Source organism: Fringilla coelebs, assembly GCF_963513975.1.
Source record: "Fringilla coelebs genome assembly, chromosome: 12".
NCBI lineage: Eukaryota > Metazoa > Chordata > Aves > Passeriformes > Fringillidae > Fringilla > Fringilla coelebs.
Window position 1 is genome coordinate 8,439,531 of NC_140038.1, and position 288,358 is coordinate 8,727,888.

At 39.4% G+C, this 288,358-nt stretch overlaps 6 protein-coding genes across 16 annotated transcripts in view; 3 read left to right on the forward strand and 3 right to left on the reverse strand.

The window, feature by feature from the left end:
* SLTM (SAFB like transcription modulator) overlaps window positions 1-14,917 on the forward strand; it is a 23,423-nt gene extending 8,506 nt beyond the window's left edge. For 2 of the 8 annotated variants that reach the window (XM_084214042.1, XM_084214043.1), the window contains exons 5-21: window positions 1-46; window positions 1,074-1,101; window positions 2,435-2,903; window positions 3,464-3,513; window positions 5,689-5,807; window positions 7,408-7,557; window positions 7,647-7,756; window positions 7,844-8,004; window positions 8,323-8,414; window positions 8,638-8,801; window positions 9,890-10,064; window positions 10,653-10,777; window positions 11,292-11,462; window positions 12,217-12,531; window positions 12,939-13,089; window positions 13,812-13,969; window positions 14,315-14,916. The exon at window positions 1-46 is cut by the window's left edge and continues 2 nt beyond it. In XM_084214042.1, the coding sequence (XP_084070168.1) occupies window positions 1-46; window positions 1,074-1,101; window positions 2,435-2,903; window positions 3,464-3,513; window positions 5,689-5,807; window positions 7,408-7,557; window positions 7,647-7,756; window positions 7,844-8,004; window positions 8,323-8,414; window positions 8,638-8,801; window positions 9,890-10,064; window positions 10,653-10,777; window positions 11,292-11,462; window positions 12,217-12,531; window positions 12,939-13,089; window positions 13,812-13,969; window positions 14,315-14,423 (2,593 nt within the window). In that variant the 3' untranslated portion in view covers window positions 14,424-14,916. Of the gene's footprint in view, window positions 47-1,073; window positions 1,102-2,434; window positions 2,904-3,463; window positions 3,514-5,688; window positions 5,808-7,407; window positions 7,558-7,646; window positions 7,757-7,843; window positions 8,005-8,322; window positions 8,415-8,637; window positions 8,802-9,889; window positions 10,065-10,652; window positions 10,778-11,291; window positions 11,463-12,216; window positions 12,532-12,938; window positions 13,090-13,811; window positions 13,970-14,314 lie in introns of all 8 variants that reach the window. The other 6 variants (XM_084214048.1, XM_084214046.1, XM_084214047.1 and 3 more) reach the window with 6 other exon arrangements.
* A 7,888-nt stretch (window positions 14,918-22,805) lies between these two features.
* MINDY2 (MINDY lysine 48 deubiquitinase 2) lies at window positions 22,806-49,028 on the reverse strand. The gene is made up of 9 exons (XM_084214060.1): window positions 48,286-49,028; window positions 40,703-40,760; window positions 38,433-38,497; window positions 35,752-35,910; window positions 34,812-34,914; window positions 34,130-34,272; window positions 26,620-26,793; window positions 25,519-25,692; window positions 22,806-24,144 (listed from the first exon to the last, which is right to left on the reverse strand). Exons 1-9 carry the CDS (start codon window positions 48,943-48,945, stop codon window positions 24,025-24,027), a joined length of 1,656 nt encoding a protein of 551 aa, XP_084070186.1. The 5' UTR covers window positions 48,946-49,028; the 3' UTR covers window positions 22,806-24,024.
* A 1,478-nt stretch (window positions 49,029-50,506) lies between these two features.
* On the forward strand, window positions 50,507-92,958 carry ADAM10 (ADAM metallopeptidase domain 10). The gene is made up of 16 exons (XM_084213498.1): window positions 50,507-50,762; window positions 58,910-59,060; window positions 70,691-70,809; window positions 71,994-72,152; window positions 79,037-79,140; window positions 80,962-81,111; window positions 82,232-82,324; window positions 82,936-83,119; window positions 84,757-84,920; window positions 85,977-86,160; window positions 87,032-87,182; window positions 87,487-87,670; window positions 88,793-88,901; window positions 89,180-89,400; window positions 90,102-90,228; window positions 90,703-92,958. The coding sequence occupies exons 1-16, from the start codon at window positions 50,708-50,710 to the stop codon at window positions 90,795-90,797; spliced, it is 2,250 nt and encodes a 749-aa protein (XP_084069624.1). The 5' UTR covers window positions 50,507-50,707; the 3' UTR covers window positions 90,798-92,958.
* A 3,296-nt stretch (window positions 92,959-96,254) lies between these two features.
* LIPC (lipase C, hepatic type) lies at window positions 96,255-159,782 on the reverse strand. Its single transcript, XM_084213469.1, has 11 exons — window positions 159,679-159,782; window positions 142,638-142,750; window positions 128,161-128,205; window positions 111,996-112,183; window positions 110,204-110,383; window positions 107,694-107,811; window positions 105,487-105,720; window positions 103,884-104,126; window positions 100,417-100,537; window positions 99,492-99,710; window positions 96,255-97,353 (listed from the first exon to the last, which is right to left on the reverse strand). Exons 2-11 carry the CDS (start codon window positions 142,714-142,716, stop codon window positions 97,248-97,250), a joined length of 1,533 nt encoding a protein of 510 aa, XP_084069595.1. The 5' UTR covers window positions 142,717-142,750; window positions 159,679-159,782; the 3' UTR covers window positions 96,255-97,247.
* A 29,554-nt stretch (window positions 159,783-189,336) lies between these two features.
* On the reverse strand, window positions 189,337-214,270 carry AQP9 (aquaporin 9). 2 transcript variants are annotated; one of them, XM_084213572.1, is made up of 6 exons: window positions 214,013-214,270; window positions 203,087-203,213; window positions 199,422-199,559; window positions 197,205-197,323; window positions 195,351-195,568; window positions 189,337-190,642 (listed from the first exon to the last, which is right to left on the reverse strand). In XM_084213572.1, the coding sequence occupies exons 1-6, from the start codon at window positions 214,112-214,114 to the stop codon at window positions 190,483-190,485; spliced, it is 864 nt and encodes a 287-aa protein (XP_084069698.1). In that variant the 5' UTR covers window positions 214,115-214,270; the 3' UTR covers window positions 189,337-190,482. The 2 variants fall into 2 exon arrangements, with proteins under 2 accessions (XP_084069698.1, XP_084069699.1); XM_084213573.1 differs by lacking the exon at window positions 214,013-214,270 and adding an exon at window positions 213,869-213,951.
* On the forward strand, window positions 212,266-279,542 carry ALDH1A2 (aldehyde dehydrogenase 1 family member A2). Of its 3 annotated transcripts, XM_084213568.1 has the most exons (16): window positions 212,266-212,493; window positions 216,590-216,785; window positions 217,958-218,038; window positions 223,046-223,162; window positions 248,474-248,578; window positions 248,815-248,955; window positions 250,548-250,677; window positions 255,742-255,803; window positions 258,512-258,640; window positions 258,771-258,884; window positions 267,788-267,890; window positions 270,379-270,563; window positions 271,300-271,464; window positions 271,899-272,056; window positions 272,838-272,912; window positions 277,341-279,542. In XM_084213568.1, the coding sequence occupies exons 3-16, from the start codon at window positions 217,964-217,966 to the stop codon at window positions 277,411-277,413; spliced, it is 1,632 nt and encodes a 543-aa protein (XP_084069694.1). In that variant the 5' UTR covers window positions 212,266-212,493; window positions 216,590-216,785; window positions 217,958-217,963; the 3' UTR covers window positions 277,414-279,542. The 3 variants fall into 3 exon arrangements, with proteins under 3 accessions (XP_084069694.1, XP_084069695.1, XP_084069696.1); XM_084213569.1 differs by lacking the exons at window positions 212,266-212,493; window positions 216,590-216,785; window positions 217,958-218,038 and adding an exon at window positions 219,473-219,591; XM_084213570.1 differs by lacking the exons at window positions 212,266-212,493; window positions 216,590-216,785; window positions 217,958-218,038; window positions 223,046-223,162 and adding an exon at window positions 225,588-225,719.
* The last annotated feature ends 8,816 nt before the right edge of the window (window positions 279,543-288,358 follow it).

Sequence of the window (288,358 nt, forward strand, 5' to 3'; positions counted from 1 at the left end):
AAATGAAGGTCCAGACATAGAAGATTACACTTTTCCAGCTGTCCATGTGAGTTCTAAATCCATTCTCTTAAGCTGATTTTCGTGTCTGTTTAGTTGGAAAAGATCACTTTAGACTTTAGGTTTTTCTGTTCCAGCGTGCATGTTAGAGTCAGATGATGTAAGACTATAAAGGTAAACTGTATGGGAAGCTTTCATTCAAATATTTAGTAATGCAGATAATTGTGATACCAAGTAAGTTGACCTATTTAAAGACATAATTCATGCCTACAATTTAGCAGTATTCAGTGCACAGACTTCACAAAGAATATGTTTCACACTCCCTTAAAAACGTATCAGAGGGCAATGCCAGATTCTGTTGTAATATGTACAGCCTGTACAGGAGTTTAGAACTTCTGTTTAATGTAGAAGTTTGCCCTTGGAGAGTGTGGGGAGTGTGGAATGGGGCATGGTTGTTTAGGGATGCTTTTTGGTGTTAATACTAATATCTGATATTTCTAAGTTCAGAAATTAAATTCATTCTGAGTTCCATGGAACTGATGTTCTGGAAAGTGACATCTCATACGGCATCACTTGCTCTGTAAAGCTAATGAGAAATAAGTAAATACCCATCAAAATCAGTCTCATTTTTAAGTAGTTACTGGAGGGACACTGCCTGGTTTCTGACTTCTCTCTTGAGCTTTTAAAGCTAATGATGGACTGCTTGCATTTCTCTGAAAGCAGTAATCAGCAGCTTGGCATCCATTCTGAAGGCTTTGGTAAGACATGGAATAGTTTAGAAATGTCCCATTGAGTTGAGGGGGTAAGACAGTATCTGCCTGTCCCAATCAACTGCAAATTGCAACAAACTGCAAGCGTTGCAGATAAATGCCAAGTTGTTTCATAAAGAAGTTTCATGACATTTTTTTAGTGATTTGACAAGGGAGGTGCACCAGTTTGGTTGCTGCCTTATCTTTGGAAACAGTTTTCATGTCAGTATTTGCCTTCATGCAATAGAAATTAAGTGAAAAATACAAACTGTTCTGCTTAAAGTTTCAAAATAGGAGACATTTAGTGTTGACTTCCTTTTCTTGCAGGATGGGGAAGATGAAGAAAATGAGAAAGGTATGTCTAAAGTTTAATAGAGTTCAGAGGTCTTACTCTGATAGAGCAGGCAACTTTCTCTTGTAACATTCAATCTCTACTAATACTAGGCTTATCTCCAGCACTAAGTATCAGTTGTCTCCTCATTGAGCTCAGCACCTGGAATCACTGCAGTCAGTTTATTTCACTCCTAAGAGTTACTTTACTCTTAAGAGTTGATTACAGTACTTATCAGTTACTGTGGTGGATGTATTATCTAGTTGCAATACTATGATTCTTAATAAAACCCATAGTATTCAAGGACTGATTTTAATACACGGTAAGTGTTGATGCCAAAGCCTCCAACTTGCACTGCAGTAACTGATGTTGAGTGAAATGCTGCACTCTCACACTGAAGCTGAGCACCCCACAAATGTATGGACCATCATATGCTTGGCTTACTGTAACTTAGAAATACCAGTTGTACATAGGATGGTAAAACAAGTGTTTGAAAACCTGTGGAGTGGCTACCATTTTTTATGCTGTGCTCATTAGTGAAACTATAGAAGGAATGTAATGCATTTGGGCAAACAGACTTCCTGGACAGAAGTCATAAGGATTCTACATTTTGTGGACTCGAAAGGACATGGGACACCATCACTTTCCACAAGATGGAATGAACACATTACTGAAGCTACAGGATAAAACTACAGACTCCGTGTTTACGAGGGACCCCATGGCCGAAGTGTCTCATCTGTGCAAATCCAAGAAGATGGAGATGTCTCTGTGGGACTGAGATGGAAAATCTTTCCGGTGGATGAAGATTGAGACCATTTGTCTACGAACTCTGGATTAAGGCTCACCCATCCATGTTCTGCAGCAGCCTTGTACCGCTCGCTTGACTGTCAAGCAACTGCTTGGGAAGGAAAAGAACAGCGAACACCGACGTGGAAGACTGGCTGGAATTCTCCAAGACTGTGATTCTTTCGGATTTGGGAAGGTTAGAAGTTCTGGAACCAGGAAGATTCAAAGACAGATTAAATCAAACTGTGAACATCCAAAGCAACTATGTTCTTCTGGAATGCTAAATCCTAAACTGGAAAATGGATTGTGAAGAACGGGTATCTCCAGGACGGAACCATATTCTCCCTCCTAATGTTTTGGTATTTGTCTCTAGAAAATGTGTTTTGCCATGAAGAATAAGTGATCCTGGGTAAAGGATTTATATTTGTGTTAATACACCTTGTGTTTTTTTCTAACCTTCCATCAGTGCTAATAACTGGCTTTGTATTTTCTAGGTCCTATTCTAGCTTATGCATATGAAATTGTTTAAACTTCTTGTTTTGCCATATTTATTCCTGTTAAATCCTCTTAGATAAAGCAGGTTCTGGTGATGGTACACAAGAAGTATCTAAACCTCTTCCTTCAGAAGAAAGCCTAGCTGAGGCTGATCACACGGCTCATGAAGAGATGGAAGCTAACACCTCTGTGAAAGAAGCTGAGGATGATAACATATCGGTTACAATCCAGGCCGAAGATGCCATCACTCTGGATTTTGATGGTGATGACCTCCTAGAAACAGGTAAAAATGTGAAAATTACAGATTCTGAAGCAAGTAAGCCAAAGGATGTGCAGGATACCATTTCACAGAGCCTGGAGAAGGAAAGCAAGGACTATGAGGTGACTGAGAACCATAAAGATGGTAAGAAGGAAGACTGCGTGAAGGGTGATCCCGTCAAGAAGGAAGCCAGAGAAAGTTCAAAGAAAGCAGAATCTGGAGACAAAGAAAAGGATACTTTGAAGAAAGGTCCCTCGTCTACTGGGGCCTCTGGTCAAGCAAAGAGGTTTGTTTTTCTATGTCAGTTCTTTACGATACTGAGTACCAGCATTCAATAAGATCACTCTACATTAAGGGGGTAGCAGCAAGAATCTTGTAATTAGTATCCTATGCTCCTGCCTGTAGGTTTTTTGACCGCCATAAGTTACTTTTTAAAATTCAAGATCTTCGTATAGACACTATGTCCTACTGATTGCATTGTCGAATTGTCAGCATTTATTTATTTTTTTCAAATTGACGATTTTTTTAAATGTCCTTGTGATGATGGTAATGAACAGCTATCAGTTCTAAGAACACAAAATGAAGTCAAGTCCCCGTCCTGAAATCTGGAGAAGATTGCCATATATCCACTGAATAGAGTTGTCAGAAAATCTAGATCTTCAGGCATCTTGGGGAAAATCAGTGCAAGAATCCATAAGGGAATCATTTGTTCAAATATACAGTCTGGCCCTTTTTCATTTTTATTTTTTGAAATGTTAACTTGTCTGTTAGTGTTAGTAGTATAAAATGCAACACCAAATTCTGTAGTTTCAACTTTCTTCTGATTTTTTTAATTTGCTTCTCTAGCTCTACTAAGGAATCTAAAGAAAGCAAGACAACATCAAAGGATGATAAAGGTAACTATTCTGAATTAGAATAGTATTTCTTGAACTAAATTCTTTCCTGATAGAAAAATTGCTTGCCCTGTAATAAAATGGCTTAAATTATTGAACTCAGCCATCTCTGCTAAATTATGCTAGAGGTATGGTAGTCATTTGCTATATGTATATGTCCATATATTTTGTTTCTCCTTATGCCAGATTTTTCATAAGATCAAAAATACTTATTCTAAAGACTTGATGAAAATATATTCTTCTATTGCAAAATACTTTTGGGAGCAAATTCATTTAACATTTCCCAAGTCTTTGTTTTTATGAGAAGCTATAATTTTCAGATAAGCCTGCTGAAATTTACAGCAAAAGAAGCAAAAAATAATTGCAAGTACTTAAATGTAATGCCAATTAAGATTTTTTGTCTTGTTTGTAATTCTAGCTCATTTTTAAATAAACTGAACTCTCAGACAAGTGCTATAGCTGAGATGCCAGCTTGCAAAATTGCACTGGTGGCTGTTTAATATATTAAATTTGAACCTATTTTTTGCCTTGGAGTTTCCACCTGTTTCCATAAAACCCTGTATTAAGATTACAAATTTGAAGAGTGGAGCTCAAGAGCACATGAATGTCACCAGTTATACTGATGCTTCATGGTTGAACAGATGCATTTGTGTGAGCTCATGTGTCTCCTTTTTTTACCTGCTTCCTTTCTGCCAAAAACCTTTGTCACAGAATTGCTGGCATAACACTAAGGAACGAATGAAACTTTACCTGATAAATGCATTTGAGAGGAAGTTTTTGTGGCAGACATAATTGGGTCTTCTGTAGATGTGTCTTTTCATGACAGTTACATGCTTACAATGAAACTGAAAGCAGATTTGCTGTGTCTTCATTTATGTAGTGTATGTGATAACTGTGATAGTAACTGCTGTAAGGCTTTCTTAATATACACAGCCAAAGCCAGGATAGTGGCTGATTAATGGTGTTTATTGCTGGTCTAAGTGTATCACAGAGCCATAGAGTATTATGGGTTGGAAGGGACCTTAAAGATCATCTTGTTCCAATGCCCTGCTGTGGGCAGGGACATCTTCCATTGTCCCAGGTTGCTCCAAGCCTTGTCCAACCTGGCCTTGGACACTTCCAGGGATGGAGCAGCCACAGCTTCTCTGGGCAACCCATGCCAGGGCTCACAGGAAAGAATTTCTTCCTTATATATCTAAACTAATGTCAAGATAACCTCAGTATGACCATAACTTGGATGTTGCCTTTTGCTCTTAGTTAATCTTGATCCACTGAAGAAACAAAACTATCCTTTTTTATGCAAGATGGTTAAATTACCTTTTAAAACTCTGCATATCACCAGATTTTCCAGCTGTCAAGATGGAGACTAGTTCTGGTCTTGCCTGTAGGACTGGCTACATCTTAACATATCCCAAAGCAGTTCATTTATTTAGCAGCAAACAACAAGCTGAACTACATAACTGAAGACTGAAAAATACTGGGAATGAGATTACATGAATCTCTTGAGTTCTTATTGCTATGTTGTTGTAAAAATACCTAATATATGGGGTGAGGGGAGTATTTATGTCATTACATAGTGTTTTTCCAGCTTTTATGTAGTATTTTCTTTAGTATGTGTGAAATGATTTTGGTGGGCTGTATCTAGTTTTACATCCAGTAGTATTTTTAAAAAACTGCTCTGGATGAAGCCAATACTCTGAAGTTGTGGAAATTGACCACATGATTCTGGAGGCTGGAATTATTCAATTATCCTGTATTTGCCTTTCTGCTGTCTCTGGTAGCTTGAGCACTGTACCGACATCATGATGGAGAACAAATACTGTGTGCAAAAAAACCCCATTTTATGGATGGTAGCTAATGATAAGAGCCAGATATGGGAGCTAAATGTACATAGCCAAATGAGGAGTAAAGCATGCCTTTAACAAAGATTTGTATTATTTTTTGTCTCTGTCCTTTGGGTACAAGCTAACCAAGCTGTTGGGCTCAATACCTGGTTAAATGAATGAAATCTTATGGCATCTATTTTTTTTTCTGTAGAAGTCTTTTCAAGAAAGGTAACCAGATATACAATTAATTAGAGGTAACAGGCTAAGTTTCTCTTTTCAGCAACACTTTAGTAAAATATTCATGGTACCTTTGTCTCCTTAATTTTTTGGCTGTTTGTAAAACTTGTTGCAGGAAGCGCGAGCAGTGTTAGTGGTAGCAGTGGAAGTTCAACTAGAAACCTCTGGGTTAGCGGACTGTCTTCCAACACAAAAGCTGCTGACTTGAAAAATCTCTTTGGCAAATATGGAAAGGTATTTTATGGGGTGTGATACCATGTGTGTGGTGTGTGTCTATTCCCCCTCCTCTGTTCAGTTACAGAAATTAATACTTGATTTAAGTAAAGGTTTGAGAGAAAACGTCTGACCAGTGCAATCTAAAACCCCATATTACAGCAGTATGAGTGTATGCTTACAGGAAGAGCCATCTATTCATTTTATAAGAAGTTTTTCTTCCTGTGGAGGTAAGATAAGTACAAAAGAAATTTCACAAATACTTGAATATTCTGGTCAGAACTGGCTTTTAAAATAATGATGGCTATGTTCCTTTTTAGCAACTGTATTTAACCATGAGTGCAAGATAGTGTACTGACTGATAAAACTGTAATACAAATAGTGTTTCTAGAACATCCTGCTTCGGGAGATTGTTTTTAAAATGTGTTCTGAAGGCTTATGAATGGGAAGAATTGGTAAAAAGATGTCACGTTTAATGTATGATGCTTTAGGCACTCTTTCAATGACTTGATGAGGTTTTTTTTTACAGTCTGCCTAAATTAAGTCTCTTTTCCCAATTTTGGTTAATTGAAACATATAAATTCCATAGAACAATGCAGAAATCTTGAAAGCTAAGCAGTCTTTAAACCCAGGGTTCTCATTTTCTTAAAGGAGTTGCTGATAACTCTGTGAAGTTGTAGTGTTAATGTAAGCCTGTGCAGGTATGGCATTATTGTATCTTGGGAACTAGTTAGAACCTGAGCACTGTGACTATCAAATATGTGTATTGATTATGGCATATCTGATGATTCCAATGAATTTATTAGGTGATTTTATTTAATGCATTCACAAGTGTGGACACCTGAGAGTATATTTTGTTGAAACTTCCAGTTACTTGGCTGTTTTCACTGTAAAGCTGGTTGGTACTTATATTTATGTAGCTTCCCAGTTTTAAAATTGATTGGGAAATATTTCATGACTGTACCATGACAGTCTAGACAGCTAAAAAGATAATATTGATGACAACTGGAAAGATAAAATTGTTGCCTTTAAAGCATGGCTATGGCAAAAAGACTGGCTCCAGTGGCTATAGAAATTCTAGCAAGGAAGAGCACAAAGGTTAATACCTTCTCAAGAAGCAGATATCAGAGCTGACTGCTAAAATGGCTTAACTGACACACTTGCTGGATGACTTTGAAGAATTTGCTCACTTATTAAGTTACTGCATAATACTGCTTATACCTTCCTGCTATTAATTGACAGCTGCTGACTTTTTTTGTGGCGGTTCATCTGTCAGAGATGAACCATCAAATTCAGGTCAGTGGTGTTTCTGTAAATTAATTTTGCCAGTAACTGAAGAGTACCATTTAGATAATGGGCATGAGAAGGTGACTGGTCAAAACAGGATGCAAGCATTAATATTCCTTGATGTGCAAGCTGGGATAAAGTTCTCAAAGCTTTTGAGAATTTGGGAGTGTCAGTCAGTCTTTCTAGTGGGGTGGGAGTTATGTTGCTGTGAATTGGGGGGGGTTGGGGTGAATTTGTTTTGTTTTCGTATATACTAGGGTAAAAATGTAATTGGAATACAATACCTTCCTTAGAAATGTCTCTCTCAGAACCTGAATTCTTCCTGTTTGCATAGGTACTTGGTGCAAAGGTGGTCACAAATGCACGAAGCCCGGGGGCAAAATGCTACGGCATAGTAACAATGTCCTCTAGTACAGAAGTGGCCAGGTGTATCGCACACCTGCACCGCACAGAGCTGCACGGACAGCAGATCTCTGTGGAGAAAGTAGGTTTCATTACATGAAGACTTTACCCAGAATAAACCATCTTTTACAAGAACCTGTATTAACCTGTTTGCTTTTGAAAAAAAAATAGGTGAAAGGTGATCCCTCAAAAAAAGAATTGAAGAAGGAAAGTGATGAGAAATCTAGTTCGGGTAGGAGCATAGGAGATAAGAAGACTGCATCAAGTGACAAAGCCAGCAAGTAAGGAATTTCACATCTTCTGAAATTGTGAAAATCCTCTAAGCCAAATTTCCCTCATTGGATTTTTGTGTTCTTTTTCCTAATAAGAACTCCATCAACCAAAAAAGAAGAAAAGAAATCAGAGAAATCTGAAAAAAAAGAAAGCAAAGAAACCAAGAAAACAGAAGGTAAAGATGAGAAGAGTGATAATGGAACAAGTGGCCCTAATCAAGAATCCACTAAAAAAACTGAAGAAAAGAAAAGAATAAGTATGCCATATAGCCATATTTCCTCCTGTTGAATCTGTGTGTCTGACTTGTCTTGGGGGCATGTTCTTGCTCTTACTGGAAACCAGACAATTAAACAACTGTTCTTTTTTAGACTCCAGTAACACATTTATTACTTCCATACTTTATACTAATATTTAATTACAGGTATGTGCTGGTCTGCTTCTCCTACCAGTACCAGTTCGCTTCAGAGATTTAGAAATTTCACTAAGGAGAATTTTTAATAGGCAAATAGAGATAGCTGTGTGTGTGTTTTTAAACCTTCTTTTATTTTTTTTTTTTGTTTCCCCCCTTCACTAGGTGGTAAAAGCCCAGGTCAAGTTGTAGTTTTAGACCAAACAAAAGGAGACCAAGGCCACACTAGGACAGTTAGAAGGGGAAGGTTTGATAAAGTAAGTATCTATAGATTTGATGCAATCCTTACCTGATTTGATCCTGCCTTGCAGTTGATATTTGCACTGAAGAGTCAATAAACTATCACTAATTGTTAAGCGTAGCTAGAAGCTTTGTATGCTTTGGGATTGCTAAGTCATTAATCATAGTTGAACGTAGTATCCAGAAATCTCCCTAAAAGAATGAGACTTCTGAAATAACCATTGTAATCTCTATCTATAGCCACAGATATTGAGGAACAAAGAGCGTATTATTCAAGAGAAAGTGAAATTCAGGGAATACAGGGGTAGAAAGGATATCTTGCCTTTTGAAAAGATGAAGGAACAGAGATTGCGAGAACACATGGTTCGGTTGGAAAGGATACGACGAGCTGTTGAACTGCGAAGGTAGTAATTCAACTTTTTGCTAAAGGCTATTGTATACATTAATTGATCAGATACTATATTTAGAAGTCTAATCAGAATGCATTCTGTCACGCCTTCTAACCAGATGTTAAAGTCTGGGACTCTACCTAACAGTATCTTTATGGGAATTAACAAACTCCAAAATTTTTGTGTAATCTTTTAAGAGCTATATATGTACACACACAGCTTAGAGTTTGTTACAGTGGGGGGGTCTCTGTCATAGGTGTTACTGCATGCCAGTTTTCCTTTTGGAAAGGTGAGAAGTAGGCTAGGAGACAGGGCCAAAAGTAGTGTTTGGGATTTGCTTGTTTGATTTTAAACTGAGGATGTTATATCTCTAAATGACAAATGAGGCATAACACAGTCTTGACCCTTTAAACAGAAAGACCAAATGGCTACATGGCTCTGTTCTGCTGTTTTCATATGGCCAAAAGCTTGCAAACAGCAGTTAAATGAGCTGTGTTGTTAGCTGGGTTTCCCAGAACAAAGGGAAACAATTCCTAAACAAAGGAATTCCCAGCAAGCATAAAGCTTAAAGGAGAAAATGCCTTTTGTGCTTCCTCTAGGCTGTATTATGGAGGTAAAAAGAAGAAAGTAAAATGAAGCTGTTCATGAGTCTACTAGCCAGTGCAACTCAGAGTGGTCATGATTGGCTGTCTGTCTTAATTTTTTGGACAGAAAACGCTAAGTAAATGTTAGCTTGAAGAAGATAAGAGCTAAATTAGCATTTATTTTTTAGGTCAAATCATATTCTTGGCTACTGAATACTGTTGTTACTGTGTGCCACATAACAAATGAGAATTCCACATTAAGAATAAAATATGTCAAGAAATGATTCTTGAAATAACTTCACCTCATCAATTGCTTCAATCATATCTGCTAATGGTTCTCTAAATAAGCTCAAGCCACTTTGGCTACTTGGGGCTAAAAGGAGTAGACTTGTGGTGCAAGGACTTCTGTAAAGAGGCTTACTCTGAATTAATTTTCAAATATCTATGCCTAAGGTGATGTTAGTTTTGGATGACAGAATTTTTCAGATGAATTTCTGCTACCTCTTTTTATTCCTTCAGGCGAAGAGAAATTGCAGAGCGAGAGCGGCGTGAGCGAGAGCGGATCCGGATAATGCACGAGCGAGAAGAGTGCCTGCAGAGAGAAAGGGAGCGCCTGGAAATTGAGAGGCAGAAGCTGGAGAGGGAGAGGATGGAACGGGAGCGTTTAGAGAGAGAACGTGTTCGGATTGAACAGGTGGGCAGAGCTGTGCCCTGGACTGTGCAGGAGCTGTTTGGAGAATGGCCCAGTTTGCCCTTGCAGGGAATTTTGCTCTTCACTCTTCTACCCAGTCCTTTTTCTTTCCTAAAACCCAGCCAAACATTACATAATTCACATTGTACAACAATGGGAATCTTCATCTTGTTTGCTTGGAAGTAATTTGATGTAAAATGCTTGGTACTGTAGCAGCTTTCCAAGTTGGTCTCTAAACTTGAAGTACAATAGATCACTTTGTCCATACCACTCTTTCATAATTTGACTGGATTTTTCCTATAGAATACCACTGCAAACTTCAAGAAGTGTTTCTGGGCAATAAATACAATAGTAATACAAGAAATTACCTGGAGACATTTCTGTGTAACAGCCAATAGCATCTTCAGATCCGTTGTCTACTTTTTTAGAGAAATATTCCCTGTGCACTTTAATCTTGGGTGCTACCCAAGGATGAATTTTATCAGATAATCTTTAGCAGAAAACTGACAAGGGATAGGTCTGTATCCTTGCTGACTGTTCTCTGGGTATCTCTAATAAAGACCCGCTCTGTTTTTGTTCCTTTCATGGCAGGAACGTCGGAAAGAAGCGGAGCGAATCGCGCGGGAGAGGGAGGAGCTCCGGCGGCAGCAGCAGCAGCTCCGCTATGAACAGGAGAAGAGGAATTCTTTGAAACGGCCACGGGATGTAGATCACAGGTAATTCTCAAACTGGTCTTTTGCAGTGCATAATAAAAAGAAAGAGCTACAAGCCTTGTATCAGATTTGAAAATGCATTTGGACCTGAAGTAAGTCTTCACAGAAGAACTGGATTTCTGGTGTTGGTTTGGTTTGACATTAGTTTAAGACAAACATGAAACATTCCATATCTGTAGGAGGGAGCTTTGAAATTAGAGAAGCATCCCATGAATTAATTCTTACTGTGTGGGAAAAAGCCACAATCTAGAGCATTTGCTGAGAAAAGCTATTTTGCCTTAATGGTTGAAGCTTCTCCTTTAAGAATTCATATTTCTGCTAAATGGATGGTTAGTTTTGGGTGTTTTCTTTAATGATTTTGTCTACTACTCTTAAAAGAGTCTACCTTTGTCAGTGGCTTTCCAAAGGTCAAATGAGCATCTCCTAAAATAGACAACTGACTCTTAACAATTTTCTGCATATTAGGCCTTGATTTGGCTACACGTGACTGATGAGGGTTCCTTTGTTTTGGCTAAAGGAGAGATGATCCTTACTGGAATGAGAGTAAGAAGATGGCTCTTGATACAGATGCGCGTTTTGGCCATGGCTCAGATTACAGCCGCCAGCAGAACAGGTTCAATGACTTTGATCACAGAGAACGAGGCCGATATCCAGAAGGCTCTTCTGTTCCATCATCTTCTTTTGATAGGTAAGTTTAGATAATGGAGCAGATATTTGTGTGCCAGCATCTCTGTGGATTTCACTCCTGACTGTTCAAAACTGAATGTGGTGCTAAAGGCTTTACACAGTTCTGATATAATAGAATTGCAGTACTGTCCTGACATTCCTTTGTGTCTTCAGGACTGGCCACTTTTATCATGAAATCTAATCTGCTTTTCTCTGAGGACTTTAACTACCTGGTGGCCTTTTTTGTGAGACATTTCAAAAGAATTTTTGCAATTATTCCTTCCTCTTTCACATCTAGTCAAAAGTTCCTGTGGATTACCTGTGTAATTTACTGTGCAGTAAATGCTGGTTCCAGATGGAATGTCATGGTTCCAGTAACCACTAGTAAAGCTAAGACCACATAATTGTACCTTCTGGAATTCTGCTTTTAGGTTGCAGTGAACTAGATTTGTAAATACAATTCTGACTTGAGAAATAGAGCATTCCCCAGTGGGCAAAAAGGCAGTCCCATAGTTGCTTAAATTACACTGACCAAAATAGAAACAAATAAATGCATAAAGAAATGTTTAACTGGCTGTTAGAACTCAAGCTCAAAATTACAATAGTAGAAATAAATACAGTTTGGGGTGGGAAGGATTTCTGTTCTGCATATATAGTAACAAACAACTAATACAAAGATGGGCGATATTTTATATCCTCATCCATGTGCTTACACATGCAGAGAAAGGTGGAAATGGCAAACAAGCAAATGACTCTTTCCTACTTTAACAACTTAGGCGAGATCGTTTTGTAAATCAAGGTGAGGCAAAAAAGACTCGCCCAACAGCACGAAGAGAAGAGCCAGGCTTTGAGAGATACCCCAAGACCTTCAGTGAGTCCAGAAGAAATGAACCACCACCGGCAAGAAGCGAACTGCGGGACACGGACAGGCGCGAAGTGCGAGGAGACAGAGATGAAAGGAGAACGGTGATCATTCACGACAGACCAGAAATCCCACACGGCCGACACCCCAGAGAAACCGGTTCCAACCCGCCTCGGCAAACTAATTGGAAGAGCGAGGGAAGCATAAGCACAGACAAACGGGATGGCAGGTAAATGTGCTGACTGACCAGGGAAAGTAGTGATTCTTGTAGAATTTATCCATAGTAGCAATTCCTCAAGAAGTACTGTGTAAAGAGATAATAGAACCTCTCCAAAAGCATTGGAAGAAATATGTAGGGTATGAAATGCTAAATCTCATCTAGGAACTGGTTGCTGATTCCCAGCAGTCTGTTCTTAATCATGAGTAAGCAACACAGAGTTAAGGAGGCTTTTGTGTAGACTGCAGATGTAAACAAGTAGCACGTGAGCTTGAATTATTTAAAAAGCCACACAGATCTAAAGGAATGTTTTTAAGAAGTCACTGCAGGTTGCTAGGAACCACAGGAATCTTTGCTGTCTACATGTGCTGTGATTTGGTACCAATTCAACTATACTGAAACCAAAATTTTGATGAAAGCAATTTTTACAGAGGCGAGCGGCCGGAGCGCTCGGGAAGGGAAGTGTCCGGCCACGTGAGGGGAGCGCCTCCCGGGAGCCGCAGCAGCGCCTCCGGCTATGGAGGCAGGGAAGGAGAACGGGGCGTGATGGGAGAGAGAGGTGGAGGACAAGTGAGTCACCTTCTTGTGTTTGTGTGTGTGAAGGAGAGGCTGGAAAATGCAGACTCATGCTGGAAAAATGACCATATAACATCATCAAAATGATTCACAAGCATTCTGCCTATTTTCAACTTAGTTTTCTTTATGTTAAAGGTTATTTTTTAATAACCCAAAAATTACAGAAAAATTACCCTATTCTTCTTGTCTGGCATCTTTATGATAAGAACAATACCTGAGAGAGTAGATGATTAAGCTTTTGAGAATTTGCTGTCACCTTTCCAGGGTTTTAACCATACACTCGCTGCCTGCTATTTTCAGTGAAGTTTGTAATTGTAATCTGTAATGTGATACTGAGTGAAAATCCTTCTGCAAGACTTGTCTTTAAAGACTACAGATTAACTCACTCCTGGTGGTAACTCCTGAAGTATTTAGAAAGTATTAATGTTCTTCTTCCTTTTATGCCAGTGTAATGAGTTCAGGGCAGAATTGGGAGTAAAGTATGAGTTTGTGGAACCTCACTCACTGCATACCCACACACTCATCAGTGCCACTATGTATGTTACCTAGAATTCACAGGAATATTGTAAATGTGTGTGAGCAGCCTATGGACTGAAATCTTGAAAGACTTGTGTTTGTTCTATCAGCTGTAAGCTTATCTTTCTTGACAGGCCTGTTCCTTGTAGGTAAAACAGTCACCTCTTTGTGAGAATGACTATGTGTCACTTTCTCCCCAGCACTACAATGAGGACAGACACGTCGTAGAACGCCACAGTCGTGAAGCTGGACCAAGGAAAGAATGGCATGGACCTAGTTCTCAAGGAAGTGGCTATCATGACACAAGGAGAATGGGAGATGGCCGCGGAGGAGGGGGCATGATGGCTCCACATACAAGGTACAGAAACCACTCCTCCCTCTCCATTCCCTACTAAGCCCCCGCAAGCTGTGGTGTCCTTAGGAAGTGCAGCAGTATGGGTAGCAGCAGGGTGACTCCCTGTGGCTGCTGCACAGCCCCAGCCCCACCTGCCTGGCCAGCACACGGCTCCCCAGGGGTGCTGCTGCTGGCAGCAGGGCCCAGCAGCACAGCACTGAGGGACTCCTTGCAAAGTCTCTTCTCCTGCATGTTTTCAAATCTCTTTTGAGACTTACAGTTTAGCAGTTGAGTGATAGGACATGTAAGAATGTGCACCAGGAGTTTAGGTATGTATCATAACACTTTTTTTAAAACTTCTGTTTCCAGTAACTCTTCACCCATTAATAGAGTTGTACAGATCACAGGCAATTCCATGCAGAGGGGAAGTGGCTCAGGATTTAAGCCATTTAAAGGCGGACCTCCACGAAGATTCTAAGATCTACAGCTGTTTGGTTTCAAGATAACTTATTGAAATTTCTTGTAAACTTTCTCTGATTAAGAACAGGAAATCTTGTCTGGAAATCCTGGTTAAATTTTTTTAATTTAACATGATTATTTTCCTCTCAATTTTGGAGGCATTTTCATAGTTACGTTGTAATTTTGGATAGTTTTTGTGTATCTTTGATAAGCATTTTTCCCTGAGGCACTAGAGCTGTGTAAAAAGAAATTGGAACCAAAATATTTGTTAATTCTGTACAAAAGGATAGTTTGCAGCTGTGTGCTAGTAGTTTGATTTGCCAACATTAGCTCTGTGGTGTCATGCTTTAAGGTTAGCTACTTCTCACAACATCCACAATAACCTCCATTTTGAAGGTTGTCCAGACTATTATCTCTGCTTTCTAATTTGTAGAGAAATAAGATTTGTTCTTTCATTACTGGGTATTATGTAACCTATTTTTGCAGAAGGTACTGTTACATTGAGTGCATTTATGTGTATTCTTGCAAATGTATTCTTTTGAAATAAACCTTCATATTCTGTATAGCTTCTAGTAAGTCTTTAAAGCAGTCTTTGGGGAAGGCAGGCAGAATTAAACTTGTTGGTATAGCAAATCAAAGCATGGGAGCCATTAGGTTCTAAGACTTGTCTCCGTCACTGTTACTGAATTGAAAAACTTAGAAGCACGTTCGTTCGCAGAGAAAAGATGAGAACCAAAATATAGCAAAATACTAAAGCAAGGCCCAAAGAAATAATTTCTGTTTGCTCTTTGTGTTTAGCAAAGCTCTGTGGAAGTTTCAAACAGCTGAGGTTTTACACCAGACTACCACAAACTCTGCTTACAGAGCTTGGGCACTCTGCAGCTGCTCCTGATTGTGGCCCTGAGCAGAAGGCTGCATCTTGTTAAGCCTTTTGGATTGGGTCAGCACAGAAGGGTCTGCGTTAAACCAGGCCCAAATAGAAATGCCAGGCAGCCAGGCCAGGACTCATTTATCACCCAGCCAGGGTAAGGGTATGGTTACAACTTGCTGTCCAGCAAGGGAGAAAAGCAAATGAATGCCACTTGGAAAAGCTGGGTGCTGGATGGTTACCCAAAGAACAAGGGACTCCTAGCAGAACAGAAGAGCTGAGGAAATAGTCCTTGAATAAGAGCTGGAAGGTTCTGATCCAGATTGCCTGAGAAAGAAGGATTTAAGTTACATTTTTTAAGGCATGAGGCATATAAGAAGATGCTGATTTCTGCTTGCTGTGTGGAAAAACTGCTAAGCACCTGCAGTGTTCCAGGGGAATCAAGAGCACAGCAGAGAATGAGTTCAACTAAACTGGTTTTGAGTAAGCAGCCTTTCAGGAAAGATGGAGGAGAGAGAAACTGAGAAACCTGCTGTGCAACAGCATTGTCTCTAATTAATCCTATATGGATATTCACATCTGATAAATACTTAGGTTTAAACAAAAGAAATGCACTGTCTCAGCAAGTGTGTCACTTACCTTATAATAATACATCTTGTTCAATTCTTAAAAGAAAAATCCAGGAAGTTCAATTTACTGAGTTTTGGTGCAGGAGTTTCCAGGAGAAAGTACAAGTTCCCAGTGCATTTTCCAAAGTACCTGTGCATTTAGCTGCAGTCTGTGCTTTATCAGGTGTGACAACACACACAAAACAAATACCCGCTCCAAGATGAATTGATAGTGGCTAATGGATCAAAAGGGCACTTTCAAAGTTTATAATCTTAAAGAACAAAGCTATAGAGAGGTACAAAAATAAAACCTGAGATGTGCTTGGTTCCCTGTAAAAGTCTAGATATGCATTCCAACAATTACTTAAGTAAATTAAGATGTGATTGTGCAGGTATAATAATTTCACTTAAAATACTAAAACAAACTCAGACAATGGGGAAAAAAACTGATTGAAAACAAATTGCTGAAACCTTTGAATTTATCAAAAGCTGAAGAGCACCAGAACTCTTACCCTTTTTTTCCAGAGTGAGTTTTTGTGGGGTTATTGTTTGTTGGGTTTTTAAGTATATTTTTAAAAGTATATCATCCAACCTTTATTATTAGGAAAGAACTTAAATATCTAAATGAAATATTTATTTAAGTTTGCTCACTTAAATTTATTTACATACAATGAGTTTCAGAAGACTGTTAACCAAAATAAATCTCAGTTGGGTCAAGACCTTGAACTAGAGAGAGGCTGATAGCAGGACACACTATTTAAAAGGTAACAGATTTTAACAGCTTTGTGGTACACAAACAAAAAGGGGTATTAGGATACAGAACTGGATTTCTCTGAAAACTATTTGTGTTCAAAATTATTTTAACAATTTACAAGGAAATGTTATTTCCTTATAGTCTTTAAAAACACATTAATACAATATAAACAATTAAGGCTTTTAAAATGCAAAACATTCAGTAGTTGAACTTGTAGATGCCATTACAGTGCTGGATAATGGTGTCACATGATGAAAAGTATTTCATTCACATACATTGGTACAAATGATACTGCATGACTAGATTTAATTGTGTCATGCACCTCTAAAACACAAGTTAAAAAAATTTAACTTCTCCCCTCTCTTGGTCAATCCAGAGTCACTTGCATCAGCTTTACTTTGCATTTCCTTTTAAGAGAGATCAAGTAAACGTGGGGTGACTACAGACTCACAGCTGAACTGCTGATTTAACACAGGAATTGCACAATTCTGATGGCATCTTGAAGACATTACTAATCTGGAAGTATTTTGGAACTTTTCTAAAATATTTCAGGTTTGGGGGGGGCTTTTAAAAAAAACGTTTCATTGTAAAAACACCCAGCCAAGGCAGTTAAGACAACAAATATTTGACTTAGCATTGGAGAACTTGGGGCATTTTCTGTAGGATTCATTTTTGTATGTCCCATCAGTCATTTCTTCACTAAGCTTACATGTATGTGTAAAAGGTGATTATCACAAGTTGTACAAATAAGGGCTGTGCAGCTGGTGACCAGATAAAAGGATAACTGCAAATTATTTAAAAAAAAAATCTTTGATAAGAACTTGTTTTGCTGAAAGCTGTAGTATAAACCAAAACTGTCATTTAACATTAAAGCTCTGTCAGGGTATTGTGGGGAAACTGCTGACAGTATTTCTCACTCCCTTATAAAGAAATTGCTGTAAGGAATTAACATAATACTGAGCAAGATGTAACAGATTTAGAATAGATTTCTGTGGCACAAGCACTTGATACTTCTGTAGTTTTGAGAACTGCTATTAAAATTGTAAACAGTGACTACACACTGCAGAAACACAGGGAAAAGCCATTCACAGTGCTGTGATCTGTCCAGTACAATGTCACAGCAACCTGCATTAATTGGGGATGTTTTTGCAAGGACAAAGCCTATCTAAACCAGAACCCTGCTTATTTCATCAATGTCTGCACTGCACCTCACCAGTCACACTTTCAGCACAATGTTAGAGCACTGGTCATTTCAAGAGTTATCAAAATACAAGTGAAGAACCCCTTGCTCCAATAGGTTTGTCTCTTGCAATCACTGTACTTCTGGTAACTTTTTTAAGGGGTTTTCTAAAATTATTTTTGCTTGCCAATCTCTAAGAGAAAGCATGTAAGAAATCCAGAAATGCAAGCATACCTGCTGTAACCCGAGTATATGGAATGCAAACATGTAATTATTGCAGCTATTCATGATAAAAAATGCAAAAGCTGGATTACAAATAAAGTCCACAAGCAGGTTCCTTGGTTCACTGCATCCATCTGCAGTGTTTTGAAGATACCACCTACTACTATGCTTTTCCAAGCAATGGAAGGATTTTATTTCCACAGCAATACCTTTTTTCTGTATTTAACAGAAACACTGGTATCATATACCCATGCAATTGGCCAAAATCCCCATACTGGTTTCAACTCTCAATGTAAAGGGCTTCACTAAAACTCAATTGTGAACACAACTAAGATAAACAGTTTCTGGCTCTGGTTAATCTGCAATAACAAAAGCCCTCAAATTAACAGACTTATTGCTGGCCTGATACCAAAATACTGGACAGAAAATTGTCTGTTTTCATAGATATTTTGGAGTTCCCCAAAACAAGAGAGGAGCAAACCCAAGGGTGTTCACATTACTCAGCTGATTTAAGTTTTTAAAGTGATTTAAGACACACTGGTGTTTCTTTTAATTGCAGCTTGACCTTTTCCTTGGCATGTGCCAGTATGCAGGAACAAAAGCCATCACAGGGCTTCTGACAAAAATACAAGTTATCTCAGCTTTTTTGGAAACACATTCAGAAAGAATCTAAAAATGTTAAACTAAGGTGAAATTTTCAAAACTGCTTAGCATAAACTTAACTTTTCGAAGTTACTGAAGTTTTAACTCAAAAAGCCCATCCAAATTTTCCTAAAAGCTTCAACAAGAGAACATGAACTTGAAGACAGACAAGTCTGTTATTTTGTCCAACTCTGTGATGGAGAACCTCAGTTTGTCTCAGTTAAAGGCTTTGGCTCATGAGATACCATTAGATCCATCCCCATGTGATTCACAACGGGTGTCACTTATGGTGGATGGGACCTCAACTGAAATTGGGTCAGCACTAAAGGAAGTTCAAGAGAGTAATATAAAAAAATAATAAAACTTAGCTGAGTTTGTGTCCCTGTGCACCCCCAAGGTCTCTGTACATTTGGCTGAGAGTCTGACTCTATCAAACAACCCCCATTTCATTCACTGCCTACTGAGGAGGGCAGCACGGGCAGTGCCTCAGCTCTGATCACAGCAGCAGCTGCCTTGGATTTCAGCAGTTACACTATTTGTAAGCACTGTGGAGACTGAGCTAGCAAAATTTTAAGTTCCTCTGAGTGCTGAAACTTCATCTGAATCACTCCCTAGGATTTCCCAAAAGTAACACTATTGTGTTGCATGTTTTTCTATGCTGTTGAGGCAAACATGGGATCTTGACTTTCTAATGATAATTATCTGAGTATTTAAAGATTTTAACCTCGAAAAACAAGGAATTGCCCATTTCAGCACATAAAGCTTCTCCATGAACACAAGTAATCCTACAAACCAGAAAAGGAACGAGGAAGGCAGATTTCAGCAAGTTCTCTAGTGAGCTCTCCAGCAAAGAGAGCTCAGAGTGATAGAAGCTGACATTGACCAAAACTGAACAGTAGGCAACTGACATTTAATAAGAATATTTGGAGCTATCAGAGAATCAGCACAGCTAGTCCTGACTTTAAAGCACAGTGAGAGTGAAGAGCAGTGTGTCCAGGGACAGACACAGCCAACCTGTCAGGAAATGAACCTGCTGGGCATTACCTAGGTGAGAAAATGTGGCCACTGCATGCTGTGCCACAGCTATTTGTGTCCAAAATAACAGCAAAATTAAGGACAAAGCCTTAAACAATCTCTAGATGTAGCATAGGGACTATTTGTGTTCCAGCCTCTCTTTCCTCCTTAGCATTCCCCTGTGGCACTTCTTCCCAATCAAAGCAGATCACAGCTGAGCTTGCATTCACTGCTTTCCTACTGGGCAAGCTGTGAAAAGAGGGAGCTGTCCAGGAGCACTGAACATCAGACAGACTCTGTCCATGGCTCGGTGTGAGAAGGTGTCACTCACCTCTTCCTCCTTTCCCACTCAGCACCAACAGCCTCTGGCTAGTTATGCTTAATAAAAAAGGATGTGCATTTGTCAAGATGAAATGCCATTTTCAGGCCTTGCACATGACATTTGCTATCCCTGGACTGAATGAACATGTTTGAGAGTTGGATTTTTCTTGCTCCCAAGGTGTTCATCATAGCACAGATAGAAAAAATGGGAGCATTCTACTGCAACCAAACTACAGCTTGTTATTTTTGCTTTTCTGTAATATGCTTTCTAATGAGGATTCTCCATCAATTAATGTGCATTTCCTGAGTCACCTGTTCAATGCTGCAACCTTTAAAAATATACTTTTATATAAAATAAGCTCTTAATTCAGTATGTTGTATTGAAGGATGTACTTTGTATAGATTCTCTAATAAGCATCCTAATGCAAAGAGCTGATCCAAGCAATGAGCTGACTTTGTTACAGAACCAGTGGAGCAGGAATGAAGAATGGTTCAGTTAAAAATACATCAGCTTTACCTTTCACTTTAGTATTTCCTGCTGAATGCACAAGAAAATTCATTTCAAGAACTCAAAACTGCCTTTTATTACATACTGGAAACTTTTTTCAAGAGCTTGTGTGTACAAGTTTGAAAAACATGACAACAGTGTGACATACCAAGTGAGAGCCTGCCTGGCAATCCCAGCAGAGCCTGTGCTTCCCTTGGAGCTCGTGGGAACTCCTGGGAGCCACAACAGCAGCTCTGCAGAGAAACTCTGAACACTTTATTTCTTATCTGAACCACATGGACAGCAACAAAATGTAGTTTTTGCATTGTGTTTAGGTGAATTTTCAGGAATGCTAATTTCATTCTCTGGTATTAGAACCCTCTGGATCTGCTTTGCTGGGTTGCAGATTCCATGAGTGTCACAAGAAAATTGGTGGATTTGAGCATTTACAAAGTGCCTTATAGAAAAACATTTATCTCTATGGCAGTGCTCCGTTTTTGCTAATCTTAAGAATACTTGTGTGTAGCTTTTTTTATGCCACAACTATAATGCAACAACAAAAATTCTATGATTCTGTTTTCTGTGCTAGTATTTATCTAGTGGAAAACAAGTTCTACTCTACTTTTCTGGACACTTTCATATATATTATATAGGTATTTGGAGCATGTACATGCTAAATTGTATAAATAGATTCAAAGTATAAATCTATACCCTTTTGCCAGAACATGAGCTGGAGAGAAAAAAAAAAAGGCAAATGAAGTAAACAGAAGTAGATATTGTCTTCCTGGTACTCCAAGACTAAATTGTGCAATATTGTTTTCCAAGCTCACTTCATATAGATAAAAGCAATTCTGTTCAGGTTTTTTGATCCTCAGACACAGAGATACCAACTGTGACAGGTGCTTTTGGAATGGTTACTCCCAGTGGGGCATATATTAAGCTTCCAGGTGAATTTTATTTTGGGTATTAGGAAGCTCAAGTGCTTATAACGTTTGCCACTAACAAGTTCAACTCATGCAGCCCTAAATTTCAGGAATTCTTTACCTTTTTTTCAAAACTTCAAGACCTGTAAAGAAAAAAGGATATTAACAGAGGACTGTTTTCATAGCATGCCTTCCATCTCAAATACCCTGAAACCTTTACTCCTCTATTGAAAGAAACTGAATTATCTGGGAGCTGCAACTTCATGATGAGCATTGCATTTAACTCTTCTTCCTCTATGACCAAATGACCATAATTCCTCTAACTACAGTATATTAAGTTTCAGGCACATCTGTCTGAATCTGGAAATGTTACATGAATTCTTCTAATATGAACAAGTATTTTAGGCAAAGAGATAAACTCCATAGCCACAACAGCTAGATTCCTTCCAAAAGGAGTTAAAGTGGCAATACTGTCACTGAAAATAATAACAAACACTTAGCTTGACATATTTATTTTTCAAGGTCAATAAATAAATGTAAATACACAAAATTTGGAAAAATCTTAGTAACAGAATGTTTTTAAACAACATTCTGGCTTAAAGTCTCTGTTATTGACACTATTGGAATATTTTCTCATCTACTTAAAGTAGCTAAGTCATTATGTTGTTGATCCTCCATCACATTAATTTTTGAAGTTAGGCTGCTGCAAAGGAAAAAAAGACATCAACCTTTGCTTTGACATAGAAAATTATCTGAACTGCATACATTAAGTATTAAAATTACTTCTCTGGGCATGACTTTTCTAGAGAAGATATTTTTAAATTTACAGTTTACATATTAGAGAACTCCTACTGTTCATTACTTCATCATTATAAAAGGGAAATCGTAACAAAAGTGGAAGAAAAACAAAAGATGAAAAGGCATGGAAGAAAAGTGATACAGATTGGCCCTTTAGTTGGTAAGACATTCTTCCTTTATCTCATTTTCATTCTAGGTTGAACAGATGTGTGTGATGACTGGTTGCCATCAGTGCAGCCAGTCTGCCTGAAATAATTGTGAAGTGGCTTTTTACCAGTGGACTTGTGGTAGACACCCACTTTTGCAGACATTCTCCAAACACCTGGAAGCAGGAATGTCATATTCCACCTCAGCTTGCCCAGGTTATTCTGTGTGAACACTAAGGCTTAGAGCACAGATACAGAACTTGCCAGGAGAAGCAGCCTTATTCAAAAGTATCTACAAATCGCAAAATAGAAATTTTTATCAAAAGGTTCAGCAAGAACTAATTGTTATTGATTTAATGGAAGTGGAGGAAGATTTATGGTTCCCTCAAAATTCATCAAGTGTTCTGTTTCTGCATTCTATAAATACTACAAGATGCAACATGTTTATTTGTTTATTTGGTTCCCATAAATTAGAAAAATCTGGTTTCCAAAAATTCTAAATTAGTGATTTAAAAAACAAAATATTACACCTGACCACCTTTCAAACCATCTCAGAGAGGCAGCTTCACTCCTCTCTCACCCCTTCAGAAGTGTGCTTTTTTAAGAATACATGATTTATAAAACAAACAAAAAAGTGTGTTTTTAACTACAATACACTTGCTTAAATATACAAGTGGACATGTTAACGTCATGTTGAAGTTCAAGGTACTTCTGGATAAAAGGCAGATAGTTAGTTATTTTAACTCTGCATTCTCATATAGAATAACGATTATTATAGACTTTAGTGTCCTCTCATCATTCATCTATCATATGGAGAGGTCAATAAATAAAAGCTTATCTGGTCCAGTTTACCTACAAGAGAAAAAAAATAATAAAGAAAAAGAAGTTACCTATAAAATTACATGTTTAACCCTGATAACATCTGAGTTGCCATACCCAGTTTGTAGTTGCAAGAAAAGCAAACAATATTCATCTTGCTTTTTAATAAATGCCCCATTTTCTTCATGACAATTTTTGTATGCTGCCTATCAAGTCTTATATTCTTGGGGCAAGAAAGCTGGCCAGGAGATGCAGTGATAGCAGTAACAAGTATAAATCTGGGTTCAAAAAAAGAACATACCAGATCCAGAAGCAAAGAAATCTGGACACACTGAGGAGGCAGTGCCCAGCTGTTATTTGGGCTCTTGTGTCATGGAGACTATACCCAGCCTAAGATACAGTTTCATACTAAGGAAGTAACACAGAACTCCATTGTGCTCGTGTACAGACTTCAGGAAAAAGCCTTACACAAAATGAATTACCTTTGTTTAGAGTAGAAGATAAAATAGCTTACTAACTGATGTAATGAGTAATGGATGTCACTATGACACAGGACTTGCCATGAGTTGTGTGTTCAGCTACAAGGTGCAATATTTCTTATGACTAACTCAAAGCACAGCCGCATCCAACTGTGATTTGGAATTCCCTCTTGAGCAGCACGCGCCATGACTTTGAAGGAAGTCTGATTGGTACAAAGTCATCCATCCTCTCTTGGAACATGAACAAAATCCATGGGGTAATCAGGCACAGGCGGCATGTAACAGGTTTGTCTTCCTTTTTACTCCTTGTTTTTGCTTCTGAGGACATGCACTTGGCTCCAGATGGAATCCATGCTCTGTTACAAGAGAACGCAGCTGTTCTTCTCTTTCTCCTTCTCCTTCTCTCGAGGTTCTTTGCGTTTGCGTTCGTTACTCCCGGATTGTCTTGTGCTGGCTGGAGAGGCAGCACCTTGTACCTGCTGTGTAGGGAAAATAACATGGGGAATAAACCCAGCACCATTGCACATAAACAGCCTGAACTCTTCCTGTGTGGTCAAGTTCACAAACAAAAAGTTTAAGTATTATGCAAACCAGTAGAGTTCAGGTAGGGTTTTTGGTATACCTACTCCAGGACCTCCACAAAAGTTGTGTATTTCTTGAAAATTAAGTCAGCTGAAAATATATTTGAAGTTTCATGTGTCCTTTCTGTTGTGTCCACATATACAGATCAGTAGTTTCAATAAAATACGATTTCAAGCATTTTCTGGCACTTCTGTATTATTGCACTGGAATTTTTTCTTGGTTTCTCTTATAATCCACATTTCACTATTTGCAGAGTCAAAGTGCTGGTGTGGATAGTGAGATAATAGTAAGGCAGCAGCTTTTTGACTACAAACTCTTTAATAACTTGGCAAGGGGGTTGGTATACAAAGGCAACAAAAGTTTTGTTAATTCATCATCTATTCCCTCTGTTACCCATTCATGGCTGCAAACGAGCAGGCTCTTAATCCTGCTCAGCAGGTTCTTCAGTTCCTTCTACCTTTGGCAGGTATGAATCTGTGTCTTAACTAGGTACTGCTGGTTCTATTAAAGCAACAAAGAGTTCAAATAACACAACTTTTACCTGTCAAAATTCTTGTTTCATGCTTAACAAACTTATCAGTTAATGGTTCTGAATTACTTCAGGCCAAAGATGAAGGCTTTATATACACTATTTCTTACATATTTGTAAATAAAAGCAGTTCTGAAAGCCTTCAGTGGTTAAAAACTCTAAATCCAAAACACCAGCTTAAATAAATACTGTCTCTGGCACAGAAGATTCAGTTAAATTGCTTTTTTTGATAGACTTGTTTATGAATCACATTTTCAGACCATTTTAAAATAAACTGCTTATGGTTATGGGATGGAAAGGTGTACTGGGAGAAACTGTGAATTGCCTGATTTGGAACAACAGAATAGATTCACATGAGATCACAGTCTGAATCACCTAAAAATGTACAGCAACAAACTTCTGCAAGACAAAATAAAGACAAAGCTTCAAGTATTATCAAAAACTTTAGCTCAATGCTCTTCTGCAAGTAATGTAAAAAACTAGCTAATACCTGACATACTAACTCATACCATCATTCCAAAATAAGTATAAATGAAACCCTAATTTAGAAGACTAAGCCTGCTTTAAAGTATTTAAATGTCTGCAGTTGCCATATATACATGCATACTCCAACAACAGCAGTGAATTCCTAAAGATTCCTATATTCACCTCAGGCTGAAATACGTACAAGCACAGATGTATCTATGCAATTATTCATACTTTCTAAAATTGATGATCATATTCTGTAGTACTGTTTTCTTACCTGGACCTGAGCAGCTGCTTGTTCTTGCTCCTGATAGTACTGAGAAGCTCTCCTGTCCTCCTCTTCCTGGAGCTTCTTTGCTAGCTCCAGATCACTGATTCCTTCTGGGATCTGTTCCCAGTTAATCTCTTGATTCTGCTGCTCTTGTTGTAGAGACAATGCCATCAGGTAATCCTAAAGAGTAAACTTGTGAATTAATGCTCTTTCACAGAGAACAGAGTCATGTCATACCAAGTGAATTTTTCAGCATGTGCAGCTACACAGTACCATCACTTTCCTCCCAGTCTTATCTTCAAATGGAGATCAGAAATTTGTTTCAGAACCTGTCCATAACCTCAACTGCAGGAAGGCTGACAACAGCTACTTTACATGTCTGCTTTCACAATGACTAAGCTGCAGCAGAGAAGACACAAAAACTAATTTTAAAATGTTGCTTTCAGGTTTAAATTCTATTACCTAGACAGCAGCAAATTATTTGTCAGATTTTTATTCTGAGAGAATGATTAACTTTCCCCCAGTATTTAAAAAAAATTAATGATGATGACTATAAACTTTACAGATCTTTAAGGATCTTAGTCTTGCTTTGCGCTTGTGCATTAACTGGTACAACTCAGCCCCACCTCAGACTTGACTTCTGCAAACTCTGTGTCTCAGCAAGAATAACAAACACCCACCATGACACACAATCTGCTGTGGGGTCTGTCCTACATTCAGCCAAGTGGGCAGCAGAAGGCAAAGTTCAGCTATGACAATCTTAATGAGCTGAAGGGAGTTTGTTGTGTAGGAAGAAATTCCACAGTCTGCTTCTGTTTCCATATACCAAACAGAGGTGACATTTCACCTGAGTGAGGACTTGCCAGAAGTGGATTCTGAGAGATTAAAACCCCATTTGCCAAACTACTCAGTTAGTCTTACTTTTCCTCCCTCAAAACCATATTAATACATTCAAGTGGCACTTTTGGGAACCCCAATCTAATTACCTAAAGGAGTTTTGTAGTCCCAGATATGCATGAGTATACACACATACACATCTGTGGAATTACACATAAATACGACTAAAAATCAGTACTAACTTACAATGGAAAGGCAGAAATCCAGTACCTGATCTATTTGATCCTGCTGCCCTCTGTAGACAGTTTCAGGGTCTGATGGAGGTCTCAGGTGGAATTCAGAGTCACAGAAATTCCCATCACCATCCACATTGTGTAAACTTTCCCACACAACCTTCTCTTCTGTAAGAAAGCCCTGGTCTGTCACCAGCAGGTAAAGCTGACCCTATACAGAAGAACAAGGAAAACTTGTAAAACTCAAAAAAAAATTAGTTTTTACAATCTAAGTAGCAGAAATTATACAAATGTTGCATTCCAATAAAGCGTTCATTTTAGAGTTTTTAGCACACTTAGTAATTAAATAAATCAGCATCCAGCATTAAACCACCAGATACTAGTATTCACTGCTAAACTAACAACCACACCATTTCTGTATTCCATCTTGCAACTCTTCATTCTTAATGGCAGTTCATATTGACTTGAAATTAATATAAAACATTAATATATCTACATGAATGAATATATTAATATAAATCAAGCTATATACCTTGACAGCTCTTTAGAAACATACCTAAGAAGTAGACTTAAAACCTGGCAACAAAAACTTCAAATCCTAGGAATAATCACAATTAATTCCAAAGGCAAGGTATGGAGACAAAGGTGACCTTTCCAAACAATCCAAGAGGCATTACCTCAAAATGGCCACATCTCAGACTTCATGTTTCATAATAAGTTTTGATAGAATTTGAGGTCTGTGTCAATTGAAAGCTCTAAATTTAAGATTCTTGCTATCACTTGTTACCAGTAATTACTTTTGTTGGCATTTTAGTAATTTTACAGTTCCATAAGGCCAAATTTCTTGATTTCAAAGTCTGAAATTATAAAATGGGCTGGTCTGGAGTGAAGGAGACAATGCTAACAAGTGCAGATACCAAGGCACTGGAAAGATGAAATGCAAGCTCAGGATGAGGGAGTGGGAGAGGAGCTGAAATCAAAGGGAAATAACTGAAGTAGGCACCAAGTAAAAGGAGATGGTGCTGCATGTCTGAGGGACAGCAAAGCAACACAAAATACCTGTTTGAATTTCCATTTAAATCAATTCATTTATTTCATCCTACGTTTTTTTATCATGTTTTTAGGATTATACTCCAAATCAAGAATGTTGTTACTGACCATAGAGCATTTTAAGACTGAAGCCCCCATCAGTATGATTGAATGTACCAGATCAAGTGACTCAGTACAAAACTTGTAGCAGTGGTTTAGCTGTAAAAATCAAGGCAGTTTATTGTGACATCCACAAAAATTTGGTGCTTGTATTCCAGCAGCACACAAAGGGTTCTCAAAGATTGCTGTGCTGAAGTTGTACCAAAGCAAGTGGCAGATCCTGTTCTAATGATTGCTAAGGCTAAACAGGCAAGAAATGGAAACTCTGTCCATACTCAACACATACAGAATGAGCTCCCTGACTTCTCTGAAGTCATTAAATAACACTTTAAAGGGAAATGCTTAAGTTCCACTCACGTCTTGTCAATCCCACTCTGTTTACAGCTGCCCCTGCTGGGGCTGGGAGGCCACTTGATGTAACAAAAATATTATTTGAAGACTCACATACAGTAATTATTCCAATATTACCTAACACCATAACATGCAGTTATACAGAAGGCCAAACAGAGCGGATGAAAAACCCAAACCAAAACTAAACAGGTAACACTATGTTCAAGCTTTGGAATGGGAGTTAACCAGCACAGCAGGGCTTCACAGACATAAATACAAGTGTCAGCAACAAGTGTGATCCCATAACCTGATCTAAGAAATCATCTGTCCCTTGGAAACCTGCCTAAGAACTAACTGAAACTCCTGACACTTAAAATTACCTGAAGAAAATAAAAGGAAGTAATTTCGCAATGTTTCCAGTTTGCACAAAATACCTATTTCACAACGTTTTGTATACAAGAAGTTTTCAAAAAGATATTAAAAAAATCCCAGAATTTTAAAGATAAAATGTATTCGAACTTTTAAGTTTTATTTTGAACAGTACATTGACTCAAACAAAACCTAAAAAAGGGGGTGGTTTGTGTGTCTCCCAGGTTTTCCTCTATTATGCTATACATTTTAATTACAGCCCATAAACTCTGCAGCTTAGTAATACTGAAATTGTGAAAAAACTAGTTTAATTTTTCCACACACAAATATTAAGGTATATCATTGCCTTCATGCAATTAGAATCTAGCATCCAAGGATGGATTAAAGCTAACTCTTTTTTGAAATAGAGAGCTGTTTCAAATCTTAAATTCATATTCTTTGTAAGAATTTCTCAGTTGAACACTGATTGTAAAAATGGCACATTAGAGTAAATAATACAAAATAAATGTATTATTTTGTATTCATTAGCTCCCTAATGAAAGGCAATAAACTGCATTATATATCACCACAGTATCTGAACGCCACCACTGCAATTCCAATACCAACTGCATACCTTCAAACATTCTGTTTCACTTGAACAAAGCTTAGCAAACCAACAAACACAGGCTCCCTAGGACCTGATAAGGTACCTGATAAGGGACAGAGTTCCTGGCCACATTATTGGAATGAAAGGAAAATGGGAAATCAAAGATCAGAAATCCAAAGTCATCCTTCCCTTGTTTTTAACCAACTTCTCTGATCTTTATATCATATTAGTATAATTAAATTGGATTCCACAAAAAACCCCAACCAGGACCCTCACAATATTGCTAATGTTGATGGAACCTTTGGCAATAATTTCGTATAAAGTCAGAGGAGGTGGCTCTTTTGCTGCGAGCTGTAACGTAGCCTCTCGTCATGGGTTTGCTCCTTCCACTTGCAACAATGAAGGCCCTATCTCCAGACTGGCTCTGTAGGCGCAGTTTTAATGCCAGGCACGTTCTCTTCCCAACGCTAGAGGCACAGCCGCGTTCGGTGGCACAGCCGGGCCCCAGCAAGGACTGCCTGCGAGCCGAGAGAAGCTTTCACCTTCCGACCCGACCCCCGCGCTGCCCCGAGCCGGGCCCGCACCCAGCCAGGCCCGGCCTGCGGCCCGGAAACGGCCGCCCTTCCCAGGCACTTCCACATCCCGGGCTGGGGCTGCCTGCGAGGGACAGCGGCACGGCCCGGGGGGACGGGGACACGGGCCCGGGGGGGGACACGGGGACACGGGCCCAGGGGGGGACACGGGGACACGGGCCGGGGGGGGACACGGGCCCGTCTGTGCACAGCTGAGCAGGCCGAGCTCAGGACACCCCGGTAACCAATGCACGCCAAAATGGCTTTCAAATGCCCCTCACTCTCTGAGAAGAGTTGTCACGCTTTACAAAATGTTTCTACCCTCAGAAAAATGGGAACTGGCCATTTCTAGAGCACTACGAGATTATCTTTTAGATTTGTTTTTAAGTGTGGGGGTTTTTTTTAACAAATACCCAGCCTCATGGGTTAACACTGCCCCAAAATACCAGCATGTAATAGAGAGCAAAAATATCTCCTACAAACTGTAGCCAACAGGGACTAAAACAGTGAAAGTCCCAAGTGCATAACTACTGTAGACACAGTTTACTTTAACAAAGTTATGACCAATTATTCATCCTAAGAATCAATACTTAGATATTGTAGACCAATGCCCAGATTTTATAGTTTCACATAGAAAAACCTTGAAATAAAGCTGAGGATAAAGCAAGATTATTCTCCTGAACAGGGATCTGTGTCGTCTGGTTTGCACAAAAAAAACCCTCTCTGAAATGCACAAATATAGGCTACAGGGGATGTTACTAGATCTCCTTTCCTTGGATAATTTCATAATCAGATTAAATAATTAATGTTTTTAAACTACTCGTTCTAATGCCAATTACCAAGTTTCCAGCAATTCAGAAAACAGAAAAAGAAAACCAAACACCTGTCCAATAGCTTCGTACAGTAAAGATGAACATTTTAAGCCTTAAGTTTTGAATAGTATGTAAATATTCTCTTGGACTTCTGGATCAGATCCCTTTGTTTTTGTTTTAAGTGGATGAATGAATGTTGTTTTAATTTTCTCTAACAGTTGAAACATTCAGATATACTAACATTAAAAAGATTTTTTTAAAGAAAGTATGTACTACTGAATTCAGAGTAACCCTCAGCATAACTGTACACTTACTAAGGAATTGAAAAATCAACATGTTTTTAAGCAGTTATATTCATTGCCTCTACTGTGCCAATCTTAAATGCCCAAGGAAAATGTGCAACTACTGTTACAAAGTACACTTTGTATAGGAATAAAAGTATCTGTTGAGTTCTGAAGCAGAAACACAACATTTATAAAGTAGAAAACACACGTACTTAAAAATCCAAACAGGTAAGTGTCTTGATACCTTTCAGTAAAGAACACAGGTTCTATTACAAACAAGTCTGTGGGAAAAACGTTCCAACTGAACTAAGATCTTCTTACCAAACTGATCCCCTCTTTACAGTCCTGTTTTTCCTTGATCTAGGGAATTATCATTTGATGTATTTATTATCTGCATAATGAAAAGCAAAGGCAAAAAAATAAAATCACATTTTTAACTGCTGAAAATTATTACTGTATAATCACATGAGCCAAGATTAGTATGCAATGAAAGTGACAGGAAGTAGAAAAAATTATTACTTGGGCAACTGGACAAGGTATGGAAATCCAAGTCCTTTCACTAAAATATCAGCCTTAAAAAACCCACACTGCACTTAAAAATATCCCCAGTGTACAGGTCCTTGTATCAGCTATACATTAAAGCTGCCAAATAAAAGTTTAAGCATTAGCTTAATTAGAATAATAATTGCTAATTACTTTAGCTGTGTTTCTAAAAATACACTGATTTTATTACATGGACACAACTTAATAAACGCGCAATTCTCTTTTGATTAACTTTATAGCTGCTTTATTTATACATTTCCATGTATTGGTTTGGAGGGGAAAGAGAGAAAGACAGTATTAGAGAAAAAGAAAAAAAATAATTGCATCATTCTTGCCCCAGAAGTTCTGTAACTCCATTTTCCCTGGCATATGTTGTGTCTCCAGTTTTCCCAATGGATGGACTTTTCTCCGTAGTGCAGCTACTGCTGACTACTGCTCAAAGTGTGAGGAAACTCCATCAGCAGAGTGAGCATTAAACCCAGGAGATGGAAAGAGAGGAGCAGTTGAAAAACATCTCAACTCTTCAGCAACAATGCATCTGGCACTCACATGAGTATCCTGGAGGGCCAAAAATTTCTGGAGAGCTGATCTTGGCTAAAAGCCCAAGTTAAGTCTATTTCTGACTTGATACAAAAGACCCCCTAGACTTACAGCTACTCAAACAGCTGGGTAGGTAGGAGCCAAAAGGGTTACTGCTGGCCTTTAAACAGCAATTTAAAAATTATTTTATGTCTTTATTAAAAAGTTGCTTGATAGCTCAAATTCTGCCATGTACCACTCAGCAGAAATCCAAATGAAAATGAACACAGTTTACAAGCAATACCTCAGGAACTAAAACATGTAAATAACATGGAAATTAAACACTAACTACAAGGCCATTCCCCATAATGACTGTGAAAAACAAGAATAATGGCCTATTTCAAAATTTAACATTTAAGAATTCTCAAAAAGCACAAGATTAAAGCCACTGTGACTTAGCAGCAACAAACCTTAAATATACAAACAACAAAAATTTTCAAATATTTAAACTTTATATTTCTTAGGACTTGTATTTAGTTCTTACAGGTAAAGCTCAAGATACAGATTTTTACTCATTGCCTTAACCCGTTCTCTATTATTAATATTGGCTGAGGATATTTAACTCATTGAAGTGCTGTATTTTATTTCTATAAGGAAAAAGGATCTCAACTGAGAAGTAAATGTTTACAAGTATGAAGCTGATAAAGCACAGACACACACCAGGTTCTACCCTTTAATGTAATACTGGGCTGCAAAAGACTAAAAAGAGCCTATGTTTTACAAAACTAACCTGTATTTATAATCCACAGGTCAAAGTGATACTTACTGACTGTATTTAATATAAATAATATTTTAAAGGATTTAATAATAGCACAAAAATGTGTTACTTCCAGGAGGATTTATGTGTTTTTATCTAGAATGGCCTTTAAACAAAATAAAAGAGCACCTGCACCTCTAGATACCATTTGTACCCACAAAGTACAACTGTACTTTTACTATTTTCTTTTTTAAAACCAAACTATGTTGAGGTTGGTGTTTATTCTTCCCTCCCCACTCCATATAACAAGTGTAAAACAGTGTACAGGCTTGCTTCATGAGCTGCCACTAGCTAATCCAAGAACTAAATTTAGAAAAGCAGAGAGGGGAAAAAACTATACTCAAAATTGTGATTTAAATGAGCTGCATCAGGTAATATTTGACCACACAGAGATTTATTTCATAGTTCTGGGTTATATAAATGGAAGAAGGGAGGAGAAAGAGACCTTTATTTGCCCTTCTGCTTTGAGTGGCATTGTATACACAGATTTAAACCAGATCTCAGATGTACTCTAATCAGAAAACCAATTGTGTTACCTGCTTTTAGAGTTAATCATTATTTATTTGGACTGTTCAGACCTTTAGCTCAGCTCATGGGTAGTTACTCAAAATGCCAAAGATTAGCAATGACAGCCAAGATTAACAGAGGGAGGAAAAAAGGCCTAGTAGTAACAAATGAAAGTGTCATTTACATGAGGTATGTGACATTATCATATAATGGCAAAACCAGGGGTTTCGTAACTTTTTTGCATGTTACACACCTCTTCTTTTTTTGCCTTTATTAGCATTATTCATAAGGACAAGTGTACATGAAATTAAAGTCTTATTTAATAAAAGATAACCAAAACATAATTTTAAGCTTCTTATACAAGAGTAAAAACTCATACACTACCATCCTAGCAAAAGTAAAGTTGTTTTAGCATGAAGATGCTCCATAAATGAATGTAAACGTGCCAAACTAGATTCTCCATTCCATGGAGGAAGGAGTCCCAGAAGCACTAACCATGCTGACCCTTGCTTTTTGCACCCTGGAATACTCCTTTTACAACTGCTGCCATTTTGCTTCCCCAGATACAGATAAAAAATAATTAAAAGCAATTCTCTTCCCTAACAAAGGGAACCAATACTGTAGCCCATTTTGACTTCTTGAAACATTTGGGATTTAGCATATGGACCTATTCATCTACTGGCCAAATGTAATGCAAACTTTTAGATCCTCAGAAACAAGAAATTAAAGTAATCTTATCATGCCAACCACAAACTGCAAGTAAATTTAAGCCATGTAAGAAGTGTACATAACTATACTGAACCACAAAGAGTTAACACAGGGAGTAAACTGAACATAAAGGGAAAGGCTACAAGAAGATTTAAAGTAGCAATGAATCCCAGTGACTAAACCACTGTAATCTATAATTCCTAAGTAACATTTACTACAGACCTTACATTCACTGTAAGCCATATTTATATATAACAACCTGGAATTTAATTCTATTTTCAAGACAGTAAAAAAGCATGACTTCCTTTGAAACACAAAACACAATAATAAAGACAAAAATGCTGGATGTACCTTGTATTTGGTCATGGTGCTAAAATGGTTGTTCCTGAAGAACACACAAAGCTCTCCCTCCTGGACAGCTGAAGTCAACTCACACAGTCCATGGTATGTCAATTGTGTAGCTGTGTTATTTAGGAACTGCTCTGCTACAAACCCTGCAAAAGCAAAACATACTGCTATGTGTGTCTATTACACACTTGCCAATATAAGATCTGGAAACAATAGCAGTACTTTTCCTATCTTCCCCATATTGCCACAAGCCTTAGAGAACACATAAAAAGAGGGGACAACAAGTTTCAAAGTTCTAAAACCACAGCATTGAAAACAAACCTACCCATGTTCAGAAATGCTATATCCACTTCTAATATTACTCATATTCCCCCTTGTTGTAATGGAGTATAAAATTGATATTCTAATTACAGGAGATAATACATAGCTAAGTTGAAATCTGAATGCTGCCACAATAGGGGAAGCTCTTGCCAGCTTTTGAAGAAGTATATTGAACAGATCAAGAGCCTGCATCAGAGAAGCTGAGAAGACAAGCACAGCGCTGTGTGCCTGCCCAGGGAAAGCAGCTCAGCACACGGAATGCAGCTCTTCCCACTTGTATCTCTACTCAGCATCACCCACAGGGAAAATATCTTAGATTTGGCAGGGGACATACTTTGATAAAATACAGTAAAAGATTACTTACCTTCACTAACCAGTTCACTATTTTCTGACTGTTTACAAGAAATTATCTTCTCCACCAGCTGATTGTAACTGCAGTTACCAACTGCTTTTACTATGTCAGCAACCTGCAGCAGGAAGGAACGACATGGAGAATTTACCTTTGAGAAGAACAGAACACAGCTGCAAGCCAGTGGCAATTATTAATAAGACAGTAAGAATTCAATAAAGAGAGGATGTTATCCCCTTAAAAAATCTAGGCCAAAACATTTTAGCCCAGAGTGTTACACATTTTGCTATTTCAGATCCTATTTTAAGTCCTTCAGTTAACCCTTAGCATCAAAAGCTAAGGCAGATGGAGAACACGGCATGAGTTGGATCGGCTGGGCTGGGGTAAGAGAACAGCAACTCTCACCAACAAGGCATGAAAAGAAAAACTCTTAGGCATTATTATTCCAGCCAAACTCACCAGCTTCCCCCTCAGCAAACAATATCACTTTATTGTTTATTAAATAATAGAATTAAAAATAAATTATATGTTTGCTAAAGATGCAGTTCTCTCCAGCCAGTTCCACCATCCTCATTTCTCAATAGCAGTGACTAAGAAATCAGAATTAAAAAGAGGAGGAAAGTAACTTTGTATTCCTTCCAAGTGTTCTCTAATAAGCTTTCAAAAATGATGACTGGGACACCGTATCTGGGGCAACTTGCTACTTCCCTCAGAAAACCCATTCTCCTTTACAGTCATAGAAGGCTTTTAAAGCAGTTTGACTATAGACCCAGGCTCTGCAAAGCTTCTGCACTAAAAAAACACAGTCTGTATTCACTCCTCAATTTTTCTGACTAGATTTAAAAAATTCATTACCATATTCATTACTGACTTGTTAAAATTCAGAAATACCTCCCCTCCCACCAATACTATTCAGGATGACATTTTTTTAAATAACTGAAACACAGTAAATTACCTGAGGGTCCACTAACCATCCATGGTACAAGGGGATATCAAGCAGATCAAACACTATGCATTCAGGTGTGTATTCAAATACTCGGACACCTGTGAACTTCACATTGACATCCAGACCTGTCTGCAACTTATGCAGAATTGCCATTGCATCACTCATATTCTGACAACAGAAAGAAAAGAACAGATCACCCAACATAGCTTTGGACACTTGGTGGTTACTTTTGTAACCCATCATCATTTAGTACTCAGCAACTTAACACTTAAAAAAAAAATTAAAGGGTAAATTACCTAAAGAAGTGTTTCAATGCACATTCATTTCACACATCACGCCAGGAGATACATGAAATAAATAATCTCCCTCCAATCACCTCTTTTACACCCATAAACTACTTTTAGGCAGTTCTGATTGCTTTTAGGTCTATTTCCCAAAGCCACAAGCCAGATGCCTGCAAGAAAACTAAATTATAAGTGAATCTTCAAGGGACTGTTTTTGGAGTTTCTTCTCCCCTTTTAAGCCTTCCCTTACAAGTCAGGATGAAGTACTTGTAACTACATAATGAATGAACAGTAAGATCTACACAGACCCACTTCCCAGCTCTAATTTCAGGATTCAGTACTGAGAATCAGAGTCTGTAATTGTTCACCAATTTTTTTCTTTAATAAAAAAAAAATTCTATCTTATTTTGGGGATACCATCAAATGGCCTGTAGATTCTACTGTTGAAACAAGTCATGAAAGTAGCACTTATTATAGTAGTGATCCCAACAGAATCCTAAGGAGAATTATGAAGTTATGAAGTTCCAATCACAGAAAGGAAAGATGAGCCAAAGAAAATGTGTTTTGTCAAACAGTTATCTTGAACCAACAGATAAAAAAAAAATCCCGACATGCAGGAAAAAGAATTTTCCACTAAGTGAGAAAAGTCCCCAAGAATATGGTCAGAAAGTCTTGTGCAAAAGATTTGGGGAAACTGAGGCACTTTGTTGTTTCTTTGGGGGGTTTTTGGGTTTTGCAACATTCTGTTAAGAGGAATTCAGGCTTAAAACAATGAGAAAATAGCACGACAAAGACCAGAAATGCAGATTGGACAGGACATGGAGACAGCAAAGATTCACAGACTGAAACTACTGATGGTTAAAGACAGCTGCTTCTGTTGTTTTCTGATCAGAATCTGCACTTGAGCATGGCTGCTACAAATGAGAACTGTCATGCTTGTAGCCCTTTAACTGCCCTGTTCTGTCAAGTTTCCATGATCAGGAATGGAACAGCTCCCACTGCCTTACTACTAGCTGCTTCATCTTATTGACAACTTTGCTGTCACAAGGTTTAGAATTTAAGATTTTGAAGTAATTCTCAAGACCAGCTTCACCTTTTAAGTCTTTATCATTTTAAAAGCAAACCAAACCGCCTTAACAAGAGCATGACATTAGGATGGGCCAGATATCAAATATAAAAACCTGTCTGTTTTGAAAGAAATTTTGCCATAATCTTACTCTGCTGAATGAATAAGAAGTCCATAGTAAGTCAGCACTAGCCATCCACAAATTCAGACCATACATCTACAGACAATAGCTGCATTTATTTTGTTAATGTTTACTTTGCAAACAAAGCAGGATTACATCAAACAGACCAGAAAACCACAGAAGTTTCTCACTACAATTTCAACATTATCACTTCTACTTTAACTATTTCCGTACCTTCAAAGCAACTTAGAAGATTTCTAGAACAGAAGGCTTCTTTGAAATTACATGGCCAAAGACTTCAGGTATGTGACATTTATGTCGTAAACCCATATATCTGAGCTTAAGAAAGCTATAGAGGCTGTACTTTCACCAGGCATAATAGTTTTCATCACCCTCCTACAAGTTGATTATAGCTATAACCTTCTACAACACAGAATTGTGTGGAAAAAAATAGCCAATTTCATTATTACAAAAGTAATTCCTATAATCTGATACAAATAAATCTCAAGTTACTCGATTTGGCTTTCAACACTGAATGAAGACAAGAAAAAATGACCTAAGAATAAACAGAACTACCCTGAAACCTTAAACCTATTAAAAAATTCAAATTCACTTTTCCATGAGTAACCAAAAAAACAGCTATGTCTACAGACAGAGCTCGGAAAATATATACTAAATCAACAATTTTTAAATCTAATAGCATTATCTTCAGTACAGAAAGAATTTTGTGATGACATATAAATAGTGGTCAGTGCAAATAATAGTCCCTTTCATAACATGGGATCAACCTCTTTTTGTCCATCATGATTAAGAACACAGATCTCTCTTACTCAGTTTACATCCTCAGAGAAACTCTGGCAGGCACCACTGAACAGAGCTACTGAAGGACACGCAACACCAGACTTCAAAGAGCAACCATCCTGTTACATACTTTTATTAGTACCTCTGTGTTACACTTCCTCAATAAAACCTGTTTTACTTCATTACTGTTATTTCATAACAGGGGGGAAAAAAGTGTCTTCTGTTAATAAATACTGAGTTTTTCTTCACTAATAGCACATATATAAAATTATTACTCTACATCAAGCCCAGACAAAAACAAACTACAAACAATGGTCTGTATGCTTCTGGTTTTTAACAAGGTGACAAACTCTAGGTGAGAAGCGTAGTTTTAGTTTCCTCAGACATAAGCAACTGTGTTTTAGGAGCAGCTCCTTACCTGCTCATAATTAAGTCGCTGAATTTCAGATATCTCTTTAGGTTTTGCGTCAAGAATGTAGTCTCCTAAAAAAAAGCAAAAATGAAAATACGTTTATTCCACAATCAAAGCTTCAACATTTCTATGAATGTTTCTGACTGAAGCTGACTGATAATGAATACCAGAACTGAAGTTTTCTACCAAATTAATGAGATCACATTGTTTTATAACCTGAATTATAATTATGTAGTAAAATATGAATATAAAAACTTAGTAAGATTATATTAAGAAATAAAATTCAAATGGCCAACTGTTACTAAAGCAACATTTCATAATCTCTTGGGGTATCATACCAATCTCTTCAGTATTCAAAAACTAACCTCTCTCTGTGCCTCAGCTTAAAAATATAAAAAGGTCAAACTGTTCACAAGAACGTATGTAATTCTGTACACAATTTAAAAAGACAACCACTTATCCTGACTGATACCGTGAAAGTTTTGCCATGTTTTATACACCAGTAAATCTATAAAACTTGTTGTGCTGGTTTTGACTGGAATATAGCTCACTCCCTTCACAGTGGCCGGTGTGGGGCTGTGCTTTGGATTTGTGCTGAACACAGGGCTGATAACACACAAGTTTTTGTTATTGCTCAGCAGGGCTCAGTCAGAGCCAAGGCCCTTCCTGCTTTTCACAGGGCCAGGCTGGTGAGGGCTGAGGGGGCACAGGAGGCTGTGAGGAGACACAGCCAGGACAGGTGACCCCAACTGAGGACAGGGATGTCCCACACCAGGTGACATCATCCCCCAGTATGGGGGGAAGGAGGAGGAACACTTGGAGTGATGGATGGTGTTTTTCTTCCCAAGTCACCTGGGGATGGCCGAACATTTGCCTGCCCTTGGGAAGCAGTGAATTAACTCCCTGTTTTGCTCTGTTTTTCCTACATTGAGTCTTTAACTCATCCCACAGGTTTTCTGGTTTTTACCCTCCCCATTCTCTACCTGATCTCATTGGTAGGGGAGTGAACAAGGGGCTCCCTGAGCTTAAGCCACACCAATTTATATTCCACCTTTGTCTACAATGCAAAGGTAATAAATTAGTTAATAGTTAATCAACACACTGAGGTTCAAGATTTATAACATCTTTAGAGACTAATATCCACTTTCCAGATTTTATTTCAATATTTTTGTACTTATTCCCTTGCTTCATTAGTAAACTCAGAAAAATATCATTATAAGTTTCCTAATTTATACTCTTTTAACTTGCAAGTGGTTGAAGGCTGTTTTGTTGGTTTTGGCTTTTTTTTTTGGCTCTAGAAGAACTGTAGAAGAACTGCTAATCCTGTTGAGTGAATAGGAACCTAAATAATTTGAACACAGCTTTATTATTCAATTTAGTAAGATAATTCCAGAAGCTAAAATATGCCTTCAAGAAAGAACACACATTTAGACAACTGGAATTATGTAGTGACTTCAGACAGTATTGTGTCATCAATGCAATTATAAGAAATGCTTAGACACAGAGAGCAAGATTTCTTAGTTTTTGAAGAAAATTAAGTAGATAACTTTTTTCTTCACCCAGAAGACAGAAATTTGCTTCTGAAAAGAACAAGCTACGTTCTTTACAAGCAAAAATAAAGAAAATATCATAAGGGTTTTTTTCTCCTGCTTAAGAAAAATCAAACCTAGTCTACTAAGTTCAAACATTTTATACTTGTCAGGCTACAAGGGAAGGAAAAGTGGTACATACAGCTTAAGTACTATCACAACTGCACTTTTAACACCTGGATCATCAGGGTTATTAAAGTTCCAGCCCTGTCAGTTACAAAGAGCTGCAGTTTTGCTGAACACTGAATGTGATACCAGAGTAGTGCCTGCAATCACTGAGTAGACTCCAATCACTGTGAGGACTACATTAATTTTTCTTGTTATTTTAATTGGGTCATACTTCCAAGGATTGGAGTTACTATAGACAATTGAAGACAGAGTTGACTTACTACAGTCTGTCAACTATAATAAAACAACATTGTAAGAGACATGAATAATTTTAAATCTGTCAATGTGTTGGTGCACTGAGCCATACCACTGGCATGAACTAGACCAATCACTTTGGAAAGTATTACAGAAAGCTCCTAAAAACAGTTAAGGAAAAGCATGAGTAACTGAATACTGTAAGTAGTTTTCTGGAATCAAATAAAAAGCTGAATAAAATAGTAAATACATAAAACAGCTCTATGTTGCTATTCACTACAAAGTACAACATAAAAGTGAAAGGGATTTATTGCAGTTACTAACCTAAGTATTCCATCAGCTGTTCAGCCGTTATGATTTCCATCATCGGTGGCAGTTTAATCTGTCAAAGTGAAAGTATATTCTCTTTAAAACACCAAAACACCACAATTTAAAAGGCATGGTATTTCTAGACAGAAGACTTCTGATTACATTTCCCTCACCAGTTTATAAGGCCATTAGCATACTGGACCTCTACTAAACAGCAGCCACAAGAAGAGATTAAAAAGGCACTTTGGTTTTTAAAGAAACCACATGCACGCAGCACTTTCTCCCAGGTGCACATCTGCATAGTGCTCCCTTCTCCCACCAAAACATTTCTCCAGCACCCCCTCCACTTCACAGGAGCTCACACCACTCACTGCAGTGGCTCAACTACAAGCACTCAGAATTAACAGACTGGGAACTGTAAAGAAAACTTCCCCTCAAATCTTTGACTCCCTACCTTCATTAAAATTCTTAACTGAGTATTGAGTATTAAGAGTATTAGTTTTGAGTATTAGCTCAAAAAGTTCCTGTGTACAAACTCTCTAAAGGATCTAGTGTCAGTAGCTGCTGGGACAGGGAAGCCAAAGACTTGCACAGGTACAAGGAAATGACCTCCCAGCCTCTCATCCCATGTTCACATTCCAAGGTTTAACCCCAGACAGAGCCAACCAGACACACAGAACTCTGTGGTGAATATTCTATTCCACTCTTCCCTGATCTATTCCCACCATCATCACGTGCTAAACCCAACCACCTAGGCAGAGCTAAAAGCTTCCTGCATTCTCATCTCTTCCAGCATCATGGGTAAACATTTTGGTTGAACACTTCGATTTACTGCAGGAAGAAAAGCAACAGGGAAAGCACAAACACAAACAAGGACATGCTTCTGGCAATCTGAAGAAATACCACAGGAGGATATAGACCTTAAACACAGTGCAATTTTTCTCTGCATAAATGTGAATTTTATTTTTCTAGGGTTTGGGGTTGGTTTGTCTCAGAGGTTGATTTTTAAGCTCTCTTCAGTTTTTAATTTTCTCATCCTATGTCCCTCCAACATCCTGCCATTCAAAGTCTACAACAGGAATTTATTATATCAGGATTTATTTTATCAAATTCCTCAACACTGATCACTGCTGTCCTTGACACATACAGAAAGACACGATGTGAGACTGTTAAATCGCATGGTTGAGATTTAATGGGTTCCACCTACTTTTCTGGTTGTGGAGAAGGAAGAAGTAGTAAACCAGGAGATGGAAGAGCAATCTACATAAAGCCTTTGATGCAGCACCCCAAACTCAAATATACAGCATGGCAACAAACCCCTTTGTTCACACTGTGATGGGGAGGGTTTTCAGTACTAAAACTGAGCTATTTTAATAACTTTGCAGGGAAAATGAGGTGTGATTCGGCTACATCTGTCTTATCAATTTTAATTCTATTTGACAAAAGGTAAATGTGTTAAATATATGTAGTCACAAGAAATTCAAGAAATTTCACTAAATGTCGAAGAAGAAAGAGACCCAAGTTTATATGGCTTTCTTATTTATACTCCAAGAAATATGTCCCTACTTGGGTTAGAGTTGACATATGCCACACATTGATCAGCCCAGAGATGGTGAGCTTATAAAGAAGCTGGTAGTACTGGGATCTGGGAAAGGAATTAAAGAAAAATCAGGCATGCATGGGTACATGTTTTTTTGAAAATATTAAATGAATGACAACTGATTGTAACTTACAGAACTCTTCCTGAAACTAATACTCAATAGGCTAAATGCTTTCATACTCTTTAATCTTTTCACAATATTTACACTGACTATTCAGAGAAATATAGTGTATTGAGCGATGCAAACAATAGGACTACAAGTTCAAAAAGCTGCTTCTTAAAACTCCCAGTTGGGACTGGCAGCATTCAAGTCTTAGCAAACACTAACTGTGCACACCCCTGAGGCAGGGCTCATCACAGCTCCTCAGGCACAGAACAGCATCACCTCCAGCAGCCCTGCCTCAAGTGCTACAGCACTGCACCACATCTGCTACAGCACAGATGTGCCAGTACAGTATGAGGGAAAATCAGCACCACTCCCTCAGCTGTTAACTGGGCTCCTGTGATGATTCTTTCAGGACTGAAGTTAGCTCTTTTTATTATTTATTTACACCATTCGTATCAGTTCAGCCAGCACTGCTTGGGGGGTTCAGCTCTGCACATTTGGAACCTCTAGAAGCATGCTTGCATGACAAACACCAACTCTAAAGCTCAATTACTAGCTTACCTCTATTTAAGCTCTATGTATAGAGCTTAAAATAGCACACCATATTATTCATATCACTGGTTAACAAATGGAACTTTCCCTCACAACTGTAAAGCTAACCATTTATTTTTTTACTGCTGAAAAAGCAAAGTGGTTTTGCTCATATTTACAGGATCTCTCAAAGCTGGATATTTTAGCAACATCTCAAAATTAACTTCTTGATTAAATGCTAAGCAAAGTTAATTGGTTACTTCATAGTGTAATTTTAGGGCTGGCATGTGTAGTGGGACTTTGATCACACCTTTGAAGTGGGCTAATGGGGTTCCAACACATTCTAAGTACTTCTGAACAGGGCTGACTTAGGGATATACAGAGAACATGACATTTCTCAGCTGTTCAGAGCTTCATTGCAAGCACTTAAGCAACAGGAAATGCACAGTGAGGAGGAAATGGGAGAGAAAAATACCTTGGAATTAAGGGAGAGCAAAACATCATGCAGAACCACAGTCATTATCCAGATAAATCAACAGAAGAAAACAACGTAAGCAACAGTAGGAGAGGCAGCTGTTGTCCGTAACAATCTATTATTTTGAGGGACACATTTTCGCAATAGGTTTCAATGTTTAGTTGCTAGATTTTACATCAATTCCACATTTTAGGAAAAATGCATTTCCTCAACTCCCACCCACTTCCTGTACCCCTCTACTGCAGTTTCCTGGTCCTTTGCCCTGATGGCTCTTTCTAACTCTAGCTACACTTAACTTCCTACACTCAGGAGTGGGAAACAGTCCTTCTCACACAACTACAGCATGACATACAGTGGAGGCATATTTTAATTAAAAGACAAGAGTGGTAAACAAATTTTCAGATGGATCAGATTGTCTAATAAAACTTACACAGTTTCTATGAATTAGACTATAAACCCCAAAACTAAATAATACTAATTTTCCACCGTATTCTTCCACACTACAGAAGGGCTTTAAAAAATTAAGTTATATAGTCATGCACAGAGGATAACACTTCTGAAAATACTATGAATATCAAAAGGGTCCAAGAAAATTTCTAATGGCTTATATAATAAGTCTTATATAAGACTTATACTCTCAAAACATGTTTATCTAAAACATGCAACTCCTCTGAACAGTGTTCCAGAGAGGTATGGGTAGCTTCAAGCAGCTTTGACAAAAAACAATTAATATTCTCTGCAAATAAGTGCCCCTGGCCTGGCAGGAACAGCTTCATGAACCTGTGACAGGACAGGGTGTGCTGCCACTCCACATCCTCAGCCAGGTAACCTCCAGCCCCTGGGAGTGGGCTTGTTGCTGTGCTGGGCACGGCTCCAGGCTGGGACCTGCGGGCTCAGCTCATCCCACAGGTGCCGGAGGAAGGGAGGCTGCCAAGCCCCGCTGAGCAATCTGTGCCAGCTCCGGCCATCCGGAGGGGCAGGAGCGACAGGGACAGCACATCACGTGTGAAGGGCCAGTGCCAGCCCCCAGAGCAGGCAGCACCACTGCAGCCTCTGACCAACGGAGCGGGGATCAGCAGGAGCTCACTGTGCTCAGCTCCTCCCAAAAGGGCCATTTTAATGAAAACCTAAAATTATGAATTTCCAAGTAGAATGATTTACTCTACCTCTTCTCTGCATGTCAGTTTGGATACATCTAAGCAAGAAAATGGTTATATAACATTTACTTACATAATTGTTATGATACCTAAATAGGTAATTCATACAGTTCTAAAAGTTTCCAAAATTTTAGTAGAACTAGGTATGTAGGGAACACAGCTCCTTCCATTTGTTGAGAGGCTTATGGCACAAAAAACTTTCAAAGACATTTTCAAATATGCAATATCACTACTGTTCTCCTACATAAAGACAAGATATTCCATATGCACGCACTTCTCAAGACAATATTAATATTATTTATATTCTAATTGTATAATGTTTTCCCTTTGCTTATTTTATGTTTCACAATCTTCCCTGGACATTTCTGTGCAACATGTTAAGGTTCACAGAGTTCTTCAGGTACAAGACATCACATCCTACCTAAGAAGCACAGAGCAGAATCACATGGCATCCTCACTAAGTTTTCAGCATCTGATGATTGCCACATTCCTCCCGCCCCAAATTACATTTAATGAAATGCCAGAAGTTATCAGAAAGTGTTGCATGAACTACATCCAACAAAGATCAAAAAAGGCACTTAGAAAAGCCAACTTTGCATTGCTAAGCTTAGCCACATAGTGAGCCACAGGCCTGAGCTAAAACTGAGCAATCTGCAGATTTAAATAAGCTGAAAAACAGTGTGCTACACTATTCTACATCACAGGACATAACTCATACTTGTACATACATTTAAAAATGCTTGTTTCAGTCTCTACTTCTGCTTCATTTCCATCACACAAGTCTAAGTGGTTACGACATTGTTTTGCACAACAGCTGTTCTGCACAACAGCTACTTTTCCAAGTTGATATCATAATGCTTTTGTTTTTCTTCTTACAACATTTCTCTAACACTCTTGTAGCAGAACTCCTTGGCTCTCCATCCTATAGGCTAAACTGCAAGTTACACTTAGGCAGACTGCAAAAACACTTCAAAAGAAAAGTAATTTCATCATTTTAATATTTAAAATACAGCTTCTGCAATCTGCCACCTCAAAGTTTTATGTATCCTTTGAAAGTAGTGGATAAAAGAGAGGCAGTAGTTTTATCACAAGCTTAATTCCAAAACCTGGTATTTTCAAAAAGGGAATTTGAACAGTCACAGTGGGTGCTACTATTTCAGAATTTCCAAAACCTCAACTGCCAAACCGGTACTGCACTTACGCTGGCTGAGACCAGATCTATCCACAGGATAACCAGAACTCTCAACCCTGTCAGGAAAGAGTTCTAAAAAGGAAAAAGGATGGCTGATACAGGGAATAGAAACCAAGGCATAACTGTTTGTTATTCCCTGTTGTGATTCTGTTTTTCCTCCTCATCTCTTTCTTATGCTCTTTTTTCCCCATTACATGTAGCTTCTTTTCACCTAACATATACTATGGTATTCTCAGTCTACTTTTGCCTATTTTCATCTTTCAGTCTGCCTTCTTGTTCCCAAATTATAATTACTTGACCCAGCCTAGTGTTCATGCTGGTTCAGGAGGAGTGAGAAGTTGGATGTCCATCCTCAGCACTCACATGTAGCAAGCTGCTGTCAGTGATGTACAGATGAGCTGCCACCCCAACCACTGAGAACGTGGTTCTTGACTATGAACTGGGGAAAAGAAAGGCCAATTTGTAGAGGCAGTAATTATGAAAATCAATTACAAGCAACTACAATATATAACCAAATAACAGGAAAACCCTCAAGCCTATAAATAACAACTTGTGATGACAGTTTCACCAGTTTAGCTGCCTGTCTGCAACTCATGTAAATTCTGCTGAGGTTTTACATAGACAGAACTATAGAAAACTTCCTGTAATCTGAGCAATAAGAAACAGAAGGGCATTCCCAAAGGGTATTTTGGTTTTTGCCTATTTATAAAACTGGGTATTACCTTAATTCTCATTAACGTAATATTTGATCCCAGCAGAATGTCAGTTAAAATTCTGGTTGGAGAACAGCAGCAGAGGGAGAAGGACAAATGTTAAGGAACAAAGCCTCCAAAAACTTGAATTCAAACAACAGGACGAGTGCTGTCCCATTTACATCTTTCATTAAATCAAAGATTAAAAAGGAAGATCCTGTAACTTACAATTTCTTTTAAAATGCCCCCCCCCAAAATGATAAGGAATGGCAAGTTTTTCAAGTCACCCCCAGACGCCAAAGAGGGAGCACAGAAAGCAAGTGTTCAATACTGAAGCCTGTGACAACATTCACACCCTCCTGAGGATAGCAGAACCTACATAAGGCAATACCTTAAAGTCACACCCAACTTCCCTCTACTGCTTTTACTGATGCTTAAACACCAACACCACTGTACCCAGAGTTTTCTTCCTGATGTCTGAGCTATTCCGCTCAGAAAAATGTGTAGAAATTGTAGCTCAACCAAGAGCATTACTCTCCTGCAGTTACCTGCATCTAAACAAATTTCTTCTCATAACACAGTTTCATTTTGACCTTTTCCTAGGTCACCTGTCACACTGCAAACAACCTCTTACTCTTCCAATACTAAATTTCTTACCTTTGCTACTACAACATAAAAGCTATTCCTGTAAAGCTTTCCTATTTCAGGACTCTGTTCTATCAGCTCTTCAGTCTTCCGGGGCTGAATTGCCAGCATTTCCTGAGATGTGCCCCTCATCCTTGTTTTGCAATGCACACAACCTTACAGCTTTCCTCCAACAGATACTCCTTTCACAGAGACATGCTAGTAACTACATTAAGGCTTAGATTTTAATTACTTAAAAGATTGGGGAAAAAATTATTTTAAAACTATGAGAAGTCCACATCCACAATGGCTATAGAGAACAAGAACTTCCAGGTCTCAAAGCTGCACTTGATCACTACTGATTTATTAATTAATTTAAATACAATCTACACTGCATAACTGTATGAATGTGTCCTTATTACTCAGGCAGCTACTCCTACAAATCCGTATTTTGTACAATTCTGCATTTCGTACAACTCTATATACGCTATTTTCCAAAAATATCACTTACGTGCTCAGTGCTATAAACAGTAATCTTTACTTACCAGAAACCTGCACACATCAGTAAACTATTATATGCTATATATTGTTCAAGTTGGTAAACATCATCGAGGTATTTTATTTCTGTTTTAGGACAACGAAGTAAGTCTATATACGACAGCAGCATCTAAGTAGTATACTGGCAACATACTGCACGGCAGTATTTGTTTTCCAAGTTCTATATGTGAGACATGTGCTTAACAGCAGAAATAAGCCTGAAATATTTACTGAAAGAATTGGAGAATGCTTTGGGTTGAAAGAGTCCTGAAAGATCATCAGGTTCCAGACCCTCTGCCATGGGTAGGGACTCCTTTCACTAAACCACGTCGCCCAGGGACCCAACAAACCTGGCCTTGGACACTGGTAGGGATCGGGCATCCACAGATTCCCTGGGCAACCTATGCCAGCGCCTCATCACCCTCACGGGGAACAATTTTTTCCTTGTATCTAAACTTGCCCTCTGCTAGTTTAAAGCCATTCCCCCTTGTCCTATCGCCACATGTCCTTGTCAGAAGTTCCTCTCCAGCGTTCTCGACAACGTCCTTGTCGGACACAGCACAAACTTCCCGCGGTGCCCTCACGCCGCGGTGGCTCGGGAGCCCCGAGCGCTGCCGGCGCCACAAGAGCCGCCCGAGCGGCACCGCCCGCCCGGCCCCGCCATGGCGCCCGCCCGCCCGGTACCTTCCAGGCCAGGAGCAGCACGTTCATGATGGCCAGCAACGGGCAGGGGCCGTTCTCGTTCTGGGTGATGACGGGCGTGTTCTCCTCCTTCCAGCGGACCCACTTGATGTGATAGACCGACTGGCCCGGGAAGCGTTCCTTGGAAGCGGAGAGGAGCTGGGAGCCCGCCGCCGGCCTGTCCCCTTCGGGCTCCGGGGCCGGGCCCCCCGAGGAGGCCCCCGCCACCACCGCCTCGTCGGCGTCGCTGTTGAGCTCGGAGCTGCTCGGGCAGCAGGAGTGCAGGTTGGAGAAGGACTCCAGCGAGTCCAGGCTGCGGGACTCCTCCCCCGGCGGGCTGGGAGCGCCGCTGCTCCCGGAGCCGGCTCCCGCGGGACCGCTCTCCGAGGCGGGCGCCGCTCCGGGACTCTCCGGGACCGCCAGCCCCGCGCCTTCCCCCGCCGCAGCACCCTCCGCGGCCCGGGAGGGGGACGCGGTCTGAAGGGCCGCGGCGGGAGCGGGGGCCGGCGGCGGGGAAGGGCTGCGCCGCCCGCCGCCCTCTTCGGCCTCCCTGCAGCCGCCCTCGCCCGCCGCCGCCTCTCCCAGGCGGAGCCGGCTGGCAGCGCCCCCGCCGCCCGTCTGCAGCGAGCCCGGGGGCGGCGGGGGCTGCGCCAGGCTCTCCATGCCCGGCCCGGCCGCTCCGCTCTCTATTGGCACCGCAGCAGCTGCGCCTCCGCCCGCAACGCCCGCGACGCCATCACAGCAGCGGCGCCAGCTCCGCCCCGCCGGGGACGTGCGGGCGGGGGGGGAGCGGCCGCGGGTCACGGCGGGGCCCGGGGCGGAGGGGCCCCGGGGCGGGGCGGGCCGCGGGAAGGGGAGGGAAACAGGTGAGTCCGGCTCTCCCGAGCGTGCTCGGTGCTTTTCCTTGCGGTTTCTTAGACAGTCGTACTATAAGAAAGACGGCTGTGGTGAGTAAAATAGATAACTGGAACAATTTGATTGTTTAGACTAATTGAAAGAGAGGAAATTTATGTTAGGTATTAGGAAAATATTCTTTACTGTGAGGGTGGTGAGGCACTGGCACAGGTTGCATAGAGAGGCTGCAGATGCCCCATCCCTGGAAGCGTTCAAGTCCAGGTTGGATAAGGTCTTGAGCAACCTGGTCTAGTGGGAGGCGTCCCTGTCCATGGCAGGGGGCTGGAACTAAGTGTTCTGTAAGATCCATTCCAACCCCTTAACATTCTATGATTCTGTAAGAATTAATGTGGGTGTATTACTCAGACTTTACCCCAATGAACCTCTCCTCTTCCTACAGAAATCTTCAGCTTTTAATCACAAATTTTAAAGTCCTGGGATAATAAGGGTTTATCCTCTCATTTTATTCCCAACAGCTCTCTAATTTGAAGTCTGTAAACACTTGCATCAGCTTCTGCAGCCTTACCTGAGGTACATTACCTGTAATTTTACATTCTATGTGCATTTCCATAACACCTTCTCTCATCTGTATCAGTGACAGATGGAAGTTGTTTTTTATTCTGACACGACAATAGGAATGGAAAAGCACAAATATAAAGGGCTGACAGTAAACTGAGAAGCTTGGCACAAACTCTAATATAAAAAAATAAATCTTTGAGATGGCACAGTTGATAGAAGAATCAGCATAAGGACAAGCAAGAGGAAACATTTTGCTCAGATGTCTCACATTTGTATTTCTAAGGGAGGATATTCCTGTAGCCTTGAATTGTGAAGAGACAGTCTCAGAATGACAAGTCCCTGTTCAGTGGGGACACTGCAACACTTCAAAACCTAGAGCATCGGGAGAAGTCGGTGACCTAAAATAAAACTCTGAAAGTATGTAAATTAGTTTGTGCAAGGAAAACATGTGTATCTGGTAAGGGGATGAAGGAAACCAGAGCAAAACTCTAAAAGTAAGTTAATTCTCTGCAAGGCAAAGCCCTGTATCCGATGAGGGGACAAAGGACAGCAGCCCGTGCGCTCCGTCCGTACTTCGGTGCGGAAAAGGCTCCGTAGCGCCGGCCCCGGAAGCGGCGGGAGAGGCCCCGCCCCCCGTGCGGGCCCGCCCCGGGGCGTATTCACTGAGCCCCGCCCCTTCCGTCGGGCCCCGCCCCCTTGCGCGCGGGGCGGGCGGGGCGTTCCGCGCGCTCTGGGCGTGTCCCGCGGCCCCGCCCCGCCGGCGGCGTCTGGCGCGCGCGCGGGCGGAGGGAGCGGCGGCGCGCGGAGCGGAGGGAGGGGGGGCAGCGCTGTCGGGAGAGCCGTCGATCCCGGGCGATCCGCGGCCGTTCCGTGGGCGGGAACAGTCCTCCGGAGCGGCGGGGGACAAAGCGGAGGGAGGCGCCCAGCTCGCCCCTCCCCATCCCGCCCGGCGCCGGTCTGGGGCGGATGTGCCGTGGGTAGGCGGCGGCGGCGGGGCCTGCGCCCGGTGGAGATGGATCTGGCGGGGACGATAATCCTGCTGTGCTCCTGCGCTGCGGGCGCTGGAGGTGAGGAGCCGCCCGGCCTCGCGGGGCCCTGGTTTGGGGCCGTCTCCCTTCCTCTCCCCCTGCTTCTTCCCCCTCTCTCTCTCTCTTTCTCTCTCCCGTCTCCGGCGCTCGGGGCCGGGGGCGGCGGGCCCCGCTCTCCGGGGCGCCCCGGCGCCAGGGCCGCGGCTGGGCCGCCAGCCGGGCTCCCCGTTCCGCCCGCCGCTGCAGCCCACCCGGGCCTCTCCCCCGCCGCCCGGGGCCGGCCTGGCGCCCCCACGCCTTCCCCGGGACTTTCCCCGCCGAAGACCGGGTCAGTTGTCCTCCGCTCTTCTTCCCCCTCGGGTCCTTCTCTCCGCGCTCGCCTGTGTTTGTTTTCCCCTCCCGGCTCCTCTTCCGTCCCTCAGGACTTCCCGCCCGGTCCCGGTGGCCGCTTCCCGGCTCCCTGCCCTCGCGGCCGCTTCTCTCTCCCCCAAACCGGGAAGGACGGGCAGGCGGAAAGTTCAGCTTAAGGAAATAAACGAGGAGCCCGGGTTCTTCCCGAAGTGTGACCGTGACTTCCAGGAGGGTCTCCGCTCTCCCAGGCCGGGGCAAAACTCCCTTGTGTTTATGGGACGTGTAACTGTATCGGCTCCCGTTAGGAATTGTTTCTCGGCATTAGGAACTGGGCAGTTTCTCCACTGCGTCTGGTCATGTTTGATTGGGCAAATTATAGTAGGGAAAATAGTTTCGACTTTGTACAGAGAAAGAGTTTCGGAAAGGGTGGACTTGGGAGGGTGTTTCTAGAGAACTGTGGGTGGAACAACTGATAAAGACTTGTTTCCTCTGTTTCATTTGGCACCTCTCTGATTTATCTGGGCTCTGCCTCTGTGTGCATCAATATGTAGGTTTATTAACAAAGAAGCTAGAGCTAAATGCTGGTCTTCCACACATTCTCGAAAAGTAGCATCAAAGTATGGGAAACTTCAGTAGCTTGTGCTTGTGGCTAAGCCGCGAGAAAAAAAGCAGGGTTATTTGCATGGTCAGAAGCCATCCTGTTATTTATATGATTAGGAGTGGGATGCACCAAAGAATTTAGGTTTTTCTTCGTAAATTTTTGTAAGCTATCGAGATATTTCAGACTTAATTGTTTGCATGCTTTCAAGGCATCCTTGTTTTCTGAACTAAAAGGTGCTGGCACAGAACTAACTCAAAATAATTAATTAACCGGTTGTGAGGGTTGTTTTCACTGTTTCATTCCAGGAAGGCAGTTGTGCCTTAAAAATCGTAGTAAAAATGTGAGGTGCAGTCCTCTAGATACATAGACAAAAGTTCATTAAATGTATTTCAGAAATTCCTGTTAATTTTTTTCTTTGAGGGAAGAATGGGCACCTTCAACATTTCTAGGCACTAGGAAGCCCACCTCACTATGAGTTGGTAGAAGTGCATGTCATGGATAGAAATCTAGTGATAGTGCCAATACACATCTCTAAAATATCCACTAGAACATTTTTTTGTAAAAGTCAGAATGTAATTACAAAAGATTTGCCATAGTTCTGTGTTAAATTAAAAATAGACTTTTAAGTTTAGGAAGATCTATTTTATCTGTGTTCACATTTCTAGAGTTTCTTATATACTGCAAATATTTTTATTTATTGAAAAAGAGAGTTCTTCATTTGTGTATTTTTCCTTCTAGGCAGACATTAATATCTGTGGGGGAAGGGCAAGTTCATGATTCTTAAAGAAGTTACTGTGAGAGCAGTGCAAACTGGAAAGGACTGATAAGACCCCAACGACTTACGTTTCATTTATGTGCAGTGCATCTGGTCTCATTAATCTTACACAGATCTTGAAGGTTTTAAGCTACATAGGTATTAAATAGTAATCGTGTTGGAAATTTCATTAATCTCCACTTTAAAAATAATTAGGGGTTTGTATGTTTGGTCTGAGATTAGAGTATATTTACAGGATACCCGAGTTTGAACTCTTTCAGAACTGCACAAGGCCTTGTGCCTGTGCACGCACTCTACGTATTCTAGATAGAAAGGTATAGATTAACAGAACCAGCTGTAACATTAGCTCACAGCTAAGTATGAACCATAAAATCAACTTCTAAAAAATGCTGCAGCATAATTTGGATGGTTTATTCAAAAAGGTTTAGTAAAACCTCTTAATTTTCTTAAAAAAAATATTTTCAGTTGACGTTTATGTTGTTCTTAAAATTATGTGAGGGGAATGCAATCAAAAGCAATCAGTAGTGCTACTGCACTGTGAAATGTACTGCAGAGTCTGTCTTGGACTGCTTCATAGCTTTTGGTAGGTTATGTCTGTGTGGTTGAAGCAGACACGTTATCAGAAGTTTGGCCTAATATGCCCAGAAACATTCTTGATCAGGTTCTGGTGTTAGATCACTTCTACTGTTTTCTTCTGCTTTCTTTGCTTCCTCTGCATAAATACCACCTTCATAAAACCAGTGGATCAGCAGGTCAGTTTGAATACTGTTTAAATAGTATAAGAAGGAAGAGCCACACCATTTATTTTGTTTTCTTTCTGTTAGTAATTAGGGAAAGCTAGAATTTAGTTTCTGGTATATGGTGTCTAGTTGAGATAGGGTATATGTACCTTGACTTTTAAGAATTCTTTTTTTAAAAGTGCATCTCAGCCTTTTCCCAACACCCCTGGAATTGCTTGGCTTAAGGCATTTCTTCACTCACTGATGCTGTCGTGAATTTTGATGTGTGTGAAGTGGTGCTTAAGTTGGGTAATATTATTGGCAGCTTTTTGCAGCATGCTTTGTTGCATGTGATGAAGATGCATGCAGGTATATTAATCAGTACTTAATTATCCATACATAATGATGTTCCTAGAGGAGTGGAAATAACTAATTTAACCTCTCTTTCTACCTAAGGGTCATTAAAAAAAAAAAGGGAAAGAGCAATAGCAAACACAAAGGAGAGCTGTTGAGGTCTCTGACAAGCTTGGATTTAACAAGAAGTGACCATGCTTTGGCTAGGCTGATGAAATGTTGAATATCGCTGCAAATATATGATAAATAGTTGTCACTGGTACAACATGCTCTTTTTATGTTGCTAGGTTTTCCAAGTTGTATCTTAGTGTCTTGTGCTGCTGGATATTGAACTGCCTATTTCCCAGTGAGCATGGGAGAAATTCTGCTTTTTTTCTGGACACATGGGGGAGTTGTGGGAAGGCATTTATGAGCTATCAGCATCTGAGTGATTTAGTTGTGTTCTTATTATAAATTGAGAAGAACAGTAGCCTTCATAAATATGGCAGCATTTAGCCTGCAGCATTTATTTGGAGTTTAAAATAAAAACATTATGGCTGAGACAGTGCGTAGTCAAGACAGCTCTCAGATGGTTGTTTCAGAAATGCCTATGGTAATTAAAAATAAATAAAATCAGGTGTTTAGGTGATTGCTCTCACCTACTGTTGCCCAAAAGCCTCAGACTGCAGTTTATTTATACTTTTAAAAGATCCAAAGGTTCATTTTGCAGCATGGCAGAGCTGCTGTACTGAGTTGTTGCTGTCTGGTGGTCCTGCCCTGGCCATGCACTCCCACCTCTCCTCCTGGCATGAGAAGTCAATCCAAAGAAAAAAAAATTAATCAGTTCCTGCCAGATGTGTAACTAGAGTTGCTTTATTGAGCAAACCCAGCCCTGATGGGGAAGAAGAACTGGGACTTTCACAGGGTGGAGGGGAAGAGAGTCAATAAAAGCAGACATCTGCTTGCACTGGTGTTGCCATACTGTCTGACCATGCCCTAAATGGAGGCTCCAGTGAAGGGAAATGATCCTGACTTGACTTCTTGATTACATGTTTTTCTTTCACCAAAAACTCACTTGACCAGAAGAGAGAGCATATTTTTTTCAGCTGAACCTAGTGCCAGTGCAAGGGAAGAATGGAAGCAGAGTAGATGTAAGAGGGCAGCAGGGCCTGCCCTTCTGCTTGCAGTTCGGAAACAACAGCCTGAATAAATTCTTCGGAGAAGTCCAAGTCAGGAGGAATATGGTAGAATTTCTGCCTTGCTAAATCTGAATGCAGCGTACATTCTTTAATATCCCATGTAAATGGAGCTTTTTGTAAGATAGATAAACTCCATGTTGAAAATAACTTGAAGCAAAAGTTGCTTTGATTATCTTAATTGAAATTATAATAATAATTCTCTACAAGATGTTTATCACATGCTGGCATTTTAAATCTGCAAATTAGTGATGATGCTTGCAGTAATAAGACTTGTCTGGTGAGTTAGCTTGGCTTCTGAACAATTTCTGATACTCTGTCAAAGTTGTATTCTGTGCTTTTTTCCACCCCACTAACAAACTCGAGTTGTGCTTGAGCTATTTGCATTTGTGTCATGCAAGTCTTTATCTGAGTGGTTTAATGCAAACTTCATCTTTTAGAACAGTGCATGCTTGATTTATTCTCTTATGGGAAGTTAAATATTATTCTGTTTTATAATGATGTGTATAAAATTGATAGATATTTATATTTACATGGGTAAACTTTCAGTACTGTTTATTACTAGTCCGTTTTTTTGTGCATGGAGCTAGCTTCCATAAAAATGTCCTCCAGAATCTCCACAGACACTGATATTAGTCTGACCAGCCTGTAATTCTCCAGGCCCTCCTTGAAGATGGGGCCAACATTTGTCAGGAGGTCCCCTCTATAACAGTAACCTTTTAGGAAGGTGATGGAAGCCTTGAAGGGGTGTCAGCCAGCCCCCTCAGCACTCCTGGTTGCATCCCATCTGATCCTGTGGACTTGTGTATATTCAGGTGGCTGAAGTGTTCCCTTGCTCGTGTCATCTGCTGCAGGTGCTGCTTCTCTCCTGCAGACTGGGAAGGGTTTGTCTGGGGGGAGGAGCTCTTCATGGTTTTCACTGAGGAAATGACTGACCAGGGAATCATTGAGCACATACCATCAGACAACTGTTATATGTGTTTGCTCACCTTGTGCCAGGAAGCTTACAGCTCAAATCACATGGATGATCCAATTTAGCCTTTGCATAAGGCTGGTTAGAAGGTGAGAGTACATGTCTCAGACTCCATACCTGTCCAGTGGGATTTGTTTGTTCACAACAACAACAACAACTGTAGATGCTTCACAGCTCTCTAGGGATCCTGAAGAGTTGTATATCCTCACACACAAAACATCTTTCACAGGGACTGGCACATTGAGACATTTGCCTAAATGCTCTGCTGGATTCTGTTTTAAATCCTTTCCGGTGTTTGGTTCTAAGCTGGTGAGAGTAAGGCTTCGTTCCTGCAGGGAATTTGTCACAGGAAATGCCACATCTAGTTTAGCAAGTCTTTGGAAGACTATACTGTCAAGTTCAAAAGCCATCCCCTTGTCAGTCTCTGATGTCTGTATCCTAAAGGGTTTCTGTCTCCTAGCTTAGTGTCTAGGTGGAGTGTAATGTTGTTTTATTCCACCAGATTGCCTGGAAGGCATCACGCTGTTTTGTTTTGTTGATGGTAGCATGACACATGGAATTTGCAGAGCAGCTCCCATAAACTACATTTAGGTGTTCGTGGTTCAGTGTTTCTTACTGCGAGCTTCCTGACTGTATCCTTAATTGAAAAGATCTTTGTCAGGCAATCTCTGTTAAAAAACCCAAACCCCTGGTTTTTCATGTACAGAAAATAACAGCAGAAGTTTGTAACAGAGGTTGGGATCTGGTGTGTGCTATCATAATGATTTCTTGGGGTGTGCCACTTCCAGATTCTGTGAAAGACTTCTTCATTTTTGATAGTCTTCTAATTACAGAAACTGGAGCCAGCAGTTCTATGTGCCTCATGTACCTCAGTTTAATGAACTTTTGCCTCAGAATCCTCTATAGATTCTTGTGTTACTATGGTTGAGCTACTTATTAAGCTACCTTTGTAAAGAAGATAATCCCTTTTGGTAGGTAGCTGGTTTGATTACAAGGAGAGTGTGATCAGTTGCAGATTTTGAATGCTTTAGCAATGTTGATGTTATAGAGGTTTCTGGAAGGGGAACTGTTAATTTTGAAGCATAAAGTCCCTTTTTGGAGAAGCCATAATGCTCTAGGTGGTGTGCAGCTGCTCTGCTTAAGCAAGAAGAGAGCAGCAGGAGTGTTTGTGTTAAGTGTTTGCTATGAGAGTACTTAAAACATAAGGAGTTCTTTAAGTTTTGGAGAAAGGGGAAAGTGTTGTTTCCCTGTGTGATCATACCAAGTGTATTAATTTTTTGTTGTTGTTAAGAAGAAATAGCTTTGCTTGAAACCCTCTGCTTTTCCTTAGCAGAGAGAACAGTTATAAAACTTCTAATGTCAATAGTCTTTTGCTGTCTTGTCACAGTAGTTAGCACTTAAAAACTATTCTTTGTGACTCAGTTAAATGCTGTCTCTCATCTTTTCATGTGGTCATGAGACCTGGATCCAGTGCCAAGTGTTATTGGGTCTTCAGTAAGTTGTCACACTTCAAAAAAATTTTTTTCTGGGTGTCTGAAGCTGTTCAAAGTGTATCTTGCAATACTAAGAAGAAAAATGGTCTGTAACATTTTAAGGAGTGCATTATTACAAGCTTCCTATCACAGAAAATTTAAAGATGATTCTGAAGCACAGGAGTTTACACATTCTCCAGTGTACTTACTCTCTAGTTTTGATCAAGTTCTTAAAGCAAGTTTTTAATATAGTAGTCTAGATTCAGGTTCATTTAACAATTAAAACTTTTAAGTTTTAGCCTATATCAATTAATTTTTAAACTTGTCTTCTTAAATTTTGACACTTCTGGGTCATACACCTGGAATTGGAAAACATGTATCTGTAGTCAGGCACATGTATATTGTGCATGATCTCAGGCCAGTTTGATTGGTACATAGGAGTTCTTGGGTTGTAGGAGGTGTTATGGTTAATTTTGGAGGGATTCTGTTGGAAATGATGAGAGAAACAACAGACACAGACAACATTCTGCATCCTCAAAACTGCTAGTTACTGAAACTTTGTAATGATTCTGTGTCCTACTGGGATTAGAAATAATGTAGACTTCCTTGAACCACACATTTTAAACATTTTAAGGTGCCTAAGATGCTTTCCTTTTTGGAAAGCTGAGTGAGAATGGATGACATGTATTTTAAGACGTAAGAGTGAGAGGGAATTAGAATGAAGTTTTGTTGTTGGAATGTATTTGCAGTTAACAATGAAGAGTCAACATTTGCAAAAGCCTACAGTACTGTGAGTAAATTTGAATGGGATTTCTCTGCAGTATAGCATTAATTGAATTTTAAACAGATACAGCAATATCATCTTGTGCACATGGCTGTTAAATGTAAGCAATGCATTTAAAGCATTCATTTACTTGGCCATCTTTTTAGATATCTGAAGAAAAATACCACATGTAGTGCCTGAGAACTAACATTTAGGTTGGTTTGAACTTAAATTGATTATGAGCTAGTATTGTTTCTTCTTGCATAATTCAGAGTTCTTGTGGTTTTCTCCACAAGTTGTATTTTGGGGTTCCTTTAGTGATTAGTGTCTCTTCCTCCATCAGGATAGGAGGGTGAAAATCTTTGCCATTTTCTGCCATGAACTCATTTTAACATAAGGCATAGATATTACCCTAGAAGGAATTGTACAAAATAGACTGAACTGAATCTACATCTCCGGAGATACATTTTAATAAAACTTTTCCATGTGGTAGAACATTCCATGTGACACAAAATGTGTTGCTAGGTGTCATGATTTGCTCTTAATTTCCCTGGATATTTCACATGTAGAATGCAAACATTCTGAGCAGATCGTGTGGTGTGGTGTCATGACTGCAGAGTGAAGTTGGAAGCACAATTTCAGGGAACCTGAAAAGAGATATTTGGCTGTTGCACTTCTTATTTTGAATCAGGAGTGCTTTTCTAAAACATCTCTCAAGCATTCCTCTTGACAGTGATGTAGTTTGCATTGTGGGGTAGTTTTGGAGTAAATGAACTATACTTGTATTGAAATTCAAGTAGAAGATGCTTTCAAAGGCCCATCTGATGCACTTGTAGCTGCAGATTTTGTGTCCTGGGATTAGAGTAGAATGAATCTGATGTGTACAAAGGAGAAAAATAAGTTACAATGGATATAATGTGGAATTTGGGTCCTTGTTACCAACTGCTTTGCACCACAGGTCTGCCATGCCATGGTTAAAACCTTGCTTGTCTCCTTTTTTCAGGCCAGTATGGAAATCCTCTAAATAAGTACATTAGACATTATGAAGGACTGTCCTATGACGTGGATTTGTTACACCAAAAACACCAGCGTGCCAAAAGAGCAGTGTCACATGAAGAGCAGTTCTTGCGCCTGGATTTCCATGCTCATGGAAGGTTAGTGATATCTTAAAAGGTGATTGCTTTAAATATTTTATTTGTGTGTTTTAATTGTAGTGAAATGGAAAGGATGAAATACAACCACCAAAATAACATTAGCTGGAATACACCACATTGCACTGTCTGCAGTTTCTATGAAGTATTTTCTCTCATGTCCACTTTAGGTATGAAGTTGTTTCTTGCAAGCATTTCTTCAAACATCTGATGGTAACTATTAATACACTTTGAAGCTTAAATAATGGAATCATACTTGAAACAGAATGGTAATTGATTCTGAGTTTATAATGCAGGTTTTTGTTGCATATATAATTGGTTTTTTCTTCGTATTTTTTTTTCCCAAGAATTGTGCCAAACTGCCTGAGAAAATGTAATTGAGAAAAAGTAACATTTCAAATTGCATTTGAAGCTACAGAATAGGCTAAAAATGATCTGTTTTGTGTGTACTGGTGTTACCTGATTTTTTGTGCTATTGTGAAATTTAGAAATTATCTGACATGAGGAAAGATGGTTACTGTTACAGGACATGCTTTGCCTTGCATTTAACGTGTAAGATCCAGTACTAAAGTTAGATATTCAGTGTGACCAACTGAAGTATAATTTGTAGGTTTTCACTTAGGAAGATCTCATTGCAATTTGGAATTGCCTGCTTTTTTATAACCCAGGATAACAGGAAGAAAGTTATAATATTTGTGTCGGTATCTTAGTTTCTGTGACTCCCTCCTTTGCAGCACCACTCCCTTAATATATTTCAAGAATGTGTAATGCCCTTGTTTTTCTTGTTATTTCAGTTACAATTTAAGTATTTAGAACTTGATAAATAATTGTTAGCCATACGTCAAAACGAAAGCAATTTAACAGAGAAAATGTAAACCTGGGTCTCCTGAATCTGTTTGGGAGATTGTTTTTTGAGCAAGTGTTTTGGTTTTGTGCCAGCTTGTCATTTCTTCAGGGAATGAAGTGTTGTTCCTGGAGGTTTCTGATGTAATGACTGAATTTCAATGCATGCTCCTGGAAGGCCAGCATTAGGGTTGCATTTCTAAATGCTGTGGAACTACAACCCAAATCCTGATATTGAAGCCCTGTCCTTAAAACCTTGTTTTCAAGTGTGATTTTTAGTCCAAGGAATTCTATTGTTTAAAGAAGAGTCATAGTGCTGGTGTCTTTGCTGTAGCTTTGCTGGCAGTCTCTAGTTTTCCCTTTTAAATTGTTCTAATAAACAGGCCTGCAGAGTAGAATGCTCCAGAGGCTCCCCACAGTGTAAACCTTGCTACTTTTAAATCTCCAGCAAGGTTTTCAAGGCAGTGAAGTTCAGTTTGAGCCTAATGCTGCCACTTTTAAGCTGCAGGCTGGTGGATAATTTAAGCTCACTGAAGTGTGCACTGCTGCAGAGAGAAACTGGCCTAACCACATTCCCAGCATCATCCTTGTGCTAACACTGCTAGAGTTAAAGCCATGCAAGGAATAGCATCTGTACACTATCTGTCTAAAAATTATTTGGGGGGAAAAAATCAGTGTGACTTGAAGGAGTGATAGAGAAAGGATGAAACCACTCTTGCTGGGACCAGGCCACATTTCAGGTAACTTGAGCAGGTTCACCTTGTCATTGGTAAAGATCCCATAATAATCTTCTGTAAGATAAAGCTGCTAGCTTAGTCTCTGAGTTCTCTTTGTGGTGAGAGGGTGGGTTGAAAATCCTTATCCTGTAAAAATGGTAGTTGCACATAGGATAATGTCTAAAAAAAATTTCCTCTCTTAATTCACAGAGGAAGACCAGACTTTAGTCAATCAGGTTTATAAGTATTTTGGTAACAGCTGCCTTTACTCATGAAGAAGAATGTTGGTGTTTATCTGAGGAATTGATCATAAATCCCTATGGTTTGAGGCACAAATCCATCATTAACTGAGGAGGCTAATTGGAAACTGACTGTAAGGTCAAACCGGTCCATAATCTAGGATTTGGGTAGTTTCCTGTGGCACATCTAACACTTCCTGCCAAAGAGAGGGTAGTTCACAGGTTGTAAATATAGTCCGAAGTTCCTGTTTATCAATTTGGATGTGTTCTTAAAAAATATTTTCATTTTGCTTTAAATATGAATTAGGAAGGATCGAGTGAATTGGTATTACTTCACAGAGTCTGTTCATTTGCTTTGAAGGTATGTAGCAGTTTGAGAAGCTGTATAAATAGGATTGGCTTTTTGCAGTTGCAGCTGGTTTATTGTGAATAACTAAGTGATTTATGTCATCACTGCCAAGGACAAAAGTAAAACCTTTCTATCAAGTATTCGAGTTACTTTGTGAGAAGGTAGGAAATAAAGCTTTTGCAGAACACTTGAATGATGTACATATAGGCTGTGGACTTTTAAAGTGCTGTGGCATTTAAAAACAGATGGTGAAACTTAAAGGCATTCAGTCAACGTGAGAGTTGAGATTCTGAAAACTTATACCTGATCTTTTTTAATGGCGTTTTACCAAATGGTCCATTTGGGTTTGTCCAGGTGTAGTGGTTTATTGGCACACAGCTGTCCAACTTGCACCCCCTTAACTTAATAAATATAGTAAATAGCTTCTACTTATGAGGACTGAAATGACAGTCTTGTATTTTGGTTTGGATTCTGATTAAATGGCTGTGTTTTGTAGCCAGGAAACAATGGAAAAGCTGTCCTAATATTTACTGCTGTTCTCTGCTGGCAGCAGCAAGTGAAGTTGGGCCACAGTGGTTCTCAGGCTGTATCTCTGTGACCACTTCTAAACTTCATCTTTTGGGTGTGCCAAAGGAAGCACCTGCTGCTCACGTGGCTGGTCAAGATGGGAGAGTGGTTTGGCTGCTTATTTTTCACTGAGGTTAATTGGTTCTTCTGTTCAGTGTAGAGGCAAATTTGCTTTAAGGAGAAGGAGTGCAGAACTAAGCAGCAGTGGTGAGAGGGAGGATGCAGTACCAGCCTTTTTAGTGGCAGTGCTGACATATGCAGATAAGCATTCATCAGACTTAGTGTTTCATTGTCCAGAAAATAGCTGGCACCTACCAGTATATTAGGATTGTGTGAGTAGCATCAATGGGCTGTTTAGATATAAGAACTGTATCTCATACCCTTCTGTTAAAAAAGAAAAAAATAAAACCACAATTTAAATATTACATATTTATACCAAATGAAAGGGACCATTTAACAATGGGCTAATAGTTAAACAATGAAATAGATACTGAAATGATGGAATTAAACCCAAAGCTACCTTTTTTCATACCAGATTTAGCAATTCTACAAATGAATGTAAAATGTGCTATCACTGAGAAACCTCCTCTGTAACTTTCATCTGAAAGTTAGATGCCACACAATATACTGCTCAGAATAGAAAATTTTCAAAATCTTTGTTGTTGGGTAATATAAAATGCAACTTCCTATGGTAAATATAGTGAACTAGACTGAACGAGCCACACTCTTCAATGCTGAAATACTAACTTAATAGGACAATTAAAATTGCTGAAACTGAGCTACAAATCCTTATTAATTCTTTTTAATAATAAACCATGTATTAGATTAATCAGCATTATTGCTTCCCCAGTGGTGTAAAATGTGCTTATTTCTGTAATGCTTCAGCTTGGAAGGAATATGAAGGTTTGAAACGATCCTGGTTGTGTATCAGAGCTCTTGCACTTGCCAGTTCATATTGAGTGTTCTAGGGTGATTTAATTTAAGGTGCCCTTTGAGTCCAGGAAAGGCTCACACAAAGTTAATGAGTGCGCAGTATTAATCCCAGGAACTTGGTTAATATAAAGCAGTTTTTGAACCCACCCCACAGCCCTTTCCCCCAGAAAGCAAAATATACCACAGATTCCCCAAAATACATGGATTGATTCAAAGAAGAACAATGCTTTTGACACTGCCTTGAGATACAGTGAAGCATTTTAAATAGAGTAACTTCCTTTTGCATGTCAAGGTATGTCAGTAGTTTCAGAAAGGAAGTTGGGACATCACTCATTGGATTTTATACAGCTTTCACCTGATCACAAAACGTGCACCTGCACTTGTTCACGTCTGGACACAGCTCTTCCCCTGCAGAGAAACTGGAAAGTTTTCTTCCCTTTTTCAGTAGAAATATTTGCAATATATTAATCATAGAATATCTTGACCTGAATTCCTATCCACTGTAGAATGTCAGAAATATGCTGAATGCTTCATAGTGATTTTGAGAACAGAGCTTGAAAAACTTGGATGATGTCTTATATTCTAACTGTACTTTTTACCTAGTGACAGAACTGGGAATTCCTGAGATGCTGGTGCATTCAGAAGGGAAAAATTATGTCTGTGTATTGTCTAACTCTATTTTCAGTCAGCTTTTTATTTAATACATTGCTAATAACTTACGCTTTCTAATTCTTTGCTTGATCCTGTTAATTGTCCATCCACACCCTCTTTCAACACTCCTAGATTAGTTGATGACTCTTGCTTGGGAAAGGTGCCCACACAACTTGAGTGAACAGTTGAATTTTCAAGTGGTACTTGAACACATGATAACACCTGCTTATTATTAAATTAAGGATATGTCAATAATTTCTTTATGATGTTTTACAGTTTAGCTACATTTTTTTCTGTACATTTTGCCTAAAATTCTGTTTTTTGAGAATTACTGTAAGTTGTTCAGACATGTTTGTAGGAGCATATGGTCTGTACGTGGTCCTTATAGGGAAGCTGTGGACCACAAAATTTCAGTTCTTAATTAGGTCTGAGGGTTTTTTTTAAATTCTTGATTCTGTAGTCATCTGTAATCCTTCATATTGCCCTCATTACTGAGAACTGGTAAATGTGTTTAAACAACATAATTGTTGGCCGTATTTGATTAGTTTATGAAAACAAAGGAGGATTCCTGCAGAGAAATAATACTTGATAAGCTGAATTTTAGAAGTGGTGTTCTGAGCACGCTGCCATGCTGAGATGGACTGAAGTTACTGAGCTAGTTACTGTTGCATTAAAGAGGACTTTTTATTGTCAACTAAAGGTTTTTATTACACTAGATGTTCTTTTTATGGCTTTTAATTTAAGTACTTTTTAAATTGTCCATACAGCACAGGGCTCAATTCATAAAATGGATCTGCCTTCTGTGTTCTGTAAGCCTGTCAGAACAAAAAGGAGATTCAGTATTACTGGACTAATCTGAAAATGTATGTTGTGTCTCTTTCAATTCCATGTGCACTTAAACACACCCCTGAACAGCTCAACTTCTTCAGTAGGTTGATTCAGCAGTAATCAAATAGAACCTACTGGTTGGCTTTGTGAGACTTAGGAGAATTATTTTCGTGAATTTTACTAAGCGATTTTTTTACAAGACTCACTTGCTGCAACTCATTTTAGGCTGTCCTGAATTTGAAAAGGAAAAAAAAAATTGATATCTTTAGTTCTTACTGTAGTTGTCTTAGTATTATTCACTGCTCTGTGGCAATTCTTCAGTCATTACCCATCTATTGGACCTTTTCAGTTATATACCTTGACAGATAACGTGTCAGACAAGACACCTGTGAATCAGGTGTCACTTCCTACACCTGTTTTGTCAAAAAAAAAAACCAAAACCAAACCCACCCTATGCTGGTGCTTGTAGGTAAAGCAGTTTGATCTTTTGATCTTCCAGAGAATTGGGAAGCAGGGTTCTTATGCATTTTTTAGTTGAAATGAAGTTAAAAAATCTGGAGGCTGAATCTATGGGTTAAATGTATTGCATTTTATGAGTTTAAATACAATAAGCTGGGTTATGTGTAGCCCTTAGCAAGAAAGGTATTTGATGTTTGACTTGGGTCTGTCTGGGAGATGCATGGTACAGTAGTGTTGGACTGGTTGGACAGCCCAGATGAGGTGCAGCATTTCCACTGTACTTCTTAAATTGGTATTAATGGTTTACAGCTCTACTCCCTGACCAGCCAACTTCAATAGACACAGCCATGCTCTGAGAAAGTCATGCTCTTAAAATCTGTATTTAAATGAATGTACCTAAGCTATGTGCTCATATTATCAGCTAGTGGGTTTATCTTCTGTGTCTTTACTTGTTTAACTAAGAAACCTTCTTTCCTAGCTACTTCCATGGTTTGAATTCATGTAGTAACTTTGCTTGTGTTTGTATTCTAGTACATCTTTACCTGTTTTCTGATTTTCGATATCTTGTTTTTGTTAGAACATGGCATTGCATATAAATAGCCAACTTCATGTAAATACAGATGGGAAGGTTATTTTCACTAAACAGGAAACCAGGAAGTCAACTCTGTGCTGAACTTCCTAAAGAAGTTTTACTGAAAGGAGGGGGGGAAAAAAAAGTCAGCCTTGGGTAAAGGCTGTTCTGCCTTTAAAATCTGTACACTGTCCTCTTCAGGACAGACAGATACTTTCTCAGAGTGTAGATTAGCCAGCATGCAGCTTCTTGTAATCCTGCTTGGATGGTTTCTGTTATCTGAGCTAGCTTGTGTTTGCAATTATGCATATCAAGAGTAATCAGTGGGAAATGCTTTGGAATGAAGGCTGCATCCTCATTGTAGTGTTCTAGAATACCAAGTTCAGCAAGTCTGACTTCTGAAGGTCGGGAAAGACATCTGAATAACCACGAGTGTCATCCTAGAGGTGCTAATGGAAAACAAGTTGCAGGCATTCTAGCTGGGATGGCTGAGTGTTGAAATACTGTAGAGATTGGGATTTACATAAACACTTCCTAGGGGATGATTCTGTGTGCATCTAGGTGGATCAAAGACAGAGTGGTAAACCTGGAGACCCTATCATGTGCTGCTTCAAAGATAAGTTTTCTTTAGTGTAAGTAGCAGGACTGTGGGAATTATCAATTAAGTGATGAAGTATGTTGTGTGGGTTTAATTGTAAGTTAAAACAATAAAAAAAAACTTCAAGTGTGATGGTTCTGTAGAATTGTGGGTAGTACAAATCCAGCAGAAGGTTATTAAGCTGCCTTCCATTTGCTACAGTTCAGAGCTGGAATGAGTCTGACAGACTTGTGGGAACTGAGTGGATTGTAGGATGCCTCATGGAAGCAGTTAGAAAGAAGAGCTCAAGTTATTATCCTTGTCCATTTATAGGCCCCCCTTCCATTTTTCCAAGAAGAGAGTCTTTGAGTTCTTAGGTAGGAAAAGTGAGGATAAAAGACTTGCACCTCAAGCAGAACGGTATTTTCTAGGTGCTGACTTGTGAGGAGGGTGATGGAGCCACGGCTGCGAGGATTTTTCTGGTTCCTACTGGGAAGAAAAGACTGTGAACCTCAAAATGAACTCTGCTTGTACTGAAGTCATGTTACTACTGCTGCCAACCCCTTCCATTTCCTTTCCCCAGCCGCTTCTTTTAGCTGTGGAGTAACTCCTCCATCTCCTTTTTTCCCCTTTCTCTTTTCTCAACAACCTCCTCTGGTCACTTAATGATTCTGTGGGCCTGTCACCAGTTACAGCAATTTGACTGAGGAAAGGCAGAAAAGGGATAGCATCAAGTGCCCTTTTTGTATGCCAGATAACAGCTTTTTCTGCCAGTTTTGTGCAGGTCTGCAGACTTGGTACTTGGACATTGCTTTGTGGTGAAATCACTGATCTTAAAAGGTAACTCATATTAAAAAGAAATGGAGTAATAGATTATGCATAAAGTCTTGTGTGTAAGCCTTTATATACCCTTTACCAAATGTTGGCAGTATATAAACATGGCTTGTTTGTTTTTTGTTTTTTTTTTCTTTCAAGTACTTGCTCTGATTAGAGCTTAGGATAACATAACTTGAGCCCATGGCAAAGTACTGGGTCTTAGCTAAGTGTGATGCTCTCAACTATAATTTTTTCTTTAATTATGACTGAATTGCTGTGTTACTTGCAAACTGCACATAGTCTTCTTGAGGTAAGCTAAAGAGAAATAAAAATCTACCTCTTGGTAGTCTTTTGGATACTGCCATTAATATATAAGATGTAGTTTATTGTCAAAGCAGATTATATAATTTTATACGTGTAAAGTTTTTGCCGAAATTTGGTCTACGACCAAGTGGGCAGCCATACAGTAACTAATATCAGTTTTCAGATCTGTGGAAAATAGGAGCAGTAACAAATAAGCGAGGTCAAAACTTGGTCTTAATTGATTTAATTCTGTTCCAGAGATTGCTGCTGCTGGGAGGTGTTTTCTGTGAGGTAGAAAGTGTGTAAATAAAGGAAGCATTATTTTTCTGAAATTAGTTGTCTTCTGCCTGGTGTGTTTCTAGGCTAAGGAGTAGCTTAGCTTGCACTAAGAATTTGGTGCAAGCTGTAGAAATTGTAATTGTCAAAAGGCTTATTTGAAGCTTCTTGTTTCTTCCATTGTGGCTGATTTAGAAACCATATTCAGCAATTGTATAGACAGATTCATTTAACTTCCCCGGTGTCTCCTGTCCTCAGGAGAATCATGAAATTACTGGGTTTAAGCCAGGGTAAAATTTAGGTTTGAAGTTTGGTGATGTGCTAAGTTGTTAATTATTGGAAGTAGGGATGAATAGATGCTTGTTTACGCCTCCACCCTGCCCAGCCCTTTTCCTCCCCACAGTCCCAAGTTGTCTCTTCCTTCCTTTGCTGGGGGAGAAGTAAAGGAGTATTTGTCAATTTTTCATTATTAGGAAGGTGAACAGTTTATACAGATTATCCTGTTCTCATCAAGCATGTTTGAATGACTAAGAAAAGACCTGTTTAAAAATAGCTGAGAGATGATCAGGTTATCTAATAGTTTAACTAAGTTAAGAAATCAAATTGCTAGTGTGAAGCACAGTTGAGTTTTTTGTATTTGTAATAGTTCTCTAATCCTGCGTATAGAGCTCATTTTATTAAAAGATAACCAGCAACATGGATTAGAATCTTTAGTGTTTATTATGTAGCAATGTGGAAAGCAAGGAGAGGGCAAAAATAAAAGGAGCATAAATAGAGGCTTCCTAAATTTCAAACTGGTGACACTTTTAATTTGCTACATATAACTTCTGACAGTCCATTTTGAAGTGACATCCAGGTAATATTGATGGAAGGGTATCCCACAGAAGGAACAATTCCCAGCTTCATTACATTCCACTGAGTCCTACTTTTCCCCTAAAAGCGAGCCCTGGAGTGTTGGATGTGTAGGCAAAGCTCAAGGCTGGCCCTAAATCGTGGGCAAGTGGCCACCAAGGGTAGCCCATGCCTGCACCATGATTGTCCTGCTGGTCTGTAAGGGTGAGAGCAGCAACTGAGGATACCCTGGGTGGCTGCACAAATCAGGCCTAGGGCTCATCCATCCTTGGTCCTGGGGTTGCACTAAGCTAAGCTTGGTAAATTACCAGCTGAGACCAGGTCCTGGGTTTTTTTCCCCCACTTCCCAGCATAGATGGGAGTTAATACATCAGAAGTCCTGCATTCTCTTGCACTGTGTACCTCAAAGCCATATGAAATAGCTGATGCAGTTGAGTGTTAGAGACAACTCCTCAGTTGTATTTGCAGCATACATGAATACAACAAGAAAAATGTCATTTTAAAGAAATGGTGTATACACTTCTGAAAGGAAACTGCTATATAGGGTGAGGGTTTTTTCCCAAAAAACTTTCTTTCATGAGGAAAGGTAAGAAGTCTTTTATCAAATGCTGGAGAAGGGAGGAGAGATTCTAATGGGTCCCATATCTCCTGCCATTTAACTTCAGTTCAAATGGACTGAGAGTCTGATCCATCCTTGAGTGTGGCAACTCAGTCGCAGGGAAAGCTCAAACTAAAATGGAGCTCCAATCTGTGTAACACCCTGAGCAGTGTATTGCATCCAAAGTGAGTGTAACTTTTTCAAGTACTTAAATGAAGTTTGTCATGTTCTCATCACTGTTGGTTTTAATTTCTTTCTACGTGTTCTGCCCAGGAGAGCCACATAAAGTGGCTGCAAGTCTCCACAGTGCCCACCACCCCATCCTCAAAAAACTTCTTGGGTAATCTTGTGCCATTCAGTCCTGCCAGGCGTCCCTGGGTTGCTTGTTCATGTTATTTCCTCTTCCTCATGAGCCTCTGGGTTGCAAAAGGACAGTTGTGGCAGAGGTAGTAAACAAAACTTGAAGAACAATAATTATTTCTTGTCTTAGTGATGTCGGTATCCGGGTGCACATTCCTTCCTTTGTAACAGGAGGCTCTTCCTCATAAAATACATCTCTGCTGAGCTGTGGTAGGAGCACTGCTGGGCTTGGCACAAAGCCTGAGTCTCAGGGAATTGCAGAAGTTTAACCTTCCCCATCTACCAGCCACATTTCAGAGTTTCATAACCTTGTAGTAGATACCTGTGACTCATTGCCAGAGGAGAGTACTTGCTTTGAAGCTTTATTAACACTGTGGCAGTAATAATAAATATAGTTTGATTGTGAAATGCTGTTTGCATTACAGAATAGTCAACATGAGTCACTACAGCCCTTCCCAGGTTTTAAGTGTAGGCAAGACTTTTTTTGATCTTGAAGTTTGCATCTTAATGTTTCAAAATACTTATAACTATGGTGTCATATGTAATGTGCAGGTGGAAACTGAAGATAGACTTTGTGTATGCTTCAGCTCACTAGTAAGAAATAACTAGATTTAATCAACTTTACACTATGGTCTTAATTGTCTGGGTTATTTTGTTGGTTGCATACTTGGATGCTAACTTTTGCTGTGAAGGTCAGCTCTGCTGGCCGTGGTTTTTAGATGAAGACTCAAATCCAAAAGTACTTGACTTAGTTACTTTTTGTGTAATGAATTGATGACATAACTTTAATATTTCTTCAATTTTATCATTGTGCGGAGAAGGAAAATATAGGAAGAAAATCAAGACTAAAATTGGAATGGCTGAAGTTTCAATAACTTGTGATCTGTATTTGCACAAATGTTTGTACAAATTTTAATAGAATCCCAAATGAAATTCTAAACAAGCTAATGGTTGTTCCAGGTATGAATTCATATAATGTTAGGTATTTTAAAACACTTCAGTTATGCTGCCTGCTTGAATGCAACTCCTATTGTCATACACCCAAGCTGTTTCATATGATTGGCAGTAGGATTTGCACTAAAGTATGTAGGTTGCAACTGAACCCAATCATTGAATGAATAGAGCTGTTTCCATAGTTGTTCATGTAACTCTGCCAGTTTGAGTATATTTATTAGATGTTGTTGACCGTCTTATTTTTTGAGTTTCAGCTGAAACATTGATTGATTCACCTACATTTCATTTAAGTTATTTTAATCTTAGGTTTCATCAATAAAAGCAAAATAAGTAAAAGCTGGTTTTATCTGTTCTGCTTCACAGTGCTATAAGTAAGATAATTGCATTTTTCCTAAATGCATTTTCCTAAATTCATTTTTCCTAAACTACTTGAGTATCTTCTGAAGGACTGGGAACATGTGTATCATCCAAGTTAGCACTTCAGAATTATGTGTTTAGGTCTAATGTGTTTTCTGGCTTAAATCTTGCAAATTTAGCTACTTATATAAAAAGCATCTAAGGAATCTTGCTTTAAGAATCCTTCTAGGCTCTGGTCTAATTCTTGTACAGTAAAAATATTTTCTACAGATAAATTTTACAAGGTCTGCAGATTGTTTGCACAAAAATGTCATTCTGAAGTACTTTATTTAGTGGTCTTGTCGCTGAAGCTCAAAGCCAATTTACTATCTTGTTTTATTTTAGACAATTCAACCTTCGAATGAAGAGGGATACCTCTCTTTTTAGTGATGACTTTAAAGTAGAAATATCAAACCAAGTCATTGATTATGATACCTCCCACATCTACACTGGACATATTTATGGTAAGTATAACACTTTAAAATGGATGAAAGTGCAGCAATTTTAAGCAGGACCTTTCTAATTGTATGTGGAGAAAATTAGTATCAGTATTATTAAATTATTGTTAAACTTTAATAGTGCATCTATCATATTTGAGCTCCCATCTGCTTTTATATGAGTCACACTTAAATGAGTATTTCATCTAATAATTTTCATAGCCATAAAACTTGAATTTCATATCTGTTTATAAACATACTCTTCACAGAAGTCTGATGTATTTGAAAAAAAGATAGAAAAGTTGTATACATTGAAGAAAAAGGAAATCAGGTGTCATTTTTAGTTTAAAGGAGTAAGAGGAATATAGAGTTACTATCACTAAGGGTAATATATCTGATTTTAGTAAATGCAAAGGATAAAATTGATTAAAAATGAAGAAGCATTACAGAATTAAAAGCAGATGGAAAGAAGAAATGGACTAAGATTTACTCTGCCCCTCTTTGTACTGTTTGTTTGGTTTTCCTGAAGGTGAGCCATGTGCTGCAGTCTTGAAGTGAGCATTTTCAACTTTGAAAAGTAATAAACACAGGGCTTCATATGCATCTAGGCAGACCAATTTACCACTTATTTTAAGTAGGTGAGAAGGGTTTTTGATAGTCTGATTCTGAATTTTCCTCAATGGAGGAGTACATAAATGTTTTAGCAGAGTAGTCTTTCATCCTTTATGTGGGAAGGGCTGTTGGGATGCTGCATGTTGTAGCAGTCAGTGATTAAACTTTGACAGTTGTACTTTCCCTGATTGTAACTGTTTCAAATACAAATTCATTCTATGCAGATTTAAACCTAGCTACAGTTTTAAGAAGATGATGCTTGAAGAGAACAATGGATGTCTTGAATATAGGGAAGTCCTCCTTTGAAAGCTTTCAAAGTTTAGTATATGCTCTGATTTTATTGTTTATTATTTCTAATTGTATGAAGGGATGTGTAAGGACATAGAATTACATGCTGTGTATGTACCAGCTTTAAAATAAAGAGTTGAATTCTGCATTATATGGTTTTTAAACATTTCATTTATGCACCTGATGGGAAAGCTGCTGAACTTAGTGACTGTCATTTTGCTGTAGCTGTTTGTCTTAGTGATGGAGAATCTTAATCTTAAAAAGGATTTTTGAAGGATATAAAAAAGCTAATACACTTTGTCCCTTAACAGGTGAGCAGGGAAGTTTTACTCATGGGTCTGTTATTGATGGAAAATTTGAAGGATTCATCCAAACTCACAGTGGGACCTTTTATATTGAGCCAGCAGAGAGATACATAAAGGACAGAAACCTACCATTCCACTCTGTCATTTATCATGAAGATGATATCAGTGAGTACTTCCATTTTGTGCTACAGATGAAATACTTTTTTTATTAAATGTCAAAACCTGTATGCCATTTGTAAGCATCAAATGAGACTTTGGCTTGTGTATGACACAGTAAATCATGCTGTCCTCAAGTGATTCATATACAGTTAAGGTGTGAGAGAGATTTATGGCAAACCAAAGTCAGTCTTTATTCTGCCACTTTAAGAAATCCTTAGCAGTCAGGCTTTAGTGGGCAAACAGTACATTTCCTACCCAATGGATACATGTTTCTTTGAAAAATACATTCTTTAAATGATCTATACTGATTGCTCTTCCATGTGATCTGGAAAATAAAAGATAATTAAAGTTCAAGTCACTCAATGACTGTATATCTCATGAGGGTGACATTTGTGTGAAATAAAAGCTTCCCCTGCATGTGTCTCTCACATGTGCATTCAGAGAGCTCTTAAGAAGAGGTGGTGGCACCCAGTATGTCCCATTTTACACAATAGCTGATGAAAGGGTACAGAGAATTATACTTAAATTTGGCAAGTATAGCCCCAGAAATCTGGCTTCAGTTGCAAATGCTCAGAAGGATGAAAAACTACCATGAAATACTTCTGTGTCTTCAGAACTGATGCACCAGAGTTCTCCTGCGCTTTACCTGCCTATTTATGTATGATCAGTCTTCAGATGTAATACAGATCAGTTTTGTTTGATGCTTAAGTTTTATTGAACCTCAAAAGTACTGCAATAAAGTTGTGATTCCAAGTGTGAATCCTTCAAGGATCAAGGAGGTATCAAAGGTAAATGTCAGCAGAGTCAGTTTAAGACTTAACTTTTGGTTATTGAAGCTAACAAAGTGTCTTTCCAGCTAACTTCAGGATGTCAGTCTTGCTTAAAAATAAATTTAAACCACAACTTCATGTAAAAACCTGTCCCATCAGGCCACTGTGCAAACCCTAGAAGACTTGAGTTTGAAATCTCATTTGGAATTGGATGAGGAGGCTTGGATTAGATCGCTAGAAATTGCTTGAACCGCTCTGTTAATGACATATGTATAAACCATTTTCAAAGTATGTCATAATGAGACTACATTGTGAAGTGTCAAAGAATGGAAAGTTAGATGAGGAAAATTTGATTGTGATTTGACTTCGTATATTATAATTTTCTCAGTGCCATAAGCCAGTGGAAAAAACAGGGTTATTGCATATTGCTCTCCTTGATTACTTCTCTTGTGTGAATGCAGTGATGTGATCTTTCTCCACTAAAATCTCAGCAAATTTGGGTGGGTTTTTTGTATTTTACCTTCAGTGGCAGTATGTGTGCTGTCTCTGAGTATATTAAAATTGCTGTGAGCTAGCAAATATGTTTGTCATTCCTGTTATCTCATTCTGTAAATATGATTACTAACCCAAAAGCAAATAGAATTTCCATAATTTTAAAGAGCTTGTGAACAAAAGCATTTACTGGATTTGTGAACAGTATTTGTTTTCTGACTAAGTGTATATTTTCCTGGTGCTTACAAGACTCATACTTAAGAATAATTTTACAGGATAACATTCCATATTTTTGATTCTCAGAGAGAAGCTGCAGCATGAGCTACATTTTCATCTCTACAGAGCATTGCTGGTCAGTTCAGCTGGGGGAAAGTCAGTTCAAAGGGAGAAGGCAGTTTTCCTTGTTGGCTGCAGTTAGAGTATTACTGGCTTTGCTGCTGTAGCAGGAAGGTAGTGAGGGAAAAGTAATAAAAAAGTTACAAAAGTCTGGTGTGGAACTGTAAGATACATCTTTCATAACATTTCGGTGAATAATTCACACATACTTCTAAGTTTCATGTTGCATCTTAGAGGTCTTATGAACAGTTCTCTGCTTGATAGTGGGAATGTTGGACTTCCACTTAGGATTTTGTGTAAATAAGTCACTGTCAGCTTCATAAAGGGTTTTGTTAACTAACCCTGTTGTTGAAAAGAGGGGGAGGAGGAAAGTAAGAGTCATATGGCAGTGATGTGCCCAGTTTTCAAAGGTTGAGACAAGTAAGAAGATTGTCTCATGTCCCAGTTCTTTATGCTGTAAATAGTGAGTGACTAAAAATACTCTTCACTGTTAGTGAATACTGACAGAAATAGAACTGTGCCTTAAAGAAGCAGATAAATCGATTTTTTGAAAGGTACTATTGCTGTTTTGTAGGAGTGATCTTTGTTGGAAGAGTAAATGGGTCATTTTGGGAACTGGAGAAAGTAGTGTTGAAATTGGTTCTTACTAATGTCTTATAAAGTGAATGGGAGCAGGGTATGTTGGGGTGTTTTTAATTATTCAGGTATTGGTATGGTTTACAACATTTTTCCTCTTGAATCTAGTGCATCAGAACCATTTTGTTAGAAACAAAATCTTAGTGTCAGAGGGAGGGTCTAAATCTATTCTGGTGAGGCACATTACAGCAGCAGTACAGTATGGCTTCCAAGTCACCAAGAGAGTGAACATTGCTGCTTGCTCAGCAGGGTTGAAAATAGCCCATCCTGGAGCAAAGTCTAAGCAGCTCTATTTAAAAACACATCACTCCTCTTGGTTGCTGCCAGTGCAGTCTGATGTGCCTGTGTTCTGATTGCATAGTATCACTTCAGTCATTAGGATCATAGATGCCTCTAGGATTTCTGTTGTCTGAAATATCTGGAGTATACAACTGCTTCTGTCTCTTTCTGAAGAGTGCTTTTGAAGCTAAATGATTTTTGTCTTTCATGAGACCTGTTTTTGCATTGAACTGCAACTCAAAAAAAACTCCGACAACTCAGAAAATCTAAGCTTTGTAGTAATTTGTTGTTAATTTGTTGTTACTGCTCTAATCTAAAGCTAGCTGTCATGAAACAGAGTCAAGCTGTCCCACTATCTTATGTAGGACAAAAGCAACAAAAATGGTCACATTTCTGACTCGGGAGAGACTGAGGGAAAAAGTCATCTTTGCTTTAATTTGGGTATTTTTTTGGTCACCCATGTTTCAGCCTTTTGAAACAATATGCTTTTTAGTCCTTTTCAGAAACCACAATGCAACATATGATTAGCATCTCAATGAGTTCTTTTTCAGTAGTTAAACAAAAGTTGTTTTGTAAATGGGGATTATATTGTCAACTTTATAAGGCAGCTTTTGTCTGTTACAGTGGATCTGGTGACCAGTGGAAGGCAGCCTTCTATTCATGACTTGAAACACAAGTTGAATGATTTTACTTTCTAAACCAGTCTTGATCAAACTGTTTTATAATTTACAGTTAGAAAGATGCAAAATGCTGTTTACATTGAGATATTTAGGAAACATTTCTTTAAGGATAAGGATATATTTACTTTATTTAAATTATATTTGCTTCAAGTGTATCCCTGAGTTCATATTGTAAAATACAAAATCAGTATTTCTTTCCATGAACAGTATTCAGGAGAATCGTCTTCAGACCTTCCAGAAAATTAATACTGTCACTTAATTGTCTTTATGATCTTGGAAGGGGCATACAACTAAGAACAGAAAGTGAAGTGGTTTGTAATTTTGCAAAGCCCTATCTGCTGAATAAGGCTGACCATTGCAAACTGTGTTATTAATGAGAACCTGGTTTCTTTTTCATTACATTGTGATGACAGTTGTCATGGGAGCACAGCATCACAGAGAGCTGCAAATGAAATCTCTAATGAGGACTTTTAAAACTTTTTGTATCTGCTTATATTTGAGTTTTATTGTGCCATTATTGCTTTTGCTAGTATTGGCAAATTTCTATGGCTGTTAAAAAATGGAGTTTTCATAATTGGTAATGGAGGTTTGATGTCATCCTTGCCCAAGATGCCGAAATTCAGTGATTATTAAGTGGTTAACCTAAATGCTTAACAGATCATACTATTAACTGATAATTAGAAGAAGAAAAACCAAATGTTCAGGAATGTCTTTGTGGAAGGTGCATCTTCTTGAAAGGAAAAAAATCTTATTTTGAGCATCTGGAGTGTATATCATGAAAAATCATCTGCCATCTGGTTAGAATAAGACATTGTAGTCAGAAGCTATGAAATGACAAGATTTTGCAGGTGGTTTTTAGATTTTTTTTTTCTACTCTTATTGTTTCTTAACATTCTGCCAGGATGTACAAAACCTGAAAGTGGACACTACTGGAAAAGAAAAAGTTGGGGATTTTTTTTGCCTAATGATTTTTTCTAGTTAAAAGTTTGAATCTGTTACTAGCTTTTTCTACAGTAGCTCTGTTGGAAAATAGTCTTCTGTTTTCTCAACTCTGCATTCACTGTAAGCAATCATTTCATGGTGAAAGCAGGTTTTTTCCTTTTCACTTCTCAGGGTTGTGGTAGGGATAGGCTAAGAAGCTCTTGAGCCCAAAGAGCTGGCAGAGGGCTGCACAGAAAGCTGGCACATCTCAGAACATTGAAAAGCTTCTCAACAGCATGGACCAGACTTGTGTCTTGTGGGTCAAAACTGGCCAAGTCATCTGGCACCATGTAGTTCTTGCTTAGTTTCAGGTATTTAAAAATGGAACTGCTGCCGGGGATGATGGAAATAGGAAGTCTCAAAAGATGACAAGGGAATGGTGCCTTCACAGTCTGGGGGCAGTTCAGCATTAAGCACATAAAAACTTCATACGCAACTTTCCCTGGAAGTTAGAAATGGTTCCAAAGTGAACTATCTTGTTTTACCTGTCTCTGTGATTAACAGGGTGGTTTCAAATCTGCCTCTGGGGAATTTGTCTTTTCCAGCACATGCAAAATCTTGGCAATTGCTGTTACAGATTGTTTTGCGTTCATTTTTTTGTAATTTTAACTGTCATGGCTTTAAAGTGTTTACTAGATTATTACTTTTGAAGTGAGAAATATTTGAATTGCAGGCAGTCAGTATAAAAAATGTGTTAAGGGATTTCCTAACATAGGGAAACAAGATAGAAAGAAAAGACAGATCATTTTGAGTAATAAACTGAGAGCATTTATTTCCAGTACTGTTCTGTCAGTTGTCATAATGCTTCAGAGTGTGGCTCCTGCAGGAGTTTCTTTCAGGGTACAGTGGTTTTGTGTGGGGGAAAGACAGGATTGGGCCATTGCTCTGCCCCTGGGTAACCTGCTCTTGGTTGCAGAGAAACACTTGGTGCAGTGAAGTCAGGTTGTAAGTAATGAAAATTTGGATTAGAATAAATGCAGTGGGATTTTTTTATAGTATAAAGGGAGGGAAAAATGGTGGTGGATATGGAGAAGGGAAGGATCATGTCTACGGTCCTTTGCTCATAACTCCAATCTAGTGGTACTAAACAGGATCCCCAAAAAGTAGAAGGTGACTTCAACAGTGATGCTTTTTTGTTTAATATTGGTTGTAGCCAAATCAGCATTCCACTACCATGCTGGAGCAAATTGTGTGAGGTGACTTGCAGTAAGAGCATATTTTTCACTTTTTCTCTCCATTCCTCTGGCACTGTACTAGGGCTAATTTTGCTGGGAGGAATGTGATGAGATAGCAGTTCAAAAATGATATTTGTGTGGTGGTGGAAATTGAAATGAGGGAAACCAATATGTAGAAAGTCATGAAATAAACTCACAAGGTAAGCTGTATATTGAAGTAGTTTAGCAGGATCATGCAGTATGACTGTAAGAAACAGCCATAAGAGTCAAAGATAAAGGCAGCTGTCAGATGAAATCATACAGATCCCATACTCCCAAGGGAGCACATCTGCTGTGCTCCAGCTACTGCCAAGCCTTGACTCCACAGCCCAGACAAGAGCTAGTCCAGGGCAAAATCGCCTGCAATGCACAGAATGTGGGCACCAGGTCCTTGGTGCCCAGGCTTCACAATTCTACTCTTACATAGCTGTTCTGCTTACTCTGTGAATTTGGATCTCCACTCTTTAAAAAATGAACTCCCCATCACCAAACAGAAATAAAAAGACAAATTAATCAACCAAAAAATCCCAAAACACAACAAATCTTGGTAAAGTTTGTAGATTTCTGACAAAAGTGGCACTTTGTTGAGATGGTGCCAAAACTGTTGTTTGCCCTACAGAAACTGACTTGTTAAGTATTCAGATCTGTATTCCATTATTTCTTACTTGGGCATCAATTTATGATGGGGTTGAATATGCAAGTAAATCAAAGGGAGAAGTATTCAGTATTTCTCATCTCCAGAGGAAGGTTCTGCAAATACAGGTTAGAAATCTGCAATAGGTACTGACAGTAAAAGCTGAGCACGTGTGTCTGAAGCACATTCCCTTGTGCAGTGAGGTCTGCATTGGCAACTATTTCAAGAGTTGGCCTTGTTAAACAGGTGATTGTGGGATGTTCTCACTAGTTTGGATCTCCAGCTTGTTTAACTAACATCTAGTGGATAACTAAACCAGGGTTCTATCCATTAGCATTTCCCTTCTTATGTCTTGGTAGTTCAGTAGCATAATGTGAAACCTTCTAAAAATCAGTGGAAGATGAATAAAATAAAATCCTGTCAGAATGTTGGCAAGTTTTTTTAGTTTGTTTACCAAGTAGCATAAAAACTCTTTCTCTTACCCAAGCAGTCTTTAGTATACTTGATATCGAATAACTTTCCATGGTGATGTCATATTTTGAAGGCTGCTTTTACCTGAAGTAAGCTGGTACAGATGTGTAAATAAAAGCTCCTGTTCTTATGTTAGGCAATGCTCATCATATTTTCTTCTGCTGCCTGAGAAAATAATGTTAAGAAGCAAATTTCAGTTTTGTTCTGTTTGTAAAACTAAGAATGTCTTAGTAGAAATGTTAAATGAAAAAAAGCTGCATAGACCTTGCATCTTCTAATGCTCCCCTCAAACCACATGCACAATATTGGACACCAACTAAGTAAGTTGCAATGATGCAGCCATATTTTGGACTTGTACTTGGAATTTGAAAACTCAACCTGGCCTTCCTCTTTTTAGAATATCCACATAAATATGGACCACAAGGAGGTTGTGCAGATCATTCAGTATTTGAAAGAATGCAGAAGTACCAGATGACTGGTATAGAAGAACCAACAACAGAGGTACCACAAAGGCTAATGGATTATGTTGATTAGTACTTAGTGTGATAAGTTCCTATTGTGTGTTGTATCTTTTACTTTTGGTGAGCTATCATCCCTCCACGTTGTGAGATACTTAAATAATTGCTGGAGGTTTCTTTTTAACATATTTTTTCTAAATTCTTTTTCTTATTGCTTCTGTAGCCCAGATGTGCTACTTATAGTCTTAATGAATCCTAAGTGATCTCAAATTTTTCAACAGTTAGAATTTTAGATGGATGTGGAAATCAAGCTTGAAATGAGGAATATACTTTATTGCAACTGAGAAGGAAGAGTTTCAAGATCCCTTGATCTCCAAGTAATACATTGGTTCTAAAGAGTAATAACTTCTAGATTGTCAAGTTATGTTAATATAGCACACTTGGGATATCTGAGTGCTTTCAGTGGAAAATTAAGTGATATTGGTGGGAGGGTCTTCCTAACAACCCTGTAAGCTTTTGGGGGTTACAGATTGGCTGCTATGAGAGGTAAGTGTCCTGTGGCAGGAACCTGTGTACCTGGGTGGAGTCTCACTGTGGGTTTGCACTCAGGTTTGCACCACATGTCACAAAATACTTTTTTTCCCAACAGCAAGTTACTGAGTTTCTTTTAGACTTAGTTGTGTTCTGAGCTGTTCCAAGTCTTGGCATTGTTTTGTGGTGTCAGCTAAATATATACCCAGAAAACGATGCAATATGGCTTGTTAAATAGCATAAGCAACTTAGTGTATTTATGTTGTGACTCCAGAAATTGTCAACATTAATGCACTTTCCAGCATTGCTAACAATAACATGCTTTCCCAGAAATGCTTGTAAAACTTCATGCAGAGAGAGAGGGCCATCAGCCAGTGAGTGCTGTAAGGCCAGTGTGCTGCTGGTGCCTTGAGAGGCTGCCTGGAACAGAGGCCAGACAGTGTTACAGGAATAAAGTAGGGATTTATTAAAAGGATGCACCTTGGGCAGTACAAGAACTCAGCTGTGGCTCTACCCAAGGTGGACTCTGAGTCACGAGTTTTCACACTTTTATAAGTTTTGGTCCATTTCCATATTGGGGTTAATTGTCCAACTACAGCTTCAGGTTATGAAGTCCCATCCTCAATTCACTGTTTTGCTCTCCTCAATTCACTGTTGTTTACACTTTTTGGGCCTGAAGCTGCAATGCTGTCCCTGGTTTTCAGGCTGGAAAAGGATGGTTTTGTCTGACTAAACTGTGAAGAGAACTTGCTAACACTTTATATGAAGTTCAGAGTTATATACTATAGCAGTACAGAGTCTGGAAAATATGAAAGCTAAAACTTAAGGCATCACTACCAGATACCACTACCTAACCACTGTTCCTTTAGCTTCTTGTTCAGTGCCCCATTTGCTCCATGCTGAAGTGCTTAAACATTTCTGTTTGCTGAGGTAGCTGACTAAGGTAATTTCAGTTTGAAATAACTGGTGTTAGGGAAGGTGCAGTTAAGTCCCACCAGTGCTGATTTTTTTCCTAACCTACCATTTATCTTAGAAAAGGATTGTAAAGAAGAAAAATTCCAAAGATCACATGAATGAAAAAACATCTGTGTAACGTTGACTGCCTTTTATAATATAAAGTGCAGAGAGAGCTTTTGCTAAGATTACATTCAAAGTATTTGAAAACTGAGCATAATGTTCTTAATTCAAGATTCATCAAACTTTGCAAGTTAAAGAAAGAATGAAAATCTGTTTGCATTAGTGGAGTATGTTTAGAACCACTGTTATTTTTAGGTAATCTAGTGCAGCATGTGGAACTACAAAATTAATGTATTTCTTCCCTGTGCATATGTAGAAACCTGTTGAAGAGCCTAAGAAGGATGATCCACAGCTTTTGAGAAAAAAGCGTGCCACTCAGGCTGAAAAAAACACGTGCCAGCTGTATATCCAGACTGATCATTTGTTCTACAAGCATTATGGAACCAGAGAAGCTGTGATTGCACAGGTATTTCCAACCCCTCTGTTTTAAATTGCTTGCTTTTACTTGGGTAGCCCTGATAAATTTCATGTAACTTCTTTTTGCTTATTTCCTTTATAATAGCTTGTTTCCTTTGTTAAGTGGTCTTGACATAATTGAAACAGGGGTTTTTATTTTGCTAAGAAGATGCTGTTTCTGTGACAAAAGTCCTGGGCACTTGTGCCTCTTTAATGGCAGCTGTGGTGTTTAGCACCTCTGAGCAGGACTTGCAGTCTGACTGTTCTCAGTTCTTACCCAGAAAAAGAATATTTCCTGAAGAGTTCTGTCCTGTTTGACAGCCTGCCAAGCCTTTGTTTTAACACTTGCTTAGGCTTCCCTTTGAAATTCTAGCTCAAAATACCGTGAGCTAATAATGCTGAGATCTATTCCTGTAGTATCTAATAGAGTGGATGGTAAAAAAAGCAGTGGCAGCTAAAGGCAGATGCTTTTCATTTGTCAATATACCATTAACTGAGAAAAGGCTTGATATGATTTGCTAAAAATATATCTAGCATTTTAGCATACTTCTACTGAAGTCTGAAGTTTCACTACCACTTGCAGATCTGAATTTTACTATTTATCACACTCTACTTAGGCAATTCAAGTAGTATTTTTCAAAGCTCTGAAGTCACCTTTTTAGTCACCTTTAGCTTTTTAGTGAGTAAACATTTCTGTGTGCTCATATCAAAGTAAATGAGTAGTTTTCCCACATTTGTGTTCTACCAGAAATGAAAGAATAAATCTGTAACAAGTAAATTTTTTTTTTCTGAGAAAGAAACACAGTGCTTTGAATACAACAATTTCAATGCAGTGCTGTCTTACCAAAGCAGTGAATTAAGGAGTATCATAAACAGCTATCTGAAAATTGATAAAATTGTTTTAATAAAAAACAAATGGCAAAATCCTTTGGTGGTATCTGACATGGTGATGATGCAGGTGGTGATTTATTTCCATTGTGGGCCATGATTTAATTCAAAAGGCCTGTTAGAAGTTCCTACAGCACAATATCACATATTGTAGGAGTGTAGGCATTGCAGCTAATGCTGTTAAGATAAGCTGTGGTGTAGTGCATGGATCTCTGAACTGTAGCTACTTTTGTTTTTGACAGATTTCCAGCCATGTTAAAGCAATTGACACCATTTACCAGTCAACAGATTTTTCAGGGATCCGTAACATCAGCTTCATGGTGAAACGAATCCGAGTAAGTTGGGTTGGAAAGGCTTTCAGCTTGGAGCCTGTATTCTTCAAATGTGCTGCTCCTGTTCACTTGTACCCATTTGTTGGTTTGTAACAGTTCTTTAGCAGAAGTGTCTCTGCAGGAAATGGTGCCCTAAACCATTTATTTGATTTGGTTTTAGTGATTATTGTCAAAAACCCACTCCTGCTTTTATTAAGCTGTGGTCAGCTTTTCTGTAGGAATCAACTTCCTTAGTTTCAGCACTGTTGTTGTGCGGTGAATAGACTATTGCTATTCTACAGTAACTTTAATATTAAAATAGAGAATGGCTATCCAGGTTGGGACTTCTTTGTAAAAGTGATAATTTAGGAGGATAAATACAAATTTCTGGGTACTGATGGAAAAAAAATAGAAGGAAATAAGAGAATGGGGATTTACTACACAAATGCAATTCTTCATTTATTGTAGTGCTTTGTTTTCTAATTATTGGGGTGGTAATTTACAGTCAAGGCTTTTAAATTTTAAACATCTTTAACTATGTAACATAGCAAGGTACTGACAACAGTGAGCCTCTTAGCTGGCATGTGCAAGTGGAAATGAATCCTGTCTTACAGTTTGTTTCAATTTCCTTTTAGATTAACACAACTGTAGATGAGAAGGACTCTTCCAATCCCTTTAGATTTCCTAACATTGGTGTGGAAAAGTTTCTGGAACTGAACTCAGAACAGAACCATGATGATTATTGCTTGGCCTATGTGTTTACAGACCGTGATTTTGATGATGGAGTCCTTGGTCTGGCTTGGGTTGGAGCCCCTTCAGGTAATTCTATACAAGCCTTCAGTGCTATGAGATAAAGTAGGTAGGCACTAGAAAAAAGGTAGAAACCACCTTTCAAACTGACAGCAAATGCACAAAAATCTCCTAGCTTTTCACAATTTTGGTTCAGTATGGTTTAATTTTATTTTTAGTATATTGTACCATTTCAATTAATCTTTCTGTATTTCTGATGAGCAGGATATGAAGAGTAAAGAAAAACATATTTATTTTGTTAGACAAAGGTGATATTACTTGGATTGCTTTTTATTTATGGTAGGTGTGAGTGACCAGTAAAGTGACAGGTGAAACAAGTATTTCTGCTCTATATAAACAGAGCTTACAACTATGAAAACCACACTGAAGAATGTTTAGGTTTTCTAGGTAATATTGAAAGAATTTTTTTTTTTAATCAGTGACATCTTGTTCTGGGAGATAACAGAATAATTACTCTTCTTGAACTGCTTCTCATTAGTTTCAGTCTAGTTGTGTATTTTGGGTCTAAAGTATGTCCTTTGATGATAAAAAATCTCAATCAGTGAGACATTGCAAGAGACCAGGATACCTTAATGAGAACATTGAGAGCTTTAACAGAATTGAGTAGTGGTGGAAGAAACATGAAACTGCTCATATAAGGGGTAAAAGATCAACAGACCCATGACTGCAGTTGGTAAGTTAGAGGACTAACCTTTGTGACTGTGGAAGAACCATAGGAAAAGTAATGCCCAGAAGGTGAATAGAAAAGAGAAATTGGGTCTGCGATGACTATTCCAGTGTACACACTGAACAAGGATGAATTGGAATGTGCAGTCCATAAACACTGCTTTCAAAACTGAATTTAATGAAGAAGAACTATGATCTTTGAGATTGTCATCCTTAACACACATACTGGCATAGATTAAATGGGATATGTCACTAAATCAAAATTCTGCTTGAGAAAGGAAAACTTCTTTAGACTGGTCTTTAGACACCATTTACATTAACAGTAGAATAGCTGGATTTTAGAACATTAATAATGCTTCAGTAGAAACTCAAATTATGGAAAAAATTGGTGAAAATAAAGTCAAAATGTTGGGAATTTTCCAAACAGGAAGTATGCACTTGATTGCCAACCTTCTAAACACGGGTCTCATTAGCCAACACATCAAAAGCATTTTCAGCTTTAGTTTGGGCTTTTTTTTCCTGACAATGAGCTGCATATATATATATATATGTACTTATTCTGACAATGACATTTTAAATAAATGCTCCTGCTGTGAGAGAGGATCTCCAAATTTACCATGTACTTTTTCACTTGGTGAAATCCAAATAAGATGTAGATTGGGGCTACTTCTGTTGGACATTGCACCCTGCTGGTCTTGTATTACAGGTATGGTGAAACAAGGGCTCATCCATTCAGGGAGTGCCCAAAATAGCTCTCAAAAGCTATTTAAAACAGCTGACTTCTTGTGTGAATGTATCCAATCAGTGTTGAGAACATTTGTGTGAATAAATCTAATCTACTTTCAAGGTTGTGCTCATATTAATTAGAGAGAGCCCTTAGTCTATAGAGGCAAACTGTTTGTTGCTCTGGATGTCAGTAGACAGGTAACACAACACTTCTTTCCCTAAATGTGAGACTTGTACTTTTTGTCTGAATGCAGGGAGCTCTGGAGGAATATGTGAGAAAAGCAAATTGTATTCGGATGGTAAGAAGAAGTCTCTGAACACTGGAATCATCACTGTCCAGAACTATGGCTCTCATGTGCCCCCCAAGGTTTCTCACATTACTTTTGCACATGAGGTTGGGCATAACTTTGGTTCCCCTGTAAGTATTACTGGTGATCCGTTAACTCACTCTCAGCCATTTCATAGGGTGTGATTTACAAGTGGAGACTTTACTCCTTATAAACAAGGATAGCAGAATCCTGACTCCATGAGCATATGTGCACATACATTGTGTACAAACAGGGGGATGGCAGCTGAGCCCTTTTGTGAGTATTTTACAACACTGGTGCAACGGTGCATTTTGTGAATTGTTTAGTTCAATCCCTTACAATGGTACTTTATTATTGTTCCCTAAACACTTCCTTGTCTTAATGAAGAGTAGGGTCACACACACCTTGTTAAAGGTATTGTACTTTATCCTGGAGAGGAGGAGGAAGCACTGCAAAATTGATTAAGATGACACTTTGTTCAGCAAATGGCTCACATTTGTTAGATGATTTATACTTACAAGTTGATCTAAGAAAATAGTGGAGGAAATTAGGATGCCAAGAAGACTGTTTTTGAGCAGAACTGTTTCACAGCCATTTAGGGATGTAACTTGTTTGTGGTAAGCTTGAAAACATGAGGCTTTTTGTTTTGCCAGTGTGTAATGCATTTCATTCCTCATGCTGGATACTGTAGATGTAGTCACTGGCTGACAGACTCCTGCTCTGTTTTGAAGTTCTCTTTGTACCTCCCTCAAAGCAAACAAGAAGAATGGACTGTGGTTTCTGTTAACTCCTCCTGCTTTTATTCCACAGAATGCTGATTACCCTTTTGTGATCATGAAGCCACTCTTTTTAGGAGATGGCAACTTGTCCAAGTCAGTATTCATTCCAGGACATGCACTTGGGGGTAAATTACCAAGAATGCAAATAAGCTGAAACTTAAGGAATTGGATTCTTGCTACTGTTGTCTTGGGGCAAACAAAAACAACAGAATGAAGAGAACCCAAAATCATACCTTAGGTTTACATACAGTTTTTGTATTACAAAGAACCTGAGAGTGTAAGATGGTGGTTTATTTTTATTTTATTTATTCTGTGTTAAGGCTACCAAATCCAGGATACTTTTGCACCTGCCATCATTGAGATAGTTGTAAAATATTTGTTTTGCAGCATGATTCTGGAATGGAGTGCACCCCTGGAGAGTCCAAGAACTTGGGGCAGAAGGAAAATGGCAATTATATCATGTATGCAAGAGCTACATCTGGGGACAAACTTAACAACAATAAGTTCTCTATCTGTAGCATTCGAAATATCAGCCAAGTTCTTGACAAGAAGAGAAATAATTGTTTTGTTGGTATGTATTTAATCCTCCTGAAAGCCAAATAGCTAAAATATTACCACAATGCTTAATTTAAAAAATTTTATTTATTTTTTTAAATTTACTGAAAGATTCTGCAAGTAAAGAATTGAATTTGAGATCTCCAGAACTGTGTCAGTTTTGGGCTGGCCAGCACAGAAACAGCAGGACACACTGGAGTCAGTCCAGCAAAGGGCCACAAGGATTATTAAGGGATTGGAGCATCTGACATACAAGGAGAGTCCAAGAGAGCCTGTTTAGTGTGGAGCAGAGAAGGCTGGGGGAGGCTCTCTTCTGTCTTTGTAAATGCCTGGTGGGAGGGAGTAAACAAACAGGCTCAGATTGGTTTCAGTCATGCTCATTGTGAAAGGACCAGAGGTAAGGAGCCCATATTAAACTGCAGGGAAATCCTATTTAGACACGGAAAAAAAAAAAATCATGCAAAATTCTTTCTGGAACCTGATGTATGAGCTCTCACAAATTTTGTGAGCTCACATAGGTTTGCACATCTGTCTACTCAGTAGGTTTGGGTTTTGGAGTAGTTCACCTCAGTGCCATCAGCCTTTGCCTCAAGATCCTCTGGCTGTTAAAGGAAAGGATGCAGCTCCCTGGGAGACTGAGCAGAAAGCTTGTTCTTATACTCCCACTCTTATAAACCAAAACCTTTTTTTCAGAGGCTTAAAATTCTATGAATTGTGGGAATGACTAAGCTGGGTGACAAGCAGTAATGCAAGTGACTTGAGCCCTAGTCTAAAGTCCAGTTTGACCAGGCTCTTTCAGTCATGATTAGCCAGATGCTTGTTAGGGTTTATAAGTATTTGCATATTCTTTGTACTGCTTTGTACATAAATATACTGGCATTTTTCAGAGTCTGGGCAGCCCATCTGTGGAAATGGACTGGTTGAACAAGGAGAACAGTGTGATTGTGGATACAGTGACCAGTGTAAAGATGACTGCTGTTATGATGCAAACCAACCAGAAGATAAAAAATGCAAGTTAAGACCAGGCAAAAAGTGCAGGTATCGTGCATGTGTTACACTACACTTTAATTTTGGGCATTTATTGGGAACTTTAATGGGGATTCCAGAATTAGAATCTGCTTACCTGCATCTTTATAAAAGTACTGATTTTGTTTAAAATGCTTTATGCAATGAGTGAGACGTACATAAGCATAATTATGCTATGGGAAAAATTATTTTCAAGTCACATTTGATTAGGACAAATCAGAAATTTGTTGAGTGCTTGAGGAGGTTTCAGGGTGAACAGTCTGTTTGGAATGGTTCATGCTTTTTCTTGGCATCCACAATGTGTGTTTGTTTCCAGCCCCAGCCAAGGCCCGTGCTGCACTGCCCAGTGTGATTTCAAATCGAGGACAGATAAGTGTCGGAATGATTCTGACTGTGCTAAGGAAGGAATGTGCAATGGTGTCAGTGCTCTCTGCCCAATATCTGAACCCAAAGAGAACTTCACAGTGTGCAACAGGAATACACAAGTTTGCATAAAGGGGGTATGGTTTTTACAGTCTTCTGTAACTGCTAATTATTGTGAATGGATACGGTTTCTGTGCTTACTGCACAGGAGTGCAAGCTCAGTCTCTTTCTGTGTACAGATGTTTGATTTACTGGTGTCAGTCAAAATAACAGTGCAGGTACATCAAGGATTAAGAAGTACCTGTCCAATCCCAAGGCAGCAGTACTGTCTGAGAAAGATACACTTAAAGTTTTCTGTAGAAGTCTTTTCTTCAGTCTTGGTCAATAATTCTGTTGCCTTAGAAAACTGGATATACTGTCAATACAGGCTGAATTTGGTTTATTGGCAATACACAGTTTCTCCAAACATGTACATGTAGCACTGATGTGCAAGCATACGGAATTAGAATGATTCTGAACTGCAATTAGTTTCCTGGATTAAAGAGAACATGGCACTTGCCATGAAATATTGATGAGAAGTCTCCTATAAATTGATCTGTGTTTCCTTGGAAGCAAACACAAGCAAAAATCATCCTCTTTAAGACCTGTAACTTTTTGTGCTGTAAGTTTGTTTTCCACAGTCCAGGATTTTAATAAAGTACTGCTAGTAATATTTTTCAGCTAATTTATAGCCATCTTAAAGATAGAGAAATTATTTTCATATAGTTACTGATTTTGAAACAAAATTGTAAATAAACTGAACTTGGAGTTTGAAGGATCCTGAGACAGTGAAATTAAATACAGAATCTTTTCTGCCATTAATTTTTATTATTTTCCAAGAGAGATATTTGTGTATACATGTGTTAGATTTATTTTTCTAACCATGAGTTTGAGTAGTCATGTTTCTGTGTGAACTGTGGTACTGTGGGTGTTTTGCAGGTTATAAAAGAAGATACTGAAGTTTTTTTTATTTAAAAAATAAAATCAGTAAATCACCTTTTAAAAAAACTAGACAATATGCCAAAATATTGACATTGAATAACTGTAATAATTTTTTGCTTATAAGCTTTGGGAAAAAAATTGAAGCAGTTGATTTATTGATTAGCATCTTCAGAGCTAAAATTATGCTTTCAGATATTAATTGTTAATATCTTTCCTAATGTCAGTGTACTTGAAAGTGAAATTGATTTTTGTGTTGCTGTGCTTTTTGTCTCCCACAGCAATGTGCTGGCTCTATCTGTGAGAAGCATGGCTTGGAGGAGTGTACATGTGCTAGTTCAGATGGCAAGGATGATAGAGAACTGTGCCATGTCTGCTGCATGAGAAAAAGTAAGATTTACCTGAATCATAAGTGTAAATAGAGCAGGAGGGGTCTGAGGAACCTGCTCATGGTGTTTGTCCTTGAGTTTTTGTTAGCTTTGAGAGCATTTCGTTCAAACGTAGTTTCAGACAGACATTGCATTGTACTGTGTAGGAAATAAACAATACATTCTGCATTTTTACAGATTATAGGAGAAGCATTTTGAACCATTAAACACTAGGGTGGGTATTCATGCACGGATGTTTTAATACAATAATGGCTTGATGAATTTGTATTCCCTTTTCAGTGGACCCAGCTACTTGTGCAAGCACAGGCTCGAGCCGATGGCAGGAATACTTTCATCTTGAAACCATCACTTTGCAACCTGGATCTCCCTGTAACGATTTCAAAGGCTACTGTGATGTGTTTATGAGGTGTCGGCTAGTGGATGCTGATGGCCCTCTAGCTAGATTAAAGAAAGCAATCTTTAATCCAGAACTATATGAAAATATTGCAGAATGGATTGTGGTAAGTATATTTTTATATTGCAAGGCTAATATGAGATGTTCTTGGTAATCAAGATTCACAGTTGATAAGTGTTGATATGCAGACTGCTTCAGCATTCTTCAAAGTATAATTAGCCCTTGTTTTACTAGATTTTCTGTAAGCACCCTGTGTGCAACAAATAAGTTTGCTAGACTGAAGGAAATTGAAACAGAAAAATAACAAACAAATAGACTCTGTTAATACCTCTATTCATTCACATTTTTATTTACTGTTTTTTCATGTTTTGACTCTTCACATTTGAATGCTCTGCCTTCTTTTAAGGAACTAAATATTTTGATCTTTAGCATTCATCATTTGTATTGTGCTAGGTGTCACTTTAATAATAATATACTGGAAGAGGAGCTAGAGTGAAACAGCCTTGGAGAGCTGCATAGGTAATTTTGTGTAAGCTGTTGATTGTTTTAGGCTTACACAGCTCTGCTGGAGTGTATCTTCTGTGAAGTACCCTTCTGATACTAGAATGGAAGTATTGGGGCTTTTCTGTGGAAGACCTTTGGGGACATTTCTTTCAAATGTTAGGCTGGATATTCTTGGTGATGTTACAGAAAGCTTTTTGATGAATTCTAAAACACAGTGAAAAGCCATATTCAATGTCCTCTGTCTCTTGTGCATGTGTGCCAGCCCCCACACAATCTTGTTGTTGTTGTGGTTTTGTTTTTTAGGCTTATTGGTGGGCAGTGTTGCTTATGGGAATTGCATTGATCATGTTAATGGCTGGCTTCATTAAGATATGCAGTGTTCATACTCCAAGCAGTAATCCAAAGTTGCCTCCTCATAAACCACTTCCAGGTGAGTAATGCAGCTAATTATAGAGATATGTTTTCTCCTCGGCTTTTTAGTTCTAAAGAGAAATTTCAGGTGTTTCAACTTACAGTTCTTAGGCTGGCACTGTGAAACTACAAATGGAATTGATGCCAGTGAAACAGTTCATGAAAATCTAATTCTTGTCTTATTTTCCTATAATGTAATAGGCAATCAAAAGAAAGCTTTAAAGACTTTGTCCAGCATCAGAGTTCCTTTTATTTCCTATTCCATGCTACATTTTGTAAGGATTGGCCTGTTTAAGGAAGTGCTGTTGAGGTACTGAAATGTATTCTGTGTGTCCTCCATGCAGTTACTCATCTAGTTAAAACTTGGCAGGTCTAAATCCAAAACCTTCCAGAAAAATAGTTGTATTTAATTTGCATGGCCAGGGCAACTCTTTTGGAAATAACTTGAGTTTTCAAAAATTATTTTAATAATGGCTACTTTTCTTTGAAACAGGCACTTTAAAAAGGAGGAGACCACCACAAACCACTCAGCCCCCACAGCGGCAAAGGCCCCGAGAGAGTTATCAGATGGGACATATGAGACGCTGACTGCAGCTTTTTGCCTTGGTTCTTCCTAGTGCCTACAATGGGAAAACTCACTCCAAAGAAAACCTAATAAGTCATTGTCCCCAGTCTAACTCTCAAAAATTGAAGAGGAAAAAAAAAAAGCATATGCCCTCAAAACAAGTGGAAGTGGTTAATTTTTAATGAGAGAATCTTCCAGCTCAAAAAGAAGAAAAGTGTTTTTCTTGAATATTTTTAATTTAGTGGCACAAAGTCCTAGCATATCATGATTCTTTCCCCCTTCTGTGCTCTTCATTGCTGCATTTTCTTCACTTGCAGGCAAATATGGCTGTAGTAAAACTTTTACTCAAGAATTGAGAAAAAGATCTATTTTTCAACTGCCAGACAAGGCTAGGAAGCTAGACCACCTCAGCATTGGAGACATTACTTGTCAATGTATATACATTGTTATATGCAGACATGTATTTCTAACGTACACCCGTACTTGTGTGCAATTGTAAACAAGAGAATTGCAATATGGATGTTTCTTTGTATTATAAAACTTTTCCGCTATTAATGAAGAAATTACTGTTTAATTGACATACTCAGGATAACAAAGGATGATGGTGTGTAGTGGTCAAGGGTCCTGTGATGCTTTACACAGCAATTTTGAATCCAATCACACTTCTTTTATCATTATCAAAGTTGTTTCAAGCACTCATTTCATCTTTATCCAACAGCTGTTAAGATACAGTATACAAGCCTGGATGGTCTTAGACAGATTTAACAGGTGTTCTGCAAACTTTGCAAATGTCAGAATGTTTCAAAAATGTTTTATGTAAGTGTCTTCCTTGTAGCTCAGCATAAATATTTTTAATTTGTCTGATTATTCAGTGAAATAATGAATAGTTAGATCAAATATTTCCATGCTTTATTAGAAAATTTTGCCTGTTTTTCAACTTGTTTTAAAAATTGCAACCACTTTATTTGGGCTGTTCGGATATTCTTACAGTTTGGTAATCAAGTTCATGTTCTAAGGGATGTGGAAAGAAAAAAAAGCTGTAGTTTTTTATTTTCTTTTTTAATTTATCAGGTGTTTGGATAACTTTTCAGCATGATACTGTTGATTGATAACCACTAAAGTAGAGTGATTTGCCTGGCTACTGTGGCAGAGTTAAAACTGTAGTTAGGACTACCAATTTTCCCACATTTATACCAGTAGTGAAGTTCAACAGCACAATGTCCCATTCCAGAGGTTTTATTACGAATGTAAATAATTGGCATTTTTGAAGATGAATAAAAGATGTCTTAAGGTGCTTACTGCTATGCAGGAGATGAAAGGGGGCATTACAAAATGTTTAAGCTTGTGATGTATTTATTGCTTGTTTTCCAAAAGCACCAAGCTAATTAGAGATGCAAATGGCTATAATTTTCCTGGCTTTGCTTAGGAGAAAATTTACTAAGGGTTGGACAGGCTTCCTTTGTTTGTTTGGGCTTTTTTTTTTTGTTTTTTGTTTTTTAAGAGTATAAGGTTTACACAATCATTCTCATAATGTGACGCAAGCCAGCAAGGCCAAAAATGTTACAGAATATAATGGGATCTCTTCCTTGTAAACTTGTACAGTATGTGGTAACTTTTTCAAAATACAGCTTTTTGTACATGGTTTAGAGACAAATTTTGTACATGAAACCCCAAGTCCTATAGACTATATAAATAATTCTAAATGATCTTAACTAGTTAGAAGTGTATGTAGTTGCTTTTAAGTCATTTTAAATACATTTGTTTTAAGACTGTGCAAAGATTGGAAGTGGGTTTGCATTTCTAAAATGGTGACTTTTATTCAGCAAGAGTTCTTAGTAACTTCTTGAGTGTGGTAGACTTTGGAACATGTAAATTTTTTGCCTGTAATGTTATCCTGTGGTAGGATTTTGGCAGACAAATGCTGCCCTATTTTATTTTGAGTCTAAGTTAAATGTTTTTTGAAAACAGAAATGTGCACTGAACTCTCCACTGCAAGTCAAGATGTGGTAAAGCCGAAAGGAAGTTCAAGACAATGAAACAGAAATACTACTGTCAATTTCATGTCCACTGTGTTTTATACAGTCTCTTTTTTGTTCACTTTGGAAATTTTTACTAAAAAATGCAAAAAATAAAGTATTGTGCAAAGATATGTAAGGTTTTTTGAAACTTGAAATGCATTAATAAATAGACTTGATGAAATCATCTTCTGAAGATCCATTTACTTGTTGAGCCCTGAAAGCAAAGAGGAATACACAGGTTCCACTTTGCTTGATTTTTGGCTTTTACTGTCATGCCAAAATGTAGTTGTACTGTCTCTGTCGAAGTGTCCCTCTCAATTTTAACATCCTGCAGTTATAGATAAGAATAAATGTGTTTGTGTAACCTGTTTAGGGAAAGCCATGAAATTAATTTAAAATTACTTACATGATCACAGGAATAAAACTTTTCTTACCTCCAAAATGAAAAACTAGTTGCTGGTGGGCTGTTCAAGCCTGGCATCATCATTACTGATGGATACCTTTGGAAATATATTTGGAGAGGAATATTGGAATTAATATGCAATACTCTCGAATACATAACTGGTGGATGAGACTTACAGAAGGAGCAAATTTGCTTTTCGCAAGGCATTTTAGAACTGCTAAGCTGGGTCTCTGGCTTTTTCTGTGTGTTGCATGGCTGATTTAAGTGATAAGACTGCTTTTCAAAGCCAGGTCCTGCCAGTGAGTCTTCCATTCTTCAGGCTGTTTGTTGAGAGTGGCCTGCTTGGACATCTGTTTCCCAAAGGGAGCAGGGTGGACTTTGATGTTATCAAAGCATGCTCAGAGTTCCTTCCTTACAATGCTCCCCCCACCCCCAGGATTTTTATAGAAGTGCTTCTCCCTGGAGCTAAATAGCACTGTCTGTGCAAAGGGCATTAAAAGAAAATCCCTTGGAGCAGAGCCCTTCTGCAAATCCTCACAGAGGTGGTGGTGGCTGTGTTTAAATCTCTGTAAGAACACGGCCCAGAGGGGTGGAATAATGCCTAAGCAGCTCAAATGCAAGTTTCATGTATATTTTAAAGTATAAGTGAAACAAATCAGTACATAATTTTTCTAGCTAATATTTGACATAATCTTATTTTTACCTATTAATTTATTCATCTTGCATTTTTTTAATGTTCAGTTATTAAATGTATACATTCACCTCATGCAGAAGCATATATAGGGTAGTCAGAATAGTGTGAGCATGACAAAGGCATCAAAGTCCTCTTAAGCAATGAAACTTTATACCATACCATTGATGTAATTTGGTTTTTAATTAGTGTTCCAATATTTCTTTCAGGAAAAACACAAAAAGGAAGGAAGAGGCTTTTATTTCCGAACATTAGAAGTTCATTATTACAGAGAGGTGATGAAAAGGACAGCAGCCATTCTGTCACTGAGCTGTGTGTGCTCTGACAGGAATAAGCACCTGGTGGCTTCCAAGGTCTCAAGTCAGCTGTATGGAGAGAGACAGGAGTAATTCCAATGAGCACAGAGTAAGGCACCGTCTTAGGCACTTGAGATTGTAGGTATGACTTCAGTTTTATGTTCAGGCATGGTGAGACTGAATGTATTACAGCTTGGGCTTTATTCCATGTTTATATCAGAAATTAGTGTAATGTCTGTCAAAACAGGGACAGAATTTGTTTGGGCATATGATTTGTGAAAAATGGCATCAGAAGTGTCTTATCTGCAAGAGTTCACATACTACCTTTTTAATTTTCCTTCTCGGCTTTTTAAAACCTTTCAAATTGTCTTATCTGAGGATATGCAATCTTCACTTAGTTGAGAACTGGAGAATGTTTTTTCACAAACACTAGTAGTCATCCAACGCCCATTTCTTGAGTCTCAGCACAATGTAGACACCTCTGAACCTTCTTCCACCTGCTTTTTCTGAAGTAATGCCTGCTTCTCCTGAAGATTAGATCCCTTTATCAGCCTCCTAACCAAGAAAGTGATAGTAATTTGCAAGAAATGCCAATTTTGATGTCTGAAATGTTTCTATGAGAGTAGTTTCTGTACTGTTGGAGTACAGCCCAATTCTTTTTAGCCTTTGTCTCTTACTTTGTTGTCCTTCAACTTCTTCTGAAAAAAAACTTTTTTTGAGGAACAGGGGTAGGATTTGGTTCAGAAAGCTTACAAAATTCATAGCTTAGAAAGTTGGTGATAACTGATGTAAATGCAATTGCAGTGACAGTATTAAATTCTCTAAATAGACAAGAATTTTATGAAAAAATAAAACCCTGAAACAGGAGTAAGTGGCAGGTCTTTGGTAGCTTTTTGCAGAAGCAACAATTCACTTCTAGAAGCAATCTAGAGAGATGCCTAATTTGAGTTAGCCACATATCTCTCTCTGTTTACTTTCATTTTCCATTGTGCTTTGGAACACTAAAATGGCCACATTGTGATTTGTTCCTTGCCTGTCATTCTGCAGGACATGGTTCATTGTAACTTCATGCCCTCACTGGGCATGTCATTCTGTGGGGCATGGTTCATTGTAAATTCGTGCCCCTAAAAATGCTCTCACTGGGTCTCCAGCAACTGAGTCCCTCCAGTGGATTATAGCTACTGCAAATGTCAAAAATCAACCAAACAAAAAGGCCTTGGTGCTTACCTAACTCTCTCACATACTTTTGGCTGAAATTTCCTTCTGTGTACATTCCTGATTTGACTCAGCTATTGTACTTCAGCAATTGATTCTTACACAAACACAGAATGTATTACAGAGCTTTCATAAAGTAATTATGATGCAAAATTTAAATATTTAATACAGCAACCTGAAGCATGAAATTAATCACTTAAATTGTAATTTTTGACACAGAAGGTGGAAATACTTTTGTGTTTAAAAAACCGGTTTGCTTCATTGAACAGAAGCTTTCAAACAACAAACCTTTGTCTTCAGTGAGGAACAAGGATCTCTTTCCATGGAATCTGTATTTAAATAGATGAATATTTATCTAATCAAGATGCTACTCCTAGGAGTCATTTTAAATATTGGAACAGCTTCTGACATGTACACCTCAGGATGGACAATAATTCTCATTTGGGATCTAAGTATGCTTCAGTTCCTGTTGTAGTTGTGAGCCTTTCTGATTCTGTATTGAGGAGTATTCCTGTTTGTTTAAAGGGGTAGCAGTTATTGAAAACAGCTTGTAAAAGAAGTTAATATTCTGAAAGGTTGACAGAGATACCTGCATTCCACATCTGATCACTGTTCACTGCTTGCAGGATCTGATCAGCTTGTTCATTTAAATCTAAATAAATCCTGCTTTAGTCCTGATAACATCTGGATATTTTGATTAAAAATTCCCTGCAATATCTTGGTATTAAAAAATATGCTTTGCTTTAAGTCTTAGCACTTTCTTGCACATTTTTTACCACTTAGAGAACATTTAACACAAATTACATTCAAAATTCAGAGTTCAAGAAGCCTTAATTTTTAATTAATCTTGTGCTCAGCATTAAAGTGACAAATGAATACATACATCTTGATTTCTGTTTCAGTATGCACAAACCACAGAATAAAAGCAATCTGAGACAATAATGTTCCTTTTTGCTGTTTATATTCTCACCGAGGGAACAAGGAAATTGTATATGTTTGACCTTTCAAAGTTTGTTTTTATGCTCTGAAGTTGTTTGAAGCTTTAACCATTTTCATTTGTTCTGGCAGTTTCAAGTCATGCCAAAATCTGGTATACAGAGATTTAGAATCCAAATATCTCAGACCTTACCTGAATGGCTAAATATGATTTAAATGCAAAAAATTAACTGAACTTAGTTGTACCAGAATTTTGTGTAGTATACTAAGCATCATTCAAATAATTAAATTGCTAGCAATTTAAATCAGTTCTTTAATGAAAATAGTTAAATAGCAAAGCATTTTCAGAAAATGAGGTTAATTATAGAATTTTTAGATGATACTATTATTGCGGTTTTCATATGGTTATTACAGCTCAAACATTTTCTATTTTTATATCTATTTGGTAGTATTTTCTTTTATGAACTATTTAATTATCCCTTCATTAGGAAATAATTTAGCAAGGTTTTAACTGATAGTCATAGCTATTAATATTTCAATGTATTTACCATGAAATGAATTTTCTTTTTTTCCCTTAAATTTAACAAAATTAGTTTTTTCAAAGGCTTATGACAATGATTTTGTCAAATAATATTTTTATTTCTGATGAGCAGATGTTTTTTTCAGATTTTAAACAGTTGAAAATTGACAGTTGCCCTGATGAAGCTGCTCACTAATGATTTTCAGAGTATGCTCCTAGATGAACAGAAAGCATATTTCAGCTTACTGTCAGATGACAAAAACTGAATATCTTAATGTATTTTTTTACCATCTCTGAAACTGCTAGGATATTTGACTGTGAACTTTTAGAACATTTTACTAGATGTATCATACTTTGAATATTTTGGTGAGGAGTTGCCTTTTTGTGTTCTTGCTCATTTTCTGTTTTGTGTCTGGAAGAGATCTTCACAGCTCACAAATATCTTCTCTTGGGATGGATGAAGGTGAATGTTGTCAATGCTTTGGGGGCAAAATGTGTATCTGAAAAGAAAAGACAGCATGTGAGTACAATGTTGGTTAGAAAGCCTAATGTTAGTTAGAATTTCCCATTCTTTAGCCAGTTTTTTAGCCTGTCTTTTACAGGAAGGCAGCTTTCTGTTTTAGAGGCTTGTGAGGAAAGAGTTGTATCTGCCTGCCACACCATAGGGACAGAGGAGAAGAGCAGCAGGCAGCTCCTGGGTACTGAGTGCATTGTGCCTCTGTCTCCCTGGTGTCACTTGCATGTTCTCCACAGCACATCCTCACAGTCACTTGGGCTTTACTGTCAGTGGGGCATTGTTCCAACTCCCACTGTTACCAGCATGGTTGCCCTACTTGGGCTGTTGCAATACTGGTATTTAGCTGGGAGGCTGCTAAAAACCAGCTGTGTAGGATGCTAACATCAGCAACTGCATATGCTACAGAAATATTTGAAACCAAATGTTGGAATGGAGTATTTTATTGCTCATAATGGTCTGTTTGTTAACTGCTTTTTAAGTTTATGCTGTTACATCTCAAGTCTCCTAATTTAACAAAGGAACTTTCATCATGTGTACAAAGATCACAAACATCTAGAGGTATAGATAACCCGGAGATAAAATATTGTCAACTGTTCAAATGCTTGAGAAAAGCACAAGAGAAGTCAAAATGCATTTCATGTTTACTACTTTTTTTAATTATTAAATTTCCAAAATTGCTGATTCTGCAATACACAATGTTTGCTATTCTGAGGAAGGCAGAACTCTATGTACCTTTTTGCTTTGAAGAAAATACTTTTCCTTGAGTGTCCTTTGTTCCTCCTTTTAGAATCACCTAATAATCTTTCATTCCCCCCCTAAACATTAATGCAGTATTTCAGTGATAACTGAATGTCATTGCCCAGATTGCAAAGAACAAAACCCAGCACATAATCAGTGTCCACTAAAAGCTTGGCACAAACTTCTTCCTCTTGCAAAAAGAACTTCAAAGGAGAATCAGATACCTGATGATACCAGCATTATTTTTTGTCAGTATAAGTGCCCCCCCCCCCCCTTATTATTTCCTAGATAAGGAAAGTAGTGCATCAGCAATAATTAGCTAGTGCCAGGTTACTGGCACAGATGCATTGGATAAGAGCTTCCTGGTTAGGAAAATGACTTCTCACCTTCATACCTTTTATCTCAAGGTACAGGAACCTGCACCAAAACAGAGCTCCCTTTGCCTTAATTTGCTTTTCCAGCTGGGTCAATACTGATTTGGGGTTGTGACTTTTAAAATAGCAGATGTTAGAGAAACTCCTTTGATTTTAATGGCAGGAGCACATGCCAAGTGCCAGGTTAGGAAAACACCTCCAAAACACATTTTTAGGAGGAGTCAACCAAGGAGAATATGATCCTTCCTCTGCCCCCCAGCACACACAGATTGTGTTACGAAATGTCTCTTTTAATTGTCTAATTTGCTTTTTGTGTCAATATTAAGGAGATGCATCTCTGCCAGTAAGAGTTGTTCTGAAGGAAGTCTGCACCAGTTGTGGTGGTAAGAAAGGGAATGTACCAAGGAAAAATTGCCTTTTAGGACTGAGCCTCAGTTAAAGGTAAGGTGCTTCTCTCATTAACCTTAATTAAACTGCTCAGTTAAAATTTCTCAAAGGATTAAAGCAGTGAGAATCATTAAAAGTTTTTTTATTCTGTCTTCTGGCTGAAATTTCTCTGCATGAGTAGGCAGTTTCAAATGTGTTAGCATTGCTGCATGTAGAGAACAAGGCTGCTCAGATGTGGTGATCCAGTTTCAAAGCAATAAACAGGGAAAGAAGAACCCCAAAAATAATCAGAGGACTGTGTAGTACAGCACATGATCCTTCTAATGAGTATTTTCAAGAATGGTGATGCTGAGTTTCTCTTGGAAGTAGGTATTGAAAGTCAAATAATAAGGATTTGGCATATTTTTTGTAAGTAGGAATCAGAATATTTCACTATGTTAATGTTGAAATCATTATTTATCTTGCATAGTATCTTGTTTCATTGAAATTTCATATGGTCCTTATGGAGTGAGGTAATTACATTTAATGGTGTGACTGCTGGGGCTCGGATGCTTGTGTTTGAACTGAGATAACCTGGGTGCAAAACACCTGTGGAGTTACTGAGTGCTCTCATTACACTTACTTTTGCTGTGTTTCCCCTGCTTTCACTCTTATTTCCTTCACTATAAGTCCTGGTCGACGAGTGCCCTTTGTCCATGGTATTATGGTTTGAAATGTGTCCCAGATATTCCCCCAAAGTGGAGGTAATTCCCATTTGACCTTGGTCATTATGATGTCACCGATATCATTGTCCAGGGTGATGAGAAAGGAGTAGGTTTTATTCCCAGTAATACTTTCAACTCTACAGAAAACAAGATGAGAATAATGTTGTCTTAATTATTATGAATTAAAATGAAAAAACCAAGATTTTTTTCCTCTAAAAACCAGAGCAAGAACTGTTTGCTTCTCTAGGACCAAACATTAATGTCTCAAGAACATTCTTCCTCCAGGTGCAAAGAAGTGATGAAATATGACAACATGCTATGAAAGAAGCAGAAGTGGCAGAAGGTTGAACAGCTGATGAAGCAGTAGTGGGTTTTGACAGCAAAAGAAAAGGTGTCCCATAATAGCATCTATGTTACAACTTCTGCCTGCTAGAGCAAATGCTGACCCACACTCTTGCCTTTGCTTTCATTAATACAGATAGTGTCCATCATGATAAATACCCAAAATTCTTTATCTTAATTACAGCTGATTTTTCATTTGTGTTTTAATTGATTATACTTCCCTCTCTTAGCTATGGGATGGATCAAAGCAAGCAGACAGAAAAATTTCCAAATTTACTGTTTGTACTCTAACAAATTTTTTTTCTGCACAAACTGCATCATCATTGTAAGAACTTGTGACTTTCAGGGAGTATGAGTGAAGAGAGGACAATTTCCAGTTCATGTTCACTTAGCTGTACTAAACCATTTCAATCATAGCATGATTATCAATGTGGTATGATATTACAAATTGTCACATGCATCTTTTGTCACATGCACAATTACATGTGGTACAATACTCACAGTGGGATGTGCAGGTTTTTAGCATCAGCCTTAGTCCCTGTCAGAGACATGGTGAAAGCTGGGTCTATCGGCTTGCCTTGGATTTCATTGATGATGTGGATCTTGAACTGATAATGATACACTGTAGGAAGGAAGAATTGGCAAAAAGGGGCAAAATGAATGGTCAAACAATCAATAGATTTCTATGGCAAAATAATTTTGCCTTTCAGAGCAGAAAGTTGATTGTTATTCCATTTTATTTTTCAACCTAATTTGTTGAAATGAAAACATTGTCATTTTTCCTGGTTGTTGCTGTGCTGTGTAATCTGTTAGTATTTGTGGCCCTGTTGCTTTATTTAAAGGATGGAGAAAAAGGTAATCAGTGTTGAGTTTCTTCTTGGAGAAAACATTCCTCCATGGGAAATATTTCAGCTTTTCTGAAGTTTAATGGTCAGAATTTCTGGCAGGCCCTCTATCTAGTGACCAGGCAAATCCTTGTGACTGGGCATGACTTGAGATGTATGATACAGATCAAAGACCTTATGCAATGTGGTCAGGCTGTTTCTCTGATCAGCTGGAAAATTGCCCTGCAAAACAGATGACTCACAAACTTTCCTTGAATGCATAATGATATGTTGTGCCTTACACACATCTATTAACAATGTCATTAACACTTCAAGGTCTGGGGAGTTTCTAGAACAACACTATTTAGGAAAGTCTGAACTGAGTATTGTCAGCCTAAAATGCCTAAGAAAGTCATCAGTTTGATATTTTGAAAATTATGAAAAAGGTGACCCCAACAACATAGATTTTGAGCATGTGCATACAGATACTGTCAGCTACATTTGAATGTCCAGAACTCTATCTGGTCATTCTTCCAGCAACTTTCTAGACAAAACTGATAGATTTAGATATGAAGGAACATTATTGCATGCTAGTTTTTGAGTAGAGCCTCTTTATGCATTTCAGTCTTCATGAGTCACATCTGAGAACGGTTCCCCACACCACTAATGGAATCACCTTTTTATGCACATGCACAGATAGTTGTTTTTTTTTTTTTCTGTGCAGCTCAGAGTGCTCATGATGGAAAGTATTTGCTGGAGCAGCTGTATCCTTTCATTGTTTTATAGCTGTTGTATGTTAGTGAACAATGTATTTTCTTTTGAAAACGTGTCCCTCAGTAGAAAACAAAATGGCTGATTCTTTGCCAGAAACCTGATGGGGACCAAGGCAGAGAGGGTTGTTTACAGATGACTTTTATAACTAGTCTTTCTCTGGGTTTTCTTTCTGTAAAAACTGATTTTTCAGTATACGATCAGACACAGCCTAAGGTTTTGCTGTGATTATGGTGCTTACTTTAAGGGAAAATCATATAAAAACTCAGAGTTCCATCACAGCTTTATTATAAATGTTAACTTCAGTGTAACAAACTGGAGGTTTTGTTTGAAGTGGACTGATGCTCCAGAATACGTCATTAACTTGAAAATTAAATGTTAGATTTTGTGAAGATACAGAGGACTGTGAAGAGTAATGTTGAGTTTCTCAAATTTCTTCTGTTTGTGCTCCTCACATGATCTTCAAACATTTTTTTTTAAAGCATTACAAAGATAACTTTGTAAGCACCTTCCCACAGTTGCTGCTTTGTTTGGGAACTTTTGTGAAAGGAGATCATTGTCTGGGGTACTTTATCCACATATGTGCCAAGGATGGTTTTTTATGTAAAACCAGTTCTAAGCATAAAAATGCAACATGTTTAATTGCAATCAAAGCCAATAGGACAGAGATATTTTACCCCAAACTGAAACGAGCTCCATATCCAGAGAGGAACACAACACAGTGACCATCTCCGTGCCCAGGTGTGGGAGCAGAGCCTGTCATTCATTCTCTGGCTCTGGTGAGGACCTGGCCCTGGCTGTGCTGGAGCAAGACAACATCAGGCACTAGACACAGCCTCTGGAGTTTTAAAATCCACTCCAAGTATCTTCCTGAGCCATTTTAAATAGTATTAAGAAGAAATTCAGCAGATTCAGCTGCTCTAGGTATTATTCAGGGCTCTGTAGATCCCTCTGGAGTCATCACTGAATATTTCACAGCTGTGCTAGTGGAAGACTTCCAAAATTATTTTATAACTACCTCAATTTTTGTTTGGTTTGGTGGTCGATTTTTTGGTTTTTTGGTTTTGTTGGTTTTTTTTTTAAATCTATGATAATGCATCTGAGTAACCGGGCACTGTGGGAAGACCAGCTATATAATGCAAGCAGCCTTTTAAAGCTTTGCTCCTCATCCCTTCAGTGCTCGTGCCGGGGTGCACGAACATGGGAAGCGCTCCCCAACCCCATGGCCCAGGGCCAGGGGCCGGCGGGGGCAGAGCCCTCCAGCAGGAGGGAGGCTCTGGCCCGGCACAGCCCCGGCAGCCGCTGAGGGGGTGCGGGATTGCCGTGGCCGGGGCTGTGCCGGGGACAGGCAGCGCCTCAGCCTGAGCGGAGCCTCCCCGGTGTGTGTGTGGGTGTCGGTGGGTGTGTGGGTGTGTGTGGGTGTGTCTGTGTGTCTGTGTGGGTGGGGGTGTGTCTGTCTGTGTGTCTGTGTGTCTCTGTGTGTGTCTGTGTGTGTGTGTGGCCGGTGCCTCGGCCCGCGCCCTGCCCGGCCGCTCCGCTGCTCCCCACACGCCTCATGGCAGCCGGGGAAGGAGGTGGTGAGGGGCAGAGCCGGGCTCCAGGACCCCCTGCACCGAAGGCCCCTCGGGAGAGGACTGTCCCACATCGTCCTGCTTGTTCCTGCTTGTAAAAGTACGTGAACCTTTCCAGTGGCGAGGGAACATCTGCTCAAGAGCAGCAGTGGGCTCTGGCGGCTGAGTGCAACGGAGACTGGTAGGAAGGCCCTGCGCCCCCTGGCAGGCCATGGCCCCTCTATCTGATCATACAGGCAAAAATCCACAGAGTCGACAAAGTAATGTAGTAGAGCTAAAGCTAGAGTGCCAGTCTTAATTTTAGTGCTGCAGTTCAGCCTTGCAAAAGTCCATGCTATTCTGTTCTCTGTCCATTGTTTGGAAAGTAGTAATTTATATGTCATTTCATAGTCTAATTGTGGATAAAATTTGGGCAAATGCAGAACAGGATGTTTTATAGGCCTCCTAGAGTAATTATGCAGCTTTTTTTGGCTTGGCTGTATGCCTGCATATGTTACAACAAACCTGCACAGTCCAGTTGTAGGAAAATCCTGCAGATCAGGACCCTGGGCATCTGCGAGCCCTCAGCTCCACAGCTCGCCGGGGGCAAGCAGGCAATGTGCTTTTTCCCACAGAAATATGAAAGCCTGGATCTGGATGAAAGGGCATCAAGATAGCCTACTGGGATTCTCAGTTGTCTCAGCAAATTGATTATTCTCACAGATTTTATAAGCTTTAATGAATGAGTAAATAGGATCACAAAGCTTAGGCTCAGACTTCTACTTTGTGATCAACCTGGACCCTAAAAAGTGTTCCCACAAACCTTTGAAGGGCATATGCCCTTTTGTTTTCAGAAAGAGTCGTCTGCTTTTGGGCAGCCTTTCCTGCCTGATGTTGTAGCCCAGGGTGTTACACCGGTTCTTCTTACAGCTGAGGCACAGTCCTTTGTTGAAAGTGTTGATGTCATTGCACCAGTAAGCTGTGCTTTGCTTGTCCTCGTGCAGCAGAGAGTCGATGAACAAATGAACTGACCTCTCATGGGCACATTTCACAGTTTGAGTGATGCCTGAAAAAAGTCAACAACAAAATTTTACATACCCTTGTTTCTTTTTACCATTTTAACTGCAGAGTAGTACAGTAGCCAGCTATAAACTATAAACGTGATATTGTTTCCCCACACACACCCCTACCCTTTGCATCATGGTTTTGCCTCAGAAATCATATATCGTAGCAATTTTACTTTTAGGATCATTCAAAAATAGAATGGCTGGAGTTCCATGATAATAAACTTAAATGATTTTCTGCTTAAGCTTCTCTAGCCTGACTATATGAGACTGTAAATATGAACCTTGATTCTGGCTGTTTTGGTAGTAGACAATTCAACCTGAGTTGATGTGCAGTGTTTTAGATCATGCCACATTAAAGACAGTCTCATTTGGAATTGCTGAACACTCTTGGATTTGGATACTTTGGCAGCAGTACCATACTTTGTCCCTATTAGACTGACACACTCTTACATTGAATTGAATTTTTCTTGCAGTTACTGCTTGGAAAAAAGGAGCAAAAATTTTATTAAATGAATAAAAATATTGAATAGGTCTGCCATTACAAGAAGTATCTTTTTATTCTTTAAGTGCTATCAAATTACAAAAATTATTTTGTGCAAATAGGATGTATCACAATGAACTGCTTTATGTTTCTGCTGATAAGCTTTGGGCTGATGCTTGGTTTCACGTTTGTCATGATTTTTCTTCTAACAAGTAATGCCCAGATTTAGGCATTGTATGAGGATAATTGAGAAATAACTTCTGCAATGTCATGTGCTGGGTGAGCAGGGCTCTTTGGGGGTTTGCAGCCAACGCTTCTGGTTGTCACTGTACATCAGGACCTTTTTCAGTATCTCGCATCAGTTTCTCTATAGGTTTATGTTTAGCTATATTGATAATAAGCTTCTATAAATAAAAGCTAGCCTGGAACACTGGCACTCAGGTCCTAGAGAGAGCATCGTCTGTGCTGCCAAAGGACGTGGAGTTGGGAAAAGGTGAGCTATGGAGGTGAGTTGTACAGACCTGTGTTTCATTTGATTTGAAATAATTAATGGCACACTAGACAAATCTGGCTTAATTAGAATAAATTGTCTCATCTCTCCTACTGCTGAAACAAATACCATTAAATTATTCAGAGGTGCTTGACAGCAGGATGCTCATGGCCTCATTTTCAGGAGTTCTATGCAGCTCAATTCCTTGCTGGAGTCAGTAAAACCAATATGAACTCAAGACATGTAAAAATCAGATAATTAATATCTGAACAAGAAAATACCTTGCATATAAGGGTGACAATAATAATCCTTAGATGCTGTTTAAGACCACCAGACAGACTCAGTGCAGCTGCCCTGGTGCCTCCCACTCTTTGCCATTGGTTCTTACCAGCAATCCCCAGCTGTGCAATGTGGTTGTACACGTGCAGGATGTGACAGCCAGGCTGGAAGGTGCCTCCGTTGGGATAAAAGTCAAAATGAGCCACAGGCTGCTTGATGCCAACACTGAGGCCCATGTGCTGTTTAGTGAAGGTATGAATTGCATCCACAAAGTTTGCATCATCTGGAGATAAACGGTCTGTGGGTGACATTCCTTCAAACAGGGGACCAGCAGGGTCAAGGCCTGCAATAAATGCAAATAATCCCATTGTCATGTAGTGCACAAGGAATGTTCTACTGCTATAAGTCTGGGATAAATGTCTGAAAACAGGCAGCACCTGGTGCTTTACAAGGTCTTTCTCTGATGGAAACAATAAGAACACTTGTTCCACAGAGCTTGTTCCATGGTTATACCTAAAGCAAACACAGGCACTGGAACAAACACTAACTGAGACCCGCATAAGGACACAGCCCAGAGACAGACGTGTTTGTCAGAGACAAACTGTGCCTGCTGCCAGTGGCACTTGAGGGACCTTGACATAATTTTGTTCTTTCAAACTCTAGAGATTGTGTGCTTCAGAGGCCCTTTGGAAGACACCCAAGCCCCACAGCAAGACTGACTTTTCGCCCACATGTGGGACCTAAAACTTAATAGAGCTTCAGTTATTGTTTAAAAGCCCTGTATGCCTGCTAGATTTTATTTATAATAATTTTTCTGTTTAAAAAATCTTCAAAGCAGATATTGCAGTATTCAGAGAAATAATACTTCACTTAGGGAGTCTTGCTGATTTTTGTTTTCTGGACTTTTTTGCATGGTGGTCTTCTTGGTTGGGAATTGATTCAGGAAGAGAACTTTGTGCTTAGTTTAAACCTGCATTCGGCTTTGAGGACAAGCTCCTAAATTTTATCTTCTTCAGTTGGTACTGTGGAATAATATAGTTGCATAGATATAACCAGACAAGACTAGTAACACAGGCAGCAAGTAGGGAAGTCCTACAAAGGCCCACATTTCTTTTTATCTTCAATGACTTTTATCACTATCCACTTTTGAAACTTATTGTTATAAGTCTGAAGAACTTTTGCTGAAGAATGCATATAGCTGTCATAGTAAATAATGTGCTCTAAGTTCCTTTGCTTATCCATTTTCAAGGCATTATGTTCTCATAAGGTTTGAGCAAGCAGTGCTGGGGAACTGAAGTCCTTCAGTGCATACACTGATGTAATATCATGACGTATTTTGTAAAATCAGCCTCTTGGCATGCAGGCACTGCCACAAGAACTGATTGTCTAAGAGACTGTGGTATGTGGCAATGAATCCAAGATCAGAATGGTGACTTCAAAGTACAGCCATGTGTATTTGCCTCACTCCTAAATCTGATTAAAGTAAAATGTGTTCTCTGATAAGTTAAATGTAGCTGATGTGGGTCTTGTGTAAAGTGCACTTCTGTTTTAATTTTGTTCGGGTTGTTTAAGCTGTCACTGTGTATTGGATGAGGTACTGTATATAGTGTATCAATAATATTATAAATGTATTTTCATTATACTCATTATTAGTACACTTACAAAACATTACAGAAGGTTCAGAATGTCACTAGTCAACCAAGTGTTAGAGTTAACTTTGTTTACTTTAAGCATCTACTAGGGGTATTCTGATGATATGCTTCTTGTAAAATGTAATCCAGAACTCATTTTTGCCACAAGAGAGCTGTTTTGAATTCACTGTGTGGGCACTGTCCCACAATTGAAAGCTCAAGCACAGTCAGACATTTTCCTTAATATATTTTTTAAATGACTCGCTACCAGTGAGCAGTATTTGAATGACTTTGGGTCAAGACAGTGGCCAAAGATCCAAGGTTAGTGGCTAACATTTAGTTTAAGGTGTTTGTTACTGGGAATGGATAAGAGATAAATTTAAGCAACCTGCAGCTTGAGGCTTTGGTTTATGATTTCTAGTCCCCATGGTTGTTGTGTATTCTGTATGCCATAATTGGACTGAAGTAGGAAAGATCAAAGATAGAAATGCTATGAGACCTAATTTTCAAAAATATTTTCATTAAGTTTTCTAAATCTAATTTCTAAGCCAATGAGATGAAACTTCTAAACTGTGCTGAATATTGCTATTCAACTGCTAATTGTTGATATGACATTGATATGTCAAATACCTTCATAACTTGATTCAGTTGACTGTTACTTTTCTTAATGGTATAAGTCTTTTACCTGTAATTCTTCCAATCTTTTTTGTACCATTGATAAAACTTCCAGCAAATCCTGAAACATGAGCTCCCAGGCTGTATCCAACTAGATGAGCATTGCTTCTGGAAAATTGAACAGATTCCTGGAAGATAGTGGCAACTTGATTTAGATGAAGAAATGTGAAAAGTGAACAGTGAGATATCTATTGCATGCTAGGAATACTGTGAATTATAACACAAGAAATTTGTGTGCTGATGGTGGTCAAATGAGGTGCATGAATCATTCAGTAAATTTCTGTTGGAATGTTATTCCTTGATTCTTTTTCATGCAGCAGGAAAATGCCACACATTTGGGCACTGCCACTTATCTTCTATGCACAGGAAAGCCATCAGTACAGTGGAATTTTTAGTCTTGTTTGTTGTCAGTCGTTTGATGCAGATATTCACTGCCTTTTGTCAGCAGCATTTGGCTTTCCTATGATTATAAAATGGATATCTGTTCTTTAACTTCAGGGTAAAATAATCCCCTATAAAAAGTGCCTTTTTTTTTTCCTGAGATACCTGCACAAACCAAACTAAAGGGATCAAAATATTGATTAGACATGTTAAATGATACAGCAGTGGTATTTCTTGTGCAAAGATGTGTTTCTGATTTGTAACAAACCTATTGAAGCAGAATTGCCCTTCTTTCTACCTGATCAATGCTATATACATCTTAAGCATTTCACCTGAGCTGCAAGGCTCAAAGTTTATCTGACTTGTAAAGAAAAAGAGCATGTTTTGCTTGCAAGAAAGGCAAACCTCACTTTCAATTTCTTTGTGGATATTGCCTCTCCCAGTGGAGTGGCTGTGCAGTCTCAATACCAATCTCTTCTGAAGATGAGGTGAAACTTGGCAGACTTCTTTTGAGAGAGACAGCTCTTAGAAAGCACAAGATCTGACTAATTTTCTTGTCAGATCATACTGAAATGGGTGCTATTGAGGCTGTTACTGATTATGCCCTATTCTTGAAATAAGAGCACTAATATTTACTTATTGTTTGTTCTTTATTCTTTATTAAAATGTTGTGTGGCACTGCAGGTTTTGTTACATCCATTGAGAATCTTAGAAATAAGTATCTGCTTGTAAGCAGACAGAAACCTAGCAGAAAGATAGTTGTGGGAGTTGGAATGAAGGGGTTTTAACTGTTGAACTCTGGAGGGGTACTTCTCAATATGAGGAACATTTACTGGTTGGAGACACTCAATGCTGTGAAAATTTATGGTATATTTAAATTCTGGAACACATCACAGTACAGGAGTAACTACCTGCAATGCTGGAGCAAGCAGTAATTTATTCAAGCCTTGGTTTGTTTGTTGACACTAGGAAATCCCAGAATGTCTTTATTGTTGACAATGTGGTATGTCCTCCTGGGAACTGATCAAAGTCCACCGTTTGATTCATTCAATAATTAAACAGCTTAAAAAAGTTACTTTAGGCTCCAGCAAGTTAAACTATACTTGACCAGGAGCTGAGGTTTCTTCTAATATCACAATGAAAAATAGTGACTCTGACTTTCCTACCTCCTCTTTTGTGCCTCTTGTCCCTAACTGGCTGTGATATCTGACAGCTCCTTCTAGCCCTGCCATTCCTGCTTAGGCCTTTAATGGTACTTGCTACAAACCTTTCAGCCTTGCAGTAAATTTCTCTTCCACCTTAGGCCTCACCATATTTAAAGTAATGTACTCAAAAATTCATTGGCAGGTATAGAAGCATAATTTCATTTCAGATTAAGTAGCTTAATGTTAGAGATTGATACAATAAGAGTTGCTTAGAGTTCCTGGTTTGTATGAGTGATTCTCATTCTACTGTTTGCTTTCTGCCTTTTCTTAAATTGTGCTGGAGACCAGTGATCCTCTGCAGACTGGGCTGCAGCCTTTTCAATCCAGCCATGGCCACTGCTCCCCATGTAGCAGGTTTTGATAAATAGTCACTGCATTAGTGTGGCTCTGTACTCACGGTTGCCTCCATGTCATCTGCTTTGTGAAGCATATCTGTCCTCTTGAAAGGTCTCCCTGTACCTTCTGGATCTCTAAGCCATGATTTTATCCTAATCTTTGGGAAACTGCAGCAGAAATCAGACACAGTGTCAGGATTGAATTCTGCATTAAAAGCAGAAGTTGAGCACAGATAGCAAACTCATTTTTCTGTACTTAAGTCTTGCAAATGATGATGTCTGCCTGTTTTCTACATATGGAACAGTGTCAGCTGCCTACACGCATGCTAATGGAAAAGTCAAAGTAACAGGAAACTATCTCCCCTCTAAAGATATATAAAAATATTTTCATAAGCAAGATCACTTGCTTTGACCGCCTGCATGATGAGAGTTTTACAAAGTCATATGAAAGTTTATGGAAGAAAAATGTGTACTTCATTAAAGAAATGTGACTGATGAAAAAGAAAGCATTAGCAAGCACAGTATTTCAGAAAGGTTGTGGAGGTATAACAACAAAACATCTTTTCCAGAGAAACATGTGTTGGTGTGGCAGTTCTTACCTCCAGCCACTGCAGGAACTGTGCTATCTCGTGTCCTGTGGTGCGTGTGTTCTGTACAGCAATGGGATAGTGCTGGTGAGCCAGGGTCAGCCAGTCTGCAATGATCACGTTCATTGGCTTCTGGTGAGACTTCAGAGCTGCTGCCATTTTCCAAATCCAGCTTTCCAACACCCCATCCACCTGTTACAGTTGGAAAAAACCCCAAACAATACGAAAACCATTGTTATGGGAAAGCAGTCTCTGCCAAATATTTGTTGTGAAAAGCATGAAACAAAAACCACAGTATGAACAGGGAAGGATTAATGCTGATAACTAGATTTTAGGGGCCCCAGCCTGCTTCAGTGCTGAGAATCATTAGCTTTTGGTGGACCAAAAAAAAAAAAAAAGAGTAATATAATAAGAGTACAATAGTGTATGTTTTGTGATAGGAAGTCTTATGGGTGAAAATTATGTCCCCAAATACTTTAACTCACCCAGAGATAACTGGTTAAAAAGTACTGGTTAAAAGTACTGGTCAAAGGACGACAGAAATGCCCAGGAAATGTCTGATTTCATTCAAGAGCAGCTATCCCTGTAAGTATAAGCTAAGAAAATTGGAGAAGGGAAGCTGGAGGATTGCAGACCAGCACACATTTGTCATCTCTAGCCATTCCATTTGGAGAGCTGCTTGTTTGGAGTCATTTTTTTTGAATACCTGCTTACAATTTTCTTGCATCAAAGCATGTTTCTGATTTTATGGACTAGAATTATTATTTACTCTATGAGATTTAATTGTTATTCTCACTGTATATATTTCCTCAATTGATAAAATAGCCTTATCTCTTCTAGTGTATTAGAATTTGGGAGTCTCAGGTCTGGGTTTCCCCACACTCTCCTCTAAGGGTCCAACACCTCTGCAAATTAAGTTAATGTGAATGATGAATTTCGATGAATTTCAGACCTGTGGTTTGAGGGGGGTGTAGGTTTTGAACTAATTTTTTTTTTTTTTTGCAAGGGAGTTTAATTTTTTTTTTTTTTTTTTTTTTACTAAGGGAGTTAAATGTATCTCTCTTATTTGTTAAGGGAGTTACATGCATCACAGGTGATGTTCAAAGTTCCTCTGCAAATTTGTAGATGTACAAGAAAGATTCATTGTGCCCCCTTATGTGATTCCATTGGTTCTATGAGAATTTAAGGATCTCTTAAAATTACTTTGTTTCTTATCCTGCCTTTTCTTTTGTTTCTTTTCCAACTGAGAAGGTGATGAATTGTCACTCTTACTCTTGGCATGCTTTTGAGAAAGCCTTTTTTATGGTGAATTGGTTTTTTACAGTTTAACTGGAAGCAGTTCAGTGATAATTGATGTTGAAGGCTTTGCTTCCAACTGAAGGGGCTTTTGGAGAAGATCTTTTTAAAGGTGTATCTGTGAGAAAGATGTGGGGATATTGTGGCCACTTTTCAAGAAGTCTGTAAATATCTGGCAGTGAACATATCAGAGAAATGAAACTGGTGTTCTGCTCTCCAGGGCATAGCACATTAATTCAGCTACTTGTTCAAGCTCTGCTGGCTTTAAAGCAGGGCTGAATTTAATCCTTGGCATGGGAGTCCCATGTGAAAGGTTGCTTGTAGACCATTCCTTCAGAATCTGTCAGGAATATCCAATGTATAGTTTTTCTAGCCATGATAGGTACCAGTGAAATCCATCATCTTTGTATCACAACCTTACTTCTGAAGTTGCTTCTGTAGCATAATGAGAAGGAAAGTATATCAAATCAGATGTAGTAAGAATTAAAAATAAAATGTGAGTTCATACCGACCAGCCATGGACTATCATCACCAGAGGAAGAGAGGCATTGAAATGGCATTTGTCAAGAGTCTCCAGCTGATTAACAAAAATCTGGCAGCTGCCTCCAGCTCTGTCTGTATAGAGTCGAAATCTGGTTTCGAAGTTTTGCTGATATTTCTTTCCTGTAGTGTGTTCACTCCGTGATCTCAGTGCCTCTGCAATGAAATTTTTGATAACAGTCTGATCACTTCTCCACTTTAAAGAACTTCTGTTGGAATTTTTTTTCTCATGCAGAGGAACGTAGTTTCTGAAGTAAGTAATATCAGGAAAGAGTGAATCTACATAACTGAAAATTAGAAAGAGCTTTAATGATCTTGATATTCCTATTGGCTGGTTTATTCAGCCTTTAGTGAGTAGTCTCTATGCAAAAATAAGCATTGTGTTCTATTTTTAGCAGAAAAAGAAAAACAAACAAAAAAAAAGTAGCTTGTGCCCATTCCATTGTACACATCCTTTCTTTGTTTAATGCCTTGTTTTCATTTTCTTTTTGCTCTCTCAGTGTTTGTGCAATGCAAAGGCGCTTTGTCACTCTGTACTGTTTGTGCATAGTACAGAAAACAAGTCTGATAAAAAGCTGTTTTCTTTAGACACTGCCTGGAAAGTGCTGTGGTGCTTTAATGGCTGAGTGTTGTTTTCCTGGTAAATCTGGGAGAGGGGATTAAAAATACTTCTTGAACTTCTTGGCTGTCAAAAGTTAGAAGTTCCTATAGGATCAGATGTGTCATTCAACAAGGAACTGCTTCAATCTGTTAATCTGTGTAATGACTTGGAGAAGGAAATAGTGTCTGAAGAGCCAGGCTCCCACAACAGCCTCTTGCTGAAAATGTCACAGCAGTGACTCAGTGACATGGCCGCAGGGAACTGGGAAGTTTCATAGGTCAGTTTGCAAAAACAACACAATTCAACTGCTAAAGATTTTTCCCTGGTAATTACAGTTAAGTGTGCAGACATCTCTCTGAGCCTCCAACAAATTTTGCTTTGGAAGAATACCAGGTGAGCAGGTTGCTGATTAATTTCCTTTTCCTTAGAATATCCTACTCTGACACGAATTCTTTCAGCAGAGGCAATGCAGTGTGGCCAAACTGATCTGTGTGCGTCCATAAGTTACCCTCCCACAGAGCAGCACAGAAATCACAAGCAAGAAAGCCTATTGTAAATTCTTGACACCCCAAAGTAGGTTCAGCCCTGTACCTTTACTTTGTATTAACAATATTTCTGTGAGGTGCACTAAAGACTGGAGGCTGGGTTTGTAAACACCACTTCATTGCAACATAGCAGATTCTTGTAAAATGTTTTGGAGTTAGTTTTGGGTAGACAAAACAGACCATTTTTATATTTGACTTGAGATAATGTTTTCTTATTGAACAGTAAAATGAAGAGGGATTCCCAGTTGAACAAAATAAGCAGGTTAATCCAGCAGGTTGACTTGGATTGAATCACCCCAAAAGATAAGAAGGTGTTCCTAAATATAGAATTGTGGAGTCCCCTCTGAAATTTCCAGATGTGGTGGCACTGCTTTAAACTTGTTAATGAAAACTCTACTGTAAACTGGACAAAGGTCTAGATGCTGTCCAGGGTTTGAAACTATAAATACCCTATGCTTTTCTGGGAGAGAGATACACTGTTGAAATATATTTATGTATCGTGTCTGATTAGGTGTAAAAATACAGCTACAAAATATCTGCTTCATAGCACAAAAATTGCCTAAACATGTAAAGAAATGAGGATGAAGTATAGTAGAAGTATCTACTGTTAAGAGCAAAATTTTAGTATTTACTAAGTCAAAATTTTAGTATTTACTAAGTCATACACTTTAAATTCATCTTACAGTACAGCATAAAAATTTGGAGTAAAATTGACATTTCCAAGTAAGGAAAGTAGCTTTTCCACTCAAGAAAAAAAATGTTCAGCATCTTTCTTCCTGTCATGGGGGTTGAAGAGGATATTTCAGTGGCTCTCACCTAATCCTTAGACAACTTAAAAATTAATTAAGTCTGAACAGAAGTTGAAACTTGGGACCAGGAGAACACCTCTATTACTTATGTGCATATCCCTTGGAACCATTTCCCATATGCTGATACTCTCATGACAGGTGTAAATTCTGATTTTAAAAAATAGGCTGTCTGGCAATAGGTAAGACAGTTTTTGGGTTGTGTTTTAGGGTAGCTATCCTGGAAGTGGGAGTTCATTTTCTTCCATTGGCCTGACTTTTTTTGTTGCGATCTTTCAGTGAAATCACTTTCCTGGTGCCAACTTGCTATGTCAGAAATTCAGCATTACTTCTGGATCACAGCATTCCATAGTATGAGAAGTTAAATACATGCACCAGGAACATGTGTTTAAAGTTCAGAAAAACACAAAACCATAGGAATGAGAAGAGAGAAGCATCAGCATCTTTAGAATTTTAGCACAGGAAGGCATTGCTGAGTAAAACTCACTTGCTGGGCCATGGGACAACCCTGCAGGGCAGAGTGCTGGATAATAGATTTATTTCCTGGAAAGCAGAGCTGAGCTGAGGGGTGGGTGTACAATAGTCATACGTACAACCAGCCTTGTCTGCACAAAGTTAGTGAATTGTGGGTTTATTTACTTTTTTGTTTGGTTCTTATTTATGAATTTTTGGTAGTGGCTATTCCACCAAACTCTCCTTGTGCATATTTATGCTTGGCAGCCTTCTGGTACTCAGAAAGAAACAAATGAATATCTCAGTTTGTAGAAGGGCAGTGGGAAAAATGAGAGGTCAGTAGGGGCCTGGAAGATGATTGAGTGCAAAGGAGGTAGAAGAAAAGGGAAAGTGGAAACTCAAGTCTTGTTAAGTGGGGGAATCTGCCTGGGTTGAGCACAGTTAAATCTCAGGCTACCAAAGTGGCCTTTGTTCCATTCAGGGAATAGGACTAAGCATCCAAAAATCTCATTCTGCGTGGTGACTTGGCATCTAGTCCCTTCAAATTTTTGTACTTCCAAGAAACCTGTGTCTTAGAGGAAATATTAGGAGAATTTGAAAGGATATGTTCTGTTTTGCTTTAATCTCCCTCTCCTCCCATTCTTCTTGTTTCCTTTTCTCTTGCCTCTCAATAAGTTCCTGGTTTTTTCCATTATGTCCTTTGATATTTTAAATAATTATTTTTTTAAATAATAAAATTGTTTTGTTTTGCTGTTTTTGTCTGAAAGCCTTAGTTAAACCAAAATAACTGAGGGGAAATCCTGTTTTTGCAGCAGATAAAAAGTTTTTGCTTTGACAATCCCTAGGTTTGTTCATCTAAGCAAGAGTCTGATGGTTTCACTGATATGGTATTAAAAGGCTTTGATCATTTTAAGTGTATCCTGAATTTCTCCAAACTGATCTTTTACAGTAGATGCCTGTAGATATTTCTTCTAAAACCTCTGTAGTGCACACTGTTTACAAAAGTTATTTCCATGTAATTCTGTCGAGAAATTAGACTTTTTATCAATGAATTTGTTTTCAAATGAAACTCTTTAAGAGGAAGAGGAATTTACTGGGGATGTATTTTAAGTACGTTCTGTGTACAGAACTAGTCTTAGAACTTTTATTAATGCTGTCATGAAATTTTTGTTACAATTTTCCTTGTATAGATGAGCCCAGAGTATAACAATTGCCATCACCTGAGCCATAGTTAAAAAGAATTTCTCAAGTACATTTGTTTAGTGCTCTAGTACAGCTCTCTTCTAGTGAAAGGGGCCTCACAGTGGTGTCCTACAAAGATTTGTCTCTGTAAGTTTGGAGTGAGCCATCATTAAATTGGACAAATTGTTGCTGAGCTCTGCAGGCCTTTCCAGGAGTCCTGTGAAAACTGTTACAGAAGATACCATTTTGTGGAGTACTTGATACTGTCTGCACAGGACAATGCAAAGTGCTACTGAAAGTATTAACAGCACAGAGAACTTTTAATAGGACTTTAATCCCTTCTACCCATAACACCAGGTACCTTTGCACACTGTGATTCCAGTCATAGGGAAAATATGTATAAAATGATAAAAACTGCTTTTAAAAGTCATGATGCTAAGGTCCAGTGAGTTAGATTGCCAGACATGTGATTTGTGTCTCACTCAAAGCCTTAAATCTCAATTTCAAGTGAAATAAAGCTGCCTCTTGGCAGCACTGCAAGGGCACACAGTGCTGCAATTTTAACCTATTACTGCAGTGACAGGGAGAATTCAGTTTCTGGGCCTCTGGCAGGATTTGAGGTTTGAGTGCAGAATTCCAGATTTGAAAAGGGCAGAGAAAAAAAAATTTGTTTCATTTTGTTTCCTGGTAACTTCGAAGTTTGTAGGTTTTCAAGGTGTTCTGGGACCAAAACTCTGGAAACGAGTAGAAGTAAATATGTATTAGAGGGCAGCAAAGTAGTGCTATGTAATAGTATAATGCTGAGTTAGAATATAATTTGTTAGATAATTATATAAATTACATGGCTGTAATGGGCAATTATGAACTATAGTATTGTGTAAAGTGCATACACACATAGAAAGTGTATATTTAAAAAAATATATACACAGTTGTTAAATGCTGTTTATAAATACAATGATATTTACATGCACTTGATAGCATGTGACATTGCCCTCATTATTAAAGTATTTCATGAGAGTGAAACATTACAATGGGCATTTGTCTTACAACATTCAAGTGTTTAATATTCAGAGACCATATACATAAAATATCCAATTTCTAAATCTTTGCTGGGCATCCATGCATTGCTGAGCACTTTTTCCAGGCCCAGAGCATGGTTCTTAATGCAGATGAAGGACATGTGAGCCAAACAGCTGCAGTAGGTTGGATAACCTTCAAAGTGATTCAAGGCATAAGTCAACCACTAATTTTCAAGATATGTATTGAAATTCTTTTTCTAGACCATTCAGTATTGATATATCTCTGACCAGATTTTTAGGGTGTCTCTGTTAGATCTGCTATTTCAGTTCCTGTAGTCCTAGGTTTTTGAATTTTGCAACAGTATGTCACATTGAAGGAAAATTTTTAACATTCATTTTTTATTTATATCGGGTTTTTTAGCAGTTGTAGACTGACATGAACGAAACTGGGAAGATTTTTCCACATTTTGAACACAAAGAAATTTATGAACAAAATCACTGTGTTCCAAAGTGAACAACAGTATGATTGTTAATGTATTTGATTTCTAGGCTATCTGAAAGCACACATAACTAAACCCATTGTGCTCAACCTACTTCCAAACAATTGGGACAATCAGTGTATGATCTGCAAGCATTATTTGGAAATTTGGAATTCCTGTTCCAAAAAGTGTCTCCCAGTAGTTTGCACTAAGCAGGAGTGGACAGCAGAATGAATGAAAGCCAGTAACAGACAAAGGGTTCTTCAGGGGTAGAACAACCCCAGATGCTTCTGTTCATGCTGGTTTTAGTCTGTGAGCAGGAATTGTCAGTCTCCCAGTCAGTCAAACCTTTCTTGTGAACAGCATATTCCTGATGCTAAGTACTATAGTTCAAGCAAAAATACCTTCTCCCGCCATTTGATTTGTTGTCCTGCATGGGATGAGGTTTTATTTTATAACTAGTTTCCATAGTTGGAAATACAAACTTTCTTATTTCATCAGCTGCCCTTACTCATTCTCTTTAGACTTTCCACCTACACAAGTTTATGAGTATCAGAAGAGAAATCATTCCCGGGAGTTTCTTTGATCTCTGCTTGTGATGTCTTGTTGATGAGAAATTTATTATAAACCAGCTGAACTATGAATGAGTTGTTGAAATTTTTCACACATTAGATTTGCTGGTGGATGTTTAATGAAGCAGCCTTGTGTTCTATCTCCAGGAACTGTTCAACAGAATCCAGCAGGGCAGCACCATGAAAGTGTGCTGAGGCCAAGTTTGCTTTGCTTTGCAAAGCAAGATGGATCTATTTTAGTGGAAAAAAATCAACAAGCATGGGCAATGTTAAATTTTACTATAAGCTTGTGGTGGTTTTAAGTTTGAAGTTTTAAACCTTTCCAAAAGGAGTGTCTGTTTTGCTAAGTGAGGCCTCATCTTTTAGGAGTAGGGATTTTCATTGTGATATTTGCTGGGATTAAACCAGAAGAATCCTTCATAAACTTAAAGGTGAGGATGGAATCATTAAACAATGGATATATTAAATCTGACAGTCTGGAAAACACAAGCAAAGTCAAGAATTCAGTTGCCAGATGCTGCAAGGGAAGATGTTCAGAATTGATCTTGCAAGAGTAACAAAAAGTCTGCAAATTTATCTTTGAAGAGGTTAATTTAAAATATTGTGAGCAATGTGAAGAAGAAATGGATGTGTTTATGCTACCTTGTTCTTCCTAAATGTTAATTTTTAGATTGAGCCTATCAATATTCTACTTGTGTTTTAAGATATTCATTTAACAGGACTTTCTGGACTAAATAATCCATTTAATGTACATATTAATACAGCAGAGTAATTACCCTAAATCTAATAACTGAGAGTTGTTATTTGCATTCTAGTTTTCCTAGAGGCCTGTTCAGTATGGGACCCCAATTTGGCAAATACTACCAACCATCCAAGATTAGGGGATAAGTTTTTGTTCCCCTGAGAATCAAAATGATTTAGCAGAATTTTTTATGAATCTGACTTGTCTCATTTTCATGTCCTTAAACTTCACATCTGGGATCTTTAGGTATGTGTTCTAAATCAAGTTTATAATCTTACATCTTTAAGATAACCTTATGTGTTTGGCTGACATATTGGGGCTAATTTAAAAGAAAGAAGTGAGGCTGGATATACCAAACCCCAGTGGGAGCAGGCATACAGGACTGAGAGTGGGGGCATTCACAGAGACACTGCTGTTCCTCTGGGTGCTGGGGGCACTGCAGCTTCCCAGGGGTGAGGATCCCTGCTGAGCTTTGCTGTGCAGGGATGCTGTGCTGCCTCTTGTAGGGTCTTGTGACACCAAGCCTTGCCAGGCCCTGCACTATCTGACTTTGCTCTGTAGGCACATGAGACTCAGGAAGGTTTTGCTGGTGAGGGAGGAACCTCAGCTCCCAAGGCAGGGCAGGCCTGGTCCCAGGAATTGTACATCCATGGAGTTGATAATGAGAAATTCAGAGGACCCAATTCCCCGTACCTGAGCAGTTCAGCCATGATTCTTGCTCTTTGATTCAGTCCACTCAGCCAACATGTGAAAATGAATTTTTCTTTCTATTGGCTTAGCAAGCTAAAAAGACTCCTGCAGAAACTGCATAAGTCAGCGTAAGGAATAAGAAAAGAGATCACAGAACTGATCAGGCAAATTCTTCCAAAACCTCCAAATGTGAAAATCAAATGGAAGCAGGGTGCATCTAAAGACTTAAGCAAAAGCTTTGTCACCCAAAAGCAGTGATTGTAGAAAAATTTACATTTTAATTTACTCAAGATTGTTCTGTGAAAAATATCACAGCCCACTTAAACCTTTTCTTATTTTTCTATTAGCATAAGAAAAGGTATCTTTGAAAGTACCTGGAAAGCTGGTTTTATAATCCCTGTATTCATTTGCCTAGCACAGAGTATGTAGCCTCAGAAGTTAAAAATTCTCAAAATAGTTACAGACCAATTGTATTTGGACAACAATATGAAAGTTTCTATGAAGTGACTGAGAAAACCTAATGAGACATTCCTCTGTAGTGCTTGAGAGCACAGCACAACCAAAAAGCCTCATGAATGCAGTGTGGGAGAAAATGCAGTGTGGGGGAAAGGAGCAGTTTGTTATCAGTCCAGAAACAGCTATCTCACATGCACCAGCCCAGAAGAGAGATCAGTGGCTCAGCTGAACAGTCAGATAGCCAGTTTTGCTGCTTGGTGAGCAGCTGCCTTTGCTGAACACAGCAAACCTACAAACAGCACCAGGACCATGTCAGAGTGGCAGATTTTTTCCAGCCCTTCTCTGCAAAGTATGGATGTGACACATAAGGGTGTCAAGGAGCTGCATTAGGGCCCACAGTGGGAAGGCTGAACTGGGGGCTTGTTCCTGTAATCCTGTGGGCAGGGGCACTCCCCAGGGTGCAGCAGCAGCTGGGTGCCACTGCAGATCAAAGTTTTGGAGCTCTGGTTCTTTGGGAATGGGGGGAGACAGCACTAACTGGGGAGCCAGAAACCCGAGTGCACAAATATGGAGATCACCTTTCTGCATTGTTCTCTTAGCTACTCAAGTTTGTTAAAAGCTGCTTTACCATATTGTGCATAGGTGGTGCACATAACACCAGAGCTCATGCTTCTGACTTTGGTTGGCATGTTTTATCTAGAATCTGTCATATTTTGTAATGCAAAGAAAGTGGAAGAAAGTGGAACTACTATTCATATGCAAAGAATTAGACACAAAATGGGAGGGAGTCTTGTGTAAAACAGTAGTTAAAGGTTCTTCCAGAAGGCTTCTTTTTTTTTCACTATATATAAATCCACTTTTCAGTTTAAAAACATCTTTTTTTTCTCTTTTTAAAAAAAAACTTTTGTAACAATAGAAACAAAACTATTTGGATGCAGACTTTCCTTTGTATGTAAGAGCCTAAATGTGCTTTAGAATGTATTCAGATTATAGGACTGGCATCCTTGTCTGCATCCATCTGTACCAGCAAAGAGGTTACCACCTCCGGCTTTTTGTCACCTCCCACCTGCCAGAAATTCCCACCCTTACTGTTCTCTTGTCAGTGCTCCAATGTTGCCCATTTGCTGCAAGGAAAATCGGCTAGGTTACCTCACATCACCTGTTTTAACTGTTTAAACTGGTCTAATTTATATTGCTTGAAAGAAATTTGTGCATGTTTATGTGAACTGATCTCTTACAGGAGTTGGATAAAAGTGGTAGCTGTCAGTTAATGGTAAAGGTGGGTGGAGTGCCACCAGCAGTAATCCTTGACTGACCAAGGATGTTGTTCATGGCCTGACACACATACATGCAATCAGTTGTTAACTTCTGGAAAAGTGCCTTACTGATAGTTATTCTTCATTCCTTACACTTTCAGATGGAGATCAGGTATATTGGTTTGTGTGTGATGCTCACTCAGTTTTACTGTGGACATTAGAATCTTTTCACTATAGTATAGATATACAGAAATCAGCTATAAATAGACAGAACCCGTGTATTGTCATCTTCTAGCAAGCAGTAATATCAATTTATCAAATTTTTGTGCCCAGAAATAATTTCTAATTGTTTGCTTTTATTAAACAACAGAAAGCTCTCTAATTATCCCAAGGCTTTCTTTCATCTCTAAGCCATCATTTTGTTCATCTCTAGTGACCAGCCTGGTAGTACAGTCAGAAGATAAACAGTACAGATAAACAGAATTATTTGCCTCTTCATGTCATGCCTGGAACACCAAGTAGGTGAATTTATCAGCCTCAGTTATTTGGCAGTACATTTGAGTTCAACCTAGAATTCTCAGAGCTAAGTTTTTACATAAAAACAAAGCTATAATAGTCATCGTTTATGTGGCTAAGTCACAGAAGGTGATAATGTATTATACACTGCCAGAACATTTTGTTTTCCATGTCTCCTCTCTCCAGTTCATTGCATAATTTCCTTTTCCCTCTGGTGCATCCCTTCAAAGCTCTGATAATATCCAGTAAACATTCATATCAGATCCTAATTTTTAAAAACACATTGTGTTTAATATTTGCTTATGAAAATATAGTCTCCTATTGCATTTTGCTGTTTATATGGACTGAGAAAATGCACATGCCCAGATGGACAATTCAAATCTTCCCTGTCATATAGCAAAGCAAATAAATATAGCACAGTGACATGTGTAATGCTGCACATGGGACATTCATCCTGTCATCAGAGCAAGTTCTAGAGCTGGAGACTCTCTAGTCTCCCTGAATGTCTTCATGACTTGACACTGAAAAACCAAACCAAACCAAATTCATCGTCAACCTCTGCTAACTTCCTCAGTAAAAGTCTGCATGATGCAAGAAGTGATCTCAGAGTGGATACTGCTTTTTAGGCTGGGATAATGAGAACAGTTCAGTGCCAGCTGCCAGCACTGCCTTTTTCCACAGCAGAGTCAGCTCCAGCCAAGTTTGTTCTCGTTCATGTCTGCATCTTGGCTGGAGAATGACATTTCTGATAAAAAATAGGAAATAAGCTGAGCATCACGAGCATACTAATGAACCCCAAATTCCCTTGCAGCTGCTGGTAGGCCAGTGAATCCTGCTGAATGAACCCCACAGCACTGTGACAAGGGGGCATGTGCATGTCCTCCTCACCATCCAGTTCTCAGGCTCTCCTGAGAACTGTTCCTTCCTCTGTTAAAAACACAGAAAAAAAATCTACAGGAAAAGCCATTTCTTCCAACAGGGCAGTGGTTTTCTTGGGTTTATCAAAGGCTCATAAGTGTAACAAAACCTGCATGGACCGGTGGACACACAATTTTTAGTTAAGGAAATGTGCAACAACTGCATTCTGAGCTTTACTGGCAGGGAATAATGATAGCAGAAACACTCAATTCACTGTTCTTGTGCTCTTCGTATAGCCATGAGCAGAGGGATAATGTGCATCCATACTGATATCTGAGACAATGTGGGAATTAGTGATAACAGGGAGGCAAAGGTCTGTGCATCCACCTTCCCTGGCACAGCACATCACATCACATCACATCACATCACACTCTTGCCTGTGCTACTCAGTTTTTCCTCTCAAAGATGCACATCATCTAACTCAGTTGTAATAGCTATAACTATTTTCTTTCTATTCTGTAATGAGAAAAGAAATGAACACAGGATGATTTTTAGCCAGGCAGTTATGGGTGTTGTTTTGTTCTCCTTAAAAGCTAACATACTATGTTTAATTTAAGAAAAACTCTTGTTCAAGATCAATAAAATGTAAAATGTTTAAAAAAAAATTAAAGAATGTTGCCAGCAATAAATTTTTTACTGCTTGATCAGACACTTGAAAAAATTATCTCTGGCAGAAAAAGAAATTTGTCACAGAAATAGGCTGAAACTACTGGGCAGTAGATTTGGAGGATACTGGAGGAAATCTTGGTCAGTGAGTCCTTTTGTATTGACTGAGCATGTGAGTTTGGCCATGTGACACAGCAGACATGAGATCTAGCTTCGTAAGATTACTGCCGTCTTCTCTTTTTTCCAAGTAATAACTTGCCTCTGGTGTGGAAATAAAAAATAAAAAAACCCCAACTTTGTTCTAATAGAGTTTCTGGTAGCTATAGCTATGGTTAACAGACTGATAGAATATTTGAATTATTAGATTTATAGAATAACTGATTTTCTATGAATTTTATGTAAGTATTTCTCAGTAGCAATTGAGAAATTATGTTTATTTTCCTGTGAATGAAAATGCTTCTGTATTTCTGCCAAAGTGTTAGAAAGGTACTAAATTAGTAATTTCTGTACTTATTTATTCTGTAGGCCCTTAGTGATTAAAATGACTTTACCTTAACCTAAAGAAAGAAAGAAAAATCAATAACTTCAATCAACCACTGAGGGTGTGACAAGCCAGTGGAAAGTGCCAGAAGATGGTTTAGGATAATTTAATCATAGAAAGAAAATCCCAGTTTATACTGAGCTAATTGATGAAAGGAAAGTCAAAGAGAACTTTAAATAAAAAAGGCTAAAACACCCCCCATCACGACCACTCCATCCCAGTTTTAGTTCAGTGCTGTGATTGTTGTCCTCCCTATTTTGAGTGTTCCTGGTGCAACCTGGGTAACACAGACCAAGGGAGAATTTATAACAAATTCAATGTGGGGCACACTTCGGCTGCTGTCTTTCACAGCAATGGGCAGCTGCCTCTGTTCTGCACTTTCCAGGCATCATGTCCAATATTGCTGATGGGACATTGTTGTGATTGCATTCAATGATTAAATTGACATTTTAGACTTTGCTGTTTGTCAGATTGGTCTGGGATTTTGGTTCTTTTTTGGGTTTTTTTGTTGTTGGTGGTGGTGGTTTTGGGTTGGTTTTTTGGTGGGGTTTTTTTTTTTTTTTTGGCCAATTGTGTTATCTTGTGGGTTTTGGGTTTCCTTGTTTTGGTTTTGCTCTTTTTTTTTGAAACATGTCTCTCTGGTAATAGATAATCCATATGCAACTGTGCTGGTAGCTGGTGTATATTATTGCTTCTCAGGCTCTGTATCTATCAGCTGGAGATACATCACATGTTTTCCATGGGGGCTGGCTCAGTTGTTAGAAATGAAAGTGAAGCTCTTTCTTGCCTTTCTTATTCATTTTGTTTTGCAGCACTGTCATGGGTTTTGTTCAGATTTATGGGAGACTGCCTAGACTAAACAACTTCCACTGTAAGCAGCAAAAGTCATACTCTGTTCAGTTCATTTTGAATTAGAACCATCTATTACCCCTCTACAGTGATTTTAATAACTCCCATATTTTTCTGCTATAGATTCACATAAAGGGCATGTTATTTTTAAAAGATAAATACATGTTCTTCTACCTGGACCTGACAAATCTATTAGCCAAACCTTCCATTAACAGAAGAAAGAGCTTCCTTTATTTTGCACAAGTTCTTTCCTAACCTTTAAGGTAATTAGCTGTAATTATGCTTCTATGTAATGACAGGGCTGATATTCCAAGTATTCTGAATTTTAACTTTAAGCAGCACTTACTCTAATTCCTCTGGTGCTGTGCAAACCTGAGGTAGTGCTCTGTGTTGTAGCCACCTTTGGGGTTACATTTGTTGAAATATGTCCTCAGCATAGTTCTTAGTCTCTCAGCTTTATTGCTTCTTTTATTAGCAGCTTTACAATTTACTTAATCCTGCTTTTTGGGAATGGAAGTAGCGATTTTTTGGCTTTTATTAACAAACCTAATACTGTTACACTGGTATAAGATTGTTTTTGGGGACAGGCTCTGCTCCACACACATTTTGTAGCTGCCACCCTATCTGGGCAGAGCTCTTCAGGGCAAGCAGAATAATTGGGTAACATAAAAGGTTTGCAATTGTTTATACAACCTCTGTCATAATGGTTCATTTTATAAAACTGTCCTGAGACATCCTCAGTCACCCTTGGCAGCTGAACTTTGCTAGGCTGCCACGCTGAACTGAGCTGTAATTTTCACATCAAAATATTTTTATGTGTATTTTCTGGTGTATCAGATTGAACTTCAGAACATGCTGGAAGCATCCCAGAAATTCTAAGAGAGGTCACAAGGGCAGGGCAGTATTTCTCACAGTACTTCAGTATGTTTGCGGTTCCAACTAGAATTGAGGGGAAATGAAATAACAATAAATTTATCAAAAATTTGTGACTTTAAAATTTAGTTTTAGTTGTTCCTTATCTGTTAGAGTCTATTCAGTGATTTGCAGAATGGTCTCTCTTTCCTTCACATATGCAGAATAATTAATTTATTCCCAAGAGAGTTGTCTGAGCTCAGCTTTTCCCGGCAAATATAGATAATAAAATGTTATTTATCTGAAATATATGCCTGAAATATATGTAGAAAAGAAAATAAATATAATTCAATTATTTCCCTTCAAATTCTAGATAGAATTAAATTATTCCTTCTTATTAGAGAAGTGGAGAATAGAAGGACTATAAACATGCCATGAGAAAAACTTCTAATCCACATTCACATATCTCTTTTGTCCCTGATGTAATGTTGAGAGAAACAATCCTTGTATTAGGTCAAAAGTTCCCAGTGGAGTTCTGATCATCCATTTATATTTCTGCTATCCTGAAGTCCAGGTGGAAAAAGTACAGTCCAAAGTTGGTTGGTCATCTTTTAAAGGCATATTATTATCTACTGCAATAAAGAAGAGTCCCCAGGCCAGTCCCAGCTGGGTCTGGAATGGAAGTTGAATGGGGAAAACTATGAAAAAATCTTCATAGATTCCTCCCTTTTTCTTGGATAGGTTATTAATAAAACCTTAAAAGTCTTTGAGTCATAAATTTGCTATAGTTCTGTTTGGAGCATATATTCCTCTGGACACAAAGCATGGTCCATGGTGTGTCTGCAAAGTCATCCCAAAGGGCAGAGACAGCCTCGGGCGGGGTGTGGGGCAGCTGCAGCCACCAGCTCCTATTAATTCTCTGTTCCTTCAGCCACAGAGCTGCTCTGTTCTGTTGAGTGTAGTTTGGTCTGTCAAACATACAAAGCTTACAATGGCATCTCAGCCTAGGGCAGAGAGCTGCTCCCTGGCACTGAGGCACCTAAACCTCCCAGGCAGCAGATTAGAGTTGAGTCAGCCTTCTTCATCTTGTCCTTGGCTCTGCAGGATGGGGATGTGTCAGCAAACAGAGACTTTGGCCAGCGTGCAGGGAACATGCCCAGACAATGGGGCACACTTTGCATTTGCAGGGGATGTGCTGTAGGTGTGCAAACACTGATTCCATCAGAGCAGCTGCCTCCTTCCTTCCCACGCCTACCAGGCTTGGCACTGAACTGCTGGTGTGCTTTGCTCTCTGCAGCTGGGAAAGAGAACTCTGTCTGGAGGAGAAATTAAAAGCCAGTGTAGCTGTGAGATATGTGTAATAGCCTTTATGAGTTTAAATCCTGCTGCTGCTGTATTAGTTTGGGACTAGACATGCCCAGGGCATGTTCTCTCAACATCATGCATTTGAACAAGAGGCTGTATTGGTTGTGTATGTGATACTAAAAGTGAGTATTTGAGAAAGATGTTGCTGACTCATATGATGTTGCTGTCAGATGTTGCTGTCATATGATGTTGCATAGATGTTGCTGTCAGATAAAAGCAGTATTCAGAGAGGACACAGTAGCTGACCTTTTGCCAGCTGGAATATAAAGTTAACTTTCAGTAGGACTGTGCAGACTGTACTGAAAAGGAGGGCAGAGTATCTTGTGGAGAAAGAAGTATGAAGTCTGCAGACAGAGACAAGCTTTAAGTGACTTACGGGATCTCTGATAAAACTATTGCTCAGCAAATAAGGACTTTGTTTGGAGAATTCTCTATTTGTATTGCTCTGTTTGTCTTTTAATCTAACTGCAAATTCCAAAAATTGTGGATAAATTGTATTAGTACACAGAGCAATTTGTCACACAGCACAGGAACTGTTAGCTGAGGCCCATAGTCTCTGTGGTAGAGGGGATAAAACACCTTGGCCAAGAGGAAAAAGAGAGCTAGGATCTGAGTCAATGTTTCTGCAAAAAGAGAGAATAAACATCTCTTCAAATACCAAACTTATGGTTATGGAGGATGCCTAAAATTTTCCTAGGTGGCTGGGCCTTTCTTTAAAAAGTGTCTTGCAACAGATTAATTAAAGTAGACAAGCTTGATGGAATCACAGATGATGCTGAGTTGGAAGGGACCCAGCATGATCATTGAGTCCAACTTCTGGCCCTGCTCGGGACCTCCAAGAATCCCACCATGCCCCTGAGAGCATTCCCCATGTGCTTCTTGAACTTTGAACTCAGACAGGCTTAGTATCTTTTTTTTTTTTTTGCTCTGGAGACAAACCATTCTCTTTGTAACAGCTTCTGATGTTCCAGACAGCCATTATGACAGGATGAAATACTTCTCTGTATTTAATTATCAAGTTTTTAATTTGAATTTATGAGGAGACTGGCTGAGTAGAGTCTGCAAAATTGTCAGGCAAAGGAATCTTCTAAAAATAAAATGTTGTTAGCAAGATACTCAGTGTGCATAAGATGAAGGAATTTATAAATAGATTTGGGAAGAGTTGAGCTCATTATAAAATAAATCAAAGATAGATTTTTAGGGATATAGCCATGTTTCAAAGTTATTTTAAAGGAGCCTAAATCTCCACTGTGGAGACTTTGTCTCATTCTATCTCTGGCACCAGGTATTCTCCAGCCCTGCAATGAAAGGCAGTGAAAGGAGAGAGCCTGTGTGGCAGGAGGCAGGCACAAGAGCTGTCTGCAGCAGCAATCAAGGGATTTCATTATTAATGAGCTTTTATCTCCTCCCACTTCCTTTTTATTGCTGTTGTTTTTTTGTGGTGGGTTTTTTAAATCAGAAGTGTCATAAGTAGCCTCCCTTGAAAGAAAAGTGCATCCATCAGTGGGGGTGGCTCCCAGGAATCTGTTGGCTGGTTTGTGGTTCAGAGGAGGAAGGTTTTGCAGTGCAGGCTGCAGTGGGAGCTGTGCCTGGTGTGGGAACAAGGAGTAGCAAAGAGACAGAATCAGTGTGAAACCATTCAGTTTTGTGAGAGCTCTGCTACATTTACTCAAATAAAAATTTACCTTCAAGAAGATGGAGGGGATTCTTTATAAAAAAATTTTCCAGACCTATCAGCAAGGGAAAGAAAAAAGAAAACAAGCTGTCAAATTATTGCTGGGAAAAAAGTTTTTTCTGTTAATGATAGTTTCTCAAAAAATCTAACAGTGCTATGTAACTGTATCGTGTCCAATTACCTGCTGCTTGTTATTTGTTTCAGCCCCAGTGTAAAATTTGTTTAGACATTGTACAAAAACATTTTAAAAGACAACAAAATTATGTTGATTTGACATATCATCCTTTTAAAAGTGAAAGTCCTGCTCAGCCTGGCTGTTAGCCATTCATCCTAGCAATGAGACCTTTTAAAGTTGCTTTTGAATGAAAATATATCTGGGAATAAAATTATTATCTGAATTTAATTGCATCATTTCAATTTCCATTAAAAAGACTCATGATTTACTAATTCCTTATAATTGGAAAGATAAGCCTATTCTTATGTTCTCAAGCCAATTAGATGAAAAGAGCAAGGGCTGGGCAAACAGTTTGTCTGTGTCATGAGAGGAGAACAGAGGCATTTTGCTGCAATGGAAGCACAAGAGAGATGCAGCTATGAAAGGTTTTTGCTCACACCAGGATGAGTGAACTCTCCAGGGGTGCACTTGAAACCAGCCCCCCAGTCTCCCCATGCTTTGGTTTGTACTGGGGAGTGATCTGGGCACACAAAGCAGCCTCCTTAAGCTAATCTAAAAGCCTGTGCTTTTAGAGTGCAGCTGATGTGCTCCAGCTTCCCATGAATCCTCATCCCCAGAATGAGAGCAGAACCAGTCCAGAGTGATTCCCAGCACTCCCCTGCCCCAGAGGCCTCTGTGGGCTCCCCTTGGTGTTTAACCCCAAATGTCTCACTGCTCTGACCTGCTCCTATTGCACTGCAGCACATCTTGCAGTGGCATGATCTAAATGTGGTGAATGATGTAATTATAATCTATAGCAAGATTAAGCTGCCAGTGAAGAAGAAATAGTAGTTAGAGCAAATACAAAGTATTTTAAAGATATAATAGATTAAACAAAACACCCTTCTGCTGTCTTTCTTATACACCATATTCCTTTATTATTTGACTTTGTACTCTCTTGGAAGCTGAGGGAGGCCGTGGATTAAATATAAAATTCTTTGTTCTGTTTTCATATTTGGTCATAATACTGCATTGGAGTGTGCACCAAAGCAGAAAGAAAATGTGTTTTTATTAATTGAATATTGGGGCCTTTTTCTTGCTTATCATATTTGGGAAACTTATTTTCAGTCTCAAGTGAGATATTTAATAAAAATTAGTTTTAAACCCAGTGAAGAAGTAAAAGACAAGAAGGAAATAAATCTCTTAAATTGCTTTCCAATTCCCCTGTTGGTCTGCCGTTTTCTATTACTTTCATTCATATTTTGCCACCGTATTCCAAGCAGCACCAACAGCCTGCCCTTACTTATTTTTTATTTGCAGTTCTATTTGAGAACATGTGCATTGTTGAAAATTATAAAAAAAAGACTGATACTCTTTTGTCAGCATCATGTCTCAGTTTGTGGCACTTCCTTTTCAAGACAAATAAAACAGCAGTGACCTTGATTCATCTTCATAATGGTACTATCACTGAGAGAGTGCAGGCCAGAATTTTGATGCCATTTGTGTATTAGTTTTAGAGGAAATGCATTGCTGTCTTTAGTGTGACTAAGAAAGCTATTCAAGAATGGGACAAGGAGGCTAAAAAGAAGGATTCCAGTTGTCACACTGAATACTCTCATAGTAGCTAGAGGCTCAGGGGGTTTTGCTGTCTAAAAGCAGAGGTAATAATACTGATCATGCTAAAATTGTGACCATTGATGTTTTTTCAGAACTGTGCAGTTGTTTGTTAAAATATTGAGTGCTAACTTAAGGATGGTATAAAAACCAAAGGGGCTGGCTGACCAGTGCATCCACAAAGCTGATGTGTGGTGTCATGTGGGAGGGACTGATGCACATCCTAGGGCCTTATTCCCAGCTCTGTGAGCTGACATTTGGCTGTATGAAAATGTGGGAGAGTGCATTGCCAAATGGAGCTGCTGGGGAAGCTGCAGCCTCTGTGACAGACACAAACTTGAACAGAGCTCAGAGTGACACAGGCAGCCCCAGTTTGGGTGACATTGTCAGCTTTCAGCTGGTGGGTTGCGTGTCCAGCTACTGAAGAGCTGCCACTTGTCTGTCTGCACTGAGCTGGGCCTTGGATTTTTTTAAAGCAGTGTTTGTTCTGTGTTTCTCACTCTCTGCTTTTCACTTTGAAAGGATTGGTAGCTGGAGACACATCTTGCTTTTTGTTTTTTAAGGCTTCCAAGTTGTTTCCAACTTCTTGCCATAGAGAGGATAGTGACTTATTTTTGGAGGTGAATCCTTTAGGTGCCTGGTTCCCACATAGGAAGTTCTATAACAAATATTTGCTAGTTTTATTTTGGGTGATATGTTATTCTTTTGACTGCTGCTACAATTTTGCTTACTCTTTGTAGAAAATTTATCTCTAAAGGTCATACTGGCAGTTATATCATAGACCCAAAATAGCTGATTTTAACACATTTCTTTCTCTCCTCTTTCAAATAAATCCTGCAACTGCTCTGAAGCAGTGCTTTTGACTAATGAGAGCTATTGCCAGGCTTCCCTGTTATGACACATTGTTAGAAATGTGCCTAACATACAAAAGTGATGGCTCACTGGGCTTTCATCACTTCTTAGCCACTGTCACAATTAGGATCAGTGTTTTATTTGGAGCTCAGTGATTCAGTTCAGATCTCTCTAATTCTCAAGGGAGGCTGCTCGCAAGGACAAAAATTCGGTTTTCATACAGACTTGTCTCCAAAGTCTTACATAAAACACTGTTAAAAGAACAGCACTGTAACTGGGCGGGGTATGAATTGTCTTTAACCTGGTAAAAAGGTAAAATATAGCACCCCTACATTAAGTAAGACCAGATATCTTCCTTTTCTGACTAAGAGTCTGTTTAGACATTTGTAGAATTCCTTTGTTTTAGAACAGTTTCATCATATCTCTCCTTCTGTAGATAATTTGGTACATGGATCAGATACAATTTTATCAAAGGCCTATTCACATGCAATAGAGCAGTCTCATGTTTCTAAAGAGGAGCAAGTTCTCTGATTCTCTCAAAGATGAGAGCAAATTCTACACCATATTGAGTGCCCTTTGGCTGCAGGTGAAGAATTCAACAGCTTGTGGGAGTGCTAATTAGTGCTAATAATAACTTCAATGACCTGCCTTGGCTTTAAAATGCCTGACAGAAATTGCCCTGTCCTTGAAGGACAGAGATTTTGTTTCTGTGTGAGTCTGATTAGGGACACTCATGCCTACATGTTTCTGTGTTTAGTGATCACACACAATTACCAAGTGAGTGCTTGTGTGTGAATAAAAAAGAAGTGGGTGGTGTGGGGGAATCAAGAGGAAAAAAAGGCAAAGAGACTTCCCAAAAATACTACACCAGAATTCCATTACTAAAGGGATTTCTCTTGTAGTCTAAATAGCCTTATTAAAACTAGAAATAGTAATAGGAAAGAATTAGATTAGGAATTGGATTCGTCAAAATTAAACCTTGTCTGTCTAATTTTGGTACTTTTTCTGTGGTTACTCTGCTGAGATATGTATGGAGGGTCTGAGGAAAATGAAAGCAGTAATTTGAGGAAGTGCACAAAAAGCTCCGAAGTATGAAATTTTTATTTCATCTGGATAATAGGTTGCTGATGGTGCAGAAAACAATTGTATTTTCAGAGGTATTGCCCTAGACCTTTCTAATATATATTTTATTAACACTAGCCAGAAAAATGAATTACTTTATGAGCTGGAATGATAAATTAAGGAGTTTTCTGACTTTCCTTTCTTTTGCTAAAGTGATTTTTGAAAATCCATCAAATTCGAGGAGAGGAAAGTGTTTTTAAAATACCAATAGAAGCTTAATTGGATGATGGAAACATTGGTAAGGTAGCAGATTTATTTATTTTTTAAATTGAGGATAAAAGTTTGAAGTTAAAAAAATGTGACTCAGTGTTTAGTTCCTAACTAGACAGTTGGCTTCAGTGCTGCTCAAGCAGACTTCTTCCCTATCCTGCTGCCACCCACTCACTCCTGACCTCCTGCGGTCCCATCACTGCCCCAGCACAATTGGTCCCTTAGTTGCAGAGTGAACAAGATCAGGGAGCTTATCCAGCTAAAAAAGTAGGATGACCAAGAAAAAACAGGATTGTTTTTCAGCTGGATCAATTTCCAAGCTGACTGGCTCCGAGAGGAATTGTGAATCACTGTGTGGCTGCAGGGAGCTGTGCTGGCACCCTGGGAGCCCTCTGGGCAGCAGTGGCCAGAGGGAAGGGCTGCTGAAGCTGTTGATGTCACCACGAGGGTCAGGAACTCCAGTCCTTCCCTTTACATTAAGATGTTTGCCATCACTGCACACTGGTGAAGTACAAAGCACTAAAAGCCAAGTATTTGAGGCCTTGCTTTCCCCCAAAGCTGCAAAGGTGCAGAATGTCTTTAGTCTCATTTTTGATTACTGTTAAAGAGTATCCTAGAAATCAAGGAGCAAAGAATATTCACATCTGATTGCCTTATTACAGTCAATTAAGCTTAGTCAGGAACACAGATGTGTATTGAGGGACTAACTTTCTGCATAGCAAGAGGGAAAATATTGGTTTATTACATTTCCCAACTACCCACAGCATCCCAGAGAGTGCAATACGCAATCAGTGTGGAAACACCCAAGGCAGTGTCAGCTCACAGAAAGTCTGTGGGGAAAGCTCCCACATTTTAATGAGACTAAGAGACATGTGAAACAAGCAGCCTTCCATCTGGAGATTCTGGGGATCCAGAGTGTTCTGTAGTACAACAGTTTAGTTGTGTAGCTGTGTGGACTTTGAAAAACAGAAACATAGGTAGCCAGTGTCCAAATTGTGACAAAGTGGATTACAGAGGAACTGTAAAAGATCCTTCAATCACTTGTTATAGACACAAGATTCATCTGTTTGGATTGCCCTGGCCTTGGTCCAGAATGTCTGAAAGGGAGACCAGAAGCAATGAAGTGCTGGGTTTGCAGGGTGCTAAGTGCTGTTCTGATGCCTGTACTGTGAGAAATCCTTCTCAGCTCAGAGCACCCAGGCCCTGAGCAGATGTCTGAGAATTTGGTTTCCTCCTGCACATCAGGATTATCATATTCAAAGTACCCAAAGTGATTTTTTCCTAAAGCCAATTTAGGAACTAACATTGATACTTCATAGATGGAAAATAACTAATAATTTAAATATTTTTGGTAGGCCCATAAATATCAGCTCTTTGGTATTCAGGGGAGTAACATTTTTTTGAAATGAATAGCAAGAGACATCTTAAAGCCAAGCAGTTATCATCAGTAGAATGAATTGACTAGCACTTGACGTTCTGTAAAGCTGAACATTTTTAATGAATATACACAATCTTCATAACCCAGAATGGAAAGATAGAAAGGGGCATGGGATCATAAGAGAAATTCTAATCCAAGGTCTAAATCCTATGAATTTACTAAAATTCCAGAGATGGTTTTGAGAGAAGGAATGTTCAAAAATTCCTCTCAGATGGAGCAGTACACCATACTCCTGGTTTTATTTTTATTCTCTAAGAATCTCAGTGGTGATTGTGCTAATTTCTGCTACCTGAAATTTCAGATAGCACACAATGTATTCAGCAGCCCTTCCCATTGCCACTTCCTGGGAGCTGATTTAGGGAGATTAAAATAGTAAGCAGCACAAGTGTCTCCTCTGGAAGCTGGATCAAAGACTGTAAGTTTGCTCCAGGTCCAAATCTCCATTGCATTCTTTAGGATGACACTGACACTACCAAGCCAGAAGGTTCTGAGGGACACACTTCTTGGCTGAAGTTTCTTACAAAAGTTGCAGTTCCTTTAAATTAACATATTAAAGCAAAAGATCCCATTGTGGTAACAGAGCATGTGAGAAGAGACTGAGGCTAATTAATGGCATACATCAGGATCAGGCTGAACTCCCTCTCCAGGAAACTGTGGAGACTGCTCTTGGGATGGAGGTAGAGTTCTGACAGAGAGGGAAGGCACATTAAGTTTTTTGGAAAGAGTGAATCCTGAAGGCATCTGTGCCCTAAGAAACATGTGGAAACCTCACAGTGCTCTGTGGGACACGCTGCTGTCCTGGTGTAGAATGGAGGCAGCATAGTAAGCAAAACCTCATGTTTAGCACACATTCTCTGTGTATTTCACTGTGTTTGACATGCTGTTGCCTAGACCATGCTTTCAGGGTTTCTTTTTCTCTGCCTACCTTGGTGTGCCCCAGAGAGCAGTATGTACAGGTCAGCTGGAACAGGGAATTGTCTTTGTGGTGAAGGCCCAGCTGCTGTCCCTGTCCCATGGCAGAGCACTGCAGGCAGCCTTGGAGCCTGGGGATAAGGAGGCTCTCACTGCCCAGCTGGAGGAGAGGTGACTGAATTGCATTGTAGTGGTCAATGAAAACCAGAGGAGTAACTTCAGTACTGCTCACTGAAATGTTTTGTGTGGGAACCTTTTCAGAGCTTTATTGGGATTTCTGGTCAAAACACCTCATTAGTACCTCAGCTTTCATGACCATTTGATGTCATTCACTAAGAAAACAATGATTTATGATGTTCCTTACAAAAAACCTGTTCCCAATTAAAAGAACAAGCTCCACTTTCTATTCCTGGGTAAGCAGAAGGTAAGCATGATGGATAGAGACCACAGCAGATTTTCAGATGATGTGCCAGCTGGCTTTCTGTGTAGTTTCTAGTGCTGCAGAGATCCACTCACTAATGCTTTATGCTGGTAGCTGTGTTTTTTATATTTGAGTATTCTCCCTTCTCTTCTTTTTTCCTTTTAGATCCTTTTAGATCTGCTCATTTCTGTACTGACAATAGAGCAGGGCAGAGAATTAACTTTAATCCAGTCACAGTTGCCTCCATTTGCTCTGTTTCTTGAAAATATACAGAAATTGCTTTGGAGTTACTTTCAAGTGTTCAGAGAAGACTCCAATTGTCTCCTGGTTGCAGTTGGTCCTTAACTTGAAAAGCAGATTTGGGGAATCCTGCATAGATATAGTCTGTGAAAGTCCTGTTCTTGAGGGTGAACCTCTGCTCTGGGTCATGCTTCATCCTGCTTACTCTCATTTGCATAAACACATTAAATGCAATTAGGGCTGTCAGGTTTCCTTGTAGTTTAGCTAAGCACTGTGATGTAGGTGGCAATTTATATGTTGTCATAGACAAGATATTTTAGTCAGGATCAGTTAAGAAATTGTTCAGATATTTGAAAGGTCATGAAGGTGCTGGCTCTAGTGACTCCCAGAAGAGTGATATTGAAGCATTAATAAGGACTGGAGTCCAGGATGAGACATCAAAAAGGATTTCAGGTGGATACTAAGGACTTGATTCAATACCTCCAGAAGGTTTTGGGGCATTTTTACGTAATGTAATTCAGTAAGAAAGATGAAAGTTTACAGAGATGTATTTGACATAATAAACTGAAGGCTAAGTCATGTCCTCATGTCCTAAGAGCACTGCTAATACATATTGTTATTTCTTCCTCACATTTCAGGCACTGAAAGTAATATTCTGCTTCAGTAAATAGTAATCAGTTTCAGAAATGAATTAGCTTTCATGTCTTTCTGAAAATAATGATAAGGGTTTTAAATAGTATCCAAGATTCTTATAAATAATTAAACTTTTAAAACAATTTTTTGAAGATTGTAAGCTCTCTAGTGAAAGCATTACTTGGATAGTACCATTCGAAATAATTTTTGTAGTGAATAAAAGTTGCCCAAACAGTTCCTCCTCAAAAAGAAAATCAGAGCTTTTTCCATATCCCTTCCCATCCTAGTGTCAAACCCTAAAAAGCAAACCTTGAAGGCATTTGTACTGTCATCCTAAGTCAAAAGTACAAGTGACATAAATATGAAAAACTAACAGTACTATTTCACAACACACACAAAAAAATAAAATAAATATAACAAACTAAAACGCTAGCATCTTCAGTATGTATATAATTTTCTAACACCTTTTTTTTTGTCAGAAAGTCCACATAATTTAGTTATTTGTATTTTTATAACAACTCATAGAATTCCACTCAAAGGTAGGTTCTGGACAAGTTTTAGTCTCAAGACATGATAATTACGTGGACAGTATATTAATTATACAGTGATTTGCCTGGTAAATAAATGAAAATTTATTTTGATTGTGTGTATATATACATACATACATACATACATACATACATATACACACACACACACACACACACACACACACACACATAAATTAGTGTACTAATATATATACATATATGTATTAGTACAACTAAGGAACACACATACACAGCAGTGCCACCCCAATTTGACAGAATCTCTAATCTGAGTGACTTGTGGAAATGCAGGTTGGCAAACATGGAGTTAATTGATGTCCTCCAACATCCCTTATGACCCATTGCTGCTGAAAGGGAGAAGAGTGGTGTTTGAAAGAGTAAGTAAATTCTTCACTCTGACACTACAGATTACTTTGAGCCCGAGATGCATTAAGTAGAGCACAAGTGATCTAATATATACAAGATTTGAAAATGAAAATTTCCTCTCAGTGGTGTTTCTATCTAATGGTTTCCAATGGTAGCATTAAGATATGAGAGAACATGCCAGTGTAGCAGTATTTTAGGGCACTTTGTCAATTCCAGACACAAAGCCAAATTAAACATATGTGTATGTTTTTATTTTTGTCCTTGGACCTGCTCTGTCATCATCTCCTCCATGGTTCAGTGCCTCCCTCTGTAAGCAATATAAAAATTTAGAAAATGCTTTTCACATCAAATATTTCAAAACAGCAGAAGTTCAAAGGTTTGTCTCATAAAATTTGGGTTTTCAGATTGGACATGCTGGTTTAATTCCAGAGAGAATTATGTGTATAAACACCTTGTTTCCTCATATTCAATATTTCTACATCTCTTTTTTTTGTCATTTGTTGCACTTGGAGCAACACCAGGAATTCTGGAGGCCAAATAGGAACCCAAATATAAACAGTGTTATTGATAAAAGATTCAAAAGATTTTACTAGACTGGGCAAGCAAACCAGAGAATTTCTGTAATTTTAGCCAACAACTCCTGTTTGTGGAACCCTCTTGTTTTAGAAGCATTTCAACACCATCAAAAGCTTTTGTTGGCTGATTATAATGGGTATGTGGAAGGGTGTGCAATCCTATGCTGTTATTGCTTTCTGAGGATATTAGCAACTGTAGCAATTTTTTAAATATTGAGAGGAACAAACAAGAAAGGTATCATAGTACCATAACTTTAAAACCAGTATGTTTTTCTAGAAGAAAGGCTACAAAGTGTGAAAGAGGTCATTTTAACTTGGAGCATAGACATTAAACAATTTTTTGCAAGAGTCATAATTCACATTTGGCCTATGGCCAAAGCAGTGAACTTTATCACCCAGTCTTGGCATGTGCAGATAGATGGTCCCTTCTGTCTCTTTTGCCAGTTATTGCTCATGTTGCCAGGAAATCTTAATCATGCTGCTTGGAAGTGGCTTCTGGCCCATCCCCCTGCTGCCAAGCTATTCCACTGTGTAAGGAGTCCAACTCAGCTTCAGCAAACAGACTCTTAGCTCCCTCTAACATAGGAAAAAAGGTCACTGTGCTAAGGCCACTCAAGGGGACCATATGGTGGTAGGACTTACATCATCACTATTGCACTGCTGTTGATGCAACCCTATTAATAACCCTGAAGTTCACACAGGCTTGGCATAACTAGGTTTTCTGAAAGGAAATGTGTAATATAAACCTAGAGTGAACCACAAAATAAGAAGAAAAGAAAAATGCTCTCTTTAATAATAAGTCATGGAATGGTTGGAGCTGGAAGGGAGCTTAAAGATTATCTAGTTCCAGCCCTCCTGCCATGGTCAGGGATGGCCCTCATAGGTCAGGCTGCTCAGGGCCCCATCCAACCTGGTCTTGAACTCTTCCAAGGATCAACAACCCCTTCCAGAGCCTCACCACACTCTGAGTAAAGAATTTATTCCTACTATCTAATGTAAAAATACCCTCTTTCAGTTTAAAACCACTGCCCTTTGTCCTGTCACTATCTGCCCATATAAAAAGTTCCCCTCCCTCCATTTTATAAGCCCTCTTAAGGTACTGAAAGGCTGCAATGAAGTCTCCCTGGAGCTCTCTCCAGGCTAAACAACCCCAACTCTCTCAGCCTGTCTTCACAGGAGAGGTGCTCCAGCCCTCTGATCATCTCTGTGGCCTCTGGACCCACTCTAACAGGTCCACGTTTTCCCTGTGCTGAGGATCCCAGAGCTTGATGCAGTATGTTTTTATGGATACTTATTTTCCATTGAAACTTTAAATTTGTATTTAAAACTAATTCTAGCCTTCTCTAGTTTGAGAAAAAGGAAGACAATCAGTTAAGCAGTTTGATTGCAGTGCCACGTTACCAAGAACTGTTCTGTATGTTCAGGTTTTTCTAGTGTCATATGCAAGCACTATTCAGGCAGCAATAGTCAGAAGGATGTAATGCTCAAGTCATACAAATTGAAATCCACTGGTGAATTTAAGCTCCTCATTAAGATGTGCAGTCACTTGCTTTAGTAGAAATATTGAAAGTTGTTTCATGCATGGATAGTTCCTTTGTCACTTGGGTTCCTGTTATTGTCTCTTTTCGTGGAAAAGCAAAGGGCCTTCTGTTAGTTAAACCATGGTTATATTTTACATCCTCTAGTGAAAATTTATGTCTGAAATTATATTCATAGATTTTTCCAGGTGACAAAAGGAAAAATAATTGGTTTAGATAATAGAAATTTTGGTAGAATTCTAAGATTCTTGGGAGCAGTGCAAATCTTAAACACAACCAGTCAGAAAATGGCAGCAAATAGTTTTGCACTACTTCTCCTGAGAATATCATAACATAGGTAATTAGTGTAACTGGTGTCTGAACTTCCAAATTCCAGGACTTCTTGGACCATTATTTTTGTATGGCACAAAATTTAGCTTCTGAATCCCTCTTGAAGTGATCTAACTAGAAGTGATGTGAATTTATACTTTAGAGGTGATCAGTAAGTCCATTTAAGTAAATAAGAAATATTAATGGTTTTTAGACTTGTTCCTATGGGCTCACTTTAGTTCTCTATCTCTACAGTTTAAATGGCTTTTGAATTTCCTATGCTTTTTGTGTTTCTAATAGTTTTCCCGCTATAAAGAGGTAGAAATTATTATTTTGGTAGTTTTTTGGATCTGATAGAGTATACCCCACACACTGCATTTTGTTGAGGAATTTTCTATAGACTTTGATATATATTTGCTATACCAAACATCTCTTGCATCTTTAATCCATTTGGGGAATGAAGAAAACATAACAGCTATTCAGATTTTTGTACAGTCCATTCCTATGGCCAGTGTGTAATACTAAGGTGATTATAGCACTTAAAACATAGCAGAATGGATGACAGCTAAGATGTTACCTTCTCTTTTGGGCAAATAAAGTGCAGCTCAATTGCCAGCTGTGAGATTGTCAAGTAAGAAGTGCTAGCTCAACAGTATGCATTTTCATGTCAGCTGCTCTATAACTCTGCTCTGCACAAGGAAATGGAATAATGGAAAATATTCCCACCTACTTTTATGTTTACAGAAGAAGAATCAAAATAAATAAGAGCTTATGTATTTTTCACATGCTTGTAGAAAGAATCATCTTGGCTCAGTTTCAGGGATGTTATTTTTAGGTGCTTATTTCTCATTCTGGGTTTCTGCTTTTAGATAATGAACCTTTGGCAAAAATGCCAAACTTCTTTCCTGCTATATAAATGTACAAGAAAACCATGGCATTTCAGAAACCCTCTGTGGTTTTTTAAGAATAACCCTGTGTGTGTTTTAAATTTGGTGTTGTTTTTGCTTGGTAATGCACTCCATCTTATTCTACTATAATTAAGTATAAAATAAGAACCTACAATATATATTTTTGTACATAACTTGATCAAAAATATTTACAAACACTCATCTAAATTGATTTACCTGCTGCAGTCTAATTTGTACAAGTTCTGATTTTGTGATGTGATTTCTTTTACTGTGTAGGTGGATACAATGGTACAGAAAAAAAAAAATTGAAGCAGTTGTTTATTTTCTGGATACAAATGAATGAGTAGGACTTTTAGACAGTGATTGTTCTTTTAGAGAATGGCTTTTTCATAGGTAATTGCTTGTGCTAGAATTATGTACCAGATACTCATCCCTGAGGAGGCTTTGCACTCCTGATAGTTGTGCTGTTCTATGCTGCAGTTCCTGCTAAAACAAGAACAAGTGAGCTCCAAGGTGGAAGGATATCCAGGTAAAATAGATTCAGTGCTCATGGAAAGCTGTCTCCACCTGACAGCATTAAAAGGCCTCTTATGCAGAGCTAAAAGCTTTGCTCCCTTCCTTAGTGTGAGGTGATGCCTTACTGTCACTTGCATCTGCCATTGTGGCAAACGAATCTGCCTCACTGAGAAGTGAAATAAGGAGAATGAGTCCCCGAGGTTACCAGGTACAGCCAGCACTCACAGAACAAGCAGAGCTTGGCTGACAAGTCAAATGGTAAAGAAATAAGGCAAAGTTTTGAGAACTGGGGATTACATTATGTTCTGGCCAAGGCTGGTGAGGTTGAGGTTGGATTGGAGCAGGATACCAAGGGAGTGAAAGATGCAGAAATACTCATTCATGCAAATGGACAGCTGGAATTGGAATTAGACTGATTTAAAAGTGGCAAGGGATGAGGATCCTAGTTCAACATAATGGAACATCAGGGTCTTAGCCTGATAACTACCCCCTATAGCAGATCTAGTTAGCAGATCTAGTTAGGCTGTGGGGAGCCTCTGGAAGAAAATACAGTAGATGTTTTTGCATTTTTAGAAATAAACCTTCTCTGCTTCTGAAAGCAGTCTCTTGTCTCAACTTACTGTGTATTGGGCATATCTGCTAGTGCCAATAGGACATGTGACCTGGTGTTTGTGGCCCACAAGTAAGGTTTTAAACTGCAGAAGCAATGAGCAAACAAGTGAAGTCCATGACACCGGAGTCCTAGGTCATGAGGGGAAAGGGGATGGAGAGAGTGAAGGGGCCGACCTTGCTACAAATGGTGACACAGGTCATGGGGGTGGGAGAATGTGAGCTGCATGAGGCAGGACCTGTGACTGTGAAAGAACGGGGGGCAGTGACTTCCTCTCTCTGCCTTGTGTATCTCTGGGCAACTAAACTTTGACCACACAGTAGAATCTGAATAGATCTGAGCAAAGATGATGGGAGAAGCCTCAAACTAAAGTTAGAGCTCTTATTTTAGGTTCTCTCAAAAATACAGAATTGGTCAACTTTTCTAAATAGCTTTCTAAGGTTCAGCGACTGTGAAGGATGTGCAGGCCTTGTCTGGTAAACCAGGCCAAGTTATGCCATTAATTGAAGTTTCTCACAGTGTTTTAATTCAGAGATTTTATATTGTTCAAAGTTAAACCCAAGGGGAAATTTAATGTGCAGGATCAAAGAAAGATGGTCCTGCTTCCTGTAGATTGAAATCACTATGGCTATTTCATATAAAGCATTTGTGTAGCAAATGGTTTCTAAAACTATTAATATAAATTAACAAAAATACAAAACACAGCTGCTGTAAGGGGCCATACTTCTGTGAATGTGCATATCTTGATTTATTTCCAGCCAAGGAGAAAACTTCGTTTCCCCTCCAGACTTTGAGTATTAGAAATGCAGTTAGATAAGAAGGAAAACTAATGCTTGCTTTGTATACATCAATAATGAGGTCAAACATGGCATTGTCTTTGTCAATCACATCAGAGAGGTTTTATGAAATGCAGTTGTTTGATGTCCTGTCTTGCTCAACAGTCACACAGATACTGACAGAATGTGCAGCGTCACAAATGTGTAGGAAATGGCTGTACAGCCCTGCCAGTGATAAAGACAAAACCTTCAACAAAACCTACTGCAGGTGGATCTCTTCCACTCAAAGATATTCATCCACTTGAGATGAAAGGCAGTCTGCATTAGGCAACTCAGCAAATGAAAACTTAAACACTGCCAGGTAGCTACAATTTTTGATTCATAGTAGGAGACTAAATCTGTCACACGGAATAATTCCAGCTCAAGAAGATTATAACATTATCAATTCAGTGAATATTTTCAAATTTATACATTTTAAAATTAGCTTAATCAGAAGCTTTGTTAAAAGTCAGATTACTTAATTCCATAGCCTCAACATGTATGGGTTCCCCCTGGGAAATATTTGTGGTAATTATGAGCAACTACATTTTCCAATAAATACAGACAGGTATAAATGCCATATTTTAGGGAACATAGCACCCAAACCCAACATCCTAATGACCAGACAGTCAACACTACTAAATTTTTATAGCATAAACATTTTTTAAAAGTTAATGATCAGTATTTATATTTAATAGTATATTACCTTTTTTCTTTCCTTCATATGTATTTGCTGAGATGATGATACAAGAAAGCAATAAAAATGAAAGTTGCAAACTTCTCATTTTTTGGTTCTTTGAATAAGAGTCCTGCTAATTTCTGCCAAGAGATGGGAAAAGGAAAGAATTAGCAATGCTTTGCAAGAAATTCTTTGCCCGTTAATCATTAACCTCGATTTCATCTGTCCCCTGCTCCGGTTTTTCCTTTTATGGAAGGGAAATTGGAATTTGCCTATTTCCAACCTCTTCATTTTTATTTTATGCCACGTGTGGCAGAAATAATTTGGAGCTGGATCCTCTTACCTTGTTCAACAGTGCTCAGCTTTGAGGACAGACTTGAGGGCATTTGTCCTCTGAAATACTGCTAAAGGCCAGGGTAACCAGCTTGCATTCAGCTGGTCGACAGCTCAGTCTGAACACATTGCAAAATAAGGGCAAGAGCTGAAGGTTCATCTAAATATTTCATTAACATAGACAAGTCCCAGCGAAGCAATCATCAAAATTTTATATACATTAAACACTTCTCTTATTTCAGTGATTCAGTCAGTACCAGATTTTGGTTAATCACAAAGTCTTTCCTTTCAAATCAACTGAATTTTTAACACATAAGACATTTACTAATACAGCACAATTAACCAACATCTCTCTCCACTTCCAATAAAAGAATCATAAGAAACTGTAGGTACTAAATGTAAGAGTCATTTCAGAGGAAAGGTTTCTACTAAAATAGTATGGTTCATACTGGAAATCAGAGCAGAATTTTAATTAGAGCACTGTGTGTGTGTATGCAGTGAGTAGGTACGTATTGCAAAGCATGAGAGGACAAAAATTACCCTTGGATAGGCGCAGGGATCACAGCCAGCTGGATCTCCCACATGAACAGGACACCATGCTGGCCTCTCCTGTGGTAGCATCAGTCTGCAGCATCACACATTTGCCACACCAGTCAATGGTGTTGAGAATGCTCTGGCTCATTTTAAAGGAGCAAAGTGCCAGCTAGGACACAGCCATGGCAGCACAGGCCTTAGCATGGGCTGCAAATCCACCTGCATTTCCATGGGTCACTGGATTGCCAGTTTATGTGGGTTAGTGCTGCAAACCTCCATGGCTACCTGCCCACCTGGGCTAAGGTGTAATTAGCCAGATAAGTGTAGCATACCTCACTTACATGTTTTGCACCATTGTGGAATTTTCCTTAGAAATAGGCATGGGAAAATTTCTCCCATGTTCTGAATCATTAAGAAGCCCTCATGCACAAGAATGGGTGATAGTCTAAATTTGCTAAACTTAGTTTATTATGGATTTGCTGTTAGTAATAGCAAATGGAGACAGCTTTTTAAGAACTCTAGTTCTGTGTCAAATGAAATGACTGAAACAGGGCTTAAAAGTTGAAAAAGTATCTTTTGAGCATTCAGTGAATCCCAGCTTCTTTATGAAGCCTCTTAGGTTATTTACTAAATTTAGAATACAAAAAATAATAGCCATACCATGCCAGCCTGAGGAATTTTTATTTTTCTGTTGTTTTTATTATCAAGAACTACTTTAAACTGCCCCAGATAACAGAGTTTTCTCTTTTTTAAAGACTAAATCTCATATGACCAGTATGCTATAGCAGAACTGACATGTTAGACAAAAAAAAAGAAAGTATTCTCAGCAGGGAAGTTCTTCTGTCTTGCTTGATGCATTGTTCAAGCATATGAGAAGCAGGCTTTGTGAGGAAGGGTCTATACTGCTGGATGCAGCATGAAGGCAGGAGAAAAGTGTAGATCACTTTCCTTCCTTGCTCATTCCAAGCAGCTGTGAGTCCAGGATACAGCAGACATCTGGAAAACCCCCAAGCAGTCTCTAAGGTCAGACCAGTCACTGCAGCTGGCAGTGATCTTGGCACAGTAACATCTGAAGCACTGTCAAGACTGATTGATTAGTGTGTGTGTGAAGGTATACTGAAAAAGAGGACATACAGAAAAGGGGGTGATAGGATCAAAATTACTCTTGATAAATGAAAAATACTGATCACAGCAGTATTTTAGTGAGCAAGAAAAGGAGACAGGAGATAGAATTTGGACATGAATTTAGGCTTTTATGCTGGACAGGAAATGCTGTATTTTAGTGAAGTTAAGACTGGTGGAGATTACTAGTGTGATTTAGCACAGCCTTGCAGTGAACTTAGAATAATGTTGGCTGGAGATTATGTGAAGATGACAGGTCTGACTGACAGGTTGAATGGTAACACTAGGCACAGTAATCAAGAAAGTAGAGAGCATTTAGAGGAGAAAGATTGCAAGTATCACTTTCTGCAGACAGGAATTGTTATGGAACAAGGTGGTAGATATGTCAGGGGCAGAACTGGCTGTTGGATCTTTGTGAAGAGACTGCCTGAAAATAAAGTCCATAGGGATCAATATTTAGATTTACTTCTCCCAATGGAACCCATGTAGGAAGCCAGGATGACATTATGAGCATTTTATGAAGGATTGCTTAAAGTGGTAAAAGGAAAACTGGGAAAAAAAGATGGAGGAACCTGCCTTCCTTTGGCAGGTTTTACTTCATTTGGCAATTCTGTGTCAGCTATTGCTGATATTTATTTGTCTTTCCAGTATTCACAGGATGTCAGCAATAATGGTGAGAACACTAAGCAGTGTTGTGGGAATAATCGTACAGGTCTGAATGAGAGGTTTCACAGTGCACGATGAGGATGAGTTTATGTAGCAATGAATTGCTTGCTGTGGCACATTAGTCTGCAGAGAGCAGATGTGATTGTGCTCCAGAGGAAGGAGCTGCTCCCAATGGCCTCGACAGCCTTGTCACACCATGTGTTTTCAGAGTATGCCTTTGGGTTTGCTTTTCTTTTCCATTTGACTTCCATGAGTAATTCCAATTACCTTTATTATCTGCTCAAAGAGAAAAGAATGGGTCTTCTGCAAATGTAATGATCATTAGAGGTAAGAAACTCCTGGTAAATAATTTTCCTGTGAATCCAAATATTGAAATTATAATCTTTGCTATTTTCAATATGTTTATCTGGTCAATTGATAATTACTTTGCTTGATATGCTCTTAGATGGGTTAATTGCCATTTGTATTGCTATTGCATATATAATATTCTATGACTATATAACCTAAATTATTTTAGGAATTAAGTACCCTAATGCAAAAAGCATAACAAGAAAGAGTCTTTGGCACATTATGAGGATAGAAAAAATGGAGCCAGGTATTTACCAGAAGCAACTGTGTAATTGCTACTCAGAGTTACTGGCAGCATGTTGCATCACTTACTAAAATGGCTTTTTCAGCCACATTTGAATCTGCATGAGGTGTAGTGAGTGGGAGATCCAATATTCTGAATGAAAATCACTGCAGAAAAAAGAGAATTCTCTGGGAAAATGAGGGTGCTCTGGGTCTTCATTTTATTCCACTGTTTGATCATAAGAATGGTGAAACTCGATACCCACACTCCCAGTGTTCTTCCAGAGCCTTATGAGCTGTAAGGCTGCTCTGCTGCAGTCCTGCACCACTGGCAGGGACAAATGTACAACACAGGTGCTAGAAAATCAGGGAACAGCCATCTCAGGGACTGTAACAAAGGCTGGGAGGCTGATGTATGAAAATGACACCTGGAACATGCAAGCTGCACTGTGTCCTGATGTTACTTTCAAGAGTGAGTGGAAAGTTTAGGATTGGATATGTTTGCTACTCATGCTCTGGATAAGGAAAGTGGATAATTTGGTATTTGCAAAAATCTTGATTCTTAAAAAATGCCTGAAAATAAGTTGTTCAAATTTAAGGTTTAAATATGGTTATGGTTAAATATGTTAGTCTTTAATTAAAGGATCCATTTAAAAAAAATTCTGTAGATATGATCCCTGTTTTCCATAACACCCAGAATTTGCAATGACTTCATTTTTTGCATTGAAATCACTCATACCTGCTGTAGTGATCTGGATTCCAAAGTTAGAAATAGATATTCCAAACTGCTCTCTGTGAAACAGAACACGTTTCATATTGCATGGAGGCTACTGCTTTGCCAACTTCACATGAAATAGAATCTTAAACACACAGTGGTCAACCCAAATTTGTAGCTTATGTCAATGTGTTTATATGTAGTTTGCATGCCCTGTAAGGAGGCCTGATAACCTTCTCTCTTCTGCTGAGCTGCTGCTTGTACAACATATACCCAGGAGGTAGGTTCTCAATCACAGTCCCCATCTGCTTCCTGGCTAATGTTCCAGTTACAGTTAGACCTCTTGCACATATTCACATCTAAAATAAAATTGATGGTTCACTATTGGAAGCAGCGTGTGACTAATGATGCATTGTACCAGGCAGCTTTTTGCTTGAATATATCTTTCTAATCAAGTTAAAGAAAAGAACACAGAGCAGAAATTTGTCAGGTATGCAGTCCTGCTTTTTTTCCTGAAACCACTCTGTTCATCAAGATGCTTTTCAATCACCTGAAGACCTGTTATATTGTAGTACAAGATGTTCTTTCAGGTTTGGAAAAGATTTTATGGGCCAGAACTTCAGCAAGCATAAATTGGCTTCTGTGCAGCTCTAATGATTTTCACCAGCTGAGGATCCGCCCTGTGTTCCTATAATAACCCTAGCATCTGAAAAAAGATTCATGTGATGGTTATGCTAATACATCTGAGGTTATAGAGCAAGAAAATTTTTATGTGGTTGAATTTTTAATGCACTTTTTAAATCCAAAATTTATTCTGCCTGTTTGATCTTTTCTAGGATTTTTTAATATCAAATAACTCTGAAGAGACATTTTTAGATGGCCTTTTGTGTGTAGATTCATGGTCTGTGTCAAACATACAGCAGCTGCACATGAGTCTGAAGCCTCCTTTACAGCAGTAGCTATTGAGCCATCAGACTTTTCAGTATTAAATTCAAAATTAATAATTGATCAGCAAACTTTGTTTTCTGATATGAAAGAAAGCCACTAATTTGCATGAGCATAGTGTTGTAAAATATGAATTTCTCATACAAGATGCATTTCATACTCTCTATCCCCTGATAAGGTAGTCTTCTTCCATGACTCATCACCCAGAATATTATCTGACTTTCCTTGGAAGCACGTTTGGGAGTAGGAATGGAATTCCTGCAGTTTCAAGTTTTCCCACAAGTTTAGCAGATTTTTTATAGTTGTGCCTTTCAATAATTTTGGAAATGTGCTGCACTGAGTAATTCTTATTATAAACAGCTGTAAACAAAGAAGAGAACCCAAATACAATTGCCAACCATAATTGTATAATAAGTGGGTCATCTACTTCTACTTCAAACTTTAAAAAAAGGCACTTTTTGTTTACTTCAATGTTCGTGGAGTGCTTTTCATAACAAAGCATTACTTGTTTGATTGCCTCAGAAGAATGCTGTTTCTTCTGGGTCTGTCTTTCTCATGTGTACACTGTGTTCATGTGGGGCATGTCTCTGAAAGCTTGACAAATCAGAAAAGCACAGAATTGATGAACCAAATAAAAGGGGAGAACAAATCCCAATACATCTGAACTGTCCATACTCTTCCATTATGTGTAGGATATTGGGAGTTTGCATATTACCCTGCCTTAAAACAGGTAGGAGCTGGCCTACTCCCTGCCTCCCATTACAATTAGTTCTGTTCTTCAACAGACAGGACTAAATTTCTGCATGATTATGCACTACTGGAAGGGGTAGTGCAGCTGCAGACCTTTTATCCACTGGGATTCTGTCTTATTGTGGATATGCCCTGTTGTCAGTGTCTTGTTTCAGGGGTGACCTGTAAATGTTTGCATTGAATTTTTTGTTGTTAAAGCAGCTTTTACACAGAGCTGTTACACATAGGAAACTTTCCCCAAATTAGCACTGGGGTGTCAATAGATGTAACTGTGAAGAGCAGATGTGCCTTTGGAAACCTCAGTGTGCCTGCAAGGGCATTTCCCTTCACTGTTCTGGGTAAGAAACAGCCAAGCACATGCAAAAAAGCTCCTTGGAAGACTGAGATCCAGCCCATCTCCTTTCCCCCTGAGGACTGAGCTTTATGGTTTTAAGCAAAACCAACACTAGAGCAATGCCTTTTGAAGCTGCCTTGCTCGTTCACCTCCCCACATCAAACAGAAGCATGTCTGAAACACATGAACACAGAGGAAAACCAATAGTGCTCTCTCTCTTGCTTTTGAGCTACTGTATTTAGAAGAAAGAATTTGTAACCACAAATAGAAAGCAGACTTGTTTCAGATATTGATTGATGGCTCTTATGGATAAAGAAGGAAGCAAGAACAAGACAACCAGGGCTTCTTGTAGGTAACATATTTGAAGAGGATACTCTGAAGGCACTTATACAAAAGGCAAAGAACCATGCCAAAGTAAAGAAACTTGAAAGACACTAAACATTCAAAGGCTGATTGATGATGTCTCTTAGAATTCAACATGCTCACAGGAGCAAAACCCAGATCTCTGTGAAGCTGCTGTCATTAAAATTGAGTTTTCATGAAAAGAGAAGAACAAACAGACAAGAAAGACAAAGGAGAAGAATAGGATTCATATATACAGAGTAGATGAGGGGGCAGCAGACTGTTTGAGGTGGTTAATTATCAACTCTAAATATTTTGTTTGTTCCAGGAACTGACACAGCTCTTGCTAGTCCTAGCAGAACTTAAATACTGGTGTGGATAGACCCTTGGATCTGATGTATTGTGGCAGTTCCTACATTACTAAAAGATTAGAGGAGATTTTAAGAGAGAAAATTGGCTTAGTTGAGGGATGAAGAAGCCTTAAATACTTTAAGCATCAGTTAGGATAAACATGCATTTAAAATCTTCTCCAACTTTCTGAAAATCTAGTCTGAAAAACTGCCTGAAAATGTTACAGATTGGTAAAAGAATTGTGGACTTTGTTCACTAAATAGAAATTAATGTAGCCTACTAGAAAGATTTGAAATAGTTGTTTCTGTGTTAGTTCTGGATCTGAATAGCTTTGATGTCTGCATAAACCATAGGATAATTGATTGAATATATTGGTATTCCAAAATTCATAGTTGTTGAAATGATTCAGAGTAACAAATCAGTCAGTATTAGGTTTGAAGTGACTGTGACCATGAGTTCAAACAATTTCTTGGTAGTGTCCTGTAAATACTGATGTTCCACTACTCAAATGGGAAGAACTACTAAACACTGTATTTAGCACAGATGTGTCCTGTTATAACAGATCAGTAAAATTTCAGTGTTCAGTGGGCCTTTAACACCCACCCTCCATCTGTGGTATTCATTTTTAGCATTGTGGAATAGGCCAAAAATCCAGGCATATAATTAAAAAGAAACCCCATCAGGGTGTTTTCTCTAGCTCTGTTTTTTCTTTTCCCTAGCTGTGTTCCTTCATTTGCGTGTGGAAACATTTCATGGGTGGCAAGATGGATAAGACAAAGCTAGTTCTGCATCTGGGAGTCACACCTATTGCAGCCAAGTGCTCTGCAAACCAGCCCTGGAGCATATGCTGCATCCAGGAGAATTGCTCATTGAGAAAGGCTGATTATGTCAGCTGGGTAAGAATAATACTCTTTCCCAAATGACCAGTTTGTGCTTGTGGCTTTTAAGTAGCTGTGGTTCACCAAAGTGCTTGAGAAGTGCCTTTACTTTAAAGAGGAAGTTGAGGGAAGGGCTGGAGGCCAGCAGAGATGAGGGACTGGGATGAGCACTGTGGGAGTAACAAAGTCAATAACCCAGAGAGCTGTCACAGATCCACTGAAATGAAATGATGGCAAAGCTCATCTTTGAGTAACTTGCTTGGAAGACAAAAAAGGAGAAGGAAGCAAGCATTAAAATTATTCTGACCATAACATGCATTGCAAAAACCTTCAAAATTTACAGGGTATACCAACTTCTCAAGTTTCTTTCATGTATGCTTATTCCAGGTTGAATATTCCAAAACGTGTGGCATGTTATTTGTTGAATAACCTGTAGGACAGAGCACAGGTGTCAGTCTAGTGAATTTTCAAGTTAACTCCTAGGTCTGTGGTGATTGGAGAATAGGTAAGGAGTCTAAAATGTATTTACTAGGGAGAGGAGCAGTGCCATTGCAAGGGCCTCACCCATGGGATGCAAACCTTGCTAAGCCCACACTGCCTGTGGCACATGGACCTGTACCTTCTCATCTGTGTGTGTTCCTTCACTCTGCACTGTGGGAGAAAATCCAGGGCAGCCACCACTGGCCTGCACTACCCTCACACCACCCTTAGGAATAGCACAGAGGCAGGCAGCTGGCCTTTCCATGGAGATTTAATAGCTCCATATCCTACTCTGTATTCCTTGGTTTTCTGTGTTCTAATTATAGCTTCAAAATTATTACTAATTTATTTTTAATTTCCAAATTCCATTTGGCATCTTACATGGAAATTTCCTGCAGAGAAAGAATTCAAACTATTGGACAGAAATCTTGTCATATTCCCCCACAGATGGTCCAATCTGCTCTGCAGTTCATGCCTGACAGCTAGTTAATCTGGCAGTGTAGGAACACACATTTAAAAATGCAGGTTCTGGCGTCAGCCTCAGGCAAGCACCTCAACTATGCTCTGTACCCTGAAATTGAGGAATTCAGTCTCTGATCTCTTTAAAGGTGTCAAGAGTGTGTTTTCCAGGTATAAGGTATACTGTAGACAATAACTCTGAAATCAAGATGTAACTAGAAATGTTTGTGTGGTTGCAGTACATTAACAATGTTTTCATACTTACACCACTGGCTTAGGGCAATTTCCTAAAAGTGCCTGAGAAAAGCAAACTCATTAATGGTAGATCTGAATTTCTTACTCATGGACTTTCATCTCCCCTAGAAAACAAGAGAAGGAAGTGAAAAGATTCAAAATATGCACTAAACAAAATGTATTTGAAACTTTGGCAAAGCATTGGATAAATGCTTTATGCTTTGTATTTATCAGGTCAAATTTTGCTCTCTCAAATTTTGCTCTGGTTAAACCATCTTTGTACAAACTTTATCAAATACTACTAAATTGCATGTATATGTTTCTCCTCACAAACCCTGGGAAGTCTCATAAAAAATGGAATAAGAAAGCAGAATATATTGTGGAGGGTTTTGTCTTAGTGGCACATTATAGGAATACACAATTTATTATTAATACAGTAATTTCCCTTTGATACAGAAAATACAAGAAATATGTAGCTTTGTTCAGGCCCATGAGTAATTTGTGACTAAAAATTTAGGATTTTTTCCTTTATTTACTACAGGACCATTTTAATCCTCTTAATATTTTTAGATAAAGTTATTGTGTTTCTGGTGACCATCATATTGTTGTATTGAAAAAATGTGTCTTCCAGTCTGTTTGTTCCAGATTAGTGAAATTACCATGTGAGATTCTACAAAAGTTATTGCACTTTAAATACATCAGTTTTTATTAATGAAAAAGAGATAAAACTAATTTTTCCATTTGTTCTGAAATGACAGTCTGAAAATGGCAGCAAAAAAATTTTGCAAAATGCTGCCTCTGTTTTGTCCTGTCCATTCTGTATGGTATTTGTCAAGAGATAATGCAAAAATTCATATATGTCATTTACTCAAACTTTAAGGCTAAGTAGTACATTTAATATCACATTTTCCATTCGTTTTTGATGCAGAAATAAGAAATCAAGAAATGAGGATGAGATTATATTTTTATAGGTCATATATAATGTAAATTCTGAAATGGGTGCAGAACTTTTCCATAATTCTTTTTAGCAAAAGAAGTTTACTTAAAAGCTTTTACAACTGTCCCTAGGGATCCCAGTGAGGTAATGATAATTTTTGTTATGAATAAATCTTAGAAAATTTCACAGTAGCAAAAATTGTGAACATTCAAAGAAATAATGAAACTTTAAGAACAGTTCTGAAATATTTCAACTAGCATAACCTAAGGGCTGGCTTTCAAAGAAGCTGTATATTCCTGATTTTAATTGTCTTCTAATTCATCTCCTCTGAAAAGAATCAATTTCAAATGAAGGAGAGGTTCCCCAGGTAGTTTTTACAAGAATCACTCATTAAGAGGAGCATTAGCATAACTCATAGAATCCTAATACAGTCTGGGTTGGAAGGGCTCTTAAAGACCATCTTGTCACAGCCCTGCCATGGTGAGTGTGGGGGGGTTCCACCAGAGCCCCATCCAGGCTGGCCTTGAGCACTTCCAGGGATGGGGCAGCCACAGCTTCTCTGGGCAACCTGTGCCAGTGCCCAGCCACCCTCATGGCAAAGAATTTCTCCCTAATGTCTAATTTAAATCCTCCCTCTTTCAGTTTGAAGCCATTTCCCCTTGTCCTACCACGCCAAGCCCTTGAGCCTGCAAAGTCCCTCTCCAGCTCTTTAGGAGCCCCTTTAGGCACTGGAAGGTGCTGTAAGGTCCCCCTGAAGCCTTTTCTTCTCCAGGCTGAACAGCCCAGCTCTCTCAGCCTGTCCTCACAGCAGAGGTGCTCCAGCCCTCTGATCACACTTGGGACCATCTTGTGGACTTGCTGCAGCAGGTCCATGTCCTTGTTTTGCTGGAAGCCCCAGAGCTGGATGCAGCACTCCAGGTCTCTCACAAGAGCAGAGTAGAGAGGGAGAATCACCCCCCTTGACCTGCTGCTCCCACTTCTTTTGGTCCAGCCCAGGATTCATTGTCTTTCTGAGCTGCAAACACACACTGCCAGCTCATGTCCACGCCTCGTCCACCAACACCCCCAGGTCCTTCTCCCCAGAGCTGCCCTCACTCCTCTCTCTGCCCAGCCTGTGCTTCGATTTCCCCAGCCCAGGTGCAGGACTTGCACTTGTGGAACTTTGTGAGGTTCATGCAGACCAACCTCTCAGGCCTGTCAGGGCCCTTCTGGATGCCAATCCTTCCCTCCATTCTGTTTCTATTAGACTTAGGTAGGTTGGTCTAAGTCAAAGAACTGGTGTATTTTCCAGGTTATCTTTGCTTTAGCTATAGATTCTTGATGTTCTTTTTCTCTTTCTCAAGGCTTTGTTTCATGCATTGTAATACGTGTTCCCTTTGAGAAGAACAAACTACATCATTAAATTAAGTTCTTACTAGGAATTACAAGGAAAGTGTATCATTTTTCAGATTTCATAGCAAGGGATATCTGGGCTGTATCACTGGCAAATCATTTCAGCTGGAGTCCTTAGAGAGCCATTAGTACTGCTATGGAGCATATCACATATAGCCAGTCTTCATCAGGAATTATGACAGCCCAAAGAAGGCAGGTTTTGACATGCCATATTTTGCTTGTATTATATTTTGAGCCATGTATCGCTGTATTTTGCTGACAGATTGTCAGGGAAGTGATTAGTCTGGATTACATGGTGATGATTTCATTGTATAAAACAAAACAAAAAAAGCAAGCAAAGAGGAATTGCTTTTGGCAGAAGATGATCCCATTACTTAGAAGAAAAAAAAATACTTGATGTTAAATTAAATGCTTATCAAAATGAACACAACAGAATATGACAACAAATAATAGCTGATAACTAGTTAATAACTCTGAAATAAGGATTTAGACAACATTTTCTCTTCATTCAGTGCTAAATCAAAGCCATGTAAGCAATGTTGTGTTGAACACTTGGCTTCATAGAAATAGCTACTGGTAATGCTCTACAGGGCCCAGCTAGTACAGATGTGACAAAAGCTGGCATTGTACAGTGTTGGCAGTATCCTAATGTGTAAAATATCTGTGTATACCATAATTTCTGGAAGGGAGTGCTTCCCTGCAAGGCTGCTTGTTTTCACTGAGGCCTTTGAATAGGAGTGGTGCTGTTCTGTTAAGGAAGTTGGTTTGGCATTTTGTCCAGGAAAATTGGGTACATTGATAGTGGGTGCAGAGAAGGAAACCTCCCAAAAACCTGACTATTGAAGAGTTGCGCCTGTGTCCCAAGGCCTGAAGGGAATATGCAGCTGGAGAATTGTGCTGGAATGCCATAGGTGCAGCACGGCTTGTTCCTCCTGGGAAGGCAGCTGGTCCCTGACTGCACCTCAGGAGTGCAGAGCTCTGGTCACCTTCTTTCCAAGCAGCAGCAAAATGCCATTATGATTGTCTTCTGCAACAGGCTGATTTATGAGGAGAAAAACTTTCAGTCCCAGAAGTAGGTAAATAAAATTTCATAAAAATGTGGGCTGCCAAAAAAGGAACTTCTATAATACATATAAGCCATAAATCCATTAAAAGTGCATGTGTTGCAGTGTTTAGTTTACTGCCTTCTGGGAAATAGGGTTCATTTTTCCATTTCTTTTAAGACTTGTGCTGTTTTGACTGACAGAAGCTCAGATCTACAGGAAATGGAACATTTCAGTAGTGAGTATATTCTTTTCCCTGGGCAGGCACTCTTGGTCACTTGAAGGAACACTGATCCTGCTCCTTTGGTGATGACAAATCAGATGGCCTTTAAAAGTATTCCTAATCTATATTTCTATTGCAGACCTGCTAGGGAGCTGTTATGGTGTGCTTTCGAGATTACGGTGATATAACATTCTTAAGTGAAGGCAACATAAACATCACATCTTTTAACTTCAACTGCTAACTTGAAACCAAAAAGCATCCTTTGAGTACAGTTCTTGGACTTTGTTCAGTCAACCTTGCAAGAAAGAGAATGTGCCTTTTGTATAAATCAGAACCAGACTTAAACACATGGGGCAATTTGCTCACTGTATTTGAAGTTAAAATTTGACATAACAAAGGATATTACGAGAAACTGTGGTGAAGTTTAAAAAGATCAGTACTGAACTAAAGTTTATTGCCAGTACTCTTCTTGCAGATCAAGGCTATGCTAATGTGGTCTAGGGTTACTTTAATATTTTGCAGCCTCTCATTCCCTTGGTGCATATTTTAAGCATGCATATCACTCACTTTTATAATAAAATAACTTGATAAAACTTTCTGCTTTGTGCTGGTCTCCTGAGGTAAAAAGTCATAGATATGTTCAGTCTCACATTGTTTGTTCCAGCTTCATTATATTTGATGAAATATATATACATATATCTTGGTAATATAACATACAGAAATCCTCAGTAACTGGATTGCTGTAAGGAAGAACATTTTAAATCTGAATAAGGAAATGGTATCCTAGTTATTTCTCTGGTCTTCTTTGTAAGACACATATAGGAGATTGACAATGTTAGCTACTATTGCACAGCATGATGGAAAACTTTGAAAAGGACTTTTGTCTTTAGGGATGGATGAGTGGAATCTTTACAGTCTTCCTGAAAGATGTGCTGTGCAGCTTTTTATTCTCTGTGCAGGAAGAGGTGTGTGTATGTTCTAAATATAATTATGGGTCAGAGTGTAAATGTTAGGTTGTGTGAAGTCCATGACTGAAAGCAGACTATCAATTATGTCAGTAGGAGGTTACTGCCAAGATCAGAAGTAGATTATAGGCCTGGCTAAGGCTCTACTCACACAGCTTTGCTGATGCATCAGTGCTGTCCTAGCAAAGAGCATGGCACTCCTGTGGAGGCAGCACATTCTGGTTGGCTGTGAGTAAAAGATGCTCCCTGGAAAAGAAGTGCTGTCCATATAACTGCCTCTCTGCACTCAGCTTTTCCTGATGCAAATAGCCATGTGTCAGTTTGGTCCATGTTCATGTCTGAAGCACTCACAGCTCTGACTGGTGATCAGAGAAGCCTTCAGGAGATGAACCGAGAGGGATGAACCAAGCCCTTGCCCTGCTCCATGGTGAAGGGGTTGAATAATCCTGAAATTCTCTGTGTAACATGGGACAGGGATAGAAACAATTATTCACCTGGGACAACCACTTGTAATTCTAGGCCATCCAAATTCCCAGTGAGTCATCAAGTTAAAATTAAAAAGGACCCTTTTCTTTCCAATCTTGGTTTTGGTAAGGAAGCAGAAGAAGCAGAAAACTCAACTCCTAAAAGGAACTTAATTTGGTCTAAAACCATTAGATAGAAAGTTCTTGATTTTCCTCATAGATATAGACAAAATTATTACTTTTAAAAATCAAGGCTTTTCAATGTAAAACTATACTAAAATTATTCCAGTTTCTTCACTTTGGCCTCACTAAATCATGGGGTTTATAACTAAGGGATTGCAAAGCACTGAATGTAAAAATATTGACACATGATGAATGCAGAATCTTTGTTACACAAAGAAGTAGAAAGTATTGATCAAAAAAATGCTCTGAGGCAAACCAATTAGAGACCCATTGACAGCAAAATGACCTGCTCATCCATCTTTCAAATGAAGTTTAAAACCTAGGTCCACATTATTTGTGGCCATTTTAAACTCTTGAGCATTTTTACTGAAGTCTGAATGCTGTTCATTTTGGTCTCCTGGCCAAACTCCAAACTGAATAATTATTCTGCTTCTTTCCTAAATTACAGCAGCAGCTTCATTAGAAACAAATGCATTCATAGTTTGCTGACCCAAAGTGCTCTTATGTTGCCATGCACTATTAACTGTTGCTGCATTTCCAGCCCAGGCTGGCTGCATTTCCATGATTAAATGACCTCTGGACAAAGCATGTATATCTTTAGCTTGTTTCAAAGGCTGTGGGACAAAAGGTGCTGTATCTATAAATGCTATCAAAGAAATAATTTTAGGCCCAGAACATGCAGGTCTTGAAGTGTGTTCACTGAACAGGGGGAACTGCTGGCATTCAGTGATGTAGCTGGATGAAAGACAGGGACTATCTGGGGACAGAGGGTGTTTGCTTATGGGCTGGTAAACTCATGGCCACTGATAATCATGAAAAAGGCAGTTTCATTGAGAAGCATTGCAAAATTACAGAACAAAATGGGAAGCAAAGGGAGAGTGGAGATTTACTAAAAACAGAGGCTCAGTGCTTTCTGGATCATGAGGCTAGCTAGCAAGATACATGTGTTTTTTTCAGAAGTAAAAGCAATTAAGTTGTTGAGAAGTCCAATAAAATATTCCAGACATTCTATGCATGGTTTCTTAAGCCATCTATGCATGGCTTTATATTTTGTTCTAATTGTTTTTTAGCTTCTTTTAAAAGGATCCACACTGTCTGAAAAGTGAGGGAAACCCTGAAACACTGTGAGATATGAGCAGGATGTTTTACAGTCTTTATTCTTCTACTGTGCTGTTTAGCTACAGCATCACCCTTGCTTTCCAGTGCAAGGGTTCACTGTTGTACAGTGCCTGAATTAGTGCCTAAAGTGGTTTTAACTACCAATTTAGTGGGAGATGCTCAACTGCACAGCTGTTCCTAAAAAAACCCCAGAACAGTCTAAACACAAACAGCTAACTGAAAATGTTGTTTATGGGAAACTGTTCCAGTTGTGGGAGAGCCACGTGGCAAGAAAGCTCTCTAATCCACAGGATGGTTACAGTGACAGCAAGGAACAGATCTGAACCCCAAGGTCTTGGCTTTCATTAACCTTTGTCTCTGTGCTGTGAAGTAGAGGCACTGTGTGATCCTTTCATATAGCCTGGAATCAGACCACACTGTAGGGCTGGGCAATTTTCTTTCTGTAGATGAGTTCAACAAGTACAAAGCAGAACTGTGCTCCCATTCTCCTAAGTGTAAGTGGGTTCTTTCACTAGGTAGCAGATTCAAAGTCAGGAAAAATCACAAATTTCTTTCCAGCACAAAAGCTATTACTAAAAGATACTTTTATTGTCTTAGAAGTCAGAGCCTTGGAATAAAGGTGCTATATTTGGTGTGCTCTATGCAGTGTGCTATATTCAGGTGTTCATGGTAAACCTGAGTATGACTATTCAGTATCACCTAGTTGTTGTGTGACTGGTACCAGAACTCTAAATCCCTATAATTATTCTTTCCTAACAGTGAAACATTTATACCAGAAGTGTTCAGTTCATAAGTTAACTGAAATTATTGTGATCATGCTTCAATACTTTACTAGGATTTATTCTCAGGCTTCTTCTTTCTTGGTTGGATGTATTAGTGCTCCTTCTTTTTTATTTTCTCTCTTTCTCTTGAACTGTAATGAAAGCACCATGTTCTTTTCAAATAGGAAAGTATCTATTCCCTCCAAGACATCAACATTTGTCATCAAGGAAAAGAACAAAAACCAGTTACTGCCATGCACATCACCAATCAAAGCAACTGCTGACCATGGTGCATGGTTTCCTAATCTCTCTCAAATGAAGAAAAAGTACATTTAGAGAAACCAAAGCATCTTTGAACAGTCTGCTATGAGTCAAATGGGTTTGTTTTGCAACAGATTTTATTTGCTATGAATAATTTGATGAGCTTGATTTAATTGGCAGACACAACAATAACTACTCATATCACATTTCCCATAGGCTCCAAATCATGTTTGAGCCCTTTTGCACAGTTAAATGGTTACTAGTTTTCTTCTTTCAACATCTGTTTTAGTCAACCTTGCCAAGTATCTCTTCATTGCTGTTATAAAAAGATGTTAAATATTTAGAATTACAAAACAGCTTTGCAATTGTGCCTGAACATCTTTCAACTGTCTCATTTTGGATTTTGAAACTTTGTATATAATTTTCAGAACTTTAGGAGAAAACACAGAAATCTATTAATTAAAGAAAAGGGGGAAAACAGTGAGTACATCATTAATAGTTTCAGCAGAATTACAGATTCTTACTTAGATTTCAGTAGAATATAGACAGCTAAAGCACTTAGAAAAATCAGCATTTCTTAAAATCGAAACAGAAACAATCCACAGCTTTCTCCTGCCTTGCAATAATAGTCCAGTGCACTGATGTTAATTATACTGGAAAACCTAGTAAAACCTGAGTAAAATGTACATGTCTGCATGTCATTGTTCTGATGTGGTGGATAATAGAGACCAACACTGCAATATTTGAGTCACAGGATGAGTCAGTTCTTTTTGACTTGAAGGACCAGCACTGGATATTAAGAATAAAAGTAGATTTTCTAAGCTTCTCATACAAACTAATTAGTCTCTTCACTAATATTCTTAGTCATAAGCAACAAGAGATCTTATGTTAATTCTAAGCCTTCATTCTAACTCCTCTGTATAAAAGCAGCTTAGTAAAAGACTTCAGTCTAAACAGAATTCAGACCACAATGTACTTCTCATTGTATACAAAAAACATGTGCTTACCCAACTTGGCCTTACTTGATGATATGTCCCAGTTTGGCATAAACTACTTTATAAAATGAAAATTGAAAATAGATGTTAATGAAGACTCTCTTCTTAGAAACAGTGGATAGGTTATATCACAAGCCAAGAATTCTCAATTTTATACTCTTCCACAGAAGGCAAAGCTCTGTCACATATTTGAATGGCTTTTTTTTTTTTTCAAAATTGGCATGTTTTTCAAAATATTGCTAAATAAGATCATTGTGTACTACATTCTTGTGCCAAAATATACAAAATGCGCTGCATCAGTCACATGTGTAGCTAGGCATCCAGGACAGGACTCAAAACTGGCTTTTTTAAACTGTAAATAACAAGTCTCTATTATGATCTAAATGCTATCCTCTCTGTGAGACAACCATAACATTTATTTACCCAAACTCAGCAGAATGGCTTCCCTTAAATTATAGCAAACTGTCAGAAACAGAAGAGAAAGACAGAGGAGATTTAGGCCCAGAGCATGGGCATTTTTAAATCAAAGGCTGATCTCTCATTCCCTAAGAGAAACCAGTATTTTGCCTGTAATGAGCAGTTACTCTAAAGTTGGCTTTGTGGCTGAATGAAAGAATAAGGAATTGTGTATGAAGGAGATCAGATTTCCTGCTATGACCAAGGATACATAGGCAGGTGTGTAAAAAAAAAAAAAAAAGTGCAAAATAGTCTTCTATATAGTGGATCTTGTACTAGAACACAAGTCCATGTAATTTGATATGAATTTTGAAGGAAATAGGATTCCAAATGAAGCCCTAATATGGGACTTAATTGATCAGATACACAGTAAAATACAAAACCAGTGTTCAAGGAAAAGGTTTGTGGCTTTTATCTTACCATTAGTTGTGACTGAGACTATCATAATTTATTTTGCAGGATTTCATGAAGGAATACCCTGCAAAGCAGAATTTTGTGGAAGGAAATAATCCTGGGTTTCAGACAGAGAGGTTTTACCTCATTAGTCTTCTTGCCTTAAGGATACATTATCACAGCTGTGGCTGGTGTGAGTGATGCAAGGCATGAAATGCTGTGCTTGTGGAAATAGAAAGAAGATATTGCTATGCCTTAGTAATTATTGCACAGCAGTAGAAAGAGCATGCAATGGATAAAAATCCATCTTTGGACAGGAGAGTGGGATTTTTAAACAATTGCATGTTTCCTTAAGGATATGAGAGCGAGCTCTTGTTTATCACTGTCTCTAACTACACAGGATTGCAATATCAATTTTAAAGCAATAGTAATATCAATTTTCAAAGAAACAATTGCTTATGAAACCAAACTGAAGGTAAAGAAATTGGAGAATAATACACCTATGTCCTAGGAGAGTTATCTATTTTTAAGTAAGTTTATAGAGGAGCTAAAGGATCAGTCAAGCACAATGCAGACAAACTTAATAATCTCAAGTTTACATAAGTACATATTGCATGTGTTAAGTACATGTTCACAGAAAAACTGAGTTAGAGGATTTTAAGAATTCTGGCTGCTTTCATCTTGAAAAAATTACTTGAGCAGCTGTGTCAGTGAGTTAGAGAACTGAACCCTGCAGAGGGTTTGAGGGGAAAAGAGGCTTAGCTAAGAGTTTCTGAAGAATAGATTCCCTAGTCTAGTGAAATAATATGAAAATTATACTTCAAAAATTATTGCAAATAATATGAAAATTATACTTGTCAAAAGTTAAGGACAGTGGTCTTGTTTGCTTTCCCGGGAGAAGCTGTGTTTTGGGTTAGATGAGGATATCCAGGGGTGTTTATCCACAGTTTTGGAGATTTTGCTCCGATACAAAATGCTCACCTCACTAAACTGCAGGCCTGACTTTCCACATCTCTTACAATTTCCCTTCTGTTAGGAGCCCAGTCTTTGTATGTTTGCAGAGCAGAATGTACTGAAGTCTTAACCTGTGAGACACTTCAGACCCACAGCTCTAGGAAAGACAATGTTCACAGCAGTGGAGAAGGAAATCAAAGCAGGACAAAATAAAGTGATAAGAAGAGGCTGAAGAGAAGTGTTAAACTTTCCTCTGTAGTTTGTGGGGTAATTGCAGACCAGTCTATGCTCTGGACACATCTCTACCTCTCCAGATTTCATGAAGAGTCAGGATAATCATGTTTAGAGTTTAATTTGCATCCCTGGATTTTACTCCCCCACTACACTGCCCTCGTGTGGTCTTAGTTCCAGCATAGAAACTGTGCTGGAAGCTCAAAAGAATTTCACTTGGGGTTTTGGAGAAGTGTGAAGCAGTCACATCACAATTTGGACCTGATTCAGGATGTTTTAACCAATCCTACTGTTCTGGAGTAAAATCCCATGGTGCAGATGTGATTCTGTTGTTATTTCATTAGAACAACAGTTCTTAATCTGATTGTCAGCCCCTGTGCTCTAAAAGCACTATGATCTAAATGTCAGTTTCTTACCTTTTTATTCTCTGAGTTTGTCTCCTGGTTCTGTTTGTGGCTTATGTGAAGTGAGTGGGTGGTTTCAGACCCGTGCACAGGAGATAGGTGGTTATATAATGAAAATCAGTGTCTCCAAGCAAATGGCATAATTAGCACTATCAGATCTCTGGAACAGAGAGGGGGAAGGCTTTGGGGATAGTGACACTGCACCACTTTCTCTCAGACATAACTCCTGCACTCGAGTCACCAGTTAAAACTCCCCCTAACTATAGAATGTGCTGGATGTGTTTCATTGATCTCCAGAAGAGTTTTGTCTCTAATGTATGAGTCCTGTCAAGCTCTGAATTGTCTGGAAGCATAAAGGAAATGTGGCAGAAGGTGACTGTTCATGGTGCAGTGCCATCCCAGGGCAATCCTGTGCTCCCCCTCACCCCAGCAGTGTCTGAGCAAGTCTGATTGGAGCCCACTGGAGCCTGCTTGTGGCTCTGTGTAGGATTGCAGGCTATTTTCCTCCCTTAAAAAGACAGGATTGCCTGGCTCTCACAGTCCCCTCTTCTTTCTGCCTTGTGCTCCTGGCTGGGTTGCACCCAAGTGCTGCAGAAGTAAGATCCCTGTTTTGCAGGGATCGAGGCTCACACTGCCTGCAGTATAGGCAAATGTAACTCTAAATGTAAATAGCAATGTGCTGTCTCATGCTGAATTGTGGCCTAAATACTTCTACACCAGTGATTTGCTGGGCAGAGTTTTGCTTTAGCTGCTGCATTAACTAACACTAAAATGCAGCATGGAGAGGGCACTCAGCCAGAGCTCTGCATTCTCTTCCTGGCTTGGCCACGCTCATGCTCCTTCTGATTTGCTTCTGTCACATAGGAACAGTAATACTGAAATTCCCTTGTAAAGTGCTTATATAGCTAACCACTAGGTACACATTAATTATTATTATTACTGTAGACTTTGGGAGCCAAATTTTGACCTTTCCTTGCACTCGTATGTCATCAAATTGCCATAAGCCTGTCTGAAGAAATAATTTAACCAGCAGGCTGTAGTAGAGCAAGGGCTGCAAAAAAATGCTCACATCAGAGATACAATTGAAGGCTGTTGTCCTGCTCTCAAAACAGAACAGGAGAGAAGAGATCTAAACAACAGCAGGTCTTAGGAACCATTTCTAGGAGAGGTGAACTGATGGAAGTTCATTTGTGTGTGATTTGAAGAAAAATCTGAAGAAAAGCAACAAGATAAAATAAACAAGAGCTGTGAAAGTGAATAGGATGAGGCCTGTTGGCCACGTGACCCTGGCTGTCTCTTCAAATCCTCTTCTACTCGTTAGCGACTGCCCCTTTCCTTCAATTCAAGCACTCATCTGTTTAGGCAAACACAAACAACAGCTATGCACTCCTGTCTAAGACAGACAACTAGGAAAGCCGAAAGAGCAAAAGTAACTTTTCCATGAGAAACCACAGTCTGATCTTGAACAGGCTCTAGGAATTCAGAGAACAAATGCCTCATGCCTCTGCTACCAGGCAGAGTTCCTATTGCTTTACAAGAGGGAAAAGGCGTGGGCACTTTTTGGCAACCCACCCCATGCTCTGACTTCCACATGTAAGAAAAGGCAAAGGGTGCTGGTAGAATACATCAGAGCAATACCCTTAGAAATTAGTAACAGAATGTGGGGAAAATCAGTTTCAGTTGTGAGTCATGATTTCTCAACAGTGCATCCATTACACAATAAAATACTACCCTACATACCCTGATGGGCCTAGTTAATTACTGAGGAAACATTTTAACAGGAACAAAAAATGAAGGTACAATTATTTGAATATGATCTGATAATGACTGGTTTGTGAAGGGAAGGTTGGATATTGGCAACTCTTTCCAAAGAGGATTCCAATCGTAAAAAATATGATTTGCAAACAGCCATGATCTGTAAATATCAATTATATCAGAAAAGAAAGCATCTGAAATACATGGCTGTGGATACAGAGATTTTACAGCTCTTCTTCTAATTGTTCTCCCTAATTTTCTGCAAATTTCATGTTATAACCAGTGTTCTCCCTTGTCAGCCCCAGGCCCTTTTCCCACTAGCACCCTTAAGTGTTCCTTATTGCTCCCTTCATGCTAAATTATATGCAGGTTGCCAGAGGTTCTTCTAGCATCCTGGACTATCTAGCCATCATAGTGATTATCAATAAATAGGAAAGTGATCATCTAGCATCACAGTGATTATCAATAAATAGAAGACTGGACTAGCAATGGTTAATGATTAACTGGACCCAGAAACATGAAGAGTGCAGGTAGCAGGATAACTTCCCTGCTCAGGGAATCTGTGTGGACAGACAGCTCAGATTTTGTAGCTAAACTATGCAGTGAATTATTGTAGAAGCTACATTTCATTCATTAGCTGTGGAAATAATCTGCTGGCAAAAAGATGAAGAGTCTGCCATGCATTTTGGTGTTGCCTAGAATTTGTAGATATTTGTGGGTTGGTTTTGTTTTATATTATAGTTTCTTAGGTGATGTGTGTAAATGTGTATGTACCTTTACTCTTTAGAGATGGACACTTTTTTTTGTTTCCCTCCTCCTTCCCACTAGCCACTGTCAGTGAAAATTATCAATTCTGATGTAAAAACTCAACTACCATGTAATCATTTTAGATGGCACCCCTGTGCCACATTGTGCTAAAGCCTGTTCTCGTTGTATCTGGAGACTTTTTTGCTTTAAGACCCCTGACAGCAAAGCTTTTGACTAAATCCACAACAAAGCTCTGTTTAGTACTCAGCAATCTGTTCTCCATTATCAAGTTGGACTTTTCCTTTGGGTTGTGCCCAGAAGTTTCACTGCAACTGTGTGGACCTAAACTAGACATCAGAGTGGAAAATAGGCTTTGAGGAGGAAGAGGAGCAAAGAAAGATTACTACTTTTATTCATAACAGAGGCGTTTTTGTGTGTGCTCAGAAAGGAAAGAGAGCAATTTTAAATCCAGCTTTTCAAATTTGGATCATACTTCAGTACAACTAAGGCAGTCCACCCCCCACTTTTAACAGAACAGCAAATCACTGCATCACATTCTAACTGTGCAGGTAGGGAGCTTTTCTGATGCTTTGTCCCAGTCCCACAACAAATCAACAAGGCAGGTCACAAACTCACTTTTAGCTGCAGCCCTGTCATGGTCCCTTCTCCTATCCCCCAAAGCAGACCCTGTTGTGAAGTGGAGCTTTGTGCTCCCCAGCATGGGCTTGTACTGAGCTGTTTTCCACCAGTGAGATGATGAACTTGCAGGGAAGAAAATGTCCCAATACATTTTACCACTTGGAAATGAGTCAAATTTGCCTTGATTTCCCTGGTGTGAGTCAGAAATGGCTCAGTTACATTACTGTAAATTGGATAAACCTTACTGGCATCAGTGGAATGACTGAATTTGGCCCATTGCTTTACTACTGTGCTATTAAAACAGTCAATCTTCTGGCTGCAAGGAATAATATTAAAAAAAATAAAGTTTACATATGTTGGGATGTGCTCTGGATAGCAGTGTAACAAGACAGAATATCAGACTTAATCATGTTTTGTGCCACAGTGCTGACAGCATATGTGTGACAGCACTGCAGAAAAAAACAGCCTCCTCATTATTCTCAGTGTGTTTTGCAGCACACCACAGCATCTGGGCAAGGAGACTCTCAGAACCATGTCAGGACTGGGAAAAAATGCCTGAAATGAGGTATAAAGATGAATAAAAAATTATTTGCTTTAGCTTGAAGAAATGTTGTTGGATTTTTTTTTTTCAAAAAAGAAGAAGATAATTTGAAAAGATTTGCATCTAATGTGAACAGTTTCATGTATCCTCAATTAACAAAAAGAATACATCAAAATTTATGATGAATTATGTGTCTCCTTGGTTCTGGTTGCATTATACGTACATCTAAAGTGGAATCAATGCCATTTATGAATAATTTAATTAAAATAATGACAGGTATTATTTTTGTAGCATGGAAAACTGGAAATATTAATTGAATAAGGCTGAGAATCATGAAATGCAATCTTAATTACTAGAAACTAGAATAACCAGCTGAACTGAGGCAAACAGGACAACAAACTTTTTAGATAAGAGTTTACAGCTGCTAGGGTGGAACTAACATCTTAGAAGAGTTAGCATAGTCAGTACTTTGAAGCACACAATATTTTGGAATAAACCATTAAAGTAGCATAGGATTTCTTAATTCTGCATGTTTTTTGAATATTCTACAGCCCTCATAGCTTCTCCCCATATTTTATGTTCCTGTTGTCTGCCAGCCCCATGGCTTAGCAGTAAATCTCCAAGCCAGCCCTTCTTCATAGTGGTGGCTGAGCAGTCGTCAGGTGAAAATATGGAACAGATGGTGCCCCTGGACCCTTGCAGGCATTTCTGTCCTGTTATCCCTCTCCTAGCTATAACTATCAAGGTCTGCTTCACAATGAATAAAGATTCCTGCATCTTGCACTCTCCTGGGAGGAACTTCTCTGGCTTGCCATACATAAACCTTCTTCTGGTTTCCTGACTGTCCCCTACTTTAAGATGGGGGCATTTTTTTTCAGCTTCTTCTCTTCTTGGGTTTTTACCCCTCACCCTGATGTGTTTAAAGAAAAAAAGAATACATTTTGTGTTGTCAGAATAAGCAAAGAAGGTGTTGGAGCCTCCTCTTGTAAGATGGACTCAGCTCTCCCTTGACTCTTACTTCTTGTTTGATTTCAGCTTTCTTTAATATTGGTACCAAAATTGTGCAAAGCTTTCTGTCTGGCTGTAGAGTGGAATACTTTTCAAACTGGGTCACCCTCTGCAAGGCTGAACTTTTACTCCAAGTTCAAAGTCAAAAGCATCAGAAAGCTCAGAGTTATCACCCTGAGGATAAAACACACAGAGCTTTTAAACCATAAATGCCATCCATCACAGCATCTCTGTTACTACAGCAGGCCAAAATGACACTGTCTGCTTTGCAAGTGACACTGCCTTTTCTTCTCAGTGTGTTAGTTTCTCTGCTTTTCAGTCTCTGGTGCCTCATTTCTAACTCACTGGATGAACAGAGCCAAGGAATGGGAACAGAGAGCTCAGCTTGGTGTTTCCTTCCATGCAGCCCCTGCTCACTGGGATTGAGGAGTTTCCAGTTCTCAGAGTCTGGAAATGGCAGCAGACCTACAAAACAAGAAAAATGTGAATGGGGGGGTGGGGGGGCTAAAATTCTGATTCCAAATTACAAACGTGATAGACAAACTTTGACTAATTTACACTCAGAAGAAATGGGGTGTTTTAAAAATAATTTTTTAAGAGTTCAAATTTTTGAATACAGAATAATAATTAAATTAGGTAAAATATTTGCCAGCATCACTTTTTTTTTTTTTTTTTAATTTAAAACGATTTGAAATGAGAACGAAATGAAGAGGTTTGAGAAAAGCAATAAAACTCATGGACCAGCCAAAGAAAATCTCCGCGAGGTGCCACCTTGTGCCTGCGCAGCGCCATGGCCGGACCTGTGCGCAGGGCGGGGCCGGGCCGATTCCGGAGAGTCTGGGAGGGAAAAAAGCCGGAATAGCGCCCTAAAAATCTGTTAGCTAGCGCCTGTCTCTCAGAACTGGGCATCCCGGAAAGGGAAGACAAGTGTTGGTAAAACAGTTCCACCGAGTCTTTCTCCCTCAGAAATGATGCATTTGCACAGACTTCGGAGGGGACAGTTCTGATTTCCCAGCTGTCCCACGTGCCTTCCTTCCTTCCTTCCTTCCTTCCTTCCTTCCTTCCTTCCTTCCTTCCTTCCTTCCTTCCTTCCTTCCTTCCTTCCTTCCTTCCTTCCTTCCTTCCTTCCTTCCTTCCTTCCTTCCTTCCTTCCTTCCTTCCTTCCTTCCTTCCTTCCTTCCTTCCTTCCTTCCTTCCTTCCTTCCTTCCTTCCTTCCTTCCTTCCTTCCTTCCTTCCTTCCTTCCTTCCTTCCTTCCTTCCTTCCTTCCTTCCTTCCTTCCTTCCTTCCTTCCTTCCTTCCTTCCTTCCTTCCTTCCTTCCTTCCTTCCTTCCTTCCTTCCTTCCTTCCTTCCTTCCTTCCTTCCTTCCTTCCTTCCTTCCTTCCTTCCTTCCTTCCTTCCTTCCTTCCTTCCTTCCTTCCTTCCTTCCTTCCTTCCTTCCTTCCTTCCTTCCTTCCTTCCTTCCTTCCTTCCTTCCTTCCTTCCTTCCTTCCTTCCTTCCTTCCTTCCTTCCTTCCTTCCTTCCTTCCTTCCTTCCTTCCTTCCTTCCTTCCTCCCTCCCTCCCTCCCTTCCTCCCTTCCTCCCTTCCTTCCCTTCCTTCCCTTCCTCCCCTCCCTCCCTTCCTCCCCTCCCTCCCTTCCTCCCCTCCCCTCCCCTCCCCTCCCTTCCCCTCCCCTCCCCTCCCCTCCCCTCCCCTCCCCTCCCCTCCCCTCCCCTCCCCTCCCCTCCCCTCCCCTCCCCTCCCCTCCCCTCCCCTCCCCTCCCCTTCCCCTCAGTGTACAGAGCAGTGGAATGCTGACAGGAATGGGAATCCTTCCCATCTTTGTAGTCTGCTGAAAAACATTTTCTTCTAGGTTTATTAAAAATTAATTTTTATGTTTTTGTTTTTAAAACATTAGCACCAATTTTGCTGCTCTTGGCATTTTCTGTGTGTATCAAAGTTTCCCTTCTCTTTTTATTTTGTGATTTGTATTTTCTAAAAAATTAAGTTTTTTAAATGCAATTTCAGCCTCAGGGAATACAAGGAGGGTAGAATTTGGTGACATGAAGTGCTGAATTAGTACAAATTTCAGCAATATCTGAGATGTCTGAACTCCTTGGTTTGAACATATAGGATTTTTATTAGGTTTTATTTCATTCTGTGTACATTCATCAGCTCAGAGTCACTTCAGCAATGGCAACTTACCATTACCAAGTCACATTTGCCAGGAGCACTGGTGTTTGTATGCTGTCAAGGGAAGACCAAAATATTATAGAACAACCTTGCATACTAAGGACTACATAAAAATTTCTGGTGGTTTATATGATACATCTCTTATTTTAAATAAGTATGATTCCCATAGTGAGTTTCAGTGTTACTCAGTAAGGTCAGAAAATAGAGTTGTGCCTTTATATGGACAGAGAGCTGATTTCCTGATAGTACTGATGAGCTTGAGTTTGTACAGAGCTGATCAGTAATTAAATTCAGACTTTGGCTCAGTTTGAAGTGTTTTATGCAACTGCGCATCCATGGCATTTTCGAGGTAAGAATGTAGGAATCAGAAAAACACCCACTTTGCAGAAATGAGAATCCAAATTGTGTGGACTTCTATTTCCAAGTGTGAATCCAACAGAGATGTTGGTTTTCCATGTTTCTATCCTCCCCCAGCTCCTTCTCCTTCTCTCTGTCCAATACTCATCCACTGTCAGATTATAAATGGAAACAAAGGCTTCATGCTGAGTCTAAACAAATGCTTCAACCCCTGTTCTTCAAGAAGTCTGGGTCAGACTTGACCCATCAATTTTAATTCTTGGCTCTGGCCCATAGTTTGATGTGTTGGAGTGTGAAGTGACCATTCACTTTTAACCAACGCTATGAATGCAGAGCAAGGGGATCAGTTTGTAAAGACTGCCTACAGAATGTGGCATTGTGGTGGCCAGAGAATAATCTGAGGCTGGAAGACACAGAGAAATCACTTTCTAGTTTACCAGAAGTCTTTTAAATATTGCTATAAAGCAGAAATCCAGTGACTACTGTGTTAAGGACTCAAAGCATGCTGGCAAATTGCCTGATAGGGCAAGTAAGGACATCTCACAATCCAGGCTTCACAATCCATCTTAAACAAGAGGGAGCAGCAATTTCTTGCTTTCTGTCATTTGGCAAATATGCAGTTCTCAGATGTAACAGTACTAAGTATTTTATTGAAACTTTCAGACATCAGCCTGCACTCTCCATATGTTCAGGGTTTTACAAGCTGTTTCCATGACAAAATGAGATCGATTCTGTAGCCAGATAGTTAATTGGTTAAGTCCATTTTATTTACCAAAAAATGTAGGCAAAACACTGTTCTCTTCAATACAGTAGACAGATTCCTTTTTTATGTTTCCAAACCTTCTTTTCCAAAAACTACTCTGTTTATAAAGCTTTCTCTGAGGAAAATGGTTCCTTCACTAACTTTTTGGTGTTGTTTGTTTTTTCTGGTTTTTTTTTCGTAATTACATTTCATTCATTAGGACAAGAACTTTTTTTTTTGAAACTTCTAAATCCAACCTTTTAAAATGCCTATTCATTTCTGCTGTCTTCTGTAAGAGTGAAACTCCTAGCTAGCCTATATCTTGCATGAGATACTAATAATGGATCAATGGAAAGAATAATGCCCACTGTCTGTATCATTAATGCAGATGTTGGAAAGTTGCTGTAATCAGGAGAATGTGTTCCTGTTTTTTGTTGTTTGGTGGGTGTTTTCTTTTTTCCTTCAGGATGAGTAATAGAGGAAAAAAATACTTATCCATCGACTGACCAAGTGGTAAACTAGGATATGCTTCACAAAGGGATAAGTATCATCCAGAAGTTTTGTGGAAGGAAAAGCTGTTTGTAATGAAAGGATCAGGACACCATCTGCAGTTACTCATCAGAAGCAGAAGTTGCTCCATGTATTATTTAGATTGTCACATCTTCATAGAGCCACTGAAAGAAATTATATTTTAGATGTGCAGATAAAGTCCACACCTTTAAAATTATGTTAACTGACGCTGAGAGTCAAATTTGAGTTGTTCCCTGACATTTTGGTGGCACCAGCTCACTTCCAAACATAAATCACCCCATTACTGATCACAGTGGTGTAATTGCTATTGTGAAGAAGCTAATTTTGGATTCTTTAAAATTGAAGTCATCTCCCCTCTTTGACTTGCCAAGGCTTTATAACCAGCAGACACAGAAGTGAATTTCAGGGAGGTAATTTTTCCCTCATGCCATTTTCTGTGAAGCCCAGATCAAAGCTTGCTCTGGAAAATGGAGTAGGCCAAAGCCACAGTACCAGCTAAGGTCTTTTCTCAACCTCTTGTTACAAAATCCACTTTGAACACTTTTTTACCTCATCTTTTCAGTGTGTGAGGCACTGGAACAGGTTTTCCAGAGAAGCTGAGGATTCTCCATCCCTGGAAGTGTTCAAAAGCACTGGAAGGAGCTCTGAGCAACCTGGCCTAGTGGAAGGTGCCCCTGCCCATGGCAGGGGGGTTGGAACAAGGAGATCTTTGAAGCTCCTTCCAACCCAAACCATTCTGTGATTCTATGAAATAAAGAGCATTATTTCCCATTCTGGTGAGCAGTATTGTCTCTTGGAGACTGCCTCTGAAGAATGTCTCCATGACTTTTGGAGCTATAACTGCCCTGCCCTTTGAAAAGAATAAGTACTCTGGTATTTTTAGTTTTTAAATCAGCACCTGATGCTCCAGATAATCTAAGTTCTGCATAAGATACTTTTTTTTTCACTAATTAATAATGGAGTGTGATATCTAACTGGCTGTTAGAAATCCATTGATTGAAGTAAAATGTTTACACGTTTATCTTAAAATTTAGGGAAAAAATTATGTATTTGTTGGCTGAATTTTAAATAATTAATTCTGTAGAAGAAAAAAGGGAAGACGGAGAGTATAGTCATTGCTTTAAACTGACCTCTCCTGGAAAGTTCTTTGCATCACCATTCAGCTGATTGGAACTGTGTGGGAAGAAAGTTTTTATTTAGAAAGGTGCAGCTGAAGGCTCAGTTTATGTGCTGATAGGTGTGTGGTTTTATTGAAGTGAAGGCAGCAACCTCTTAGACCACTGTAGCTCATGTTATTTCCCAAAGCCTACAGAAACCCCTCTATCTCCCACCCACAGAACAAACAGGGAAAGCAAACAAAAAGTGCCTTTGACTGGTCAAATCCTGCAGTACTTGTTTGCAGTAGATGGCCAGCTCCACATCTCCCAGGATAAGTTACTGAAATTATATAAAATTATATGCTCCCAAGTGAGGAGCACCCAATTCTTCACAGATCTGCCACTGGCTGCACTGATAATCTAAAGAAGGCCATACTATATGAGATTTTCTTGCTCTGTCTTTCTAATTCAAATGGAAAAAATAGTTTGTAATGAATAGAAATGTTTCTATGGATTTCAATGGTCTTTAAATTAGGAGTTTGTTGTGTAATCAAATTCAGTGAGGATGAGAAGACACATGGTAAACAGAATGGTTTTGTCTATAGCACAAAGACTGAATTAGATTTAAAAAAGAAAATCTGGTTGGCAGTTATGTAAGACTGTTTTATGATGTTTGTTTATGAATTGGGAAAGGAGCAGAGTTTGGCAAGGAAATGTTTTGTCCTAAATCCTGGCAAGCATATTCATATACTAAAAATGCTGTTTTGTCTACTTTTCATTTTTCTGAATTCTGTAGACAGCAAAAAATACCCAGATGTGTCTGTGGACATTTATTCTGTTGTGACAATGCAGATTCATCATGTGAATATGAAATCCGAGGATAACAAATTAGGTATTGCAGCTATTTCACATGTACGTGTTGGAAACTTAAAAGTATTCTCAGTATGCATTCTGAAGAGAAAAATACACAATTCAGTAGAAATGCTGCCTTGATTTTCCTTTCACTTACGTGAGTTTTGCATTAGTGTAACCTTAATGCTTTCATTGGGCTTACTTCTGATTTATCACATTGCAAATAAAAACAGCATCAGGTGTCTACACTTTTGCAGACTTTCACTGGTTTTTGGTAGGTTGCTCACCTAGTTGCAGAGCCATAATCTTAGGAGAATACTAATAAAATTATAATTTTCAAAACTGTCTCAGATCCCTGAAGACATTTTGCATAATTTATTTGGCACCTTGGCTGGTTGGTGCTGTGGGTTACAGTCTGCGAAGAAGTGGAAATTAGGTTTTTTTAGAATTTTGAAATTGTATTTACTAAAGATGATTTTCTTAACTGCCTTTGCAAATACATCAAGAGCCTCATGATAATAAGACTGAGCCATACCATGGTTTTCTAGATGGCCAGAAGCAGAAGCTGCATTGAAGTGATTTTGTCCCTCCTAGAGCACCTGTAGCAAAGCTCAGTGAGAATGACTCCTAAGGCAGATCTGCATAAACAGTTTTAAACCTTCCCATGCACTGTATGAACAGCTGCCCCCAAGAATAAAGCATCAAAGTTACCAGAGCAGGTATTTCTAAACTATCACTACATACATTATGTTTTATGTTCTTTAGGCATGAAAGTCCAAATTCATATTACAACAGGGGTTGAAAGCCTTCACAAGCAGTGAAAAACTTTCTTAGAACATTTATACTTCACATCCTAACAGCATTTGGGGGATATCACATGTATGTTAGATAGTTCACAGAGTCTGAGGTCTAAAGAAGCTGGGAAGTATCCTTTGAAGATGGTTTTAGTGCATAACACATCTCAACTAACCAGGCCCAGGAGCACAGGAATTTTATGGAGTCCTGGCTTCTACTTCACCACTTGAGTTACAAGTGCATTTGCAGTGTATTTCATACTGATGGGCAGTGAATAATTTTGTCCTCTGCTGTAGAATTCTGTCTCTAGTAGTGATTTTGTAGTGAGGGATGTCCAACCTTTAGCATCCAACACAGAACAGTGAAAATTATATGCACAAGTATTTTAACAGCTTGTGTAGCAGCTGGCAAATTATGTGTAGGAAGGTTTGTTCTCTTGTCTGTGTATGTGCTAAATACTTACTGGTTCCCACCTTTTACATATGAAATACTAAATAATGGAATTTAAAGAAATAGAAGCTCTTAGGGAAAATGTGCTTTTGTGTAATATATGCCTCATATTTCATTATGCAATGAGGATACACCTCACATGTCAAGACTGCATTTAAAATTTATTCTTTACTCTCACACAAGGTATCAACTTGGACTCCATGTGAATCCAAGGGCTTTCAGCCATATTTTGAAAAACATTGGCTGGCCAGATGTCTATAAATAATGAAGGAACACATCAGTAGTAATAAAACTCCTATCAAATATCTGTATTAATCAACTTTAAACTTCAGCAAGTATGAGTCCCATAGCAGAACCCCTAATAATTATTTTCTACTACATGGACAGGAATTATGAAAATAACTTTTAGTGCATGATCTAAATATTTTAGTACCAGTAAATAAGTAATGTGACAAACAGAAGAAAGTACAACTCAAGAAGCCATACCTTTAAATTGAGTTTATAATGAAATAATTTTCTATCAAAGTAAATTCTCACGCATTTCCAAAGGGAAAAAACCCCAGCCCACATCCAATTCTGTAATGAATTATAAATGGAAAATTCTGAAATTAACATTTCAGAATTTCTCATGTTAAAAATTTAAAGCAATTCATCATTGTATAGAGAATACAGACTTTCCATTAAGTTGTTTTACAAAACATTGAATGCAGAAATTAGTCAACGATAATGTTTGCTAATCCCCAAAATGTGTCTGAGCTACACCATATAGGTGTGCCTGTTTAAAACCCTGTTTCCCGCTGTCCCTGAATGCTCATTTAGATTTCCTGGACTGACTTTGGACACCACTTGCTCCTTGCCTTTTTCTGGCAATGTCTGGCCCATTGATGGAACAGCCATTGTCCCAGCTCTGCTCTGCTGGCCCCAGGAAGCTGCCATGGGGCCCAGTTCTGTCTGCACTGGGGTTGCTCACAGCTTCCTTCACTAAGCATCCCTTCTCTTACTGCTGACAGGAGATTCTTAGAAAAGACATAGGGAAGTTCTATAAAGCTGGGAAAAAAATAATTGAAAACAGGGAGAGAAATGTTAGCATCAGGAACATCCCCAGAAAGCAGCATGTGAATTCCTAGAACAGTGTCTGAAAATTGTGTAGGAAAAATTCCCAGAAAACAGACAGGACATTCCTAGAAAGTATCAGAATTTCTAGAATGTAAGGGAAACCCTAGAAAGTAGTGGGAAAATTCCTAGGAAGCAGTGAATGAATTGTTAGAAAGGAGAAGGTCAATTCCTAGAAAGCATCAGGAATATGGATAAAATGGACTGGTGTAATTACCAGAAAACCCTAGAAGAAATCAAGAGTTCTTCCAGTCTTAAGGGTTTTGCAGAAAGCTGCAGGAAAAGTGCCAGAAAATACCAGCATTGTTTAAAGATCCAGTTATCCTTATAAATCTTCAGAAAATATATTTTTTATACCTTCAAGCACCATATCTTGCTTGTTTTGAAAACTTGATGCTTCCTTCTGGCCTTAAACAGTCTTCCTTTTTATTGTCTTATTGCAAATGTTCTCTCTTTCATCATGAGGAATTGCAATTTCACAGTCAGCAGCTTGTGGTTTTAGATGAAGGAGAAGTAATTGAACTTCAAGAAAAAAATAACCTTGCTGTCATCCAAATCTCCTTAATAAATAAATAACAGGGAAGAAGGAAAAAATACAGGCTCTCAGCAGACTCAGTGAGAGTTTTCCAGTGAGAAGTTACTGATTCTTAGTGAATCTCATGGGTCTATTAAAATATACTCTCCTTTTTTCAGTGTATAATACCCTGGCTTGTATGCAAAGTACATGACTAGTCTGATTTGAAATTATTTAGAGTGTGCCAAAAGAGTAGTCATGTGTAGATACATCTGAAGGGGAAGATGAATCTCCAAAGTAGTGCCTGCCAAGATCTGAATATTTGTATCTATTTCTGTGAAAATTCATCCCTACCTTTGCTCTCCAAACTCCTGTTGGCTGAGATGTTTTTCCCATTATTCCTGCATGACCCAGCAGCTTGGGCTCCCTCCACCATCTCTGCCAGGCTCTGCTCTTGCTTGTGCTCTTCCAAGCACAAGTCTCCCTGGCTCAGTTTACCTGTGGCTGCTTTCCCTTTCACCCAGAGCTCCCCAACCACTGTAGAGCACTGGGAGATTTAGGAGCCAAAGGCACTGAGTACCTGGGGGTAACTAAATAGGAGGATACCTCCTTCAGGGAGAAATCCATTTCAGCATTTTGTACCTCAGCGGGCCCTGCAGGTTATGCCAGTGGGAATATTTAATAAATACATATTTTCTGGTGAATCTGATAACCATATTTTCATACCAATGACAGATGAATGCACCATAGGGCTTGACCTGGCTCTAAGCTTTTAAAATATTGGCCATATTGAATAGTTACAAGCAGGCATGTGAATCTCTTGGGGCATATTCCTTCTAGATAGGAAGTTCTGTCCTGTAAATGGTTTAAATGCTTTAAGGCACCAGATTTTGAATTTAGCCTTTATAGGAAATGCATCTGGTTAATGTTAAATTAAAACACCCCAGGAAATCTGTACTTTTCACTGTATTTGTTATTTATGTAAATTTTTGGAGAGCATCCATTGCTCTAAAATCAAGTTAATTGGAAGCAGAGTAAGAAGCATGAACACAGTCCCAGCAGAACATTCTCTGTCTGATGACAAACTGTTAATTTTTATTTTTTTTCTAAGGCATTGTCCAAATCTCCATCCTGTGAAATCTTCAGATGCCAGATGAAGGCGCAGTCTTTTACACTGAATCTCATCTTTTTTCCAAAGATTCTTGCTATTCAGCAAATACTATGTTAACATTGTAAGTTTGAGATAAAGCTGTCTGTGCTGTGGTGACTTGGGGCTTTGGTCTGCATTTGCAAGGTTTTGGGGACATTCAGAGTTCATCTAAGGCCACAAATCTATGTTGATTCACTCATCTATGGCCCAAGGAATGTGTTTCTTTAAAAAAATGACAACCTACCAGGCAGGTCTGTGGCCTCTCTTGATGTTTCAGTGATGCTGAATTCTGACACAAGGCTTTGTAGGTTGCTCCCAAGTTTAATAATAGGATAGCTCACTACAAGAGACCATTTTCCCCACTGCAGATTTGTGTAGTTTTGTCAAAACATTTTCCTGCTTGGCTGAAATTTGGCTGAACTTTTCAGCAGAAAGTGGCCTGACATGTTTGCCCAGAAAACAGGACAGCAGCATCAACTGCAGGCAACTGTGGCTAAGGATACAGAGAATTTAGGAACTATCTCTTGGCTGTTTTTTTCCTCCTTTGGTGAAATTGCTTTTTCTACACTGAAATGCTTTTGCCAGCCTAGTTATATTGGTTTTAAGTTCAACAAATACAGGTTACCTGCCAGCATAGGGAGGCCAGCTCAGGCTCTAATGTTGTGCACATCTTAAGCACAAAGGTAACCAGCTCTGTGACAGGTGCTGGGGTATTTTGCTGTAGGCAAATTCAGGCAGAAGAACAAACCTGTGGCAGGGGTTTTTGAGGACCAAGCTCTCCTATGTGTAATGTCCCATTCAACTAGCAGAATTGCTTGAAAATCTCAAGATTCTCTGAGACAACCAAAAAGTTGGTTTTAAATTATCATAAACTTTCCCTTTAGTAGGCCATGGCGATGACAGCAAGGAAGGAAGTTTGGCTGCAGGACTCCTGTGGCAGTTTGCAAATGCTAATTCCCAGAAAAAGCAGCTTTCACGGGAATTAGATCTTTTTACAGAGAAGGGCTTTTAGCCTGTGATACTGGTTTTGAAACCCTTGCAGGGCTGAGACCTTCCACATGCTGGAATCAGTAATTACTCAACCTTCAGTTGCTTAATCAAGACTTATAAATAGTACCAACAAGTAACAGGATTTGTAGTTTGTGATGGTAACAGAAAAATTACCTCAGGACAGCCCAGCCCCCAGCTGGGGCAAAAGGCTGGTGTGGGCAGGGTGCCAGCAGGTGTTTCTTGGCCAGTTAATTGCCGGAACAGGTGGGGCTCATAAGCCCCAGCTGAAGCCCCGTTGATAAGTTTGTCTAACTGCTGAGACCCAAACCAGAATGTTCAGCCAGGTGTGCAAGGAGTGTGGTGTTGTCTCTGGAGAATTGCAGCTTTTTTAAGACAGAAAATCCTGCTCAGCTGCCCGAGGACCCAGGTATGTGTATTCTGCCAAAGGCTTTAGCACTTCCAGTTTTAAGAATTTTTGCTCCAAGTTTTCTCCTTTTTGGCCATAGCTGCCTCTTATTTGCTTTTCATTTTAGCCAATATGGCTGGTCAGGCTGAAAAAGCAGAGAGGGGGTCTCCTGATTTCACCAAACAACTGCCATGTCTTATGGGGGTGTCTGCTTTGTGCGTCCCTGGATTTGTATGGCCTCGTAGCTCTTTCAGAATTCATGACAGCTTTTGAGCTTTTTCTTCAGAGGCTATTGTGGTTTTAGGGATCCTTTTCTTTCCCTCTAGGTCCTGTAGATTTTACCAGGCACCAGACTCCTTTTTGTGGCTTGCCTTCTGCAGTATGGGCACTCAGACATTGAAGAGGCACTTCTATTTTCTTCTCACCCTTGCTCTTGGATAATGGGTAGGCCTTTACAAAGTGTCCTTGTTACTTCATTTTTGGTCACAGCTTGGGATAAACTTTTCATTTCATGTAGAACAGACAGTACTTGATTTGTGGTCTTGACTTTTGAAGAATTTGAAGAAATTCAAGAGTAAGCTATAGGCTAGTCTTCAGAAATCAGTTCAAACTAGGAAATGAGATATAAGTTTGTATCACTTGTATTGAAAACTGAATTGATTAGGTCTCTTGAATTTGAACTCAAAAAGACCTGAAAGTTTAAATAAATTCATAATCCTGAAAGTACTGGTTGGGTGTTTTTTCCCAGTGAGAGAGTGAATGTGGTATTTGAAAGTGTGTTGGAGGAGGTCAAATATGGTTTACATACATAAGAGGAATTAAGTAAACTGTGTCAAGATTTTCTGCAACATGTTTCACTGAGACTAAAACATGCCATCATGTCTTTATGGGGTGATGTTTATAAAAGGTACAAATTGCTTTCAAGCGAGGGCTATCTGCTGAAGGTTAGCTGTTAAAAATGTTTCTCTCTATGTTTATAGTTTTCGAAATGCTGGCAACTACTCTAAGTATTGCACATTTCCAAAGAGTTTGACTAAAGCACCCTGTTCTAATGCATTCTTTACTGCTGACAGTGTTGGCTATTACCATGAGATAAACAGATTAAATATTGACTCCATAGTTTTAGTTGCCATGATTATAAGCACACCGCTACTGAAGTATGCAAGTAATTAATGTAAGTCTAGACCAAAACAATCTAGTAGGAAAGGAATGATCAGTTATCCTTGAAATGTGCAAATCCCCAAGAAAATGCAGTTATATCCTAGAAAGTATTGAGATAAAGTAGGTAGATTTATGTGTGCCCATGGAGAACTCAGTTCAAAATTTGCTAAAATCAGTGAGCTTGCTTTCAGTGGTAGTAAAGTCCTAAGTTATTGCAGTGTATCAATTTCTGTAGCAAATATGGGCCAAGTCAATAAATTGTGATTGCAGTTCAAAATCATCACTCTACAGTCAGCTCCAAATGGTTGGGCAGATGTTAGGGAACCTAAACATTCTAATGCATGTCTTGAATTTGGGGATATACTCAGTCAATTTGATATGGCTCAAGTTCTAGAGCACTGTTTTTATTTTCTGCTGTGAACTTCAAACCAGGGATAAATGTAATTTTTATAATTTGCAGAATTCAGAGAATTCTGGAGTATGTTTTCATTCCTTTATATGTACTTCAAACCATGAATGTTTGCTTTTAATCACTGTTATAAAAGTTAAAGCAAATTTGTGAGAAGGACTGTGATTTGATTTGAGTTTTAAGTCTTGCTCTGAACATAAGGCAAACTATGGATCACAAATATGCAGGTTGCATTGCACCATTATCTTCAGCTGTCCTGGGAACTCGTTAGTTTCCCATTATATCTTTTGTCTAAATATAATTTTCTATCAAGTAATTAAGTGGTGAGCTTGATGTGCTGCTTCTCATAGGCATATGCTTAAGTGTATATATAATTCTCTATTGATAAAGGGGACTGTGGAAACATTGCTCTGATTAAAAATCATCAGCTGGTAAAAAAGGAATTAGAGTGACAAGAAACTTGTGGTCCCACAAGATCAAATACCATTTGTAGCAGCATTGGGTAATGTGCTAAGACTATACAATTTGTATACTTTGGTATTTTATAGCTTTTGGTATTAGTCTGCACAATTAGGCCACCTTTTCTCATGTAATCAAGTTTTTTGATAATATTTCATGTTCATAGTGCTCCTAAGCTGACAGGGATATAGAACACGTCTCAAGTGTTCTCTTTTCATTGCCTGGTTTACATAATTTTTATTCTCTTTGGTCTCTGGAAGATATTTTCTGGCCATGTGTTATTGTTTAATTCAGTGACTTTTTGATGGACTTGCTTTGCAATCCTGGGCTCCTAAATTTGCTTATTGTAACACCTATCTATAAACTGCCTAGAAACCAGAAAATGTCAATACATTGGCATATTTTAAACGCTTTGTGTTCCATGATGTAGTGTTCATATTTCCTCTACTGTTTTAAGCCAATTACTTCAATACTGAGAAGATACAGAGTTTGCAAGGCTGGTGGTGAGGCAGTTAATAGGGGAAAAGTGTAAAATATCACAGGTGTGCTTTAATTCTATTAGCAGAGGCTCAAAACAGGACAATTTAACTGCATCACTGCATTACAGTTCCAGTATTCTCTTTTTGAAGAATTGAACAGGACAATGTCTTGGTTTATTGTGGAGCTTTTTAGTGAATAAAAGACATATAATTCTGGATGAAGACCCAGTTTTAAGTCCTCTTTAGTAGAGCCCATAATTTTGGCCTGGCTATCATTTAAACAGTCATGCTTCCATATACTTCATTCATGCCAGCAGCCTGCTTTATCCCTGCTGCTTTGTATTTAGTCTATTCTGAATGTGGTTTTACAGGAAAACATCACTCAGGGCTCATTGGAAAGTGCTTTTTTTCCAGAGCAAATCTTGAGGAAAACAATCATGTGTAGGTTTCCATAACTTGGCTACCAAATTCAAAGTGTCATTGCAATTTGTCTGTGCTCATTAGAAATCCTTATCACAGCTCGGCCTGGTGGCTGTCTCCACCATTCTGTAGAGTACTTTTGCAGTATTCTGGATATGTAAATTATTTTAAGGGGCTGTTCTGTTTTTCGTGGGCAAACCTTGCCTCTTTAACTTTTTGGCCCTTCAACATTGCAATAAAAACAGTAGTTGTCCCTTAGGAAAATCTCACATATTGACCAGGGAGTAAGCCATTATCTCAGGTCATTGCTGACCTGAGATATTCTGATGTGCTCTTTCAGTAATGAACATTTGCTTTGCTGTCAGGATTTTATAAGCTTCCCAAGAGGACAAAACAACTGATCAGTTTAACAAGGAGCTCCCCAGCTCACTGTGGAGCATTTAGCTCACATTCCAGCATGGGTCACTTTGCCATGTTCTGGCTCCCTCCCTGCAGCTCCATTAGCTGGCAGCTGGTGGTGTAGTGGAAGCAGCCTCTCCCCCACAGCCTCTTGCATAGAAGAGAACAGCTACCTTTGTATCTTTAAAAATACTTCAAAACTGGTGGCACTTCTTTATATAAGCACAACAAATAACCTAAAAATAGAACTATAGCTGGAATGTGAGCTATTCAACATGAATTAATGTGTTTGCTAAAAGTCTAGGGATTTATGATGGTCTTGTGAGATACACATGACCTTTTCATGATGCTCCCCAGAGATACTGGTCATCCTGTCCAAAAGCAGCATGAAGTTTTTCAGGCATACACAAACAATGTAATTAGGGCACTTTGGGCCTGGTAATGGGGTATGAACATGGTAGTCCTGCTCAGATGGCCTTTCCAAGTATACCACAGTTTTCTAACAGTGTAACTATTAGTACAATTAGTGCAAGGGTCTTATATCTCTGGATATAACTGAGTTTTGTGCTTTCAGTGTAAAATGCAAAGAATAATTTTCTTCTTTTAGTAAGCTTATGCTATGTACTTCTCTAGGGAACTGAAAATGTGTGCCTGGAGCACAGTCATCTCAGTTTACTGGAAATCCAAATGAGCCTTCACACTCAGCATTAGTTATAAACTCTGTTGTATTAGCATTCTCAGAGAGAGCAGGGACTGCACAAATGGTGCAGGTTACTCTGTCTCCCCTGCAACAGAGGGCTGAGTTCAGGATTGAGGCTTATGATGGGGTAGCACAGGAAGGCTGTGGTCGTTATCATCCCAGGACTGTGGGGCCTCATCATTGTGTTTAACATCCCACAAACATGTAGCAAAAAATGTAATCACTCAGTCCTTACAGCCCAGTTCCTGTCCTCAGCACTAGGGTGCAGAGGGCCTGAGTGACCCAGGGGTGCTGTGTCCAATGTCCATTGCACTTGCTCACTCCATTTCACACTTTGCTGCTGACTACAGAAGCCACACCTCTATGAAAATACAACAGACCTTATTCTTACAAATTGTTTTTTAAAGAGCTGTTAATATTTTCAAAATGTCCTAATTAAAACATTCAAATAAGCAAGCAGCCAGATGAATACACAGTCCATGTATCCAAGACTGAGATAAACAAAATGTTCAGAATTAATGTGATCTTGCCATACTCATCACGCTTACAATGTATATTTTATGTCAAAATAATGTTTCTCTAGTATTTATAGCACTGTGTCACAGTATTGAAAAAAATAATACCCTAAGCAGTGGTGATAAACAACATCCTGTCCAAATGAAACTTAAGAAGAGGCTTTGCTTTAAAAATCTACTAGTGGGTATGAGCTATTATTAATTCTTACAAATGCTGTGGGTTCCTTTGTACACAACAGACAAAATAATCTAGATGGTGCTGCAGTGTTGATACACTGAAAAAAGTGTTCTTTAAAGGGCTGCCTTGCACCAGGAAACTTCTCTTTGATGGGCAAACGCTCGTGGCAATGCCTTGACGACTTGTATTCACCTCTTCTGTGTGTGTCTTGATACCTGTCAGCCAGAGATGCTCAGCAGACAAGTTATATGCCTGAGGTATCTCCTTATGCTTAAATGCTGCAGTAGATTTTTTTTCTTCATTCTAAGCTTTTATCTGGCTCTCAGAAGAGCTGGGCACCTTTAGTCAGCACTGAACCCCTCTTAGGTAGGCGGGTGGCCCTCTTCCTCCATAGCAGTGAAGCTGAGGTAGCACTAGAGTCTTTGTGCTAGACACTGCTTTTGATAAAGCTGCTCTACATAATAAAGGATTGTTCTGACAGTGAAAAACTTCCCAAAGTCACTGCAGGAGGAAGGTTTGTGGGATGAAGCCCTCCAGAGCCGACTCAGCTGTGGTTTTTTTTAGAAGCCTGGTGTGTGACATTTAGCTCTCCCACAGCCCAACACCCCAGGCCTGTGGGGAGCATCACTGTGTATACCAGGACACAGGAGGGAGATGATCATGAAGGAAGATGTGTTTATTATCAGACCAAATAAAAGCACACAGGAAAGGGCCTCCTTTGTGTTATTTAAAAATAAATATTGAAGAGTTGGAACAGAGGAGAACGCCTTCAGGGGCCTCAGTGAAAATTATGACAGTAGCAAAGTTCATAGCCAGAGACTGGGATATTACAAATCTATTAAGAAAAATAAGTTTGAGAGTAAAACAAGCTAGTTATTTTTGGGTATGGTTATCTCAGTCATGGTAACATTAAAACACCATCAGAAAGGCTCAGGTCATAGTTTTATTACAACTTTTCACACTTTTCTAAGCTGTACACAGCTGCTATTTGGGCATGAAGTTAAGTTTCTACATGTGAAGAGAGCTTCTGACACTCCTTGTTCTCCCTGGATTGCTGTACTCTGAAGTTCACTTAATATCTTTTAGGAATATGTTTGCCTTTGGCTTTCCAATTGCTAATGAAATTACCTGAAACCAGATGTACAAAGAAGAACTCTGTTCAGCCTAAATGTTTTCTGTCCTGAATCTGGAAGTCAGGCTGATTGTGATTTATGCATCATATCCTGTAATACAGTGTTTCTCAGGGTCAATCTTTTACCACAAATAAAATCCACCAATACCTGAACTATGTCTCTTGTTCTAGGATTTCCCTAGCAGGAAATCCAAATCCTGTGTACTGCAGATCTGCCCTAGTGAGATAATTATTGTTCTGCTGGGTTGTTGTAAGCAACACATCTGATCAAAGGGAAGGGAAAGGACTATAATTGTCATGTGAATTGTTGGAAGTCCAGTTTACTAGCAGTATATGTTTTGAAATTGCATGGAACCACATGTATGTTGAAATCTGCCTCAAAATTGATTTTTTTTTCTTCCTGTAAATGGAATATTTTGTGTGGGGTCTGATTCTGAGTGGATGTGAAAGACTTAGGCAAGACAGGAGCCCAAGAGAGAACCAGAGGCTTGCTGCCAGTTGTATTAGAAAAGCAGGCGAAAAACTTGGCAGAAGAAAAGGCTGTAGGTCCACTGTCAGGTGTGGTGAATATTTTAGGAAGATTTTAGTCGTTTTAAAATGTATGATTGACTTCCTGGGTTGAGTTTCAGAGAACCACCTGTGATAGCAAATGGAGCTTAAAATGGCTTCCATTTTAAGGAAGGATTTTGTCTTTTTGTGTCAGAACAGATTGAAATGTGTGTGTGTTCATATCCATATTTTGTTCAGCCATGTATTTTCTTGGATTAGAAGCTTCTGAGGTGCGAAGGGTATTTGCATATATGTTACATTTGCAAATGGCCTGTGACATTGAAGCATTCATAGCTGTGAAGACAATGAGGTTTTGAATGAAAGTTTTTCTCTTCTGCTTTCCTCCTCCAAGACTTGCTGGAGGAGCCTTTGCACTTGCTTTATCCCCTGAGATTCCATGGAAATCTGGCAGCTGGATTCAACTATTTTTATCTGTGTTTCTGATAACTGTTCTACAGTGCGAGCATCTTCAGAAACATGTTGGTTCTGTACCCTGAAAAACGACCCCCCAGGGGAATACACATGTAGGGGATGAAATTCTCTCTGCACTGAAGCCAGACAGGCTTCCTGCCTTGGTGGAAGAGTGGTTGTGTAGCAGAAGTCTCCTGCAGAGTGCAGCCATCAGTTGCTAATATCTTGAACATCTGAGATGGAAATGAAGATGAAAGTTTTTGACTTTATAACTAGAAATTGAGTGTGTTACTACTGTGCTTTACCTTTTCCATTCTTCCTTCTGTGCCCCACCCTTGATTTTTCCCCCTGGTTTCAATAATTTAAAGATGTTCAAATCATCAAATTTTGTTCCTCTGCTATGGAAAACATCACCACCATAATTTAGTCCTTTTATTCTAAAATAAGTTAATTCTGTAAGTCTATGTAAGAGGCATTAACAAAACACCTGCCTCTTTAATTTAGCAGTGCTTGTTGCCAAGCATGTGCTGCTGCTTGGGCCTCATGTTTGTTATCTGATGCCTCAGTCATGCTACAGAAAGTGTTGCATCTGTTCAGTTCTGGCTGAGATTGTTCATTTCCTTCTATTCAGATGCTGGCTTTTCAAGTCTTAACATATTGTTTACTTTGCTGCTTTTTCATTCACAGGCCTGTTTATAATGGGAAGGCAGGCAAGGTTTCCTGAGAAGAGCTGTGCAGTGAGACTAAGTACTGTTATTTCTGAGGGTGTGGAAAGTATTCTTCACCTATTAGGCTATTATGTGCCTAAAGCTGAGGAAATAATAGTATTAATGTGCTTCAACTGGTCCTCTTAATGGTACTGAGAATGTCAGAATTTATACCCAAGGTGTGTGTCTGATAGGTGATCAGAAATCATTGCTGGTATAAACTGCTGGTTATTCATATTCCCTATCTTAGAGACACCTTTGGAAGGAAGTCATGGTCAACAAAGAGAGAAAAATTATATAAATGTGTCATGCCCAGCTTAGTACTATATTGATTTCTCTAATATTTTATTCAAATAAACAAAGAAAGTCCATGGTAAAAATATTTACCCACTACTTTCCTCTGAGACTATGCTGCTAGACTGTGCAAACAAGCAAAGGCACTAACACTCCCAGAACAATAATTAAATATATTTGTTAAATAAGTTGTAAGTGCAAAATTAGAGACAAAAATCCAAAGTACTAACTGATGGGTGCTGCATTTTCTTTCCTGGACGATCTGGATTTATTTTTAATAGTGGTTTGAAAAAGAAGTTTTTTAAAGTTGTGCATGTTTTAAAGAAGTATTCTCTGATGCAGAGAATTGTACTAAGCAGAAAAAGAGCAGCTGTTACTGGAAGTTACAGTTAATTGTTGTATTTTCCAGCACAAGGTTGTTTGGTGGGAACAGTGGGAAAAAAAAATGCAAGCAACTGCCAAAAAAACAAGCATGTGAGGTGAAACTTGAATGTGCTCTCATGAGAACTTTCTAAGATTCATAAGTAACTGAGGAAAGCAGGCTGTATTTAAATCTCTGGAGATGTATGTGCTGTATGGAGACACAGCACAGCACACAGTGTTGGCAGAGGAAGGGAAGGACAACAGCAAGTCACAAAGACTGGTATGATAGGAGGGTAAGGATCATCAGGATGGATAGAGGATATAAAATGCTGCTGCCACTTCCTATACTTTTGTTGGGGGTTGGTGTGTTTGTTGGGATTTTTTTTTTTGTTGTTTTTGTCTTGTTTTTCTTTTGTGGTTCTCAGAGTAAATTTGAAGCACCTATCCTCTTGCTCCCACAGCACAGGTTTTCCTGTGCTTTTTTTTAAATGAAACAAACAAAGATGCCCGTGTTACAAATCTGTAGAGGAGAAGATGGATAAAATAGCCAGGGGCATTTTGTGAGCCCTGCAGGCCAAATCTGATGTGATCCATGTATGCCTAAGAGCAATCTCTGGAGAGGGACTTCAGCAAAATATTTCACCTGGGCTCTGCCTGTTGTTAGAGCAGTGAGAGAGCTGTGGCAGGAAGTGTCCCTGGGCAGGCTGCAGGCAGGAGGGGGAGAAGGGGCCCTGGTGGTGTGGGTGCCTCCTGGCCTGGCACTGCTCTGCTCTGGCACTGTGCTGAGCTGCAGAACATGCCACAGGGGCTGTGCTCTGGGAATCCAGCTTGTTAGTCCATCTGTTCTTCCAGCACAAGGCTGTAAAACATTGTAGGTCATTGTAGGCAGCTAGTTATTTCTTAAGCCCTTAGGTGCCAGAGGGGAGATTTCTTTTGTATATATAAAAATAGCACTGGAATGCATTTATTAGGAATTGACTGTATTTATTTTGAACTGCAATATTTGAACATCCAGATCCACAGACAAAACTCCAAGAGAATACAATTTCTGCCATACTCTGAGCTCAGTTCTCTGATCACTTATCCTTGCCTGTATTGCCACCCATTGTGAATAATTTCACTGACTTCAATAAAACAACATGCAGTAGCCAACTTTTAACTCAGTACTATTTGCAGCTTTCCAAATTACTCCAGTACTAAGTTTAGCTCTAAAGAACAAACACATTGCTCCCAAAAAAACAAACACAAAATAAAAGTTGAAGAATACCCTGAAATTAATTTCTTTCAACATTAAAATCAAGACTGATTACTATGAACTCATTAATCAAAATATTTTTCAGCTAGAAAAAAATGTTGCCAACTGTTATTATTATTAGTTTAATGCAAGTGTGACCACTGAATATCAGTTGATATTAGGAAATTGCATAGTTCATGCAAAGTCAAAATACTGTTCTGTTTCTTATAAACCAGCTAATGTCTGTATAAGTTTATGGAATGAGGTGATTGTTATTATTCCCATAACATTATTATGTTTTTGTAGTAAATAATCAGCTGAGGTTCGTCCCTAAAGCAGAAATTCATTCCTTGAAATTTAAATTTTCAATCACAGACAAGTCTATAACATCTTGTTACTGAATGAAATTCTGGCTTTTGTGAATCTGGGATGAATTGTGATATTAATACCATGTGTCCCCAAAGAATTTACAAAATATTGAATGATTAATTAAAATTTAAATTCTTTAGGCAAATACAGAATTGACAATAATTTGAGAGCATATTTAAGACATTGTTATGCTATCACACCAGTGTGTCACTGCTTAAGATTTGCATGTTAATAACTTCAGGCAAGTAAATGTCACTCATACAAAAATTCTGTGCATAGGAATGGCATGAGTAGGAGAAACAAGGTTTTATGTTTTCTAGACAGAACATGTTGTGATCAAAAGGATTTTGAGAAAATGAGCAACTTTATGTACCTTGGCCAATGCAGAGGCATACAGCGAGTGTGGGCTAGTCCCTGAGTAGGCTGTATAAATAAACTGTTCTTTTCTCATTCCTGACCTGTATTCTCCTTTTTCCCATGTTTTCCATGGTGGATTGAAGAGGCAATATAGTGATGTGTATGGAGCCTACTGACTATGCAAAATTCTAACACAAGTGATAACCTGCCCCTACCATTTTGGATGAAATTGGTTACTTCTGCTTAATCAGCTGTTTGTTTTTATTTTATGCACAGGTATTTCATATTAGATGTTGGTGTCAGTGGAAGAGTAAGTGCTTTTCAGAGCTGAGGGCAGCTCTCAGACTGGCTCTACCTCTGTAATCCCTCTGCAGACATAGAAGGTTGGCATCCACCTGGGAGTGCTCCTGCCCAGGGGTGGCTAAGGGGTGAGACAGCACTCACTGCAAGGGTGGGGTAAACCAAAGGATCAGTCTGCAACTGCATTTGCACCCCATCTTGCTTTATGTGGTGCAGTTTATCAACACACAGGACAGAGGATCTAGCTTGTCTCTGCTTCCAAGAACAGGTTTAAAATTAGGACTAATTTTCACGTTTTACTTTTGATTCTACTCTGCTCAGACTGAAAACTGTTTCTGTAAGCTCTCCCTTCTTGTTCCTGAGACTCTCCAGCCAGTGATACAAGGATGCATGGATCAAAAGTGCATGGATATAGTAGAATTTAACCCACAGCAGAGAGACACTGAATTAAATGAGCATTTTGCAAAGGGCTGATATGTCTCTGGGCAGCCTGAGTTCATTACAGTTATGTAAGTTTTCTTAGATAATTAAAATTTGATTTATACTCCATGAAGTATGCTGCAAGATGTGACTTGGAGCTGCAGCAAGCAGAGCTTTGCTTCATCTGCTATTTTTGTTCCTTTGCTGCCATGAATTTGGCATGGCATCCCAGGAAGTGGGATCAAGACAAGCAGTGACAAGGCCTGATTGCCCCAAATGCTGAGGCAGGTTCTGACCATGGTATTTTGTAAACATCTTCTGCAGATACTGCACGGAAGTGCACAGGCTGTTAGTGGCAGCACAGAGGGCTCCTCACTTCAGGAGTGAAATCAGGAATGCAGTGTGGAATTTGAGACAACAGAGTTCTAGGAATCCAAAGGGAAGAGAGCACCCTGAAATGAGTGAATTGAATGGTGCTCTGAAGTTTAGCCATGAAAGTAGCTCAGGAGCATTGCTGAATCAGATGTCTGTTTATTCAGATCACCACCACCAACCATGGATAGATGTATACATAATAGAAATCAACTTTGCTTTAACTGAATACAACCAATTCACTATGATTAGGTGGAAATAATTTCATTTTCAAGGGTGGATATTTAGGAAGGGGTATATATCCAACCATTTCTCTTTAGTGAGAGATAACCCACACATCAGAACTCTGATGTGGATCTGGCCTTCCTTTCAGGTTCTAATTTTAATTACTGCTCCCACATTAAAAATTGCTCCCACAATGCAGATGAAATCCACCTATATAAGTCAGCAGCAGCAGGACTCTTTAAAGCTTATACAGACCTAGGCTTTGTGCTGACCTCTGCATAGCATCAGCCCCTTGCTGGGCCATCTCCACAGGAATGAATTGTATCCAGAAAGCACAGCGGAAGAGATGCAGATTAGTATTCTACATAAGGCTTTTAATATTGGGTAGCAGAAAGGTCAAGTAAATAATCTAAAAATAACTAAGCATTAATGCTATGAAGACCCTGTGCAGAAGTTACCCTTTGTCTCTTTGGTGCTGATCTTACAACAAGCAGTTTTTGTGATCATATTGTGAATTACTAAACCTAATCACTGAGGAGTTGATTTCTTACTGGTCAATAGTGGCTCCATAAACTTTAGTGAAGTTATTTTAAACTGTTTCAATTGGCATTTAGCTAGTTTGAGTACTTTTTAAAATGTTTAGGCAAGCCACTCTTAAGAAGTGAGTGATGCTCTTGCATGTTAATTCAGCACTGAACTCATTAACTAGCTATAGATGCAGTTTTGTATCAATATCTCAACTATTTTCAGTTCATTAGACAGCATGATTAATCATATGAGATGAATTAACAGGTCAGTGTATCATCTCACTACAATTGCATCTAGAATAACTTGACCTAAAAGCCATATGAAAAGGACAATTTAGCCTTCCCATACTGAAGATAGCAATTTTGAATGTGATCAGCCCAATGTTTCATGGAAAGACTTCAGTTTTGAACTTCTGTACAGAATTTCTGCTTTGAAAGGTGAATTTCTAATTGAGACATATGAGTTTCACACAGTGGTCCAAACAACCATTTGCATAAAAACTGCACAACACAATCACAGAGAAAATTCTTCACTTCTTATGCCATATTGGTCATTTCATATTTAGTATGCACATCATTTTCTTCTGGCTGAGGGTCTGAGTGATGAATTTCAATAAAAATGACATAGATCATTGCTCCAAGTACACCTCCCAGCAGAGGTGCAACTATAGGAACCCACCACCAATTATTGCCAGCCCTGTAAGACAAAAAGAACAAGAATTAGTGTTAATTGTTACTCTGGTGAACACCATTCTGTGAATTAGTCACTGAACAGATCCAGTGGTGTGCCTCTTGCTATACTGTAGACCTTTCTATTTTGTCTCACGTTTCTGTAAGTGGGTAACACCCAGGCTGGTTCTGATTGAAATGCTAAATAATAAGCACCAGGCATGTTGGTCTGTGTGCTGTACTTGCTGTATTTTAGAAAATAAGGCCTTTTTGCTGCATGTCTGTTTGGGGACAGAGGATGATTTCTCCCTTGTGAAAAGCACATTTTGCTGGCTTGCAGTGAAATGAAAGAGCACGTATTTATTGCCCAGCAATCTTGACTTGTGCTGTCCCCAGATGCTTGTGAATAGATTTTCAGGATGTTACAAAAGTGGCTTATTTCATGTGCATGAAATAAGCCTCAAGTTCACATCTGCAATAGTATTATACCATCTTCCTCTTGGCAAATGAAATAAATTAAACTGAATTTTGAGTATATTTACCTTAAGCAATGTAATAAAACAGAGTGACTGTAAAGTTGATTATCTGGGACTGGAGTGGTCAAGATTCAAATTTCGTGATGTATCTTATCTCTGTGATTAAAATGTGGTGTCTTTCAGCAAGAGGCAAATAAATGCTTAGAAGTTTTGTACACTTAAAACTTAGTCCTAGAATTTTTGTATTCACTAGGAAAGTCCAGCATGCTGATTCCACTGAAATGTTTACATTTACACAATTACTAGGATTTAATTTTAAATATGTAGGTTTACAGGTATATTTAAAGTAAGACTTCCACCATCGAACTGCATAAAATAGTAAATAACAACCTTTTAATGGAGGAATATTGGGCTGGCAGAATTGCTTTCCTTTTCCTAGAGGTCCACATTCAGGCAGTAAATAACTGAGTATCCATGTCAGAGCACAGTCTCTTAACTGTACTGATGCATTAAGGTGTTTTGATTTGATAACATGCTGTATTAATTGAGTGTGTGAGTCTCCAGTGAGAATCCAGCTACCTCGATTTCATGCATATTGAAAATGGAGAAGTTTTGTTTCCCCCAGAAATACAAAGGGAGAAATTAATCTGCAAGAGGAACTTTACAGGAAGCTGCAGGGGAACTTTTAAACTGTCAGGATAATTATTCAGCACTCAGTTGTATAGCTTTATGCAGGAGTGAACTTGTGTTTGTCACAATGCAAGAATAGAGCTGGGAGAATATTGGTGCAGAACAAAAGCTGTATCAAGTACTTGCACGTATTCTTCTGCGTGCCGTGTTTATACGCGGGTGTGTAATGAAGGTGTTTCTTGGCGGGTTTCTCTCAGCCTGTTCCATGAGCTGGCCTGTGCCTTGTCAGCTCCTGCATGGCCTTCTCCAAGTCACGGCCTGTGTCTGCAGCAGCTGCAGTCAGCTCGGCGCTGGGCAGCCTGTGCTGAGGCGCTGGGTGTAAGCCTCTCAAGAGGCTGTGCCAGAACTGCAATGAGGTCAGTCAGGACCCAGCCGAGCAGGGCTTTCTGTGACACTCGGTTCTCTGTCATTGGCACAGCAGGGAGAACTGGCTGTGATGGCACACAGTGCCCTCAGCCCCCGGCCGTGCCCCAGTGCCCAGCTTTGGTGCCAGCTTAGGAGGGCAGCCGGGCCCGCCTCTGCCGGCGGCGGGTGCTGCGTGTGCTGGGGCGAGGCGGGCCGGGCCTGGCCAGCAGAACCGAGCTTGGCTGTGGGAATTCCCGGCAACGACAGTGTCTAAGCTACAGGGACTGGGAACTTGGGCTATTTCAATTTGCAGATGCATCTTTCACTGGCCAGCTGTTGCGGGAAAGGGCGATACCGCTGTTCGTGAGGTAACCCGGGCTGCAGGACTGCGCCCAGGAAAAATGCTAAATGCTTCTGCGGCCGCTTTGCCACCCAGACGCCACCAAATGCCTGTGCAGAGCAGAGATTGGCCTCCCGGCCCTTCCCGCGGTGCAGTTCAGTTCAGCGCTGCCGTCGTGTCCCCGGTGCTGGCGGCCACGAGGTGTCAGCGTTACCGCGCCGAGCGGCGAGAGCCGAACCGCGCTGGGCTACCCCGGGCTGCCTTCGGATACTGGCACCACACACTGCTCGGGAGAGCCCTACCTCTCTCTCTCTTCTTGCTGTTTCATGCTCGCATTTGCTTGTCAAAATTCAGTCTGGTATTTGGACTCGATGCTCTGGCTGTTTTCTCAGTGCAGACAATACTTTGCTCCCCAAGCTTTTCTTAAGCTTATCAGAATATTAAGCCTGTGCTTAAGAAAGACTCCTCATTTTCTGATGGGAGCCTTTAATAAAAAAAAAAAACATTTGCATGGGCTAGGGAATCCACATCATAGCTTATGTCTTTGAGCTTTGGTTTTGGGGAAAATGCTCCTTCAGGTGTCTTTGTGCAAAATGTAGTAACAGCAACATTTAGAAAACCCCTGCTCAAGTGCAGTCCTATCATCTGGACAGTTCCATGGTCCAGCAGAAGGGCTCCCCTCCTGTCAAGTTCCCTGCCTGAGAATATGATAAAACCAGCATTTACTATACGTTTAAGCACAAAGAAGGGTAGAGGAGATTTCTCTGCTGTGAGGTAATTATCTCAATGTTTAGAGCATTTGCTTGGGAACAGTGTAGAAAGTCTTGCTATTATTTATCTGTTTTATTCCAAAGTGAGGGTTTCCTGGTGGTCCTGGCTGTTCTGTAGTCAGTGCTTGAACATTCACTGACATGGACTCAATTGCCTTAGGAGATGCTTCCATCCTCCTCCAAAGAACATTCAGTGTCTCCTGAGTGTTTCCTACTGCTCAGTTTGTACAGCACTCCCCTCATGTCTCTGTGGAGGTTTCATGCTCAGGTCCCACCCAGTTCCTGGACGTGCCTTTACTACAGAGCTTAAACACCTGTCTCAAGGTTGTGAATTCCATTTAAATGAAGATATCCAAGGTTTATTTGTCAACTGTTGCTGCACGCTTCAAGTTGCTCAGGTACAGCAGAGCATCAGGCCATTTAGGGTCGTAACTACAATCATTCAGGCTTTTCCTGTGGCTCTTCCAGCTACCTAACAAGGCTCAAGTTCTTCCTAAGTCTCCCCTGGATCTGTGCAGTAAATAAATAAGAACATATTCCTGTTGTATCATTCCCTTGGACTTGGTTATAGCTGTAGCCTTTTAACTGAAGGCAGGGGAGGAAGACTTCCTCATTTTTTTGCATCCCCTTATATTGTTGTAAGTTTATTCTGGCAAGGATTAGAGATCTTGAATCATATTTTTATGTTCACATTTTAAAATTTCTTAACGAGGTCTTTCCAGTGGGACTGCATTCCCTCTCTTATATAAAACCTTAAACTACACTAGGAGAGAATCTATGTTGGTGTAGATGTAGAGTTTTCTTGTCATTTTTTTCATGTAAATGAGTACAGCCATACTTTTAGAGAGAAGGGGAGTTCACAGGTATTCTGTGACTAGATCACAATACAATCAGGCTTCCAAACTTTCAAGAATGTAATAGCCAACTTCATAATACATTACTGATTATAGACTGACACCGTGGCTAACACCACAGTCAACTACTTATGATTACACAGGTATGAGAGAAGAGAATCCTGAGTGTGGGCTGTTGCTCTGTGTATCCTTGTTTTTTTAAAAAATGCAGTCCCATGGTGTAGTGGTAAGAGGAAAAGTTTGGATGTAGCCAGACCAATGAGCTGATCTCCCACCAGCAGCTCACCAGAGCTGGGCTACATGCAGCCATGGCTCTGGCCTGTGCTGTGGCTGTGTGCCTGTTTCAGCTATGCCATGCCTGGCTTTTTTTTGTATGAGAAAAGCTTTGCTACTGCTTTCCTCAGATAAGGTACATGATTTGTATAAATAGAAATCATACTGAATAAATAGAGATTATTTGTGCTTCTTTTATTTCTTACTAAAATAAAATCTCTACTAACCAGAGCTCTCCAGTGGCCTACAGTTCTACTGGGGATTCCTACTTGTAAATAACTGGGAAAACAAACAATACAAAAATAAACCAAAAGATCTGCTTCCTGGTGACAGATTACTCTTACTTAGATACCCCAGAGTGCCTCTTACCCTGGCTACGTGTAAGATGTGGATTTGATGTGCAACTAATTAGCTGTGCATTAGGCCAGCCAAGAGCATGTGTGTGTGCACGCGGGGACTGGAGAGGGCTCTGAAATGTGGGAAAATGAAGGGAGCTTTTCCATTCACTCCTTCGCTCCCAGCCAGGAAGTCAGGCTTTTAGATTGCTGTATATTTCTGCAGTAACTCAGAAGTAATCATAGGCTAAATCAATCTGATATGTCTCTGGTTTTTACAGCACCCAATAAATATTTCCACCTAATTCTCTCCTGATTTTTTTTTTCCTGAAAGCTGCAGGACACAAGAAGAAAAGCACTCATATTTTCAGTGACCTCTAAGAAGCTCTAATATTTTGGGAAAGGTCTTCTTGAAACAATGATTGATATTAGAGATTATGCATGTTTGATTTGCCCTAGGAGCAGGAAATCCTTTTTAAAGCCCAGTTCCTAGAGGATATCTGGCTTAAAGTGCATGAATAGCTGCTTCTGGTATGCAAAGAATTACCTGTATGTATATAAAGTACGACTTGGTACCATGTTGAATCAGGATCTTACTTTCCTAGAAACATTTTTAGCCAGGAGCATTTGACTTCATCTCCAGGCATACTTACGTGAATACTTCCATCCCCCATCCTGCAATTGCTGTGAAGAGCCTTGGGCCAAGATCCCTGGCTGGGTTCATGGCACAGCCACTGTTCATTCCCAAGGAGCAAGTAAGAACAATTATAAGAAGTCCTACTGCAATTGGCTCCAGGCCCTTGGGTACGCTGTTATTTTTGGTGTCAAAAATAGCAAATATAGCCAGTAGAAGAACAGCTGTTGACATCACCTGGCCAAGGCAAAGAAAAGAATATTGAATAAATACATGTAGATTCTTTCCAGTAATGAAAAGAGGGGCTATGGCAGCCTTGTGGATTGGACTGGCTTAGAGTTGGTATTTAGTTTTATCCCACTATGCATAATAGCAAAATTTGGAACTCAGTACCTTTCTACTTCACAGTAATGAGAAGTTTTGATATCTGTGCTGAAAGACAAAGACAAGAAATGTGCTGAGGAAATTTGGAAAAAAAAAATAAAATCTGCAACAACAAGAGGATTTAAAAGGCATCTCCTGTGTGAGGTCTAATGCTTTGTTTCCACTTTTTTTTTTCCTGTCAATTTTACACTTTTGTTGGCTCAATTTTTGGTAGTTCTGCTGCTATAGCAATGCAATCAGTTCCATTGATATAGAAGTGTTTTATGTGACTGTAGTTTATGCTGATACTTTAGATAAGAATCTCTTTATCCAGGTGTTGTAAAACATCAGAAAGAAACATCAGAAAGAAAAACTGAAATCTGTCAAGTCAAAACTGAGCCGCTAAAATTAGGAAATATTCGAATTAGGGTTGCATGTATAACTGTACCATGAACTCTGTACTGCATATGCTAATTGAGCTGGTGAAGGAAATTTTCTTGGAATTACTTCAATGCAAGTATAGCTCTGTTCAAATCAAATGCTTTGTCAATGTTGATTTTGCTAATAATTAACTTGATGGGAAAACAGACAAAAGCTTCAGGGATGTCAAAGCATTCAATTTCTATACTGATTTGAAGAAGCTTAAGTTTGAGGGGTTTAAAAATTATTTGGTTTTCATCTGCTTTTAAGTTTGTTTTGAAAGATACATGGGTAAAAAATATCTTAGGGAAAAATATGTTGACTGATCCAAAGATCATAACTCTCTTTCTTACAAAACTTCAAAACAATGTTTAGATTTTTTTGAAGCCAGATTGCACAATCTTTTATGTAATGAATTTCTGTGTTCAGGCCATTCTTTGTTTTTTATACCTTACTCATGCAGTATTTTTTTCATGTATTCCTGAAGAAGATGGGTAAGCTGATTAGAAGTATATAAAAGATAGGAAACTTCATTTTTTGCTGTTGCATAAGTGGAATTGAAGGACAAAGCTTAGAAATTAAATTGAGGATTTTTCAGATTCATTCATTTGAAAAATAAATACTACAAATCTATCTGCAAAATAGAAGGTTAGAGAGGAGGCTTGTGGAAGCAGAAAACTCAGTTGTTCAGGGTATGTTAAACTGTCTGCTTAAGCATTATTTAAGGAATAATAGGTCCACAAAATGGGCTGGATTTTGATGTAAGTGGACATGACTGCTGAGATTTATAGAGAAACATTGATTTATGCTGAGCAAAACCTCTTACATATATTGCTTTAAAGACGTTTTGAGTGCAACAATTAAGATGATGTATGGGAAAGAACAACTTGAAATTATTTTGCTTGTAAAATATTACTAAAATGTAACCCCCTGCAAACAGCATTTCATTCTCATTGTATTGTACAAGGGGGCATCTGGCTGAAATGGTGAGGTTTGGCACACTTTTTAGATCTATGTGGTTTTCTACTGCTTGGCTTTACAGGTTTTTTTAACATTTAATTTGTAGAATTAAGATAGCAAGTGCACTTACCTGATCTGCAAATCCATTTATGAGGGACAGATAGGGAGCTGGATATGTTGCAAAGATTTGTGCTGTGGCATTTGGTCCTGTGACTTCAAGTTTTCCATCACTGTACTCCATAAAGGCATCTGTAGGAAAAAGCCAGCAACTGCTTGCACTTCTCTATAAACTTTTCTAGGTTTTCTAGGACTAGAATATATGTGATAGGTCTGTGCAAATCACATTCTCAGCTGAAACTGATCTCTAAGGTCCCTTCCAACCCAAACCATTTGGTGATTCTCTGATTTTTTTTTTTTACTAGGAGATCCATTATTGGATTTGAGGTGATGTACTCCTCATACCCTCCTGTCTAATTTCTCCTCCTGTGCCTTGAAGTACTTGTTTCCTGTACCACAGCTTTCCAAATGAGGCTGGTTTTCCCCTGCTCATAGCTCCAAACTCAGTGCCAAGGAGCATTTTCTGATTCTGAGTACAGGTGTGTTATCTGCAAGATGTTCTACATTTTTCATGATGACCCAAGAAATGCACAGCATCCTGATTGTGCAGTTGTGGATTCCCAGCCACCAGGAATTACTGCTATTCCATTCAACAATGGTGCAGGTTTAGAATTAGGAAGATATTAAATGGGGTACTCAAATCTTCATAGACAGACATGAGTAACAAACTCTAATCCATTCTTTTATTAGTGGATCTTTTATTAGTGATGAGATATACTTGTGAATAAAGAAATAGCTCCCCATCTCCCATGGAAGTCATGGTGAAGGTGATAAGCTCCTTCTGAACCTAGCAGACAAATCTATTTTTCCTTGTTTCTGTTTTTTTCTAGCTTTGCTTAAAGCCAATACAAGAGTGCAGAGAATTTCAGTTGTTTACTTAGATCAGGCTCTCATTTGAAGTGTCAGATAATTCTGTGGTATTTAACTATTACAGAGGGGGAAAAAAGGGATGATCTCCTTTGTCTGTTTTTCTACCAGTGACTACTTTTCAGTGCACCTCAAAGAGTATGAAAGTCCTACGAACTGTAAGAAGTAAACACTAAAGAAGAGGTTTGGGAATTAATTAGAGCAAGAGGAGGACTTGAGCAGAGATGGGGATATAAGAAAATCCTGCACTCCTGAATATGAGGAAGATTTCCCTAACCTAGACCTAAGCTTCCTACTTTGGCCCCCTTCCCTGCTGCTGCCCTTGTGGCAGAGAACAGTGACTCCCCTGTCAACCCTGTGTACAGGTTGACACTGCTGCATCCTGGCCACAGCCGTAATTCTCACTGTCAGGCTTGAGGAGAACTTAATTTCAGATGAAAATCCTGTTCTAGAATTCCAGTATCTAAATTCTAACACTAACGTTAAAGAAAGTAAACAACTCTTCCCAGAGCAGTTCTCACTGTTCCTAAAGATTTTTCTTGTTGGGATTACTGTGGGTACTGAGCCCTGAGCTAACATACGAGGCACATTTCCATTTTTGTTCTTCCTCTGCTGCACCTAGACCTAGCAGGGTCTGTAGACATAATGTCCTCAGGAGAGAGATGTTGGAGGAGATGGGCTGGGCCAGTGGAAGCAGAGTTTTGGAGCAGGGGGTTGAAGCAAGTGATCCAACTGAGTGGATTCAGTCAGTCACTGTTTTTCCTTTTCTGGCACACTGTGTAAAAAACCCCATGCCTCAAGAATAGGGGGAATTTTTTTCTTTTTCCCTGTCAAATATGTGACGTGTTTATCACTGTACCTGGAGTTCATTGCCTTGGAGAGTCACCTCTCAAGGGTGGTCTGAGGTTTGGTCAGGAGGGACTTGATCTCATATCCTGTCCCCTCAATGAACGATATTGGTGATTCTTGCCTCCAGGCACTTGTAGCAGGTCTTTAATGTTTCTAATTTGCCTGGAAGATGGATAGCCCTATATCCTGGCTATTAAGTAATTTAAAATCCTTACTGAGAAATACATGATCTCAGAGTATCTGATTTCCCATGAATAATTTTTCTAAATATCAGAACATTTCCTGGAGTATTAAGTGTTTCAGTAAATTTGTAGGGTACCTGGAATGTTCATGCCATTGTTTTTCCCTTCAAACTCTTTATGCTCTTTCTTCTTTTGTAGCTTTAGCTTCATTCCTGCTATTAGCCCTGTGTGAACAAGAGTCCTCTGCCTGCCTGACATTCATTGAAAAATTGGGGCCTCAGAGACTGCCTGACCTCTAGTTTGTCCTGTGAACCTGTCTGAGGTGTACTCACTGTAATAAATCCCAAAGACAGCCGCTGCTCCAACGAATGCTCCCAGGAATTGTGCTAATATGTAAATTGGTAATTTGGTCCATTTTAATCTTCCAGTCACGCACATGGCTAATGAAACAGCTGGGTTTATGTGACCACCTGAAAAATAAATCAAAAATTAAGTCATGTGGATGACTCAGATACATGAGAATAGGTGAAGGATATGTAAAAATGTGGGCACTTTTGAAGACCAGAACAGTACGTGGTTTTCTAGATGTGATTTTGCTGTTAAATGGTGACTGCAATTAAACTGAAATCAGTTGGATGAAATCAGAGGAGGGAGGGAAAAAGCCATTAAGATCCATCTTTACTCCTGATGCTTGTGGACTGTGCTCTTTATCAGTCCTGCAGTATGTAACTTACAGAGAACTTTTCCAGAAAAATAGTAACCTGCCCCATTGGTTGGGATGGGAGGGTCCCTTATTCTGCACATATTCCTTCTCCTCAAGGGCTTTGGCTTTATTTTTAGGGGAGAACTGGGGCAGAAGAACCTTCCTTTAGTATCCCAAGCACATATTAGGATTAAGGACTGTTACTGGCTTGAGCTTGTATCTTAAGACAGTTCTGGAGTGCCCTGGATTTAAGTTTGTGTCCCTGTCTTCAACCTGGAGTTACTTAGGAGCTCAATTTTCATGGAGACAAAAAAAAAAAATAATAATGTTAGGGCTGTCCAGTTTCATGTTGGCTGTTGGTGAGCTGTGCCTAGATGGGATCTGGGGGCAGCAGTGCATAGTGCTTCACCATGTTTCTATCTGGTTCTTGTGCTTTCTAGAAAGGTCCATGATAAGGAAACTGATAAAGTAGCTGTGCTGAAACAAAGTTCAATTACCTGTGAAACTTCCTTTTTTATTCAAAAGTAACTACATCTGAACTCTGCATGCAAAAGATTTCAGTAACATTGGAATTCTTCATGACAATTTTAGTTTCTAAAATGTATTTATTATGTCATTTGGTCTCTTCCCTCAACATCTTTTGTCAACAAAAAAGGTGTTGTATGCTCTTGGAAAATGTCATTGCTTACAGATTCATGGTTGCTACTTAAGAAATACAAATTGCCAAATAAATGAACAGGTACTTCTTTGTAATAAATACTGAATAATAAAAGCCCCATATTTTGCAAGGACATAGGAGCCTTTGCTTATCTTCCAGATAAGGGCTCATTTCAGTCTATAGGAATATCAGAAAAAATGGCCTTTGCTTTGGAAAAATAACTGGAAAAGCATGTCCTTTATCTGTCAAAGATTAGTGATGGAGAAAGGGCTTCTATGTACAGTTTCTGTGTTTGTTTGCACTTCAGGTCACTGAGTCATTATCTTATGAAATCCAGGCACCTTTGATACATAATGAACTGACAAACACAGATAACAAGCTGGATAAAACCTTCTTTGTAGCATTTCCAAATGCTGACCTAGTAGCACCAGTCTTGAATTAAAAGCTGAATTCCTCACTGTGTTTCAAATTCTTCAGCACAGAGCAAATAGATAGATGGAACCTAATTTAACAGCCCTTCATGTGAATTTTGATTAATTGTTGTCTTTTGTTCCTTATTCTGGCTGGAATTAATAATTTTCCTTTCTTTCAACACCTGATTTTATTCCCCACCTGTGTATAATGCAGGGTGACTATGATGGCCAGGACAAGTTATAATAATATTACAGAGGCCTAATTAACATTAAATATGGAAAGGTAAAGTCTAATTGAGGGCTCTTATGCTGGCATAGGGGAGTTATAAGATTCTTGGTTCCTGTGCCACTGGCTTAAAAAAAAAGCTCACTTTGGACAGTGTGTTCCTCCTTCTTTTGTAGTTGTAGTGATCACATCATGGCTCTGAAATGCTAAGTTGGATAAAATAGGGAAAATTATCTAGATATTGAGGAAAACTGGATGGAGGAAAATTAAAAAGGGGAATTTTCCTAAATAAAAGGCTCAAATTCACCAAGCATGCAGACTATATATTTTCTTAGCATTAATTTAGAATTACACAAAGAATTGATGAAAAATATTTTAGCAGTACCTAAACATGAGAATTTGACCCAAGAGCCACAGGAATTGCTAAAAAATTCTGCATAGGAACTTGTATTCTGAAGTGTCCACTAGTAATCATGTGTTGGATAATAACAGCCTGTTGAAATATCTGTTCCTATTTTTTCACAGAGAAAATGCACTGCATGCAGAATCCTTTGTCATGGGAAAAACACAGGAAGCACAATACTGCAACATCTGCAACTGCTCTGCCCTGCTGGGATTGAACTCTAATTTTCTACATAATGATGGAGATGAATATCCCTTGAAGGTGCAAATGTAGGACAGGTCTTCACAGGTTTGTTTTCATGATGCTGCATTAGAAGAGTTTAGCTGCCTCCATGTAAACCAAGAGCTGTAGTTAAAAGTTGTTCAGATAATAGGAATGTGCTGCTGAATTAATTTTGTGTGATATTAAGGAACAGTTCTGGTTTGTGTCAATGACAGTGACAAGACTGCCTGTTTTGCAGAACCTGGAGCACTTTCTAATGTGAGACTTTGTAATGGAAACCTTCTGCATGGTGCCTCTGTGAAAGAATTTGTAAAGAGAAGAGAAATGGCCACAGTAATTTCTGTTACTGCAACTATTTCTAATGTCCTAATTATACCTAAAGAAATTTGTCCAGACCATCTTGACCCTCTTATGAAGGGTAAGAAGTACCTTTATGAGACCTGAAGTACAAGGGCACCATTTGCTTTAAAGGCCAATATAAACTCTGCATACAACACAAAGTAGTGTGTATTTTCATGCACGGCATTGTTCTTACAACCCATAATTTTCTATTTTAAAGGAAGACTTTAATTGTTAAAAGCATTTATGCTAATGTTTCCAGTCTTAGTTTGGCCAAATTGAATGGTGGAACTAGGAGACAAGGCAGCCTCCAATATGGCACTTGTGGACACTGGTTAGTTAGCCCAGCTAACTTAGCCCCAACTAAAGAGAGATTCCTGACCAATACAGGTTGTGCAAGTGTATTTCTGTACAGCAGAAATAAGGGGAAAAGGACAGTACACTGACAGTGTCATTGAATGTCTCTCTGGTACTGAATCTTTCTGCTGTTTCTGCTTTCTATGATCTGCTGCTTCTGTGAGTAATCAGACAGGAACAGACTTGCTATTGCCTGTCATAGGATACAAAGAAATAAATTGCACTCCGTAAGATGAATCCTGTTCATTATACCCATTAAGTGGGTCATTCTGCTTTCTGTGTAGCTGGCCACCATTTTATCTGGTGACTGCTGGATTGCTCTTTGTGGTTATTTCTTTAAACACAGTGCCTGTTCTGCCCAGGATCATCTCTATTGACAGGATTTTCAAAGCAACGCCAAACAGATTTCTGGTTTGCATAGAACACTTTCCATAAAAGCCAAAGGTCTGCCAAGGTTTTCACAGTGCAAAATGTGGTGGGACATTTTGTCAAACACAATGAAGAGAAGGAAATAAGAGCACACAAGATTTACTCACAAAACTCTGGTGTGGACTGTGCTGTAATGGTGCTTACTGTTGCTAACTCATTATTGTTTATACCATGAAGTGGAAATCCTTTAACAAGGGAGCCTTGGCACTGTAGCAATAAATGTTATATAAGAAAAGAAGTCACTTACCAGAAACGCCCCCGGACACGTAGACAGCGATGGTGACTGCCATGGCAAAGCCCACCGACACCGTCATGGGCCCTCCATGCGCTCCGCGGCTCAGCACGGCCTGGCCCACACACCCGCAGCCCAGAGCCTGTGTTTGGAAAGACAAGTGTAAAATCACAGCTGGGTCTGTCAAATGCCACTGGTTGTGACTTCTGCTGTTCTGGTATAGCTGCAAATGCTGTTGAATACTGAAACAGTGCTAGAATTTGTCATGTGTGCCATTGCTGCCTTTGCTGCAATGCACATTTGCTTTTTATTTTCCTTGTGTCTGTCACAGGGAAGAATGTCTGCTAATGAGGGCCTCTCTCCACACAGAAAACTGTTCTCGGGCACAATGAGGGGATACTCATCAGAACTTGGAGCACAACAAGAATGCGCTGCCTCTTCAACAAAACTCTGCAAGTGAAATTAGTTCTGTGAGGTAAGTTCTCAGTTCCAGACTGATGTATTAAGTGATGAAAAATTTAGTGTAAAAGTTATGAAAGATAGTTAAAAAAGCTTTTAATGTTTAGTGCTCAAACTATGGATTGAGACAATTTTCTGGTATTTACATTGTGTGTTATCGTTATGCTGACTTTATATCATATATTGATCTAGCAAAATATTTCACTGGCTCTGCAGCTTGAACAATTAACTGAAGTGGAGATATCTAAATAATTCACATTGAAGAATTCTAAATGGATTTAAACTAGTTTGGGATTTTTGTTGGTTCTCCTCAGAATAAAGTTCAGTAACAGGTTTAAATATTTGCTTAACATGATGTTTATTCAGTTCGAAAGCCTCTGCTTACCTTCAAGCATATGTTTGGAGCCTATTAAAGATGACAGGAAAGATATTCAAAGGGACAAAAGCCTTGTCATTTGAGATAGACTAGCTGATCCATTTCTCTGTCTTTGAAAACCTGCTTTTTAAATATATGCCTATGTGCTCTGCGGAACAAGGAGCCAGTACTCTATGGAAGCTCTCAAATAATTTCTATAGTCTGAAAACTTGTGCTTCTCTGCAGCTGTAAGTGATGTGAATAATACAATTTCTGGGATGTGAGTAGATATATGTTGAGCAACCTTATTGCTTATTTTCAGTTGCAAGGCAATTGAATTCAGAAACTGCAAAGTAATGGGAAAATCTGTCTTGCTTTAGAAATAGACTGTACCAAAATGATTTGGTGATCAAGTTTTAACAAGCAAGTCCTGCTAGAATAGATGCAATTTAAACAGGAAAATCATACTTTTGTTTCCATTATTTTCCCAAGGGTTTTAGCTAATGCCAAAATGTGACAGAAAAGCTCTCAATAAAATTACATTCTTAACCAGCTTTTGAATGCAGACGGCGTTTCTAAGTGCCCCGAGACTGTGTCATGTGCCCAGGTGCAGCTTTTGCCTGAGGTTATAATCATGTAAGCAAACAAAACACTCACTGGTGCCAGAGTGTTGCAGCTCTGGTTATGTAAGGGTAGGGTGGTGTTAGATAGCCACAGTTTATTGGACTGTGTAATTAAAACTCCAGGACACAGTGCAGGCTCCAGTCAGCTGCTGTGCAACAGATGAGCCACGCTTGCGTTAGCCGTGCTCTCACCTGCAAGGCACGTGATAGGCACAAATGCACGTACAGACAGCAAACCAAAATAAAACACAGTGGAGTTGGTCACAGCTGAAATGGCATCTCTTTTTAAACTTCATATGAGACAATTCCTAATGTGTTTATATGTTTAATATGGAAAGAATGGGTATGCTGGAATTCATAAAAATCTAGAGGTAGAATTAACATACTCTAGTCATCACTTTCCAGATTTCTTAAAGGGAGTATTCCAGAAACTGCAACAAGCAAGATTTTGGGAAAGATATGACTCAGATGAAGAGCAAGCTCAGTAGGCTGCTCTGGGCCCCTGCACATACTGGGGTGCAGGTTGAATTCAGGCAGCCCCCCCCCCCCCCCCCCCCCCCCAATCAATCTACAAGTATAGTGTGCACTTGTGTTCTGAAATGGTGCAGGCAAAGTTTTGCAGATTCAAAGGCCATTCTTTTGAAAACATTACCTCTTTCTGTAAGGATGATAAAGACAACAGGGGTAGAGGACATGGTTATAGAATAGGATAGGGGATAGCAACATCTATGTACATCAACTACAAATTCACAAGAAAAGGGAAGGAAATAACAGAGGGAGGCTGTGGCCAGAACTGAGGAGAGTCCCACAGAGCAGCTGTGTGGTCCTCTTGCATTGTAGCTCCTGCTCTGCAGGTCTTAGGGAAATACACAACTACAGATGCTCCATTTCTGTACTAACCAGTCTCTCTTCTACAGAGAAAACATGTGAGCCAGCTGGAACACAGCTGGCTCGGTGGACCTGCCCATGTACAATGACTAAATGCTGCTGTGCGGGCACAGTCAGTGTGTGCCCATCCAGGGGTGGGAAAACTGGGAGCTGAGCCTGCAGGTCTGAGCTGTGTCACTGTAATACTCTCCATTTGCTGACCTTTTAAGAAGGAGAGAAAAATGTTGCCTCATACCTGCTGTAGCTAGGTTGGTGCAACTGGAAACAATCACCTAATTGTGTAATTACACAAACAGCAATTTAATACCTTGTAAGTCTTTGCTTGACTGAGTTAAGACCAACTAGATCGTTGAGTTGTAATTAAATATTCTAAGATTTTAGGCCAAGCTCAGCCATCAGTTGCACCCACAACACTCATTGACTGAAGCACATGGAGTAAATGGGAGTTAAATTTACATAGAATACAGCCAGATCTCTTTATCTTATCTTATCTATCTTATGTTGCCAGGTTTCCCTCTTAGCAGTTGTCTATAGCCTGATCTGCTTAAAATTACTGGAGTACTTTCAGCACTTACTTTTTTTTTTTGTTAATAAAATCATTACTGCCCTGAAGAACATGCTTGGGTGTGGGATAGCTGTCTGAACCTTCTCTACCAAAAAAACTTGCTTCATAGCCCATTAGATCATTCTCTTTGTCTTGGATAACATGGCTAATGTTAGGAAAGGAAAGCAACTGGCCTTCAATGAGTCTAAGGTCCTGTTACTGTCTGGAAGCTTGCAGGACTTTCTGTATCCCACTCATCAGAGAGACTAAAGATCATTTTGTCCCCATCTTACTATTTTCAGGATTTTTCCAAATGCTTGTAATAGCATTTTCAGTGTAAATAGGATTTCTGCAAGATCTATACCCACAATTTTAGGGAATCTATTTTTATACATGGCCAGTAAGGTTTTAGACACCTTAAAGAATGCTTAGATAAAAAAGCCCCCTTCTTATCACCCAGTCCTGGAAGGGCTGTACATTTATAGGCAGACCCTCTGACTGTCACATTAAAGAGGCAGCTGAGCTTTTGCACAGTGGGGAATGGGTTGTGCTGGACTCTGTTCATCCCCAGCTCCAGCTGTGGTGGGACACACCTGCAGGGGGTTCCACAGGTGTCCCTGCAGGCAGAGTGTGGCCTCAATGGCTGCACAGCTGATTATGCTGTGCACGAGTAAAGGAATTCAATGTGTTATAAGGAATACAGTCAGCAGGTGCAAAAAAAAAAAAATTATAAACTGCTCATTTTCAATCATGAAATGCTAGAAAAATAGTGGCTGTACAAATACAGCTTCTGTACAGGTAGGGATCTGTGTCTATGAAAACTTCACAGCATTCTTCATGGTGTACTGTAGTCTTGTGCAGTTCCCCTACCCAACATTAATATTTTCAAATAGGATTAGCTACTTATAAAAGTAGTAAATAAACTTTTCAGTTTGAGGTGTGCTAAATTGGTGGTGTCTTCCTAAGGGAGTGTGTTTTAGAACTCACTTTCATTTCCACCCCCTTCATTTACAAAGCAGGTCTGCAAGTCTGCTTAAGAATTTACCTATTAAATTTCATAATAAGTTGTTTTATAATATTAGAAACTTTTTCCACACAAAGATGTATTTTTGCTGTGTATTACATAGGATCTTAATTCAGACAGGGTTCCTAAGCATTCTTTCAACAGGGACAGTAATACTAAAAGCAACAAAAACAGAGACATGTTAGATCTTCTAAAATTCAGGGCATTAGCTCTGCAAGAATTCAGGTTACAGGAAAACCCTTTCAGGAAAGACCACTCCTCATCCAATTTAATGTTTAATATTTGCTATATTTTGTTAAGTCAGAGAGTACTTAAACTTTTAAAGGTGAGATAAAAAATACAGCTTAGCAGTCAAGCTTAACAGTCACAGCTCTTATTTTATCATTAATGAAATGTTTTGGTGGGGTGGGGAGGATTTCTGTACGTTATGATTTAATCAAGCTTAGAGCAATAAAAAGTCACTATATCCGTTCTCCTGATGTTCTTCTGGGAAACAACTAATATCCTCTTGGGTTCAGATGGATTTTAATTTTTTTTCAGACTTGCTATCTCATAAATAAGGGGTGCAAAAACCCCCAAGCCCTTACACTTAGTTAATTAAATAGTATAGACATAAGCCTTAAAATTATTGCCATTTTGAAACCATTTTCTAGTGACAGAAAGAGACATTACTACTTGGAGACATGATTATAAATTTAATAAAACTTTGGATGATTTGTGTATATAAAGCTTTAAAAACATATAAATATCAGCTTCAAATTGCTTTGTGGGAAAAAATAGTGAAAATATTGAGGGACAGACTATGCTGTGTTATATAAGCTGATGCTTTTAAATTTTATGATGGCTTTTGCATATGCAATAGGAGACAAATAAAAGTTTGAAATCACCTAGAGAGAATGCAAAAGTCTGCATTTTCTCATATTTTGTTATGATTAATATTGCACACTCCATCCTGAAATGCTAAATGCTTTTCTTTCCTGAATTATAGAGGGCAACCGGATTGAGTCAGTTTCTTCACTGAAGACTGTTTTTATTCTCTTACTAATTTTTAGAAATTTAGGAAAGAAAATGAAATGTAATATTCAGACACAAACTTTCAGGAGTGAAACATTTTCTTTCTAGCCCTGCTACAACAGGCAAGGCCAGGCAAAGGAACCATATCTTATCTAGCAGCCTTGAAGAGAAAAAGAATCTGTTTAGGCACTGCTTCCCTCCCACCTTACTCATTTGTTCCTGAGCTAAGGTGCTTTGCTTCCTACCCCAACTGAAAAGCTTTAAATATTTCTAAACTCCTAAAATATGTTTAGCCTCTGCACCAACTCTCAGGGAACTGTAGCATTGAGAAAGTATGCAAGAGTGGGCATTGCAGATGCTGAGAAAGGAGGTTTTCTGTCCTCTCCTTGGAGTGTAGGGGTGCATGTTCCTTTTCTTGTACTCCTTCCTTTGGGTACAGAAACGGGGGGGGGGGGGGGGGGGGGCTGGATCTCTGCTGTGCCCTCATGGCTAGAGGTATATGGTTAGGAGTAATTAAAACCTAAGCTATTTGCTGTTGGGGGAAAAAAAAAAAGAAAGATGAATACTTTATGAATACTTTTAATAGTAAAGAAACCTGTGAGGAATGGGTTAGAGGAACTGAGTCACATTTGCCTTTAAACTGGACCATGGATTGGAGAGCTCCCTAGAATTCACTTTCAACCAGAATGGTTTATTGAACAGTTGAGATCACAAAGATATAAACTCACTGCATAGCACAAACTACATTTATTGTCTTTTATTCTGTTCTCCAACTGTTTATGACAGCTTTAAAAGGTTATTACTTTTATTACCTTTCTTTTATTTGGTGAAACTTTTGAAAAAACAACTTGTAAATTTGTGTCTGTAAAACAAATTCAAGTTTTGCACTCACGGTTGAATTTTGGAAAGATGCAAGTCTTCCCTAAGTCTCAGGCAGAGGTGCCTATGCTTCAGTCCTAGAGATGCAAACTTTCTGGGGAGGTATCCACAGAAAAAGGTTTTGGGAAATTAAGTTCAACTTACTGAACCTCTTGGTTAAACCATGAGTGTTGAGTTATGTGCTGGGGCTGACGTTGCAGAAATGAAGATAATTTTCTTCAAAGCTTTCATGTAACACAACATCTGAGTCACCTAGAAGTTTGAAATGTCATATATTGGGAAACCTAAGTTTGGATGGAAAACAAAAGATTCCCATGATTTTTCAGAATGTTTTGCTGCCATAAATATTTTGGGGTAAAAGAATAATTAGATAACCCTCCTTTCAAATATTTCACACTGCTTAATATTCAGGTGAATTAAAGAATGACTTCTAAAACAGAAGGGCTGTCTAGAAAAAAAAACATGATAATAATAAGATTATAAAAATAACAACAGTATGCAAGAACACCTCCTTAACCTCAGAACAACTAAGGGTATTTGTTACCACTTTGTCTTCTGTTTGCAATGCTGATTTAATACAGTTTCAAAAAGAAAGAGTTTGAATGTCTTCACCAGAATCATTAGCAAAATGTAATGCCATCAAAATATATGCAACTATATAACATTAGATTCATGAATGGCATCTATTATTTATTGGTTGTACTATATTTTTGCTGCTAGAGACCCAGATGTATGGATCTCTGACTTAAGAGCTGCTCTTCGAAGTGCAAACACTGCTAAGGCTCCTGGTATTTGTAGCATTATGTAATATTTTAAAAGCTGAGTGACAGATCAAAACACCAATTATAACTAAGTTTTAATACCCTCTTATCTAGCTTTGACAAACTTAAATTCACTAAGAGCTAATCATACAAGAGTCTGTACTCCAGGAAATTCATTGCTGATGGCAAACAAGGCAGCTGTTAGAAAGAGCTGATATTTAATTTTTTACCTTAGACAAAACTTGCTGTAATTTCATCCTATACAAAAAAAAAAATCTCCCTTTCACAAAAATTTAGGACTTAGACATTTTAAAGATAAATTCCAAGCAGGGGTTTTGTGTTAAATGTTAAGCACTTATTTAAGGAGCAAAGGATGAAAAGCTATATTTTCTTTCATGTAATAGCATAATGTAATGAGAATTCTAATGCATGTTTAGAAAAAGGGATATATATTAACCTGCAGTTTTTTAATTAATGTGCACTGGAATGTAGGGCCACAAAAATTAAACATAGAAAAATGGTTTAAATTTTAATCTTATGGACTGAGCAAATCTATGTACTGCCAATCTTGAAGATTTTTCTGAAGCAACTCAACTCTGCAACACAGCAGGAATGATAACTGGCACAATAAAGTGGTCAGAATATGAAAACAAGACTAAAATATTTTGATGATAAATAGGCTTCCTCATTAGCTGAGCTATTTTAGGGCTGTCACGTATTCAGTTCGTGTTTGTGCCTGGAATCCTCTAAGCACACACAAGCATTTGCTTCAATGGGAGTTGCAAGAGGCTCCCCACCTCCAGGTTTATAGGAATATGTACATAGGAATATATAAATATAGGTATCTATTAGGAGCATATATACTCCCCACTTGTATTTATATGCTAAATGGAAGCCTGTGTTTTGTCTCAGCAAGGAAGTGAGTGCTGCTCTGGCCTCTGGAGATCCTGGCTCCTGTGCAGCTCCTTTCTGGGAAACTCTGTTCAGTAAGATGCTCTTGAGAGTGAAAATGAAATAGAAGCTGTGTTAGGTGAGCAGTAGCTGCTAAAGGAAGCCACATGGCCTATTTGGCATCTCCTTTTGGAGCTGTTTCAATTCAGATATACTTAATGGCATAAGTCAGAGTAAATCCCATTTTGGTTGAGAGCAGTGCAGTCAAGTTCCAAAGAGGAAATATGGAGAGGAGCATGATTAAAAGCAGAGAGGCAGTTGGATAGGTAAGTTCCAGCCAGACTCACTAAAAAGCCACATAAACCATCTATCTGATGCAGCATGGCTTCCTGACTCTTTTGTGCTAGCACACAGGTGTTGTCCCCCAGATTAACTCACAGAAGTCCCAAGAGGAAATGTACTGAACCAGGAAACATGATGGAAAACTAAAAGCTCGCTAGAGAGCTCTGCCTCAAGGGAGACCTTGGGGCCAGTCCCAGCTGCAGAAGGCTGAGACTCTCTGAGGCTGGGCTCTCAGCCACTCTGGTGCAAACAGGCAGGTGTTCTCCCAGCTCAGGATGCTTCCAGGCTCCTGGCGTTTCATGTTTCTTACCAAAACTGGGTGCTCTGCTAAACAGAGAGCATGGCCCATGTGGGCTGTGCCTGTATTATCAAGTTGTGTAATGTAAGCACATGAGAACCTGACTGTGGCTCTCTCAGGAGGGATTACTTATTTGGAGCATCTCCAGTCTGATTCACTGAATTGAGCATCCATTAATGGTCAGCACATTTCCTGTGATTCTGGAGCTCACCTTCTACTTTATTTTCACCTGGAAAGAATTTTGTCTACATGCTCTGAGTCCATGCTGTAAGGCAAACTGCAGCATGCTAAGTAGGGCTGACCAGGAGATTTTATCCAAACTCTGTGCCCAGTGCCTTTTGCAAGGCTTGTTGTGTCAAATCTGTGTGACGTTGCAGGCCACACCCTGAGGTGAAGGCTGGGTTTTTCTCTGATGAGTTATTCCACTTTCTAGATTTCCTGTTTGGAAAATAATGTTGCAAGACTGAGAGTTACCAAAGATGGTAGCATAAGTTCCTATTAGTAAGTGGCCTCTGATGTTATTCTTCAGAAAAATTAGTAATAGCTGATTTGGAGGGACAGAATTTCACCCGGCTAACTCCCAGCTGTGGGTCCCAGATTTAGGTGTGGTCAGTTAGCTTTGGCTTCCAGAGCAAGCCTGTGGCTAACAGAAATGCTGGCTCAGCCTCACTCCCTGGCACAGGTGCTCTCCACAGTCTCTGAACCCCATCACAGCAGCCCAACGTGCCTTTCAGCAAAGACATGAATCAACTGTGCCTTAGGCCGTGAACTCTCCTCTCCATTTGTAACAGCTGTAATGCAGTTCTTACGCTCTCCTAGTACTATAACTTCTTTTGCATACATGCTGTTTTTCTAAGATCTCTGTCCTCTGACTCAGCAGGGTGCCTCTTTCATTAGTTCCAATTTAAATTAAGGGTTTAATATTTTTCTGTGCTTTAAGTGAATACTAGCTGACAGAGTTTAAAAGCAGCAGCAATAAATAGAATCACAGAACAAACTAGATTGGAAAAGACCTTTGAGATCATCAAGTCCAACCTATCACCTAACAACACATCAACAACTAAACTGTGGCCCTGAGTGCCATGTCCAGTCTTTTTTTAGACACCTTCAGGGACAGTGATTCCACCACTTCCCTGGGCAGGTGATTCTAGTGCCCAATCACTCTTTCAGTGAAGAATTTCTTCCTGACATGTAACCTAAACTCCCCCTGCGCAGCTTAAGACAACAGCAGAAAAGGCAGTTTCTTCACAATAAACACTTGGAATTGCTGCTAACTTGTGAAATCTAAGCACAAGCTGAGGTATGCAAGCACTGAGAAAACTGGAAAACTGCAGTTTAATCCAGGTGAGGCTCTTTATTCTTTAAATCAAGACTGGAACTAGAAAGGGTAAGAGAAATGAGAAACTCAGATTGTCAACAACAATTTTGTAGCTTTCTACATTTTCTACCATTTTCTATGATACTCATATGGTGAATATACTAGAAAATAGGATCTGGGTTTGCATTTCCTTTCTAGCCTTGTGCAGCATGATATTAAATAATAGCATTTGCTGTCTAATCTGCACTTTAATATGTTTTCTTCTCTTGCTTAATTTTATTAATGGAAAGAGGGGGAGGATCTTGTGGTGAGGACAGAGTACTGGAAGTCAGGTGATGTGGGTTATATTCAGAGTTCTGCCACAGGCTTCCTGTGCAGGCTCCTGTAATCAGGTTTGCTAATATACAAAATGAAGATAATGACATTTCCCCTCCTTACCAGGGTGTAGTGACATTTAATTCATTAATGTTTGTAAAGTGCTCTGTGCTCCTTGCTTCTAAATGTGCTCCTTACTGTAATAACATCTTATGGATGGTATTAAATTTGAGAATAATGTTATTTTAGTGCTGGTGCACTTCAGTTGGCTGAACTGTACTAAAGACCATAATTTCCAGTATTTTATGAGCTACTGGAATTTTTAGATGACTTACTTGAAATTTAGCTAATATAGTTACAGTTATAAAACCTATGTCAGTACTGTGCCCATTTTTTTTTCCTTTTTCACTATGATGAAATATTTAGCAATAAGCAAGACTGCTTTGTCCAGACTAAAAGGAAAAAGAAAGTTTGGCATAAATAGTCTAGTTGCTTGACTTCTAGCTCTGCTACACAGCCTGCTCTCTCCCCTGGTGAGTCACAGTCCCAGCGCAAAATGTACAGAAAAACTGCACAAGAAATTAGGTAAAAAAAAAAAAAAGAAGAAAAAAAATTGGGTTATAAAAATGGGAAATTTAGCTATTTATCTGAGTTGTAGCAGTACTATAGGACCAAGCAATATACGTATAATTTATGTAGTACTGTTAAAAACAAAATAAAAATGTTTTAACTTATAAAATCTCTAAAGGTTTGGCAGTGCAACTCCCAATAAATTCGCAACAAATCATAAAGCTAAATTTCTGTATTACACAGGAAAACAACTAAAATTTTCTAAACATGCAGTACAATATGTTTGTTAATGTAAACAGAATCTGTGCATAAAATGAACTGCTGAGTTTTTAAAAAACAGGAGAGTACTAACAGCATCCATTGTGCGTATCTGGATTGTTCAGAGCGTGCTCCTTCACTGAAATTCCACTCCTAGATGAAATCTAATGCTAATCAGACAATTGTAGTACATAAAACAATCTGGTTTTTATAGGCAACGATAATTACATGGGGTGAAGAAAGGAATTACAAACTTACCGTCAGAGGAGCAATTCATTCAGGCTGTGCATGGTCAGGCTGTAACCTCGCTGCTGGCACAGTACAAGGAAAACGTACATTTCCCCTTACAAGCACTGTCCAACATTAGATTAGTAGGAAGAAAGGAAAGCAGCTGACACTTACTATCAGTATAAAAGTTCCCAGGAACTCTGAGAGAGCTTCTTTAACCAGGCTGTTCTTCAAGGAAAATTTCTCCTTTAAACTCCTTCTGTTTTTCCGGCTCATTTTGGCTTCCTCTATTGCTCTGGTGCCCTAGTTACAAATACACACAAAATTTGTTCTGTATTCGTCCCTGCTCCAGCTGAACTTTGACACTTTTACTTAAACATTGAAATATGAGATTTCATCTTGTACAGCCAGTGAAATCATCTGACTGCAGGCATTGACAGAACCAACTCAACATGCCCTAACAATTCATCATGGGTTTGTCATTCTATGCCTTCTCTGAGTGCACTTCTATTTATACTGGTTAGATAATACCAGTAAGTTCACAATCAGATTTCTTCTATTTTCTTACAGAATGGATTAATCATTACCTTTCCTATGTTACATTTTTTTAAATCCTAGTAAGAATGAACAAAATATTGTTTCTATCATCCTGATCAAAAAGAAAGGCAAAAAGATACACCACAAAGTAAGGAACCAATATATAGTTACAAATTTCTCTCTGACCTAGATTGGGATTTAAACCATGCTACTCTTGGTTGTCAAAGAATTTTTCAAGGGGAAGTTGTAAAGAGAGCGAATGCTTGGGAGAATGCTGTGCTGTACCCTGCACACAAAAGCCCTTAACTTCTGAGACATTTCAGTGGCTAATGAGGAGTCTTACCTTGGTGGTGTGTGTTGAATTTGCATATTCACTCACAATGCTCTTTTTGGACTAAATGCCTTGCTCTCTAGTGAACTTCCCTGTTTACAAAAGAGCAACGAGGCAGAATAAATTAAGAACATTTAATGAAATCTGCTTTGGTCCAGTGGCTCCCTACAGGGCAGAACAGGGAAGTGAAGCACTGAGTTACTATATATTTCCTGTATGTTTAGCTTAAAAGTGCATGGGTGCTGTAATATGGAGCATTATGATATTTTCCATGGTCTTAAGACTTAAGTTGCCAAATATATCAAAGAACTGCATCTCCTAGAGAGAAAAAATGACACCTTTATTTCTTCAGCATCTTGAACAGTTTTATCAGATGTGATACAGGCTTGACACTATCTGGTTGATTTACAGGTATTTTCTGCCGTTTGACTTGACACCAGAACCTCAGCCCAGTTCTGGTAGATTATTTTGGCATGAATTGTAGCTGCTCAGTGCAGCTGAGGTTTGTATCTGTCCTAAACAGAGCCTTACAGGGTTAGGGAAATGTGCCACTTGTTATCCCATCAGCGTTCCTCCTAGCCTCCAGCTAGGTCCTGATGTGTGTTCCCTGCAGCACTTAACCACCACCAGCTTCATCCCTTAACCCTCCAGTTCTCCCCCACCACCCAGTTTTCATCCTTTACTGCTTTTCTGTGTCCTTTTACTCACCTTTCTCTACCTCTGCATCCAAACACCAGTGTGTCCTCAGGTGGTTCTGCAAACGCTGGCCTGTGGAGCAGCACGGAGCTGATGCAGCAGCAGATGGCAGCATCCGTGCTGGTGCTGCCTGAGCCGGGGACACCCGTGCAGAGGCGGTGACACTGCTGCAGGACAGCTCCAGGTCCTGCTCCACAGGTCCTGCCTGTGGCACAGCCAGCTGGGCCCGCCTCTGGGGAGCCCCTGAAAATAAGCCTGTGTATGGCAGCTTGAAAGCCTTTACCCCACACCACCGAGAAACAAACATATATTATTCAGGACCTTAATTATCACAGCGTGCTAGTGTGTATGTTTGTTTTGTCTGTGAGAGAATTCTTTCAGAGTAATGTATACATTAGAACTGAGGGAGGATGCTTGGGAGGACATTCATTACAGCAGGAATGAGATAAACCACTTCCTCTCTTTCAGAAAATGATAAATAAAGAAATATGTTTATGAAAGCAATTTTTAGTTGTTTGTCCATAGCAATTCTTTATCTTATGCAGATGCAAGACTTGCTCACCTAATATATGTAGATACCTCTGAGTTTGGTCTCATAGCAGGTATGAAGACATTAATGCTATTTTTAACTAATAGTGGGGTAATAACATGTCAGAGACAGACATTCATACTCATTTGTTCAGATCATGTTGACTTCCTGATATGAATTTTCTGTCTTTGCAGGGTGGAGAACTGGCACAAAAGCATCTATTTCACATTTGATCCTATCAGATTTTTTTCAATACTTTATAAAAATTATTTGTTTTAACTCCATTAATAAGAACTGGATGCTAAGTTAGACCAAAGGTTCTCCTCAGCTCTATAATGAGATTGAAGCAGGTGCTCTAAGAAAGTATTGAAGAACAGAGTACACAGGGGATGACTGCTCCTGTGGTAAATCCTTCCAGCTTTTCACATGTGACAATTTAAAGGCACTGCCTCACTTTCCAAAGAGAAAAGCTCAGAACATTTGAATTCAGTTTTTCCTTTTCTTATATTTAGAAAGAGATTCTAAGACATTTACCAAATCTAACAAATATGTATGTAGCATTTTAAGAAAGACAAGTAAAGTGTAAATATAAACACCATGAAAGCTTTGGCTTTAATTACTATCTATATGATTAATCCTCTGTTTTACTGCCTTTTAGTTGTATGCAATGGAACATCTGGTTGAAGAAGGGAAAGAAAATGCACTGTGATTACTGTTTTCTACTGCTCCCTCACCTGGGACCTGCTCCTAGAGTCAGAATGATAAGGATACCAGCAGTGCCTCCCATAAATATTGAAACTGTGTCATCTGAGGGAAGAAAATGAAGACATATTCCAAAAATGGAAGTTATATAAGTAAGTAAGGAGCATACATAGTAAATGTAGAACCACAAGAAAGGTCACAAAAAAGATTTTAAGGTTTTGCAAAAATGTGAAAGTAACATTCTAAATGTTTTCAAATTCCATTACCAGAGGAGTCCTGTGAGACTCTAAGTAAAGCTATGGAGGATGGAAGCACAGAAGAAGCATTCAACGTGGCCATGTCCATAGCTAAAAGAATTATTTGTCTTTCTAGATTTGGTGGGCTGAATGTGAGCAACTGTTCTAAAATAAATTGTCATCAGGAAACACTTCAAGAGAAATTGATAAATTAACCAGTAACTATTTGCTGGAGCTGGGCAGTATTTCCACCAAGGGGTTAAAATGCTCAGCTTCTCAAGTGCTACTGCCAGTGGGTTGGTTTTTTGCTGATCTTAATGTCAGCAAAACAGACCATAGGAAATATACCAGTGATCTGCTGGTGCCTCAGGAGAGTCCTTCAAAGGTGATCATAGGAGCTACAAAACTGTCAGTGTGACTTCTCTGCCAGGAAAATTAGATGAACTGCTGTAAAAATAAAATCAATAGACACACAGATAAAGCTGGTGCTCTGTAGAAGCATCAAATGGATTCTGTTAGGGGAGGTTATGCCTCGCAAATCTGCTGGCATCCTTTAAAGACATCAAAAAGCACATTGATATTATTTTCATGCTAGAATGTGGGATCAGTGTAACCTTAGATTGCAAGACTAAGACTCTTGGGACCCTTACCCCTGAGGCAGTCTGGACTCAGCTATTTCTTCTCTTCACCTGGATTCAAGCAGAGCAGGAATTCACATGATGTATATAACCTAACCATTTTTATAGTAATCTTCACTCCTATAGAAATAGCAAAGTAGAGAATAATGCACATAGCTCCCACAGTTTAAATCCCATGGGTAACAATATATAGTGTACTGAATTTTTAATAGCACATTATTCAGAGTATCACATAAATTGTTATTACTGATGTAATAAAACCTAAACCAACACAGCTGGAGAGACCAAGGTTGTAAATACACCATATATTTTTTGTATTGTAATAATATGGGCCAAATTATTTTAAAGTCTGCTGATTTTAGTTGAATTAGACTAACTCTGACTGTGTACCTCTAATTCAGGTCTCTGGTCAAATGCCTTTGCCTAATTTCTATTTCAATCTTCATACAGAAACTGATGCATGGTATGCAAGGGGCATTCTCCATTTTACAGATTGGTTCTCCTGCTGGGGAAGTCAAAGAAAAAATTCAGGTGAGGAAGATCTGAACACACTGCAATTCAGCATTTTAAGTGTTTTAGTACATAAACCCTCTATTTCTTTAGTTCTTTTATTTCCTGATCACCCCTCTGTCTCTGCTCTAGTCCCGGGTGAAAAAGTGCTCAAGGTGTGAGAAATATTTGCAATGGGCAGTTCAGGTTTAGCTAAGCCCACCTTGGAGGAGAAGGGCATGGCACACAAGGGGACTGCTTGAGAATTTGTTCTTTCTTCTCTGTGATCTCAGTGTCCAGATAAAACCTTTCTGTCTGTATCATGAATATGAGATCAAACCCTTACCACATATGTGTGCTTCAGGCTTTATGCTCATAATCTTTAAGGCCTAACATATATATGTCTGCTGTGGCTGACACTGATTTCAAGGAGGACTAAACTGGACTTTCTCCAAAGCAGGACCCAGGATTTTGCTTTGTTCTTGACTGGCTGGGCACACCATCAGGCTTCAGTGCATAACTGATGGTACTGCACACATTCATATTATGTATCGTTGTATCAATGATGATAGTAAATTTCAAGGCTTGTTGTACGTGTAACACAGGTCCTGCCTGAGAGTTTCTGAGCCAGTGTAATCTCTCAGCAGCCGTGCTGGCACAGGGAGGCACAGATAACATTCCACTGCAGAGGGCCCCGTGACAGGGCTGTCAGTGCTGGCACCCTGTGGAAGTGTCAGGGCAATGCTGGACAGATGCTTACGTGCACCACTCTTATCAGCTGCACTGGGCTGTGCTGCCTTCTCAGCTCTAGGAGGAGCTTAGCTGGTAGGTGGTGGTGTGGGCAAGCCTTTCTGAATGCATCCAGAGAAAAACTGTTGCAGTATAAAAAGAATTTTGCTTTTAAAGCATAGATCAGTTTAGTACCGAAGACTGCCTTGTTTAAGCCAATTCCCTGCTCTTTTTTTCTGCATATTCTCTTTTCTCATATAGCTTTACTATTAAAAACAAAAGGCATCTTGCTAAATATATTAATGCAGCATGAAGAAAGCCTCAAAGTACATCCAGTGGATCCAGTATATCCAAGTCTTTTCAGGGATCTGAATCCTGTGTTTTCTTACCTCGAATGGGATATGTTATCAAAAGCTTTCATCATTCTACAGGGCACAGGTTCCCTGTAGCAGCCCTGAGACTTATTAAGGCTACTTGTAATGTTGTGAAGAGGAGGAGATCTGAGCCTACCTAACTGATAAAAGGAATGTAACATGAAAGCCAAAGATAATGACACATTTGACTCTACTGACACACAAAAGCCAAGTTGTGCAAATACAGGGAGCTAACTAGGAGAATTGATTCATGGTTTTAAAACCTAATTTCTGCTGGTAAAGTGACAGTGTTTCCTGTACTTGACTCACCAACCCACCTACTTTAACCTGTCTCCCACTCTACCTGGGCCTCCAAGGAAGCCATCCAGCCACAATCTGGCCTGGAGATGAATATTCTGTGAGAGCTGCTGCTCCCAGTGCTTTGTCCCCTCTCTCCCACAACGAGAGCATTTGTTTCACTCCATGTTCCACTCATCCCTCAGCCTTTAGGAGGTGAGTTGTCAGTCTGCCTGGCTTTCATTCTTTTAATGCCTTTTCATTCAGAATTATACACATTTGATTGTTTAAATCCTCTGTCTTTCCAGATACAACTTTTGCTTCTGGGATTTCTTTTATGTATTAAATGTTTAGAACATAGATGATACATTTATCTCAGGCCCCTGTATAAGAATATTAGATTGCCCGGCCCAATTCCTTTGAAACTCCACAACCAAGACCTTTTATTAAATAAAAAAAAAAAAGCTGTTCTGAGGTTCATAGCTGACCCTTTATATCGTGTACTTGGGAGCAGACCCAGCAGCAATCTTTTGTTACTTCTGCATGGTATCTGTGTTCATTAAGGTAATGAAGCTATTAATTGAATATGTAAGTTCAGGTAATTAAATACAAGACTTATTTCTTTAGTTTAAAGGGTAATAATAAAAAATTTAAACTTGCAAACTAGATCACACATTTGGTGATGATGAATGTGAACTGGAAAGTGCAATATTCCAATATGAATTAGTTAATTGCATCCATTCATTAGGTGATATACATTAGCAGAAGGTCAATCCATTTGAGGCTCAATATGTTTTACAAATAATAAATTTCAACAGGTAAATTGAAGAGAAATTCAAAACAAAGTTTTTTTAATTTATTTAAATTCAGAATAAAATCCCTACACCCAAGACCATGTTCCCTTTAAGTTCACAGTTACCAGCACATGCTCTTTGCAGCGCTGCCGAGGTCACTCTGGCCAGTGAGGGACAGGTGATATTTCGTCTGCTGGATTAAACTAAAATGATAATTTTTAAAACTGACCCACTTATAGAGTGAGTCAAACACTGAACTTTTTCAAGCATTTTCTGCTGGATCACTCTCACTGAATTATTTGAAGCTTTCTTAAATCTTTAAATTTGCATTTCAATTTTGGACTAAATTTACCCAAAATTTACCAACAACTGCTAAATTGACCAACTATATCTAGATCTCTACTGCTTGAAGAAATTATTCTGCCCTTTAGGCCTCTTCCTTTCGCAAATTTTGTAAATTTACCAATTGTTAGTTTTTCCAGCATTTAACAGTTCTACTGGATATAAAATGGTCAATATGACATGTAAAAAAGCTGATCTGTTTGACTCATTTTACTAAAAATGATCCATTTGACTAATTTTTAGTAAGAAAAGTGTTAAATCTAGTTTCTTTCATTAGAAATCAAGTTTCTTTCATTTGTGAATATTCAGTAATTAAATGGTTGTTCTTGATACCAGCATTTTTGTCTGGTGTTAGAGGTAATGTAGAAATAAGGAAAGTAAAAGTAGATTTTATTCTGTTTATTTATAACATAAGTTATATCCAGTCTCAATTTTCAATAAGATATATAATTTTAAAACAATTTATTCACCGAGATACGTGAAAAAATCTGAAATAATATTTTAGAGGCTCCTCACAGCATTGTGGGTGTTGCTTCACAGGTCATATTGCTTAGGTGTATAACAATACCTTTTTACTTTCTGTGTATAATATAGCTTTGTCTGGAACAAGGACTGCTCCCATCCTGCACACAGCTCAAGGGCCATAATTCTTAAAGAGATTTCAACCAGTGAGCCTTTTGCAATGGTCAGGCATAGAGACATTTAGAGAATTGATTCAATTAACCTAGAGGAAAAAAGTGCTATAATGTGTGATTTATGTTTGCAGATAAATTAAAATACAAGTATCTCCTGAAGAGCATTTGCTGCCCTCATAGTCAGTAATGAAAATAGCAGGCAATTAAAATAGAACACCTGAGGTTGAAGCTTTGATATATAGATCAGAAAATAAAGTTCAGATTTCCTAAGTGGAAGTCTGAGCTGAAAAATAACTTAGGGGAAGTTTTTATTCAATCTCTACTTTTCTTCCAAAAGCAATTTATAAAGCACACAAGAAATAGGAAGAGACATTTACTGGAGCAGGAGGCAAAGGGTACAGAGGAGTGGGATCTCTCAATCAATACTGAATTTGTATGAGGAACCAGGAATATCCTTGCTAAATGGTAGTGGAACAGCTGAGAGAAAAAGTTATATATAAAAGAACTTATGGGTCATATTGAAATAATTTTGGGGTAGATTTTGCAGTTGATCTTGAGAGGAATCATTGGAAGTGTCTGATAGAGTGACGTGGCTCAGTTCCTGTGTGTGACAGTGCTTTCTGGAGCTCGCTCAGGAGCATAAGAAATGTTCACGGATTAGAAGTAGCGAGAACGAAGAGCTCTTGCTTGGAGCCTTGTTGGAGTTGCTTCATCCACTGCCCGTTTCAGTGGTGTGTCCATATGTGCTTTGGCACAGCTAAACTGCCCAAAAGACATTTTGAGATACAAAGAGTTTCACCTCATCCTCTAGTTTTATCATTTCCTTTAGACAACAGGTACACAGTAACATAGAGCAGAAAATACCAGTACTCTGACTGAGAAACCCAGGAATGCCTTAATTACATCTCTATTGTCTTCAACATGGCAGCTTCGTCTTTTGCACCCTGTCTGGCCGTCACAGGTCCTATTCCCATCAGATGGTGTTTGTATAAGCCAGGTCTATATCCTTATCTATAAATTATACCAGCTGCTGGGGATAGGTGGAAAAATGGAGGCTTCTAAATGTAACAAAAGGTCTATCTTCAAATTATACATTCAGATTGCTCCAAATAGAAAAAACAAAACCCCCCAGGAAAGATTTTGATGTTGGCTGTATACTAGCTTAAATTCTAAGACTGAAGAAAGAAACAGTGTCACTTGGTTGTTCTTCATTTTATTGACAACCATTACATTACAAAATGTGAAGACTTTGTCATTGCATTCTGAAAGAGAACATATTTGTTTCCTGATTTGCCGTCTGAGTAAAATTTTAATTAAAATCCAATCATGTGAGAGAAAATAAGCCAGTCTGATTTAATTGAAAGTTGATTTAGTTTTTCAAATTTACCAAAAAAACCCCAAACCACCCCCACCCCCCCACCCCCCCCACACACACAAAAAAAAAAACCAAAAAAGCAAACCAGAAACTACAGCACTGCAATAAGTGGTTTTCTGCTGGATGGAGGTGTTTAGGACCATTGGACTGAATCCTGAGTATTGCTTCTGTTACTTTCCTTTTTTTAAATTAATTTTTTCTTTCACAAATTATTTAATTTCCTTCCATATTCATTGTTTTTACTGAGTTATTGTCCTAATGTCCAAGGCAATCCCTTCCACAGTAAATTATTTATTAAATGTTAAACATTTGCTTGCATGCTTTGAAGCCATGCTTCAATTTGCTGTCATAAAGCAACCAGTGTGGTGCTGAAGCCTGGAAGCAGCTCCCCAGGCTGGGACCATCAGTGTCCCCAAAATCTCTAAGACCTCATTCCTCACTCTGCTTGGCAGAGCTGTTTTTGTCCTTGGTGAGAGCCCACCTTGGCCTGGGCACCAAGGGCTGAGGCATTGGTGTCTTCCCAGGTGGTGGAAGAGGAACTCCGGTCAGTCCCTCTCCGTCTGGAAGAACAACAGGACACGTGTGCCCCGTCTCCTGGGGAGCCCTCCGAGGGTGGCTGCACACCAGGAGCCCCTGGAATGGTAAGTGCAGTCCCATTCTCCATCTGGGAATGCCAACAAGCCCTTGGGCTAAAGGTCTCTGAGGGCTTTTGCAAACTGAATTGCTTTGAGATGTAAGAGGAATGTGGTTTGTACAGCAAGCAGTGGATGAAGGTCACTTAAGCAGTTCCAGATTATGTGGGTTTGAGCTGCATCTCCACACACATTGGAATCCCTTCTTACCAAAATCTCCTGAATTTTATTGATCTAATAATGAAACTGTCATACAGTTTCCTCATTCCTGAAACTTGTTTAAATGCATTCTTTTTTCGAAGGAGCACATCCCCACTCTGATTTATTTTAAAGTGGCTTTTAGGAGGTGTCATCCTTGTGATGAAGTGTTAGGTCTGTGTTGCCAGTGTGCCATTAAAAATTGAATTTCTGACGTTTAAATGTCTCACTCATCCCAAGTGTCACAGTTTGACAGCTCTGCATGTCACATTACAGCAGAATATTATGAATCCATTTCCTCTGTCAGGTCAAAAAAAAAAAAAAGACTGAAAATGAGAGAAAGCAAAATCTGCAGTCTTCTTCATTAGTAAGATGGAAATTTACAGAAATATACATGTTAACCCTGAAATGACTAAACTAGCACTCTCTGCCTGTGTGTGCCCAAGCAATCTTCATTCCATACTCCTGTACAAACACCAAGAGAGTGCTGGGACAATCTTTCCAATTGTCTGCAAACTTGTCAAACACGGAGGGAGGAATATAAAGGGCATCAACAAACAGTGTTACAAAATCAAAATATGGCCAGATCCCATTGTTTATTTTTGACTATATCAATGAAAAGGTCATGTGCTGTATTTCTTGTTGCTTTGTTTTTCCAACTTTAGACAGCTGTAGCTCTGGTGTCCTTGTTTTGTTCATCTATCTGGTATGTGATAACTTACAAAACATGACATCTGATCAGGTTCAAAACATTGGGAGTGTTTGAATCAGTAAGCAGAACTCACTGATTTTGCCTAGAGTAATGAAAACGGCCTGAGCTTTCTATGGTTTCTGCCTACAAGGTTTCACCAGGGAGCGTGTAGGGCTTTGACAATAAATTCCTGATGCCCGTCAGCTCGTGCATGTGGCTCCATTTGGCCGCTGCCTTCCCAGGAACCTGCTGTACGGCACTGCCCAGCCTCTTCTCTTGCACGACGTGGCCTCCCGCTAAGAGGGCCCCCCAAAACTAACGGCTGGCATCAGGTGGCTGTTGCTTGAACAAATTACTCTGCCCTTTGTGCCTCTTCTTTTGCAAAGAACTTTCAGGAAAAGCGCGGCCGGGCCTGCCCTGGCCGTGAGGCGCCGCTCCCCGCGCGCGCTGTGGCGGCGGGCGCGGCCGGCAGGGGGCAGCAGGCAGCCGGCGATGGCGCTGTGGCGGCGGCAGGTGGGGCCCGCGCGGGGCCGCTCGGCACCGGGGCACGGCGGGGCGGCAGCGCCGAGGGTCGGGGAGCAGCCGCTCCGCCGGCACCGCCGCCAAAGGAAAAGAGGGTCGGCCCGGGGCGCAGCGGCCGCGCTGCGGGCACGGCTAGCGGGGACGCTCGGGGAGCGCCCGGGGGCGAGAGCGGGGCAGGGCGGGCGCGCGGCCGCCAGGTGAGGCGCGGAGCCCCCGGCCGGCAGCCCGGGACAGCAGCGGGCGGCGGTGGCCGAGCGGGCAGCGGGCACGGACAGGCTGCCGCTCAGGCTGCGCCCTGCCCGTGCCCTCTCCGCGCCTCGGCCCGGGTCCCGCGAGGGGTCGCCCGCCCTGCCCCGTCGGCTCCGCGCCGGAGCGCAGCCGGCGGTCTGGGGCCGCGCTGCCGGGCAGCGCTGCCGCCGGGGCACCGTGTTCCGGTCACCTCGGCCCGGCGGGGCTTCTCCGGTGCAGCCGGGTGTCTCCCCCTCCGCCGCTACCCCCGCCGCGGCCGGGGATCCCCAGCCTGTGTCGAGCTGGGGCCGCCCGGGCTCCCCGCGGGATGCCCCGGGCGGGGCCGGAGCCGGGACTGGTCTCTCCCGGCCGCGGCGCCTCCCCGCCCGGCCCCGGGGAGCTGAGGGGGGAACACGACGGTCCCGGTGACTCCGCTTCCCGCGGCCGTTCCCCGGTTCCGCTCCACGGGCGGCGGGCAGCGAGCCGCGCCCGGGAGCTCCGTGCTCCCACAGGGTGCCGGGAATCCCCCGGTCGGGACGGGCCGGGGCGCGGGGCCGGGGGGGGCCCGGGGAGGCTGCGCCGCAGTGAGCGGGGCTGTGCCGCTCTCGCCCTAGGTAGGATGGACCTGCCCCCCTGCCTCTGCCCCCATGTCCAATAAGAAGAGACCCGGCTTGACACCTGCCTATATACAGAGGAGGAGAGCAACATCTTCAGCGCTGGGCTTTGGAGGGGGGGGGACCAACCCAAAACACAACACAGCATCAGGGCAGAGCGGGGGGCTCGGTGGTATTATAAAACCCCCCCAAGACTATGACTTCCAGTAAAATTGAGATGCCAGGGGAGGTGAAGGCAGATCCTGCAGCTCTGATGGCATCTCTGCATCTGCTGCCTTCTCCCACTCTCAACCTTGAAATCAAATACACCAAGGTAAGTTGTGTTCGTTTGTTCTGGCAGAGAAATTCATGGTTTTCTCTCCAAAGGAGGGATTTTTCTTAAAATCAGTTTCATTCTGCCCAACCCAACGTGAATGTAGAGATATAAAAAAAAAAAAAACAACTGTTAAAAGACTGCCTTGGATCTGTAATAAAAGAAAATGATTTTTAGCCCTGTAATCATCTGAAAAACCACAGGATAATAGAAAGCAAATTAGATCTGGCTTTGCCACTTCTCTGTAACTGTACTGTTTTCTACAGAGCCGTTGGGGTTTATTTTCAGTGCAAAATCAGTAGTCCTCGGGTATGTTTTGCTTGCTTTTGATGTACTTCAGAGGACATTACTATACATACCTGAGTATCTCAATTAGAAAATAAAAACGTTTGCTTTCTTGAATTACCAAGGGACTCTTTTACATTTCCTGGAGGACTCTTAATACCAGGTTGTTACAGCACTGGAACAGGTCTCCACGAACTTCTGTGATTCCTGAATACACCCTTGAACAATATTGCGAGAGGGCATGTTTTTCCTACAAACCTTTAGGAGTGATTTTCATAAAGAGAGGGTTAAGAACAAACCCACTGTAGAAACGTAGAAAAATCTGCTGGGTTTCTTTAGTGTCTTATGAGACTAAATTGGTTTTGTTGATTAAAATGGGGCTTCAAAAACTGTCATTTGTTTGTAAATGCATTTTGCGTTTTAAAATTCGTTTATATATTTTTAATCTTTGCATCTTCAGTATCTTTAAAGAATGTTTTAATTTCTGTTGGAGAGGTTTCAGATCTATTGTATAAACAGATTACAATGTGTCAGACTTTGTTTCTAATTACCAAGTAACTTAATAGGAAAACAAGCACATCAACACTGGGAAAAGGTGATAACATTTTTATCTACTGGAAATACAACTTCAGGAGCTTTAATGCTGATAGGAGACTCATTTTGGCCAATGTAGTGTAATTTTTTTCTTCCATATCATCACTTTAAAAGCTTTTCATCTTTTCTCTTTTTTTTTTAGCGAGTGCCAAAATTAATTTGTCTTCTAATTTGTTACAGCAATTCCTTGTTCTAGAAGAATGTTTCAGAGGAAAGTCAACTATTTTAAATTTCATTGCATTTTAACACAAACTGCACTATGCAAATCTAAAAATGCATATGGTTTCTTGCTCATAAATTCTTTTTAAATAGTTAAATAAGCAAGGAATGCAATTATTGGATGCTGTGTAGTGCTACACCTCGGGAGCAATCATACTGTGCAAAGAGTATTTGGCATGGATTTTGTTCATTGCTGGTTTCAGTGTGAACTGTGCTTCAGGAGGGTTTTGTGGGAAATACTTGAGAGTAGTATCACAGCCAGTTTGCATCATAAATGTGCTTGCATTTCTGTGTTCTAAAACTGGAGAATTGTTTTTAAAAACAGCAGTCATCAGCAATCATAGCCTTCTTTCTGTGAGAATGTACAGTGACCTTTAATAAATCAATACATAATTCCATCATCTCAGATCTAAAATGTTACACATTTCATACTAATGGAACAATTAAAAGAAAGTTATTTCATTTCAATATTAAGCCAAAAACAACAGCAATGTGTTTCTTCTAAGCTTGGATATCAGGTGACTCCTGGTTGCTTTTGAGAAAATTTTGGTTTAGGACAGGTATCAAATGTTTCACTTGGCATATCCTCTGTCTCTGTTTTTCTGTCTGTCTTGCTCTTTCCTCCTTTTTCTCTTTCTCTGCAGGAAATTCAAGTGATTTATAGATAATTGGAGTCTTCAGCTTGGAGTTTTGTCTTGGGCAGGACTTTTATCCTGGATCCACTTTCCCACCTATTACCAAGAAAAACAATCAAAAAATGAAATAATGGATTGTAACTTGATTCTTTCTTTTGAGGGAGTGGTCACTTCATGTCCTAAATGACAAACAACTTCCATAAACAATAAATAACATTAGACTAAAGCACTTTAGCAAGGAAAAAAAAAAAAAGAAAACAACAACCCCAGACCTTGTAAAATCAGACATCTGTAAGCATTCCTAGCAGTCTCTCTCCTGCTTGTTAGCTGGGAATTTTAAATACACAACCAGGACACAGAATTCTTGAACTCTTTATTACAGGTGTCTATGAATGTAAAAATGTAACCATTTGGGAGTTAATTCTTTATGAAAAATAGAAGTATCTATGAACATTTAAACATAGTGAAAAAATTTTAAATATATTTTGCCAATTAAATTCTATTTCTGTTATTCTAAAGTTGGTAAATAGACAGGATCTTTAGGGTAGAACATGTTAAAATTCCAGGATTCCCGAAGTGAGTTTTGTTAAAGATTTGTTATACGTACTAGGAAAAAGAAAATTATTAATTAATCTTTTAATAACTGCATTACCCTTGGCATTGCTATGAAAACTCCTTCCAACTACATAGATGGAAAAATATCACCTGTGTAATTCTCATGTATTTGATTATTTAGCAGAATTATTAAAACTTGTGAAATATTACTCTGGTAAGTTTATTGAAATAAGCAGGAAACTGTGTTGGAAGTCCTTCCGATCCATACACCTGACAGAGCACCCAGAGGCAATGTATGTTTGGATAGGTCAGAAAAAATATGATTTAGTGATGAAAATTGCCCAATGCCATGGTTTTATGTAAGATGTGCAGCAGTAGCTATTGGGACTTAAGTATTGGAAGTCAGCCTATGCTGCTTTAAAAAAACCAGTCATTAGAAATATCTTTCCCAGTTTTTTAATACCTTGGCACAGTCTGTGAAAAATAAAGTGTTGTAGATGTGTGTAATAAGAACTGGTGAGCAGGATGTGAACCAGACACGCAGGTGAGTGTTCAAGCACACAGGGTTAAGTTTTGTGTGGCTGGCAAATACTAGAACTGCTACATTTGGGATCATCTCTCTTTTCACTGTGATGACTCTGTAACTCTTTACTTTTTAACGTTAGCATTTGGGGAGAGATTGCATCTGCAGAATAGGGCATCTTGGAGTATTGCATGGAATTAGGTTGTTCCATAGCCTTGTGGCACAACAAGCCCTCCTCAGGCTTGTCAGGGGCGTGCTGGCAGTGCTGTGCTCCATATGTAAGGGGGCTCATAGGTAGGAAGGGGATCCAGCTCTCCCCCTGGGAATAAGTCACGCTTCTACAAAAGTCAGCTTTGTGTCAGAAACTCTCCCAGAACGGCTGTTCCAGAAATATCAGATGTGTGAGAGAAGCAGTAGTGTAATGTCTGCTAAGGACATGTCATTGGCATGTTTAGGATAGGGAGTACAGCCCAGAGAACCTGACAGCTTCTGAGGGTGGTCAGAGGGTTTGCACTGTTACACTGATGCCTCTCTCTTTAAGCTTTTATGAAACTCCATTTTCCTTCCCGAGACTGTATCCCAAGTATCTGACAGTAGATATGGAATCAGCCCAGTGGATTGAGCCCTTTGCAGCATGTCCCTCCTGCTGTCTCCATTTGAGGAGCTGAAGGTGTTTCTGCAGGATGTGGCTGTCCTTCCTTTGTTATAATCATTATAATGGCATAATCACATCTGCTTTACAAAATATTTTCATTGTGGTTTTAATAAGTTATGTTGACTCTTTCAAGGACAGCCTGGTATAGAATGAGGAGCCCAGGGCTCTGTCCTGTCTAAGCTCTGTCACTACATGAGGTAGCTGAGTGAATAAATGTTCTCAGTTTGCATCATGTTGAGCACACTAATCCAGATGGATGTTTTATGTTTTGTTTCTTGCTTGCCAACTGATTTAAGTCTGAGCAAGAGCTGAACAACTTTAGCATAAGGAAAAGCTGAAGAATTGTGGTTTTGAGAGCTTTTTAGAAAGAGGTGCCCTAAAGGGATGAAGTTACAGCACAGTGGCAGTGAGGAGGCACATGACACATTTCTCTATTAACAGCCTGTAATTAGCTGACAACTATATCTTCTTTGTCCTGTCTAAGGGCCTCTACCCTTACACCACAGGCTAAAATCTGTTCAGTTTCTACACAAAGGCCAGGTAAACTACCCAGTTATACTGCAACAGAAAGCTGTATACAGGAGTTGTATGAAGTATAGGCAAACTGCTTCTGGGTAGACAAAAGATAACAAATACATCTCAAATTGTCATATGATAAACTTCTGGGTTTGAAGTATTTTGTTGCTAGGTTTCAGTAAATTCATCCCCATTGCACTTCCTTGGCATTACCCTTTCCATTAAAATTTCAGCACATGTTTTCCAGATAAAATTCTAGACTGAGAGTACGATAGAAGGCAGGAAATCTATTTTATTTAGATGAATATGCAGAATCTTTGTTATTTTTTGAACAGAAGACAAGCTTTGGCAAAACTCAGGTAAATGAGGAATATGTGCACTTTCCCATCTGTCTTTCCCTGAATGAGCTACTTTGGTGCCTTTTGAAGTCAGATCCACTGAGCGATGCCTGAAAAAAACAGCTTGGCTTTTGGGTCACCTAGGTGAGCACAGTTCTTTTACAAAAGATGGGGCACAGAAAATTAGAGATGTTTACATGAAGAGTAGACAAATAGAACAGCTACTTTACCCCTTTGTGGAACACTTCAGCCTCTGATGCTGACACTAGGGATGCTGCTCTGTATCATCACATATTTCAGTGTGTACGCTGTATGAGGATTTACTGTTGTTTAAATCTCCAGTTTGAATTCTCTTCCAGTGTATTCATACCTTATTTTTAGTATTACAATCCATCAACTCAGATAGTGATCAGAAAATATTTATGCAATTCCTTCCAATTAGTAGCCTGAATATGGGATTATTCTTTCCTCCCAAACCTTTATGGTCTTCTGCACAAACCAAATTTACCCAAGTTTTGCATGAGGGCACAAGAAACAAGCATAGCCTTAAGTGTATCCAGTACAGCCACAACAGCCATGAGCCTTAAAAACACTGAAAGCACGGGGCTGAACTGGCCCCAACTAGAGAACTGTGGCAGACTGCTGTGTTACTGAGGGGTAACTATGGCAGCAGTGACCTCTTGCTGTGCTGAATTTGCTGGATCTTCAGGGAAAATGCACCCTGGTTTAATGCACCAAGCTGTACAGTAATATATTGCTGACTCTGTCCGGTTGGTAGGGTCAGATGATGCGCTGAAAGACTTTCTCATTGATTTTCTCATTGCAAAAAATGTTTAACATTTCAAGTATTCAAATGCAAAAGATCGATGTATTAATTTGCATACCAAAATCAGAAGGCCAGTAATAACCAGAGCACTTGCCTGACTTGAAAGGCAGATAAATTCATACCCCTGCTCTGAAGCAAGCAGAGCAGAAACTTGAATATGGATCCCTAATTTCTCATGGGGAATAGGTCCAAATTTTGCCAACTTTACCTGTATTTGGGAAGAATGTCACGTCATTTGCTGTTGGATAATTTACTTGTAAGTATTTATGAGATCTCAGACATCAGCTTGATAGCCCAGTAGGCAGGACACTGGTGAAGGAAAAGTAGGATTCGAGTCTTTGCTTCAAGAATAATCATGATGTTGGACAAGAGCAAGGAATAACACACACACTCTCACACTGTTACTCTTTCATTCTGACAAAAAAAAATCCCTCATTAATTCTCGATTTCATTTTGTCCTCCAGAAAGACTTCCCACAGAAGTTGACCAGTTCTGGTGCATTTCCATATTACATTTCTGTCTTGTAGATCTGCATTTTCTGATAAATCCCACTATACAAAAATTCTTGATGCAGCTTGCCCATCTCCTTGTGGAGATTCAAAATTGTTCCCAGCAGATCTTAATGGGCTCTGCCAGTTGGAAGTTTTTCACTGCCATAAACCGCCTGGGAGGAGCATACCATGGACCCACTGGATCCAGTTATGTTCTTTTCTTTATATGGCACATGAACAGTTCCCTTCAGTGAGCTGTTCATGGACATTGCAAATCATGGCACAGATCAGCATCCAGAAGTTGTCTGAACCCTTCCTTCCAAGAGGCTTGGCATTTCCTGCCTTTGGCAAATTTCATCTCCCCTGAGTTGCCCAAATGTCATTTAACTTCAGCCCCAGTAATATTTTCTACAACACTCTGATTAGCCTGAACATTTTTATCTACAAACTCTGTACCTTACTATTAATGATCTGCAAAGGCAGGTGAGCCAAGATATTGATTGCCAGTCACAGTAATGAAGGGGCACCTTGCTATTAACCTCTTCAGGGAGAATTATCCGTTTATTTCCAGTCTTTTTATCTTATCTCTTGACCACTTTTTAATCCATGGCAGGACTTTATCTTTCACCATATGGTTACTAACTTTCCTTAATAGCCTCTTGCTAAGGACTTTATCATCAAAAGCCTTTTTAAAGTCTAAATAAATTGTATCCACTGATTCATCTCGGCTTCTCATTTGACTAACTATCTTCCAAGAAATCTCACACATTTACAGAGATAAATGACAAAAGATGAGTTCAGTGGTCCATATCATAAATTCTTTGTCAGGTCTTGTATAAAGTCATATTTCTTCTTTTACAGTTTTGCAGCTATCTTTTGCAAGGCTGTACTGTGGCATTTCTCTGTTTATTTTTTGAAAATTCTTTTATTCTCCCCAGTTCTAAAAAAACCCCACAGCTTTTTATCTGTTTGGGGTTTTTGTAGGAGTAGAGCTCATTCCTTGAAACAAGTAACCAATATATCAAATCTAGTTCAGCTGAAAGAATCAGACAAAAAAATGTAATTAAACAAAGGCAAGATCATAAGGAAGCTATGTAAATGTAATATAAGCACAGATGTGTAGAGGTTTAAAAAATCTTCAGAAAGCTGCAGTTCTATGCAGTTCTCTAGTGAGGAATCCTCAGACAAGGGACAAGACATCCGTACTTAAAGCACAGAAAGTGTATGGATAGCTGTGTGAAGATTGACTACCAAGTACTATGCAGAGAACGATGAAGTCTAAACATTGATTGCCATCCAAGGGCTCAATCATTCATTACTGTTAAGTTTAGCAAATGAGTTGCTGTTCAAACTGTATATTCCTATCTGGTTTTCTCCAAAACACAAGTTCCCTGTTTCAGAATTTGCCCAAAAGCATATTTCTATTCATAAGTCTTTTCTGTAAATAGTGATCTGCTTTTGTGACATGAATACAACACATCAATGCTAAATCACACGGTGAACTAAGGTTTAGGAGCACTTCATTACTGAAAGTGTGATATGTGCAGCCACATCAAAGTGTGCTCCAATAGCATTGCTGCAATAGTCTCCCAAATGAAAAAAGAAAAAGAGAACCCAATCTTTGATTACTTGGACTCAGTGCCTTTCATAGAGAGCCTGGTGAACTATATTGGTGCCTTGAAACATATTGTATTCCAGCTTGGTTGGACTGAAGGGAGAAAATACTGGAGAGCACCAACCACATCATGTTCTATGACCCAAGTGAAAATGTTTAAGGTCAGCTCAATCTCAATTGGCTTCAGCTGGAGGCCAAAACACTGGGACCACACTGAACACTAGAGTATATAGACCTTAATCTGTGAGGGATTCATAGGTAATGAAGACTTTGAATTGAACTAAAAATCTAAGGGATGCTGTGGGACAGCTGTGAGGGGCCTACAGCAGGTAGTGTGGCTACAGAAAGGATATGTTTGCTAATTTCCATGTGGATTTTTGGTATGCCCTAATTTAAAATAAGTGAGTTACAAAAAATCCATTTGGAAAGTCACAAAAATACCAGAAGTCCTTCATGGTAAAACAGTCTGCAGCCCCTTTGCTGAACTTGGAAAGAGGATGCCAGGGGGACACCATCCTCTTACCATGCTCTGGTCCTGTGGCAATGATTACACTAAATCCCTTGGGTTTTACTCAGAAAGTATCAGAAAGTGCCTTTCCAGATAGAAATTCCAAAGACATGTATTTACACAGGTAAGGTCTTATCTCTATATGAGACTGATTCCTTTCCAAAGCAGAGCTATCTACCTCTGTAAATACAGGTATTTTTAGACTGTCTCATAAAGGCTGATCTTATCCTCTTCTAAGCAGGTCAGCATGCCTTAAATTTGTCATTTGTCAAAATGTCAGGTGTACATTTCACCTGAAATAGATCTGTCCAATTGAAAGATCCTTCTGTGCTGTGGCATTGTTTTCTCATGCTTCATGGGAGAAACAGCACTTAATGCATCATCATCATCATCATCCTCATCATCCCCACTACCACCCTGGTACACTCGAAGTGATTTTTATGCAATTTCTGATGCCTTTTGAAAGCTGGAAGAATTGATGCAGTAGATTTCAGGATGCATTAGCATTCAGGATTTCTTTTTATTTCAGGAACTTTACTTCAACTCCTTGCAGCACAATTGGGAGTGAAACACTGGGCCTGTCCTGGACTCAGCCCTTAAATGATTTTTGGTGTACTGCTGGTGTTAGATTTTTAGTAAAGATGATTCCCCAGAACAAGTATTTTTACCTGTAATTTTCCAGTCTTCCAACTAGTGGCTCTGCTTTTCTAATTTTTGAACAGAAATAAAATCTACTTCGGGATAGCCAAATAAAGATCTCCCCAAAATAAGCAGTCACCTCTGAAATTATCTTCAGTCTCCCTTCCATAGCCAGGTTGTGTTCAGAATCCAGTGACCCTCCCACAGACTGTATCTGCTTATTTTTTTTAATTTGGGCTTCCTTGGCTGTTTTATTTGTGTTACCTTTCCCGTAATTTTCTTCAGAATGTTTAGTATGTTTGGTAGCAATATTAATTGTGTTTGCAATCTTTGTGTTTTCCAGCCTACTTTTCCTCTCATCTCTTCCTTCTTTGCCCCCCATTTATTTTCTTGCTTGTGTTTCCCGTTTTTAACCTTGGGAATGCAAATCTTTTTTGACTCTTTCACATTCTTAAGCCTCCATGCTGATTCTATGGATTTTAATTTCCGAGCTTCAAGCAGGGAGTTTCTAAGTTACTTCCTCTTTAAAAAAATATCTGCTTCTTGAAGTTTAGTATCCCAGAGAGTATGGCTTCTTCATGTGTTTCTCTCCTGCAATGAAGCTGGAATTATTTACATGGTAACCATTTCTCAGGGGTTCAGACACAATTTTTAGTCCTTGACAGGACTATGTCAAATGTTGTTTACATTAGGATACAGAAAACTCTGTTCTCTATGCAGCTTTCACTGAACTAATATGGAGTTATTTTGGCTCCAGCCTTACTGCCTTCATACTCTTTTTTCCTCTTCAGTACCACTTCAATGTCACTTCAGCTGCTCTTATTTTGAAGTCAGTACCTCACTCCAGCTATTATCCTTCACGATCTCCACTGCTTCTATATCCGTGGGTCGGCGTTTTGTGTTATTTCTCCCCTCCAAGCAGTGCCCACGCAAAGCGTTGCACACACAGAGCTCTCCCCCCCCTTCAGCCTGACTTGTCCTCCCTACACAGCTTACATGTAAAAAGTGTGGTATGCCTCTGATAATTCTCATCCCCTTATGCTCAAAAACCACTGGTGTTTCCTCTCAGTGATACAGTCCAGATCACCCATTTTCACACTCAGCTTTCTTAGGCTGGTTTATAGGCACTTGTGCTTTTATTTCCCAGCTATAAGATGACCTAGATGAAAATTGTGATCTAGTTAGTTGAAAAACCCTGTAAAGTCTTTTCAGCTCAGTCGCAAAAGCACTTCCCGTGACACTGCACCTCACTTTTATTTACCATTCTGCTAGTGTAAAATGTCCTTAAAATAGAATTTAATTTTAAACTGGGTTTAATACTTCTTTATATTGTCAAATTGATTTGAGAAGGCATTTATGTAACTGACAGGTGGATACATAGATTTCTTTTTTTTTTATGGAACCACTTCATTTTGTTGTCTGAAACATATCTGGAGTATATTTTAAACGTTCTTTGCACCCAGACATAAAAGCACTGTCCTGATTCTACTGGATATTTTCAAAGCTTACCATAACATATGCATTTTACATTTGCTTATGGTTTTTTTTCAGCTGTAACAGAAATAGTTTACTCTTGAGTTTGTCAAAACTAGCAAGAAATTACCACCTACCTTCCAAATCAAGGAACTTTTTGTTTTTTCCAGTTGCTTCAGTTGTGACACACTGTTGCAGCAGTCCTGTACCAGAATGGCTTGCACAGACCTTGAGAAACAAGCACAGTTGTTTATCAGGATATCTGGCTAAGCCTTTACCTCCTTTTCCATCAGTCCCTGATATTTTGTTGGTCTTCTTCTTTTTGTTCTTATCACACTTTCTTTACCACGGCTACTTAACGGCCTTTTCTCTTTTGTGATGTTTATTGGATCTGTTTTCCTGAGAGGTGAAAATTAAGCTCTGCTTTTTTCAGTATTAATTTGAAACAGTGATATAACACTAAATGTGCTGTAGCTATGCTGATGACGGCCTAGGAGTCTTGGTGGTCCAACCCTTTGATAGTGGTTTTTAAATTCATTTGTTACATTACTTAAGATGTTTTTAGCTGGTATCACTCAACTGTAAGTGTTAATATTCTGCTCCATCACATCTTTCAGAAGGCATTAATTGATTCAGCCTCACTGTAAAACTGTGACAAGGTTCCTTCACAGATGGGGGAGTTTAAATTTGTGGGAGTGTAACCATGACTAACTCAGACAGTAGGTCAGTGTCAGAGGCAGGATCTCTTGCTAAACCAGCCAGACTACAAGAAGATCAAGCCTCTATTTTTGTACATGGTATTCTGGGAAATGGCAATACAGATGAATTTTGGAGCTGGTGTTAACCTGTGGATGCATGTCTGCATTTCTGTATGTTATTAACTGCACACTTCTCTGTGTACTCACTATACACTCACACAGCATAGATGAAAAGACCCCTTTCTTTTTCTCTTTGCTCTCTTTCTGTGTCACTTCATCAGGAGTTGTCTCTCTTGCTGTTCCTCTGAGTGTTGTCAGGGATGCAGTGCCCTCCTTGCTGCAAGATCTGCATAATGAGTTCAGATGGAGCTGAAGCTGGTGATGTTGTTCCCCTCTGTACTTCTCTTTAGGAGGAGGAATATTCCATCAGTGCAAAGTGGTGACAGTACTGGAACTCCAGTTCTGGTATTGCTTCTATTCATGTCTCAAAGGTTTTGTTTTTGTAAGGCACTCCAGGATGGAGGAAGAAAGCTCTCCTATTTAGATGCCAAGCAGGAGCCCAGTGCAGAACATGGCCACTGACTGGTGCAGCACACCTCTTCCTCCCATCACCCAAAACAATTGCTTTTAATGTCTGGATTCTGCATGCAACGCCAATGTGTTCATGATCTTGCTCTGTGTCTCAGTTCATTTCTTTCCTTGAGGGAGCAACAGGACAAATCCTTTGATAACTTGTTTCCTGGTTAGAAGCCTTTACCTGCCTTCCCAGAGCAGTTCCCTGTGACTGGGAACCCTTTTAGTGAGCTCTTCCAGCTGTTTGCCTAAATGGTCTTTAGGGAGACTAAAAGCAATGATCCAGGAATAGCAATATTTGACTTCAGCCAGGTCCCATGGGAATTCAGTTATTACTCACTGGATTGGATTGGCAACATACTTTCTATCTTATACCAGGTACCTGCCAAAGGCTGCATGTCATGAACCTTCACAAACAGCTGTCACTGGTGTGCTCCTTGCAGAAGTGGGACACTGGGGGACATGTTAGCTGTAATTAATACTGGGCTCCATACCTTTACATACCAATAGTACTTGCAATGCCTGGGTGAAAAATTTCTCAGATTTAAGTCTTGATAGTGATCTTAGCCATTTAGTGATCATGTGTCATTGTGTTCACTACAAGCATAAATCCTGTCTTGTAGACAGCAGGGAAACAAATGAGGTTTGCCCATATTCTGTCATTATTACAAGGGGTTCCAGCAGAGAAAAATGGAGTTTGGTTAAAAAGGGGAAAAGAAACGTAAATTGTAAAGGAAATGGGGAGAGTGGATCTCAGGACTGCATATATGAGTATTCAAGTTTTTTAAAGAAGGCTCTTTATTCACAAGACTTACAGCATGCTTTGCTCATTTTAGGAGAGCTCAGCATAACCATGTATTGGGGTTTGCCCTAATCCATTTTTTTAATACTGCATGTTTGGCAAAAGTCTAGCATCATATTTTTCATTTACATACTCAAAGTCATTAGTCTGTTTCTATGTAAAGTTAAATATATGAGCTCATTTTTCATGCAGGCCTTCATCTCTATACAGAATAATTTGCTGGTCACATACAAAAATGTTGAAGTCTATCAAACATGGGCATTATTTTTTAATATTCTCAGGCGTTCTATTTGATTGAGACTGTAATCAGCTCTTACAAGGAACACTCCTCATCCAGTTTAGTCTCAGTACCACAGTGTACTTTGAGGTGTAAATCTGTCAGGTATCCAAGCACAGGATACTTTGACTGTTTAAACCCAGTTCTCCCCAATCAGCCTTATGAATAATAAAAAGCAGAATGACCTATTCCAGTTTTGTACATGTAAAAGGCAATGACTTAATCAACAGAAAGAACTGGAGGCGAAATTAGAACTGAACTCTTAGGAGAGGTAGTCTAATGGTTTCTTCTCTCCAGAAGAATATTCTAAAGTAAGTAAATTAGTATTTTCCAAGACTTTTTATTGGAAAGAATTTCCAGCCTGAGAGATTTCATTGCGGCATTGAATGAGAGGTATTGGGTTCCTTTGCATCTTCTTGAAGAGCAGAAGGAATTTATAGATCAGACTTCTGGGAATTGTTATCTCACAGCTTCTTCTAACAAACACAACAATTTGTTTTAAAGGCTTTCACCAAAGATGTCATAAGTGGTAATCCCTATGTTGTAAGTGGGTACTTAATGTGATTTAACTTAATGCTGATGATGCAAAGCTATTCTCCCCCAAAGCCCATTAAGAACATCCAATTTTCTGGTAGACTAACACTCCTGCTTACTATCGTGGAGATAAGTGACTGTTTAACCAGGACAATAAGTAATACTTTCAAACAAAGACTGCAAAACTGAGTGGCCACAAAACTGTTCTTTGTGAAAGTTCAGACTTTGAATGTAAATTTCACAAGCTGAGTTTTTTGTTTTTAGGAGTAGTTTGAATTTCTGTATGTACACACATGTACACACAGGCACTTTACATCATCTTAATGGATGTACTGGTGAATATCATCATTTATGATATCAGTAGGCATGGTCTAAGTAAGAAAAAGGCCAGTGCAAGCCATTTGTGTAAATTAAGTAAAGAAACCAATAAATAATAAGGGTTATTTCATGTCTCTCTAAAGTGCAGATAATTCTAAAAGTTTATCCAACATAATGCTTCTCACACCACATGCTTTTTGTGGCTTCTGTACATGCAGAACGGCACAAAAGGGAATGTCTCTGGCATCATTAACAAAACATGCTAACAGTAATATTTGAAAAGCTTCAGGATGCAGAGTAGAAGTGAAGGCAAACTTTTCAGGAGCTTAAGGCTGCTCACTTGGGTCTAATATAGACTTAGCACTTTGCAGGTCAGTGGCTCTGCTATTTGTCTCTGACCTAACAGATCTGGAGTTCTTCACATCAAAACCAAGTCTTGCTGAGCTGAGATCAAACGTGTTAAGGTAAGGATCTTGCCAGTGATTTATCGTGCCAGGGAGGGTGATCAGGCCATAAGGGGCCACTGCAAATGAAGCTGACATTCCAGCAATTTCTCATGTGTAGTTATAAGGTAATTTTCTCAGGCAGAGCTTTAAGTCAAAATAAATTTGCTTATTGTATTTTTCTGTGTTGCCTATAATGTCTGAAATCTTAGGAGGAATATTTATTTATGCAGCACAGCTAATTTCTAAGTAAGAACTTGTTCCTGGTGATGAACATTTAAAATGGCAGTTACCTACAAGGGAGATTAAATTCTTCCAAATGGCAGAACATATTTCCCATGCACAGATTAATAGCTCACACTGTTTTCTATCACACATAAGGAGCACACAAGACTTGCAATGCACAAACAATGCAAAACGCAGGAGATCTACACAGAGTAATACGAGTCTTGTTTGTACAAACCCCTCCTCATTCCCACCATTTCAAATGAGCACTTGTGGAAGGGTTTTCAGGATCAAGTTCTTAATAGCCACAACTTCATTAAAGCCCAGTGACAGCCCAATAATTGATTATGTAAACAAATACTCCTCCTCTCCACTCTCGATTTAGTGGATTTTTGAAAATCTTTCACTATTTCACTTTTTAAGGTGCAGTAAGGGACATCAAGGATCACACTCCATAAAAACCACTGCCGTCTTTACCCAACTCATCCAGTGATGGCTTGTCTTTGTAATTAGTGAAAATGGAAAGCACAGTTAATGTTTTAGTCATCCTGGTTTCACAACCAATGTTTTCTGATGCAGTTAAAGAGAGTAAATGTTCTCCAGCAATTAAAGAGTCCTGCTTATGAAAGGATAAGTAAAGCTTGGGAGCTTAGTTCCTTAGGAATACATGAAATATTACCTGAGCTATGTTACTGCTCCTGTATTGTTCTACTAGCAGCAGACAAATTCTTCATTAACTGAAAAAAGTAAAAATTACTTTGAGGAAAGCCTTTATGTGCTGCACAAAAGTTTCTTCCCACAGGTTTAATAAGGCAGCCAAAAGGAGTAAAATGTTTGTAGTGGGTATAGTTCAATAGACAATACAATCTGAAGTTTCTTCTCTTTAAATTAATTTTCTTGAACAACCAGGCACAAAATAATCCCTTTAATGAGACTGAATTGAAATAACGGATGCTGTACCAGCATGTGGCACAGTGAGAAACTAAAATAGAAAAGGGTATCATCACAGTTTGGCAGCCTGGGTTTTGTGCAGGAAATATTTGGGGGGGGGGGGGAGGAGGAAAGTAAGCACGCTACTGCATGTTGCTAAGACTTATTTAATCTTCTTAACTAATTACTCACACTTCCTAATTCAAAATCATACAAACAAAAATGTTTAGATAAGCTGGGAGTTTTTTCAAATGGGTACCCCCTACAGCTTAGAAAACAAACATGACAGGTTTCCCCTGTCTGATGTGCTGCCATTTGCAGAAGAACAGACCCAACTCCCAGAAAGACAGAAGACTAATTAAGACAGGAAGACAGGCAGGTCAAACATTTGGCGTGAGGGATGAGGGACATAGGGGAGAAAAAAATCATGTTACATTCCACTTTCACAGCAGACTGACGGGAGGCTTCAAGCCTTTCTCTGATTCCATTTGCTGCTCAGAGACCCTGAATTCCTCTGGTTTCTCCTCCCATCACACTCCTTTCCTAGGATACCATTCCCTAAACCTCTTCTGTCTGTGAGCTGGCTCAGTGGGGCACTTGTCCTATCTGCCTTTAAGCACCTGAACAGCCAGGTGAGCGGAACAGGGCAGCAGTCCCTGCAGACAGGTCCTGCTTTGCCCTCTCCTCCCACCTCTCTGGGACTGAAAAGAGCCCGAGTTCCTGCCACCATGAGGGCTCAATCATGGGAATCCTCCTCGAGCTCATGTCAGCCACACTGAAGCCTGAACTAATTTACACAGGCTGAAATGTCACCAAACCTTGATGTATTCACTTCTTTCAAACACTTGGCTTCTGATCCAAAGTCCACTGGTATGAAGCACTGGCTTTAATTTTGGTAGAGTTGACTCAGGCCTTGCAACTTGGGATTTACACCCAGAGAAGGCAAACACCCTGGTCTTCTCTTCCAACACCTCCCCTTGGCACAGGACTGGGCTTGCACAAACAAAATTGTATCAGAGCTGGCTGCACTGCTGCATGGACAGCAAAACCACTCACTTCTTGGGCATTTTATTTCTGATTCCACTTTTCTGATCCTCCTGCTGTACTATGTTTGTAAAGGTTTAAAATTCTCCAACCCTCTCAGTGAACTTACAAGTCTGCCCTCTTGATTTCTTGAGTGCAGTTTCAAGTTTGAATTTATTAAGGAAAGCCACATTTATGGTACACCAGGTCCAAAAGCTATGACATTATTCAGGCAGGCTCTGAGGTCCAAATGAGACTTTAAAAAAGATGAAGCACCCCACAGCACACAGAGCTTTAGAACAGAGCTCTTTTTCCTTTTAATTTTTTTTCTTTCTTTCTTTTTCTATTTTTACAGTGTGGGGGGTGTGAGTAAGGAGAGAGAAGGACAAAGAGAAAAATAAAAATCAACATGTTCTGGTTTTGTTTGGCCTTTCAGACCTCACAGGCTCTAGAGCATGTGTCAAGTTTCCAGTGAAACAGCTTTGTTTCCCAGTACAAACATCCCTCTGGAGGCTGTTGCCACTGATTCCTTTTCCTCAACTGGGGCTTGATTCAGCTCCCACTGAAACCAGCTGGATTTTTTCCTTTTGTTCTGCTCTGGACCTCTTGGACCTCTTGTAGTTGAAAACCAGCTGTGCCCACGGGAGCTTGCTTGCCTGAATTAGATTTGGTGCAATGTTCCTCTGCAGTTCACTGTTACTCTCATACAATGGCAGTTCCTCCACAGCTGAAAGGCATCTCACTAAAGAACCCAAATCTGGGTACCCTCTGAGGATGATTCTGCTCGGGGTAATCAATGATATGGGAACCACCTGTGCAGAGGTGCTGGGACAGCCAGGCTGCCTTGGCTCGTGCAGGGCTATCCCCTGAAAGCAGCACAGCCACTGGCACTGCCCAGACAGGCTCGTTCATGGCTCAGAAGCAGGATCCTGCAAACTCCTTGGGCAGGTTGGCCTTAAAGCCCATTACTCACCTTTTGTGAACTGCCAGCAAGAAGCTGTGACTCTTGCTGGTCACCGGAACAACTCCTCTTGAAAACAAAATTAAATGGCGCTGCTGATCCATCGCTGGTCCTTCAGCCACCAGACTGCTGGCATTGGCTTTTGCTTTCCTAGTGCCCTCTTATAAACCAGGTTTTTGCTGATTCCATAGCCAGCTGTTGTTTTCCAGTCACTCCCAGGAGTGCCTCACAACACACTCTAGAATGTGAGAGATTTGCTGTATCAAGACAGCCATAAAAGTGAAGGAAAACAAGGCCTGTGAAAATAAACAAGCTGCACCTCTGATTGGCAATCCCACCTAGTTCATTCCCTTACAATCGTACTAATCATTAGGACTCTTGAAATGTTTCCCAAGGAGAGGAAATGAAGTTGCTGAGATGGGAAAGGATATGAAATTTCCTGACCAGACTGAGGCACAGGTGCCCGGTATCTGGGATGTTATGCAGTATTTACCAAGGGAAATGCTGCTGCTGGATGTTTTGCATGCCTCTAAAATTGTTGTCCGTCCCCCCTAAAAAAGAAGTGCCATTATGTACTTCTAGTGCCTCCAGCTCTGAGAAGATGCTGAGGGCCAAGCAGCTGTGATTCTCTTATAAAGTACTTTGGCATCTGATGCCCCCTCCCCCATCCCAGCAGATTTAGTGTCAAAAGCTCTCTAAGGAAAAAGCCACATATGAAAAAAAGATCTCTGATGGAATGAAACTATAACCAGCTACTAAATCAATTGAGTTAGGAAATTCCCATTCCTTCCTCCATTCATCCAGAACCAAGTCTCCTGTGGGAAGCCATTATTATTTGGATGTTAAAATCCTCTTCCTGTACCAAAAAACATTTCTAAGAGCTGCAACAGCACAAAAACCTTGTTTATTAAATCCATGGGAAAATAATTCCACCTCTAAAGAGCTGAATGCAGGGCCACTGTCTGTGTACTGCCTGAAGTTCTGAGTTAAACAGCTGGGGAGCCTGAAGAAAATGTCTCATGACATCATCACTAAGCAATATCGAATTAAGAATGTAGATCATCATTTCACTCACACATCATTTGAGAACATTTTCAAGAAAGGAAATGAAAAGTTACATTGTTGCCACCTGTGTTGATTACTCCTATGAATTAAGAGAGCCCAAAATCTTATTTTTTTTCCCTCTATGTTTTAAGGAAAGGCAATACAAAAGAGAGAGGCAGTGAGCATGCAGGAATCCCCAGTGAATGTAAAAATCAGTTCAATTTCCCAAATCCAGGGCTAGCCCTTGGCTCAACAGCAGAGGGAATCTGAAGCGCCAGGAAACTAAAGCTCCTTCAACTAAGAGCTGCAAAGGTGGTATCAGTTCTATGCTTTAATTTAATTAATTATATTTATACACACATTCATAAAGATAGTTGTTTAGTACTTCCTTGCTGGTAAATAGTGTTGAAAATACATTTTCTCCCTGCTCTAAATTTTGCTATTGCTGCATCAGAATGTCCAGCCTGGATTTGTACACATCTCTTCCTCTTTGAATACCTATCACTCCAATTACTGCATGGTTTAAAATGAACATTACGTTGCTAATTATTACTAAGCCAGCTGGGATGGATGGCTACTGAAACAAGAGATTGTAGTTTATTTGCAAAGCTAAATTTGCTTTGTGTTACGCTAAAAATACTTGCTCTTGGCTTGATTTCAAAACTGATGAGCATCCAAAATGCCATAGAACTCCATGTGTAATGCTTGCGCAATACAGGTCTTGTGCAAAATGCAATGTATGATTTTCTTCCAGCTACATGTCAGCAGTTTCAAAGTGGAATTTTTACATGGTAACTTTGGAGTTTACTTTTCCTTTGTATACTTTTCAGTATGATGAGGTATCTCCAAGGCTCTGATCAGTCACTTGACCTGTAGGATGAGTCAGATTGCTTTCTTGATCAGCCCTGTGGAACTCTGTCAACAGAGGCCATATATAATTAGCCACAGGCAGGATTTGAATCTAGTGAATACATGGTGGGACCATTATCTTGAAAAGTTCTAGTAAAAGATCTGTGAGAACATGAGTGGATGAGCAAGAGATTATTGTCAGTGCCAGGAGGGATGTGACTGTTCTCTTTAGGAAAATCCATGCCCTTTCCATCTTTCATTTGAAAAGGAACAGAAATTGCCCAGAGATCTGTGTGATGAGATCTCCCGAGAACGATGACACTCCAAGGGCCATAATGTCCACAGGGGCAGCTGGGAGCTTCCACCCAGGCCTGTCACACTGCTCGGTTTGGAACAGCCCCTCCCACCCCCCCAGCCTCACACACCCCAGCACCTGCACCCCCAGCTCCCCTGCTGGCCCCTTTGGCATCACTGGGGAACAAAGGTATTTGGTTTCCTCCTTCACCCACTGCACACCAGCTGCAGCCAGACTCCACTCACAGGAGGCCTTGGCTGTTTTGCCACTTGGGTTTGTTCTTGGCCAAATCACTGCACTGACAGGGACACCTCAGTAGAGCAGCAAAGTTGGCCTTTTATCTTCTTGTTTTGATGTTACTGCCATTACTGCCTCTACTGAGAGTAAATGGCAAACAAAATGTTTGTGTATTCTAAGATTTTTCAAGTGTTCCCTTCTTCCCTTTGCCTTTTGGCACAATGCTATTGATAGCACCCAACAGGCCAGATTATTTAACTACCACAATACCACATAGCAAATGCGTGACACATTATAGACTTTTTCTTCTCCCTACTGCATATCACAAAAGGTAACACTAGGACTCAAACAAAAACAAATTACCTCAGTAACTCCTGGAAAACTCAAGTGGTTAATCAGTTACCTTTTATTTACATATATATGCTTAATGCTGAATTAAGCTGTAAAAACCAAAGGCTGATTTATAGCCCCAGTCAGCCTTAATTAACATTGATTCCAGGGGAATAGTAAATGTGAATAGCCTTCACAATTGAGGTTGAACAATGAACTCACTGGGTGTTGTCCAATTTGTAGCATGATTTACATGGAAGCAAGCCCTTCTTTTTCTAAGGTTACCCCTTTTTTATCTGGTGTTTAGGATGGGTTATATATAATCCATAGATAGGAACATTTGCTGTCAAATATTCCCCCTGATTTAGAGCTAGCCTTTAGCATGATCACTATAAATAAGGGAGAAAAAAACCCAATTTGAGGCTTTGCAGGGATTCCTTTTTCTTGCAATGTGTCATCGCTTCTCCATTTCATGGCATTTTTACGAAGTGGCCATAATGAAAGTCAGATTAAATGTACAGGATATATACATTTAATCAACAGCCATTGGAGTCAGTAGTGCTGGAAGAGTTATAAAAGCCCCTGTGAATGCAAATTTATTGCAAAAGAATCTGCGTCTCGGTGGTAGGAATATCTGCTGAATGGTACTACCTGACACAGAACACCTAAAACTTTCAAAAGTGAATTATTTAAGTGTAAGGCTTTGCTTGTAAAGCCGCCAGCTGCTGGATTTCAAGACTTGAAACTGTTCCAAAACATGGGACTAGGTACTTTATTTGTGCACTAGAGTAAATACTCTGATTTTACTGCCAATTTAAATGTGCTCAGTTTACAGTAATGAGCTTGTATAGGCAATACCTTGTTTATAGAAAGTGGAACAGGAAGAAACTAACATTAACCATTAACAGTAGCAATTTCTCTTGCTTTCAGCTCTAACTTTATGCCAAATAGATCCTTCCCATGTCCTATCTGAAATATTTACTATTACTGTTCTTTTTCTAAGTCAGTGGGATAAATGGAGCATTCAATAAAACCATACAGCTTTTCCTTCAAGTCAGCTTGAATTGCAGTACTCTTTTGTAATTCCACGGCACTATTTCTCATTCCTATGGTGAAATGTATTTCAAGAACAAATATATGTCCTGTGTACTAGCAAACCTGATGATAGGTGTTAATCCCAGCAGAATGGAGTTAAATTTTTTTAATCTATTTAAAAAAGAACAGACCACTGCTCTAAGGGAAATGTACTCAATTGTGGCCGCCAAGATTTCTCAGGTTCTTGTACTCAACCAAACTGCTTTATTCTTTCAGTGCAGCTCACACAAGAAGCCCATGTGTTTATGTACATCCTGTCACCTTAAACAAACATGCTTACATCTTCTCTGGCCATCTGCTCCTGAAGCTGGAAGTTTTCTCCCTTCCCCTCCCTCCTCAGCACCCCCCCCCAGCACACTCACTGGGTGCAGAGGTAACTCTGAGAAAACTCAGTGGAAAGCATGAAATTACTTCTTCCACACAGGTCACAGATCTCAGGGTTTCTTTGCTTCACTTAAGGTCTAAAAGTGACAATGATACACCAGAGGATTTCAGCTTATGGCATTGGTCACTGGAGATCATACTGGCGATTCTTTCACTATCTCATTTTGGTTTAGCTCCAGAATGCCCTAACAGGGATCAGTACTTGGGTTAGCTGAACAGTGTCATCCCTGAGCAGGAAGACACCAGCACAGTCTGGGAGGCTCACAGTCCAAGGACACAAACAGGTTCAGGATAAATAGAGCGTGCAAGGAAAGCAATGGCAGTGGTGTGGTAGGTCCTGAGTTCAGCAACCTTTGAAAACCTAAACAGAAGGAGCAAGGAGGAGTAACGAAAGGACAGATTCTGGAATGGATGGAGGGGCACACAGCAAAGAGGTTGAAGTTTGAGGTGTTGGGAAGATGAGGAAGCATAACAGAAATGCATCCAATAGCAAAAGCACATGGACTTATTGGCTCCTGTGTACAGTTCTAGTGGCAGGGTCTTTTCTAGGCATGCAGAGGTTCCTCCCACACATGGCCACTGTGAGCTGGACACGAGGAGCAGGAGCTGTGACACTGCAGCTACTGTGGCACCAAGCCTGAGCTAACAAGCCCTGCTGAGAGGATCACAGCTACAGCACTTCCATTTGGCTTGGAGAGTAGGTTTGAACAAGCTCATGTCTAGTAACTGAAAACTCTACAGATATATTTTTGCCTCCATGTGTATAAAGATGGGCCAGTTTCTCTCACCTGTGTGTCTCTGATTGGAAGTAATACTCCTCAAGCTTTCGAAGGTCCCTGTCTTTATAAACACAGCCCTGTATGCAAAAAAAAACCAAACCAGGTGGTGAACATTCTTTCTCTCTATATGTGAACCCCTGCTTTCAGTGGAGTCAGGGGGAAAATTCCTGTGTGTTTCAATGAGGCCAGGACACCATCTTACACATTTAAAGTTGTATTTTATGGAATCAAAAAAAAACCCATTGATATCTGGACTCCAGGGAACCCAAATCGTGTCTGGATTTTTTGAACATTTTCATTCTTAGAAAGACTTAAAAGACAGAAAGAGTCTGAATACCTGGAAAACTTCTCATTCAGTCATTTTCATGTAGTGACTTCTTTAATACTTGCTAATAAATAATTGCATCCTGTTCTTAAAAGTCATTCAGCAGAAAATAATGGACACATATGCAGCTACCAGTAAAAATCTACTTTAAATAAACTCATTTGTCATTACCTTTCTCAAGACAGCTGTTGTCAGCACCATTACCATTTAAATTTGTTTTGCCCCTGACAATTAAAATATCAACACTGAGAGAATGTAACAATTTCCATTGTTCCTAGCAGATAAGTAAGTTAGTTTTGTGCTGCAAGCCGTCACTGTAGCCATAATTAACTGACTGTGTATTGAAGAACTGTGATGTTTGAGATTATTCAGCCTTGACTGGGATGTATCAGTGACTAAATGTTTACTTACTGAACTGAGTGATTACTCCAAATCCTTGTCTTGTCTCCAGCAGTTTCAAGGCTTTTTCTCTGGTACAGCTTTTTCTTTTTTTAGTTTATTTGTTACAGTTTTTGAACCAAATTTGAACATCAACCAATGTTTAGACTTTGATGTTGCTTCCATAATGACACTGCTATAGAATACAGAAAGACTTCAGGGGCTGACCTCAGCCTGAACTCTTGAAAACTGTAATTTTCACACACAAAAATAAGTTTCAGTTCTTTTGTATTAGAATCTGCAGTTTTTCTCATGAGTTTGTTGCTATAAACATTACTGTTTGTTCATGCAAGAGACCTGATGGCTTTTCTTTCTTTTCTAGATTTTCATCAATAATGAGTGGCAGAATTCTGAAAGTGGAAGAATATTCCCAGTATACAATCCAGCAACAGGAGAACAAATCTGTGACATTCAGGAAGCTGACAAGGTAATGTATCCCACAAATGGCTATATGTTTAATGTATAAATTAAAGCTATACCAGGTAATACAAATGTATAAGTAGATCAAAGCAACCAGTCCAGAATAGCACTGTTGGACAGTTCTTTTATAAATCATAGTTCCAAAACCCATCACATGTGACTAAGGTTGTATAACAGCAAATCCCATAAGCCTGCTTGTGTTTTTTACCTTGTGTCTTCAATTTTCCTCTTCTTTCTTCCCAGGTTGATACAGACAAGGCAGTGAGGGCAGCTCGGCTGGCTTTTTCCCTCGGTTCTGTTTGGAGGAGAATGGATGCCTCAGAAAGAGGCCATCTTTTGGATAAGTTAGCAGACTTGGTGGAAAGGGACAGGGCAATTCTTGCTGTAAGTGAAACATAAAAATCAGAAGTCAAATCAGTTGTCAGTTTTACATTCTGAGAGCCAATTCATTCATAATTGGGCTGATATGAATTGTATGTGAAAACCACACACAGCTTCCTGGCTGAAATGGCTCTGTCCACTTACAGCATGGTGCAAAACACATACAATCCAACAAGAGGCTCCCGGTGGGCTCAGAGCAGCTTTAAATTGGATGTCCCACAACAGCAGGGGCGTGCACACGTGTGTGCCCGCCAGGCACACCTGTAACTCTTCTAGAATAAGAAGTGGCAGGTTGGGATGATCTGTGCAGGCGGGAAGGGAAGGGAAGTGAGGTGCTCAGGGACACTGGGCTGGTGACACGAATCCCGAGTGCGGCTCCGCTCCTCTCTGGGATGAAGCCATCGCAACGGTGGCATTGTTAATGTTGTTTTCCGCATGTCAAGTGCTTTGAACTAAGCCCGTGAACATCTTAATTCCAGCTTTGTCAACACTTAAATCATCTTACCGCCGGCACATACTGTAAAATCGCCATGGGGAGAAGGAAGTGCACAGCAAATCAAGTTTACTCTGCCTGTCATTTAATTTTTATTTCTGGAGCCAAGTTCTTTACTGAGCTGCACTGCAGGCAGTGCCATTAATTGCTCTTGGGGATATAAGTCAGTGCAGAATTAGGCCTCCATTCTTCTCTACAGAAACTCATTTGATGGTTGGTGTGTTACACAGGGGCGTCCTTTGCCCATTCTTAATGATTTCTATTGGACAGCTATTTAGAATGAGTTAAGCTACTCAACATCTTAGGATATTTTATTGGATTGTTTTTGCTAAATGATCTTAGGAATCCCTAAGAGGATAGCTTATAAGATACTTTTAAAAATAGGAATATGAACTAAAAAATAAAGATAGCTTGTTAATTTATGAGCTTCCCTAGAGGAAAGTTTGTTTATTTGATGGCAATAAATAAACTGGCTGTAGAGTATAGATATCTCAGACCTCAGCAGGAGTCTTGGCAACCATATAGAGAAATTTTTATATTCACATCAATTATATAAAGAGGGATGTGTCCATTCTTCTCTTTATGGATTCAGATCATTAATACAAGGCTACAAGGAGCCCCTTCTCAGCTGTTATCATTAACATAACAGAACCCAGTTTGACAGGCATTTTTATCTTGGCTCCTGATTAAAGCAATTCAGCATTTATAGATCTGGACCAAACACAGTGGCTATTAGGTTCAAAGTACACAAAGGCACATGTACATGCATGTGGATACACACATAAATCCACAAGACAGACAGCCAAACACACATAAACATACACATATATTCTTAAAATCATAGCCATTCCAGAATACTCCAGAAGTAACCAGTCTGGATTTTGCAAGGAAAATACTTTTTGTTCACATTTGCAAAAAGTAATAAAGGGGATCAGATAATTGTTCTCAACCTTCTGGGTTAAAATTACACTAAGGTGCAACTGATTTGTCTTCATTAAAATCTTTGTCATGGTTCAAGAGCTGTTAGGATGGTGAATATTTAGGTACAATAGTCCAAAAATGTTACAATACTTACATCTCTCAACTTTTTCTTGTCCTGCAGACTATGGAATCACTGAACAGTGGCAAACCGTTTTTGCAAGCTTTCTATGTAGATCTCCAGGGAGTCATAAAAACCCTGAGGTATTATGCTGGTTGGGCAGACAAAATCCATGGAATGACCATTCCTGTAGGTAAGGGGAATTAAAGCACAGCTATGCACCTAAACCTTCTCATGGCCAGACTAAAGCATAGTAGCTCACAGCTTTGTGGAAGGCAGAGGAGGAGCCTGGGTTGCTCCTACAGTGTGTAGTGTGTTGCTGCAGGAGACATTGGAAAGTCAGCAAGGGCAGGACTGGGTGCCCTGCTCTTGGTCTGCCCCACATGCACATGTGAGGAGAGCTTGGTTTCTTTTGCATGCATCCACCTGAGAAGGAGATAGCTCAATACCTACATTTAAATATTGATACACTTATAAAAATGGATGAGGTATAAGCCTGAAAAATACCTTGGAACTCATGAAAATAGTGTTGGGTGCCTGTTTAAGAAAGAGTATCATTATGTATAGATCTTGTTTGTATATGACTTCTTACTGCTGATGCAAATAATTTTACCTTGGACTAACACTGGATCTAAATGTATACTTTGAAAGCGTTCTTAATGTTACTATAGAGAACTACATACATATGAGATATATTTTGTTATAGATGCTTTTTCAAATTATTCAGTTGGATGAGTTTTATATTGTATATATGAGATAAACTTTCCTGCATGCTAGGAAATTATTATGTTCTTATTCTTTTGCTAAAGGGATGTGAAAAAATCCTTACCATTATTTTTATTTAACAAGTTTCTTCTTCCTGCCCCTCACTCCCAGCTGTTGAACAAATACAGGCTGCATTGTCTGATGCAAACAAATCCATTTGAAGTCTGGACTAGGTGTACCAAATGCTATAATTACACAACATGGCAAAATAGGAGAAACTTATTTTATGTAGGTGTAGTCATTAAGATAAGTGTACTCATCTTTCACCTGCATAAAGGAAATCTCTGGAAAAACATTAAGGAAAACGAACATTCATTATGTGGATTCATGGTGCACATGTTCATTGCACATGCCTATTTATTCCACTTTACCCAGTAAGGCCAGCAGGGCACACTCAGGGCTACATGCCCATTGCTGTTGCCCAGCTATTTCCCTGGTGTTTCACTGTGGGACACAGTATCTGCAGTGCACACACTCACCTCTCTATAGCAAAGCACCAAACTACCTAAGTGAGGGAAGCAGATAAATTGAAAATATGCCTCCAAAAGTTTCAGGAGGGTAACTCTTCTTGCAGTTTTACTCGTCTTTGTGTTTCATCTTCTTAAAATTGCAGCATGCACTGATTGGTGTTTATCTTTGCTATCTTATTTTCACCAATGAAATGACAATAATAATATTTAGGTGTAAACATTGCTGCAAGGAGTCAAAGTTTTCCACAGTTATTTAGGCTGAGATTCGTAAGTCCCAGTTTTGCTGCTTGCACTTCACATTTAATCATACAAAAGTGCAGACCACACCATAAATTCATGTATTCAGCAAATTTCCTGTTCCCTAATCTCTTTCTCCCTGGTCAGTGAATGCCTCCTTCTCACTCTTTAGCCCCACAGGTACACAGAAATTAGGTCAGCCACCAAAAGGCACTGCCAGATTAAGGAGAATAAATATTCTCTGCTTATTCTTGGTTTCAGTACCTTATAGGATAAAACCTGATTTTTTTTTTTCAGTGAGGTGGACTATGCTGGGTGAAAGGAAGGCACATTTTCAGCATGCCTTCCTCAGTGCAAACTTTGTGCTAACACAGTTTTCAGTAGTGTAGAATCATAAGTCCATTCACAGATTTTCAGGGGATCTATTCTTCTTCATTTAACACTTCTCTTCATTCCTCTGCTTTTGCACCATAAATTCGTCATTCTCACGAAGCTGTTTTAGGGCAAAGCCACTGTTAAACAGCAGTGCTCTTTATGTTCATTTACCATCAGCTCACCGAAGATAAGCAAAACAACAAAACCAAAAAAACCCCACTATTAAATCTTGTCTTTCTATTCAGTGTGCTAATAAATCTGAAACCTCCCAATCTTTTGTTGTTGCTGTTTTTGTTGAAGTTTTCTTTTCCTTTAAAATAAAAATAGGCACTTGATAGACAAGTAGAAGAAGAAGTGTGTTTTAAAGTCACATTCCTTTTGGCCCCAGAGCTACAAAACCTTCAGACTGCCCTTTGCTTGCTCCCAAGCGTAAAGCCTTGATGATTTAAATTAAAACAGAATGAGGCTAGACCAGAAACTGTTAAACTAATAAACTGAATGCAAGCAGAAATGTATCTTTAAAGCAATATATGCTGTGATAGAGTTTAAAGAACCAGTTCAGCTCTCCTCACCCACTTGTTTGCTGTGTCCTGCTATATGAGGCATGGGACTGTATTATGGTTGTTATGCAAATAAAATATCCATGCTGGAGACTCCTGATGGAAATCTAAGCAAACACATCTGTGGAAGATATTGCTGACCCAAAGTGAGATCCCTGGATAAATGGGACTTGCTTTCTGATTAAAAAATGAAAGTCTTTGGGCCAGGTGCTAAGCAGCTGCAAATTGATCTTGCTCTATTAATATCAGTGAGGACTGAAGAATGTCAGTTTACTTCAGCTGCGTATATTAAAAATACCCTTTTAACACAAAATTTTAGATTGGATGTGGGATCAGTGTCAGGTCCCTCTCAGGCAATGTTCTTCTGGCAGCCAGCTAGTAAAGAGTAAGAGTAACAATCATCAGCCACAGCATCTTAGAATAAGGGTCATTAGCATGACTTAAAAGTCTCAAAAATTTAAAAAGCTTCCTGTATAATTTCTAAGCACAAGGGACCTTTCTATGCTCACTGTTTAGAATAATGGAATTAAGCTCATTTAATTCTTGAGCTATTTTGTCATGGTAACAGCTTGTTCTACATTGTGGACAGGGTGGCTCTTAGATCCACCTTTGGCCTGTCCAGAGACATCCAAGGCTTCTGAATAACTTCAAGTCACATATGTTCCCAAAGATATTGTTAGAAAGCAACCTCAAAAATCCCATCTTGACAGAAAATCTGTGGATGATGAACTTTGGAAGTAGGTGTCAAAAAGGGCAGCTGTCTAGAGTCTAGTGGGAGACAGCAGGGAGAGCAGCTCTGCATGGGAGGCACCGCTCTGCGGAAAGAACGTTCTGCCTACGCTGGGCAGAATTAACCACCATTTGTCTGCCTTGGCAAGAGGCTCAGGTTATCTATAACTCTGTGTGATGAAGCACGCAGACATGTGGCAGTGATTATGCAGTGACAATCTAAAGTCAGACAGTGCTAATGTAACTGTGTTACTGTTATGTTGCCACCATCCTTCTGGCTGAGAACCCACCTCTCACAGTACTACCGAGTACAAGCTGGTATTTTTAGCTGACTCCTCTGTGTTCCCTTGAGCACTTAGACAGTTTTGCTTGTATGTACTTCTCTGTATTTTGACTTCTACTTCGCTTCTGTCAGATCTGATGAATCTTCCTATGGTCTGTGAACCACTGCTAGCATCTGTGAAAGATAACCTGGAAAACCAAACTGATCATCTTAGTCTGTGACAAAAATATTCTCATCTCCACAGTTGTCAGACATCTGGAGATCAGAAGTTACAATGATATTTTGTCAATGCAGCACGAACTAACTGATAAACTATTTTCTTCCTCCTTTTCCTGAATCTCTCTTCTCTCTTTCCCTCCTTTATTTTCTCTGTTCTGTCCCTGTCTTGGTTGCAGACTATTGTTACCTTTCTCATAATTATTCTGTATCTGGCCCCCAGCTGACATATTAGCTACTCTAGCTCAGGTTTCTATTGAGCAAATCCTGTAAAGCAGATGGATAGAAATAAGCAGACCTGACAATAAGGTATTTCTAATCAAATTCAAGTTGAAGTCTTTCCTTAAACCCAAGAAACTTTAAGGATTAACCTGTTTATTGTTACCAGATATATCTTAGAGGATATTGCAGTAGGTTCCCAAAACACACTGTCCATTGTGAAGTCAGGCCCTTCCCCAGTATTGCACAAGGGTGGCTGCAGCTCTGGACTGAATGGGGGAGAGGCTGGGGCAGCCATTTCCCAGCCCAGACTGGGAGGGAAAGCACATACCCTGTGTCAGACAGAACAATGGGAGCAAAAGCCTTGTAATCTCTCCTCCTCCTCCTCTTACTCCTTTCTGCTGTCTAACCTTTTCTTATCCTGGTAAATCATCTCCTGCCATTAAGCCTAGGTAACCTCATCATTCTCACATACTTAGCTGAAATTATTTTCCCAAGTTAAGAGATTTGCATTTTTCTAGATGACCAAGCACTACAGGCCAAGGGGCACATTCAGCTCATGCCTTTAGCATAGCCTTTCCCTCAGCTGTAGCCTCACTGAAAAACATCTGACCTAAATTCAGAGATAGTTTGGGTCTGAGCTAGTTTATACAGCTATGAGACTCAATTGAAGTACAAAGGTGCAGTAAATCTACTTTGCACAGATGCAGGCTGAGCACACTAACAAAGCTACTGGTTAGACAGTACCTTAACTGATCCTTTAACTGGTTCCCACACAGCAAGTCCCTTCCTGGCTCTTTGTTAACTGGGAAGAAACCTGCATGTGTAACCTCAGCATGTGCTCCCAGACCACAGGAAGTACGTGATGCTCAGTGACACAAGTCACAACTTTCCCTCTTCATTCCACATCTAGAGATTGTGGTACATTATTCCATCACTTCACACTGCTTGTGTCCTCAATGGCAGATGAATCAGCTGAATGTTACTCTATTACCCCACACTTAGGCTGTAGATACACCTTTAGATTGCTGTGTTCCACTCATGCCTTTCAGGAAATTGCCTTTGTGACTCTTCACTTCTTTCACCCTTGAATCAGCTGAGGCCAGTAAGTGCTTCCACGCTACTGCAATTTTATGTGCAGTACAGCTCTTTGCCAAGGAACAAAGCAGGTTACTTTCTGATGGGAAGCCTGCTTTCTTTGTTCTACAGAAAGAACAATTAGGTTGCTCCTGAACCGAGGCTTCCCATGCTGGCTCACAAGAAAACACTTCCATGACTTCTTTATTTCTTTTACTGCCATCAAAGGCTATTGCTTAGAGTTTTTTCCCTCCCTCTATTTTAATTTTTTTTTTGTTCTGCCAAGTCAAACTGCACTTGAGAGTAAGCATGCTCATCTGTTTCAGATGGAGATTATTTTACGTTTACAAGACATGAACCCATCGGAGTGTGTGGACAGATCATCCCTGTGAGTATCTCTACTAGTGCTCTCTATTTATTTTCATTTGAACCAGCTCTCTTTAAAGACACATAAAACATGGTCTTCAGCTATGTGTGTTTTCCATTACGAAAAAAGCTGAGCTCATATTGTTGACATATCTTTAACAGCCTCCCTGCAAATGCTTATTTGAACATGCTAATAGGGTTTAGGCTCTGTTATTAGGAGTTAAGTTCTCAAGTCATAGAATTCACATGATTAAAACAAGCAAAGCAAAACACAGTGTTAATATGCTGTCAGTGGTTATGGATGTTCACACAACTTATGGAAAATTGATGCTTTGCTGTGGTAGTCTCTTTATTTATTTAGTTTTTACTGTGATTTAACAGGCTCCTCAGTTCCTGGGAGAATGTGATGTATTTTAATTCCATTCTTTCCTGCTATTTCTTTTACAAGGCTGGAGGAGAAAAGGAAACTCCAGGAGACATATCATTACAATTAACATTGTGTAGCTAACAGAACACATGAAATGTTTGTTTTATTTGTTGGGAGAGAGAAACACATCATTTCATCAAATCCAATACTCCCCCTACACCCCAGCAAACACCCTCATAATAAAATCTTACTGAACACTGCATGGGAATTGCATTGAGAGGGTAACTTTTTCAGAAGAGCCAGTTAACCAGCTTTGGCAGAAATTTCAATGGGAGGCTCACATACAGCTATTAAAATATTGTGTGGAAGCTTTTTTGCTTGACAAAACACTGAGGGACTAATCAGGCCATTCTCTGAAATTTTTTGTTGATGTTGATTTTTTATTTTGTTCACATTACCACAAAGCCACTAAACAGAAACACGGAGCAATTCCATTACAAGAGGAGCAGCCAGAAAAGATGACTTTAACATTGTTAAGCCCTTTCCCCCTATTTATATTTGTTGCTATTTCATGTCTTTTTTAAGGGGTGGCTTTTGTGTTTGGCACTCAGCAGAAACCCAGAGAAACGTGCAATGACTCAGAGAGTCTGCAGTACAGCTGTCCTGCAAACACCTACACACTCTCCAACTTGGTCCTTATGAATGAAAGATTCCACAGCTCCATCCCTGTTCCTCAGCCAGGCACATGGATGAGCATTTACTAAATGACAACCCCAAAATCTAACCCCAGCATTGCTGGACATCTCTTATGCTTGTTTCACTGAGCTTAAGTGACAGACCTGCTGAAGAAACTTGGCCACAGTCTGAGGATCATGCCAAAATCAGGATTTGTTTAGTTCAGATGAGTAAACCTTTGTTCAGGGTACCCAGCCATCTACCATACATGTTTGTTCTTCCCTCAGTTTTGTTCTCCAAAGCCTGAAGATGGCTGTCATATCCATCTATTCTAACACCACTGCTGATCTGTTCTGTATTTCCTCCATGCTACCAGTCCCAGAGGACAGCCCAGGCTGCTGCATATGCTTGGCCATTGCCTGAGCAAATACATTATTCAAAAATAAAATTAAACAGCAAGTCTAACACTGAACTCCTCATCCTCTTTCACATCCCAGCTTCCATCAAAATGTGCTCTTTGGCAGTGCTGTAGCATAAACAGGGCTATATAGTGCCCTATAAAACTGCTGTGAGCTCTCCTTGCAATGCCATTAGAAGTGCAGGCTGTTAGCACACTGCTGGCCCGACAGCTCCCCTCCCAGGTTTATGTACTGGAGATGGAATTAAAACATCACTTTGTCTCCGGAGTTTATAAACAACAGAGGGAGTAAAAAATTGGGTGTTCTGTGAAGGAAAGACAGTTGTGTATTTTTTCAAGCTAGCCAGGGGCTAGAGAGATGTCTGAGAGTGGCAGCTGATATGCATCAGGCAGCAACACGTTCTGGCCAGTGGCTGACTCTGTGACTGATATTTGCTATTCTCCTTCTAAAAGAGACTGTTGTATGCATTTGTAAGAGTGATTGTGAAAACACAGTTATTTTATTACTCTGACATTTCCACTAAAATCAGCACTAAAATCCACTTAACCTGCTAGGATCAGGCCCTGGTGCAAAAGACTTGTTACTTCTATCTTTATCCAAGGCATGTTTGTGCATTGAAATAATATAATCCACTACATCATCTGCTGCAATTCAATGAAGTTATAATGAATGACAATACAAAATTTTATAGCAGCAAAGCATTTCTCAACTTGTTTTTTACTGTCCTTTTAATGTCTTCCATATAGATTTCTCAGTAAGAAGTCTTCAAGAAAATTAAATGCTTTGATTGAACATTGACATTTATGGACTTTTTATTGTAATTCCATCAATTAAGGATTATATAATTTTGAGTATAAATTTTATATCTTAAGATGGGATATGAAATTTACATCCAAAACTGCTTCAGCATGAACAGTTCTTTCCAAATGTATCAGAAGCAAAACCTATTTTCATGGGGGAATTAAAAGTGTCAATAGTAAAACAGTAAATGAAATTAAAAGTTGTGACTTAAAAAATTAACAGATAACAGAATTTTTAATGGAGATTGCAGGTGGGGGTTGTATTTCTTTGAATAGGAGAGAAAGAACTAAGAAGTCACTGTTGTTGCTTTCTTAATGGCAGTTATTTAAAAAAAAATCCTTGCTTTGTGCTGGGAAAGATTTATGTTGAGGATCAGCCTGAGAAATAAGTGAGGTATCAGCTTGACATCTTGAAAACAAAACACCACAGCAATATTTTTCCATCTATCAACTTTTTTTTTTCCTACAGTGGAACTTCCCCCTGCTGATGTTTGCATGGAAGATTGCTCCAGCTCTGTGCTGTGGCAATACAGTAGTTATTAAGCCAGCAGAACAAACACCACTCAGTGCTCTCTATATGGGTGCCCTCATCAAGGAGGTAAGAATAATTGAGGGGAGTGGTGTCTGTCTCTCCTTGTGGGAAGGAAACCACCAGCACATGCCTGCTTTAACGTGCTCTAACAGTTCTCATAAGTCATGCTTACCTTCATTCATTCTTATTTTGACAGGCTGGCTTTCCACCAGGAGTTGTCAATATTTTGCCAGGATTTGGTCCAATTGTTGGTGCAGCCATAGCCTCTCATGTTGGCATTGATAAAATTGCTTTCACTGGATCCACTGAGGTAAGAGGATTCACACATTACTGTAAAACATGAATAAATACTTCAGTCCTTGTGCTGCATTTCTTATTGCCACTGGGTAAAAGAGCTACATCTAAATAACAGTGGTCTGTGCTTCCCAGCTAAGCTTATGTACCACAGGACTTCCCAAGCACAAGCAGCTCCTTTCCTCCAGCCCCTGCTGTGCTCAGCACCTCAGCACAGGAGATATGCCTGGAAAAATATTGCTGGGATTTCCTGTGGGCTTAGGAGGATGTGAATCACATGCAAGTAGGCAGAACATCCCGTGTATATCACAGCACACAGAAGTGCTGCTTTAACATCCATAATTTGTGTATCCTGCTGTACTTGGGGAAAAGGGAGAGGAAGGGAGCAAATTGTGCAAATATACTTCAACTTTGATGCTGCATACAAGTATATTGAGGATGAGGAGGAGGCTGAAAAAGGAAGGAATGCAGAGAGAAAAGGAGATTGTCCAAGGTTTCAGTTCCCAAAATGATGGAAAGAAGCTGGCCAGAGGATGAAGGGAGACAGTTGTCTCCTGGATGCCAAAATGCCTTGCTAGGAATCTATGCTGCAGATGTTAAGAGAGGAGGCTCACTCTGAAGATGAAGGCTGCAATCTACAGCAAGACTAACCCCCAAAACTCTCATCACATCTTGCTCTCAAACATGTGCCAAGCTGGCTGTTATCAGGGTTGGGGTGGGGATGACAGAGGTACTCCAGACTGAAGTCACAGGAGAAGGGGCCTTATCTCACGTCTGAAGGCAGACAGAAAGGAATCTTTGTGGGAGTCTCAGGGCTGGTTATATTTAGAGAGTGCTAAACCCAGCCCTTTTCAATTCAGAATCTGACAAACTATTCTATGGAGGGAGCTAAACCCCAGGGATCCAGTCTCCCTTTGATATGTTTGACTCCCACTCGTGGCAGTGGAAGGCTTTATGCATCCCAGGGATACTGCTCTCCACAGTGAGGCAATTTGCTTTTTGATTTGTGTCGATAAGTTCACTGACCATGCAGCCCTAGGTATGTGTGGGTATCTCTGTGGTGGGCCCAAGGTTTGCAGAGATCAGCTCAGTTATTTCAAATAAATTATTCTAGTGGAATTATTCTGTAATTGAGTTTGCAAGTCACACACAAACCTAAATTACCAGTAAAACGTAGCTGCACTCGTATGCCTAATTTGCACACACAGGTGTTTTGCAATTACTATATGCCTGCACAAGATTTTTTAATGACAACTTCAGATTCTAATATACACAGGTTATATTCCAAGTCAATGGCTACATCAGATTTCAGATTATTCTATGGAATTACTCTAGTCATTACATCTTCTGTATCCAATTAAGATTAGCATCCTGGAATACTGAAAAATTTAATATGAGCTGATTACCCCCCATAAATTAAGTTGAAACAATTGTTTTTATAAAGATATGTGGTCTCTGTTTAAGATAAATATTCTATTATACAGGATGTTGCACTGTTTGGAAGAGGAAAAATACAGATGGGTTAGGTTTCAAAGTTGTCTCTTGTAGCCAAAATAAATTTTTATTGTAGTTCCAGACAGCTTTAGTTTTAATAGGCGTTTAAACTCAAAAGCTGTGGGTTTTATACTAACTCAGTACCTACCTTTAAAAGCCTTACTAATAGGAAGTGAAAAGCATTACAGAGATGAAAAAGCAATTCTCTAAGAACCTAAAGCAAGAACAGATGGATCGTTTTAATGCAGAGTTAGTGTAAACTATTCCATATTGTTTCTGATTTCCTGTAACACTGAATTTTTGTAACAGCAAGTCAACATTGTAACATTTTAAACACCACATTCTGATATGAGCTGGACTAGAGTCTCTGACTCCCCCAAAGCAGATTTCAATTTCTAGTGAAATAATAATGGAAATATTTTGTCTCTCTGGTACTTTTCTGAAGCATGTCAACTGTACACTCCAGTGATGGGGATTTCCAATAGCCATTAGGTGTATAAACACCATGTATTAACTCCATTCCTCCATTCCATCTATGTGCTAGTTAAGGCAGTTCATGATGGGCAAGGTAATGATAAAACTTATCAGTACAAACACAAAGATCTTCAAATTGAGATTCTGAAGCACAGGTTTTTGTCAAGTTTTCAGCACGAGGTTCTTTTATGTAATTTCTTTACCTTTGAAGTATATATCTAGCTAATGAAAACTCTCAATTTGCCTGTAAAAATCACAAAAATGGGCTATTATCTTTTTTCTGCAGTTTCCTTGAAAGGCAGAAAACAGGCTGCTCCTCCTACAGAAAAAAAAAAGAATGTTAATATGTTCCAATATTTGTAGATCCCAATCCATAGAAATACAAGCCAAAAGGCCAAGTTCACAACCTTACCTCAATAAAGCCTGACACAGCCACACCACAGAGCCCTCCAGCCTCACATCTTATCTTGCAACAGGACCAGTGCCAGATGCTCACAGAAGAGAGTGATCCATGTGTAGAGTGATCCTTTCCTTGCTGCAGCCTCACAGCTTCTGACAATCAATGACTTACACACTCCCAGAGCCAAGGAGTGCACGTGGACACTTGTATCCCAGGTGCCAATGGCCTTGCCATCCATGCATTAGTCCAGTACCTCTTGACACTCCTGATGACTGGGAGGCCTCAATCCTGTGCCCACAAAATGACATCACAGAAATAACTTTCAACTTCTGCTTCTGATTTCTAGTTTAGAGCTATCCAGAGTGCACTCCCTTCTCTGGGTTTTAGATTCTCAGAAGCTCTGAATTTTTTTAAAATACTGCTATTTACTCCCCCCCACCCCACAAAATAATGCATGAAAAAGCATAAAGAGCTCTTTTTCTCTGGTGCCATTGCTGTTTGATTTCACTTCTCTCCATCTTTCCTGCTGCCCCTCTTTTTGTGGGTTAGCTTGCACACATTAAAAGAACAGTCTGCCAACTCTTTCATCCCTTATGAAACACTCTCCATGGATCATCTTCCTCTCCCAATCCCCTAGTACATGGACCTCAAAGCTCTTCCCTCCACAGCTCAATTGGAAGGGGAAGGGTTCTGCAAACACCTGGCAGGCTATGGATTTCACTCTCACAACTGCCACGTTGAAAGAAATAAAATCATTCTGAGTATGAGAGCCCACCTAAAATACTGTGCCTCCTTAGGTTCCAGTAGCTTTCTTGGCTTCTCTGCTTGCTTCTGTTCACACTTCAGCAGCCTGTTTGGTACAGGCATTTTAACCAAAATGTTTATTTTTACTGTGTTGGTTTTAGTCAACCAGGGCTAATCCATGAGCCTCCTTAATTGCAGCAATCTCCTCTCAGGCTTCACTGACACATTTTTTCCTCATCTTCCACAATCAGATGAAATTTAAACTGCCATAACCAAACTTTCTTCCAGCCAATATGACCATGTTAACAGTTGCTCCCACCTTTCTTTGAAAGTCCATAATCAAATGTACACATCTCACTACATCTTACTGAATTTCTCCTTGCTCCCTCTGGTGAAACTCTGCAGGGTGAAACTCCCACTCAGTGGGAACATGGGAGAGGTAAAGCTCAGCTGTGTCCCCCTATCCCTGTTGTTTACTGTACAGGCCTTTTCCTTTTGCACTGCCCCTCTCTGCCTCAGCTTCACTGTTCCACATATTCTTGTCTGAATTCCTTTAAAAAACATATTAGCATCAATTTAATTAGAACTAGCAATTTACAATTTCTGAGTTTAAGAACAGGCCCAAACTCAGGATGTCTGGCATTCCCATGTGTCTGCTGTTAGGCTGCAGTGCTCAGAGGTACAGGACATGTTCTGCAAGTCCCTTGTCCATTTATGTATTTCCAAGACAAATGCTGACAAGGGACAATTTTTTACACATACCAGAAATGCAAAGACTTTCTTCATATTACTTTCTTTTTCTCTAAAGGAACTTTTGCTTGGCAAAAAAGGTAAAAGGCCATCAAATATCAGAGAAAAGCAGCTATCAGAAGCTGGTTTACTCTTAATTTCCCTTTATTCCCATTCAAATCTGTGAGCTCAGTTAAGACTTTGCAAATACAGCCATTCTCCTGCTGTGAGCTGTCGGCCCAAGTTGCTGTGTGCTGCACCTGAACTGGAGCTGGTGTGGGGATGGTGTACCCAGAAGTTCCTGGTACACAGGGAATAATTGAGGGCAGTATGTTCTGCGTTTAAAATTAGAGATTATTATGGAGAGTAAGAAGTTATAAATATTTTAAAATGCACATTTAAAGCCCTGCCTGGGATAAAAATTGCATTTTGATTGTTGCAAAAGTTTAATGAGTTCTAATAACTTCTGTTTAAAACCAAATGTGTAACCTCCAAATCAGACTGGCTTACAACTCCCTCCAGTTGTTAAATGCTCTCAAGATGAGAATTATAGATAGCACACAAAACATTTGAAGTTCTGGCCAACAAGAAATGTATCCTAAGTGGCTGGTTTCCACTTTGTTCAAACTACGACCCATTAAAATGCAGACAGATTTAAGATAGGATTCGGGTCTGTGTTCAGGCAGCTCTGCAGAGTAACCCAAATAAATATCCAACAAATTGGTTTGGATGCCTGTGTAAACAAAAGGTCTATAAACAACTGCAATAAACCCAAGCAAAAGAGTCTGCATTTTGCTTGGCAAAATGTTTTCTTCATGCACTTAGATTAACAAACCATGATCTCATCATTAGTCAACAAGATACTAGAGAGACCATCAAAGCAAACTACGGGAGAGTTGAGATTGATTCATGCCAAACAAATGTTTGTAGCTAACAGCTGTATTACCACTGATTCTAATTTACTCAGCAGGATTCTCCTTTCATTTCCAAAGTGAGATGAATGTCCCAATGCATGATGTAGACAGAATGTCTTCCTACTGCACAGGCAATGGGTTGTGTGAGCTCTTCTGGATCGCACAATCTCTTGCTGGTTTTTAGGCTTCGTGAAGAATTGCAATCTGGCATTTTCTACTTTAACAATAAGAATCCTAAAAGGGATCTGACCTGTTCTGAGAAGCCTGTGAGCTTATGGTGCTACATACATACCCTGTGAAGGATTTAGGAAGGCTACATTAGCATTCATTCCTGGTTCTGCAGAATCTTTTGGATCCTATCTTGGACAGCTTGTAGCTCCTGAATGAGAAGAAGTTGTTTCCCTTCTCTTTCCTTTGTGTTTTTGGTAGCATTTAGGAAGCTATTCCTGGGCAACTGTTGTTCCTCTTTGCCTATGAAGGATGTATATCAAAAGGAATCACCTTCTAAAGCCCAGTACAAATAGGATGGTGTATTAGTCCTATCAACATTAGCAGGAGTTCAGCCACAGACTTCCAAGGGGCCAGGATTTAACCTATGGAACAAGTGAGCCATTTATAGCTTAGGATTCTCTCCAGGAATTTGTGTTTAAGATTGCCTTTTCACTTGTGCTGCACTATTCAGTATGCTCTTTTCAGGGCTGCTCCTCACATAGGGTATTGCACAGTCAAATAAAGTTGCTCTTCTTTGTGCCAGTATTCCAAATTCGCTTGTCATTGCAGGAGACACACCCTGAACATGCCAGGAGGCTCTAAAATGCTTGTCAGAAAGATTTTGCATAGAATCTGGAATTCATAAAAAATAAGCCAAACTAAGTGAGCAGCAGCATGGGTTTGAGGGTTTTGTCAAAACAACGACATCCAGTGTCTCAATAGTTGGAGAGAGAAAACTGTACTTCCAGAAAACATTGAAAATTTTTGTCTGGCCACATCATCTCCACAAAACTTAATTAATCTCTTGTAACTTAAACCACTTAATGTCCTACAGATATTCTCTCAACATCCCAGGAAAGGTATAGAATATATTATTTAAAATGCCTAACTGATGATGTATACCTCCTCTGCCATATTTTGCACTGTTCTTGGAGTATTTTAATCCATATATCTCCCTGTACAGTTCTTCCCTTCACTATCTTGTCTGTGGCAGTGTCAAGAAAATGACCTGCTGTTCAGCTAGGCTGCAGCTCCCTTATATTCAGCTGTTCCCTGATGATTTACTGTTTAGGGTGAGCAAAGGAAGGTTCAGAGCAAAGGAGAACCCAGACATTCTGAATGACAGAGCTGAAGAGGAAGTACCACAAACCTTGGAGGTTTGCTTTTGACTCATGAGACTTTGAGTGCTCTAACAGTAACAGGCAAACCTACCTGTACCCTTTTTGAAATACAGATTTCTGTCTGAAAACAGAAAATTAAGAGAACATGAAAGGCAACAAACATTTTTAATTCCTGCACAAAGTATTTAAAATGTGACTGCTTAAGCCTCCTCTTGAAAGAGACATTAAACTTCCATGTAGAGAAGGCATAAATAACAACAATAAAATGTTTTAGATCATGATACATTCTCACTGCCCAGTGTCACACCATCGACAGTCCAGAAACCGACCCTTCCAGAACTATCTTTCAAATAGCTTTGTTGCACAGGAGTCCCTCAAACTACTTTTTTAATCTTTGTTTTTGTTGGTCTGCATAACAGATTGTTTTCTTTGAGATGGACCAAATTACATCTGCCTCACCCTCCATGCAGCTTACAAGGTTATGGTACTTCACAAGCTATCCAGGGATACTCCTGATATCAATCTTGAAGCCTATTCAAAACAAGGTTGGGGAGTCAAGGCTTTCTCTGCCAACATTCCTGCTGAATAATCACACAGCTCCATTATCTGTGGGGGAGTCCTCTCTTCCAGCCTTCCCTCTCCAGGCTGTGTTGCCTATGGGGAGCTGAGGGATCGAGCTGAGAGACGCAGCGGGAAGCGTGTCCTGAAAGGCCAGGCAGATTGCAACACAATCACTTATCCCTTTCATGCTGTCTTCCTCCATAAAGAGAGGGTCAGTCACAAAAGGCCACCTTTGTCACTAAATAACCACGGTGCTGGTGCCTGCCCTGAGACTTTTCTCAACTTGTAAGTGCACAGGGCACAACGGGAGCACAGTGAACAAAAATGCTGAGCAGCATGAGCCCCACCATCCTGATGTCTACACTGATCTCTAACAGGAAAGACACAGTGAAGCCTTCTATTAAGTTTTTACTGGGAAACTTGACAACTTCCCTGTATTAAAAATACCTCAGACTACACTTTTCCAAATTAACACCACTGTCTCAAAGCCCTGTGGACTTGAATATTTACCATATACTATATTTGGACTTGCATACTTGTCAATTGCTTGTTTGCGTGGAATCCTTTCAAAGTCTTTACTTACGTGTACAAAAGCATTTTGACATTAAAGTAGAACAGAAAGCAGGGAGATGAGGGCTGGACACATTGCTCTGGCTTACTTGGTCTGTCCTTCTCTTTGTGAATTTTTGAGGGGAAATACCTGATTGTTGTTCTTTGAGAGAGGGAGGTTCAAGGCAGCAAGGGTGTGAATGGCATTGGCTGGCACGGGCTATAAACACAGAACTCTGCTTTCCAGTGTACATTTTCAGCACAGTTTGAGAGGCTGGAATTTCCAGATGACGTGCTCGATGTATGTGGTGGGGGTGGAAGGCAAAAAGGATCCTTTTTCTTCAGGTTCACTTCTGGCTGTCAGTCAAACATAGCAATAAAATCAGCTCCAATTAAGGGGATATGCAAGGAATTTCATGATAATGTCAACACTCCATTCCATCAATACAGGGGTAAAGAAAAAAAGCTTTTTCTTTTTTTTAAAAAAGAAAAAACCTCAGTCACACTCAACTGTGGTATCACCAGATAAACAGTTAATCACAAAGGTACATGAAGTGGTTCACAATTCCTTCATTATCCTGTGAGGTTTTCCTTTGGGGTTTTTTTTTTCCCCTTTGGGGGCCCTGGTTTCTGTTTCATTTGCTTTCTGATTACTCCAGTGCTGACATAACTTTCTCTAGCAGACTGCCTTCAATTCTCTAAGAGGTTCAGCTTCTCATCCATTAACCCCTTGCTGCAGGGAATCTCACTCACATAACCTTAGAAATAGAAAACAGAGAGACCAGAGTACTACATGGAGAAAAAAGCCCAGCTCTGGACTCACTCCCATCTCACTTCACCTCTAACTTTCTGTGTGACATTAAAACATGTCCCAGTTAAAATAAAGCACTTACCAAGGTTCTTAGGTTCCTTGAAATTCAGTAGGTACTTTCAGTCCTGTGTTTTACTATGTAGGAGCCTAAATCTACCTGTGATTACTTCCTTAGCTGCAAAATGGTCACAGTTACACTACAACTGTACAAAAGATGATCTATTTTGGATTTGTTGATCCAGGGAGAGGAAAATTTCCAGGGAGCACAGCTACCCCTCCAACTGTACTGATGTGGAAACATGTCAAATCTGTAGCTGTCAGATTGCTACTCCATTTAATCTATGCTTATGTTCATTGGTGAGGTCTGCAATTTGTGAGCTGACCCCACAATCTACAAAGACATTTTGGAGGTGATTTTGACCTCCTCAACCTGTATTAAGATTATCTGTGGCGCAGCTGTGGGTCAGGTCTGGGATGGTGCCTTTGTAGCTTCTTGCCTACTTGGTATTCTGCTCTGTGCTGTTAATCCTGGAGAGGAGGAAGATGATTTCATCAGAATTTGATGTATTAAGCTTTGTGAACATGTCAGTGGTTTGGATGGAAGTAAGTGTAATCACATCCATTTCAAATTTCTAATTCAACCCTCCTAAAATGCCCTAAAAGAAAGCCCCAAGCCATTGTAGCATAGCTGCATAGGGGCGAACAGTACACAAACTTAGTGCTGCGCCCTATCCCCTCTCAATTTCTAGGGAAAAAAAAAAAAGGAAAGCTGTCCACTACTGATGAGAATATGTTTGGAACGAAGAAGCTGCTGGATTATTTAAAGCTCTGCTTTACTGATAGCCAACCCTGGCTGTTAAAATGGACTGTATGACTACATTCCCTGTAAAATGTGTCTCTATTTCCTCTCAGGTTGGGAAACTGATCCAAGAAGCAGCTGGAAGGAGTAATTTGAAGAGAGTTACACTGGAGCTGGGTGGGAAAAGCCCAAACATTATTTTTGCAGATGCAGATTGTAAGTCAGCACTTCCATATTTTTGCTAAAAACATGATTGCATGATGTCTTTTTTCTTTTTTTAAAAACTATTTTAGGGCATATCTTTCATATAAAGTGAAGTGAAGCAATACAGCTGTATGTAATGGCACTTTTCAATCTTACAGAAGTGATCTAAGATGTGCTATCTTTTATAAAATACAACTTTTGGACCCACAGATTCATAGTCAACAAGAGAGCAGAAAAAAGGTTATAACCAAGCATATAGACATGGTGTTTTTCACAGTTAGTCCCACACATATTTGCCATCTTATGCTCTGCAGCAAGGTGATTTAGTGCTTTAAATCTGGAAATTCTGTGATTTTTTTGGTTCAAAGCAATTATAAAAAGGGACAACTTTTATGTACACTTGACTTGTTAATCTCGTCAGTGCAGTATTCCTTTTTTAAGTAGCTATAAAGGAACATTATTCCATTTTTAAAATTTTCACAACCAAAGAATTGTGTACTGAAATATCCTCACTGCCACTGTCTGCAGGGAGCTGAAAATTTTGGCAGATGTATGATGTTGTGCAGCTGAGATTTCTGGCACCTGAGAAGGTACAGGACAGCTGTTTAGCTTAGGATATAAACACAAACTGGAAGTGTCTGCTTAAATGATCAGCAACGAAATAGTTACAATGTTGATATCTAAATTGTCAGCAGGAGGTTTTGAAGTTAACACCCCTTAAGATGAATGAGATGGTTCACACCTTGCTCTGAGCTCTTGTTTCAGGCTGGGTGCAGGCACACTGCACTCAATGGCCTTTCTGAGAACTTTGCAACCCCAGTAAAAAGATACATAAGGATTTGGTCGTCTCATTTAAAAGGGGGAAGTGAATAGTGAACAATGATTTTGAATAGCAGCAATTACAAGAGATGGTTACAATCCTGTATCCATTTTCAAAATGTATCAATATCTGAAAAACTAGGGAAAACTTGACAACTTCCAGCAGCTTTTCTACAAAGAAATGCTTTACCAAGTCAAGAATTGAAATTTCAGCCAGTCATCCTGGAAAACTAAAAAAGCTCTTGTCAGCTGGAGCCAGACACAGATATTCCAGCCTTCTACCCCAGTTACTCATCTCCACCTCCCACCAGACATCACCACACCTCAAATGTCCCTCACCTGCTAACTCACACTTGAACACCTAAACATTTCTAGTAGAGTGACATGTGCCAGGGGCTAGTCTGTGTTATGACCTTCCATGGGGGAAGGATAACTGCTCTCTGTTCTTCCCGCAATTACAACCTCCAGTACTTGGCCTAAGATTTAAACTTCAAAGCTCTGATTATTTAAAAACAGCAACTGACTCACCGTTCCAAAGGAGTTGTTTGTTCTGCCTGAGGAATACTGTATGCCAAAAGTTAGCCGAAAGCATGATAAAGCTCTTGAAGGTTCAGTGCACCAAAAAAAAAAAGAGAAGAATGGCTAGAGCCCCTCATGGTGAAAAACTGTTAACAATAGAGAAGAAACATTAGTTAATCACAGCTATCCACTAGTGCTTTCAATCTCCATGGAGCTGCCAGGGAAAATTTAAATGTGGTCCAAAGAACACCCCATATAATTTTTCTTAAGACCACACTGAGGGCATAAAAAGACATTTCTTTTAGAAAGAATTGTCTAGAATGTGCTGAAAGTAAAGCACAGTTGCTTTGTTTAGTCCATAAAAGATTATACTTTGAGCAATGTTCCAAAGTGCTACAACTGGTAACAGAGGTATTATAGTGCTGAAGGGCATCGCTGTTTAGGGATTAATTCATTATTCTTGTCTAGTCAGTTATTACACCCAAAGTAAGAATGTGGCCTTGATTGTCTAAATACGACCAGATCCACTCTCCTGCTTGGACAGAATGTGTTAGTTGTACCTCCAAGGAAGTTAGAGTAGAAATCAAGGGCTGATTGTTCTATAATAGACCTATAATTTTAAGACCTTCCCCAGTCATCTGCATGTGCCAAGAGGAAATTTCTATGTTGCAGAAAAATAACCTGGTTTTTTGGGAAGGAGAGGTCTTGCCATTATCAAAGTCAAATTTACCCATGTATTTGCTTTGCTGTGATTCTCCCACATGAAATATCAATAACCCATTGCCAACCTAGGATCACAGACAAATTTTCTTCTCATATAGTGACCCAGTCAGATGTATTTTTGTGGGGCACATCCTGCTTCTGAGGGTCCCTTAAGGGTTTTACTTGGTAAATGATATATTGCTGGATATAAGACATTGGTGAAGTTATTCTTGCATACCTTACTCCTATTGACTGCTAAGGCACTGTCTTAGCTTTTCCACTGGGAATCTTCCTCATTTCTGACCCGACACAACTATGGGATATCTTGATTCAATTTTATTTAACCAAATGCTCCTACTGAAGTTTTGGGAATGTGGCACTGTGTAATACACACAGCATTGGTGCAAAGGCAGATTTGCCCACGGTGTTCCAGTGCAACACACGCTGTCTTGTTTTTCAGTGGACTATGCTGTGGAACAAGCTCACCAAGGAGTCTTCTTCAATCAAGGCCAATGCTGCACTGCAGGCTCACGGATTTACGTGGAAGAATCAATCTATGAAGAGTTTGTCAGAAGAAGTGTAGAACGTGCAAAGAGGAGAGTTGTGGGGAGTCCTTTTGACCCAACTACAGAACAAGGTCCACAGGTAAAGGATTAGGGCATTGGCTCTACAGCCCAGGAGATGCCTGAAGTATTTAAACTCCACTAAGGCAGAGCTCAGTCAGTGAACACTCACTCAAGGTCTAGGGTAGCTGACACGATACATGCTTTCAAGATTAAAATTCTAAAGGAGTAAATAAGCTGTGTAGCTCTGAGGTGTTTCTTGTTAAATAAAAAAAATCTCAGATTAAATATCAGTGTTTGCCTTCCAGTTTTAAGAGCAAGATTTGGATCTTGAGCCCCCAAAATACAGCTGTAAACTGTGAGAAGCTCTTAAAAGTCTCTGTGAGCGCATAACTGACAAGAACTGTCTACAACCATAACTGTGCTTCAATATCCAGAAATTCTAAGCAGAAGATGGGCATAATCAGAAATAAGGCTTTAGAAAATGTTCCTGCCACTAGTAATCAGCTGGGCTTATAACATTTTCAGTAAGCTCATCTGGGACAAAACCTAATGATCTGCCTAATTTTGTGCTTGTAAACTAGATTGTTTAGCAACAGCGTGGGTTAAGCCACAAACATAAGGTGACACATCTTAAGAAGTCTGAGCCCGAGGTCACAGTCAGCACCTGCTTATAGATCTTTGGCATCTGCAGCTCAAAGAGTAGTGAATGTTAGCAGGAACAGATTCACTGGAATGTGACTTGTCTAAAAACACCTATTTGGGCTTGGTTGTCAAGTACATGGTCTGCACATCAAACAGCTTTTTCTCTCTTTCAGATTGATAAAAAACAATACAACAAGATCTTGGAACTGATTCAAAGTGGTATCACTGAAGGAGCAAAACTCGAATGTGGGGGAAAGGGGCTGGGAAGAAAGGGATTCTTCATTGAACCTACAGTGTTTTCCAATGTAACAGACGACATGCGGATTGCCAAGGAGGAGGTATTCACGCCTGCTGGCAAGACCTTTTTAAAATGTCCTAAATATTACTTTTTTCCCTTTTGTTTAATTCTTAAGACAAAACCTTCAGAATGAAAATTATGACCATATTAAAAAAAAATAAATCTTTCAGAACTCCTTATGCACACAGCAAGTGACATCAGCTGGGTAAGGAAGCTCAATTTTTGTCACTGACTGTAAGGTCTCAGATATCAAAGAGGAGATATGGGTAGAATGGACAAGTTCCCCTGAGGCACCCGCTTTGGAAAATTCATGCAGTTTTACAGACAGATATTATCACTTTTTATCACTAAATTTTGCTGTGGGAAATTTAAAAGAGTATAATAGGAGAGAGAAGATAATTTAGAAAGCAGAATAAAACAAGAATAAAATGCCTCTGAGGGGGGTAGTTTATTAATTATTAATCTTTATTGCAGATTTTTGGGCCTGTTCAAGAAATACTGAGATTCAAAACCATGGATGAAGTTATAGAGAGAGCCAACAATTCTGATTTTGGGCTGGTAGCTGCTGTCTTTACAAATGACATAAACAAGGCCCTGACAGTCTCTTCAGCAATGCAGGCTGGGACAGTCTGGTAAGCAGAAGTTATCCCACTCTCGCTCTTGAAGATAAAAGAGTTTGACTCACTATCATAATTTCACTTCAGTTTTGCACCCTTTGCTAAGAATATTCATGCAGCCCATCCTAGTGGTGGATCACTGGCCAAGCCATGGGACAGCAGTGGGGAGGTTTTGTGGCTGCTCAGTGCTGGGGAATGCTGCTGGAGCTGGAAAGCACCTTGCTTCCCAGGAGCAGGGCAACCACTGCTGAGCAGCCTTACTGAGAACGGCCAGGGTAAACCATCCTTTCCGGGGAGCACAGGAAACCTGGCAGGGTTTACTAAAGGCTCAAAGTACCTACTTTCTACAACATTTAGGAACTGAGGGGACACCTCCTCTTCGGTCTTTAGGAATGGGGAATGCCAACTCTAGCAGCTTGTAATTTAGTATGTGAAACCTGAGTAAAGAAAAGATCTGCAAGAAATTAGGGAGAAAAAGATCAAACTCAAATCTAACAGCTTTGTTTTAAACTGGTACTGAGGTTTGGCAGCAGATTAACAGTTCATTACTGAAGATGTGTCCAAGGGTATGGTGCTCTCCTCCTGCCTTCCCAGGTCAAATCCAATTCTCCTTAGGAGTGAGAAGCAGACTGTTGTTTTTGTAGCATAAATCCCTCATTTCTTTTCAACATGAAACAAGTTTGTTATTACTAAGAGGTATAGAGTGTCCTTAGCTCCACAAGTTTCAGCCTCTCTCTGAGTTATCCAAAGGTCTTTCTGGCAGTGCAGCTGGACTTAATGCCTCTTCCTGTTACAGGATAAATTGCTACAATGCCTTAAATGCCCAAAGTCCTTTTGGAGGATTCAAAATGTCTGGCAATGGGAGAGAGATGTAAGTATTCCACTGCTGTTTTCTAAATCGTTTTCAACTCTACAGCTTAATAAACATTGGCGAATGCTTCCATGCAAATTAAGATCCAGAAATATTCCAGCCTGAAAATCAGGGCATAATATAAGGTAACCTTTAATCATCATTACTGGTCCTAAACGCAATTGATTTGCATTGTAAAATCACCTTTTTATTTTTTTTTAATTAACATTGCAAACAAATTTATTGGAATTCTCTTCTTATCTTGAAAGAAACTGAAAATTTCTGAGTTTTTTTCTGAACTTGTAAGCTATGCTTTCTGGAAGGTTTTTTTAGCAATATTAAGCATCACTGTTCAGAAAGACTCCCTTTGGTGCTGCTGAGTGCTTGTTGACTGGTTTGGTGTACTTCTTTCAGAGTTGTTTTGACATTTATTGTGCCTCTCTTGTAGTTTTTCCTTTTATTTCTTCAGTTTTCACTCTATTTATTAATACAGGTGCATTTGAATTTTATAAAAAAGTTATCAGCTTGCAGATTTTTAAACAATGAAATCAGGCAAAGAGAAGGAAACAAATGTGTTTATACCTCTTTGAAGAAATCCACTTGCCATTATAAAGCTTTCTGTCATTCCATCTAGCACTACGTGCCAAATATTTTGAAATGGAGCTCCACACTCAAATATTGTCCCGTGTACCTAATTTAAAGTCTTACCAGTTTCTCATTCTCATTACAATCACAAGGAAGTTTAGCAATTGCATCAGCCCCAGATTGGTTACATACCAGGAATTCAATTAATTTCTGTGCAGGAGGTATGTGTACCAGATATGTCTCACCTAAGTTTTCAAAATATCTTATGGCTAATGGCAAACTCAGCAGTAAAACTAAAGTAAGGTCAAACTCTTTAAAACTTTAAATACGTTGAAGTATACAACTTGATCTATAAAATAAGCTTTATGAAGTCTGAAGTATTTTCCCTCGTTAGGGAGTACTTTGAATAACACATTCATACTATTCACATTCATGAGTTATGAGGTGATCTCACACTGGCATAAATATGTCAGGTCATCTAACTCTTATCATTGTGAAAATATTCTAAAACTACTAAGCTTGATAGAGCACATGAGTAACTTGACACCCAGGGGTGACCCCACTGACTCCAGGGAGGTTCAACTGCAAGCAAAATATTCTCATATCAATGTTGCAGAGCTCTTGAAAAGGGGGAAACCCAGGCAGTATCCCAGCTCTCATGGAAAAATCTGTGGTAATTGCACAATTGATTCCCTACAGCTTTGAAAGTATTCATCATAAACAATAAATGTTTGGAATGGCAATAATCTCCATCTCAGAAAGATGCCTGAAAACCTACCTATGAGTAATTATTCTACTCCTTTCAGAACCTCTTTGATCAGATATCACCTTCTAATTCACTTCCTCCACCCTGCATTAATACTTGCATACTTTTTATTAAAATGCCATTTTCCTACATTCTTGTTTTTAAGGCATACATTTTACAGCATAAAAAATGTTGAGTTGGGCAATTACAGAAAAAAAAGTGTCTATACATAAGTGTGTCATTGCTAAGGTGACACTGTTACAGCCAGATCATAACTGGGCCACTGTGCTGCCTGTGCCACAGTTATCTGGGACTTGTTCTGGTCCTGCATTTAAATTCACAGGTTATCATCACACATGGGCAAAAAATCAACACAAAGTTGAGAACTGCTATGCTCATTTTACAGTCCTATACAAGGTAGCAGGGTATCTGCATCCTGGTAGAGCACACAAAACAGGTGATTTCTGATCGCATTAGGACTACTTACAATATTCTTCTATCCTTGAAGAGGTCCAGGAGACATGGGTTTGGGGTTTTTTTCATTAATGTTTCTTTAAAGCTTCTTACCTGGGAGATGTAAAATTTAACTCCTGTAACTAGAAATTGGGTGGTTCACCCCAGATAGCCACATGTGCCATTTTATATTAGAGCTCCTCAAAATTCTGGCCTCTGTCCAAATGTCTTCAAGGGAAGGAAGTGCCATTCTACTTCAGAACTCTCCTTTAATGCCATAGGAATTGTTATTGTATGGATAGCTCTCAGACATAGCACTGCACACCTGCAGTCTGAAAAACAAGTGCAAGCAGCTTGGAGTTGTAAATCTCTTTTTTTCCCCTGGACTGAGGGAGGGAAGAGAATATGTAATATTTCTTCTAAAAAAGCATTTTGTTCTCCCTCCCTCACACCTACACAATCAAGGGACAGCACCATGCAGATCTGACCCATGGGCTCCTTCCTCTTCACAGACACAACCTTTGTTCTCAATCTGACACCAAAGTGCAATCCCACAAGAGCCAGAGTGGCCATGGAATAGGATGGTTTTGCTGCCTGTATTTGGCTGTGGGGACAATCGAGCCCTTTAACTGAACACACACTGACTCCTCTGCTCTGAGTGTCTGGCATAACCCATCTTCCTATTCATCAAGCGTAGCTTTTCAACTTTTGAAAAATTTTTGCCTTAGAATTCATCACAATTGTCCTTCTCCAAACTACTGACCAGAAACAAAACCCATGTAAAGTCCTGAAGCCATCAGCTGACGAAACAGACAATAAGTGTCTCTAATTTTGTTTGGCAGACCAAGATGTGAGATCAAGTGGCATTTGGAATGTACATAAACTCACTTGCTGCTGTCAACTGCATTATCTATTGCCCTGCAAAAATGTGTCCAATGGGTGTCTGGAGCTACACAGCAGCCCTGCTGTGTCCAGAATCTTCCGCACAGACACTTAGTACCATTAGTTATTGGGCTCCAGGCAGCTCCTGGTGACAGCTTCCACTGAGCCCTAAGGGAATGCTTCTGATAAACAGCAAAAGTTTTTGGTCATTCTTTGGAGACAAATCCACCACTTTCTACTGAAAAGTGGGGGTGGCTCTTTGGGAACCTTCCACATGAAAAAATGTCTTCACTAATATTTGCTTGCAGGTACGTAGACTCTGGTAAATCTTAAAACTTCCTACTGAATCATCAGTCTGCTGTATCCCTTAAATACTGACCACTGTATCACTTATAAGGCTTCCCAAGCCAACAGGCACATCAGCTTTCAAAACCGCAGATGAAGTGACTTGGGCTGGTAAATACTGATACTTCTGCTCAAATGAATTAACTTTCCAAGGAAGGTTACAGGAGTTTCATTGCAATGTTGTATTTTCTTTAAAATCTGCAGTGTAGAAGTCAATACAAAATGGATTACACAGCACTGGGGGCCTGCAGAGGGATTTAATTGCCCTAAATAGTGGCCCCTCACTCCATTCTGAAACATTTATTAGAAGGAGGTTCTGAGGAATTCCTCTGAAATGTTCTTTAGGGTTCAGTTGGCATTAAGTCCTGCACAGGAGAATCCAGAGGAGAGGCAGTGTCACATATCCATGCTAACATGTTCTACATTTTAATATAACTAATAGAGCAATACTGTGTATGTCTTAGAGCTGAGGATAAAAACTCAACCAAGAAACAAATGTCTGTAAGAGCTCCAGCACAAAAAATCTTCATTGAGTCAATATAGAAAAGATATTCTACTTCCAGACTTGGACCATACCTGTTTTGAGGTGGGGACAGTGTTTGCTTTACAGACACAGCATCTGGAAGACATAACTTCACTAATGACATAAAGAGACTTCTCCATTACTCAAAATAGGCACAGGAAAATAGAAATACCTGTACTTCAGAGAAGACAAGCATAAGTCCCATGAAGCCAGGCAACATCCACTCTAAACCTCAGCAGAGACACCAAAGAGATGAGTCAGGCTGCAGCTGACTAAAGCAAAATGTTAACAGCATTCAGAAACACCCACTTTTAAAGCATAATCTATCCAAAGCAGAATGTGCCCCCCTCAGAGCCGTGTGTCAGATGACTGGGACCTAGGAGGTGCCTGGTCTCCAGTAGTATGGAGGTTCTTATGCGAGGTCCTGTGCCAGGACAAAACAAGGAGTTCAACAGAGGGGAATCTGAGCAAGCTGAACCCTCTTCCACATTATGTGCAAACGGTGATTTCTACTGCTGGATGTGTTGCTAGGGAGAAAAGATCAGAGGGTTAGGAGTCAAGTTCATCTTATCCACGGCTGAGAGCAGTCAATTTTTTCATTATGCTCAGTGCAGACCTTCCCTTTGCTGATATAAACAGTGATTTCACTGGCCAGTGGGGTAGGTCTTGGTGTTTGGACATCTTCAAGGTCTAGGAAGGACAAAGGACATCAATTTACTCTCCAAAATCTCCATCAACAGACAGTGAGTATTTCTGGGTTTAATAGTCGGTATCTCCTTATCAAATTCTGAAGCCATCCATTGTTCTGACCTAAACTGAACTGCAATTTTGGGTTATATCTTAAGAAATCACTTTGCAGATTTTTTTCTCGATAAACAATACCTGGTATAAACTGATGCTGCAATTTCTTCTTTAGGGGTGAATGTGGATTGAGAGAATATTCTGAAGTTAAAACTGTGACAATAAAGATCCCTCAGAAGAACTCCTAAAATTACAGAGGACCGTGTTGTGCAGAAGAGCACATGATGCCACCTTCTCTATTCCTTATGGAGACCAGCACTCAGGAATAAAAAGTGTTACACAATATATATTTAAGAAATTAAGTTGCAACATATATACTGGGAACATAACTGAGTACGTAATGCAAACCAACTTTGCATGTTTCATAAAACTCTCCTGAGAATCGTTACATCTTTATAAAACAAATCTTAACGAGATAAAATTCCTACTGGGCATCATTTAATAATGGTTCCAGCTATAAAACTGTTAAATGCAAATGCATGCACACACACATTTATCTCTTCCTTAAATAAACAAAGTAAGTCTTACTGCTTTCAGGTTGCCTTCTCAAACAGACCTGCCTTGTACTGACATTGTAGTTTCAATCAGGGCTCTACAAGCCAGATTATACCCAGAACGCTAGCAATGAACAACACAAACAAGTGTCATTGATGTTCTTAAAAAATAAAAGACTCTGAATGGTAATGGCCTCAAACCTGGTAGAGTGGCAACTTTCCAATTAGCACACCCACAGAAAGAGGTCAGACTGGGGAGCGAATCAATCTGCTGCATGGCCAATGGAAGCCAAATCCTTATCAGTGAGATTTGGCTTTCATGGCTCACAGCAATTTGGATTTCAAAGCTTATTTTCGTAATTACTTTATGTCTTGCTATAAGCAAAAGTCCTCCTTCACTTACAGGAACTTGAAGGGATTTACCTGCCTGCCAAAAGAGCAAGGCCAGACAGGGTGGGTGGGTGTTAACAAGAACAGGAACAGATTCCAAGGCTTCACAGAATATTTTAGCTTTCACTGCTTGTCTAGTTTTGTTGTTGTTGTTGTTACTGTTGTTGCTTTCACCTTTTTTCTTTTTTAAACAAATATATGAACACACAGGCTCCATTTATTTGTCTGCTATTAAACTGCCTGTGATTACACTGGGAATCATTAAGTACTTGTTACAGCTTTTACTAAATGATGTCTTGCCATCCTCACCATGCTTGTGCACCTCAGGTGATGTTACTGGCTGGTACTGAGCTTTCAATTATTTGGGTTTTTTGGATCCAGGACAAAAATATAAGCAAGTTCTTTCAGAACTTAGGTATTTACAGGCTGTCACATTATTACATGCTGCCTACAGAATCTCTTCAAATCTATCACTGACAAACTAAACACTATCTCTTTTTTCAGCTGCAGAGCTCATCAATTGCCTAGATTCTTTTAAAGAGGTTTCATTTATGTTTTAACTTAGAATTAAGAAAATCTATTTTAGATGTACAGTAAATAATCCACACAGTGTAGCTACATGATCTGAGGTGTAAGGACAGAATTACAGCCCCAGGTATAAGTTTTCCCAGCTGCAGTCTATGCTATGAACTGTTCAAACTCCAGCCCTGATCAGAAACTAACTTCTGCATGTTCTTAACTTCCTTTAGTCTCTGAGGAATTTCTCTTAGATTTGAAGTTGTATGTGTCCTTCAACATACGCTGGATCAGGACAAGAGTCTCCAGCACTTTGTAGTGTGGTGGCCCTCAGTATTTTGTAACTCATGTCAAACTGTGTATGTGTTTTAAAGCAATATGTCTAGATGTCATTATTGAGAACTGATAGTACATTCAAGACATGGAGATAAATCAAAGTATTCCTGAGTTGTTAAATTCAAATGCCATATACTTCTGCTGTAGTGTATGTCAGAGTGAAGAAAAACAAAATACAGCAAGTAAGAGATTAGTTATCTTTTAAACTGCAATATAAAATGTGAAAAAGGAGACTTTACTTCTTTTCTCCTATTTGCTTAAAAAAGAAACTTCCTGTGCTTACAGCATTTACACCATGTACTCTTTTGTATTCTTTTCATGTATTTTGTATGTCTGTGCTTTATTCCCAATACATTCAGGTAAATAATATAGAGTTGCCATTTTTTTCAACCCTGTCACTGCAGCTCCATTTGATGTACATGGATTTGTGAAATCCTTTTTTAGATGTACCATCTGCATGGATCCAACAAAACATTTTTCCAGTCCCTGCAGCTTTTTGTTACAGTTTTTAATCATGTATATAGTTATATGTTATTAAAAAAGTAAAAGGATATTTTCTATGAAGTTTTTTCCATTAAAAAGGTTTAGAGAAAGACTTTAGACTGTGAGACTCCTTTATTGTTGACAGAGCTATAAAAATATTAAAAAAAATATTTTCTTAGCAAAAGATCTGCTCTCACAGTAGCTTTATTTTCATTTGCAAAAGTGAATGAAGTAAAAGGCCAATTACATTTTCTGGAATATTATTGCAGCTGTATGAAAACACTTGTGAATTGCAGATCTAGGTCATAGTCAAAGTTCATCCTCACCCTTATGGTCATAAAGTTTAGCTATTGGGACAGGTCTGAAGTCATCAAAACCAGTGGGGCACCCATGCAAACTGCTGCATCCCAGCTTGATTTTTGGATAATGTTTTAAAAAATCATGATGCCTTTTCTTTCTCTAGTAGATGTTTCACAGCAATTATTAAATTATCACTCAGAGCTTTTATGGAGAGATAGCCTACTTAACTTTGATTTCAAAATGCTAAAATGGGACAAGGACAGACTGAATTCACATAGCCAGGTACTATACAGCTCTCCCTCAAGCAATGGCTTTGTTCCAGGTTACTTTCATTGCCAGGAACTGCATTTCTTTTTGAAATGGTGCCTATTTATGTAAAGTAACTACTCAGTTAATACTGCCAAGCTACTTCATTGTATGGCAAGCAATGGTCACACCTCAGTGTCACAGAATAATACCATTGGTTTAATCAACACTGGAGAGGCAATCACAATGAAGTAACTTGACTAGAATAGATGGGATAAAAGAGAATAAAACTCAATAATAGGAAGGAAATTGCATTCTTAGGAAGGAACACTGTTCCTGAAAGTCTGGAATATCAGGTATATATTAAGCATAGTATAATTTATTTTTATTTATACTCTGCTTAATATATACCTGATGTTCTATTTAACAAGTGGCATTGACGACTCTGTCGTGGGACTTTGGGTGGACAATCAGCACTTTCCATACTCCCTATCTCTCTGATCCACTTGCCACCTGTCTCAGCACTCCAAGCAGTCACACAGGCACAAAAACAAAGCAAAACAAAGGAAGGTAGGTTGCTCTGGAACCCACTGAAAACAAGGAGTGTCTTCTAGTGAAATGAGCAAAGTTCCAGCCAGTTAAAGTGAATGTATCAATATTATGTGTGCAGGCGTAGTAAAGGGAGAGTTTGGAACTAATTGTGCATTTCTTCTAGAAAAGGATGTGAAGAAAGGCAAAAATTTTCAGTTCTGTGGCTTTCAGACAAAGCAGTGGATATTGATACTACTTGGATAGCATTCACAGATTTATTTGTGCCCTGTTACAGAGAATGCTCTTGCTCTTTCTCCCCACAGAGGCCAGGATGAAAAATCTTACCTTGCATATGCAGTGGCACTATGTGTCACAGCACCCTGTTATTTCTCAGTTCTGTCCTGGAGAAAAAAGAACCATAATAACACTGAATTCAGAGCACCAGCTGAGCTAGAGAGGAAGTCAAAGACAAGCAATACACTGTACTTTTTACTTATGACTCTGCATGGTTACATGTAGAGCTCTGGAGAGCTACATTTACCACCTTACATTTGCATCCATACGTCTCCATTTACTGCATGCTAAGTCCATCAACACAGGAAGTTATTTTTCTTGTAACAACTTCATACCACAATGACTGATATTCACAGTGCTATATCTATCAGGAAGCAGGAAAAGCCTTTGTGGCTATTAGATGCCATCAGCATTCCCAACCCATTCAAACAGATTTCTCTCAGCACATTAACTACAGCTGCATAAAACCCATCTTCCTCCCTTGTTCTCATTAAACACACAGTCTATAATTCTTTGTGTATCTTCACTGTATCTTCTGTGTCCACTGACAGTGCACACGTATCAGGGAGCTGTGTGTGGCTCAGCCAGAAAGCTCAGGAACTCCTGAAGCAACCACAGGGCTTAAGCATGAAATTGGGCCATTTATAAGGCTAGATTAGTCTAAAGTGAGAATAGCGGTGTAATCTCACATGGCTAAAGTGTGGCGAGAATATGCTACTGCTAAGGCTCTTGAGGCTTCGGGTCCCACTTCGCTCTTCCACCCAGCACAGGGTGGAGTGCTGGGATGCTGGTTTCAATAAGCACTTCCCTAATTTTTCTCAGAGGACCGGAACTGACATGCTGGAATTCAAGGTTAACACAAGTAACAGATGATTACAGCTGGCTGCAGCACAAGTTCAGGCATTTCAGTGGTGCAGAGCAGGTTAAGTCTTCTGTGTAGCCACAGCTGCTGCACTGGGTAGTGCTCAGCACCAAGTGCCTGGTTATCTATGCTTTAGGCCCAGAGGCTGCACATACACACAGGACTGGGAATCTGTCCCAACGCAGTGAAGGAGGCACAAGGCTGATTTGCCTCTTGGTACAACTGGGGTAAGTCACCACAGCTGCTCCATAATGTCCCTACCTAATGTCCCTTACTTTTAGAGAGGGAGGAAAAGCACATCTGCATGCCCCTGGTTCCTAAGAATGGTTGGTTCTGATCTGTTCTGCCAGCTGAGTTTACATCCCGAACCCTCACTAAAAGCCAGCCTCATCCCACTAGCACAGGTATGCTAGAGCTCAGTTGCATCATAAAGACCACAGCTATTTTTTTCTGATATCATACATTTAAATCCACCCAAGTCAGTACTGAAGAGAGACCACACCTACAATCCACTGCTTCTTTATGGTGAGCATTTGCACTGTTACTTTTCATGGATTATTACGATGAGTTTCATCAAATAACAGAGCCTGGCTTGTACTGTGCGTGGTACACGTATTTCTGGCTGTGCCTGCAGTGCCAGAAAGCACTCCAGGGAACACACCTGATTTCATATGAAATTTAAAAACACATTATGGAGGGCCTTTGCCATTATCTGTAATACCCTGAAGTCGCCAATATCCAGGAAGGCTGGGACAATCTGCCTTACGGATCAGCTGAGCCTACGTTACTGATATGTTCCCCAATGCTTTACTGTAACCATTCCTTGCATTGTCATTTAATCCTAGTATTTAACATCAAATCCTGCAATTCCACGATGCTTTCAAGGTGTTTTTAACTGCCTGGAGTCTCTTGATGAGACACACTACATAAACCTGGATTGTGCAACCACCACAGCAACAGACTGTAAGAAAAGCTCCAGCTGCAGAGGTTGCCAAGGAGGCTGTGCACACAGCAGGCTGGAGTAACCCAAAAGGGTGCTTGTGAAATGTTTGTGCTGCTGGCAGGCAGCACATTGCCAGGACAGATCACACATCATGCATTTGCACATCAAATGAAGCTGCACTGGTCTGAGAGCATGGGAAAGGCCTGTCTTGAACGGCATGTGTCCTACTTCCTAAACATGTATATTTTACACTTTACACTTGGTTATTGGCCAGATTGAAAGTACCGCACGTTCCCCAAAGCTTGTCGTTTTGCCTTTGAAGTAGAACTGTTTGGATAATGTTTCCTTTGGCAATTTATCTATGTAACAAAGCAGGAACTTAACTGCCTTGGCCTCTCAGTGATCCACCACTAGCTTTTGTCAAAGTCTTCATACTCTTGTGTATATGTGCTCACAGAATTTGATCATTTTTGTGACCTTGCTTAGCCCCTCTCCTTCTCCCTTATGGTTCCACATGGTGAGGCTGGTGCTCATATTATCTCAGTTCTGGGGGTTTTCCTCCTCTATGTGTGCCTGGCTGAGTTCCCATTTCCTAGAGCAGCATAATTAGCAAGATGTTTGTGTGCACCTCACTCCTGCTACCAAACAAAAAAAAAATGTGTTTCTATTGCTTGCCCTTACAAAAGGGGCTCCAGCTCATGGTCCACCGCTTTTCTCTCTCTGTACTCTCACCATACCACAAGATGGGATATAGAGCAGGCTCTCCTGAGAGGTTTCTGCTCTTTTCTGCTTTCTGTTTGTCCAAAACCTTTCCCACAGTCTTTGGCACTTGACATCTAATCTCAGAGCACAGTCAGTGCCTGCCAAGCGAGGCCTTCTTTTAGTTTTTGATTTTGAACATCACAAACACTCATATTTCTGGGAAGGATGGATGCTGAATGGAAAGGCATTCTTTGCCCCCACCAAGAAACTGCAGATAAGAGATTTTGGCTAAAGCACTGTCCACGAGGGATGCCTTGTGGCATCTGACACTACTGGGTTAAAACTCACAGCTTGTTCATTCACCAGAGAATATTGTGGTTCTTGCTCAGAGCTGGCTGGTGAGATGCCTATCCCAGGCTGTACAGCTATGGGGACTAAGTAGACAGACTCTATTCAAATCAAGTATTCTAAGGAGTCCAGAAAAGTCACCAAGTACTCATCAGCCTTATTCCTTCAGCATCACATGCATACATATTATATTTTGAATACAACCTGTCTGTGAAATCAAGGAAAAAAACCCATATTGTTGCCAAAGAAATGGGCATTGACAGTTACCAGTGTGTTGTTCCTGAGTAGCCTGGAGCTCCTGAGCAGGAAAGCTCCCACACCAGGATGCTGCATTGCCCCAGAGCTGCCTTACCACAGAAGTGCCACATCTGGTGTGAGGGAGGAGGCTGCTGAGAGCACCACGCCCCTTCTATCCTGACATAAAACTAAACTGGAGCAAGATCCTTTCTTGAAAATCTCTCCCATGTTTCTCCACAATGCACACTGCACACCTTAAGCCACAGGAAGCCATTGCTACACTGCTCCTGGGAGCTGCCAAATTGGCCAGGTCTCTGAACAGACCAATATACACAGAACCACCTACTCCCATAATGAGACTGCAGCAAAACCCAGAGCAATTCCTACTCTGTCTTTGCTGCAGCCCAGCCTCTCCAGCAGTCTTCCCCTTGCAGCATTTGCCTCCCAAGAACAAACACGTTTCTGGGACAAAATGCCCAGGAAATACCACTGGTAAAATAGACTCTTACAGGAGTTTCCTTAGGGAACATCTGACACTCCACAAGTCCCATTAGATTCCCTTTTGTCAACCTTTCTGATGACACTATTTCAGATCACTCTAGTGGGAAAATGATAGTAGGCTCCAGCTGCCCAATGCCTTTCAAAAGGACACAGAAAGATGCACATATCTCCTGCATCTTTAGCAACTTCATAGTCAAATGTTTGAAGTTAATTTCACATTCCATTATAGAGACATAAAAACAACTAAGACAAAAACCACTGGAGAAACTGTTTCTCAGTTTTCAAAATCACCTTGTAGCTCTTTCCTATGAAAATTCCAAGCCTGTTTTCTTCCCTGGGGTGGACTGCATGTGTATTATAGAATGGCTGGTGCAATGGTCTGCTGCAAGACAGGACTGCTGGTTGCTTTTTATTGTAAAAACACATAGACCATCCCCAGCTCTTTCTCAGGGTTTGGCAAAGAGGCTCTTTTAACTGTGTTCTTAGGTAGAACAGCAACAAATGACTTGATGATTTGTTTTTACAATGTCCTCTCTGGGAAGACTAATTACCAGCTAACCTTCTAGCATGCAGTTTCAAACATGAAAAGAGTGGGGCCCCATTCCTTTTCAGGAAAAATTCATACTACAGACTGCAGAATCTCTCTGGGTGAGGGTATTTTGTTGAAAGTTTCTAAAAGCTCTAGGATTATGGGCTGGCCAAGAGATTTCATGATTCTTTTAGAATTTTACTGATAGAATGAACAATTTTAGAATGAAAAATTGAGTGGAAAAAATCCCACATTTTCCTCAGCTTTACTATTTGTTTCTTTGGGGTAGTAATACAGTCACCAAACCAAAGCCACTGGAAATGCTGTTCTCAGCTGTTTTGCTGACAAAGCACAGAAGAACAAAGGTAAATTTCATGCATTAGGTGTGGAAGTTGTGTTCAGCAGCAAGAACCATGTTGCACAAAGAATTGCATTGAGCCACCAGCAGATTCTGCCTGAGAAAGGACATCAAACTGATGGGCTTCTTCCAATTTCACACAAAGTTTCAGGACAAGCAACTTTTCTTCCTTATTATTCTTCCTATTGGACTTCTTTCTCCCTTCTTAATTCCTCTTGGAGTAAGTGGTGCCTCTCTAAAGGTTTGGGCTGACGCCCTGAATGTACACATAGTTATTTTCAGGTGTTTTCCAGGTGTGCAATGAAACACTGGGAAGGCCAGGCAGTATCTTCTCACTAGACTGTGTTCCTGGGTGATCAGACTGCAGAACCAAGGCAAGAAACATCTCTGAGTTTTCTGGCTCAGGCACAGCAGCCAGTTTTTGCTAAGTCATCAGTCACATCTGCACAAGCCTATCTTAACCATTCTCTCCCTCCCAACACACCTTTTCCTCGATTATACTTATCAAGCAAATAATTAATAATACAGTTATCAGCAAATAATTTTGCAATCTACTTTTACTGGGCAACTAAGCAGCAGCAACATAGTATATGTTCAGAACTCATTGTTTAAACACGTTTTATAACCTTCAAAATAAAAGTAAACTTGCTAGGTTTTTAAATCTTTCCCTGCTTTGAATGTTATTAAGGCTCTAGAAGACATGCTTGATTACTTTAGCTTGAGTTGCAAACCATTGCAACCACAGGCATTTGAGGCTGGAGGATCTGAGCAACTGTAGATGCTGCTGAGCAGAGAGAAAAACCGATAAACCAGGACAAAATTTACAGATGGGAATGGGGAGTGGGAGGTTTAAATGGGTTTTTACTTCCTCTTTTCCCCACAGTCCTTAGCACACCTCATACAGCCTTATGCCCTACTCCCAGTCATGCACTTGATCACATCTACTGCACAGCTCCTCCCCTACAACTGTCCTTTTAAGTGGCATCATTTTAGAAATTTAAATAAAAATTTAAATAATAAATTTAAATTTAAAAATTTAAATAAAAATATTCCTCTGCATAAAAAACATCTAGTTACATAAACCTTGTACAATATTCAGAATTTCCAGAATCCACATAAAACCCAAACCCATGCATTTGCTTCAGCTGCTTCTTTATGTCAGGGATTTTCAAGAAGTTCAGACCTGGAAAGAAACTTCTTCTCTCTTCATGAGACTGTAGATATCATCACTTCCTATGTAATACATTTACAACACAAAAGGCTTTGGATGATCAACAAACCAAAGTTACAAGAACTGTGGGAGTTCCAGTTACAAGGTAAGCATCCATTTTGAAACTGTTCTAATAAAATCAAGTTATTTCAGCTGCAATGGCCTGCAGGGACAACAATATTTGCTTTCTTTTGCAACGTCTTTGTCAAGCCTCCTTCATGGCACAAAAAAAGGAAAAGTTGTTAATTAATCACCTGATTATTTACATGCACTTGATCAAAACCACAGCCTCACTGTCCTCTACAAACATCCCAGATTTAGTATAGGCCTTGAAAGTTTTAAAAGTAAAATTAAAATCTATGAAGAAAATTATTATTATTATTATTATTATAATTTTACAGACAAGAAGGTGATTGAGAAGAAAAATGGAGTAACCCATCCCAAGATTACAGAGGACAATCTGCTGCAAAGGCTAGGACTAGGCTGGCTCCTGGCTCTTACAACAGTGACATGCTTGGTATTGGCTTGTTACTTATATTATTGCAAAGGAAAAATGAATACATGCCAACACATACACAGAGATGATAATACTCTTGCAGAGGAATTCAATTTGTCTAAAGATCTGTAAAAGTAGAATTTACACTTCTGACAAACTGAGATGAGGAAAGCCCTTGAAATTCTTTGGAACTAATAATCTTTCAAGGCTTTATGTAGTGGGGTCTGATTTTCCTTGAGACACACAGCCACACCAGCCACTCACTTCTGCATATTTAGACTCAGAGCAGGATCTCTCAGCTAATAAATAGTACCATCAGCTTTCACCACAGCTTGGCCATAGACACATGAGCTTTTCAGCACTTGTATCAGTCTCCTGCAGTTCTGGTGTGTTGATTCCTGTTTCTCCACAGCCAAGTGGCAAGCTCCATCTTGGATACACCTGTGATTTGTTTGTTTATTTATTTTTACACACACATGTTCAGGCTGCAGGTTTTTTGTTTGGATGCACACAATTCAATCCCCTGCATTCCCTTTCTCTCCCCATTCCTACAATTGTTCCCCACAACAGATGAGTTTGCAGAGGACCTAAGCACTGCTCATCCCTGATGAGTTCACTGGGAACTGACTGTGTGCAGCACCTATAAACACCTAGGACATACAGGTATTTGGGTATCTGTGAGGCATTAACTCAAGGAAGCAATCAGGGATTAGTCAGGGCTGGTTGGGCTTAATGTCAATTAATTGCAGCCTGACTAAAAATCTTTGAAAAGCTGAGTCTAGAGATGGAGCCCTACCTGAGATTCCTAACTGAGGTCCAGCCAGCACAGGCAGTGGCTTTCAGGGGAGAGCTCTACCCTGAGCTGGTGACCCCGTTGACTGGATCCTTTAAGACAGCAGTGGGAAATCAGACACACAGAGCAGGTGTCAGCACCTCCAGCACAGACACATAAATTTACAGCAAGATTCATCTTGTCCAAGATCCGAATTTGGGAATCTCATTTTAATCTTACCCTGATTAATCCAAATCATATTCAATGCTGTATGTTTTAAACTCACAGCTATTGATGACTGATGGCAAAGCCACATAACTACATAAGCAATGTGCTGGGTCACCCTCAGGGAATCCTGATCAGAGCCTCTTATTAACTGTTGTTAAATCCTGAGGACTGAAAACACCAATGTGCCAATAAACAACTCCACTGTAACACATGTACATTAATGCTTAAGAATGTAAAATTTAAAAAAAAAAAAATTAAGTGCATGCTTTTAAGTAAAAAACCCCTATACTTTCAGAAAAACATATACAGAGAAAAAAACACATAAACAGAAACTAGTAGAAGTTCATTTTAGTTCAT

Bases quoted from the DNA above. Each gene is read 5' to 3' on its own strand.
- AQP9 (XM_084213572.1), bottom strand. From the start codon at position 214,114: ATGAGCCGGAAAAACAGAAGGAGTTTAAAGGAGAAATTTTCCTTGAAG. The intron at 197,324-199,421 runs GTGAGTACACCT...TTTTTCCTACAG, and splicing joins TGTCTTTGGGATTTATTACA to ATGCCTTTATGGAGTACAGT. The intron at 190,643-195,350 runs GTAAGTATGCCT...TTTGTCTTACAG, and splicing joins TGGGGGATGGAAGTATTCAC to GGCTGGCAATAATTGGTGGT.
- ALDH1A2 (XM_084213568.1), top strand. From the start codon at position 217,964: ATGCATGGTATGCAAGGGGCATTCTCCATTTTACAGATTGGTTCTCCT. The intron at 223,163-248,473 runs GTAAGTGCAGTC...TTTCTTTTCTAG, and splicing joins CACCAGGAGCCCCTGGAATG to ATTTTCATCAATAATGAGTG. The intron at 271,465-271,898 runs GTATTCACGCCT...TCTTTATTGCAG, and splicing joins TGCGGATTGCCAAGGAGGAG to ATTTTTGGGCCTGTTCAAGA.
- LIPC (XM_084213469.1), bottom strand. From the start codon at position 142,716: ATGAGAAGTTTGCAACTTTCATTTTTATTGCTTTCTTGTATCATCATC. The intron at 105,721-107,693 runs GTAAAAGACTTA...CATTTATTGCAG, and splicing joins AAAGATTGGAAGAATTACAG to GCCTTGACCCTGCTGGTCCC. The intron at 99,711-100,416 runs GTGAGTATTGTA...TGTTTTCTGTAG, and splicing joins AAAAACCTGCACATCCCACT to AGTTGAAAGTATTACTGGGA.
- MINDY2 (XM_084214060.1), bottom strand. From the start codon at position 48,945: ATGGAGAGCCTGGCGCAGCCCCCGCCGCCCCCGGGCTCGCTGCAGACG. The intron at 25,693-26,619 runs GTACTGGATTTC...TTTACTCTTTAG, and splicing joins AGCAGGATCAAATAGATCAG to GATTACCTGATGGCATTGTC. The intron at 24,145-25,518 runs GTAAGAAAACAG...TTCCCTACACAG, and splicing joins AAGCAGCTGCTCAGGTCCAG to CAGGTACAAGGTGCTGCCTC.
- ADAM10 (XM_084213498.1), top strand. From the start codon at position 50,708: ATGGATCTGGCGGGGACGATAATCCTGCTGTGCTCCTGCGCTGCGGGC. The intron at 50,763-58,909 runs GTGAGGAGCCGC...TCCTTTTTTCAG, and splicing joins CTGCGCTGCGGGCGCTGGAG to GCCAGTATGGAAATCCTCTA. The intron at 59,061-70,690 runs GTTAGTGATATC...GTTTTATTTTAG, and splicing joins GATTTCCATGCTCATGGAAG to ACAATTCAACCTTCGAATGA.